The 284,776-nt window shown below is 50.5% G+C and overlaps 1 protein-coding gene and 2 long non-coding RNA genes across 4 annotated transcripts; 2 read left to right on the top strand and 1 right to left on the bottom strand.

The window, feature by feature from the left end:
* Positions 1–62,720: 62,720 nt before the first annotated feature.
* On the top strand, positions 62,721–244,330 carry PREX1 (phosphatidylinositol-3,4,5-trisphosphate dependent Rac exchange factor 1). 2 transcript variants are annotated; one of them, XM_061437889.1, is made up of 40 exons: positions 62,721–63,112; positions 138,644–138,715; positions 142,383–142,505; positions 151,147–151,251; positions 158,840–158,941; positions 175,146–175,307; positions 184,123–184,256; positions 190,171–190,289; positions 190,873–191,022; positions 191,415–191,562; positions 197,984–198,084; positions 198,500–198,603; positions 198,750–198,799; positions 200,891–200,966; positions 208,206–208,278; positions 212,720–212,862; positions 214,417–214,509; positions 215,481–215,629; positions 217,425–217,510; positions 218,564–218,700; positions 219,365–219,476; positions 221,193–221,380; positions 221,672–221,833; positions 222,519–222,729; positions 223,120–223,396; positions 223,979–224,185; positions 225,519–225,607; positions 227,042–227,124; positions 227,285–227,375; positions 229,283–229,411; positions 230,994–231,035; positions 232,628–232,845; positions 234,675–234,774; positions 236,833–236,976; positions 237,072–237,186; positions 238,639–238,705; positions 239,753–239,925; positions 240,433–240,535; positions 240,786–240,853; positions 242,588–244,330. In XM_061437889.1, the coding sequence occupies exons 1-40, from the start codon at positions 62,900–62,902 to the stop codon at positions 242,628–242,630; spliced, it is 4,962 nt and encodes a 1,653-aa protein (XP_061293873.1). In that variant the 5' UTR covers positions 62,721–62,899; the 3' UTR covers positions 242,631–244,330. The 2 variants fall into 2 exon arrangements, with proteins under 2 accessions (XP_061293873.1, XP_061293874.1); XM_061437890.1 differs by lacking the exon at positions 151,147–151,251.
* Positions 108,538–113,480, bottom strand: LOC133259860 (uncharacterized). Its single transcript, XR_009740545.1, has 2 exons — positions 113,403–113,480; positions 108,538–109,058 (listed from the first exon to the last, which is right to left on the bottom strand). It is a non-coding gene; the product is annotated as an uncharacterized LOC133259860 (long non-coding RNA).
* Positions 127,645–132,860, top strand: LOC133259859 (uncharacterized). Its single transcript, XR_009740544.1, has 3 exons — positions 127,645–127,960; positions 129,161–129,552; positions 131,293–132,860. It is a non-coding gene; the product is annotated as an uncharacterized LOC133259859 (long non-coding RNA).
* Positions 244,331–284,776: the final 40,446 nt, after the last annotated feature.

Below are 284,776 nucleotides of genomic sequence, written 5' to 3'. Positions count from 1 at the left end.
TGGCAGAATTCACCCACAAACCAGTAGGCTTATATACCTACAATACCTACCTGAGTCCTGGCACATGACAGACCTTTGGAAGGTGTTGGTTGAATTTGAAGAAAAGAGAGAAGTCTGTAATTTCTTCGTGTGGACAGTGAGGATAAGGAGAGAGTGAGATGTAGGATGGGCTTGAGGTTTAGATGAGCTGGTTAACACCAAGCATTAGCACAGACATTGGCATGTAGTAAGTGTACAATAAACATGTTATAACAACGACCATCTGTCCCACTGCCGCACAAGGCAGATGTTAACACGTTGTTCTCCCAGTTTCACTGGGAGCCTTAAATCTTTTTGGAGCAGTGGTTCACAGCTGAGGATGGCTTTGCTCTCCTGGGCATACTAGGTTGGCACAGTGGGGTGGGAGTGCTACTGGCATCTGGGGGAAGAGGCCAGGGATGTTACTAATCCCTCATTGCTCAGGACAGTTCCCACAACAAAGAAGGCTCTGGAGAGAGCCCCACGGACTCCTCGCAGCTGCAGCGGAACCGTGCGTGTTTCCTTTTCCCCCTGCAGTCCCTTTCTTCCCCTCCCCTAAAGCTGGACACTGCTTTCAATTCCCCATTGGCTTCTGAGAAGCATTTCTTCCTGTTTGTAAAATCTCATTTAAGTGGCTTGGGCCCCAAAATCACTGTGGACGGTGACTGCAGCCATGAAACTAAAATACACCTGCTTCTTGGAAGGAAAGCTATGACAAACCTAGATAGCATATTAAAAAGCAGAGGCATCACTTTGCCAACAAAGGTCCATATTGTCAAAACTATGATTTTTCCGGTAGTCATGTGTGGATGTGAGAGTTGGACTATAAAGGAAGCTGAGTGCCGAAGAATTGATGATTTTGAACTGTGGCATTGGAGAAGACTCTTGAGAGTCCCTTGGACTGCAAGGAGATCCAACCAGTCAATCCTAAAGGAAATCAGTCCTGAATAGTCATTGGAAGGACTGATGAAGCTGTAATACTTTGGCCACCTGATGCGAAGAGACAACTCATTGGAAAGACCTTGATGCTGGGAAAGATTGAAGCCAAGAGGAGGAGGGGGTGGCAGAGGGTGAGATGGTTAGATAGCATCACCGACTCAAGGGACATGAATCTGAGCAAACTCTGGGAGATAGTGAAGGACAGGGAAGCACGGCGTGCTGAAGTCCATGGGTTGCAGAGTCAGACACGACTTAGTGACTGAGCAACAACCACAATGTAAGTGGTTCAGCTCAGCCAGGTAGGCACTCTGTGGGGAGCTCTTCAGGTGCTTTCTCACTTAATCCATAGGACAAACCCCATGAGGCCAGTGCTCTTCCCTGCCCTTCACAGATGGAGAGATGGAGGCTCACAGAGAATGAGTGAATTTCCACATAACTAGGAAGCACTGAACTCCTGAGTTTGAACCCAGGGCCATGTGATTGCAGAGGCTGAAATTGAGGCCATCTAGCTAAGGGCTCTTCCAATCTCTCTTGGACACTTCTAGACAGGGAGATCCAACCAACAGGACCCAACCCCATCTCCAAGAGCCAAATTGCAGTGCAGCCTGCCTAGGGGATTAGATGCTGGAGGGGCTGCACAATTGGTTTCACATGTACCAGCCAGAGCCAGAAGAGTGTGGATGGAGTGGGTCCAGAAGTGGGGGTATAGGGAGATAACGTGAGATTGCCTATGAACGACCTCACCATTTGTGAGTATTTTCCTGTGATTTAACACCTTGGCATTTCCCCAGGAGAAGGATGATGCTCATATGGTCCCAGGTAGGCAGCTTGAAAAAAAACAAAGGGGGTGTGGTAGAAATGCCAGAACTGCCCCAGCAGACCATGAAGGAAGCGAGCCAAGACACAGAAAGGCAGGTTTGTAACAGTGGGGAAACCCCATCCTGCGAGTCCGTTCTGCAGAAGGGCCCAGGGACTGCTCCATTACCAAGTCCAAGAGGGATCTGCTGGTGCAGAGCTCAGGGGAGCTGGCCCCCATAGATCAAGGCCGGTGATAGAGACGCTGCCACAGACCCGGGCTCCCCAGTAGGTGTGGGATTGCTGGACATATCACAGTTTTTTAAATCATTATTTTTAAAATTTTTGGCTGTGCTGGGTCTTCATGGCTGTGCTCAGGCTTTCTCTAGTTATGGCGAGCAGGGGCTACTCCCTGCTCATGTGGAATGTGTGGGCTCAGTTCTTGCGGTGGACTGGCTCAGCTGTCCTGAGGCATGTGGGATCTTCCCAGGCCAGAGATTGAACCTGTGTCCGCTAGAGTGGAAGCTCGGAGTCTTATCCACTGGACCACTAGGAAAATCCTTACTTTTTTTTTTTTTTTAAATCAGCTTTCTCCTTAAAGAACACGTAGGGTGTTTCCAATTTATTGCTGTTACAAGCAAAGTCTCAGGAAGTCTCAATAAACATCCTTGTGCACGTGGGCATGTTTTTCTCTGGAGTAGAAAAAAGTGGAATAGCTCAGCCAGAGGGTGTGTACAATTGTAATTTAGTAGATATGCCAAATTTCCCTCCAAAGAGGCTGCTATCAGTTTATAATTCCATGTTCTTACACTCTTGCCAACATTTGATAACATCAGTTTCAAAACTTCGATGCACAATACTGGATGCTTGGGGCTAGAGCACTGGGACGACCCAGAGGGATGATATGGGGAGGGAGGAGGGAGGAGGGTTCAGGATGGGGAACACATGTATACCGGTGGCGGATTCATTTTGATATTTGGCAAAACTAATACAATTATGTAAAGTTTAAAAAAAAAAAACTTGTGTTTCATAACTAGCGAGATTGAAGGTTTTCATGTATTTGTTGATCATCTATTTTACTTCTCGCATGAATTACCTGTTTCTCTCCTTTGCTTGCTGTTGCCTTGGATCATTCGTCCTTTAAAAAATTAATGTGTAGAAGTTCTTTTTTAAAAAGATATTTTATTTTTTTATATTGAAGTATAGTTGATTTACAACATTGTATTAGTTTCAGGTGTGCAACATAATGATTCAGTATTTTTATAGATGATACTCTAATTAAAGTTATTATACAATATTGGTATATTCTCTGTGCTGTACACTCATCCTTACATCTTATTTATTTTACCTTCTCCTGTCTTGCATTTGTAGGAGTTCTTGACATATTTTGGGCCCTGAGCCTATGCCTGGATAAGCTACAGATATTTTCTCCCATCCTGTCCCTTGCTTTTCGACTTTGTTTTTTATTTCTCTTCTTGTTGAGCTGATAGATATTAATAAAACTTTTCACAGCAAGTCACCAAAAGAGTTAGCATTCACCGAAAGAAGCAATAACAATGGCAAAGGTGTGATGAATGCTTCCTCTATGCAAAACAAGGCTGCAGCCAGGTAGGTTGAAGCAAGCCAGGCAAGATTTAAGGAGGTGCCAAAAAAGCTCCGTGATTGGGAGAAATGATATTTATAATGCAATATTTACAAAAATAAAAATGAATACCAAAAAATCTACCACGATCAAAATACTAACATTTTCTGTAAGGACAGGATCAGAAACACTGCCATGCTGCACTCTGCTGGAGCCTGGGACAAGAGGCAAAGTCTATAGAACCTCGTTGTTTCTATTGTTTACTTGCTAAGTTGTGTCTCTTTTGCAACCCCATGGACTGTAGCCTGCCAGGCTCCTCTGTTCATGGAATTTCCATGGGATTTCCTAGGCAAGAATTCTGGAGTGGGTTGCCATTTCCTTCTCCAGGGGATCTTTCCAAACCTAGGGATCAGACCCACATCTCCTACATGGGCTGCTGCTGCTGCTAAGTCGCTTCAGTCGTATCTGACTCTGTGCAACCCCATAGACAGCAGCCTACCAGGCTCTGCCATCCCTGGGATTGTCCAGGCAAGAACACTGGAGTGGGTTACCATTTCCTTCTCCATTGCGTGAAAGGACATTTTATCCCATGGTCGGATAAACAAAATGTGGTATATCAATAACATGGAATACTCTTTGACTATAAAAAGGTATGAAATACTGATATATGTCCCGACACGGATGAACCTTGAATACGTTTTGCTAAGTGAAAGAAGCTAGTCACACATGGGAAAAATGACATTGTATGATTCCATTTGTGCGAAATGTACAGGCTAGGCAAATACATGGAATGAGGAAGTAGACAACTGGTTTTTGTCTAGGATTGGGTATGAGAGGAGGGACTGGGGGAGGGGAATGGAGTGTGACTTCTCGTAAGTATGGAATCTCTTTTGTGGGGCGATGAAAATATTCTAAAATTAGTTGTGCTCATGGTTGCATAATTCTGTGAGAAACCAGTGAACTGTATGTTTTAAAAGCATGAATAGTACAAGAGGTGAATTACATCTCAATAAAGCTGTTAAAAAAGTAAGTTGATAAAGAAAGTAGATAGAAAGGCCAAAAAAAAAAAAATATGAGAGAATAGTGATGAGAGAAACTGCCTGTCAATTAAGCTTAAAGCAAGTTTATTAAAAGGAACATTTAAAAAGCAATTGTTGGAAAGGATTCATTGCAGAGTTTAAATCTTTTTTTATTATGGAAAAACTTTAAATATAACCAAACAAAAGGGAAACATAAAACACAGGCCTGTGTGTCCATCACCCAGTTCAGCAATTTTCAACTCATGGCCCATCTGCTTTGAGCTCTTCTCCCACTCACTCCCTTGTCTTGAGTTTTTGAAGCAAATCCCAGAATCGTGTTGTTCCTTTATTGCAGGAATATTGTTAAGGATATTACCCACCATGTTGCCTGTCTTCCTCATGAAGACCTGTGGGGAGACTTTCTTTTTAACCTCTGAATTTGGAAAAGGTAAGTTTTTTTGTTCATTTGTTAGTTTGGTCGTGCAGCTTGTGGGATTTTAGTTCCCTGATCAGGGAAATGAACCCCAGTTGTCAGCCATGAGAGCATGGAGTCCTAACCACTGGACCACCAGGACATTCCCAGTTTTGTTTTTTTTTTCTTCTGAGCAATGGATTTGCTTTCGTGTGTGTGTGTGTGTGTGTGTGTGTGTGTATGTGTGTGTGTGTTAGTCGCTCAGTTGTGTCCAACTCTTTGTGACCCCATGGACTATAGCCCGCCAGGCTCCTCTGTCCAAGGGCTTCTCCAGGCAAGAATACTGGAGTGGGTTGCCGTGCCCTCCTCCAGGGGATCTTCCCGACCCAGGGATCAAACCAGGTCTCCTGGATTGCAGGCAGGCTCTTTACTGTCTGAGCCACCAGGAAAGCCCATATATGTGTATATCTGTATCTATATCTGTAGGTCTTTGTTGCCCTGTGGGCTTTTCTCTAGTCACGGCAAGAGGGGGCTCCTCTCTCATTGTGGTGCACGGGCTTCTCATTGTGGTGGCTTCTCCTGGTGCAGAGCACGGGCTCCAGGGCCCACGGGCTTCAGCAGTCCTGCTACACGGCTCAGTGGTTGCAGCTCCCGGGCTCTAGAGCACAGGCTCAGTAGTTGTGGCACATGGGCTTAGTTCCTCTGAGGCGTGTGGAATCTTCCCGGACCAGGGATTGAACCCATGTCTCCTGGATTGGCAGGCAGATTCTTTACCACTGAGCTACCAGGGAAGCCCAGCAATAGGTTTGCTTTCTTTGTTTAGATAAAAGGCTTTGTATATAGCCACAGATTCCTTTCTGCTATCGTCACTAGGATGCTCGAAGACAATCTGATCACCAGATACCTGAAATATCTTGGCGGTAGGCAGCTTTGTGAACCAGCTCAACTCCTAGCTTTCTTCCCTTTTCTGATCTGTGGCAGAGATTCCTAGGGGCCTACCTCTTATCCATTATCCCTCTTTCTTGGCAACCAAGCCCTAATTTTATTTGCAGTGGCAATATGCACAGTTAAGAGACTTCACTTCTCAGTTTCCTATGCAGCTAGGGTTAAATGCTGGCCAGTGATAGATAAATAGAAGTTTAGGGCTGGAACTTCCAAGAAGTTCCTTAGAGAAAGCTCCTTAGAGAACCCTTAGGCAGGGTTTTCTCCCTTCTGGCTTCCTGTTGCCTAAAATGTGGCTGTAATGGCTGGAGGTCCCATAGCCACCTCGAACCATGAGAAATGACCTTGAGGATGGAAACCACATTCTAAGGATAATGAAGGAAGATGCTAGAAGGAGCCTGTATCCTCAATTATTGTGGATCTGTCACAGCAGTTCTGGACCTCCTCCCTCCAGACTTAAGTTATGTAAGAGAAAAATAAATGTCTATGGTGTTATTTCTGGTTTTTCTCGCCAGCAGCTGAGCACAATACCTATCAGATGTACTGCTCTTTATTTTTCCTTCTCCCCGATTCCCTCATGTATTGATTTCATCTTGTACATATTTTTAAAAACCACTTTAAATCCTTTATGGACTTAGAGTCAAAATAAATAATTTATTAAATGGCAGCATTACGCAATCGAACTCAAGATTCTTATTTCAAAGAGCACCCACAAAAATCATTTGCAGACGAAAAGTTAAACTGCGTCTTGTGATTCGCAAAACTGGAGTTTGAAAGCAGGAAGGAAATCCGTTGCTTATTACCAGAAAGATGGGCACCACATGGAAATTCAATTTCCAACAGAGTGAGTTTTTAAAATTTGAAAAGCTGAACAAAAATGGACCATATGTCCCGCCGTGGAGGAAGGGTGAGGCCAGTCATCATGAGTTAAAACAAAGGAATATCAGATTGCCGCCAGGAGTCACAAATATGCCCATGATGTAGACATAAATGAAGGAGAGCTACAAGATAATGGGCAGGGAGGAAAAGAGGGCTTCGTCTGGTGCCCGTGCCTGCTTGGTCACCTCTGTGCAAAACTATGTCTCTGGCATCATTAGGATCAGAAGAGGTGACTTAATTAACAATAACTGGTGATTCGAGGGATCAAGGGTGAGGCTTTTATTTTGTGGAACTGTTGATAATTTAGTGTTTCCATCTGATGCATGTATATTGAAGAGTCGACAGATTATCCAGAGGTGATATAAAAAAAAACATTAACCTTAGTCAGAGAGCGTGTCCAAGAGGCTCCAGCTGGCCCTGGGGTTAACTCTTTAGGTACTAGATTTTAGGTCAGGCTGGAGAGTCCCAAGAGAGGGCTTGGGTGCATCCTGGAAATCCAGGGAGCACTTGGGAGATTCAGAGTGGTGCTGTTTAACAACCACCATGAAAATATTTTAGTGTTCTAGCAACCCACATGGCCATGCTGGTACCAAGTGAATACCAGCCCTGATGACACAGAATTTTAAATACTTTTTTCTTAAGTAAATGTTTTAAAAGTGAAAGCAGATTTCAATATGTGTACAGAAGACGGAATCATAAAATGCTAATAATAATGATTCTTATTTTTTGGAGCACTTCCTGTGCTAAGCACTTTATTATTCACAATCTCATTTAACCCTTATAACAGCAGCCCTTCAGTATGTTTGTTTGGTTGCAAGTGACTGAAACTGAACTCAAATCGACTTGAGCAGAGAAGGGAATCTTCTAAGGCCTATAACGTTAAGTCTAGAGGAATTCAGGCATGGCTGGATCCAGGGGCTCAAAGATACCACCAAAACTACTTTTTTTCTTCCTGCTTCACTGAACTGCCTTCCCTGGTGTCTGTCAAGCAGACTCTCTCCCTCCACGTGGTCACTCTGGTGACTTAATACTTGTATTATCTTTCTAACAACATTAGCATAAAGAGAGATTTTTATTTCTAATAATTCCAATGGAAGTGTCAGCATTGAATCTATTAGACTGACTTGGGTCACATACCCATCCCTCAAAGAAGCTCTTTGAATAGTTCTGGAATGCTGCTGGAATGCTTGGTCAGTCACAAGTCTATCTTTGGATCTGATATGGGGTTAACCCTTCCTGAAACAGTCAGCGGGTGAGAGGATGTCACAGAGGTACCAGAAAAAGAGGAATGCTGGGTGGACAAAATGTAAGATGTCTCCTATAAGCATCCCTGTCTTATTCATATAGAAACTGAGGCTACTGCGTGCCTAACAGTTCATGGATCATCAAGGACAGCCTGGCTGGAACATGGTGAGCAAGTGGAGATGAGCGGGAGAGGAAGTCAGTGAGGAATCGGAGCTGGGCAAGGGGCAGATCATGCAGTGCCTGGTGGGCTGTTGTAAGGACCTGGGATTTTGTGAGATGGAAGGTCCAGAGCAGAGGAGTGAAATGACTGGATATGTTTAAAAAGAATCACTCTAGCTGCTCCGTTGCTTGAATGGAAAATATTATATTGCTGTCTTTAGCCTTTCATATTTATTCATGCAACAAATATGAAACAGCCACGGGCCCGAGTTTGGCCAATCAGCACATTCCATTCCCCTGGCCAGTGACTGTCTCAGGAAACAGCTTGTGACCCACACGAGTCCAGTAAGATCCAACCAGGCAGTTCTGCTATAACTACTAGGAGAAAAGAAACCCTTTCCACTGCAGATGTGAAAGATATAATTCTTGCCACCAAAAGTCGCCACTTAGAATCTACTTGAGAATGAGGCCAACATGAAGAGCACAGGAATAGGTGATGGGGGAGGGGTGGCAGAAGAAAGTCTGACCTTGATGACTTCGGTTGACCCGTAGGTCCAGCCATGCCTGAAATAATTCTAGCCTTGGATTTCCCAGTTGCATTTGAGCCATCCTGAGCTGGGTTTCTAACACTCACTGCTGAGAGAATTCTGAATGAGATGACACGTCTATTGAGCCCCAGTTTGTGCTTGGTACCAGAAACAGATGCCGGTGTGGTTTTGACTAGGTCTTTGCTCCTAATGAGATGAAGAACCTGTGCTTCTTGTTGCTCCTTTATCTAGATTTGTTGTTGTTGCTCAGTTGTGTCCATCTCTCTTTGACTCCATGGACTGTAGAATTCCAGGCTCAAACATGTCCGTTGAGTCGATGTTGCAACTATAGACCCATTTTAAGCCAAGACTGTCTTTCACTTTTCTGTCCCTCTCCCTAAATGGTGTTCAACAGTTTACTTGAGGACGTGACTTGCAACAAGAAAATGTTAAATATCCAGGGTGGCTGAGAAACCTGCCTGCCTCCCAGGCCAGAGTACAGTCTGGGGATCATCCACAACTTCCATCCCCCAGACCCCCTGGCCAGCAATTAACCAGGAGGTAAAAGGAGAGAAAACAAGGACAGCTCTATTCCTTTTGTTTGATTCCAAGGTGGAGCTGGCTCACTAAGATCAGCACTCTGCCACCTCTGCCATCTTTCATGTTGCATTGGGTTTCACTTGTGTCCTCTAAGGGGCCGGTCTCGCGGTGAGAACTGTCTCCAGAGGATGCGGGCTGGCTTCCATCCTGCCCACCTGAGGCCAGGTGGATGAGAAAAACAGTTTTCCAACCTCAGGCTTAACAGCAGACTTGGGCTGGAGCCCGCTGGGGAAACGGCTTCCTGACCCAGGGGTTGGGGATAGGATTACAGGATCTGTCACGCCCATCTGCCACCGTGACCCCTCCAAAAGGTGTGTCTTTGTGTGAAGGAAGAGGGGGAAGGGCCCCAAATGCTTCGTTCTGATCCCTTGGGATGAGAGAGCACGGAGCTGAGCCCGATTATTATCGTGAACCATCTGATCCTGCTGCTTCCAGTTCCCGTGCCTGGTGTGGGACGCTGTGTACTGCCTACCCCCAGCTGAACCCTGGCATCCCCTGGGCCCCTCTCCTCCAGGAATCTAAGCTTATAACCTCCCCCTGACCTATTTCCTTTATCCATTGGGCACGTTCAGAACACCCTGCCTTGGCCTCTGCTCTGCCTTCTGCCTGGAGTGTCCTCCCCGCCCCCCTCGCTTAGTGAGCTCCCATTCATTCCTCAAGATCTAGCTCAGATGTCACCTTGTGACACCTTCCAGATGCCAATCCCTCCCTCCTCTCTCCCACACCACCGACACACCAGAATTTGTCTCCTCTGTGCTTTGTCCGAACTCCGAGTAAACGGCTTCTCAAGTTTTGTTATTCTAGGCACCCCTTAGAAACCTTGAATTTCTAGCTGCAGAGCTGACGGAGGATGTCGTATCCCAAATCATCACACGATTTACACAGTACCTCCCCGGCCCTGACCCAGAGCCACGCGCTGCCCTTACCTTGCTCTCTTATATGCTCCCGAAGTCACTCTTGCATGGTCACGTAGGTGTGCGGTCTTCCTCTGGCACCAGCACATGGTCACACACACTCAGCCCCTCTTACCTGCTCATCCCACGCAGGTCAGCTCGATCCCTGCAAGCTCCGCTGGCCGCCTGGCCTTACCTCATCCCCGCTTCCACGCCTCTATCCCCACCCCCTACCTCACCACCCAGGGATCCTCTCATTCTCGGATGCTCACACCCTCTCTGGCTTCCATCAGGGCTTTGTCACGTGCCCTTCTCTCTCTTCCCCTGTTGTTTTTTTTGTTTCTAAGTCGTGTCTGATTCTTTTGCCACTCCATGGATTGTAGCCCACCAGGCTCCTCTGTCCGTGGGATTTTCCAGGCAAGAATACTGGAGTGGGTTGCCATCTCCTCCTTCAGGGATCTTCCCGACTCAGGGATTGAACCTGCGTCTCATGCATTGACAGGCAGATTCTTTACCACTGAGCCAGCAGGGAAGCCCTACTCTTTGCCTGATTTCCACTCAGCCTTCAAGGTTCTGCTTTAAGGTCAGATCCTCAAGAAACCTCCCCTGATCCCGGTCTAAACTGAGCCCCCTGGTGACACAGCCACATGACATCATGTTCCTGATGCAGGTCAATATTCATTCTTTCTCCTTTCTCTAAATCCCTCCCATTTTCTAGGAAAGTGCTTAAGGCTCACGTCCTCCGGTGTCCACCTCTCAGAATAACAGAAAACGTCCCATCGGTGTCCAAGCGCATCCTGCTGTGACATTCCACTGTGTCAAAAGAGACTCCCTCCTTCTTTAATTATAAGTGACTGGAGGGTGGGGGTCTTTTCTCCACAGTGTGTCTCCCAAAGCTCTTAACACAAGGCCAGTCGTAGTAACAACTCCTTTTTCCTTTTCTGAAAACTCACTCACGGTCAACACACACACAGAGTCTTCCTTCTCGGGGGTCCCAGAGGATAGGCAAAGTGGGCCACTGGCAAGTTTAGTGGTACAACTGGATCCCCCTTTTATAGAGGCAGTCTCATTGTATTAAAGATAATTTTGGAAAGTCCTAGGTTTGAGTCCTGGTTCAGCTATTGAGGAACGGGGTGATCTTGGGTAAGCGTCTTAACCTCAGATTTCTCGCTTATAAAACAGCTACTCAAAAACTCTAATCATAGGGTCAATATAATTGTTAAATGGTTAGATACTTATAATTGTCATGTGAAAATACATAGAGTATGAGCTCATTGTGTAAAATAAAAACCTTCTGTGTGTGTGTGAAAGTGTGGGAAAAAGTCTGATGGGACTTGACCCAAAATGATGGGGTGATTATGCCTGGCTGGGTAGATGGGAGGATGGGGAGGAGGGTAAAACATTTCCGTCTCTTGTTATGTTTTTATCTTCCTTTTTAAAAAAAATTATATATTTTTAATTGGTGGATAATTGCTTTACAATGTTGTGTTGATTTCTGCCATACATCAACATGAATCAGCCATGTTTTTATACTTTCCTGTTTAATTTTTTTTAAACTATTAGGCACGATAGTTCTATTTTTTTAATAATTAAAAAAATTTAGTTCTTACTCTCTTTATTTTATTTTTTATTTTATTTTATTATTTGGCCTTGCCATGTGGGATCTTAGTTCCCTGACATTGTAAATCCATAGTCTTAACCACTGCCAGGGAAGTCCTTCTTGTTTGAATATTTAATGCCACTCCATTCACATACCCACTCCAGTATTCTTGGGCTTCCCTTATGGCTCAGCTGGTAAAGAATCCACCTCCATTGCGGGAGATCTGGGTTCAATCCCTGGGTTGGGAAGAACCCCTGGAGAAGGGAAAGGATACCCACTCCAGTATTCTGGCCTGGAGAATTCCATAGATTGTATAGTTCAGTTCAGTTCAGTCACTCAGTCGTGTCTGACTCCTTGCAATCCCATGGACTGCAGCACACCAGGCCTCCCTGTCCATTACCAACTCCTGGAGTTTACTCAAACTCATGTCCATCAAGTCGGTGATGCCATCCAATCATCTCATCCTCTGTCATTCCCTTCTTCTCCTGTCCTCAATCTTTCCCAGCATCAAGGGCTTTTCAAATGAGTCAGTTACTCACATCAGGTGGCCAAAGTATTGGAGTTTCAGCTTCAACATCAGTCCTTCCAATGAACATTCAGGACTGATTTTCTTTAGGATGGACTGGTTGGATCTCCTTGCAGTCCAACGGACTCTCAATTGAGAGTCTTCTCCAACACCACAGTTCAAAAGCATCAATTCTTCACCGCTCAGCTTTCTTTATGGTCCAGCTCTCCCATCCATACATGACTAGTGGAAAAACCATAGCTTTGACTAGATGGACCTTTGTTGGCAAAGTAATGTCTCTGCTTTTTAATATTCTGTCTAGGTTGGTCATAACTTTTCTTCCAAGGAGCAAGCGTCTTTTAATTTCATGGCTGCAGTCACCATCTGCAGTGATTTTGGAGCCCCCCAAAATAAAATCTGTCAGTATCCACTGTTTCCCCATCTATTTGCCATGAAGTGATGGGACCAGATGCCATGATCTTCGTTTTCTGAATGTTGAGTTTGAAGCCAATTTTTTCACTCTCCTCTTTCACTTTCATCAAGAGGCTCTTTAGTTCTTCTCTTTCTGCCATAAGGGTGGTGTTATCTGTGTTATCTGTGTATCTGAGGTTATTGATATTTCTTCTTGGCAATCTTGATTCCAGCTTGTGTTTCATCCAGCCCAGCATTTCTCATGATGTACTCTGCATATAAGTTAAATACACAAGGTGACAATATATAGCCTTGACGTACTCCTTTTCCTATTTGGAACCAGTCTGTTGTACCATGTCCAGTTCTAACTGTTGCTTCCTGACCTGCATACAGATTTCTCAAGAGGCGAGTCAGGTGGTCTGGTATTCCCATCTCTTTCAGAATTTTTCAGAGTTTGTTGTGGTCCACACAGTCAAAGGCTTTGGCATAGTCAATAAAGCAGAAATAGATGTTTTTCTGGAACGCTCTTACTTTTTTGATAATCCAATGAATGTTTGCAATTTGATATCTGGTTCCTCTGCCTTTTCTAAATCCAGTGTGAATATATGGAAGTTCACGGTTCACATACTGTTGAAGCCTGGCTTGGAGAATTTTGAGCATTAATTTGTTGGCATGTGAGATGAGTACAATTGGGTAGTTTGAGCATTCTTTGACATTGCCTTTCTTTGGGATTGAAATGAGAACTGACCTTTTCCAGTCCTGTGGCCACTGCTGAGTTTTCCAAATTTGCTGGCATATTGAGTGCAGCACTTTCACAGCATCGTCTTTTAGGATTTGAAATAACTCAACTGGAATTCCATCACCTCCACTAGCTTTGTTTGTAGTAATGCTTCCTAAGGCCCACTTGACTTCACATTCCAGGATGTCTGGCTCTAGGTGAGTGATCACACTATCATGATTATCTGGGTCATGAAGATCTTTTTTATATAGTTCTTCTATGTATTCTTTCCACCTCTTCTTAATATCTTCTGTTCTGTTAGGCCATACCATTTCTGTCCTTTATTGTGCCCATCTTTGCACGAAATGTTCCCTTGGTATCTCTAATTTTCTTGAAGAGATCCCTAGACTTTCCCATTCTATTGTTTTCCTCTATTTCTTTGCATTGATCACTGAGGAAGGCTTTCTTATCTCTTCTTGCTATTCTTTGGAACTCTGCATTCAAATGGGTATATCTTTCCTTTTCTCCTTTGCCTTTTGTTTCTCTTCTGTTCACAGCTATTTGTAAGGTCTTCTCAGACAACCATTTTGCCTTTTTGAATTTCTTTTTCTTGGGGATGGTCTTGATGCCTGCCTCCTGAACGATGTCACGAACCTCCATCCATAGCTCTTTAGGCACTCTGTCACTTCCACTGTATATCGTAAGGGATTTGATTTACCTGAATGGTCTAGTGATTTTCCCTACTTTCTTCAATTTAAGTCTGAATTTGGCAATAAGGAGTTTATGGTCTGTGCCACAGTCAGCTCCCAGTCTTGTTTTTGCTGACTGTATAGAACTTCTCCATCTTTGGCTGCAAAGAATATAATCAATCTGATTTTGGTGTTGACCATCTGGTGATGTCCATGTGTAGAGTCTTCTCTTGTGTTGTTGGAAGAGGGTGTTGCTATGACCAGTGCATTCTCTTGGCAAAACTATTAGCCTTTGCCCTGCTTCATTCTGTACTCCAAGGGCAAATTTGCCTGTTACTCCAGGTGTTTCTTGACTTCCTACTTTTGTATTCCAGTCCCCTACAAGGACATCTTTTTTGGGAATTAGTCCTAGAAGGTCTTGTAGGTCTTCATAGAACTGTTCAGATTCTTCAGCATTACTGGTTGGGGCACTGACTTGGATTACTGTGATATTGAATGGTTTGCCTTGGAAATGAACAGAGATCATTCTGTCATTTTTGAGATTGCATCCAAGTACTGCATTTCGGACTCTTTTGTTGACTATGATGGCTACTCCATTTCTTCTAAGGGATTCTTGCCCACAGTAGTAGATATAATGGTCATCTGAATTAAATTCTTCCATTCCAGTCCATTTTAGTTTGCTAATTCCTAGAATGTCGATGTTCACTCTTGCCATCTCCTGTTTGACCACTTCCAATTTGCCTCGATTCATGGACATAACATTCCAGGTTCCTATGCAATATTGTTGTTTACAGCATCGGACTTACTTCCATCATTGGTCACATCCACAGCTGGGTGTTGTTTTTGCTTTGGTTCTGTCTCTTCATTCTTTCTGGAGTTGTTTCTCCACTGATCTCCAGTAGCATACTAGGCATCTACCAACCTGGGGAGAGCATCTTTTAGTGTCCTATCTTTTTGCCTTTTCATACTGTTCATGGGGTTCTCAAGGCAAGAATACTGAAGTAGTTTGCCATTCCCTTCTCCAGTGGACCACATTTTGTCAGAACTCTTCACCATGACCCGACCATCTTGGGTGGCCCTACACGACATGGCTCATAGTTTCATTGAGTTAGACAAGACTGGGGTCCATTGATTAGTTTCCTGTGATTGTGGTTTTCAGTCTGTTTGCCCTCTGGTGGAGCAGGGTAAGAGGCTTATAGAAGCTTCCTGATAGGAGAGACTGAATGAGGGGGAAATTGGATCTTGTTCTGATGGACAGAAAGTGAAGAAGAACTAAAGAGCCTCTTGATGAAAGTGAAAGAGGAGAGTGAAAAAGTTGGCTTGAAGCTCAACATTCAGAAAACTAAGATCATGGCATCTGGTCTCATCACTTAATAGCAAATAGATGGAGAAACAGTGGAAACAGCGGCAGACTTTATTTCTGGGGGCTCCAAAATTACTGCAGATGGTGACTGCAGCCATGAAATTAAAAGACACTTACTTCTTGGGAGAAAAGTTATGACCAACCTAGACAGCATATTCAAAAGCAGAGACATTACTTTGCCAACAAAGGTCTGCCTAGTCAAGGCTATAGTTTTTCCAGTAGTCATGTATGGATGGGAGAATTGGACTATAAAGAAAGCTGAGTGCAGAAGAATTGAAGCTTTTAAACTGTGGTGTTGGAGAAGACTCTTGAGAGTCCCTTGGACTGCAAGGAGATCTAACCAGTCCATCCTAAAGGAAATCAGTCCTGAATATTCATTGGAAGGACCGATGTTGAAGCTGAAACTCCAATACTTTGACCACCCGATATGAAGAGCTGACTCATTTGAAAAGACCCTGATGCTGGGAAAGATTGAAGGAAGGCAGGAGGAGAAGGGGACGACAGAGGATGAGATGGTTGGATGGCATCACCGACTCGATGGACCTGAGTTTGAGTAAACTCCGGGAGTTGATGATGGACAGGGAGGCCTGGCCTGCTGCAGTCCATGAGGTCAAAAAGAGTTGGACACTTTGAGTGACTGAACTGAAATGAAGGGTGGGGCCATGCTCAGTAAATCTTTCACCCAGTTTTCTGTTGATGGGTGGGGCTGTGTTCCCTCCCTGTTGTTTACCTGGGGCCAACCTATCAGATCAGATCAGATGCTTAGTTATGTCCGACTCTTTGCGACATAACTCTCTGTCGTCCCCTTCTTCTCCTGCCCTCAATCCCTTCCAGCATCAGAGTCTTTTCCAATGAGTCAACTCTTCGCATGAGGTGGCCAAAGTACTGGAGTTTTAGCTTTAGCATCATTCCTTCCAAAGAAATCCCAGGGCTGATCTCCTTCAGGATGGACTGGTTGGATCTCCTTGCAGTCCAAGGGACTCTCAAGAGTCTTCTCCAACACCACAGTTCAAAAGCATCAATTCTTCGGCGCTCAGCCTTCTTCACAGTCCAACTCTCACATCCATACATGACCACAGGAAAAACCATAGCCTTGACTAGACAGACCTTTGTTGGCAAAGTGATGTCTCTGCTTTTGAATATGCTATCTAGGTTGGTCATAACTTTCCTTCCAAGGAGTAAGCGTCTTTTAATTTCATGGCTGCAGTCACCATCTGTAGTGATTTTGGAGCCCCCCAAAATAAAGTCTGACACTGTTTCCACTGTTTCCCCATCTATTTCCCATGAAGTGGTGGGACCGGATGCCATGATCTTCGTTTTCTGAATGTTGAGCTTTAAGCCAACTTTTTCACTCTCCACTTTCACTTTCATCAAGAGGCTTTTGAGTTCCTCTTCCCTTTCTGCCATAAGGGTGGTGTCATCTGCATATCTGAGGTTATTGATATTTCTCCCAGCAATCTTGATTCCAGTTTGTGTTTCTTCCAGCCCAGCATTTCTCATGATGTACTCTGCATAGAAGTTAAATAAACAGGGTGACAATATACAGCCTTGACGAACTCCTTTTCCTATTTGGAACCAGTCTGTTGTTCTATGTCCAGTTCTAACTGTTGCTTCCTGACCTGCATACAAATTTCTCAAGAGGCAGATGAGGTGGTCTGGTATTCCCATCTCTTTCAGAATTTTCCACAGTTTATTGTGATCCACACAGTCAAAGGCTTTGACATAGTCAATAAAGCAGAAATTGATGTTTTTCTGGAACTCTCTTGCTTTTTCTGTGATCCAATGAATGTTTGCAATTTGATCTCTGGTTCCTCTGCCTTTTCTAAAACCAGCTTGAACATCAGGAAGTTCACGGTTCACGTATTGCTGAAGCCTGGCTTGGAGAGTTTTGAGCATTACTTTACTAGCGTGTGAGATGAGTACAATTGTGCGGTAGTTTGAGCATTCTTTGGCATTGCCTTTCTTTGGGATTGGAATGAAAACTGACCTTTTCCAGTCCTGTGGCCACTGCTGAGTTTTCCAAATTTGCTGGCATATTGAGTGCAGTACTTTCACAGCATCATCTTTCAGGACTTGGAATAGCTCCACTGGAATTCCATCACCTCCACTAGCTTTGTTCGTAGTGATGCTTTCTAAGGCCCACTTGACTTCACATTCCAGGATGTCTGGCTCTAGGTCAGTGATCACACCATTGTGATTATCTGGGTCGTGAAGATCTTTTTGTACAGTTCTTCTGTGTATTCTTGCCATCTCTTTTTAATATCTTCTGCTTCTGTTAGGTCCATACCATTTCTGTCCTTTATCGAGCTCATCTTTGCATGAAATGTTCCTTTGGTATCTCTGATTTTCTTGAAGAGATCCCTAGTCTTTCCCATTCTGTTGTTTCCCTCTATTTCTTTGCATTGATCACTGAAGAAGGCTTTCTTATCTCTTCTTGCTATTCTTTGGAACTCTGCATTCAGATGCTTATATTTTTCCTTTTCTCCTTTGCTTTTCGCTTCTCTTCTTTTCACAGCTATTTGTAAGGCCTCCCCAGACAGCCATTTTGCTTTTTTGCATTTCTTTTCCATGGGGATGGTCTTGATCCCTGTATCCTGTACAACATCACGAACCTCAAACTATGGTGGAGGTAAGGAAGGTAATGGTGACCTCCTTCAAAAGGTCCCAGATGCACTGCTGCACTCAGTGCCCCCAGCCCTGCAGCAGGCCACAGCTGACCCATGCCTTTGCGGGAGACTCCTGGACACTTTTGGACAAGTCTGGGTCAGTCTTTTGCGGAGTCACTGCTCCTTTCTCTTGGGTCCTGGTGCGCAGAAGGTTCTGTTTGTGCCCGCCAAGCGTTTGTTTCACAGTCCATGTATAGTCCGTGGGGTCGCAAAGAGTTGGGCATGACTGAGCGACTTTCACTTCACTTCCATTCACGTAATGATTGGTTGCAGTAGACTTGGTTATGTTTGAGCAAATATGTATCTTCTCCATCCACTTCTCCATCTCTTGCCTTTGGCCTTAGCCATGTGATTGGCTTTGGCCAATAGGGTATCAGTGGACACGATGTAAATAAAGACTTGAAATGTGCTGGTGGAGTCGAGATGCTCTCCTGGCCTCCTGCATTTTACCGTGAGAACATGCTCTGCGTAGCCTGCTAGTCTCCGAAAATGAAAAAAGAGTGACATGTGAGGCATCCCTAAATCAAACCCCCCTGCCCAGAGGCCCAGCTGAGATCATGAGATCAATGGTAGCTCCCTGCAAAATCCACAGATGTGTGAGCCAGAAATAAATGAGAATTTGTTCTGTAGCAAAAGCTGACATACACTTTTTTTTTTTAAACAACCTCCTTTTTTTTTTTCATGTTCCCTTTTTAATTCCTTTTTTTGTTGAAGTGGAGTTGATGTATAATGTTATATAAATTACAGCTATACAATAGAGTGATTCACAATTTTTAAAGTCTATCCTCCAGAGGAGAAGGAGGAGAAGGGGACGACAGAGGATGAGATGGTTGGATGGCATCACCGACTCGATGGAAATGAGTTAGAGCAAACACTGGGAGATGATGAAGGACAGGAAAGCCTGGCGTGTTGCAGTCCATGGTGTCACAAAGCATTGAACGTGACTGACCAAGTGAACAACAACAAATCCTCCAGTTATCGTTACAAAACACTGGCTACATCCCCCGTGCTGAACAATGGATCTTTCTATCTTATTTAATTACCCAATAGTTTGTAACTCTCACTCTCCTTCCCACGTGATGCCCCTCCCCCCTTCCCTCTCTCAACTGGTAACCACTAGTTTGTCCTCTATGTTTGTGAGTCTGCTTCCTTTTTGTTATATTCACTAATTTATATGTTTTTAGATTCCACATGTAAGTGATATCCTATTGGTGTTATTTTTTAAAGAGAAAAAACTCAACAGAAAAAATTAAGTCAGGAAGCCGAGTGCCAAGCAAATAGCTGTTTAGTAAATGCAAGGTCCTCTTGCATTCCCTAACCCTCCTTCAAGAACCGATTCTGAATACTCTAGAAGCCCTTCCAGGCTCCCATTTGAGTGGGTTGCCCTTCCCCATGGCACTTTGCACATTTATTTCATTCTATCTTTCAAAATATTTAGCCCTTCCCATGCTTGTCTTACCCACTAGAAGATAGTCCCTGCTGTCAATCTAGTTGCATAAAGTTGAAAGTGAAAGTGTTGGTTGCTCAGTCGTGTCCGTCTGTTTGCGACCCCATAGACTGTAGACTGCTCCTCTGTCCTCGGACTTCTCCAGGCAAGGATACAGGAATGGGTTGCCATTCTCTTCTCCAGGGGATCTTCCTGACCATAAACACAATATAAATAAAAAGGAACTGTTTTCCGTGTGTATGCAACCGACACACATCTAATTATATTAATATGTGCTCGATGGAAAAAACCATGATGTGATGAGTATGGGTGATTCTGTGCACTATTCTTAACTAAATGAGGGTGTGACGTGGAGGAATAAGAACCCGTAAACCTTCTCTCCTTTCATGAAGGCCCAGTTCCTTTGAACCTTTCATAGCCTGAACATCTTGGTGAGCTGGGCCTGATTCTCATGTTCAAAGTACTTATTTTGTGTCCACTGTGGTTATCACAATTCCAAATGGGGACTATTTTTATCCTCCTATTATAGTTGAGGAAAAAGAAAGCTTCAAAGAGACAATTATCCAAAGTCATACTGTTTACAAGAGGATTGAACCAGAAGAGAAGCTCAAGTCAGTCTGGATCCACAGCTACTTTCTGGGTTTAGTTGCAGAGTCACTTCTGCAATAAGGGGCTTCCTCAAGCATTTGGGCTTCCCTTGTGGCTCAACTGGTAAAGAATCGCCTGCAACGTGGGAGACCTGGTTCAATCCCTGGATTGGGAAGATCCCCTAGAGAAGGGAAAGGCTACCCACTCCAGTATTCTGGATTGGAGAATTCCACGGACTGTATAGTCCATGGGGTTGCAAAGAGTTGGACATGACTGATTGACTTTCATTTCACTTCAAGCACTTGGATGAAGGATGTTAAAAGCACCCACGCAAATAAGAGTTTTGTGGTTGATTGTTACACAGGAAAAACTGACTGATATATCTGAGAGGAGGTACTTGCTGGGTGTAGGGACAGCTCCGTTGACAGTCACCATCTGCAAATAAGCCTGATTATTGTTTCAAATGCTCGAGCTGACAAGATAACTCTGCAGAAGCTCTAGTTTCTTACCACCTAAGCTGAGGTGTCCCCCAAGTGGGCAGTTGACTGAGAAGTGGCTCAGGAATAGTAATCAAACTGTCAGGATTTGAATCCTGAGTCTGCACTTCATCTGTTTTGCAACTTGAGGGAGATTGGTCAATGTTTCTGGGCTTTGAAGGGCTGACGCTGTTAAAGTCGGGGCTGACACAGTCCACAGGCATGTTTGTTTGGATCCACATCATTTTTATTCTGTTTCATTTTGTCAATATTAAAGCAATAAGGTGTTTAATTGTGAGGAAACAGTCATTCATACACGATTAGTGGGAATGGATCTTGTCCCACTACTATGAGGGGGATAATTTGGCAGGGTTGTTAAATATTAAAAATCCAAATATAGAAATTCTACTTTTTGGAAATTAGCCTACAGATACATGTGCACATGTGAAAAATGATATATATTGGAGGTTATTCAGGCAGCATTGTTTGTAATGCAACAGTTTCAAAAAATTTTTTCAAAAAAAGTTTCTATCAATAGGGGATGAGTTAGATCAAATGTAGGCCATCCACAGAATGGAATACTATGCAGCTGGAAAAAATGAAGACTCTGCCCAGTACTGATCAGGTAAGTTCTTTAGGATAAACTGTTAAATAAAAAGCCAGATCTAAAACAAAGTGTTTATTGTGGTCTCTTTGTGTAAAAATGGAGAAAAGAAAAAAATGTATGTAAATGTTAATACTATTTGTATAATTATGAAGAGACTTTAAGCATTCATAACAAACCAATAACTGTTAGCTATGGGAGTAAGAGACCCAATTGTGAGGGAAATTTTTATGTTTATCTTTTCAAAATATTTTGAATTTTGCAAAAAAAGTTTAAAACATTTGGTGTTTTCAACAGCCAGAACATGGAAACAACTTAAATTCCACTGACAGATGAATGGATAAAGAAGATGAAGAAGATGTGGTGTATATATGCGATGGAAAAGCCATCAAAAAGAGTGAAATAATGCCATTTGCAAACATGGATGGACCTAGAGATTAGCATAATAAGTGAAGAACATCAGAAAAAGAAAGACAATGCCACGGGCATCACTTACATGTGAACTCTAAAATACGGCAGAAATGAACTTATCTCTGAGACAGAAACAGACTCACAGACACAGACTCACAGACACAGACTCACAGGCACAGACTCACAGACACACACTCACAGACACACACTCACAGACACAGACTCACAGACACAGACTCACAGACACACACTCACAGACACACACTCACAGACACAGACTCACAGGCACAGACTCACAGACACACACTCACAGACACAGACTCACAGACACAGACTCACAGGCACAGACTCACAGGCACAGACTCACAGACACACACTCACAGATACAGACTCACAGACACAGACTCACAGACAGACTCACAGACACAGAGAGCAGGCTTGTGGCTGCCAAGTGATCCAGGGAAGGGTGGGTTGGAAGTTCAGGATTCGCAAACTATTGTGGCTCAGCTGCGATGCAGGAGACCTGGGTTTGATCCCTGGGTTGGGAGGATCCCCTGGAGAAGGGAAAGGCTGCCCACTTCAGTATTCTGGCCTGGAGAATTCCACAGACTGTATAGTCCATGGGGTGGCAAAGAGTCGGACACGACTGAGCGACGTTCACTGTTCACTGATCACTGATATAGACAGTGGATTAAAAAAAAGATTTTACCGTATAACACAAGGAACTATATTCAATATCCTATGATAAACCATACTGGGAAATAATATGAAGAAATATGTATATATAATAATTGAGTCAGTTTGCTCTACACCAGAAACTAACACAACATTACAAATCAACTATACTTCTATAAAAACACATTTAAAAATAAGTCAGATGTTTTCATATACAGATGATTTAGCATCCGTGTAGGCATGTGTCAGGTGCAGTTGAATAGTGACTGCCTCGCGGATGGAGTTGCACGCACTCCAGCTTGCCACAGTCCCCGCCACTCCCTATTGTCTCCCTGACCCCAGCGTCTGTAGCCATTTATCACTTCGCTTCCTGCAGTTTTTCTTAGACTAGAACTAAGAGAGTGATAGATTTGCCATCCCCATGCTCTACCAAGAGTGGCAGGCTCGCTATACAACAGTGTGAACGCACTCAATGCTCCTGAAATGAACACTCAAAAATGGTTAAGATGGGACTTCCCTGGTGGCCCAGCACTTACCACTTCACTTTCTAATGCTGGGGGTGTGGGTGCACCCCCTGGTCTGGGAGCTAAGATTCCCACATGCTTCAAGACCAAAACACCAAAGCATTAAAAACAGAAAACAAAACACAGAAGCAATACTGTAACAAATTCAATAAAGACTTTTAAAAAAATGGTCCACATTAAAAAAAATCTTAAAAAATGGTTAAGATGGTAAATGTTATGTTATGCACATTTTACTATAGTTAAAAATGTTGGCAGGCTCTCCACCTGTGAATAGATGCAGAGATGGCACCCGGTACCAATCAAAGTTTCAGCACCAATTCTCATGAGCCTGTAACTCTGAAGTAGGTGGTTTCAAGGCATCTCCTACCTCTATGATTCCTGAACTGTTGCTGCCCCTAACTTGCTGTGTGACCTTGGACAAACCACTTCTGCTCTCTGAGCCTTGATTGCTCCACCTGCTAAATGAGAAGCTTAAAGTGAATTATCTTAGAGGCTCTCTAGCTCTAAGAATCTCCCACTTGAATCCTCCTGGAGCACTGCCTCTGTCACTGTCTCCAAAGAGATGGAAAGTGGGCTTGGAGCTGGGGAGAGGGGAGCAGAGTCCTCCTTTCATGTCAGGGCTGTGTGGGCTGCAGTGGGAGGTTCCCTTTTCTTTCTTCCTTACTTTTTTAAAACCAGAAAGTTATTTTAAACTCTTAAGTGGGGAGCTGCTGAAAGCCACACGCCTCAGACCTCACGTGCTACAGCCTCTTGTGGGGAGAAAGCAGAGTTGAATCCTTCCTGTTCTCTCCCCTCCCCCGCCCGCACCTAGAGGGAGGGGGCCACTCTTCCATTCATCCTCCGCTCACCTGAGTCACAGAACTGAAAGGCACTTGTCTTCTGGACTTGGAGCTCTGGGGCTGGCTGCAGCCTGAAAACCAGCGCCTCTCCACCTTGAGCCTCCTCGCGACTTACCTGGGCATCTTTTCAAAATGCAGGTTCTCTTTCCGCAGGTCTGCAGGGGAGCTGAGGTCCTGCCCTTCTAAGAGTCCCCTAGGTAATGATCATGAGAGGCCAGACTGTGAATCTTGGGGCCCAGGATGCTGGAAACTCAGAAAAACCCAGCTGGAAAACCACCGGAAATTACTCAGCTGCTCCTTCTCCTTTGGAATTTGCCCTGCGCCCCTATTTCAGTAATATTCTTGAAACATATGGTACCCGCAAAAGAAAAACTCAAATTCTTCAAAAAGGGGGTGCACTGAAAAGTCAGCAGCCCTCTCTCCCACCCACATCCTTCAATTCCCAGAAGCAGCCCCTGTACCCTGTTTCTTATGGCTTCCTCCAGAGAAAGTCTGTACATTATATTGATAATTATTATTATACCTGCCTTTTGTTAACCACTTCCTACGTCATAGGTACTGAGCAGAGCCTCCCATGTAGCTTACTTTACTGAATCCTTCCAACAAGTCCAGCTATCAGGGCCCAGTTTCACACTGAGGAATCTGAGGCACAGAGAGGTTTGGTACAGTCATTTCTTGGTCACTGGGGGTGTTTGGTTCCACGACCCCTGTGGATGCCAAAATCTGTGGATGTTCAGTAAAATGCTTATAGCGGATGATGTAGTGCATACAGTCAGCCGCCTGTATCTGCACATGAAACATCCTTGGATGTGGAGGGCCACCTGTACTTTGCTCTTCATTACACAGCAAGGTGGGGGGCTTCCCTGGTGGCTCAGTGATAAAGAATCCGCCTGCCAATGCAGGAGATGCAGGTTTGATTCCTGGTTGTTGGGAAGATCTCCTGGAGAAGGAAATAGCAACCCACTCCTGTATTCTTGCCTGGAAAATCCCACGGACAGAGGAACCTGTCCAGCTACAGTCCGTGGGGTCACAAAGAGTCAGACACAACTTAGTGACTAAAGAACAACAGACAGCAAAGGAGGGGCCAGAGGTAGAATGCCTAGCCAAAGGACCTAGCCCTCTCTCAAGATTCAGCACCTCTGTAGACAAAGCCCTCCCTCCCCACTTCTTTCTGTTACAGCCGAGATCTCATATAATGTTCTGAGGCTTAGCTTTTTCCCCCTTAACAATTTATTTGGAAGAAACCTCAATCACAGTAAGTGGTGAGCTGACTTTTCTTTTGAACAAAGTTACAGTTTCTTTGTGAGTCCGGGCCTTGTTTGTTTCACCAGGGACCTGTTTAGGGGATAGGAGAACTCCGGGGTTATTTCACTTCTTTTGCTACAAACTGCTGTAATGTTTGAGTTTGTGCCTATATCATCTTGGATATATGTGTGTGGATGATGTTGATGTCCTTAGGATGAACTCCCAGACTTGGGATTGCTGGGTCAAAGGCTGTGTTCCTTTAAAGTTGAGTAATTGTGATCAATTGTTTTTCAAAGCAACTAGAGCCACTTTCTCTCATCAGCAGTATCTGAGTACCTGTTTCCCCAGAGGTTCACCAACATGGTTCCAGAAGTTTTTGGCTTTTTCTGCTACTGATTTTGAACCACACCGGCAGGAAGCAGAGTTGGGTGAGACTGCCTCCCTCCCACGCCCAACCCCCCGCCTGATTATCAAAAATACCAGCTGAGGTGTGTAGCTTTTTTCCATACCCAGGGACTCTGTTCTCTTGGTCAGGTCAGCCTGCTCTTCCGAAGGACAGCATTTGTCATCAGGGATTTAATGTCTTAAAAATAAAGGGGATCTGATTGCACTCAGGAGCCCTGGCCAGCCACGAGCCCTTCCCCCCAACCTCCAGGGACCAAAGCTAAGCCACTGGAAGAAGCTAGAAGAACAATGAAGTTTGGCCTCTCAGAACCTGAAAGGCTGGGCGCTCCAGCACAAAAAGCCACGAGAAACTGAAGATCAGGGTCAAGCCTGTGCTCTGCCGCCAGCCCTCGGTCTAAAATTACCTCCCATTATTTCACTGTGTAGACTTGGGAGACCCAAGACTGAATTCAAATTCTGCTTCCTCCACTTTCGAGCTGTGTGGCCTTAGGTGAGTGATTTAACCTCTCTGGACTCCAGTTTTCCTATCTGCAAATGGAATAATGATAGTCTTACTTCCCAGGAGGCTTGTGGGGATCAGCTGTCTTAATGCACACAGAGTTTGAAACAATGCCTGGTGCAAAGAAAGTGCAGAATACATAATGACTGTCCTTTCATTATTTATATTATTTATTTATTTGCTTAGTTATTGTCTGTCTAGAATGTCAACTCTAGGAGGGCAGAGTCCTAAACTTTCTGTTTTCAGTACCCCCTACCCCAGCACAGTACATACACATAGTAGGTCCTCCATAAGTATTCACCAGAGGAATGAACGAGTGAACGTGTCACTTCCCCTCCCTGAGCCTCAGTTTCCTGATCTGTAAAATGGGAAATTTTTATTTCATTTTCAGTGCATGTCTACCTTGTTCTAATCCATGATGTTCCTATGTCACTGCTTTTTACAATCGGAAGAAACAATTATTTAAAAGTGTATAAACTTTTGTTCATAATTGCTGAAATGTGGAAGCAACCAAGATGTCCTTCAATAGGTAAATGGATAAACAAAGTGTGTTACCTGCAGACCATGGAATAGTATTCAGCATTAAAAAGAAATGAGCTCTCAAGCCATCAAAAGACAAAGAGGAACCTTAAATGCATAGTGAAATAAGCCAATCTGAAAAGGCTACACACTGTGAGATTCCAACTACATGACATTCTAGAAAAGGCAAAATTATGGCGACAGTGAAACAAAAATTGGCTTTGCAAGTGGCTCAGTGGTAAGGAATCTGCCTGCCGATGCAGGAGTCATGAGTTCGATCCCTGGGTCAGGAAGATCCTCTGGAGAAGGAAATGGCAACCCACGCCAGTTTTCTTGCCTGGAAAATCCCATGGACTGAGAAGACTGGCAGGTATAGTCCATGGGATCGCAAGGAGTTGGATATGACTTAGCGACTGAGCTTTGCGTTGCAAAATGAAAATTGGTGGTGGCCAGAGGTTTCAGGGGAGGAGAGGGAGGGATGAACAGGCAGAGTGCAGAGGATTTTGAGGGCAGTGAAGCTGTTCCGTGTGATACTGCAGTGGTAAGTACGTGTCTCTATACATTTGTCAAAGCCTATAGAATACACAACACAGAGTGAACCCCAACGTGAACTATGGGTCGAGCTAATAATGATGGCATCACCGACTCGATGGACATGAGTTTGAGTAAGCTCCGGGAGCTGGTGGTGGACAGGGAGGCCTGGCCTGCTGCTTCCCTGCTGCTGTACCTGGCAGGTACAGTCCATGGGGTCGCAATGAGTCAGGCACAACTGAGCGACTGAACTGAACTGAACTGAACTGATGTGTTGTTATTGGCTCATCAACCGTAACAAAAGCTCTTTTTCGTTTGTTTTGTAACTATTTGATAACCAGTGGCTAGTTATCCACATTGACTGCAGTTATATAATCTACACATATATATTCATATAATGTGTGTATACACACACACACACATATGTATATTGGCCATACTGCATGGCATGTAGGGTCTTAGTTCCCCGACCAGGGATCAAACCTGCACATTCCAAACCTCCGCATTGGAAGTCAGGAGTCTTAACCACTGGACCACAGGGAAGTCCCCAGGTTTTTGGAAGTGGTGGCAGAGACACAGGGAGCCATTGTATAGGGCTCGTCTGGTGGATCTTCGCCCTCGTTACGCTCTCCGTACACCACCCACAGGTATAGTAGCGGACAGTCCTTATTCCTCTGGTCTGAGTCAACGCTCAGAGCCAGAATGCATGTCTCCTTCACAGCAGACTTCTGGATCTCCCTGAGTGTCCGAGGAGCACGCTCTGTGAAGTCCATTCCATGGATGTGCTTGAGAATGTTGATGGTGTGTTCTCTGGGTACCACCTTGTTGCTGGCAGAAAGGTCCTTCTTACTATCGTTTTTTGTGGGAGCTGTTCTACTGTCCGGAGTGGGAAAGAAAAAAATGCAATGGATTACCAATTAATTGGCTTTTAAAACACACGCACACACACATACACCCAACACGGGCAGGTAGGTGGTTTCAAATTCATTCTTTTTGTGTATGCTTTGATTGTTAGGAAATGTGTTCAAGGCATAACAAAAAGTTTAGACCATCATGATGACCTTGCACAGCTTAGAGATTTCACAGATGCAAAAACTGAGACCTGGAGAGAGGAAGTGACTTGCCCAAGGTCAGATCATAAGAGGTAGGAGAGCTGATGTCTCTTCCCCACCCCTGTGTGGGCTGTGCCTCCGTTGCCTCCTCTGTAAAATGGGGCTAAAATAGCACCTACTTCATCCACTTGTTGTGAGGACTAAATGAAACAATATGCAAAGTGCCTAGAAGAAAGCCTGGTACACAGCAAATGTTCAACTAAAAATAGCCATTATCTGTATTAATGGATGGTGAGGCGGCGGAAAAAGAGGATGACAATGTTCCTTTCTGTTTCTCCTACTTGAATTGTCAGGGAACAATCATAAGAATTTAAGAAGGGTGCATTTTGTTTTTATCTTTTCAAAATAATTTGTATTTATTTCCTCATGTTCGTTTGTCGCTTCACCGAGGCTTTCTCTGGTTGCGGTGTATGGGCTTCTCATCGCAGTGACTTTTCTTGTGGCTCCTGGACTCCAACGCACAGGCCCAGTAGTGAAGCGAACTAGTTGGGGCACACAGCCTTAGTTGCTGCTCAGCATTTGGAATCTTCTCAAACCAGAGATCGAAACCCAGGTCCCCAGCCTTGGCGGGCGGATTCTTATCCACTGCGCCACCAGGGAAGTCCTGCTTTTTCACTTGCTATAAGCTTAGAGATGGAGGGTGGAAAGGAGGTGATTGTCTTAAAGCCCCTCAAATGAGGAGGCCTTGGCGGGGCGTGTCATTGTAGGCTCTCTTCCTTTTCTGCTGGGAACCCCAGAAAACTGAGGTAGGAAGTCAAGTTGTGGGTTGTGAGTGGGGGTTTGTGGGGTTCCCCTGATTTAGAGAATTGGTCTGCGGAATGCTGGGGTTAGGAGTTCAGAAAAAAAGAGATCCCAGGTTCAGTGGGTCCCATGGTCAGAAACCTCAGAGCTGTGTTTTCAAGGAAATCCTCACCCAGGGGACTGTCACTGAAGCAGGAGGGCCCTCGGATGTCACCTTGTTCAGGCTTTGCAGATTCGGCCACCCTCAGGGCCCTGTGAGGGAAGGTTCAGGCCCGTGGGGGGAATGGCAGGGGGCTCACTGGCCCTGTCCAAGGGGGCCGCCTCGGATGGCAGGGACCACAGAGGGACAGACCTTGGTGGCTCGGCCTTCTAGGGGAAAATCTCCCAATTTAATTATTTTTAAAATTCTTCCTTGGGTTCTTTCCGGGTTTGGCTGCACTGGGGCCTTGCTGTGCCCACGGGCTACTTTCTACTGAGGTGCGTAGGCTTCGCATTGAGGGGGCTTCTCTTGTCGTGGAGCAGGGGTTCAGGGAGCTCAGGCTCCGGAGTTGGGGTGCACGAGCTTCATTGCTCCTCGGCACGTGGGAACTTCCCAGACCCGGGACTGAACCTGTGTCTCCTGCGTTGGCAGGGGAACTCCCAACCCCTGGGCCACCTGGGAAGTTCAGAAATCTCCCAATTTTAAATCTTGGGAGGGCCAAGTAAGACATGTTGGGGGCTGGATATAACTTCTGAAGTCTATCCCCCATCACTTGTACAGATGGGGGAACTGAGGTCTCAGGAGGTAGAATAAATTGTTCAAGGTCCCTCACCCCCAAAATCAACCTTAGAATTTCCACTTCATCCCTCTCCACCTCCTTCACTCCTCTACTGTCCTGGGGCCCAAGCCGAGATGGCTTCTCATAGGGTCCCAGAGGCTAGCCTCAGATCGTTAATGTTCAGAAGGAGCTGAATGGGGCCACAGGGCTGCAGTTAAAACCTTGTCCTCCCCATCAGAAAAAGAGATCTCCTCTCTGGGCCCCAGCAAAGAGTCTGGGGCATCTTTGTTTTTAAACTGCTTAATTGTGATAAAATACTCCTAACACACAACTTGTCATCATAATGGTTTTAAAACCTATAGTTAAGTGGCATCAGTGGTCACATATGGTTGTGAGAGCTGGACTGTGAGGAAGGCAGAGCACCCAAGAAGTGATGCCTTTGAACTGTGGTGTTGGAAAAGACTCCTGAGAGTGCCTTGGACTGCAAGGAGATCCAACCAGTCACTCTTATAGGAAATCAATCCCAAATACTCATTGGAAGGACTGATGCTGAAGCTGAAGCTCCAGTATTTCGGTCACCTGATGTGAACAGCTGACTCATTGCAAAGTCCCTGATGCTGGGAAAGATTGAGGGCAGAAGAAAAGGGTGTCAGAGGATGAGATGGCTGGATGGCATCACCGATGCAATGGACATGAACTTGGGCAAACTCCGGGAAATGGTGAGGGACAGGGAGGCCTTGCGTGCTACAGTCCATGGGGTCGCAAAGAGCTGGACACGACTGGGCAACGGAACAACAACGACGAGTCTGTTCACACTGTGGGGCAGCTACCCCGCCATCCATCTCCGGAACGCCTGTCGCCTGGCAGAACCGGAGCTCTTGCCCCATTGAGCAGGAGCTGCCCCTGCCCTCTCGCCCCAGCCCCCGACAACTACTGTTGCGCTCCTGTCTCTATGCGTTCAGCTGCCTAGGTGCCTCCTGGAATCCTAAGTGTCTGTCCTTTGCAACCGGCTTGTTTCCCTTCACGTTGTCTTCTCAAGGGTCATTCGCGCTGCAGCCTGTGTCAGAGTCCTTTCCTCTTTAAGGCTGGAGAGTATCCTGTGGTGTGTATGTATCGTGTTTTGCTTACCCATTATCCACCGATGGGCACTTGGGTGCCTTCACCTTTTGGCAACTGTGAATACTGCTGCTATGAACATAGGTGTGCAAATATCTGTTTGAGTTACCGCTTTCAATTCTTTGGGGATGTATACCCAGAAGAGGAATCACTGGGTCATATGGTAATCCTATTTTTAATTTTTTGAGGACCCACCATACTGTTTTCCAGTGGCTGCACCATTTCACATTCTTACCAGCAATGCGTAAGGGTTCCAATTTCTCCACATCCCTGCCAATATTTTGCTTTTAAATAGCAGCTACCCTAATGCATGTGAAGTGAGGCTGGCATCTCGATTTGCATCTGAAAGGTCTTCCTGAAGGATGTTTCCACAGCAGTTGTGTGCCATCATGTGGGAGGGTCTTTCAGATGGCATGTTATGGGGGCAGAGAGAGGGGTTAAACAGACTCACTGGTTTTGTTTTTGTAGTTGTTTTGACTTAGCTGGCTTTTGAAAAATCCATAAAAATCACCAAGTTTTCCAAGAATCTTTTTATTTCCATAGGACATAGATGCTTTTATGAATGAAAACTTCAAAGTACTTAATTCTATGCATAGTGTATAGATAAGAGCTCAATGCACGTGCAAACGTGTGTGTGCTCAGTTGTGACTCTTTGTGACCCCTTGGAGTATATCCCGCCAGGCTCCTCTGTCCATGAGATTTCCCAGGCAAGAATACTGGAGTGGGTTCCCATTTCCTCCTCTTGGGGATCTTCCCTTCCCACGGATCGAACTTGCGTCTCCTGTGTCTCCTGCATTGTAGGTAGATTCTTTACCACTGGGAATCCCAAGAGCTCCATAAATCTGAGCTCTTATTATTATTAACATTCAGGAGACTTATGGTTGCCAGAGGTGTGGGCTGAGGGTGGGCAAAATGAATGGAGGAGATCCAAAGACACAAAATTCCAAATATGAAATGAATCCTAGAGATGTAACATACAGCATGGTGGCTATAGTTAACAATACACTATTGCATATTTAAAATATGCTGAGAGCAGATTGTAAAAGTTCTCATCACAAGACACAAAATTGTAACCGTGTGTGGTGATGAATGTTAACTGGATTTACTGAGGTGATCATTTTTCAGTATTTACAAATATCAAACATTGACCACCTCATGCGAAGAGTTGACTCGTTGGGAAAGACTCTGATGCTGGGAGGGATTGGGGGCAGGAGGAGAAGGGGACGACAGGATGAGATGGCTGGATGGCATCAGTGACTCGATGGACGTGAGTTTGAGTGAACTCCGGAAGTTGGTGATAGACAGGGAGGCCTGGCGTGCTGCGATTCATGGGGTTGCAAAGAGTCGGACATGACTGAGCGACTGAACTGAACTGAACTGATATCTGAAACTCACATAATGTCATAGTTAAGTCTCAATTTAAAAAAAAGAGAGAGAGAGACAAGTATCTATATCAAAGAAAGATATCACCAAGGAAGGGTTTTAGAGGTCCCATGGTTTGGGGACAAAACCATGATTTGCTGGGGAGTGAGGACTCACACTTCCCCCACAAGGGTCCCCTAGAAGCTGTCCCTATGCTTGGTTATTTTGGGCCAGCCTCACTCTGGTATCCCATCTGCCATCACCTAACACCAGGAGTGAGGCCTGAGGAGACAGCTCTGGCCCGTAGAAGCCTGTCCCCAGGGCAGGGCTGATAAGCCCCTCATTCATGTCTGGCCCACGTTCTCCCTCCCTTCCTACCTAGTTCAGAGTCACTCCTGAACTTCTCTGCTCTCTGTCTTTCCCTACTCCAATGCCTGCCAACGCCAGGGAGGACCGAGATGTCAGTTCATTTGCTGCAAGACCCCCAGCGAGGGTGAACTTGAGAAACCGAGGTGAAGACCTGCTTTTGTGTGAGAAAGGCGGTTGCTGCTGAGCTTGTGGGTAATCAGTGCCGGGGGTGGGGTGGGGGGGGCGGGGACTTAGAGTCACGAGCCAGGGGTACAACCAGGAACTTCAGGGTCAGCTGAGGAAGTCCCAGGATGTGCAGGAGGCCAAAGGGAGCTGTGGACGATTGAGCCTTGGTTCTGAAGAAGATTTAACACCAACCCCAGAACCCTTCACCGACAGCCACACCTCTTAGGACTGAATCCACAGGGGCCTGTGAGGCCCTCCCCCATCTCTCAGATCTCATCTCTTACTTGCCCCCTCCTGGTCTGCCCTGCTCCAGCCACACTGGCCTTTCCTTTCTGTTCCTCCAACACCACGCTGTTCCAACCACAGGGCCTTTGCACGTGTGGTCCAAAGGCCTGGAACCCTGTACTGCCTGGCTCTGAATGTGGTTGGTTGCTTCTGGCCCTGCTTATATGACACCTCCCCTGGGGCCCTTCTCTGACCATGCTCAATTAGTCTTGCCAGTCCCTCTGTTTTATTTCATCCATACTCTTGGTGTTCTCTGAAATTAGCTTGTTCGTTATGTTATTTTCTGTGGGGTCTGCTCCTTACTGTTTCCCCACCATTCACTGTGGTGCATATATGCTGACTGAATAAATAAACCTGCTATACAGCCTCAGATGAGCAATTTCACTGCTCTGGGCCTGAGTGTCCTCATCTGTGGAAAGGTGATGAAGCGCTCAGCTTGGGCTGAGAAGACCTAAGAAGATCGGGGAGTGTTCTGAAAAGCACAAATGAGAAGTCGCTGAGAGCAAAGAAACCAGTCTCTGGGATAAATAGCTCATTTAACACATGTAATTTGCTTTGCAAAGTGTTCCTCACCCAGCGGCAACCCTCAACCAATAGTCTCACCTCCTTCTTGCCCTGGGGGAAGTAACAACTTCTTAAGGAGACAAGACTGTTGCTTTTACTTGCTCTCATCTTTCACCTGAGAGTTGGATGGGTCAATATTTGTTATATTTTGGAGCCAAGCCCTGAAAACCAGGGCCCTAGCAGGAATGTACTAGGTGGACTTGGGCAGATCTCCCTGCTCCCCAGCTTTTCCCTCCCTGGAGTAAGAGAAGGGAAGTGTTCGAACCGTGGGCTCACCCAGTATGGTCTTTAGGATAACAGAATCACCCGGCGGGAGGAGAAGTGGTGCTGTCAGTAAGTGCCCCTGGTGTGGGCCTTGTACCGTGTGTCCATTCGTGACATTCTGGTCAGCTGCCCGGTCTCCCTCTCAAGGGGCTTCCCAGACGGCGCAGTGGTAAAGAATCTGCCTGCCAATGCACGAAATGCAAGAGATGCAGGTTCCATCCCTGGGTTGGGAAGATCCCCTGGAGGAGGAAATGGCAACCCACTCCAGTATTCTTGCTTGGAAAATTCCATGGATGGAGAAGCTTGGTGGGCTACAGTCCATGGGGGTGCAAAAAGTCAGACACAAATGAGCAAGTGAGCACACACACACACACACTCCCTCTCAAAGCTCTTTCCCTTCATTACATCCTGGTGGCTCCTGGGTGGAGGTGGGGTAACAGGCTGTTGTCTTCATCCCAGTGTTTCAGATGAGAGAGCAAGAGAGAAGCAAGGCATTGCCTGTCTATCCAAACTCATTTCCTACCATTCTCTCCCCTACTGCCTCAGGGCCTTTGCACATGCTATTCACTCCCTCAACCCTCACTTCACTAGCTCTTCACTTAAATATCTCCAAGAGGCCGTCCCAGATCACTGTTAAAAATAACGGTTCCCAACTCTTACCACTCTCAAGGCCCTTGCTGTTGTTGTTTAGTCACTGAGTCATGTCCCACTCTTTGTGACCCCATGGACTGCAGCACCCCAGGCTTCCCTGTCCTTCACTATCTCCCGGAGTTTGCTCAGACTCACTTCCATTGAGTCGGTGATGCCATCCAACCATCTCATCCTCTGTCACCCCCTTTTCAATCTGCCTTCTTTCCCAGCCTCAGGGTCTTTTCCAATGGGTCTTTTCTTTTCACATCAAGTGGCCAAAGTATTAGAGCTTCAGCTTCAGCACCAGTCCTTCCAGTGAATATTCAGGGTCGATTTCCTTTAGGATTTACTGGTTTGATCTCCTTTCAGTCCAAGGGACTCTCAAGAGTCTTCTCCAGCACCACAGTTCGAAAGCATCGATTCTTCAGTGTTCAGCCTTCTTTATGGTCCAGCTCTCACATCTGTACATGACTACTGGAAAAACCGCAGCTTTGACTATAGGGACCTTTGTCAGGAAAGTGATGTCTCTGCTTTTTAATACGCTATCTAGGTTTGTCACAGCTTTCCTTCCAAGGAGCAAGTGTCTTTTACTTTCCATGCCTTTACTCCTTTATTTTTCTGCATGGCATCTCTTGACACTTGGCATTAGATGATCTCTTTACCTGTTTATTGTCTGTCTCCTCTTCCAAAAGGCCAGCTCCATGAGATGGGGGTTTCTCATGCCATCTCCGTAGTCCCCAGCAGGTGCCCGGAACAGCCCAAATACTTACTAAATGATTGTTGAATTAGTCTCCAAGCGGACAGAGATGGAAGTGATCTTGAAAAAATTTCATCTGTCCCCCTGCCACCAGGCTGGACTTGCTCCCCCATGTAGGTTTCTCTTCTGTGACAATCTCTCAGCAGAAATCAAGATTCTTGATGTCTTTAAAAAAAAAGAAAGTGGTTTTGACCCAGATCTGCAAATTTTCTTTTGCTAACCCTATCTTGCTTTCTTGCAGGGGTTGACAGGAACAGGAAAAGAGGCAAGATATTTAGGTTACTTGTAGATGAATGATATGAACAAATTGCTAAAAAGAGAGATTTGATTCCTTCTTGCAGAGGACTGGGTTTTTATTTTTTATACCTCATTCAATTATACTGGATAAGATTAGGCATGATAATCTTATTAACAATGATGATTTTTCAGAATAGTTGGTATCAGGTGAAAGGTCTTGCGTGCAGGACTTTCGATACCTCATCACTGAACCTGAAAACACCCTGAAAGGTGGATATTGCTACGATGATCCTCATTTTACAGGTGAGGAAACTGACACTGTATCAAGGAAGCACAGGGTTAATTTGCCTAAGGTTACACTGCCAGACGCCCACATAAGGGACACCTGAGAAACCCCTTCCAAGAATGAAATTGCCAGTGGCCGAGAGGTTCAGAGTTGGGGCTCTGGGGTAAGCTGCCTTGGGCCTCAGTCTCCTCATCTGGAAAGTGGGGGTGATGACAATGATGTTACCGGTATCAGCAAAGATTCACTGAATTAATTCGCTAAAAAATTTTTTTTATTTGGCTATGCTGGGTCTTAGTAGCAGCATATGGGATCTTTAATTGTAGCATGGGGACTCTTAGTTGGGGCAGGTGAGATCTAATTTCCTGACCAGGGATCAAACCTGGGCCCCCTGCCCCGGGAGTGTGGCGTCTTAGCCACTGGCCCACCAGGGAAGTCCCAGCTGAGTTTAATCTGTGAGACACACGGGACAGAAATTGGCACACAGCAAGTGCTCAGTATTTCTTAGCTTTGTTATCATCTCCTTGTATGCTTTCTGTCTCTGGCACACACGCATGCGTGTACACACACACACACACACATGCACGGTGGGCTTCCTGGAGGAGGAGTTCTGCCAGACAGCCAGGCAACCAGCTGAGTTCCGGACCTGAGGTCAAGCTTAGATCTCCCCGGGTAGGAAATTTCCCACTGAGAGGGGAGTGGCAGCCTCTTGCGGCTTTTCCCACCCTCCCCCAGCCACTACTCTCACAAGAGTCCCACACACAGGTCATGTGCTGTCCCTTGCCCCGTGTGACTCAGCCTGGCAGCTGGACCAGAGGGTGGGCGGAGAGTTGGAGATTACACCACTAGGGCTTGCTCAGAGCAGCTGTGGCCTGACTGCAAAGGTCGTGTGGTGTTGGGTTTCCACCTTGCACGGTGCCCCGGGAGGTTAAGCATGAGACCCCATGAGGCCAGGCGGGGGCTGCCCCAGCCCTGGCCCACCATCAGGGCTCTTGGTATAATAAGTCTTTTCATGTGGACACTTGACAGCTTTAGAAGCATTTCCACCCCATCCCAGGTCTGCAGGGCAGCCAGTGTTATTTTGATTGTCCCCATGAAATGGGGCTCATTGAGGCGGCATGTCTTGCCCTACGCCACTCAGCTGGTGGAACTGAGATCCAACGGAGGTTTGCCGTGTTTAATCCCAGTCTCCTTGCCAACACCCTGCACAGACTGTCCTCAGAGTTCTATGCAAGTATGTGTGTGCATGCACGTATGTATGTGATGTACCAAAGGAGGGGATGACCCGCCCTGGAACTGCTTTTCTAATGGTCTAAATTCATGTGTGAGGATTAGAAGCACATAGTGATTCTTTTTTATTTGGGCGTCATTATAATTTAAATTTTATTTTTTGGAAAAAGTATTATATTCACATAGTTCAAAACTCAAATGGAACAGGAAAATGTCACCCTTTGTCTCTCGTCATCTATCCACTCAGTTCCTCTCTCCAGAGGCACTTGGTTATCAGTTTCTTCTGCCAGGCTATTCTGAGCTTCTACAAGTCAATATGAATATGAATATTCCAACCCAACACTTTATACACAAAATGTACACATTCTACTCACTGTTCTGCTCCTTAATTTGTTTTTTTGTTTAATAATCCTTCCTGGAGACAATTCCATGCTGGTTCATAAAGAGCTGCCTTGATATTTTTCAAGGCAGTGTAATATTCTGTTGTAGGGATGGACCTCTTTGACTGGTCCCCTGTTGATGCACGGGCTTCCCTGGTGGCTCAGATGGTAAAGAATCTGCCTGAAGTGCAGGAGACCTTGGTTTGATCCCTGGGTCAGGAAGATCCCCTGGAGAAAGGAATGGCTACTCACTCCAGTATTCTTGCCTGGAGAATTCCATGGACAGAGGAGCTTGGCAGGCTACAGTCTATGGGATCAAAAAGAGTCGGACACAACTGAGCAACTAACATTTCACACTTCACGGTGGATGGAGATTCAGAATACTTCCAATACTTTCAATGACAGACCAGGAAACAAGGAGAGCCTTTGCATCTACATCACTGGATGTGTATGTGGGGAGATGCAGACCCTTGCTTCTTAAACTGTTCCAGGGCTAGTAGCTGGGCATTAACTGAGAGCTTGGTTAGAACTGCAGCACCACAGACCCCACCCTGGACTTGCTGGATCAGGATCTGAGTCTTTAAAAGATGCCCAGGGGATATGTATGCATATTAAAGTTTAAGAAGCACTGGTTGGAAAGACAGATTCCCAAAAGTGAAATTGCTGGGTCAAGACATAGGTAAATTTGTAAGTTTGACAGGTACAGAAAAATTGACATCCGCAGAGTTTGATTTGATACATAATTCCTCTCACCTGCAATGCATAAGCATCTGGGGAGAATAAAAAAAATCCATATCCAGCAGTGCAAAATCTGGGGAGTAGGATTCCGTGGGTCTGGTGTGAGCCTGGAACCTGCACTGGGCGCACTGTCTGGGTGATTGACATCGTTCCAGGTTTGGGAAAACTGGCCTAATTACATGCCTGGCCTTTGACTCCAGAGGCTTCTTTAGGGCTCTTGGACATTCTGACCAGAAGGATCTTTTAACTCTCCATCCAGTGACAGCAAACTCAAATGCCCACAAGAGCTGGATGGATAGTGCTCGTGACTAAAGTGTGCCAGTTTATAGTAGGTCTGGTTTTTACTGACATCGAAGTAACAAAAAAATTAGAAAGCATGCATACCAAGCCAGACAAATCTGGGCTGAAGTCGGGTCCACAGTCCATGAGTCTGTGACCTTTGGCACTCTCGCAGTGCACTTTTTCACAGAAATAAAAATAAGAAGAATCTGTTTTGGACTTCCATGGCAGTCCAGTGGATAAGAATCTGCCTGCCAATGTAGGCGACAAAGGTTTGATCCCTGGTCCAGGAAGATTCCATGTGTTGTCGAGCAACTAAGCCCTATGTCACAACTACTGCGCCTGCGCTCTAGAGCCTGGGAATTGCACCTACTGAAACTTGTGCTGCTAGAGCCTGTGCCCTGAAACATGAAGACCCACCGCAATGAGAAACCCACAGACTTCAGCTGCTGCTGGAGGGTAGCCCCTGCTCACCACGACTAGAGAAAGACTGCACACAACCACTAAGACCCAGTACATTTAAAAATGGGGCACAGTAAAAAAGTCTTTAGACAAAAGGAATGTGGGGACTTCCCTGGCGGTTCAGTGGCTAAGGGTTTGCACTCCCAGTGCAGAGGGCCCGGGTTCAATCCCTGGTCAAGGAACTAGATCCAACACGCCACAATGAAGACCCAGTACAGCAAAATAAATACAGATAAGTATTAAAAAAAATAATCTGTTCGCAAATAGTCTCATATAACCTGGCAAGGACTCAGATAGGCTTTCTCCACAGTGTTGGAAATCTTAGGAATCAAGGCTCCCACTATACACCTGGCAAAACTGAGCCCAGAGTACAGAAGGGGTGGCCCTGAGTCCTCAGAAAAGCTTAGCCAGTATTTACTGACCACCAGGCAACGTGTTCAGTGCTGGGGGACTTCAGCCTGCACGTCCCCATCCTCAAGGACGGAGGGGACAAACACAGAGCAAGCAAGTGGTGGCCAGTGAGCGGGGGCTGTCCAGTGATGTGACTAGGTTCCCGGGGCCATAGGGAGTCCCCAGGAACAAAGGAGGTTTTCAGAGAGGTGGTAAGGCTGAGAAAGACGTTGGTGGTTTTTGGTTTTTGTTCATCTCGAGAAGGGATTTAGAACAGGGTTGGCAAACGTTTCCTGTAAAGGACCAGATAAAATATTTTAGGCTTTGCAGGCCACACTGTCTCTGCCGCTCTGTTGTTCTGTCCGTTGCAGCGCAAAAGCAGGCCCAGATGACAGGTAAACGGTTGGGTGTGGCGGGGCGCCAATACAAGTTTATTTAGGGACTGTGAAATGTGAATTTCATGTAATTTTCACATGTCACGAAGTAGTCTTCTTCTTTCTTCCTTCCAGCCATTTAAAACTGTAAAAACCATTCTTAGCTAACAGGCAGCCCGAAAACAGGCAGTGGGCTGGATTCGGCCGGTGGCTGGATTTCGTCGACCCCTGATTTAGTAGGTGAAGAGCAGCTTGCCAGGCCAATGGGAGAAGGGTGTTCCAGGCAGTGAGGGTGGCAGGCGCAGGGACAGGGAGGAGAAGACTGTGTAGAAACGCGGGCTCGAAATGCCGCCTCTTGGGACTTCCCTGGCGGTCCTGGGGTTAGAACTCTGCGATCCCTGGTTGGGGAACTAAGGTCCTCCGTGCCTCGGAGAAGGCAATGGCACCCCACTCCAGTACTCTTGCCTGGAAAATCCCATGGACGGAGGAGGCTGGTGGGCTGCAGTCCATGGGGTCGCTAAGAGTTGGACACGACTGAGTGACTTCACTTTCACTTTTCACTTTCATGCATTGGAGAAGGAAATGGCAACCCACTCCAGTGTTCTTGCCTGGAGAATCCCAGGGATGGCGGAGCCTGATGGGCTGCCGTCTATGGGGTCGCACAGAGTCGGACACGACTGAAGCGACTTAGCAGCAGCAGCAGCAGCCTTGGAGCAGTATGACCAAAAATAAATAAATCAGCCCTGGGGTGTTCTTTGGAAGGAATGATGCTAAAGCTGAAACTCCAGTACTTTGGCCACCTCATGCGAAGAGTTGACTCATTGGAAAAGACTCTGATGCTGGGAGGGGTTGGGGGCAGGAGGAGAAGGGGACGACAGAGGATGAGATGGCTGGATGGCATCACTGACTCGATGGACGTGAGTTTGAGTGAACTCTGGGAGTTGGTGATAGACAGGGAGGCCTGGCGTGCTGCAATTCATGGGGTCGCAAAGAGCAACTGAACTGAACTGAAAAAAAAAAAAAAGGAGTAGTGTAGATAGCACCTCCCTATCTAATCCATTGTTGCCAAATTCTTCTGATTGTTAAGAGAAGCTGGGAATGTACACATTGCGCACGTTACTATGTGCTGGGATGGTTCTGGGCACTGGAGAATCCATGGAGGACGAAATAGCCGGAAGACACTGCTTGCAAACTCATGGAGGCCCAATGTGAACAAAATAGCAGGTTTGATGGTGGGAAGTGCTGTGGAGAAACATAACACAGGGCAGGGAGCAGAAGTGTCGGAGGGGAATGTGGACTTTCAGGCGGGGTATCAGGGAAACCTCTGAGATTTGAGTAAAGGCTGAAAAGAGTCCCAGAAGGAGCTGTACAGTACCCTCCCCTCCCAGGAGAAGAGCCGCCCTCCCAGGTAGAGAGAGAAACAATGCAAAGTCCTAAAGAGGGAGCCAGGCTGGAATGTCGCAAGAACCGTGAGAGGTAAGCTGTGTAGCTGGAGCAGAGGGAGTGAGGGGCAGAGTCAAAGTCGTTGAGGGCAGGGAAGTCACGGGGACAGACCATGCGGGACTTCACGGCCACTGTGAGGACTTCAGCTTTAGGTCTGAGTAGGTGGGAGCCATGGAAGGTTCTAAGCAGAGGAGACAGAGGACCAGACCTAGGTCTTCACTGTATCCCTCTGGCTGCCTGTGGAGAATGGACAAGACATGGTGGGAATGGAGGTGGAGAGAAGTCACTGGCCTCTGGAGATTTGCATTTTGAAGGTGAAGCTATAGAATTCGCTGATGTTCAGGATGCGGGGTGTAGGAAATTTAGATCTTCCTGTGAAAACTTTCTAGATGTAATTGATGGCAACCGAGTCAAAACTGAAAATATCTCCCGCTGGGTCACTAAAGCCCTGTGTAGGCGGCTAGCTTGCAGTCTTTCTTCTACACCAGGTCTACCTCCCATGGTTTGAATCTTTCGTTATGATTTTACGTTTCTCGTGTTCCTCTGTCCTTTTCCAAAGTAGATTGGGATCCACCCTTAATCAGGGGTGGGGACTGTACTTTTTCTTTTTATGTTTCACCATGAGGTTAGTGAATGTGGGGGTGGGAGGTGGGTGGGGCACCTTTTCCCTCCCCATGGTTATCTGTTCAATAGACATTGGTGGAACATCTAACCACAGCAGGAACTTTCTGAGAGGGTCAGACCCTGAACATACCAGCCCTGAGAGGTCTGTTCTTCTCAGACCCTGCAGTTAGGACTCCTGAAATAATTTTTTCCCCTTAAACCTGCTCAGATCTTCTACCCTGAAAAACCAAACCATGTTTCTCCCCTTCTAGATACAGCCCAGTCTGGCCCGATTTCTCCGAAGGGCACTGCCGCTCCGGACCAACTCCTTCCGCCCGAGCACAGACCCTGGCCCTCTGATTCTGGCGTCTGCTCTAGCGTCCCCACCCCCAGAGGTCACTGCCAAGTTTCCCTGGTTGCCCGGCTGCGACGGCTACTGCTGCGTCTTCCCTGAACTCAGCTCTTCATGGGCTTTTGTTGCCACTGAACAAACAGCCCTTGCTTCTGGAAACTCCACCGGTTCCTGTAAAGCTGCTCCTCCCTGGGTCCCCTCCCCCGTGACCCCCCCTCCCCCACCTCTTCTTCCCCTGGAATAAATGTCCTGAGTCAGTGGATGGAATAACCAATGCCTACAGGCCAGGAAGGGGCTTCCCTCATAGCTCAGTCAGTAAGAATCTGCCTGCAATGCAGGAGACCTGGGTTTGATCCCTGGGTTGGGAAGACCCCCTGGAGAAGGAAATGGCAACCCACTCCAGTATTCTTGTCTGGAGAATCCCATGGGCAGAAGAGCCTGGCAGGCGACAGTCCATGAGGTTGCAAGAGTCCGACACCACGACCACCACCACAGGCCAGGGAGGTGAAAGCACTGACTGAAGTGACCGCAGGTGTTCTTTTGAGTATAAACTTGAGTTGGTTATTAAATACTAACAGTGGAGGACGCTTACTGAATATTTAACAAGTGTCCATCCCTCCTCTAAGCACTTTAGATGTGTGTTGATTCTCATAACAACTCTTGGAGGTGGCTATGATTGTTATTCCCATTTTTCAGATTGGAAACTGAGGCACAGAGAGGTTGAGTAACTTGCTTGAGGCCATACAACTTGTTAGTGGCAGAGCTATAATTTGAGCCCAGGGCGTCTGACTCCAGGGCGTAGAAACATAATCAGATGATTCTACAATCGGATTCTAGTACAACTCTGCAGCTATCAATACCTTCTCTCCACCACCCCTAATTTGCCAAATAAAATAAATTCTATCTATTTACTGTTGATTCCCCCATCCCATTTCTCAAGTGGACAATGGATTGATCTCAGAATATCTGGTGGTAGAGATCCTGCCCCTTTGGCCAATTTCAGTAAAATTTACACTCCATAGACTCTTAAGAGATGCTTGCTCCTTGGAAAGAAAGCTATGACAAAACTAGACAGCTTATTAAAAAGCAGAGACATTGCTTTGCCAAGAAATGTCCATATAGTCAAAGCTATGGTTTTTCCAGTAGTCGTGTATGGATGTGAGAGTTGAACCATAAAGAAGGCTGAGCACTGAAGAACTGATGCTTTCAAATCGTGGTGCTGGAGAAGATTCTTGAGTCCGTTGGACAGCAAGGAGATCAAACAAGTCAGTCCTAAAGGAAATTAACTCTGAATATTCATTGGAAGGACTGATGCTGAAGCTGAAGCTCTAATACTTTGTCTACCTGATGCGATGAACCAACTCATCGGAAAAGACCCCGATACTTGGAAAGGTCGAAGGCAAAAGAAAAAGGGGGTAGCAGAGGATAGATGGTTAGACAGCATCAGCAACTCAATGGACATGAATTTGAGCAAATTCTGGGAGACAGTAGAGGACAGAGGAACCTGGCGTGCTATAGTCCACGGGGGTTGCAAAAAGTCGGACACAACTTAGCAACTGAGCAGCGACAAGGCACTCACTCGGACCCCACTATTTCCTTCTGAGCTACTGTTTTAGAGAAATACTATGCCAGGTGGGGCAAGCCCAGGATGTTGAAGGCAGCAAAGTTCCTAATAATGAAAACTCGGAAGCAACCTGAGTCCATCCATCTGATCGGATCGGATTAGTCTCTCAGTTGTGTCTGACTCTTTGCGACCCCATGAATCACAGCATGCCAGGCCTCCCTGTCCATCATTCAGATCAGATCAGATCAGATCAGTCACTCAGTCATGTCTGACTCTTTGCAACCCCATGAATCGCAGCATGCCAGGCCTCCCTGTCCATCACCAACTCCTGGAGTTCACCCAGACTCACGTCCATCAAGTCAGTGATGCCATCCAGCCATCTCATCCTCTGTCGTCCCCTTCTCCTCCTGCCCCCAATCCCTCCCAGCATCAGAGTCTTTTCCAATGAGTCAACTCTTCGCATGAGGTGGCCAAAGTACTGGAGTTTCAGCTTTAGCATCATTCCTTCCAAAGAAATCCCAGGGCTGATCTCCTTCAGAATGGACTGGTTGGATCTCCTTGCAGTCCAAGGGACTCTCAAGAGTCTTCTCCAACACCACAGTTCAAAAGCATCAATTCTTCGGCGCTCAGCCTTCTTCACAGTCCAACTCTCACATCCATACATGACCACTGGAAAAACCATAGCCTTGACTAGACGGACCTTTGTTGGCAAAGTAATGTCTCTGCTTTTGAATATGCTATCTAGGTTGGTCATAACTTTCCTTCCAAGGAGTAAGCGTCTTTTAATTTCATGGCTGCAGTCACCATCTGCAGTGATTTTGGAGCCCCCCAAAATAAAGTCTGACACTGTTTCCACTGTTTCCCCATCTATTTCCCATGAAGTGGTGGGACCAGATGCCATGATCTTTGTTTTCTGAATGTTGAGCTTTAAGCCAACTTTTTCACTCTCCACTTTCACTTTCATCAAGAGGCTTTTTAGTTCCTCTTCCCTTTCTGCCATAAGGGTGGTGTCATCTGCATATCTGAGGTTATTGAGATTTCTCCTGGCAATCTTGATTCCAGCTTGTGCTTCTTCCAGCCCAGCATTTCTCATGATGTACTCTGCATAGAAGTTAAATAAACAGGGTGACAATATACAGCCTTGACGAACTCCTTTTCCTATTTGGAACCAGTCTGTTGTTCCATGTCCAGTTCTAACTGTTGCTTCCTGACCTGCATACAAATTTCTCAAGAGGCAGGTCAGGTGGTCTGGTATTCCCATCTCTTGAAGAATTTTCCACAGTTTATTGCAATCCACACAGTCAAAGGCTTTGGCATAGTCAGTAAAGCAGAAATAGATGTTTTTCTGGAACTCTCTTGCTTTTTCTATGATCCAGCGGATGTTGGCAATTTGATCTCTGGTTCCTCTGCCTTTTCTAAAACCAGCTTGCATATCTGGAAGTTCACGGTTCATATATTGCTGAAGCCTGGCTTGGAGAATTTTGAGCATTACTTTACTAGCGTGTGAGATGAGTGCAATTGTGCGGTAGTTTGAGCATTCTTTGGCATTGCCTTTCTTTGGGATTGGAATGAAAACTGACCTTTTCCAGTCCTGTGGCCACTGCTGTTTTCCAAATTTGCTGGCATATTGAGTGCAGCACTTTCACAGCATCATCTTTCAGGATTTGGAATAGCTCCACTGGAATTCCATCACCTCCACTAGCTTTGTTCGTAGTGATGCTTTCTAAGGTCCACTTGACTTCACATTCCAGGATGTGTGGCTCTAGGTCAGTGATCACACCATCGTGATTATCCGGGTAGTGAAGATCTTTTTTGTATAGTTCTTCTGTGTATTCTTGCCATCTCTTCTTAATATCTTCTGCTTCTGTTAGGTCCATACCATTTCTGTCCTTTATCGAGCTCATCTTTGCATGAAATGTTCGGGGAATGAAAAAGAAAATTTGCATATTCCTATCACAGCATATATGTGGCAGGTTAAGGAAGGAAATAGAATGTAAGTGTTGACTTAGAAAAACCTATGACTTACAGAGGGGGAAAAAGGGGAGTTCCAGAACAATGCTGACATGATCCTGGCATCCATAGATGTTTATGGAGCATCAGCTCTCTGCCTGACACTGCTCAAGGCACTGAGAATACAGCAGGGAATGAAATACACAGCTTACCACAGTTGAGCTAACATTCTACCTAGGTGGAGCAGAGAGGCTGGGGACAAGCTCGTGTTGGGTGTGGTAAACTCAATGAACAAATATGTAATAGGAGAAGGTTTCCCATTTTTGTAAAAAGATTCACCACAAAAGAATCCTTGTGTTTTCTAGGTGTATTTATTTATGTATATAAATGCACAGGAAAAAGTCTGCAAGGAAGCACCCCAAACTGCCGACACTGTGATTCTGTGGGGAACGGCAGGTGCCTGGTGGTCCTCCAGAAGTGCTTTAGCTTTGCAGAAGAATGTACCCGTGTATCATCTGTGTAACACAAAATGAGTAATAGTTAGCAACTGGGACCCACATGCCATGCTGGTGGAAATACAAAATGGTACAACCACTTAGGAAAGCGATTGGCAATTTCTAATAGAAGTAAAGCGTGTGACTCAGCAATTCCCCTCCTAAATGTTAGCGTAAAAGAAATGAAAACCTATGTCCACATAGAGGTGTGTGCACCAGCATTTAGAGCGGCTTTATACGTAACAGCCTCAAAGCAGAGACAAGACAGAAGGCCATCACAGGGAGGCTAGACCAACACACTGTACGTCCTCACACTAGAACATTATTCCGCAACCAAACGGAGCAAGCTATTGATATGTGAACAGGTCTAAAAGCATTATATGGAGTGAAAGCAGCCAGGCAAAAAAGGCACATACCATGTGATTCCAATTACATGACAGGCACAACTAATCTACGGAGATAGGAATCAAAAGGATGGTTGCCTGTGGGGGTTGTGGGTTGACAGGAAGGGGACCCGAGGGAACTTTCTGGAATGATAGGAATGTTCTAGATCTTGACTGGGAGGTGCACCTGGTGTAGGGATTTGTCAAAATTCATTGAATCATTCACTTTAATCTGTGCACTTCACTGTAACAAATTTCGCATTAATATTCATAATAGAATAACCACCAAAGCCTGGAGAGGAATATTCTGACGTGTTGAGTGTTTATTTCTAAATGGTAAAAATATAGGTGATTTTCATTGCCATCATATGCACATCTGGGGTTTTCCAAAGTTCCAGCAACATACATATAATACTTTAGTGATCAGAAAAAAGAGTAAAGAAAAGGACATGGCCTATACATTTACATAAAAAAAGAACATATGCCTCTTTTGTGCATATTTTATTTGTTTAGTCATTTTAGGGGGGTATGTTTTCTAAGAAGAAGGAAGGGAAGAGAGAGGAGGGTGAGAATAGGAAACTTTTCCATCCTTTTATTTTCAACAAAGATTAACTGGAAAGCAGCAATATTCAAAGATTGTTGTGAATAAGTGAAAATAATTCAGAGCCATAGATTTGTTAGTCAAGAAACTTGTAATCCAGAGTGTTTTCCTTTTTTCTGAATCCCCAGAGCCTAGTGCTGTGCTTTGCACCAGGTGGGTCCTCTGCCTAGGCTCTATGCATTTCATTTTTTTAAAGAAAGCCCCAGAGCAGGTCCCAGGCATGGGTAGGTCCCTAGCTTTTCACACTTTTACCCCACAGTGAACGCATCCCGGGCTGAGGAGGAACCGAGAGGTTGACCTTCTATTCCCTTGGGGCTGGGAACAGATACTTAGGGGATTCCCAGACGCACTGTAGAAACTCCTGCCTTGCCTTGAAAGGTCACGCTGGTCACCTCTGGCCAGCTTTCTCCCTCCCCCGTTCTGGTTTCCTTGAGATGCCTGGGTGGGTAGAGGCCGAGACAGCAGGGCCAACCTCAGGTCTTGATCCCTGTCTGCTCCTCTGGCCTCTGGGGAGCTCAGGCCTGCGGCGGGACTGGGACCAAGTTTGTCTGCAGTCTTTAGCCGGCAGCCCCTGGGCCCCTGGCATTGTTTTCTGCTTCCCGCAACACCGTAAAAGCTTTGCTGAGGCTCAGGGAGCGTCTACAAAGTGCTCCTCTCCGGCTTTTTGGCGGCTTTTTATCTTTGGATCCAGGCAAAGCTGTGGAGGGGCAGGGCAAGACCGAGGCCCGAGTCGGTTGCAGCAGCGGGTGCGCTGTGGGGACCGTGAGATGTACAGGATGCCCGCACTGCAGGATAACGGGGATCGGGATGGGGGGGAGACCTCCATCCATAAAGTGGGCAGGGAGGACTCGGGGAGCCTGTGACCTGTCTTGCTGTGGCAGCTGCTGAAAAGTCCTGTTGGAGAAGGGAATCAGAAGGTTCAGACAGGATACTGCGCATACCACCAGAGACTTCTTTCCTTTTTATCTTGACATCATAGTCTTGATCCATCCTTTTCCAAGCCAGGCAACCCCCTCTCACCATACACACTATAGCCTCTAGCTAGGCTCCCAGTTTCATGCAATCCAGGCTCCTCTAATTTACTCAGTGTGTGACCCTGGGCAAGTCACCTTACCTTTCTTTGCCTCAGTTTCTTCATCTGTAAAATGGCATCATAATCATTCCCATTGTTATGAGGAGGTAATGAATTAACATATGGAAATTGCTTAGAACAGTGGCTGGGATGCAGTAGGTATTATAAAAGGATTGGTGATGATCTTTTATTGTTATTATTTTTTATTACTGCAAGCTATCCTCCATCCAACAGTGTGACCATTTAAAAACCTGAATCAGAATCAGGTCATGGATTTAAACACCCTTGCTTAAATCCCTCCCCAGGCTGCCCACTGTGCTTAGCATAACATCCACGCGTGGACTGTCTCCACATTACTAATCTGACTTCTTTGCTTACTACTCATTTCATTATCATTGTTCCCACCTCACCAGCCTCCTTGCTGTCCCGGAATGTTCCGAGTGTGGTTCAACCTCGGGGACTTTGAACTTGCATTTTTTCTGCCTAGGAAGCTATTCTCACCCTTTATAGAGTTGTTCTGGCTCAGCATTCAGATCTCAGCTTAACCATTACTTCCTCCAGAGAGTTTTCCCAAATCACCCTATCTGGGTACATACCTTCTTGTATTTCTCTATGAAAATGCCTTCTTTATTTCTTAGCTATTATGGGCTATGTGTTTATTTATTTACCATCTCTCTCCCCAGACTAGAATATAAACGTCAAGAGGTGAAACTTTGTCTTATTCACTGTTTTCCCCCCTACATTTAGCATAATGATTAGTACACAGTAGGTGCTCAGTACATATGATTTGGTTAAAGGAATGACTGCAGAAATGAGAAAAGGTCTCTAGGATTTAGAGTCTCCTGAGAGAGACTATTGATGGAGAAGCCATCCATCTAGGGGAGAGTGGATAAGGTTTTTGGGGACTATAGCAGATAATTGGTTCAAGTGGGACATATTTTTGAGGTGCCTGTAGGATTGCTTGGAAAGATGTTCCCTAAATACCTCACACATGGGTCTGGAGTGACCTAGACTTTTTTCTACAACTGAATAAAGACCCAACTCAAGGTGGTTTAAGCAACGTGACCTTATGTAGGGCAGTCTCAGGGTTGGTTAATTCAGTGGCCTAACAGCAGTATTAAGGGTCCAGGTCCTTTCCATCCACTGTGATGGCACAGTCTCTCCTCATGGGCCCAATATGGCTGCCAGAGCTCCAGACATGGAGTTTTCATGCAACATCCACAGATCAGAAGGACAGAGAGATCCTTTTCTTTTCCTGAGTCCTGTTTTAAGAGAGAAGAAAACAGTCTTATTGCATCAAGTCCTATTGGCTGATGTGTCATATGTCTGTTCCTCATGATTGATTAAGACTCCTTAAGATTTTGGAGAAGGCAATGGCAACCCACTCCAGTACTCTTGCCTGGAAAATCCCATGAACTAAGGAGCCTGGTGGGCTGCAGTCCATGGGATCGCTAAGAGTTGGACTCGACTGAGCGACTTCACTTTCATGCATTGGAGAAGGAAATGGCAACCCACTCCAGTGTTCTTGCCTGGAGAATCCCAGGGACGGGGGAGCCTGGTGGGCTGCCGTCTATGGGGTCCCACAGAGTCGGACACGACTGAAGCGACTTAGCAGCAGCAGCAGCAGCCTTGAGATTTACCTGTTGTAGGTGGGAAGGGGTTCATTGTCTTCAGAGGTAGCCAAACTTGGAGTTTTGATAGGGAGAAGGGGAGATGGTTATTCTCTACAAAAATGGTATCGTCAGTCTTCAGAAGGCGAGGTCTGAGCTACAGTCTTATTACCAGAGAAAGCCAGTAGGAAGTGGCAGTGCAAGAGAATGGGGGAAGGGAGGGGAAGGTGGGCAGGGCACCCCTCTCATTTACTGCTAAGAAAATGTTTTTAAAAGGAGGGAGATGTCACTGTGCTGAGTGCTACTGAGTCATCGAGTAAAATCAGGATGGAGAAATAACCACTAGGGTTGGACTTGGAGGTCCAGATTGCTGGCTTTGATGAGAGCAGTGGAATGATGGATGTTTCTGGAATTTATACCTGCACTCCCCTCTACTGCTACCCAACTCCATGCTTTACCGCTGCTTTTCTGGATTCTTAAAATAGCTTCCTTACTGATTCCTCAGACTGGTATCATATTGCAGAGGTCTTTCCACGTCAAGCTGAGCAAGTCATAATTACATCAGTCAGCGGTAGGGAGCCAGTAGAGGTGCCTGAGCCGGGGAATAACCGGGTCATGGCTGCCCTTTATGGCGGTTAACCTGAAGGAGTGGTAGAGGGTGGAATGGAGGCTGGTGAGACTGGAGGCAGGAGGAGTCTCCCTAGTCCTTTGATTTGCCTCTGTTCTTTCTAGTGCTAGGGCCCTGCTTGATCTCTGGAAACATTCCCTCCCCGCTTTCAGTCCATAAGGTCCATATAGGACCCACTCTCCTACCCTCTCTAGTGGAAGAAGACGTGTGACCCAGACCTGGCTGTTGAGAGTCAGTGACTGGCCACAGGACCCAATTCTAATCAGATGGCCTTTCAAGCTGCACTTTGGGGAAACGGTCTATTTCTTTCAGCCCCTAGATCCATCTGTACCTGAAGCTACTGCAGACTTTTCACTTACATGAGCCGATATGTTCCCTGTTTTGCTTGAACTGTTTTTTGAGTTGGATTTCTGCCCCTTGCATCTTAAGAAACCTTAAATAATACAGTAACTAGGGGATTTGGAACATGAGCGTTCTGGATATGGAAGGAGAGAGTCAAGGTTGACTGTGGATCTTCCTGGGAGGATAGTAAAGGCAAGTATGGGAAACCATTTATTAATTTATTCAATACATGTTTGTTGAGTACCTATACAGTTCCTGGCTCTGTTATAGACCCTGGTGACACAGCAGTGAGCAAAACAGATAAAAACTCTTCTTTGTATTGAGCACATAGTCTAGTGGCTCAGGAAATAGCAATATTTACTCTGCTATCATGATTATCAACATCATCCCTGTTCATAGAGGTGGAAAATGAGGCTTCAAGAGGTGAAGTCACACAGCCAGTGAGGAGCTGAGTGGAAATCTGACTTCATCTCTCTGATTTCCCAATCAGCTGTGTCCGCCCCACCAGGCCGGAGAGAGAGAGTACACCCACGTGGAAGTGACTTCACACTTCAGAAAGATTGCTACACGCTGATTGAAAGGAGTAGAACAGGACTTTTCTGCACTGAAGGCTGGAGGAATCCACTGCAGGACAGAAATGTGATCTGAAGATGGGGAGATTTGAGTCACAAATCATAGTGGTTTTAGAGCTGGGAAAAGGTCGTTGAGATCAGATCAATCAACAAGGCTTTCTGAAAGAAAGGGATGCTGCGGCCTGTTTTTTTTTTTTTTAAAGCTTTTTATTTTATATTGGAGTATAGCCGATTAACAATTTTGTGAGAGTTGCAGGTGGACAGCAAAGGGCCTTAGCCATACATATACATGTATGCATTCTCCCCCATCCAGGCTGCCACATACCATGGAGAAGGGTTTCCTGCTATACAGCAGGACTGTGGTGGTTATCCATTTTAAATATAGCAACGTGTATTAATACCCGTCAATCCCAAACTCAGCAGGGTCTTAAAAGAAGGGCAAGGTATTGGTAGGAGAATGTGTAAGTCTGTGACCGCCTCAGTACTCCGTGGGTCACATCTTCAATCGGATGTTGAATCAATTATTATTTTTTTCTTTCTGTTTTTATTTGTTGGATCCTGATGACAGTGGGGAGAAGGAGTCCTGGTTATTGTGACTTGACAGCTTTTGTTGTTGCTGCTGAAATCATCAGCCCCCTGCCAGCAGCACCCAGATCTTACAGGTCTGCAGGCTGGAGATACACACACAATACTGCGTTTAAAAAAAAGTCTCCAACAGGAGCTGTGACTCATACACATTTCTGCCGGCATGAATAAAAATATCGAGAGTGAAAGATGGATTAGTCACTGGAACACAATTTGCTTTGGAGAACTGAGTTCCCCACAGTTGCCGCTGTTCCTTATTAGCTTCTGAAATTTGGAAACTGGACCCTATCCTGGTGCCTGCCAGGGATGTGGGATGAAGTCTGGCTGGGTGGGTGCGGGTTTTGTGGGGCAGAGGGTGGACTCAATGCAGCAGGACTGGCTGCTGCTGGTGCAGCACTTCGATCCTACAGGTGGTCTTCACTTGGCTGCTGTTCTGATGGGCCGTTGCCTGGGCTGTTCAGTAGGACCACCTTGAAACCAGCGTCATCCGTTTTTTCATGCATTCACTCCTTTATTCATTCCATCAGTCCACTGTAAGCAAGGCGGTGTGTTAGACTCTATGTGGGACCCCAGAATGGATTGAAGAGAGGAGCTTACCAAGGAGCCAAGGCCATTTCAAGGGAAAACAAAAAAGACTTCCTAGATGATCCAGTGGCTAAGACTCCACGCTCCCAACGCAGGGGCTGGGGTTCAGTCCCGGGTGCTGCAGTGAGATCCTGCATGCTGCACCGAGAAGATGCTGCATGCTGCGAGTAAAGATCCTGCGTGCCTCAACTAAGACCTGGCGTAGCTAAATAAAAAAATATGAAACAAACAAACAAAACCCCAAAGAGCCAAGACCAGGAAACACGATATAAGTGTCTACATAGAGATTTAGAGAAAGGTGAGATCTAGCCCAAGGATTGGCAAACTGCAGGCTGCAGGCTACTGTTTGTATAAATAAAGTTTTATTGGAACACAGCCACACTCATTCATTTACATATTGTCTCCTGCTGCCCTTAGCACTCCAATGGCAGAATCGTGTAGTTGTGGCACAGACTCTACAACCCTGAAAGCCTAACATATTTACTAACTTTGGGCCCTTTACCCAAAAAGTTTGCTAGCTCCTAATTTAGTGTCGGTCACAGATTTTCAGTTGTAAACAATAGAAACTGCCCTATAATTTTACGAATGGTTATAAGGAGCTCACAGAATCTCAAGAGTGCCCAGGAAGTCAGTCTTGGCAACCAGACCCCAAAGAATGGTGCCCAAACCACTCTGTGGGGTGGCTCCTGGAATGGTCCTGCTGAGCTCAGACACCCGAAAACCAAAACTTCTGCTGTCACTGTGCCCCAAAGCCGGATGCTTCTGCCATCGCTTTGGGCAAAGGTAAGCAAAAGACACACAGACCTGGTGACACAGCAATTCCATTTCTGATTGACAACCGAAAAAATACTTGCTCACAGATACACATGGAAATGCACATGAGGATGTTTGTGACACGTTGCTTCAAAGAGTTTGCAATGGTTTCTAGCACTAGGAAATGGAGAGGTAGGACATAGTTTTATTGGTTAGGGTTAACGTTAGCTATAACAAACAGACCATAAAGTATGTGAAGTCTCAGACCCCAAGGACGTTTCATTATTTGCTCAAAAAGGCGTTCCAAGGTGAAAGTTACCAGTGGGTGGTCTGTCTCCTCTCCATGCAGGCATTCAGATCCAGGCTGAGGGGTCCCTCTGGGGTCATCATCCCAGTCAGTTTAGAAGGGAAAAGAGCATGGAGGAGAGGGCATGAGAGAGGTTCTAAGGGTCAGGACTGGAGGCGATACGCATGGCATGTCCTGGCATCTATGGGCTGAAGCTGTTATGTGACTCTGCCTCCCTGCAAGGGAAACTGGGAAATGTAGTCCTGCCCTGTGTCCTGGAGGAGGAGGAAACCATATTTCGGGAACAGCCAGCAATCTACCACCGTGATACATTCACGTAATGGAATCCTAAGCAACAGTCGGAAGTAATGAGTTATATTTACAAAGAGCAACAAGGAATGATCTCAAAAAAAAAAAAAAAAAAGAGGTTCAGTGAAAAAAGTAACACAGCTCGGGATGCGTAACCCTGTACCGTTTATGCAAAAATTTATAAACAGCCTTTGGGCTTCCCTGGTGACTCAGATGGTAAAGAGTCTGCCTGCAAGGCTGGAGACCTGGGTTCAATCCCTGGGTCAGGAAGATCCCCTGGAGAAGGAAATGGCAATCCACTCTGGTATTCTTGCCTGGAAAATTCCATGGAAAGAGAAGCCTGGCGGGCTACAATCCATGGGGTTGCAAAGAGTCGAACACGACTGAGCAACTAACTTTAACTTATAAACAAGCAACCATAAAACAACATTTTATCTCTTTATATATATTTTTACTATGTCTATCTGGATACTGCTGCTACTAAGTCACTTCAGTCGTGTCCAACTCTGTGCAACCCCATAGACGACAGCCCACCAGGCTCCCCCGTCCCTGGGATTCTCCAGGCAAGAACACCACTGGAGTGGGTTGCCATTTCCTTCTCCAATGCATGAAAGTGAAAAGTGAAACTGAAGTCGCTCAGTTGTGTCTGACCCTCAGGACCCTATGGACTGCAGCCTTCCCGGCTCCTCCATCTGTGGGATTTTCCAGGCAAGAGTACTGGAGTGGGGTGCCATTGCCTTCTCTGCTATCTGGATACACTCATATCCAAATAAATGTATGGCAGATGGGCAGAAAAAACACACTTTAAATATACCCAAGTGGGTGTCCATGGGAGGGTGGGGAGGGGGGAAGGAGGAGGAGAAATGGGTGATGAAGGCAAAAATAAATGGAAATAAAATAGAGGCCATACTCTGATGTCACTGATGGTGTGCCATGGCCTAAAGAGTGTTGTTAACTGTGTGCATCTGAGGTCCAAATTAAAAAAAAAAACAAAAACAGAAAGGGGACCAATGTATTAAGGAATAAAAATAATATATTCAATATATCCATTGTAGAAAATTTGGGAAATGTAAGTGTAAAGAAGAAAACAAATACCCATAATCCCACTGCCCACTTAACTACTCTTGTTATTTTTGTACGTTTCTTTCCTGTCTTTTTTGGTATGAATACATAAGACATATCGACAATATTGGGATCACAGTCTATATGTAATTTACTCCACTCTTTTCCTCCTGTTTATCCATGTGTCTTGACCATGCTTCTATTTCATTAGACTTTGACAGCAGACTTTTAAATGGCTAAATAATTTTCCACATTGTGGATATACTATAATGTATTTCAGTATTTATCTATAAGTGAGAATTTGTTGTTGTTGCTGTTGTTGAGTCACTAGGTTGTATCTGACTCTTTGCGATTCCATGGACTGGAGCATGCCAGGCTTCCCTGTCCTCCACTTTCTCCTGGAGTTTGCTCAAGTTCATACCCATTGAGTCGGTGATGCTATCTAACCAAGTGGGAATTTAGGTCTTTTCAAATATGAGTTATTATAAGTCACACTGCAGTGAACATCTTTGTGAATCAAAGTTTATGTGAGCGTGTGATGATTTCTGTGGTTCAGATTCCTGGAATGAGAATATAACTAGGTCAAAGGGCATGAACATAGACATGTATCCAATTTTTAAGGTGTTCGGTGCATTTTTAAGTGGTGAGATGGAGAACACAGAGAGAAAGTATAGAAGACATCCATGTAAACCGTAATAACTTATTAAAAAGTGAGCCTTTGTGAAATCATCACCAAGGGTAAGAAATCCAACACTGCCAGACCCCTCATGCCTCAGTATGGCTCTTCTAAACCCCTGACCCCTACTCCCTGGTCTGGGAGGAAACCACTGCCCTGATCCACACAGTAAAAGTTACCCTCTTTTCTCTATAGCTTTGCCATCCAAATGTGCACCTCTAAGTCCTGCGGTTTAATATGCTTTACAAGCACCATGTAAATGGAACCATATGTAATGTGCTTTTGTATATCTGGCTTTGCTGGCTCCGTATTACATTTTAAAACTTCATCCACACGCTGCTGCGTGGGGCTGTATGTAGTGCTTTCTCTGCTACAACTTCTCTTTTCTTTTCTATGAGTCTGTGTACATTTCACATTGCTGAGGACCTACATTTGTGTGGTAGGGGAAGAAAGTCCTTTATTTTGTAGAGGGATCTTTTTTTTTTCTTCAAGATTTCTGGGGGCTGTAAGATCTCACTGTGCCCTCATATTCCCTTGTAGAGCTGGCAGAGCAGGATTCTTAATGCCTGAATTTAACAGATGAGGAAACTGAGGCTCAGAAAAAGGAACAAAGTTCCAGTTCCCAGTCTCTGCTGCCATACATTTATTTGGATATATGTGTATCCAGATAGACATAGTAAAAAATAGTGCCTGATATATAGTGAGGGCTCAAAAAATAAATGGCAACAGTTGGTATTAGAACTTTCTCCCTTTCAACAGAGGTTCCAGGAATAGAATTTGCCCAGCATATCTGGAAGGCAGGCTACAGTGTAAATGGCACTTGGGGAGGGTGCGGCTGTTTGTGTTTCTGCTGGCTAAAGAGGAAACCATCAGTTTTCAGTAAAAGTTACCACTGAGATTGCCAGGTGTCTGGATTTGGACTGGGCAGCCCTATTTTTTGAGCATTGAGTCCAGGAAACAAACCAAAAAAACCCAAAAAACCCAGACATATAAATGTGTATCCAGTATGTCTGCTGAAACCATCTGGCATCTCTTGCTACAGAATTTCAAGATACACCATCCAGGTCAATCTCCGGGCTTGGCTAAGTTGTAGAATTTACCTTTTATGCACCAGTCTATTTCTGAATCCTTTTCTTCACTTTTACCCCCAGTCCAGGCTTCATGTTAGGAATCTTAGAACTCTGCTTCATTGGAAAAACATTATGGTGAATAGCAGTCCTCTCTGGGGCATCTGCCTTTTAAGAGAGAAGCTGGAAGTGGGAAATACTTATTTCAAAGAATTAGGTGACCCTAATACAAGAAGTGCAGATGTCAGATGGCTCTACAGTTGGTTAATTTAGGAGCTCAGTGACATCAAAGATCTAGGTTCTTTCCATCTGTCATTTCTGCCATCTTCAAATGATCAACAATGTCCTTCCTCATGGTGTCAAGATGCCTGCCACAACTCCACGCATCATGGCTTCACTCAGTTATAATAACAAATACTCAATCGAGTATCAGCAGCATCCCATGCACTTTCAAGTTATAAAGTATTTTCATCCGCACAACAACCCTGTGAGGTAGGAACTCTTATTGGTTCCATTTTACAGACAGATGCATCAAAGCTGGAAGAGATAGTCACTTGCACAGTTACACAATAGGAAGTTGTGGGGCTGGAATTTGAACCCAGGCAGCTGGTCTCTAGAGCTACAATGTCCAAAGTCTAGAGAGAAAGGAAAGGACCAGGTCAGCAGCCAAGCTAGGATTGGAACTGAAGGTCCTAAGCATTTCCTTCTTTCTTTCCTCCAGGCTATATTTCCAAAGCTTTCAGAAGGAATATGACTTGGCAAAGCGCTGAAACCATGAATCAATCTAGTATCTATTATGTTCAGATCAGACCTTGAACCAGAGCCTTCTGGAGATATCTGCTTCTAAAAGCAAGGGTTTCTCTGGACAAGTTTTGACTTGGGGAGTTGCAGGTGGCCCCACTAAGAGTAGCAGGAAGAGAATTGTGTTTTGGTCTGAAGAAATGAACCCTGGTCTGCGTGTGCAGCCTTGGGTCGGGGTGTCCAGCTGTTCTGTCCAATGCCAAGGGTGGAGACATCTTTCTCCTCGTCTCAGAAGGCTGCTCTTGGTGCTTGGAATGGGAAAAGATTCTCTGGGCAGCTGGCCTGACTTACTGAGAACTCATCTGAATCTGGGAAATGATTGGCAATCTGGGACAGTCCGATAATGTGATTCTCACCTGGCTTGTTCAACTTGGGATGGAGAAAAAACCACCCGTTGGGCCTTCCCTGGTGGCTCAGTGGTAAAGAGTCCGCCTGCCACGGCAGGAGACACGGGTTCATATCCCTGATCTGGGAAGATTCCACACACCGAGGAGGAACTAAGCCCATGGACCACAACGACTGAGTCAGGGCTCCAGAGCCCAGGAGCCGCAACTGCTAAAGTCCACGTGCTCCAGAGAGAGAGCCCGTGCTCTGCAACCAGAGAAGCCACCACAGCCAGAAGTCCGTGTGCCTCAAGGAAGAGTAGCCCCTGCTGGCCACAACTAGAGGAAAGCCCGTGCAGTAACCAAGACGCAGCAAAGCCAAAAAGAAAGAAATGAGTAAATAAAACTAAAAAAACCACCCCTTGCTTTCTCTTAATTATTATCATTTTAAAAAGCAGAGCTTGGGAAGTAGGGGTGGTCTTCAAATCCTGTTGGCTGTTGTTTAGTTGCTCAGTCATGTCCGACTCTTGTGACCTCATGCCAGGTTCCTCTGTCCATGGGATTCTCCAGGCAAGGACACAGGAGTGGATTGCCATTTTCTTCTCCAGGGGATCTTCCTGACCCAGGAACTGAACAGGGTCTCCTGCATTGAAGGCACATTCTTTACCAACTGAGCTACAAGGGAAGCCCAAATCCTGAGCCCACAGAATCTGAGAGCGTCTCATTAGGGAATAAGGAACTCTCTGTGTAAATGTTTCCAAGCAGCATTCACTTCTTCTGCACAACCGTGAGACTTATGCAACAGAAACGAAACGGTATTTCCCACTATTCGCGAAGTACACGGTGACAGAAATTCTGAAGTTGTCCCTGTAGGAGAGAATTTCCCTATTATTACCGTCACTTTTTTTCTTGCTAAACTGAAAAATTTTTTTCTTCCTCCGTTCTCTCCGTTCTTTTGGTGAACGTTTCCCAGCTAGAGCTGATGTCAGGACCTGCCCTGGAGACAGACAGGGATCTAAGGGGCTTCTAGCTGAACATCCTGGATGGGAGGGGTGGAAGTGATGAGGAAGAAGGGAGGAGAGGTCAGGCTAAAACAGGGAGAGAGAAAAAGGACACCTCCCCTTGCTTGTGATTCCTTAGTCACGTTTGGTTCAGCGAGCTGCTCTGTGCCAGGATTAGCTGGGAGGCGGCCAGCCCTGGACTAAGGGAGTCCCCGCTGATCACATGAGCACCGAGCTCTTGATCTGAGTAGCGAGACCTGGGCAGGCACTGACCTGAGGCAGAGGCCTGGAGGTGCCACCAAACAACTCTGGAAGAGTTGAGAGGATCCCGTTGATTTGTTTGCTTGTTTATTGATGGATTGCTAATCTGGTTATTGCTTTTCTCCTCCTGCTCTGATCTGGAAACACCAGGAAGGAAGGAACCTTATCCATTGTAGTCGCTGCTGTAGCCCAGCCTGGCGCACAGTAGGTCTTCAATAAATACTTGAATGAATGACAGAAGGAACTTGCTGTCTTTGTCGAATGCCTCACTGTCTGCTCCCCTTGCTGGCGTGAGGTCAGCTCCAGGAGGGCCTGAATGGTTACGTCTTGCTGACTTCCGTGGTTCCAGCACCTCCTTCCATGTGTGGAACATCGTAGGTGCTTGTGGCGGACACCTCACTTTCTCTTTTTTTTTTTGCTGCACCATCCAGGATCTTAGTTCCCCAAAGAGGGATCGAACCCGTGCCCCCTGAACCGGGCGTGTGGAGTCTTAACCATTAGACTGCCAGGGAAGTCCCATAAGCTTCTCTCTTAATAACAGAACCCCAAGCTTTGCAGGCAGCCATGTCCCAGGAGATGGAGCAGGATTGTTTTAAGTTGATGGTTACAACCTCGCTCTTGGTCAAGGACTATTTAAAGGTGGTCACGTGTCCCAGTCTGGCCTGTGAGGTGTAAGGGAGAGCCTTCTTGCTGCGGGCTTTGGAGAAAGTTTGATAAGAGAGAGGCCCTTTATCCTCTTCTTTCCTTTCCTGCTTTGGAGTGGTGTTAGCAAGTGATGTGGTGGATACAGCAGCCATGTTGTGACTGTGAGGCTCCAAACATTGGAAGAAAAGCCACCATGATGAGGACTGCAGGGTCACAGGTGCCTTGGTCTTTGATGATGTCACCAAGTCCTGAACCAGGCTGAGAAGCCAACCTCTCCTCGGGACCTCCTGTTAAATAAACAATGTCTTATGGGTTGCAAAGAGTTGGACACGACTGAGAGACTCACACTGTAACACCGTATGATTTAACCCATCAGTAGCCCATTTTCTCCTCCACGAGCTGAATGCATCCGAGTAGATTCAGTATTCAATGTAAGAACTGAATAAATAAAAGCCTTCACTTCTGGAGTGCTTCCCTGGTAGCTCAGATGGTAAAGAACCTGCCTGCAATGCAGGAGACCCTGGTTCGATTCCTGGGTCAGGAAGATCCTCTGGGGAAGGGATAGGCTACCAACTCCAGTATTCTTGGGCTTCCCTTGTGGCTCAGCTGGTAAAGAATCTGCCTGCAATGTGGGAGACCTGGGTTCGATCCCCAGGGAAGATCCCCTGGGGAAGGGAAAGGCTACCTACTCCAGTTTTCTGGCCTGGAGAATTCCATGGACTGTATAGTCCATGGGGTCACAAAGAGTCTGATATGACTGAGCGACTTTCACTTCACTTTACTGGAGTGCTTACTATCTGCTCTTAGCATTTTCCATGTATTAACTGAGGAATCTTTGTAACAACCTCACGACATTGGAACAATTATGATCCTCAGTGCACAGATGATGAAAACGGGGCACAGAGAGCTTAATCTATTGAGTTGTATTATCTCACTAGGGGATGGGATGGTGGAGAAGAAACATCCCAGAGGAACCCGAGGGAGTAAAAGACTATAATGAGCTGGGCCCCATGCACAAAGGCAGAAACATTTGGATGGTCTTTTGGGCAGTATGGGCTAATTCTTGGGTGAAGCATGGGATCTGTGTGTGTGTGCGCGCATGCGTGAAACTATCCCTGAAGCTGAAGCCGATCTTCCTTGGTCAAAGCTGGGAAGGGGACTAACATATGTTGAACACCTACTATGTGCCAGCTATCTGTATCACGTACTTTGAATTAGTGGTTCTCAATGGGGAGCAATTTTGTCCCTGCTTGTTAGGGACATGTGGCAATGTCTGGAGACATTTCTGGTTGTCACTGGGGAGGGAGAACTGCTGGCAAGCGGTGGGTACATCATGCCTCTGCATGCCCTACAACGTATGGGATGGTCCCCAACTAAGAATTATCTGGCCCCAAATGTCACTTTTCTGAGGTTGAGAAAACATGGCTTTCCAGTTTTCTTCTTTTTCTTACAATGACTCCCATTTTACACAACAGGCAACTGGTTCAGAGGTTCAGAGAGGTGAAATGTCCTGACCAAGGTCACCTAGTCAGGTCTGGAGCTGGAAAACCAATGCAAGTCAAAGTGAGAGTGAAGTCGCTCAGTCGTGTCCAGCTCCTTGTGACCCCATGGACTGTAGCCCACCAGGCTTCGTCCATGGGATTTTCCAGGCAAGAGTACTGGAGTGGGTTGCCATTTCCTTCTCCAGAGGATCTTCCCGATCCAGGGATTGAACCTGGGTCTCCTGCATTGTAGGCAGATGCTTTACCGTCTGAGCCACCAGGGAAGTCAAATCAGTTTCATTCCAAAGCCAGGGTGTTCCCACTATGCTCTCTCCTTGGGGGTCAAAGGATTAAAGACAAGGCAATCGAGGATCAGAGAGGTTCTGTGACCAGCTGAAGATCACACAGCAGTTACTCCAGAGACCTCTTTCCAAGGGAGCTGGTCACATTTTGGACACAACTGACTCCACTCCCCAAACCTGGAAGGCTCTACCTCATACCCTTGACTCTGTGTCCAGGGGAACTTAACTCACTCAAGGCCCAGATCAAGCATCACCTTGTCCAAGATCAAAAAGAAACAGCTCAGAGAGGGCAGAAGCCACCTTACTTTCTCCCTGTGTCCTTAGGCACCTGCAGTATTTACCCAGAGGCCACTGGGAGAATAATCCTAGGTGTTTGGAACAGCCCAAAGGATGATTACAGCCTACAGGGGGATATTATTGATACCTGAATCAGCCAGTCTACACACAGACAAGACAATCTCTGGGTCCAGAAGAGGGGCAGGTCAGGAACTGTGAGGACAGTTTGGAGAGTGGGGCCGGGCTAAGAGGGCTGTTCATACCTACAATATTAATCAAGAAACATTAACAGAGAACTTTCATCTACGGGGCATTGTTCCAAGTAGCCCTTATGGATTAACATATAACCTTGTATAGAACCCCATGAGTTAGGTACCACGGTCATTCCCATTGTCCAGATGAGAACATTGAGGCTCTTGAGGCAAGGAACCAGGGCAAGGTCACCCAAAGAAACTAGCAGGGGTGGGAACTGGGGTTTTAACCTGAACGGCCCCCAAGGTGATCTTCCCTTCGCGTCTTCCTGGGAGACAGGTGAGGACATTTGTCGAGCACTTCGCGACGATCAAGGTCACACTGAGCAGCCTAGACTGGCAGCAGGGTTTCCCAAGGCATTATTGGTGGGTGGGGGGCGCGGAGGAATGGGGGTGGGGAGCTCGGGCAGAGCAGCTGTCACTTGATTAGTGCCTCGAGAGCAGATAATAATTTCCTCTGGAAAGGTTGGAAAGGGAAAGGTTGGAAAGGGCAGGCTCATCTCTAGGGGTCGGGGCGGGGCACAGAAGTTATAAAGAAAGAGAAAAAGAAAAGGCAGGAAAAAGAAAAAGGAAGGGGAAAGAGAGAAGAGGGGGTAAGAGAGAGAAGGAGAGAGCCGAGCCGCGCGTCTTCCTTCCCAAGGTCGTGGGAGCGCCCGAGGGCACCCAGCTGGGCGCCCCAAAGGCAGCGGGCAAGGTTGGCCGCCTTCTTCGGGGGCCGCTAGGGGTGCGCGCGGCGAGGCGAGGCGAGGCGAGGCGGGCTTGCTCCCGAGCGGCTACGCCGCCAGCTTCCACAGTCGGGTGTTGACTCAGCCGGAGCGGCGGCCGGCCCTGCGCGCGCGTGCTGCGCGCGGCGGGGGTCGCGTGTGTAGGGGTGGGAGTGGCGTAGCCCGCGGCGGGCGGGGAGCCGGGCGCCACGCGTCCCGGCGCAGAGCTGGGGAGCCGGCCGCATTGCTTCGGCGCCTCCAGGCTCCGCGGGGCCCCGAGCGGAAGACTCTCGCCCGAGAAGCCCGGTCGTCCGGCTCGGGTTGAGCTGAGCTTCCGACGTAGCCGCGCCGCGTCTCCAGGGGGACCGGGGCGCGCGCGGAGCGCCTGTGCGGCCGCGGCGCGGCGTGGCACTTGGCCGACGCTCCCTGGGCGGCGGGGCCCGCCGTCCCGGAGCCCCGAGGGCCAGCCTCCTCCCGCCCCTCGTCCGGCCTCCGCGCGCTGCCTCCGCCCCCGGCCCGGGCCGCCCGCCCCCAGGCCCGCCCGCCAGCCCGCCCGCCGCGCCATGCGCCGGGCCCGCCGCTGAGCCCGGCCCGCCGGCGCGCCCCGTCCGGGATGGGGCGCCTGGACGCCTGAGTCGCCGCTCTGCGCGATCGCCGCGCCGGGGGAAGGAGCTGGTGCCGCGCGGCCGCGCTAGGATGGAGGTGTCCGGCGGCCGCGATCCCGGTGGCGACGGGGCTGGGGACAGTGCCCCGCCGGACGCCCTGGCTCACGGCGCCGCTGCGCCCAACTCCGGCCCCTGTGCAGCCGCCCGGGAGTCGGAGCGCCAGCTGCGCCTCCGCCTCTGTGTCCTCAACGAGATCTTGGGCACCGAGAGGGACTACGTGGGCACCTTGCGCTTCTTGCAGTCGGTGAGTGTCGCCCCCGGGGGAGCGCGGGGTCAGTCTCTGCTCCGGCCGCCAGCCCTGCTGCGGAGCTCCGCGGGGGTTGGGGGGGCTCCCGCGTGGGTCCCCACAACCTGTGGCCACGGTCCCCGGGGAGGGGATCGCGAGGATCACCTCAGAGGCATCCCGCGGGGCGCGCAGAGCCGTTGGAGTGATCGGGCTGCTCCGGAGCTGGGTTGTCGCCTCTCTTGCCGGCCTGCGGTCCAGCCCCAACCCGGGGTCTCCTGCACTCCGTTCCACACCCCCCATACTCTGCCTTTTTGTCTTTTTCTCCCCCTCTCAACCGCCCCGTTTCAAATAGTTTTAAAATTAGTTAAATCCGTGAGGCAGAATCCTTGGGACCCAGGCGCCGAGAGCTTGGGCTCCTGCATTTTTGCCACCCGCCCCCGCCCCGGGGATTTCTTTGCCACTGCTCATCTAGGACGGACCCTGGAAATCCTCGAGCCCAGCATCCCTGCGCGCCCCGCAGAGTAGGATAAAACCCAAAGCCCGGAGTAGGAACAGAGGTCGCCAAAGCCCCCCGGTAGGACCCCTCTTTCCCACGCACACGCAGTTGCTGGGGCTGGGGGACTGTGGGTTTCGAACTCACGACTCGCCGGTTCCATCCCATCCCCCTCCACCCCCAACCTCAAGTTGCCAAACCACTGGCATCAGATTCTGTAAAATAACTGAGCGCTTATTATGCGCCAGGCGCCTACGTGTGTCGTGAGAAGGTTGAACCTTCCCAAGTGGCCCACGAAGTAGGGACGAATACCTCCCCATTTTTCAGATGGGAGAATTTAGCTCCAGAGGGGCTGAGTAACTTGCCCAGAATCAAACAGCTGTTTAAGTGGGGATACTGGCTTTTGAACCAGGGCAGTCTCCGTCAGTGCTCCAAGCCCCTGTTCTGTACTGCATTTCTTTTTTGTTGTTGTTGTTTCTTCTCTTTCTTCTTCTTCTTCTTCTTTTTTTTTTTTTTTGTCTGTGAGAGGGAGGAAGGGGCCACTTCCCTACCGTCCTAGGAAGTGAGAAAAGTGGCTAGGGGGTGGAGGGGGTGGGTCTGAGGCAGCCTGGCTGGAAGTTAGGAGACTGGCAGGGCTTTAATCTCCCAGCCTCCTGCTGGGACCTCATTTACTCCCTTCTCTGCTCTAGGAAGTCTTTTAATCCTGGTGCAGGAAGGGCTGGGGGGCAGCAGGCAGCGGGGGCAGTTGGTGGCTCCTTCAGAAACCCCAGAGCCAGGCCCTGGAGTTCCCAGTCTCCCGGGGAAAGAGCGAGGCTCTGGCATCCTCTGGGATCCCCTGTGGCTTAGGGGTGCAGCCGAGGCTGTGTGAGGTCTGAGTTTTAACTCCAGGAGGATGGAGCCCTTCTCTCTGTGAAAGGAGGTGTGTGTGTGTGTGTGTGTGTGTGTGTGTGTGTGTGTTGAGGGGGTGGTGGAGGAGAGTTGTGCAGAGGCATTGAAAACCTTTTGGCTAAAGGACCCTTCTAGAAAAGCCTGTGAGAATGAAGCAGGATTGGCATTTCTTTCCCATCCCTCCCTCTCTCACAGAAAAAAGAAAAAAAAAAAAAAAAAAAAGAATCTGCTCAGTTTGAAGCTGGCAGTTTCTGAATTAAAGATGTAGGCAGCCCTGGTGTCTGTGAGCAATGTCAGCTTCCAGGGAACTCCTCACTTCTCCTTCTGAGCCACTCCCTGCTTCTTAGTCTGGAAGAGAAAGAGCAAAGACAAGCCAGTTTTTACATTAATGGGGAAGAAAAGATACCTTGTACCCGCACATCCTTGCCCTGGATGGTGTGGTGCCTTTCGGAAGAGATAGGGGATGGTGTTTGGGTTCATTGTGGTTTTAAATTGTCCACATGTAGAGTCCAAGGAAGCTGAAATAATGGAAATTGATTAGAATCAACCATTCTTCTTATTAAAAAAGAACAGGAAAAAAGATAAAAGACTTCTACACTTCCATATCATCCCTTTGATACTTTGAATCTGCTGAATTCATCCTTTTTCTTTCTTTTGGACTTCCCCGTCCGTTTTGAGATGAGCTGGTTCTGACTTTGACATCTTGGATCACTCTCGCACCTGTCCTGGCCTCAGTTTCTCCACTTGTCAGAGGCAGGGAGGGGAAGCCAGGCTTTCTTTCTGCCTTGTCCTTTTGGGTGTCCCCAAGCTTGTGCCAGCAAATGGACTGATTGTGTAACCTGACCAGCTGTACCTCAATTGTGAGCTGCAGGAGACCTCTCTTGTTTTGCTTTATCAGAAACGGTCCCTAAACAACCCAAGGTCTTTCAGTTTTGAAAACCCAGGGCTTGGAGCTTCACGAACTGCTAATTACCAAGGCTTTCCATGGCAGCCAGGCTGGCAGCCTGCAGGTTGTGAATCTCTCTTGTCTTCCCACTCCCTCCTCCCAGCCTTTATGTTATACTTACTGAGGGACTGTTCCTGCTTGGAAGAAATGTTGGGTAATCCCTCCTTGCTTTTAATTCCATGTGGCAGAGGCAGGTCTCAAAGGGCTGCCCTGGCTTCCTTGAGTCCCTCGTTTTAAGGTCCCTGTGCCAGTAGAAATGAAGCCTCTGTGGTAGACTGAGCATTATGGGAAATGCAGAAAAACCAGGTCTTAAGTTCTTGTGCTAGAGGAGGGCATGTTCTAGCCAAGGGTGGCAATATATGAGTGTTTCCAGAAATCCAAGTATGAGGTTGAGCTCTGGAGCCAAACTGCTGGGGGTCAGGTCCTTGGGCTCTGTGACCTTAGGCAAGTGGCTTAACCTTTCTGTACCTCACTTTCCTCATCTGTAAATGGAGAATGAGAGTACATCTTACAGGGTTTTGAAGCGGATAAGTGAATTATATTAATATATATAAAGCACTTAGAACAGTGCCTAGCAAGTTGTAAGGCAATTCTAAATCCTTCTGTCCATGGGATTTTCCAGGCAATAGTCCTGGAGTGGATTGCCATTTCCTTCTCCAGGGGATCTTCCCAACCCAGGGATCAAACCCGGGTCTCCCGCATTGTAGACAGACGCTTTAACGTCTGAGCCACCAGGGAAGTCATTCTAAATATGAGTTATTATAATTAATTTTTATATGATACTTAAAGATTACAGATGATTAGGATTGTAGGATTTTAGTAGCCAGCAAGCAGGAGTAGTCAGGGAGGGCTGCCTGGAGGAAGTGAGATCTGAGTCATTACTGAAAGGAGGACAGGAACTCTGGGTGAATTTCCGTTTGACCATCTATATTCTAGAACTAGTGGTTTCGTTTGGTTCTGGGTTTGGGGGCTCTCAGGTTCCTCCAGAATCTCCCCATCTTTCCTTACCTCCTTCAGGAGCTGGATTGCACTTCCTCCCTTATCTCCAGTGGGGCCTGATGACTTTGGTGCCATATTCTCTGTCTATTTATTGAAGAGTCATGGGAAGGGAAAGACAGCCCTCTCGTATTGATGCTGGATCTCTCTTGGAGGACCCTCTAGAGGTGGCAGGAGAAGATGCCTCGGGTTTTGAGAACCTTGGATCTCAGCTTTAGAAGCCCTGGCTGTGTTAGGTGCACCGTATATACTCTTGTTAATAATGATAATGACAATGATATTCCTGCCTGTCATTACTATGTAGGGGCTGACACTGATTCATTGCTTACCCTTCTATCCATTCATTTGATCTTTCCAGCACCCCTGTGAAGGAAGTGGTGTCTTATCCCCATTGGCAGATGAAGAAGCTGAGGCAAAGATAGTTTAAGTGAGCTGTCTGGTTCATGTAGACAGCTGCCTACCCTGGAACTCATGTCTGCAGCCACTTCACAGACTGCCTCTGGCTTATAAAGGGCTTGACTCGTGACTTACGGAGGTGGCAGAACTGGGATTTGAACCCAGATCTGTGTGACCCTTACCCTCTGCCTGGGCTTCCTCTGGTTACTTCCCCTCTGTGACGCCTGTCTCTTCCGCAGAACGGGCACAGCTTAGAAGAATGGAAATGTCAGGCTGCTGGGTTCCTCCTCTGTACTCCGTGTCTCTTCATGGCGTGAGGGTTGAGGGTGGGGCTCTGGAGCCAGGCTGCTGGTGTTCAAACCATGGCTTTACTCCACACTGCCTGTAGGTGGCCCTATGCAGGTCACCAGCCTGCTCCGTGTCTGTTTCCCCATCTGCATAATGGGCACAGTATATCAGCTGCTGCATCATAGAGGAAAGGTTGCATTTCCAGTGAACCTGAGGTTATCGCTGTTAGCACTGTGCCAGGTGCACAGTAGGTGCCCAGAATGCTCTGGTAGCCTTTTGAGGGGATGTGCAGCATTGGGGGGGGCAAAAGAGTTGGTCTTTTGGGGGCTCAAAGTCTTCCCCCTTAAAAAGAGGTGGGGTGATCCTTGAACCCACTTGTCTCATGTTTAGATTGGTTTGGGGTCTCCACCTACAAGTCCAGGAGACTGCCTTTGGGAACAGCTGCCAATGGCTTCCCTGAAGGATGTATCATCCAGCCTGGGTGGATGGGCAGAGAGACTCCTGTGTCGGGGGTGGTCAGCAGACCCTTGAAGGGCTCCCCTTGGCTCTCTGATGAGAGAAAGGGCTCCCCATTTCTCCATGATGCAGCAGCTGCTATACTGTGCCCATTATACAGATGGGGAAACTGAGGCACAGAGCAGGCTGGTGACCTGCCCAGGGCTTCCTACAATCAGTGTGTAGTAAAGCCAGGACAGAACAAAGACGGGTCACTCTCAGATACCCAGAGGGTCTTGTGAACTGGCTGGGCCGGGGTCCCTGAGGAACAATAGGCAGAGAGCTCCCAGAATGCTTTCTGTGGTTCTGCTTTTTGGGGGTAGGAGACGAAAGCTTTTCTTCTCATTGGAGCTCTGGTTGCCCAAACAAGAAACTGTGGTTTTGTGTTGTCACTTTTTTTTTTTTTTTAAGATTTTTGTACTCTTAGTCTGACACTAGGGAGCGATGCTGGGGAGTGGGGGCGGGGGCTGCCTTTTAAATTTTGCAGTCACAGAATGACCTGCTCGGTGACGTGGCGGGGGGGTTTCACAAGGTTGTGTTGTGCAAAGGAGGATGCTCAGAAGTTCCGCCTTGGGAATATAAGCAATAACCATAATATGATATACATTGTTGTATGTATGACATGACAGGAATTGGGAGAAAAGGGTGGATAGATGTGTATCATATGAAGAAAGGCAAGCAGAAAGATAAAAAAAGAAAAAAGTTCTAAGAAATGCTATTTGAAATGCCCTCTCCATGTAAAATTAGGCATATGTATGAGAATATATTTTTTACAACTCGCCAACAGAAGGAATTATTGTACTTTCAGCCTGATCATTAGTTGAATGCACAGCAATAGTAATAATAATTTTGCTAAGATGTACGTAGCGCGAGATGTTTGCAAGCCCCAGGAAAAGCATTCTCTGTGTATCAGCTCCAGCTTTCCAGGTGTTATTGTGCTTCCTGTTCTACAAATGAAACAAAAGCACAGAGAGGTCAAGTCAGTTTCCCAGTGTCACACAGTTTGACGGAACTGGGATTCAAACCCGGGTAGTCTTGACTGCACAGTCCGCGTTCTTTAACGCTACCCTGACCTGCCCCAACAGGGTGCTGTGCTCACGACCCACATTCCTGCCTTTGTGAGACCTCTGGGCTGCCCAAGTGGGCAAGAATTAAGCCCGGCGATCCAAATGATCTGAGCTTTAGGATGTGAGGGACCCAGGACCAGCCCACTTTGTTTTGGGCTGAACGTCATCAGGAAGGCAGTGAAAATTTTGTGATGATGAAAACCTTAGCATCAGCAGAAGTTAGGCGGGGCCCCTCTTTTGTGTATGGCACACACAGCTACGTACAGGTAAAGCCATAAATAAATTAGACTGCTTTTTTCAGAGGTAGAGGGAGCATCTGCTGTGTATTCCAGTCCGTGTTTCAGGCCACGAGGATGCAGCCGCCAACAGGCCAAACGTGGTCCTTGTCCTTATGAGAAAGATGAGTCAACAGGGATGCTCGAACTCATGTATTTGAATGAGTGTGTTCTTCAAACAAACATCCCAGACACCCACTCGCTATTATTCCGATGTTTGCTCTTGTAACTGTTGCTCTGTCACTTTAAGAAGAGATGGATGGGGTTGGTGTCCCTGGCTTTTGGAGGCTTCAAGGGCACCACTTTCTTCGAGAGTGTCCCTTTTATCAAGCCAGTGAGCAGAAGAGCTGTTGGACTCAGGGCCACACCCTCAGATTAAGAAACCCACATCCTCTCTGCTTTACAGCTGGCCCTCTCTTAAAGCTTTTATAAAAGTTGAGTCTTTGAAGTAGGCCGTGCCTCGCTGCAGAACTTTACCTCCCAGATTTTTGTGTTTTCTCTTCTCCAATAGACATAGGTTCTCTGGCTGGAACCCTAGTGGGAAGTGGGTAACCAGGGTTTGCTGTCCCACTGGCTTTGTTTCGAAAGCACCAGGTGAGGTCAGAGCTGGTTCCTGCCCCAGAATTTAGGAGACATAGAACTTGTGAGCAAGCCAGGGCTGGAGGCAGGGTCTGAATCTCCTTGTTTTGCAGGTGAGGCCCCCGGAGGGACCCCCTAGAAGTTGTGTCCCTCAGAGGGAGGTAAGCCCTGGTCAAGGGTGGTGACTGCTGCTGACAGTCTTCTTGGGAGAGAAGGCTTGGGGGCCTTCTCTGGGGACTTGTGTTTTAGCCTGGATCCACTGTCCCCCTTAAACAAGTTCTACAAGGGGCATTTCCAGCCCTAGTAACTGATTTGGGGTGAATCCCTTCATCTTTCAACCTTTGGCATTATTGGCACATCGGGCAGGATTATTCTTTGTTTGTAGGGGTGGCCTGTGTGTTGCAGGATTTCAGAGGCATCCTTGGCCGCCACCTACTAGATTCCAGTAGCGTCCCCTTCCCCCTGTTGGGGCGATCAGAAGTGTCTCCAGACATTGTCACATATCCCTTGGGGGCAAAATAGCCCCTGGCTGGGAATCACTGGCTGAAACCTCCTTTGATCACCAGCTCTGCTTTTGGCCCATTTGAAGGCAATTACATGTGTAGTGTTGATATGTGTGTGTGTGTGAATGTGTATGTGTTTACCTAAATGGCGTGGTACGGTTTGTATTTTTCACTCTGCAGTGTGTCTTGGGTTCATGGTTAAGGGCACAGACTCTGGAGACAAAAACAGCCTGTGTTTGAAACGCAGCTCTGCCCCTGTGTGACCTTGGACGAGTCGTTTTGCTTCTGTGAGCCCTGGTTTCCTCATCTGTAAGATGGTTGTAGTCTCCCTAGGGTGGCTGCAAGGATCGAGTGTAGTCACTCACACTCCTGGTGCAGCTGGGTCCTGGGGCAAGATCAGTCTCCCTGAAGTACAGGCCACAGAAGGAATCCCTGAGGAAGGAGGGAAGCCTCCAGACTCCCAGACGAGTCTGGATTTTTAGGTTTATTTTTATTTTCTCTACTCTTTGAGGGCCAGAAGGGAATCTGCCTGTCCGCCCCTCTTCTGTCGTGTGGTCAGACACACAATCTGTGTTTACCCGCCCAGTTCCTTCCCCAGGGTGGAGCTGGCAACTGACCCCTTGGTTCTGGGCCAGGAGAGGTGAGGCTATTTCAGGCTGGCTGGCCTAGGGCCACTGAAGGTTGGTAGAGGCAGGTGGCCAGTTGCTGGGGAGGGTGGGTAGCTTCTGCAAGAAGCTGCTCCCAGGAGGAGTGAGGCCAGGGTCACCGTGGGGTATAGGCAGTCAATGCCTTCATTCACAAATTCACTTCTTAAACAAACAGACGTTAAGCACCTACTAAGTGTCAGACATATGGGCTAGATGTTGGCACGTGGCCAGTACAAGATGGACAAAGTTCTTGCCCTCGTGGAATCTTCACACAGTACAAAAGGAGATCGCGTGAGAAAGTGACGAGAGGTGTAATCGTGATAAGATAGTCCATTGAGGTCCTGCTGGGTGCCAGGTACTGTATGAATTATCTCTTTGAGCCCTTGCAGTAACCCTTTGGAGTAGAGACTGTCATTATATCTATTTTGCTCCTGGGGAAGCCAAGGCCCAGAGAGGCTGAGGAAATTGCTCAAGTCCACACAGGTTGGGGAGAAGGCAGTGGCAACCCACTCCAGTGTTCTTGCCTGGAGAATCCCAGGGACAGAGGAGCCTGGCGTGCTGCCCTCTATGGGGTCGCACAGAGTCGGACACGACTGACGCGACTTAGCAGCAGCACACAGTTTGGAGTGGGTGCCCCGAGGAGAAAGGAAGGGGGAGGTACCCTGGTGACGGAGGTGGTGTCATCTGTTGACATGAGGTGGTCAAGGGAGGCCTCTGAAGAGGTGGCCGAGAAGGAGCCCGCTGAGGAAGGAGCTGAGAGAAGCGTGCTCCAGGTGGTGGGCACAGCGTGTGCAAAGGCCCTGAGGCAGGGCCCAGTTCGGCTTGCTGAAGAGGAGGTCAGGTTGGCGTGAGCAGCAGGGGTTCTGGCGGCGTGAACCTCACGTGCACGGTGAGCTGTTTGGGCTTGAGTCTTAGTGGGATGAGGAGGCCTGGGGTGTGGCACGGTCTGACCGATGACCTGAAACTCAGGACTGCATGGCGCCCTTCCCAAGGTCCAGCAAACACCTCCTGCTTCCTTCCTGGGCACCTCGCCAGGAGGAGGACCACATCTTCCCCTCCCACAGGCAGCTCCCCCCTGTCTGTGCCCCGGCTGTCTAGTGACCTGGGCGATTCTGTCCTCTGTCTGGGTGGGTGCTGTGAGCCGACCACACGTGGAGAGGAGTTTGGGCCCCTCTTCGTGGCCTGGGTGTGGACGGGCTGCACTGGGAGGGCTGTTGAGGTGTGAGACGGGTGCCTGCTTCCCGTGAGGGAGGGCCACCCCATGTTTTCTGTTCAGGAAACTGATTTGCATGATTAAAAACTGTTCGGTGGCACCTCTGACTCCACCCTCCACTCACAGCCGTCACAACAGCACTTAACCTGGCGTCAGCTCGCGTGTCTTTTTCACACCCACTTCACAGATGAGAAAAATGGAGGCACTGAGGGTAACTCGCCCGGGGACCCACCCTGGGGAACTGGCCTCTGCCTCCGCTGCTCTCATCCTTGCCTCCCGTGGTCTGCTCTCCATGCACAGCCCGAGGAGCCTCGTTAGACTTGTTAGGTCGTGCCGCTGCCCCGTTCAAAGCCCTGCTGTGGCTGCCAGCGCCCTCAGTCAAAGCCAGGTCCTCAGGGTGGCCCAGGAGGTCCCACACCACTTGCCCTATCTCTTCTCCCCTCCGTCTCTGAGGCATCTTTTTTTTTCATACCTTTTTTTTAACATTGAGGTATGATTCACACACTATACATTCTACCCCCTCAAGAGCACAATTCAGCGGTTTGGGATATATTCACAAAGTTGTGCAGTCATCGCTGCCGTCTAATTCCAGAGCGTCCTGTCGCCCTCCCTTGCTCCCCTCCAGCCACATGGACCCTTTCTCAGGGCCCCAGGCGTGCTCCTGCATCAGGGTCTTCCCATTTGTTCTGTCTGGAGTGCACTTCCTCCAGTATCCCCATGGCTCACTCCTTCAGGCCTCTGCTTAAACCTCGTGGTCTTCGGAAAGTCTTTTCTGACTACCCCACCACCACTTCCTGTTTGAAATTGTATTCTGCCCCCACTTACTGCTTCCTGTCTCCTTTTCTCTGGGTGGTCCTTTATTCACTCTCTCTCTCCAGCACTGTTAAAAAGTGCCTGGCACATAGTAGGTGCTCATTAAATATCTGTCAAGTGAAGAAAAAAAAAAACATCTCCTCTGCACACACACACACATTTATTTGTTTATTTTTGACTGTACTACGCAGCTTGTAGGATCTTTGTTCCCCCACCAGGGATTGAACCCACATCCTTGGCAGTGAAAGTGCATAGTCCTAATCACTGGACTACCAGGGAATTCCCATATGTTTAAAATAATGTGATGGTCTTAATTTATATAAATGCTCAGTATTTTTGTGTGGATTTTTGGGCCCTGGGGTCTGGCCCAGACTATCTGGGTCTGAATTGTGTCTCTGCCCCTCAGTGGCTCTGCGATCCTTGGCAAGGAGTTTCCCCAAGGAGTTTCCCCTCTCTCGACCTCAGTTTCCTCATCTGTAAAATGGATTGGGACACTTTGTTCAGTGTTGGCATATGGCCAGGCTCCAGTCAATGGTAGTTGTTCTTTTATTAAAATTATTATCATGTTTTAGAATCTCAGTATTTCCCTTCTTTTTGCTCAAGAACAGTTATGGGGTCTTGTCTTGAAAAACGTGCCTCAGGTCATTCTTGGGGCTTGAAATAAGCAACTGAATTCATTTTGGCCAGGTGGCCCCTTGACCCGGACTCCTGGTCTCTGTACTCCTGTCTCTGAAGGCAGTTGGGAGCAAGGACATCTTTGGGATGACTGGCATTTGGAGCTAGAAGAGATTATTCATCTCCTTCCCTGAGGAACCCACCCAAAGATAGAAAAAAAAAATGGTCATCTTCTCAAAAATGCATGAAGGCCCCTCCTATTCTCCCACTCTGAAATCTCTCCACAGACTTGAGTGGACACAGAATAAACCATTCTCTTCCTGGGCGAGGCTGTTGTACATTCTGCTTTCTTTGCATCCTCACAGTTGTGCAGATGAAGAAACTGGGGCCCAGAAATGCGAGGCCACTTGCCCAAGATCACAAGAGAGGGTGTATCCGTTGTCTATTGCTGTGGAACAAACTACCCCGCATTTAGTGTCTGAAGCAGCCCTATTGATGACCACCATGCAGTTTCTGTGGTCAGAATTCTGGGCACTGGGTAACTGGGTTTTCTTCTCCGGGTCTCACATGGCTGCGGTCATGGTATTGGCTGGACTAGCATCTCGTCTGAATCTTGGGGACCTCTGTTTAGCTTCTTGGGTGAATTTAGTTCCTTGCGGCCGTCGGACTGAGGTCTCACGTTCTTTCTGGCTGTTTGCTGTGATGACTCTCACCTCCTCAGATCCTTGTCATGTGCTTTAAAAAAAAATCCGTTCAGACAGTCTCTGCCTTTTAATTAGATTGTTTAGCTCATATACATTAATGCAGTTATTGACAGGGTTGGGTTTAGGTCTAACATCCTGGCATTTCGTTGGATCTCCTTCCTCTCCTGTCCCCATTGTGCTGGAGGAAAGGGGAGCAGGAAATGCAGACTGGTTGAATCCAGACCCCTTGCTGTGGCTTACACGGCCTCTGAGGTCTGGACTCTGCTCACCACGCCAGCTTCATCTTCCTCTGCATTATGTCCCGGGCCTTCTGTTCTTGAACTTGCTGGGCTGGTTCCACCTTCTCAGCCTTTCCGTTTTGCTGCTCCTCTTGCCTGTAGCACCTCTAACTGTGCTGTGCATGGGGCCCTTCCCTCTCGTTTAGCTGTATAACCCCAGTGTCACTTCCTCAGGGAGCCTTCAGTCCTGCTCTCTGTTTCACCACACCCATTTTCTTCTTGGTACCTGTCACGCCCTGCGATAGTCTGTTTACTTGATTGGCGTCTGTCTCCCCCACTAGGATACAAGTCATACGAGGTCAGGGCCCCTGCCTGCTGTGTTCACTGACAGCCCTGCAGCGCCCAGCACATAATGGGCACTCTGTTCATGTGGGTCTCGGGAGTGAGTGTGTGAGCGAAAGGGATTGGATGGGGTTTACTGTGTGGTGGAGGCTCTCCCAGGTCCTGCCACCAGGCCTTCTGGTTCCTTGACTTTGGGGAGCGTGGACCTCAGCGTGGGGAGTGCCTGCAGACTGGCGTCCTTGGCCTCTTGCCCTCACCACGCTGGGAGGGCCGAGGGAGCTCTGCGTGGTCCCAGCCACTAGCTGATGGCAGGCCGGGCTGTTGATTGGGTGTTTTTAAAAGAATTTTTAAAGTTTATTAATTAAAAAAACTAAATCTTTTTTTGTCTGTGCTGGGTCTTCGTTGCTGCATCGGGGTTTCTGCAGCGGCGGTGGCGGGGGCTGCTCTCCGTCGTATTTTTTTTTGTCTGTGCTGGGTCTTCGTTGCTGCATCGGGGTTTCTGCAGCGGCGGTGGCGGGGGCTGCTCTCCGTCGTAGCGCGCATTCTTCTCATTTCGGTGGCTTCGCTCGTTGTGGAGCACGGACTCTAGACACAGGGGCTCGTGGCGCGCAGGCTCAGGAGTTGCGCTTCGAGGGCTTGGGTTCCCCGCAGCATGTGGAATCTTCCTGGAGGAGGGATCGAACCCGTGTCCTCTGCATTGTCAGGCAGAGTCTTATCCACTGTACCACCAGGGAAGTCCAACTGGGTGGTTTTTTAAGACTTATTTCTCCCTGATCAAAAAGGTCATAAATATAGTGGGCGTGTATGTGTCAAAAACACATTCTTTTATGTCCTTTTATTACAGACTCTCTCATATGGAACCAAATATGGTAAAATGATGTTTTATGTATGTACCTGGCCGTATATGTTACACATTTCTGCACATGGTCAGAGGTCTAGACGTAAAACTTCAGTGTGCTGTATTTGTGGACATTTTAATTCACTTTTTGAAAGTTAATTTTTGGGTACCTTTTAATGTTGACATTTCAAGAATAGAGAGAACCCCATAGACCGTTACCCTAGGTTCACCAGTTTGTTTTCTAATTCTCCCCTCTCCTTTCCCCTCCCCACCTCTCCCACCTCGTACACACACGTGCATGCACACACACACACACAGAGTTTTTATTATGTTGATCCATTTGAGAATAATTGCAGACATGATGCCCCTAAATAATCTCCTAAGAACACAGGTATTCTCTGCTATAACCACAGTACCCTGAACAAAATCGGGAAATGTAACATTGATAGTAAATTATACAATCCACAATCTGTATTCAGATTTCACCTGTTTTTCCAAGTGTTCTTTATACTTCCCCTCCCCTCTTTCCCATCTCCAGAATCCAGTCCTGGATCGTGCATCGTGTTTAGTTGACTTCACCGGCGATTTTGACTGCGTGTGACTTTTACCCCTTGTGTGGGTGGTAGAAACTCTCTGCTGAGATGTAGTTCTTCCACGATTGTCCCCAGGCCACCACTTAGCAGCTCTGTGACCTTGGGCAGATGGCTCCCGGGCCTCAGTTTCTTTGGCTGTGAAATGGGGAGATCTCCTTTTCTCCCTTGCACACGTTTTATTGAGTGTCTGCTGTGTTCCCAGGTGTGTTGACACTGGGGATTCGGCAGTCACAGGGTAGGCAGACATCTGGGTCCTCAGGCTGGTGGCTGAGAGGAGATGATTTGGTGGAGCGAAATACAGTAGTAGGTGCTGTGCATGGAGCTGGCTCCCAGGGACACCCTCTTCACGTGGGCCATTTTTGCTGTCACTTTGCTCGTTGTGGAACATTTGGAAAATAAAGACAAGCAAAAAGATCTCACCTTTGCAAACAGCTGTTTCACCTTTCGGCACATTTCCTGCTTGTCCTTTGCGTGTTGTTTCAGCCGAGGTGTGATCACACCACACACACGGTGTTATGTTTCTCTTGTCTCTTCTGTGCAGCTCCTGTGTCACTAGTAAGTACACTCCATCGCTAAGCTTTCGATGGCTTTGTAGTGAAACATGGGTCTCTGGGTCCGCACTGTCCAAGCTGACTTGTTAGGAAACTGTTGACCGAAACTGCCCACCTTGGCCAGGCCCACTTGCCTGGGTTGTCTCACAACAGGAGGCACCCATAAGGAACATGCTGCTGAAAACTGACTGGGAGCATTCGGGAGGGGTCAGAAGAGGGAGGAGGGAGATGACCAACCTCCCAGAATCCTTTGCGTTGGCTTCCATCTTGGCTGGGTGATGCCACCAGGAAGGACCCTGAATCAAACTATGGGCTGAACAAGATGACTGGCCAGAGACAAGCCAGAAAAGAACCCCGTTCCCCTAAAACCCAGGACTGTGAGCCATGTGGTAGAGCAGTTCTCCTGGGCTCCCTCACCCTGCTGCTCTCCTCCTGGGCACCCCCTTCCAATGAAGTCTCTTGCTTTATCAGCACGGGTGTCTCCTCGGACAGTTCATTTCTGAGTGTTAGACAAGAGCCCACTCTTGTGCCCTGGAAGGGGCTTCTCCTTCCTGCATCAGAATCCTGGTTACTTCCCAGCTGTGTAATGGTGGGCAAATTGCTTTACCTGGGCACGCTTCATTCTGAAACTAGTGCCTAGCCCTTAGACTGATGGGGAATTAGATGAATTAAGACCTGTCATGCTCTCAAAGCAATGCCTGGCACATGGTAAATGCTTGGTATATATTAGCTATAGTTATAATAATTATTACAATAACATAATGTAATAATATAATATAATAACACAATGTGCTAAGTCGCTTCAGTCGTGTCCGACTCTGTGCAACCCCATAGACGGCAGCCCACCAGGCTTCCCCGTCCCTGGGATTCTCCAGGCAAGAACACTGGAGTGGTTGGCCATTTCCTTCTCCAATGCATGAAAGTGAAAAGTGAAAGTGAAGTCACTCAGTCGTGTCCGACTCTAGCGACCCCATGGACTGCAGCCTACCAAGCTCCTCCATCCATGGGATTTTCTAGGCAAAAGTACTGGAGTGGGGTGCCATTGCCTTCTCCAATAACACAATGTAATAATATACTATAATAACATAATGTAATAATATACTATAATAACATAATGTAATAACATACTAATAAAATTATTATTATCTTTTAACCATCCCTTTTATATTGAGTATTTACATAGATTTCAGCTTTTCACAATTACAGAGCATATGTGTCTTTGTTCAAGCTGCCAGTTCAGTAACTGGAAGCTGAAGAAACTTTGGTTTAGGGCCTTGTGGTCTTTACCAATCCAAAGAAATGACCAACACCTAGAACCCTAGAATTGAGTTGTCAGAGCAAGGAGAATCCATGACATTATCTCAGCCGATTGTGTCATTTTTCCCGATGCGGAAACCGAGGCACAAAACCATTCAGTGAGTTAGTTGGTTCAGGCTTACCAACTGAGTTTATGGCTGATATGGAACTTGAAATTGAAAGCAGAACCCCAGGATTGTTCTGCTCTTGTCCAACAGCTCAGATGCTTGGAGGACAGAGAGGGAGGGTTTAAGTTGTGTCCAAGTGAGCTGGAGGAATCCTGTGTACCCAGAGGTTTCCTGTGTCTTTGGGAAACTTTATTTTCAGCTCCTTTGACTTCAGTGGCCATACATGATGTGTGTATGTGTGTCTGTCTGTCTGTCTTTCTATCATTCAGTGGTCATGGGTCCATAGCCCCATGAGTTCCAAACTGCGGGTCCTCAGGCCAGCATAGGCCTGTGCAGTGTTTAAAAATTTTGTTTTTATTGGTTGCCAGTATTTCTTGAAAAATTAAGAAATTTCATATGAAAATCTTTATTTCTGAGTTCTTCAATAATCAGAAGACCGGTCCGCATTAAGCTTGCGTGCCTACAGGCAAACACTTGCCTGGAGCTGAACAGCAGCTGCCTTCTTTAGACAGGACTTGCAGTCTTCAGCCTGCCACAGTCCCTACCCTTCCCTAACGTCCTGACATTGAAACCCAACGTTGCTTGCCATTTGCCATTGTGCTTGCTCTGCTGGACTTAAAAAAAAAAATAGACTCGAGGACATTGGAAGAGTTCTTCTAACCCTTGTTTCTATCATAGAAAACTGAAAGCCAGACCAAGAGAGCTTCATTCATGTTCTTTTCTGTTTGTTGTTTGGAAATGTTGTTGGCTTCTCGATTTTTGGTTGTGCTGGGCTTTCTCTGGTTGTGGTGAGTGGGCTGCTCTCTAGGTACAGTGTGCAGGCTTCTCGTGTGGTGGCTCCTCTTGCTGTGCAGCTGGGCTCTAGGAAGCACAGGCTTCAGTCCTTGTGGTGCACGGGCCTAGTTGCCTCACAGCACGTGGGATCTTCCCGGACCAGGGATTGAACCCGGGTCTCCTGCATTGGCAGTCAGATTCTTAACTCCTGAGCTGCCAGGGAGGTGTGAGAGTTACATGTTTTAAGAAACAAAGGCGACCGGCTCTCCCTTTGGAAGGAGGATGGATTCGATTCCCTTTGGAAGGATTACTGTCACCTTTAGTAATCTCTGAAGGAGATCAGCTCTTGGATTTCTTTGGAAGGAATGATGCTAACGCTGAAACTCCAGTACTTTGGCCACCTCATGCGAAGAGTTGACTCATTGGAAAAGACTCTGATGCTGGGAGGGATTGCGGGCAGGAGGAGAAGGGGACGACAGAGGATGAGATGGCTGGATGGCATCACCGACTCGATGGACGTGAGTCTGAGAGAACTCCGGGAGTTGGTGATGGACAGGGAGGCCTGGCGTGCTGCGATTCATGGGGTTGCAAAGAGTCGGACACGACTGAGCGACTGAAATGAACTGAACTTAGTAAGCAAAAAAAGTGCTTTTTTTGTCCAAAGGTTGTGACTCTCATCGTCATCACGGAGGACACCCATCTGGCCCCAGCCCCAGCCCCTTCCACTCAGGCAGCTCAGTTTGAGATGCATCTCGTAGTTTGTGGGTGGTCCCTCTATTCTCTGAGGTGAGCAGAGGGGGAGAAGGTGGCTCTCTCTTGGAGAGGGTGATTCTCTTACCCAAGCTTCCACTTCCTGTGGCCTGTGGGCAGTCACTCTCCTTTCTTTTTTGCAACCTCAGCTGTCGAACTGGAGGTTCCCACATTCATCTGTCCTGCTTCCTGAATCTTGTTCTGTACTTGGGCTCCTTTGGGAGATTCCGGGCCGCAGATCCCAGAGAGGATGCAGTGGGCTCCTCTTTGGGTGTTCGGGGGTCCCTCAGTTACCACTGGGGGCCTCCGCTTGGACTCGAGGACCCCGATGCCTTCCCAGTGAGGCTTGGCATCCTCTTCCTCTTGTGCAGCTCCGTGGAGTTTCTCTCCCCTGCTTTGTCTCTCCAGAATCTAGAAGGTTTTGAAACAGCAACAATAAAAGAGCAGCAAGTGCTGGTCCTCAGGCTTCTTTTGTTGCAAGTGATGGAAAACCAGTTTAATGCCTTCAGCACAGACTGGTCTTGCTTGGTTTGTGTAGGGGAGGGTCTGGCTACTCCAGTGGGGTGAGTGGGCTCTGATTGGTTGTCTTGAGTCACGTGCCCAGCCCAGACCCCTGTCACTGAGGCTGACCGGCCAGGTCTGGGTGAGGGGCCCACCTGTACACCGTGCCCATGGAGGAGGCGTGAGTCCTGGAAGGCAGACTCCAGGGCCCTGGGACCGGGAGAAGGGGAGGGATGCCAGCTGAGAGCATCTCTTCTCCTCTGTGCTGGTACTGTCATCCTGGATTGGAAGCCTTTGCCTTCCCCCGAGTCTTGGGGCCCAGGGAAGCTCTGTTGTCACTGGGGCTGCCCACATTGCCCGGTGGTGTTTCCACATCCTACCTTCAAAGCCTTGCTCATATCCTGCTTCCTGAGAAGACCTTCCTTGACCATTCTGGCTCTTGCCATGGGTCTAATAATAGCACCAGCATCCACATGTGTGTGACGTCCTCAGGGGACAAGTCTCAAGCAACATAGGCTCCCCGGAATCTCGTGGAGAAGCCGATCCTGTGTTACCTATTTTATCCATGAGGAAACAGGCTCAGAGAGGTTCAGTGCCCAGAAAGGCTTCAGGGTCACACAGCATCCTTCTCTCTCATTGGAGGCTCTCGCCTGTGTGTTTTGTTTTCTCTGAGGCCACACAACCTGGATTTGAATCCCTGGTGGCTCAGTGGTAAAGAATCTGCCTGCAATGCAGGAGTCCTGGGTTCGATCCCTAGGTCAGGAAGATCCCCTGGAGGAGGAATGACAACCCACTTCAGTATTCTTGCTTGGAGAATCCCATGGACAGGGGAGGCTGGCGGGCTACAGTCCATGGGATCAGAAAGGCTGAGTGACTATACGTTCACACTTTTCTGCCTCTTTAGGAAAATGGCTTAACCGCTGTATCTGGGGAAGAACATTCTAGGTACAGGGAATAGCAAGTGCAAAAGCCCTGAGGCAGGGGTGTGTTTCAGGAGCAGAAAGGAGGCAGTGAGTCCCGTGAAAAACGAATGGGAGGTGAAGTCAGGGAGGTAACTGTACGAGTGGAGAGGCTGGTGGGCAGACTGGGCTATTGTAAGGACTTTGCATTTGACTTTGAGAGGCGGGGAAGCCCTTGGAGCTTTTGAACAAAGGAGGGACAGAATCTCGCGTAGTTGTCCCAGGATCCGTTTGGTTACCAGGGGAGAAGGGACTGTACGGGGGCAGCATGGAGGCAGAGGGGGAGGCTGCATGGTAGTAGCCCAGGTGGAACAACGCGACAGCTGGGGTCTGGGGTGTTCTGCAGGTGGTTAGAAGTTAGTTATTTGCCGCTCCTTTGTGCTCCTGGGTTGTTCATTAGCTGTGTGACCTTGGGTCCTGGCTTTAATCTCATTGAGCCTCAGTTTTCTCATCTGTAAAATGGGGTTAATGGTGTTACTTCTCTTATCAGGCTGTGAGTATGAATTGCATGCAATGTAAAGGGCTTTCCGGAATGCCTGCCAAACACTCAGCAAATATTTGTAGAATAAACCAGTGAGTGAACGACAGGGAGTTTGGTGCTGCTCCAGCTCTGCCCAAGGGAGCATCTACCCCTGAGGTTAGCCCCAGAGTGGGAAGCATCCTGCCCTGCCATCCCCAACTCTACCCTCCTCCTCCTGACACATGGAGATTTGAATGAACAGAACCCAGAATGTTTTGGCAACAGTCGTTCCCTCTTTCCTAGTGACAAAGACATCTTTGTTATTCCTGGGTGTGAAATCCATCTGAGAAATGGTGCAGGCTCAGAGGGCAGCTTACAAGGATGGGGAGGGACTTGGGAGGAAGACATCTCAGGGCCCCATGGAGGGACAGCCTGCTCCCCAACAATCACGTAGCCTCATGTGGGTCAGAAAACAATTCTCTTGAATTGGTAGTGTTTTGTGGAATGAGAACTATGTGGAGCCACATTCTTGCTCAGTAACCACATCAATCAACATTACCATTATCTGTCTCTCACACACAGAAAAAGTCGTAATACCCGGTGCTGATGTGCTTGTTTGGAAATGGACAGTTCCATGATTCCTGTCAAGAGTATTAATGCTGCTGTCTTTTGGGAAGAATAGTCTGGCCATGTTTTCTTATTTGTTCATTTATTTTCCTTCTAACTTCGTTGAGATACAATTCAATGAAATTGGAAGGAAAGTAAATCAGAGGATGAGATGGTTGGATGGCATCACCAACTCAATGGACATGAGTTTGAGCAGGCTCCGGGAGAGGGTGAAGGACAGGGAAGCCCGGCATGCTGCAGTCCGTGGGTTTGCAAAGGGTCGGACACGACTGAGCAACTGAACAACAACAAATGATTCACACACAGAAGTGTGTAAGTTTAAGGCGTACGGCGTGATGATTTGATGTACGTCGTGCAATGATGATCCCGTTTAGTTGACTATCCGTCAGCTCGTATGGCTACAACATAAAATAAAAAGACTTTTTCCCCTGTGATGTGATCTCTTAGGATTTAATATCTTAACCGTTTTCATATATAACATACAGCAATTTAATGATACTTATCACGTTGTAAGTCTGGCAATGTTCTTGAAAGTCAAAAACCGTGATAACCTCTGACTCTGTCTTTGGGAATCTCTCCTGTAGAGCCGAGAAGAAGCAGTCTATAAAGATGTAAGTTAGACAGTTGTTTGTTCCAGTTTTATGACGGGCCTCCCCCGCAGAATGGAAACCACTTGGATATTTGTTCACAGAGAGAAGGCAAAGGTTATCGCTTATCCATGGTTGCGGTGTCAGGCAGCTGTTTAAAGGAATGAAACTGATCTCTTCACTTGACGTGAAGGGCTGAACACGCTGTACTGTTAAGCAAGAAAGGTTAAGGTCAAACGTAGAGGGTGATCCCAGTTTTGTAGGAAAAAAAACCCAACAGCCAAAAAAGACCCTCTGGACGGGTATTTACGAATGTTGAGAAGGGCACTGTACGATGCACCCCAGGTGGCCTTGGGCTGAGAACGGGGAGGGTTTCAGAGAAAGATATTTCATCTTTGTATTTTTTGCATTGTTTCGCTAGTTATAATTAAGGCATTATTTTTCAAACTAAGATAAACCGATGATTAAAAAAAGATAGCTGCTGGCTTCTCACCCATGGGTGGTAGACCTGGATATAATATTGGTTCATATAAAGCCTCTCATAGTCCTTTGAGAATCAGAATAATGGGATGGGTGAATAAGATTCTGAATCCAGGCCCATTAAGTTAAATCTGGGCCCCAGACTTGACCAGTGGACAAAGATCTTCGTCCTTGAGGAGCTGACATCCTGGGCAGCGTAGAACTGTGCCTAGAACAGGGGTTCCCAAACGAGGGCACTTTTTGCCCTTCCCCCTGCCCCCGACCCCAGCTCGGGACGTTGGGCAAAGCTGCAGACGTTTTTAGTTGTCATAAGTGCAGAGGAAGGGTGCTGTTGGCGTGTGGTGGGTGGAAGCCAAGGATGTTGCTAAATATCCTCCAATGCCTTAGGACCGCCCCCATGACGTGAATGATCTGGTCCCAAATACCAGTAGTGCCGAGGCTGAGGACCGGGGGCTAGGTCAGTGACATACAGTAAGAGCTCAACGAATCTTAGCTTCTGTGATGAAAAGATGGCGTAAACATGTCTTTGCTTGCCACCCATCCTAGAGACAAGGAAGTTGGGGCTCGGAGAGGTGTCGAGGTGGGAGCAGGATGCCCCATCCCTGGGAAGAGGCTGTGGGCTCAGGACTGGCCTGTATGTCCAAGAAGTGGAGATACTCTGCCTCTGGGGAGGCTCTGGAGACCCTGGCCTGAATTTGGTGCCTGCCACCCCTCCTGGCTCCCCAGCTCGGTGCCAGCCCTGTCGTCTGCCAGTCACCACGATGCCTCTAGCCAAGATATGTTCTCAGCCCCCTCCCCATGTGTCAGTCTTTGTCGCGTCCTCTGTGCCGGCAGCCCCGGAAGGCAGGGTGAGGGGGGCGTCCTCTTTATTTCTGCTCGTGAAGAGCTGTGTTTGGCAGCAGCACGTGGTGTCAACAGCCAGGGCCCGATTCGGGCGGCCCCACCAGCTGACAGCCTTTGGATTCCTGGCGTCGGCCTTGTCCCTCTCCGAGCCTCAGTTTGTCACCTGGGTGATGGAGGCGGGGTGGGGGTGGATGCAGGAGAGATGCTGTATGTGCAGCTTCTTTGTCCAGGTCTTTCCAGGAGGAGCTGACGTCACTATTCCTGTCAATTATGGCTTTCCCCCAGCACGAAGTTGGGAAGACTGGGGGTGGGGATGGGAGCCCAGGGGCAGGGGTGTGGGGTGGCTCCTTCCCTCTCTCCCTCTGTCATTTCTTCATCATTCTGTGATTGAGTATGTCTTTTCAGTCACCTTCCTGCCATCCCTTTGCTGACATTTCCCAAATGTTTCCTAGTCTGCCCTCTGCCCTGACCTCCCAGCATCTGTATGTATCCAGTGACGATGGCAACTCTCCTTGGGTGTCTAATGGGCATTGCCAACTCCCGATCTGTACCAGCTCACTCTGCTCATGGCCTCTCCTGTCTAAGTAATGGTGTCTCCATCCTTCCACCTGCCCACACACATCCCTGCGACCATCTTGATGCTGCTCTTCCTCTTATCTCCTGCATCTGAACGGTCAGGAAATCCCGTAGGCTTCACTTCTAATGAGCATCCAGACTTTGGCCGCTCCTTACCCCTCCGCGCTGCCGCCGTGGTGCTAGCTGCCTTCATTGCTTCCTGGGACTGTTTCGGTCGCCTCCTCTCTGGCCCCTGGCTTCTGCCCTCGTCCCTGACAGGTGGGTCTCCACACACCCCCTAGAGGTCAGGTCACATTCCTCTTCTACCTAAAACCCTCCCAGGGCTCCCCCCTCCCTTGTTGTCAGTGTCAAGACCCTGGAGATGGCCTGGGAAGCCCTTCAGCGTCTGGTTTGCCTATTCCTTGGGTCCATCTCTCTGACTTCGTCTCCAAACACAGCCGACCCGTTCCTGCCTCAGGGCCTTTGTGCTTACTGTCTGCCTGCTCTGGAACACTCCCCAGGTGTCCGTGTGGCTTGGTGCCTCTTCAGGCCTCTGCTCCAGTACTGCACTTCCTCAGGGCATCCTTCCCAGACCTTCCCGTCTGGAAGCACCCCTCCTCCTCAGGGTCCCTCTCCCCTTCTCCGTTGCAGTTAGACCTTATTCACTTGTTTAATAATTGTCTGCCCTCCCCTCACTAGAGTGGAAACTCCCGGAGGGCAGGGATTCTTTTGTCTCCCCCGTTTCCTGCTGCTTCCAGACCCAGAACAAGGTCTGGCACCCTGGGTGCCCAGTGCATATTCGTAGGGTGAAGGAAGACCATCCGTTCATTGTCCTGTGTCTCTTGAGATTATAGTGTATGTTAGGCTTTCTTCTAGGCATCAGGGACAGAATTAAATCAAACAACGGTTTGCGTCCTCAGAGAGTTCCAGTGCAGGCGATTGACAGGGCACACAAGTAATGACGCTGCTGCTGCTGCTGCTGCTGCGTCGCTTCAGTCGTGTCCCACTCTGTGCGGCCCCATAGGCAGCAGCCCACCAGGCTCCCCCGGCCCTGGGATTCTCCAGGCAAGAACGCTGGAGTGGGTTGCCACTTCCTTCTCCAATGCATGAAAGTGAAAAGTGAAAGTGAAGTCGCTCAGTCGTGTCTGACTCTTAGCGACCCCATGGACTGCAGCCCACCAGGCTCCTCCATCCATGGGATTTTCCAGGCGAGAGTACTGGAGTGGGGTGCCATTGCCTTCTCCAAGTAATGACACTACTGGGTGTTAAGTGCTTTAGCAGATGTGTTAGGACTCTCTGGGTTGTGAATGACAGAAATTTCAAATCAGTGTCTTAAGGATAAAAAAGGCTATTATGGGCTCAGTTGACTCAGGATTAATGGCTTCAGGCATAGCTGGATCCAGGTGTTCCCCAGCCTGACCCCTGGCACATGTTCCCCTCTGTAAACGAAGTATTGTCTATTTAGGAGCCCAGAAATCTGATTGTTTGGCTTGGGTCACATGTTCATCCTTATCAATGGAGATGAAGGGTCAGCTCTTCCACAGGGGCATGTACCCAGAGGTTCAGGGTTGACGTGCAGGAGGTCACATCTCTGGGAGCTACAGAAAGGGTGGATTTCACATAGATTCTAAGTGGTTTTGGCGGTGTGTGGCCCTGTCTGTTGCAGGCGGCTGGGAGACAGAGATGGGGATGCTGCAGGCATTTCGGTGGTGGGTCCCCTGCCTCTCCCCGAACTCAGCTCCTTCGCCTGCTTGGCCTGTGCGTTATAAATACTCCCGGCTCTCCGCCTCTCTGCTGTCCTCCCCTCCCTGTATCACAAAGGGGCTCCAGATGGTGCGACTCTCGGGAGTCTGCCACACAAATCTGTTGGGTTCGTATCCCCCTTCTCCCTCCCCACCTGCATATGCCGGTCTGGGCGTCTGGGATCGTGTTTCAGGCCCTAGGGAGGAAGGCTGCTCTGGGACCCTGGATGGGCCTCGCCGCTCTTCCTGGTCAGTGGCACCGGGAGGCTATGCTCTGTGTGAGGGTGGCTTCACAGGCCTGCCCGGGGCCTTTCAGTTTCCAGGGCCGCCCTGAGCCAGACATGCCTACTACTGCCTGCTTATCCTGGGGTCTAGACGGGGATGTGTCAAGGTTTACTATACATAGGAACTGCCTGGGGTGGATCTAATTAGAATGCAGAAACAGCAGGCCCTGGGGGTAGGGCCTGCAATGCTGCATTTGCAACAGGCTCCTAGGAGAGGAGATGGCCATGCTGCCGGTCTCGGGGGCGAGGGTCTAACGCACTTTCTCTTCCTTGGCTCGTCACCCCCCCTCCCCGGCAGGGTTGCTGCCCCCGTTGGTCTCTGCACCCTATGTTTTCTCTTGGAGCCCTTGTCCCATAGGGAATGGGTGATCTGCTGTGTCAGATGCACTTTAAGCTCCAGGAATCTTGTTCTCTGATGTTGTTATACTGTCAGCATATATTGGTTAAGGTCCTGCTAGGTTCCAGACATTGGAGAAGCAGCAGTGATCAAAACAGACAAAAACCCTACTCTAAGATCTGGTATTTTGAACAGGAGGACATGGAAAATAAACAAATAAAAAATCCTAAAAAAAAAAAAATCCTGCAAGTGACAAGTTCTGTGAATACCATAAGTCAGGGGTATGAGTTAGATAGTGTTGGGGGCTGTTTTGGATCTGATGATCAGAGACAGGCTGTCTGATGAGATGAGTTTTGAACTGGGACCTGTATGCCAAGAAAGCCAGCCATAAGAAGAAGGGCAGGAGGAGTTGTTTCAGGCAGAGGGAATAGCCTGTGCAAAGGCCCTGAGGCAGGGATGAGCTTGGCCAGTTTCCGGATCAGCAGGGAGGCCCTGTGGCTGGGGTGGAGTGAGTGAGGGGACAGCAGGTGGGGAGAGGAGGTCTGAGTACTGTTGTGGGGCCCAGGTGAGGTGCTGGGCTTTTATTCTGTGAGCAGTGGAGGTTTTCAGCCAGAGAATCTCAATGAATGACTCATCTTAGAAGAATCTCTCTGGCTGCTGTGAAGAAAGTAGATGAATGGGGAGAAGGGGAGAGGAGTGGCTGGGTTCAGGATTTGGGCTGATTTCTGAGCAAAAAAGTCAGTTTCCATGTGGTGGAAGCTATTGCCTTGACTGTTACCTACTGAAGGATCATGCTTTGGCCAAAACAGAGCCTATTAAAGGAAGGTTCTAGGAGGCTTCTGGGTGCTGCTGTGTGGTTGGTAGGTCTGGATTTGCTTTTTGCAGAGATGGCTAGTGCTGGGTGGGCAGCTGGGGAGGGTCTCATCTCAATGCTTGTCTGCGAGGGGGAGGGCCCAGCAGGTCGTGGTCTCTTGCAGTGGGACGTCTTTTATCCACATGGACATGGAGAGTTGCTGAAAGAGGGGATGTGCCTTATCTTGCTTATATGGCTTTCATGAAACTAGGCTGCTTGCTTGAAAGCAATAGACATTGATACCAATACTACTACAGCCATTAATAGTAATAGCTGATATTTAGAGTGTTTCCTTTGTAGATCATGTTCTAAGTGTGAGCTCATGGGATGCTCACTGTGATTTATGAGAGAAGGACTCACTGTCCCCATTTTACAGATGAGAAAACTGAGGCCCAGAGAAGAGCAGGAACTCATCCAAAGCTCACCCCGTTCATAAGTGGTACATGGTAATAATTTTAGAAATCCTATGACTGTTTGCAGCCCCAACAGTTTGGTTGCATGTCTTGTATGTTAAACTATTTCTGAGTTGGTGCAGTGGTAAGGAATCCGCCTGCCAATGCAGGAGATGCAAGAGATGGGGGTTCGATCCCTGGGTTGGGAAGATCCTCTGGAGTAGGGAAATGGCAACCCACTTCAGTATTCTTGCCTGGAAAACTCCATGGACAGAGGAGCCTGGTGGGCTACAGTCCATAGGGTTGCAAAGAGTCAGATCCCACTGAGCACACATGTGCACACGCGTGCACACACACACATGTATGTTAAAGGCATCCATCTCATAATGTTGACGTTGAAAGCAGACCATGACTTTTGGCTTCTGAGAACCTCAGGACGTGGCATGAGGGATGCTCCTGCCATCTGGGAGGCCGTGTGCCCTCTACTTGGTGCTGACCGTGGACAAGTTCTGCAGCCTCCCTGCTCCTCAGTTTCCTCATCTATGGAGTGGGGGAAGAGGGGAGGCGAACAAAAGCCCCATCTCCAGGCCTGTGTGTTGAGGAGTCAAGGGAAAACCTGCCCTAGGGGTTTGGACAGAGCCTGACACATGTAAGTCCTCAGTGGTTGTCAGCTGCTGTTGCTTTTGATGTTATTGTTATCTTTACTTTTATTGATAACTAGAGTGGTAGATGGGGCTTCCCTGGTGGCTCAGTGGTAAAGATGCAGGCGATGTGGGCTTAATTCCGGGGTCAGGAAGATCCCTTGGAGGAAGAAATGGCAACCCACTCCAGTATTCTTGCCTGGAAAATCCCATAGATAGAGGAGCCTGGTGGGCTGCAGTCCGTGGGATCGCAAGGAGTCACACAACTTAGTGACTAGAAACATGTACACACCCACACACACACAGTGGTAGTGACCAGCTGCCTTGGTTTGCTTGAGACTGTCCTGTTTTAAAACTAAAATCCTGCATCCTAGGAAAGCCCCTCACTCCTAGATAAACCAGGATGATTACTCATCCTCTGCTTATAGTGCTTATCAATCAGTTTGGGCCCCCGTGTCAGCTGAGCCTAGATGTGACTCCAGCTCAGACGCTGAAGCAGGTCACTTAGCCTCTCTGTGCCTGTTTCTCCACCTCCACAATGGGAGGCCATTGTCGTACCTACTTCAAAGCATTTTTGTGAGGTTCAGTTGGGGATTAGGAGTACAGGGGGTTTGGTAAAATAGTTGCATTCAGATTTTCTGGGGGAGGGCTTCCCTGGTGGCTCAGTGGTAAAGAATCCGCCTGCCAGGGCCGGAGATGCGGGTTCCATCCCTGGTCCAGGAATCCTGTGCTCTAGAACCTGGGAACCGCATCTATGGAGCCCACGCTCTGCAACTCCTGAAGGCCGTGCGCCCTAGAGCCTGTGCTCCGAAAGAGGGAAGGCACCGCTATGAGAAGCCCACGTCCCGCAATGAAGAATAGCCCCCAGCTGCTGCAACTAGAGGAACGCCCACGCAGCAGTGAAGATCCAGTGCCACCAAAATTAAATACAGACATAAATAAAATACTTGGTTTAAAAAAAAAATTGACTGGGGAGGGGGGCCCAAGTGGACTGGAGAGGGGCTGAGACCGTGGGGCTCGTGGGTCTTCCCTCCTCTGCGGCTGGCCCCGGCTCCTGAGTCAGGCTGGCTCCGTCCTCCACCACATCAAAGTTCTCCCGGGGCCCCTTTATGGCAGGGGCTGCCGGGCCTCTGGTCCAGAGGCTGATTAGAGCGAGATCCTATCTGCGTGGTCAGAAGTGCTTGGCGGAGGGGAGGCCCTGCGCCAGCGGTCCCTGCCCCTCCCACACAGCTGGTCCTCCTGGGCTGGACAGACACTTGCAGGCCCGTGGGACCCCGCACAAGCTGGTCAGCCCTCTGCGCCTCCTTCTCCTCTTCTCTAAGTGAGGCTGCGAGTGTCTCCCCGTGGGGTACACGGGGGCACCCCTCCAGTCTCGGGCCTTTGTTCACAAAATGCATGCTGGACCAAGCTGGGTCCCCAGGGGTGGTATTTGAAATATTTTACTGTGAACCAACCGATGCTGCTTTGAACACACACCAGCTCCAGGGTGGTAGTATGACTGTACTGCTCACAGAAGGGTTGCCGGATTTATGGACTTCCCCAGGGGCTCAGTGGTAAAGAATCTGCCCGCAGTGCAGGAGCCGAAAGAGATATGAATTTGATCCCTGGGTCGGGAAGATCCCCTGGAGGAGGAAGCAGCCACTCACTCCAGTATTCTTGCCTGGAGAAACCCATGGACAGAGGAGCCTGGTGGGCTACAGCCCATAAGGTGGCAAAGAGCTGGACATGACTGAAGAGACAGCACGCACGCATGCCCAGGGTTTATAGAAGTTGCTCTTTATTCTTAGGATGCTCCAGACAGGGTGCTGGGGGCATCTCACTGGGTGATTGCGAGGGGTCTCCGTGCCGTGACCCCCTGCCACCCCAGCCCAGCGTGCAGGGGAGTCTTGAGAATTAAATGGAAGAAGCCATTTCTGGCTTCTCAAGAAATGGTAGTTGCTGATTTTTTAAAGTCTAGCTTTTATTTATTTACATTTACAGATTTAAGTCAGGGCCTTGCCGAGATCTGAAAAGATTCCAGTGTGATCCCAGTGGGAGGACCAGGTACACAGCTCTCTGCAGACTCGTTTAGGCAGATGACAATGACTATGGGAGGTACGTTTTACTGAGCCCCGGCTGCATGAGAAAGCCCCAAAGATCTTGCTCTCCTCCAGCTTTGCTCCAGGGATCGACAGCGTCGACAAGGGAGCTTGGCCCTAGCCCAGTTCCACGGTGTCACAGTCTGCTCCTAACAAGCCCCACCCGATGATTCCCGAGCTGCCATTTGAGAGGAGTCCCTGTGGCTGTTATTCCCTCCTTCAGTCCCTACAACCGCCCTGTGAGGTAGAGCTCCTTAAAAGGGGGGAAACTGAGGCGCAGAGAGGCTCAGTACCCTGCCCAGCTCACGCCAGCAGAGTCACTAAGAGCCCGTGACAAGAGGCAGACGCAGGATTTGCACGGTCAGGCTGCTGTACCCCAGAACCCTACTTCTGAACATCATGCGGTGCCAGTCGGCGGGGTACTAGCTCAGGGTGTCAGAAGGGAGTGCAGGATTGTCTCGGGGGCAGAACTGGCCTCTGGGGCACCCTGATGGAATCGGACTTGCAGGGAGGAGAAGGCCTCAGCCAGCAGAGGGGGGGACTTGGTTGGTCCCCAGAGGGAGCCTTCATTGGCTGTCCCTGCCCAGCACCTGGTGGGAGGGCCTGTGTCTCTTTTCTCTGCTCCAGCTTCAGGAGCTGTTCGGGAACCCCGAAACGGCAACCCTCCTCTTACTGCAGGGAGGTCCCAGCTGGTCCAGTTAAATAGCCCAAGAGCTGGTCAATAGCAACTGGTTAGTAGCTCCTGCTTATTGTAACAGAGTACGTACCAGCTCTTGAATTAGATGCAATTCAAGAAAAAATAGGAACCACCTTTCATTAACGAATCAAATCCCCTGCCTTTACTGAGCACCTTCTGTGTGCCAGGTGCTGTACTAGGGGACACAGGAATGACCATAACAGAGTCCCTGCCCTGGAGAAGCTGACCTTCTAACGGGGGGGACGGAGAAGTAGCAAGTGCAAAGGAGCAGGACCATTCCGGGTTTGAACATCCTCACACTGGGATGGGAACGAGGCAGGGAGGGTGGCGGGAGTCATGAAGAGTGACCCGGAGGAGGTGCTGCCTTTAGCTGGGTGCTTGGGAAAGGCCTGACCTAAGAGCGAAGCCATGAAGGATAACCGGGGAGCTGGGTATGTGTCCCTTTGGAGGGAAGAGAATCCCGGGAGGAAATGGCAAGTGCAGGGCCTCGGAGCTGGGAAGGGATGTGGTGGGTCTGGAGTGCAGCAGGTGCTGGAGAGCAGGGACGGGGGGCGATGAGAGGAGGGAGGTAGCGGGCACCTATGCAGAGCCAGGCAGGTAAGGGTGAGCCTGGGGCTTCTTCCTCGCGCAGCAGGCAGACCTGGAGGGCTGGAAGCAGGGCAGGAGTATGGTCTGATTTATGTTTTCAGAGGGGCTGCTTGTGTCAGAGTGTGGAGGCTGGGCTGTAGGAGCAGCAGGACTGGTTGGGTGGGACTTCCCTGGTGGTCCAGTGGTTAAGACTCCATCGACATTCACCATTGGCAATGCAGGGGTCCTGGGTGTGAACCCTGGTTGGGGAACTAGATCCCACACACCACAACTAAGAGCCTGCATGTGGCAATGAAGACACAGAACAGCAAAAAAAAAAAAAAAAAAAAGACTAGTTGGGTGGCAATAACTGGCAAACGATGGTGGCGGCTTGGACCAGGAGGTGGCACGGAGAGAGGGCGACAGATTTAGGATGGTGCTGGAGTTGGCTCAGACGGGAAATGATGGCAGAGGAATGTGGGAGGTGAGGCTCTTCATCAGAGGGAAAGTGAGACCTTGATTGGTATAACCTGGAAGGCTTCCTGGAGGAGGTGTAAGCAGTCAGGATGGGCATGACAGGCTGGGGGGCACTCCCACAGTGGGAATCCCATAAGCACGGGCCAAAGTGGGTTCATGTGAAGGGCAAGGGATTGGCTTATGTGACCTCCTTCCAACGCTTAAAGGTCATCAATGAGCTCAAAGCTGTCCCTGGGGTTTCGAAGCTAGAGAAGGGATTAAGGGTCAAAGGTTTGGGTCACCCCCTTGAGTGGGGGCAAGGAGACAGCTAATGGAAAGTCCGGACACACAGGCGGGGGAGTTTCAAGGCTCTTAGCCCTGGGCCTGGACCACCCACCCTGGGCTTTGGTTTCCTCAAGTGTCAGGTGGGGTTCCAGGGAGGTGCAAAGCCAGCGTGCTGGCGGCCTGGCAGGTTGGAACAGAGGGTGTTGATCCACGGCCCGCTGCCCCCACACCGGGGCCCAGAGCAGCTTGGTTTGCAAGGCGGCACTTTCTGGGTGAGAACAGAGTTGTTTGAGGAAGGGGTGGAGGGGGTGGAAGGGGGGGCCTCTCTCTTTTGTCTCTCTGGGCAGATCACCGAGGAGGCGCGGGCACACAGAGGGGCAGGGAACAGAGACAGCGCTGTGGGCCTCTCTTTTGGGGGGTGGGGAGGGGAGGGGGAGCTAGGTCAGCTGTATGGGCCACTTAATACCCATGAACTTGCAATTAAATGCGGAAGTGGGAGACAAGGGGATGGAAAAAGGGGACATTGTTCCCGCACCGGAGAGGAGGACGGCTGGAGCCCTGGGGAGATGGCCAGCCTCCAACATGAATGGGCTTCAGTGTCCCTGGGGGGGGCAGGGGGCTGTCATTTGGCCCTTTATCCTGCTCTGCTGGACCCAGCCACAAAGCCCAGTTTGATTCCCGTTCGGCTTCTTTTGGGGGGTGAAGCAGCTAGGGGTGGGGGTGGGTGGGGACCTCGGCCCCATCTTGGCCCCCTCCCAGGGCCCTAAGCAAAGAACTCCCTTTGGTTGCTGGGGCCTTCTAGAAATCCCCTTCACCATGCATTTTAATTTTAAAGTCATATCTTCCATGCAAAATGTATAATAGTAAGTACATGGCTTGATGAAAATTTACATGTAACTTATCTATAATCTTCACCCACGTCAGCTAGTAAATATTGCCAGCACCCCAGAGGGGAGTTCCCTCTCAAGTCAGTGTCCCCTAAAGTAACTATTGTTCTGATTTCTCTCATCAGATTCCTCTTGCCTGCTCTTGAACTTTTATATAAAAGGGAATCACGCAGTTTATGTTCCTTTGTGCCTTTTAATTTTTAAGATATGTATGTATGTATACACGTATGTATAACTGTATGTGTATATGTGTGTGTACCTAATAAATTGTGTGTATGTATCTGTTGAATATATATTATTTTTTATATGTATTGTATGTAATCATTTCCATGGTTCGTATTAAAAAGGCATAAATAATGCATATTAAAAAGTCAGCCTCCCTGTGGGACTTCCCTGGTAGTCTTGGTACAGGGGGCCCTAGTTCAGTCCCTGGTCAGGAACTAGATCCCACATGCTGCAATTAAGATCCCGAATGCCACAGCTGAAAAGATCCTGTAAGCCTCAGTGAGGATGGAAGATCCCGTGTGCCTCAACCAAGACCTGGCACAGCCACATAAACAAGTGAAGAGTTACATTCTTGGGGGAGAAGACCCTCAGCCTGAGGCCTTGGAGCAAGTGTGTGAAGCTGTGGGCTCTGGACCCAGGCTCCTGGTGTGAATTCTAGGTCCGTCCCTTTCCCTACTCCCCCAGGGTTGCGACCACCCCGCATCCCACAGCGCTGTTCACAGAGTGTGTGTGTCTGGGCGATCTCTCTTTGTCGCTGTTGTTGCAGGACACATTCCCAGCTCATTCCTTCTAACTTCCGCCTACTCTCTCACAGGACAGTTGTGCTGGAGCCTATATATCCTCTCCCCTCTCAGCAGGTGTCTAGGCGGTTCTTTTTCTTCTGCATCAGGAGTTCTCAAGCTGTGCACAGCTGACAGTGTGGGCTGCATAACTGTTTGGTGTGGGGGCCTGTCCTGTGCCTTGGAGGGTGTTGAGCATCACCCTGCACCTCTGGATGCCAGTAGCTCCTGCATCCCCAGTTGTGGCGACCAAAAATGTCGCCAGACATCGCTGAACGTGGTGCTGAGAAGTGCTCTAGGGAGCGTCCTTCTCCACGGGCAAGCGCGTCTTTATTGTGTTCCTATTCCCTAGATAGAGCTTCCCTGGTGGCTTGGTGGTGAAGAATCTGCCTGTCAATGCAGGAGACTCAGGTTCAATCCCTGGGTCGGGAAGATCCCCTGGAGGAGGAAAGGGCAACCCGCTCCAGTATTCTTGCCTGGGAAATCCCATGGATAAAGGAACCTGGCGGGCTACAGTCCAGGGGACCGAAAACGACAACCTTCCGTAGATAAGGAAATGGAGGCCCAGAGACGTCGAGTCATTTCAGGTCGAGTCATTTGCCTGAGGTCACACGGTGAATACATGGCGGAACCAGGGTTTGCGCTTACACTCCTTCCCCTTTTGGGGCCCCCGCCAAGTGCCAGGCACGGGTCTAGGTTGAGCTGGATGTCTCATGGGTAAGAGGACTGACCCAAGCCCTTGCCGTCATAGAGCTAGCATTCTTGTGGGAATGGCAAGCAGTAAGCCAGTCATCTGATAGATACCTGACTTCTCCGGTGGTGGTGGGTGGGTGAGGGTAAGGAGATAGAGTCACAATAATAATGTCACCTGACGTTTGATGACAGTAATACCTGATGTGTAGTGAGGGTTTCAGTACGTCAGTTACTGTTCTAAGGAGTTTCACAAGATGAACTCATTGAATCCCCACCAAAACCCCCTATGAGATACGTTAATCTTATTCCCATATTGCAGATGGGGAAACTGAGGCACGGGGGTGTTGAAGTCCTTTGCCAGGAGGTGGCAGGGCTAGTATGAGAACCTGGGCTGCTGGAACTCTTAACCAGCGTGCAGCCCCCAACCCCACCTCATGCCCACTGGGACCTAGTTCCTGGGTGGTCCTGAAGGTCACCGAAGAGTGTGGTTTGTATGGAGATAGGACGGAAACTGAGAGTGAATGTTTAAAGTTTTATAGCAATTTGGCAGAGTGATTTTATGCCAGTATAGTCCAGTACTATAATCTGTGCTTGTAATCTGCCTTTTTGCTTTGTTTTTCTAATAATTCACTTTCATTGAAGTTTACAAAAGTATTCAGATCAGATCAGATCAGTCGCTTAGTCGTGTCTGACTCTTTGCGACCCCATGAATCGCAGCACGCCAGGCCTCCCTGTCCATCACCAACTCCCGGAGTTCACCCAGACTCACGTCCATTGAGTCAGTGATGCCATCCAGCCATCTCATCCTCTGTCGTCCCCTTCTCCTCCTGCCCCCAATCCCTCCCAGCATCAGAGTCTTTTCCAATGAGTCAACTCTTCGCATGAGGTGGCCAAACTACTGGAGTTTCAGCTTGAGTGTCATTCCTTCCAAAGAAATCCCAGGGCTGATCTCCTTCAGAATGGACTGGTTGGATCTCCTTGCAGTTCAAGGGACTCTCGAGAGTCTTCTCCAACACCACAGTTCAAAAGCATCAATTCTTCGGTGCTCAGCCTTCTTCACAGTCCAACTCTCACATCCACACATGACCACAGGAAAAACCATAGCCTTGACTAGGCGAACCTTTGTTGGCAGAGTAATGTCTCTGCTTTTGAATATGCTATCTAGGTTGGTCATAACTTTCCTTCCAAGGAGTAAGCGTCTTTTAATTTCATGGCTGCAGTCACCATCTGCAGTGATTTTGGAGCCCAGAAAAATAAAGTCTGCCACTGTTTCCACTGTTTCCCCATCTATTTCCCATGAAGTGATGGGACCGGATTAGTCTCAAACAAATGAGAAATTAAAGACAAAAATAGTTATTCCTAGGAATTGCCTGGTGGTCCAGTGGCTAAGAATCTGCATTCCCAGTGCAGGGGACCCAGGTTCTGTATCTGGTCAGGGAGCTAGATGCCGTATGCCATAGCTAAGAGTTCGCTGCAACCAAAGACCTTGTATGCCGCAGTGAAGATCGATGATTTCATGTGTTGCAGCTAAGACCTGGCGCAGCCAAATTAAATAATAATAAAAATAAATATTAAAAAATAGTTCTTCCCAACAGATCGTTGGAGGAATGCTGTGTTAGGATGGGGAAAGGGCTGAGAGCAGGCCCTGGCTTATCATAAGACCTCGGTAAACGTGAAGTTTATCATTAATCTGTTATTCTGACATTTGGTTCTCTCCACATAACCTCTTTACTGCTGGGAACTAGAAGAAGCTGAGAGGTCTTCCTCCTCTTTAATGCATGAGGAAATAGAGACCCAGGCAGGTTAGGTGTTCAGGATTGGCTGGCAGGGTCTAGATGCTTGGGGATCTTTTCTCTGCTGACCTTGCCTGGGCTATGATTTTTCACACCTCCTCCAACTTCCCAGGTGGCTCAGTGGTAAAGAATCTGCCTGCCAATGCAGGAGATGCAGGAGACTTGGGTTTGGCCCCAGGGTCGGGAAGATGCCCTGGAGGAGGAGACGGCAACCCACGCCAGTACTCTTGCCTGCAGAATCCCATGGACGGAAGAGCCTGCAGTCTATGATCACAAAGAGGTGGACACGACTGAGTGACCGAGCACAGCTACAGCACACCAGCTCAGGCAGCTGGGTAGGCCCCGACCTGCAGGCCTCCCCACGGAAGTGTGATTGGTCAGCGGCCTAGCGCCCTGGAAAGCAGGTCCCAGGAGAGACTGGGCTTCCCTTGGGATTGGAGGCGCCTGGGGCCCCTCTTGGGGAATCATCCCAGGCCTCTCCTCAGCCCCTCTCTTTGTCTCCGTGGCCATGGCAACCTGACTGGATGCTTGGCACATCCAAGCCCAGCCCCCAGCCTGACCCGCCGGCTTCCTCCTTGGCTGAGGCCGCCCTGGCAGGCTCCTTCCTGACTGGGAGAGCCACCCGCTCCCCCACCTCCATTCCCGTCTCCCACTGATGGGGGCTTCTGAACAGGATTGATGCTGTCCCTCCGCGTGGGAAGGACCCCCAAATGCAGGCCTCAGAGGGGTCTTTCCTCTGCATCCAGGCCTCTTTGCAGCTGGCTTTGATCACACTTGTGTTCATTCTCCCCATTTGGTTTCTGTCTCCAGCCCTACCTCTGACTTCCTCCTGGCTTCTCTGCCAACCTGGGTGTGTCCCTTCCCTTCCCCCTGCTCTTCGATCGTGGTCACATTCTGTGTTTCTTTCCCGGTGTCTCTCCCTCTCTCTTTCTGGCTTCTGACACATCATTGTTTGCAGGTTGGTCCCTGCATCCGATAACGGTCTCAGAATCTCCCAATGCAGGGCACCCTTGGGGACCTTCTGTGCTCAGAGAAGGGACCACACTTGACAGGGGCTTGTTTGCAGAAAAGCTGCAACCCCAGCTCCCACTAGCCCTTTGAGATCCTGCTGCCCCAGCTGGGGAAAGGATGGTCCTCCATCTCTCGAGGGAAGAGTTTCTATTGTCCCATGGGGGAGTCTTCCCGGTGAGGGAGGGATGATCCTCCCATCCTGTGAGCCAGAGGCTCCCCTTGTCTCATGGGGTCTCCTCCTGCTGAGGGAGGGGGTCCTCCAGCCCTGTGAGGTGGTCTTCCTTCCTGTTGAGTAAGGCATCGTCCTCTCCTAGAACGGTCCTCCTGGTCAGACCCTCTTGGGAGGAGGTGAGCCTCCTTGCTGTGACCTTCGAGCCAGCCACATGAAGGGCTTGGACTCGGAAAACCCAGAATGTTTTCTTCCCTTGCACCTGGGAGAAGGCCATATCCCACTGTGGGTCGTTAAAGTCATCATTTATTAATGGCCACAGCTGTCCCTTCAGGTATGAATAAATAATGCTCCACTATGGTCCCCTAGTCTTGTAGGATCCTTGAGCACCTTAGAGGGATCTAGCTAAGAGTCATCTCAGTCTAGCCTTTGACTGGAGCTCAGAGAGAGGAGGTGATTTGCTGGGGTGGGGTTGCAAACCCAGACGCCCATGGGTTGACAGGTGAAGGAGCCAGGTGTAAGAAACGTGATGCCACCCTCACCATCTGTCTTTTTGTTTTTCCACTTTTAATATCAGCCTGGATATCTTTAGTCTCTTTGTGCCTTGGTTTTTTTTTTTTTTTTTTTTTTATGTATAATACAGAGATAAGACTACTTGTCTCATAGATGTTTCTTTAAAAATTAAAAAAAAAAATTGAGACATATTCACACACTGCAAAATTGACCCTGTTACCAGCATCCACACCGCTGCCTTTTATACAGCTGCAAGGTTATGCACTGTCGTTGCTTTGTAATTCTAGAACATTCCATCACTCTGGAAAGAAACCCCAAACCTACTAGCAGTCCCTCTCCATTCTTTCCCTCCCGAAGAAGCCCTGGCAACCACCAACCTACTTTCTGTCTCTGTTGTTATTTAGTCGCTAAGTCATGTTTGACTCTTGGTGACCCCATGGGCTGCAGCATGCCAGGCTCCACTGAGTTGGTGATGCTATCTAACCCTTTCATCCTCTGCCACCTGCTTCTCCTTTGGCCCTCAGCGTTTCCCAGCATCAGGGTCTTTTCCGGTGAGTCGGCTCTTTGCATCAAGTGGCCAAAGTACTGGCCACTTCATAACGTTGGAGCTTCATAACTTCGTATGGAAACAAACCCGAACGGACTCCTTGGCCAGCCCAATACAGCGTGTGGCTTGTATCATTTCACGTAGCGAGACTTTGTAACGGTTCATCCTGGTTGTAGGCACGTCGGGGTTTTCTCTTTCAGGGCTGAGAAACTCTCCATTATCTGGATACAGCACCTTTGTTCATTCATTCATCTATCGACGGACACTGTTTCCTGGATACCAGGCGCCCCATCCTATGGGGCGGCTGCTTTTTTAGAGATGAGGGAACTGAGGCCCTGAGGCCTGGGAGCCGTAATTGGCCCAAGATCACACTGTGAGGATGTGGCAGAGCTCAGATAGCAGCGAGCCTGGCAGGCCGGCTCTGGAACCCATGCGGTGACCCCACGCCTCCTTGAGAACCGGAGGTCACGTGTCCCGTGTAACATGTAACGGGGGCAGCTCCTCCCCACCCCCGTGCCGCGGTCCCTGTGCGGGAACACGAGCCCAGCATTGCCAAATCTCCTGCCTTTTTAAAGATGTTTTCCAACAGCCGGAAATGGTGGAGTTTGGGGTATGAAATCACTCGATTTTTAAATGCTGGCAGCTCGATCATATTTTTAACAAACATTTCATTGGCCAAACAAAACATGTCGGCAGGCCAAGCCCGTGGGTTGCCAGTTCGCATGCTCTGCCCCTGGGGCGACTTGTTGGTGGGGGAGGAGCATCGCTGGGCACCGACCTTGACTGTGGGCACTTCCGGACTTCGGGCTCCCGCCTCCCCTGGGGTTTTCGGGCTCCTGTCTATGCCAGTTGTGGTTAAATCTGGCCCCTCACTGGCATGGTGGGCTTGGTGAGGGCCCTGGTGCCATTTGATTGTTTGGGATCCTTGCCTCTCACCGCCAGGGTCATGAAACTGTGGCCTGCTCATGATGGGTTGCTCACTGTACAGCGCCTGGCTTTTTAAAAAAACTTGTAATTTATATTGGAGTATAACCGATGAATAACGATATGATAGTTTCAAGTGGACGGCCAAGGGACTCAGCCATATATATACGTATATCCATTCCCCACAAAACTCCTCTCCCATCCAGGGGGCCATATAACACTGAGCAGCGTTCCCTGTGCTTTGCAGTGGGTTCTTGTTGCTTATCCGTTTTAAATATAGCAGTGTTTACAGGTCGATCCCGTATTCCCCAACCGTCCCTTCCCGCTAGGAACCATAAGTTCGTTCTCTAAGTCTGTTAGTCTGTCTCTGTTTTATAAGTAAGTTCATTTGCAAATGTCCGTCAACGGTGCCACGACTAAACGGTGTTTAGTCGCAAGTTGTGTCCCCCGCTTTGCGACCTCGTGGACTGCAGCCCGCCATGCTCCTCCGTCCATGGGATTTCCCAGGCAAGATTACTGGAGTGGGTTGGCGTTTCCTTCTCCAGGGGATTTTTCCGACCCAGGGATCGAACCTGGGTCTCCTGTGTTGGCAGGAGTATTAGGAGGATTCTTTACTGCTGAGCCACCAGGGAAGCTGATCCATCGACAGAATGGATAAAGAAGTTATGGTACATGTGTATATATACATACATACATACATAAACAGTGGAATATTACTCAGTCATTAAAAAGAATGAAATAATGCCATTTGCAGCAACACGGATGGAATTAGAGATTGTCATACTGAGTGAAGTAAATCAGACAGAGAAGGAGAAATCTCGTATGCTGCTGCTGCTGCGTCACTTCAGTCATGTCCAAATCTGTGTGATCCCATAGATGGCAGCCCACTAGGCTCCGCCGTCCCTGGGATTCTCCAGGCAAGAACACTGGAGTGGGTTGCCATTTCCTTCTCCAATGCATGAACGTGAACAGTGAAAGTGAAGTCGCTCAGTTGAGTCTGACTCTTCGCGACCCCACGGACTGCAGCCTACCAGGTTCCTCCGTCCATGGGCTTTTCCAGGCAAGAGTACTGGAGTGGGTTGTCACTGCCTTCTCCCAAATATTGTATGATTCCCTTATATTCAGAATCTACAGCTCCTGTCTTTGACTTCGGGCATTAACTATCTTCCTACAGCTGGAAGCCGCTTGGCGCATCACGGTCTGAGATCTAGAGGCCATCCCTGGTTCAAACTCCAGCCCTGCCCCTTCCCAGCTGTGACCTTGGGCAAGTTGTTGAACCTCTTGGTGCTTCCACTTTCTAATCTGTACATCTGCACAGTGGAGTTCATCTGTTATTTCTGGACTGAATATGTGAATGGTGGTCAGTGTGCCCCCGGAGCCTGGCTAGTCACAGCAGCATAAAGTGGACGTGAGTGCAGGCTTGGGAGCTGGACTCCCTGGGTTCCAGCTGTGCCACTCACTAGCAGTGTGACCCTGAGACAAGAGACCCGACATTCGTGTTTCATTTTCCTCATCTGTCAAGTAGAGGTAACGTTATAATAGTACCTCCATCCTGGGGTGGATGTAGCAAGTAGAGCAGCACCTGACTCATGTTAGGAACCCATAGCATCAGCTATTGTTACTATTACACACAAACGGACACAGACAGACATGCAGACAGACGTGGTAACCACCAGGGCTCCGCCATCCGGCAGAAGCAGCACGAGGGGGACTGTTTCCTCACGCGTGTCTCTGCGTGTTTGCTGCAGGAGTGACATTAGCATTTGTGTGTGTGTGTGCGCGCGCGGGTCTGAGCCAGCCAGCGGGGATGCTATTTTCTGCACATGCACCCCCATGTGTTAATAGCGCGTGTACCTTATGTGTGTGTGCGCTCGCCCTCTCCCCAGCATGCTCCCAGAAATAAACTCACGCTCAGGTTCTCAGTGAACGCGGCCCCCTGAGCAGCCAGTGGTGTTTGAACTGATGGGGGGTGGTGGGAGCTGATGGGGCGGGTGGGACAGGGTTGGGTGGACGGAGGAAGGTTCCTGCTCCCGAGGTCAGGGTGTGGCAGGGAGCGGGGTAGGGGTGCTGAGTGCCTAGCTGTGGGCCGTGGGTCTGAGCCTGCTGGCTGTGGCCTGGAGAGAAGGCTCTGGGGTCTGCCTTTCATTCTCCTGATGTTCAGCACAGGTGTGGCACGTCCAGCCATCCCTGCGCCTTTTTCTGCCTCTCCTCACCTTCCCTTTCTTCTCCGTGGCATATTGCAGGCACTAATTTAGTCAAGAGCTCCTTGGAGGCGAAGGAAAGCTGAAGCACTCAGAATTAACACAACAGAATTTTAACTATCAGGAGAGGCAGCCTGGGCTACTGAATTTAGCCTTCCCTTCTCCCCACCTAGCTCATGGTTTTTGCTTTTTCCCTCTTCAACTTCTCGAATTACCTTGCTGCCTACTGCCCTCCTTTTCCCTTCAAGCCTGTGGGGTGTGGAGCCCTTTGTTCCCATCTTTTCTCTTTGGTTCCTGGAAAAATTTCTGGGGAGCCCAGTGGGTCGTCAGGCTGTGTCTGAAAGGGTGAAGTGGTGAGATTTTGTTTTGTTTTCCTGTCCTGATCCTAGAGTGGATTCACTACCCATCCTAAAAATAGTAAGATTCCCTTTCTTACTGTTGTTGCTGGTGTTTAGTTGCTAAGTCGTGTCCGACTCTCTGCGGCTAAATGGACTATAGCCCGCCAGGCTTCTCTGTCCATGGGATTCTCCAGGCAAGAATACTGGAGTGGGTTGCTATGCCCTCCTTCAGGAGATCTTCTTGACTCAGGGATTGAACCCCGCCTCCTGCATCTCCTGCTGGTAGATTCTTTGCCACTGAGCCACCTCAGAGGCCCAGCAGACACACGTCAAGCACTTAAGATCTGTTTTGCTGTGTCGTTGGCATCCTACACCCACAGCATGCACGCTTGCATTCTTTCACTCACAGGCCTGCCCCTCAGCCTAGGTACTGTGGTCTCCAGGTGCTGTGATAGTGAACAAGGCTGAGAGTCCTCACCGTCACGGAGCTTGCGTTTGGGTGGGCATATAGACAGTGAACAAATAAACAAATGAATACACAGAGTATCAGCTAGCGATAAGTGCTAGTGAGAAAAATAAGACAGAGATGGAGCTGGGGTGGGAGTGAAGTAGGCTGAGTGGGAATGGCTTCAGAGAGGTGCTGATGTTTGAACAGAGGGCTCTAAGTGTTAGCCATGGTAGCATCCGGGGGAACGGTAAGTGCAAAGGCCCTGGGGGAGGGGGCGGTCATGCTGGTATGGTGAAGGCTGGGATGGCTGGAGCAGCTTGCGAGGAGTGAGGTCTGGGGTGGCTTGGTGAGAATGTTGGGCTTGATTCTCAGCGGGGTGGAAGCTACCCTGAGAATGGAGTAGGGACGTGATCTGATTCAAGGCTCAGAGAGGCTCAGGCTGCTTGACTGGACAGCAGAGAAGAAAGTGGTAAGGACAGAGTGCAAGCGCAGAGGAGCCCTGAGTTGTTGAGGGCTGGAGTCTGGGAAAGGGGAGAGGTGGGCAGTTCCTGGCAGTGGACAGCTCAGCGTTGTGGGTGGCTGGGGCGGGGGGACTGGCCGGAGCCTGGGCCTGCCATGGACAGGCTGTGTGGCCCTGGCAAGGGACTTAGCCCTCTGCAGCTTGGTTTCCTTATCTGGAGCACGAGGGTGATACCAGTGCGGACCCCTGAGGGTTTCAGTTCAGTTCAGTTCAGTCGCTCAGTCGTGTCTGACTCTGTGACCCCATGAATCGCAGCACGCCAGGCCTCCCTGTCCGTCACCAACTCCCGGAGTTCACCCAGACTCACGTCCATCGAGTCAGTGATGCTATCCAGCCATCTCATCCTCTGTCATCCGCTTCTCCTACTCCTCCTGCCCCCAATCTCTCCCAGCATCAGAGTCTTTTCCAATGAGTCAACTCTTCGCATGAGGTGGCCAAAGGACTGGAGTTTCAGCTTTAGCATCATTCCTTCCAAAGAAATCCCAGGGCTGATCTCCTTCAGAATGGACTGGTTGGATCTCCTTGCAGTCCAAGGGACTCTCAAGCATCTTCTCCAACACCACAGTTCAAAAGCATCAATTCTGAGGGTTTAGTGAGGATTAAATGGGATCCGGCATCAAAGTGCTTATGCCGTGTGCCCTGCCCGCTCAGCTCATCCTGAACTCTCAGGAAGAGCTTCCTGCTGATACCCACCTCTTCACCCACTCCCCTCCTCCCCTCCTTCACCTTCCCTCTGCCTCCTCCCCCGGCTTCCTTCCCCTTCCCCCTCCTCTTCCAGAGAAGCACTGTGGTGAGGACCTGGGTCAGGGCCTGAGGCTCAGCATGTTGTCCTGGCAACGAAGGTGGACAAAGACATGGAGGAAGTGGTTGCCAGATTTCACTGAGGTGACACCTGAAGGACTTATTTCATTCTGAATTGGTGGTTATTTGGAAGGAGTGCTCATAGCTGGACTTCTGAGTTCCTAGTTAGGGTCAGGGTTTTATTTAATCTTTGATAGTGGACTTTCTGTGTAAGTGACTGAAAACCCAAACCAAACTGATTTAAACAAGAGATTAAATGTTGTAGCTCGTGCAGCTGGGAGATCAGCTTCAGGTATGGTTTGATCTAGGTGCTCAACGTGTGTCTCTGTTCCGCTGCCCTTTCTGTTACCTTCATTCTTGTGTCCTGTGTGGCTCAGGTGGAGGTTATGTGTGACACTCCTCAAGCTGCATTAGGGTGCTTTACTACAAAAAGGGGAAACAAAAGCTGATGGCAAAAGGTGAGGTGCCTGCAGAACTTATTTGAAAGAGGGGAGAGTCCTGTGTGAGGTGGCAGTGGGTGGGTCTTTGGGTCTGAGCCCAGCGTTCCGCAACTGAGATTTCTGAAGGACATTTGAGGGCTGCTTTCATGACTCATTCTTGGATGAATTCACTTCACCCAGGTTACATCATATCCTCAAACATCTGCCCTGCATCCTGCAGAAGGCTCTAGGACACTGCCTGCCTGGTCCTTGGGTGGTGGAGGGCAGGGTTCTATGGTGGATGTGGACTCACCAGTAAAAACCTCTCCACTTACGAAACACTTCCCATGGGCCCTTTAAACACGTCGAGTGAATTGCATGTTACATTTGGGTTTGCACATGACCTCTCTGTGGTCCCCTCTCAGCGTTAGAGGTTTTGGTCTGGGTGCGTTCACTGTGAAGCTTCTGGCAGTCCGCACGTTAGGTTTAGTCACCACATCGGCAGTTTTCCGAGTTTTTCCTTTTCCTGGGTATTTGTGACTTCCCTAATTTTTAGGTTTCTTAAAGACAAAGAAAATAAAACAAACCACAGTCATATTTCCAGACCCCATCATCTGGTGGCCACTTGTAATTTGGGATGTTTGGGGGGAAAAAAGTGTTTTGATCATTCTTCAAAATTAGACTTTGAAAATGTTTCATTGGGTATTTCTATGTTAAAATTTTTTTTTTCCTTTTTAAAAACATTTTGCAACCAGCCTTCTATAGGGTTTTTCTTAGTCTTTCTCCTACCCTCCAGATCTGCTTATAGAATTCCTTGTAAAAATGAGTTTTTCTTTTTTGCAAGAGGGTTTTTAAAAAACCTTTATATAAATCTATAATGTTGTGAGTAGCATAAAGAGGAAATGAGCTAGAAAAGTGCTCTGGTCTTTGAAAGAGTCTCTCGTGGACCCTGGTTGACCGGAGGCTCTACTGCCAACGGGCATTCAGGCATCTGTTGCTCCGTCAAACACTTATTATTAATACATGTGATGTTTTGGAGTCAGCCTTTTTTTTTTTTTTTAAATAAAGGACCTTTTTGATGCCTTTTAATAGAACTCATTGGAGAGTTGGGATCAATTTCCCCCTGACTGTGAGAATGGTGTATCCAGAGGTGACTCAAGTCGAGGCAGGTGTCAGTCTCCAGGGTTAAAGGAATTCTCTCTCTCCTGTTTGAGGCACTGCCCACCCACCAGGGTGGGGAAGGGAGGGGTCCCGAATGGCTTTCCGCCCAGCTTTGCTAGACTTGCCGGCCACCAAGGAGTGAGTCCCCAGAGGGTCATCAGCTTGCGGTGCTCAGGGGGGCTTCTGAGAGGTTCTCGGAGTGTGGGGTGGGAAGCGGGGCTGGGAGGGTCATGGGTCATTGGCCAGAGATGCTCTGACCCATCCCAGCGGCCTTGGGCCCTTCCCACCCCTCCCTCACCCCGTTCTCTCTTTCTTCTCCGCTTTCCCTCCCCACTCCCATCTCCCCCACACTCTGCCTTCAGAATCCGTGCTCTTCACCACTTGGCTCTCTGCCCCCTTTGCACGGAATGTCATAGGTCACAGGTGCTGCTGTCTCTGCAGGATTGATTCCAGAAGGGGCTTGGTTTGCTTCTTCTGAGGACACATATGCATTTTTGATTTTGGTAGTTGCTGCTCATTTTCCTGCGAGGGTGTCTCCCCACCCGCCCTCCCCTCTTCCAACGAGGCACTGGGTCCCTTTCCCAGGAAACTTGGTACAAACCTCGATTCCTGGGTGTGCCGAGTGGTGTTCCCCTCCCCGCCAACCTTCCCCGGTCCTTGGTCTGGCGCTGCCCCCCCGCCCCCCATATCTGTGCTCCAGATCCCTCTGGAGCAGCCCTCTCTTCCTGCTGCAGGACACCCTCTCCCAGGATCCAATGAACCTGCTCCCCCCGCCCCCCCCCCGCACCCCCCCCCCGCCGGCCGCAACCCCAGTAGGCCTCTCTCCCCTCTAAAACCCTCCACAGAGACCCTCCCCACCCACCTGTCTGAGAAGTTCCGCCTTCCCCTGCTTTCTCCTTCCTCTTAACACCGCTCCTCTGGGTCCCTGGGGATGTATGTCTGGCTGACCACGTGTCTCCTTTTACTAGAAGTCAGGCTCTGGGTTTCTCTCGATCCTGCACCTCCATTGCCTGGCCCCGTGGTAGGGGGCTGGTAAATATTTGTGGACTGAATTTGGGGAAATGAGCTCAGTTTTCTTTCTCCTGCTGGGGCCTTGGGGGATCTAAAACCTCAGAGGTGAAAAGGCTTAAAGGGGGAAAGAAGAGGGGCCACTGCCTGGGGCCTGATTATCGGGGGAGGTGAAGTCTTGAAAGCTGACCTTAAAAGCCCAGAGAGGCTAGCCAGTGGCGATGAGTCCTTGCTGCTGCCCAGGGACTAGGGGTCACTTCCACGGGGTGAGAGGAGGGGCCCCAGAGTTTGCGTCTCAGCAGTGATACCCGAGCTTCTTACTGGCTGGGTGGTGCTCTTGTGCCGGGCCTCCTGGAAGGGGTTTTGGGAGCCCTGGGAGGCTCAGTGGCTGCAGCTAAGCCTGAGCACCACCAGGGGTGGTGCCCCAAAGCCAGCTTCTTGGGACATAGTGAACAGCGGTGGGGCACCAGTGGCTCTTAGCATCCTTTACATTTTTGATGAATGAGTCCTTTTAAAAAATGTTATTTCCTTTTAATTGGAGGATAATTGTTTTACAGTATTGTGTTGGTTTCTGCCATCTATCGGCATAAATCAGCCATAGGTATACATATGTCTGCTCCCTCTTGAACCTCCCTCCCACCCCGTCCCACCCCCTAGGTTGTTACGGAGCCGCGGTTTGAGTTCCCTGAGCATACAGCAAATTCCCATTAGCTCTCAGTTTTACGTGTGGTCAAGTATATGTGTCCATGTAACTCTCTCCATTCGTCCCACCCTCTCCTTCCTCCCCCAGCCCCTGTGTCCGTAAGCCTGTTCTCTTTGTCTGCACCTCCATAGGTTGATGACTGAGCCTGAAGGGTGCTCCCTGGCACTGCTGGCCCTCACCTGTACCTGGTAGGGGCTGGGCTGCCTGCTGCCCTCCAGCTCTCCTGTTACAGGAGACCCCAGATGTGGTACCCTGCACAGGCAAACCAACTCTTATTAAATATCTAAACCTTATTGAGATGAAATTTACATAAAATGAGAGGTACCCATTTGAAGGCATGCCTTATCAAATTTCACCAGGCTGGGCCCAGTGGCTAAAGGTAGGGGAGCTGACAGCCTCTTTCTGCCCAGGGCAGGAAAGGGGCTGCTGTGGGGTCAGGTGGGTTCAGGAGAGGTGCTAGATACTTGTCACCCGAGGCCACACACCCAGAGGTCCACTGGACTTTCTCTTCTGGTGGGTTTTCGGTTCCTGTGGGCCAATCAGTTTCTTGCCCCAAGTGATGAGGTTTCTCCAGGAAGGCGGGGAGACCTTTACGTCCTGTGGGGCTCGGCAATCTGCAGATCTAGAACGACCTCACTGCCTCGGATTGGTACCAGAAAGCGGACCGTGAATCCATTGGAAATGGACCCTAACAGGACAGTATTGGGAGTGGAGGGAGGGACTGGATGAGGACTTTACCTTGTGGAACAGAAAACCAGATATCCTAAAAATAAGTTGAATTGTATCTTTTCATTAATTAGGATATAGGATTTAGGATGCAGGAGCAATTTGTCATGCATTCTTCGATCAGTAAAGAGTGAACCTAGTGTTGATTTTTTTTTTCCACTGGGGGATGCATAAATTTTCTGATAAAATTAAGTGATTGCATGATGTGATGTCATTTCACATAAAGTTGCCCTTTACAGCATGATGATAAAGAGTATGATGATTGAGTCATTCTGCAAAAACTTTAGAGCTGGTTTTCAGTGCTCACGCCTACCTCCCTTTGATGGTTCCATCATCTCCTGGAACTCTGTCTTGTCTTCTTCCTTTCTGTGTGAAGCGGTCTACCTGCCAGGTCCTTATGTGTTTATAGCTTTGTCCCGCATTAGCTGCTTGCTGTTTGCCAGCATCACTTTCGTCTATGTCATGAAATCCAGCATCTTTTGCAAGGCTTGCAGTTTCACTTTGCAACTGATTTGCTTTCACTTTGTCCCGTATTTTGACTGTGGTATATCCAGGAGAGCAAGAGCTGGAAAGATACAGAAAGGAGGTTAGGTAGGGTGTTTGGGGGATAATTTTAGAAGTGGTCAGCTTGTTTGGAATATTTTGCAGACAGGATGGCCTTTCTCCCTGGGAGGACTTGGATAATGAGTGGACCCTGGAGGAGTGTCTCTGTTCTGGAGAAGTTGCAGAGTGGTCCAGGGGACTGTGTGATTTTTCCAGCCTCATCTTGTCTTTCCTCTGTCTTAGACCTGGAATTAACTACTATCCAAGGAGCTCTGGTTCTTTTTATTGGAAGGTAGTATTTAGAAACCTAGGTCTGGGGGTGAGGTGAACTTGTTGCTGCTGTGACTGCTTGTCACTGCTTCTGGGCCCTCTTGGTGGATAGAGCTGGGAAATACATGTGTATGTGCTATTCACACCTGCACACACATCTATATTTCCATAGCATTCTACCTGTATATGATCATTCCTTGTATCCATGGGGCAGTGACTCCAGGATGCCCACAGATACCAAAATCTGAGGATGCTCGAGTCCCTTATATGAAACATCATAGTATTTGTGTGTAACCTATGCAAATGCTCCTATATACTTTAAATCATTTCTAGGTTACTTATGGGCTTCCCTTGTAGCTCAGCTGGTAAAGAATCCACCTGCAATGCGGGAGACCTGCGTTCAATCCCTGAGTTGGGAAGATCCCCTGGAGAAGGGAAAGGCTACCCAACTCCAGTATTCTGGCCTGGAGGAGTCCATGGACTGTATAGTCAGTCCATGGGGTCGCAAAGACACTACTGAGTGACTTTCACTCACTCACTCACTCACTCAGGTTACTTATAATACCTATTACAATGTAATGCTATGTAAATAGTTATCGATACTTGGCAAATTCAAGTTTTGCTTTTTAGATTTTTCTGGAATTTTGAGGGAATATTTTTGATCCATAGTTGGTTGAATCTCCAGATATGGAACCTGTGGATATGGAGGGGCAACTGTACATTAAAGATTGTAAAGTAATTAGCCTCCAATTAAAATAAATAAATTTAAATTAAAAAAAAGAAAATAACTCCAAGTTTGTATTGATACCCAATGCAAGAGTTTTAAAGGTTTAATTTTTAAAATATCGTCATTCATTGCCCCCCACCCTCAGAGGTCCTGCCCTCCCTGGGTCATGCCCTTCCCGACCTGTAGCCCTTGAAAACCAGTCTGTTTTAGTCCCTGTAGTTTTGGGTTCTGTCCCTACAGTGTTGCCATTTCCAGGATGTATAGATTCCAGGAATCACCAGCATGCAGCGTTTTGAGACGGGCTTCTTTCTTTTAACATGAGGCCTCTGGGCTCCACCCCCGGTGCCGGGTGTATCCAGTTTGTTCCTTGTCATCGCTGTGTCATTGCTGCGTCTTCTTCCGTTGGTTGGATGTTCCACGGTTTGCTTATCCGTTCACCTGTTGAAGGGCGTATTGTTTCCAGTTTTTGGCGTTTATAAATAGAGCTGTTATAAACATTTGTGTACAGGTTTTGGTGTGAACGTAAGTCTTCATTTCTCTAGGACGAGTGCCCAGGAGTGGGCCCATATGGTAAGTGGGTGTTTAACTTTGTGAGAAGTTGCTGAGCTGTTTCCCAAAGTTGCTGTGCTGTTTGGCGTTCCCACCGGCAGTGTCTGAGAGACCCTGTGGTTTTTACATCCTCGTCAGCACTTGGTATTGTCAGGTTTTTAAAAAAGCCATTCCAATAGAAGATAGTAGGATCTCATTGCAGTTTTCGTCTGCATGTCCTTAATGGCTAATGACGTGGAGCCTCTTTTCCTGTGCGTTTTTACCATCCACATATCCTCTTTGGGGGATGTGAATGTTCAGGTCTTATATCTGCTTTTGCTGATTGGTTTGTTTGTTTTCTTGCTGTAGAATTTAGAGTTATAGTCTGCATAGGGATCTTCTGTCAGACTTGTCATTTGCAAATATTTTCTGCTAGTCTGTAGCTTGTTTTTTCATTCTCTGAACAGTATCTTTGGCATAGCCAACGTTTTAAATTTTAATGTATCCCTTATTTTCTTTTGTGGATCTTGCCTTTCATGTCACGTCTGAGAACTTTTTGCTTGACCTTGGGGCACGAAGATTCTCTCCCCTGTCTTCTGAGTCACGTGTTTATGATCCGTTTTGAGATAACTTCCCTACAAAGTGTGTAGTTTAGGTTGAGATTCATTAATTTGCATATGATGTCAGTTATCCCAGCACCATCTGTTAAAAAGACCATCCCTTCTGCATTGAATTGCCTTTGCACATTTGTCAAAAATCAAATGGCTTTATTTGTGTGGGTCTGTTTTTGGACTCTGTTCTGTTCCTTTGATCTGTGTGTCTGACCTTTCACCAGTACCGTATGTTCTTGATGACTGTAACTTTATCATAACTCTCAAAATTAGATAGTGCAGGGACTTCCCTGGCGGTCTAGTAGTTAAGACTTCGTGCTGCCAATGCAGGGGGCCCGGGTTCAATCCCTGGTTGGGGAACTGGGGTTCCACATGCTCCTTGGTGCAGCAAAAAGATGAAAAAAAAATTAGATAGTGTGAGCCCTCCAATATTGTTCTTTTCTAAAATTGTGTTGGCTATGCTAGTTTCTTTGCCTTTCCATGTCCATTTTAGATTTAGCTAGCACAGAGTTTTAAAAGTTGGAAAAATTGTTATAAATGTCTAGATTTCCAATTTCTCTTGGAAAACAGAGCGCTCTGGCTCTATTTCTGCCTGGTGACAGCTGATTGGAGCAACGTAGTGGCCACCGCTTTAGATGAACATCTGCAGTCCAGTTTGCCACAGTCCACCTGTCTCCCTTTTGTCCCGCACCTCGCCAGCTTCACTGAGCGTGCTCCCGGCCTGGCTTCTGTAGGCATTGGTATTTGTAGTCTCTGGTGTAGACTCCTTGGGCACCTCTGGCTGTGGGATCTCACCTACTGATCATCCTGATGATGATCATGATGGAGCAGTAGAAGTTCCACTTGGAGCTTTGTCTTTGGTGCTGTTCTAAGGCCTTTATCTGTGGTCTTTTTTCAGTTCTTTGCTGCTATAGGGCATTGCTCTCATGATGCCCATTTTACAGATGTGGAAACTGAGTCTCAGTAGGTAAGGCTACTGGCCCCAGGCTGTCACAGCTTAGCTTTGCTGTGACCTCAAGCCTATGTTATATCAGAGTCACTGCAGGTGCTACTGGCTACCTGGTGGCTGAGGGCAGAGACCTTATGAGCATCTCAGGTTCTCAGCTCCTCTCCAGCTCTGCCTCTGGTGTCAGGGTTTGCACTCAGATGTTTGTAATGTGACCTTATGAGGCCGTTCATTTCCTCCTAGGATCAATCTGTAGATAATTCTGGGTGGCAGGAGGGGGATGAATATCCAGCCTGGTGGCCAGCCCCGAGGGACACTGGGGTTAGCAGCCTTCTGTGTGTGTGCCTGAGGTTGAAGTCCACTGAAAGTATAATGGTGGTGTGTGGCTTGGGCCCCGGGGCCTCAGGCTGGAGTTTGGAGAGTTGGAGAGCTCGGGACTTGGAGGCTTTTCCAGAGTCAGACCCAGGTCATGATCATTAAACACCTGTGAATTGCCTCGTGTCGTGCGGTGGTTTTGCTGCCAGAAAACCTGCATTTTTGCTGCAGTCTCACAGCTTCCTAGTGAACCTTCTCAGGCACGTTCTTTGCCTCCCTCGGCCTCCCTCTGCAAAAAGCGCTCTTCCTAGACGGCTGCCTTGCAAGGTTGTGAGGGTGAAGCCAGTGCAGTTGAGTGTTTGGAAGAGTGCGTGTCTCGTACAGCACGCTCAATAAGCATTAGCAACTATTATTATGTCATTATTAATGCTGTAGAAGTTGCTGACCGGACCAGCGGATGAGAGAAGAACCCTGGGCCCTTACACACCAGAGACGGGATGGTGGCGTGGGTGAGAGGCCTGGCGTGAGGTCAGCCTCTCTGATTCTGCCCCTTGCTGAGTGTGGTGTTCGCGCTCTCAGCACCTCAGTTTTCTCACCTGTGAAATGGGATTAATTGGAATACCACCTGCCTCAGGAGAATTACATGAGATAGTGGCATATAAAATACATAGCCTGGGGACTTCCCTGCTGGTCCAGCGGCTAAAGTTCCACACTCCCAATGCAGGGGGCCCGGGTTCCCTCGCTTGTCGGGAAACTAGATCCCAGATGCTGCAACTAAAGATCCTACATGCTACAATGAAGATGGAAGATCCCACGCGACTAAGACCCGGTGCGGCCAAATAAATAAATAATAAAAAAAAAAAACATAGGCTGGAGCCTGGCATGTAGGCGATGCTCCATATAAATGCTTGTTCTTATTTGTGCTGTTCTTGCTGTTCTTATTGGTATTTATTAATGTTGAGTTCTCACATTGGTCTTCCTTCTGGAGAGAAGCAGAGTGAACCACTCAAGAGACCCAGTGCTAGGCAAGGGAGCGAAGCCTGGGCCTCCAGTCCTGCAAGCGGTGCCTGCTGGCTTTTCTGAGGGCCCGTGAGTCATGCTGCTTTAGAGGGGAGCCTGGGAACCCTCCCTTCCCCATTGACTCTCCCTCCGAAGCAGTGCCCAGCCCCGGGCCCCAGCTGCTGGTTGCCATGGAGTCTGGCTGCCATCCCAGCTCACCGTTGCTAGGCAGGCGTCTGGTTGCCAGGCACCACCTCCTTGGACACCTTAGCTCTCAGAGAGCCTGTTTCAGGCTGTCTGAGGGGGTCGGGTCCCTGGGAGCCTAGCGTTTGTGTTTCGCTAGAACCTGGGAGGTTCGTTCTCGGGGGCAAAGGGGTCTGAAGAAACGTGAGGCTGGGGTCTGGGGTACCCCAGCCTCCAGCTGCAGTGTGTCAGCGTGCTCCTCGTTGGACCCCCTTAGGCAGCTGGGCAGAGCTCATATCTGTTTCACAGATGGGGACAAATGAAGCTTGTGGAGGGGAGGGGAAGGCCCCCAAGGGGGCCCTGGCGTCCTCTACCCTGTCCTGGGGGAGCTGGGGCCGCACTGACCCTGCAGCACTGAGGACTAGGGTCCTTCCCCTGCTGGTCCACGGTGCTGAGTGACCTTCTTGCTCAGGGCCTTGCCCTTCGTGCTTAGAACACGGTCCGTCTCCTCAGCCTGTGTGGTCAGGCACCTGTGTACCTTTCTGCCCGAGTTGGTGACCCATCGCTGCCTGGGTCACCTTGCCTGGTCCTTCTGCTTAGCTGCTGGCTCTGCTCCGGCCGCAGGGGGTTGCCTGGCTGTTCCACAGACACAGCAAGCAGGCCCCTGGCCCCAGGGCCTTTGCACTTGCTGTGAGGTGCTGTGCTCTCCCCTGCTGTCCCCCGGCTCATTCCCTCATCTCCTCAGGGTCTCAATCCCAACCCCCGCACCCCACCCCCTCCAGCTTCCTATCTCCCGTTACAGCGGAGTTTTCTTCAGAACACTTAGTGGTGGGTTGGCCAGAAAGTTTGTTCGGGGTTGGCCCAGCCGGTGTCCTGTTTGTTTATTGCCGGTGCCTCCTGCATCAGCTCTCCGAGGGCGGGCGCATCCCCTCCTTGGTTTCTTGTTCTAGCCTGGGGCCTGCCTCTTAGCAACTGCTCACTGTGTTCTTTGCTGAGTGAGCGCGTCAGTGACTCCGTGGAGCCATCAAGGAGGCAGAAGCTCTGTGTTCCGGGTCGGGCGGTGGGTGTGAGCGAGCACGTGGCGACTGACACACAACAGGAGCTGCCCCATGGGCCACCTGTGTCCCCAGAGCTGAGGCGACATGGGATTCTTGTTGCCCGCGGACCAGGGTCCTCTCCCTCCCTCTGAGAGGCGGGTGACCCCTGACGCCCTGCATGGTGCTTGAAGACTAAATTCAGCTTCAGTGGAAAGAACCCCTGCTCCCAAGGAAGCCCTAGCATTTATCAGAGAGTCCCGTTTTGAAGAGGTGGAAAATCCCAGGGGGACCGGCCAGGGCTGGGGGAAGCTCCCGGCAGTGGTTTTAGCCCCGCGGGTCCCACCACTCCCTGTCCTCCCAGTCGGTCTTGGTCCAGCCTCCCCGACAAAGCAGCTTTCACTGAGGTCTGGGGGAGGGCACGGCGCATCAGTGGCGGGGGCTGGCATTCCTCTCTGGGTCTCTGGAGCGTCACACCGTGCTCCCGAAGTTGGCACCGTCATTCCTTTTTAGAGATGAGGAAACCGAACCGTCGAGGGGTGGAGTTGCCAGCCCAGGGCCGCACAGCAAGATAGCCAGTCTGGGATGGGAACCCACTTGTCTGACCCCGCAGCTTGACCGCAGGAGCCATGCTGCCTTCATTCTTGGACCCTGTCGGCCCTGGCTGTGAAGCGGGAGGTGAAGTGATGGGGTAGCAGAGGAAGCAGCTTCACCGCCTCCCTTGAATCCCTGGCTCCTCAACCTTCTTGTCTGTCTCCTCTCTTGTGCCTCCTCCAGGCAGCCGTCCCTGAATGCCCCTGCCTGCATCCCCTTGCCCAGTCTGGCTTCCTGGCACTCAGCATGGCTGCTGTTGAGTCCACATTGTGCAATGATTGGCCGATGATCTGTCTCTCTTGCCACACAGGCTTGCATGACAGAGACCTAAAATGTCCCTGACTGAACTCTCGCTCTACATGCTCCCCCTACCCCCAAACCACAGTATTTCCTGTCTCAGTAAAAGTGACCTCCATCCTGCCGGTGTTTGGGCCAAACACCAAGGAGTCGACCTCCACTCCCTTCTCTCACCCCCAACATCCCATCCACCCGCAAATCCTGTGGACTGTGCCTTCAAAGTCCATTTAGAGTCTGACCATTTTTCCCACTCCCATGTCACTACCCTGATTGAGTCCACCATCATCTCCCACCTAGACTCATTCAGGCAACCCCTCCCTGAGCTCCCTTCATCCCTCCCCAGTTTAGTCACTCAGTTGTATCCGACTCTTTGCAACCCCATGGACTGCAGCATGCCAAGGCCTCCCTGTCCATCACCAACTCCCGGAGTTTACCCAAACTCATGTCCATTGAGTCGGTGATGCCATCCAACCTCTGTTGTCCCCTTCTCCTTCTGCCTTCAATCTTTCCCAACATCAGGGTCTTTTCCATTTAGTCAGCTCTTTGCATCAGGTGGCCCAAGTATTGGAGTTTCAGCTTCAACATCAGTCTTTCCAATGAACACTCAGGACTGATATCCTTTAGGATGGACTGGTTGGATCTCCTTGCAATCCAAGGGACTCTCAAGAGTCTTCTCCAGCACCACTGTTCAAAAGCATCAATTCTTTGGCGCTCAGCTCAGCTTGCTCTATAGTCCAACTCTCACATCCATATGTGACTACTGGAAAAACCATAGCCTTAACTAGACAGAACAACTCCAGTCCGCCCAGATGGAAAGCTTGAACTTAATCCTCATTGGGGACATTTATGGAGCACATAGTGTCTGCTGGGCCCTGGGCCAGAGAGGCCTTTACAGGTATTCTCTTATTTAAATCATCCTAGTAGCTCTTCAGAGAAGGCAATAGCAACCCACTCCAGTACTCTTGCCTGGAAAATCCCATGGATGGAGGAGCCTGCTAGGCTGCAGTCCATGGGGTCGCGGAGGGTCGGACACGACTGAGCGACTTCACTTTCACTTTTCACTTTCATGCATTGGAGAAGGAAATGGCAACCCACTCCAGTGTTCTTGCCTGGAGAATCCCAGGGACGGGGAGCCTGGTGGGCTGCCGTCTATGGGGTCGCACAGAGTCAGACACGACTGAAGCGACTCAGCAGCAGCAGCAGCAGCAGCAGCTCTTCGGTAGGCACCATCTGACCCATTTAACAGATGAGTACAACTGAGGCCACTGCAGGTAGTGGGTGATTTGCCTGTGGACACAGTTTCTGAGTAGACTTGTTCGATTTCTCCAGACAGCTTCTCCATCTGCCCTGGCACGCAGCCGGGTGGCCAGCCCTGGCTGGTTGGCAGCGGGCAGATGAGCCCTAGGCCCGTCCGAGCAGCCTCTTCCTCTTTCCTCAGCAGACATGAAATGATTTGTGTGGCTGTCACCATTCCTCCCTCTGGGACGCTGACTTCCTTGTTAGCCTGATGTGGTGGGAAGTTCTGCAAAGAGAAAAAGGGGAACTGGGGCATTTGTGCAGAGCTGAGTACAGGATTCTAGGTCTGCGTCGCGTGTCTTGTGGCTGGTGGCCTGGGGCGAGGCTCGGGGCAGTGGGGCACTGCCTTGCCCGCTGGTGTCTCGGCAGACTCCTGCCTTCCTTCAGTCATTCATTCTCTGACATCTGTATTCCCGAGGACTTGGCCCCAGGCCCTGGGCCATGGGTTGGGACATGGCTTCAGCAGGCAGAGTCCAGCCCTGCCGATGGATGCCTGGCATCTCGTGTTGCAGCGACCAGGCTGGCTCATCAGCAGGAATGGTTCTGCCGCAGAGTGTAGACTGATAACCTCTCGTCCCTTCCTGGGGGTGTGGGTGCCCTGCCGGGCCATCCCTTGTGCCACCCGAGAAACCCAGGCCTTCTGGAACTCTGACTTTGCTCAGTGATGTGGTTGGACAAGTCATTTAAAAAAAATTTCATGTTTAATTGGAGGATGATGGCTTTACGATGTTGTGCTGGTTTCTCCTGTACCAATGTGAATCAGCTCTAAGTATACATAGATCCCCTCCCTCTTGAGCCTCCTTCCGCCACTGCATCCTAGTCCTCTGGGTCGTCACAGAGCTCTGAGCAGAGCTCCCGACAGTATACAGCAGGTTCCGCCAGCAATCTGTTTCACACATGGTGGTTAGAGTACATATGTGAGTGCTGCTCTCTCAATTCATCCCACCCTCTCCGTCCCCAGCTGTGTCCACAAATCATTTTTGTAGGAAAATTGAGCACGGGTGGTGGTGATGATGATCAAACATGCATTCCCTGCATGGTCATCCCCAGCACACAGGGGCGTGGTGGGCGTCACAGGAGTTCACGTTGGTGAATCACTCAGGACAGCATCTAGCAACGAAGTCAGTTTCCAGTGAGCGTCCGCCACAGAGGCTTTGCTGTCCGGGCCTCCGCGTCTCTGTAATGCGATGGGACTTCACCTCTGATAAGACTCTACCTCGTGGCTGTTGACATCATTTGGGGGCAATCGGTTGGTGCAGACCCTTCGGTGAAACATTTAGCAGAGTGTTCATGAGGCTCCCAAATGTGATATCCTGGGACCCCCTGGATCTCACACCGATATTGGAGACTGAGAAAAAGTCCAAAGCATAGAGGGGGGAAAGCCCCAGACACTTAAGTACCATGATGTTCATCAAAGCACCGTGGGTGAGAACTCAACACTGGAAACAACCTAAATGTCCCCAAATGGGGAAATGGCAAGGTGACCAGGCACGCCCCCTTCTCCAACTGCCGCAGACAAAGAAGGTGACATGCCTGATTATGTACAGCTTGTGACGGCATCTGTGCCTTCAAAAGGACGCAGAGAAAAACTGTTGAAGGTGACATACCAAAGCATTAATGAACTGTGCAGTTGGAATGTGTGATTTCCAATTTTCTTATCATGCTTTTATCAGGTTTTGCCTTGAAAGGCCACTGTACACATTCAAACCATAAGAATAGACTCTAGTCTAATCTTACTGCTAGATTAGATCTAGCACTTTCTAGGGCTTCCCTGGTGGCTCAGACGGTAAAGAATCCTCCCGCAATGTGGGAGACCTGGGTTCCATCCCTGGGTTGGAAGATCCCCTGGAGGATTCCATGCACAGAGGAGCCTGGCAGGCTACAGTCCGTGAACAAATTCCACTTCACCTGTGCTTTCTAAACCTCAGAGCCTGCTCAGGCACCTGGGAAAGTGTATGACAAAGTAGATGCCCAGGCTCCACCCATCCCACTGCACTGGGGCCTCTGAGTAGCAGGGCCCAGGAATTGGCTCAGTCTGATCTTGGCTGTTTGTCAGGATTCTCTCTGTCTTCCTCTTCCCAGCAGCCCTCCTTGCTTGCCTACATGTTCCCGAGTTCCCCATGCTCCCTCGAGCCCTGGAGAGTATCTGCGAGCTTCTACAAGGGCACAAGTTCCCTGACTTTCCCATACCTCTTGAGTCAGATTAGCACTTCCTGGTACACCTCTTGGGCAAATGTGTCTTTTGAAAAGCTCCCTGGGTCATTTTTATGCCACTCTTTGGACATCAAACCCCCTAACCTAGGGATTGCCCCCACTTGGCTTTTAAAATCAGACCTCTAGTTGTACTTTAATATTATTTTATTTTTTCTTTTCATATATATATATATATATATATGTATGTCCTTTTGGCTGCATTGGGTCTTCATTGCAGTGTGCAGACTTTTTTCTACTTGTGCTGTGCGTGGGCTTCTCCAGCTGTGGCATGTGGGCTTAGTTGCCCCTCAGCATGTGGGACCTTAGTTCCCTGAGCAGGGATCAAACTCATGACCCCTGCATTGGAAGGTGGATTCTTAACCACTCGGACCCTACCAGGCAAGTCCCATGTGCCTCAATTTTAAATTATAAAGACCACACGTGCTCATAACATTGAAAAGGACTGAAATGCTGCAGAAAATTATAAGGAAGTCAGTCCTGTGATCAGCGTGTGGTTTGTATCTACAAGTAATTTATTGAGCACCTACTGTGTACCAGGGGCTGGGGATGCAGCAGTGCACGAGACAGGCAAGATACTCATCCTCACTGGGCTTATGATGAAGCTAGTCAACAAAGACATTACATAAGGAAGTTCGACAGGGTTCACTTCAGTTCAGTTCAGTCACTCAGTCGTGTCTGACTCTTTGCGACCCCATGAACCGCAGCACGCCAGGCCTCCCTGTCCATCACCAACTGCCGGAGTCCACCCAAACTCTTGTCCATTGAGTCGGTAATGCCATCCAACCATTTCATCCTTTGTCATCCCCTTCTCCTTCTGCCCTCGATCTTTCCCAGCATCAGGGTCTTTTCAAATGAGTCAGCTCTTCACATCAGGTGGCCAAAGTATTGGAGTTTCAGCTTCAACATCAGTCCTTCCAATGAACACCCAGGACTGATCTCCTTAAGGATTGACTGGTTGGGTCTCCTTGCAGCCCAAGGGACTCTCAAGAGTTTTTTCCAACGCCACAGTACAAAAGCATCAATTCTTGTAGTAGGTGATAAATACTATGCAAAAAAAAAGAATGAAGCAAGGTAAGAGGTGGGGTACCTTAGCAGCAGCATTTTCCAGGAGTGATGATGCTTAAACTACAGGGAGGCCTGGCGTGCTGTGGTCCATGGGGTTGCAAAGAGTCAGACATGACTGAGCGACTGATACGTTCCTGGAACATCAGAGTGGCCCTATGCACAGGAGGAGCGGGGGAGAAGGGAGGCAGAGGGGTTGGGGAGTAGAGTTGGGTCAGGCCCCTGAGGAGTCTGGTTTTATTCTGAGAGTGGTAGGCACCGTGGGAAGGTTTTAAACAGGGGAAAGCACCAGGCAGCGGTCTGTGAACATATGGGGTGTACCCAGTGCTGGGGCTCCTGGAGGTGCCCCTCAAGCAACGATCGAGCAAGCATTTGAGGATGTCTCGGTGCCCGTGATGGGTGTGGGCGTCTGTCAAACACCAGGAGAAGATCCTGCTCTAGTATTGGAGGTGCTTCCCCGTTCAGTGGGGAGCCTCCTGCCTTCCCTCCCCAGCACTACCACTCTGACCTTTTGGAACCTCCAAGCAGTCTTCCTGTTCTTGCATCTTCTCGGAAGCAGAGCCGTGGGGCAGTGAGGCTGTGTGCACGCATGTGTGTGTGTGTGTGTGCGTGTGTGTGTGTGTGTAGCAGCTTGTCTCTTTGGTAACAGGCCTCACCGAAGCCAGGGCCGCGTGGGAGGGGGTACTCGGTTTGCCTGAAGTGCAATGGATGTGTTGGCTGCCAGAACCTGGGAGCCGCGTGTGTGGGCAGGTGGATGAACCAGGGTGGAAGGGAACCATCTCCTTTCCATCACTTTGCTGGAAAAATAAAAAGTTTGGAGTAATTTTGAGAGCAGTGTGACTACACCCGTTTAAGTACACAGGTCTTACGTGCACATCTCCGTGACTGTTGCTTGCTCTTCACCACCAGGCCAAGATCTAGAACGTGCTGACCCCAGAGGTCACTTCATGCCCCTTGCTGGTCAGCACCTGGAGACAAAAAGTAACCTGTTTGGTGTTCTGCTGAGAAAAGTAGCCGGTTTGGTCATCTCTGTCATCAGAGATGCTCTTGGCAGTTCGCTGGCTTCTGCAGCAGCGCGGTCCCACGGGGCCAACCTTCTGTGTCTCTGGCCTCTTTGGCTCGGCCACTGTTCTTAGGACACGCCCGTGTCGTCCTGTGTGTGCGCGGTTCTTCTTTTGATTGCGGAGTTGTATTCCATTTTGTGAATACACTACAATCTGTGCATCCACTCGCCTGCTGGCAGACATCTGTGCTTTTTTAAAATACGAGTTTTTATCGTGCTCCTTTCCCGGTGCTAAGCACTTTCTATGTAATGTTTCCTTTAATCTTCCAAAGAACCCTAAGAGATAGAAGCTCTTATTTACCCTGTATTACAGATGTAGAAACAGAGGCTCAGAGGCTTATGTAACTTCCCTTCCTTTCTTAATAATTATTTTTTGAGCATCGTGTATCTGCCTCGCACCAGTCTAAGTTCTGTGGAGACGGCAGTGATCCAGACACACAGAAGTCCATTCCACTGATGAGAAAGGACCACTCATTAGAGTATAAAATAGCATGGAGACTGTGATAACTGCTTTATAAAGAATGAAAGCAAGATGTGGAGGGGGAGAGTGTCTTCCTCCGTAATAACCTGGGGGAAGAGCCTTCCAGGCCGAGGGAATAGCACATGCAAAGGCCCCGAGGCGGGGACAAGCCTGGAGAGTCACAGGAAAAGGCAGATTAGCTGGTATGGTTGAAGGGGAGTGAGACACCCCGTTTCGGGGGAAGTATGAGGAAAATATATTGTAATCTGCGTGTTGGGGGTGGGGGCTTTCTTCTCTCATCAAAGATTGACAGATAAAAATAATATCAGTGATGGGAGTGTATGTGCTGGCATTTCATGAGGCCTCACTCTTGTGCGAGGCTGAAGCTGAGGTTCATTATCTGTGTCATCTTCTCGAGGTAGGTGTCTGAATCTCCGGTTACAGAAGAGGAAGCCGAGGTTAACACGTAGGTACCTTCTCCACTGGTAGGTGGGACCTTGAACCAGAGCCTCCCCTTGCCCTCCTTTCTCCTCCCTCACGGGGTCCCTGGGCGGCAGGTGAGGCCCCCAGAGAAGGACCTGTCAGAAGACTCCCTTGGGGGAACCTTGGTGACCTGTCAGTCTGTGGGCCCGGGGAGGCCCAGTCTCCCCAGATCACCTCGCTAGTGGGCATCATTTCTTATAATCCTCACGGTGATCCTTGAGGCAGTCTTACTGTTCTTCTTTTTGCTTTTGGCTGTGGTGTGCGATATGCAGGATCTTAGTTCCCTGACCAGGGATCGAACCTGCGCCCCTTGCAGTGGAAGGGTGGAGTCCTAACCACTGCACCGCCAGGGACTTCCCATGCTGTTCCTGTTTTCTAGATGAGGAAACAGGCCCAGAGGAAGGACTGTCTCTCTCTCTCTCTCATTCATTTGCTTATTTTCACTTATTCATTCAGAAATACATTAAATGCCAGGTGCTAAGTGCTGCGGGGGCGGGTAACCATGAATAAAACAGAGTGAGCGCAGCAGGAATAAAGCTGTGGCTCAGCAAGACCTCTTGGAGCTCTGGTGAGGGAGACAGGCCTTACTTGAATAATCTCATAGGTTACATTGTAGCTGTGGTGGCTCTAAGAAGGGTTTACGGAGCTGCTGGGGCCTGAACGTGGGCTTTGAGCTGGTTGAGAAGGCAAGCAAGGTGAATTGATATTAACTGGGTTAAGGGAGGGCCATGAGCGCTGTGGTTGGAGGGAATAGCACGTGCAAAGGCCCAGGGGCCGGAGCAATCTCCACGTCTTTTCACAACAGCCTGAAGAGCCTGAAGGCTTGGTGGCAGTGGTGAGGAGGGGTCCTGCATGGCCGTTTTGCTTGTTATCCTCAGAACGGTGGGTAACCATTGGTAGGCCTGGTAGGACCTGGGGTGACCACATTTGCATTTGTAAAGGTCTCCTTTGTGACTTGCCTGTGGTCACTCCAGCCAGAGTGCCTCACTGACCTTGGCCTCCCGACTCCTGGTCATCCCACTGGGCCATACCACTCCCTGACCCCCAACTAAATTCTTCCACCTTTTGAACCCAAGTGGCAATCTAGTCCTGTGGGAAAGAGTCTGGACTCTGGAGCTCCAGGGGCCTGGGCTCAGTCCTGGCTCCCTCCTTTCCTCCCTGTCATGCCCTTGACAAATGTCCTGACTTCTCCCAGGTTCCATTTCCTTGTCTGTGAACAGGGCTACAGCAGTCACCTCCTCATAGACTCGGCGTTGGCATACAGCAAGCACTTAATTCATGTTGCAGCTGGTTCTGGTGTTCTTACTCCATTGGAAGCACAAACATGGTATAGGTCAGATAACTCGGTGTCTGAGGTTTCCAGCATCTGATCTCACTAAATGGCTTCTTGCTTTCTAAACTTGGGAACTGAATAGAGCCTGGCAGTTAAGGAGAGTTGATATTATTATAATTATTTTGATAATTTTTGTTATCAGACCACCTGTCCTTAATGAATTTGTTAACAGAGACCATCAGTTGTGGGGAAAGAGGACATATCACAGCTTACTAATTAGAAGACTGAATAGAAATGTGTGAAATGTGTAGCTATGCTATGTAATAGTAACTATTAATATTATATATTCATAGGGCTGGGCTTCCCGGGTGGCGCTAGTGGTAAAGAACCTCCCTGCCAGGGCAGGAGATGTAAGAGACTCGGGTTTGATTCCTGGATTGGGACAATCCCCTGGAGGAGGGCATGGCAATCTTGCCTGGATAATTCCACGGACAGAGGAGGCTGGTGGGCTACAATCCATAGGGTCGCAGAGAGTCAGACTCAACTAAAGTGACTTATCATGCATGCACACATTCATAGGGCTTCCCGGGTGGCTCAGTGGTAAAGAAGTGCTTGCCAGTGCAGGAGACTTGGGTTCGATCCTTAGGTGGGAGAGATCCCCTGGAGGAGAAAATGGCAACCTAATCCAGTATTCTTGCTTGGAAAATTCCATGGACAGAGAAGTCTGGTGGGCTTTAGTCCATGGGGTCACAAAAGAGGCTGGACACGACTTAATGCAGCTGAGCACACACACACACACACACACACACATTATGTATTCATAATAATTAACAGTGGAGTATTAGGATTGTGCTAGGCTGTTGATGGAGATACCTGTGTCTCCAGGTAGGTGGTTGTATCAGTTTCCCTTTGCTGCTATAACAAATTGCTACAAAATTGGTGACTTAAAACAACACAGATTTATTATCTTAGGTTTCTGGATGTCAGATGTCTGAAATGGGACTTAAAGGGCTAAAATCAAGGTGTTGCCAGGGCTGTTTTCCCTCTGGCAGTTCTAGGGGCTCATGCCCTGACTTGCTTTTCCAGTTTCTAGGGGTTGCCTGCTCTCCTCGGCTCCTGGCCCCATCCATCTTCATAGCCAGGGATGACTGGTCTTTCTCACGCTGCATCATCCTGACACTCATTCTCCTGCATCCTTCTTTCTCTTTAAGGATCCTGTGTCCTCAAAGGGCCCAGCTGGATGATCTGGGATAATTTCCCCATCTCAAGATTCTTGACCAGATCACATCTGCAGAGCCCTTTTTCGCCATGTAAGATCATATATCCGCAGGTTCGGGGATTAGGATGCGGACATCTCTGGGGAGTCCTGATGCAGCTGACCTCAGTGGTCAGGGGCAGCAGGGGCCTGTCTGCCCCCCGGTATCCACAGGCTCCCCTGGCAACATCTCCCTCCCTTCGTCTCCTGGACCTGGAAGGCCAGAGGCAGTGCTGGATCACGGGGACCTAGGCACAACTAGGGGAGAGGACTTCAATGGTGTGGCCCCATTGAGAGTCGGATTGGGTGGGTCGTTGGTCAGGGACGCTGAGAGCACAAGCCTAGGTCAGAGGGAAACAGCAGAAGGCCAGTGTCCAGACTGGTGGCCCAGCGGTCAGATCCCAGCTCTGTCTGCTTAGCTGTGTGCTCTGGGACTGGCCCTTCATCCACTGAGAACCTCAGTCTCCTTTTCTTTTCTTAAAAAGTTTTTTCTTTTTCAAATAATCATATATATTTAATTATTTTTTTCTTTTTTTTTTGGTGTGGACTGTTATTAAAGTCTTTTTTGGACTTGTTACAGTGTTGCTTCTATTTTATGTTTTGTTTTTTTTTTTTTTGCTAAGAAGCACGTGGGGTCTTAGCTCCCCAACCAGGGATGGAACCCATACTCTCTGCATTGGCAGTGAGGAGTCTTAACCACTGGACCGCCAGGGAAGTTCCTGTTTTTTTCTTTTTCCGCACTGTGTAGTTTGCAGGATCCTAGTTCCCCGATCAGAGACTGAATCCACACACCCTGTCATTACAGGAGTGAGGGGTCTTAACCACTGGACTGCCAGGGAAGTCCCATCCATCTCCTTTTCCGAAAGACAGGGCTGAGGGTGTCTGGGATAAGGCAGTGTGTGGGAAGCAGTGGGGACCTTGCTGACATGCCCTAAAATGAAGACCCCAGACTCCCATGCGAGCAGTACAGGTCTGTGCTCTGGAGCCTGCCCTGCAGTCAGCAGCCTCTTTGAGCCCCTGAATCCCTTCCCAGGGGCCTGAGCAGGCTCTGGGAAAAACAAACCGGAGGAAACCTCCACGCTGAGACCCCCGCCCTGGCCGGTCCCGAGTGCCACTATCTTTACATTCTCTCACTTTTGTGTATTGTTTCCTGACTTTGCAAAGACAATTCTTCACAAGCCAAGAAGTGGTGGGGGGAAACCGCTCCCCCCACCAGCCCAAGTCACAATTGTTTGGGGAGATGGAAAAAAAAGCTGGGCGGAGGAAAAAACAAAACCTCTTGAAAGTCATTGTCCTCAGATGTCAAGTGTCAGCCCCGCGGAGAGGAGAGCGCATTCCACCCATTGTCCTTCCACAGACAGGCACGGGGTCCCCAGGACGTCCAGCCGCCCCGCCCTGCATCCTGGGGCCCCCGAGTGACTTGGTTTGCTTTGTCTGGGACATTCCGGCGGGAAATACCACCCAGAGCGGAGCCCGTTCCCAGCCACCGCTGTCTCGGTCACTGTGGGCTTTTCCTCGAAGTCGCCCGCCCATCTGCGTCTCCAGATGAGTGTGGGCTGACGCTGATAATACATTGTCTGCTTTCCGAAGGCACTTCATCCTAACTCGTCAAGGTCTCACCATGCCCCTGTGAGCCAGGCACCGTGTGTGTGTATGTGCAACAGCTTGTTGAAATATAATTCACGTACCATACAGTTTAGCCACGTAAAGTGTGTGCTTCAGTGGTTTTTAGTATATTGACAGAATTGTCCCATCACCAGCTACCTAAGGACATTTTCATCACTCCCGCCGCCACCCCGCCCCCCCCCCCCAGGAAACTCCATACCCCTTAGCAGTCAGGTACCATTTTTGAATCTGCATTTTTGCAGAGAAAGAAACTGAGTGAGGCTGCCTAGTGTCACGTGGCCAGTAAATGTCAGAGCCAGGATTTGTACTCAGAATACTTGGCTTTGGAGACATGTTCTTAACGATGATGTAATTGGTGGTTCTTGATGGGGCTGCATAGGGGGCGTGGGGGGTGGGGTAGACTTTGCCGCCTCCCCGCTGCAGGAGGTATTGGGCAATGTTTGGACACATTTCTGGTTGTCACAGTTGAGGGTGGGGTTTGCTACTGGTGTCTGGAGGACAGAGGCCAGGGATGCCACTAAACGTCCTGTAATACAGAGGACAGCCCCCCCACCCGCACCGAAGGATTATCTGCTCCAGTGTCAGTGGTTCAGAGCTTGAGATGCCCTGCTCTTAATCCCATTCTGATGAGTCCATTCTTTAGGTAAAAAGACTAGGGGCTCATAGACGTGGGGAAGAAGTTGGCGTTGGAATCGGAAGGATCTCAGATCATGTTGTGGGTGGGGGTGGTAACAGCAAGGGGAGAGACGTGCTCCGCAGTGTGGAGAAGACTCAGCAGGAAAGAAGCTGGTGCTCCATTGGCGATGTCTGCCCCGGTTGCTGGTACGGGGAGCGTGCGTAGGCTTCACCTCTGCCAGGTCTAGGACTCTGGTCTCACACTTAAATGCCCATGAGGCCAGGTGGGAGGAAGATGAGTGCAGCAGCAGGCTGGCTGGTAGCAAACAGAGCAGAGCTCGCGGGAGTGAATTCGGTGGCTGCCGCGCTCTTATCTGGCTGTGGCCCTCAGGACTTTGGAGACCTGTGGTCAGCTTTCTCAAGAGAAGCTCACACCTAAGATTTTAATGGGAAATCTGATGTTCAAACCCAAGCCCGGATTTCCTCAAAGCCCATTGCTGGTCACACTAGACATGCCTGTGGGCCACCACTTTGAGACCCTTGAGAGGGAACTGTATCTCGGTAGCGTGTTGCAGCCACGGCGTGAATCATGGTTGAAGGCATGGCATGTTGAGGGTGAGTTCAGGAAGACTGCAGGCTAGGCTGCAGCCCCTGGGGTGGAGTCTGTGTGGGGAAGAGTGTTGGTTTCTCCTCTGTGGTCCCCCCGCCCCCCTCCCCTACTATTGCATCAGCCCTGTTCACAACAGGTTGTAGCAACTCAGGTTTTACTTGGACTTCCTCCGTGGTCGCGGATGTGATGGGGCTGGGTGAAAACTGGGGACCTTTTCTTGGGGCCTGGAAGCTGGGTAGTGGGTTGTTGTTGTTTGGTTGGTAAGTCATGTTTCACTCTTTTGTGACCCCATGGACTATAGCCCACCAGGCTCCTCTGTCCTTGGGATTTCCCAGCTAAGAGTACTGGAGTGGGTTGCCATTTCCTTCTTCAGGGGATCTTCCTGACCCAGGGATTAAACCCAAGTCTCCTGTATTCGCAAGTGGATTCTTTACCACTGAACCACCAGGGAAGCCCCCGGGCGGTGAGTATCGGGAGTCTTTTCCAGATGACTAATTGATTAGTCAGTTAAACTCTTATTTGTCAAGGATCTTCTGTGCTAGATCAAGTCCCAGTCTCTCTGAGGGTACAACAGTGACCTAGACGTATCATCAGAGCCTTTCTGGAACTCATATTACAGTGGACTAGAGAGACAGTAGACATAATGCGCAGTGACGGGTGCTGTGAAGAAAACAGGCCAGGAGGAGGGTCAGGTATTGTTTTTAGGTTGGTCTCAGACCGATTGAATGTGCCTCAGGGCCTTTGCACTGACTGTTCCCACTACTCAGAATGCCCTTCCCTCGGATACCTGTAAAGCTGCTTCTTCACTTGTCTCCAGGTATCTGCTCAGATGCTATCTCCTCAAAGAGGCTTTCTCTGAGCATCTCTCAAACACTCCCTCATTCCATCTCTCTCTGGTCCCTCATCTTGCTTTATGTTTCTTCATAATGCTCGTCCTCACCTGCCATGTTATTTTAAAATCTGTCTGAGCGCTGAAGAATTGATGCTTTTGAACTGTGGTGTTGGAGAAGACTCTTTTTTTTTTTTTTTGGAGAAGACTCTTGAGAGTCCCTTGGACTGCAAGGAGATCCAACCAGTCCATCCTAAAGGAAATCAGTTCTGAATATTCATTAGAAGGACTGATGCTGAAGCTGAAACTCCAATACTTTGGTCACCTGATGCGAAGAACTGACTTATTGGAAAAGACCCTGATGATGGGAAAGATTGAAGGCAGGAGGAGAAGGGGACGACAGAGGATGAGATGGTTGGTTGGCATCACCAACTCGATGGACATGAGTTTGGGCAAGCTCCGGGAGTTGGTGATGGACAGGGAAGCCTGGTGTGCTGCAGCCCATGGGGTTGCAGAGTCGGACACGACTGAACGACTGTACTAATAGTCTTGCCACCGCTCCATGATGGCAGATTTGGTCTGATTTGTTCATTTACTGATGTGTCATGGGCTCCTAGCGCAGTGCCTGGCACTTGGTAGGTGGGCAGTGTGCGTTGAGTAAATAGGCGAGTGCAGGAGTGACTCGATCCCCCCATGGAGAGGTCATGTCTGTGTCTCCAGCACCCAGTTCCATGTTGGGCACACAGTAGGTCTGGGGTCACGCTAGTTGGCGTGGGTGGCGTGACAGCCTTCCCCCAAGAATGTAATCATAAGCAAGTTCCCGTTTCCTCACAGTCCAGCCCACTTCTCTCCGCCAGCCTCTGTGCCACTTCTTCCAGGAAGTCTTCAGAGTTAGTTTTTACCTGCATCATCTTGCTTACGCCCTCAGCTACTGCCTCTTTTTTTTTTTTTTTTTCCGGATGAAGAAATAGACTCCGAGGAAGAAGTTCAGTGACTCTGAGGTCACGTGGTTGCCAGGCGGATGCAGCAGGGTGGCAAGTGCGGGGGAAGGCAGTGGCTGGCTTTGCATGGCAGCGAGAAGGATGTGGTGACACTGTACAGTCTGTGAAGTCCCCCCGCCACCAGTTCACTGCACCCTGGAGATGGTGAAGCAATCGATAGAAAGACTGTTTTTAGGATGAAAAAGACAACAAGTCAACAAACATAGGATAAATACAAGGAGATCTGTAAGTGGGGTTGGTCCAATTCCAGAAGTTTCCTTAGGAAACACAATGGGTTCATGTCTGTCTCCCTATCAGCTCAAGGTGGGGCTGGGGAGGTTATACCAGCAGATGCTCGACTGAGCCCTCACTGTGTACCAGGCACCACTCAAAGTGCCTGATGTGTGTGTTGGCATCGGTAATCCTCGCTGGATTCCTGTGTACCCATTTTACAGAGGAGGAAACTGAGGCAGAAAGAGGTGAAGTCAGTTGCTTGAGGTCACATAGTTCATCAGTGGCTCTGGAAGAGGCCTGATGAAAGAGGGTGCTTGCAGACGAGAGAGTGCAGAGGTTTTCGATCTCCGCCAGAGCGATGGTGGTGACTGTGGGTGGAGGATGCTCTCATGTTCCACCCCAGGCTGTGGAAGTGCCAGGCTGGCTCCTGGGGCACCGAGCCAGGGGAAGCACCTTCCTGGGGGCCCTGGTGGTTTCCAGAGTCAACACAGAGAAGGACGGGTGGGCAGCTCAGAGGCCCCGCTGCAGAAGGACAGCCTGGTTTTGTCTCTGCCAGTGGGCACTACTTGCTCTGCATGGGGACATCTGCCCCCCAGGAGGAGAATGCAGACTAGCCTTCTTGATGCTAGAAGTGACTAGCCACTTGAAGCAGAAGTGATAATCAGGCTGGGCAGGGGCGAGCCTGGAATGTGGAATAACCTCTCCTATCCAATTTTTTTTTTAAAGCATGTATTTATGTTACAAAATGACTTTTGATTTCAAAGTAGAAATTTGGGAAAAAACAGAAATGAAGGAGAAAATTGAAATTACTTATCATTCCACTCTCAGAGTTAGCTTCCATGGCTAGTGATAAAACCCACACATTAGTGCCTTAAATGATATGGAATTTTCCTTCTTACTGAATTATAGGCTTCCCAGGATAGATGTGTTGGCTCCACTGTAATTAGGGACATAAGCTCCTTCTGTATTGCTGGTCTATCTTCAATCCCTGGCTTTTACCTCATGGTATAAGATGGTTGCTTGACCTCCAGGCATCACATTTGCTATCCAGTCAGCAGGAAGGAGGAATAGCAAGAGAATGCCGGTCCGTTCTTCCCCTCATCCCCAAGGATACTTCCGCTTCCAGTGTATGTAATCCACTCCTGCCTCTCCCAAACTTAGTCGTGGGACCACATGTAGTTGCAAAGGAAACTGCAAAATATAGTCTTTATTCTAAGATCTGGAAAAGAAGAGACCAGACATTAGGGAACAGTTAGTAATCTTGGCTGTATTCTCATACAGCTTAGGGTATTTCGTTCCACACTTTTTCTTTTCTGTGCCTATGTAGAAATTATTTAACCAAAAAGGAGATTATATTTTATGCACTCTTCTGTAACTTGGGTTTTTTTTCCTAAGATACATTCACACTCTTTTTTCTGTATCACTCTATGGACTTCTGCAAACCATTTTTCATGTGATGATCCTTTTGCCAAGATGGACAGCTTATTTAACTAAACCCCAAGTGTTAGAATTTAAAATCAGATACTAAAGTTAAATCTTGATGCCACGTGTGAGATTTAGCTACTCCTATAGGATAAATGCTAGAGTGGATGGAGGAAAGGATTTGCTGGAGTCTCTGTGCTTTTGGGGGTCTTCCCAAACTCTGGCCTTTGTGGGGCTGCTTAGTGCAGGCTGTACAAAGGCCCTTTCTGTTGTTGTTATTATTATTATTTTTTCAAATTTATTTTTATTTGGAGGATAATTGCTTTACAGTGTTGCGTTGGTTTCTGCCATTCAACAACGTGAATCAGCCCTAAGTATGCTGCTGTTGTTATTCAATCAGTCATGTCCGACTCTATGCGACCCCATGGACTGCAGCACGCCAGGCCTCCTTGTCCGTCACCAGCTCCAGAGCTTGTTCAAACTCATGCCCATCGAGTCAGTGATGCCATCCAGTCATCTCATCCTCTGTTGTCTCCTTGTCCTCCTGCCCTCAATCTTTCCCAGCATCAGCGTCTTTTCCAATGAATCAGCTCTTCGCATCAGGTGGCCCAAGTTTTGGAACTTCAGCTTCAGCATCAGTCCTTCTAATGAATATTCAGGACTGATTTCCTTTAGGATGGACTGGTTGGATCTCCTTGCAGTCCAAGGGACTCTCAAGAGTCTTCTCCAACACCACAGTTCAAAAGCATCAATTCTTCGGCGCTCAGCCTTCTTTAGGGTCCAGCTCTCACATCCGTACATGACTACTGGAAAAACCATAGCTTTGACTAGATGGACATTTGTCAGCAAAGTGATTTCTCTGCTTTTTAATATGCTATCTAGTTTTGTCACAGCTTTTCTTCCAAGGAGTAAGCGTCACTTAATAAAGTAAAATGCTGTTGTTAGTATTACTTTATTACTGTTACTTGGATTCATGGCTGTTCTGTGACACTCTGATTCCCTGGACCCTGGACCACCCAGATCACTCAGGGATTTGGGGTCCTCAGGACCGCCCCCTTTCCTGTCTTTGTTATGGTCTGGGGGCTGCTGTTCCCCTGGGCCCCTCAGGTTTCGCCATATGTCTGGTGAGGTCACCCCAGTCAAGGCAGGGATGTCCTTGGGGGCAGGCGGGCCGCCTCCCCTTAGTGATCAGGTTGCCGGTGGCCATCTCAGAGGCCATCTCAGAGCATCTTTGAGGCCTCCTTCTCTCCTTTTTCATCTCCAGGGAGAGAATTTTCTTCCCAAGGCTGTGGCCATGGGTTCCAGACAGATGACGGCTCCCCAGTAGCACCCCAGAGGGCGGCTGCTACCTGTCTGCTGCTTGCGTGGTTTGTCCTGTTCAGTTACTGAGTGCTGTTGTGTGTTGGAAATGGGTTGGAGACTCATCACTGGGCCAGACTGCCTGGGTTCGAGGCCCAGCTCTGCTATCTCCTAGCTGCGTGGCTTTGGTTAAGCTCTTTACTACACCGGGCCTCAGTTCCCTCCTCTGTAAAATGGGCACAGTTATAGTAGGGCCGAACTCCTAGCATTGTTTGAGGATGAAAAACACTTAGATCTAACATCTGTCATACAGTAAGGCTCAAAGGTGTAAGGTAGGGTAACAATTGCAAAGGAATGGGGTCGCACAGAGTCGGACACGACTGAAGCCACTTAGCAGCAGCAGCAGCAGCAGCAGCAGCAGTAGATCTATCATTGTTATTATTATACTTTTCAATGCTGTACCTGTTACTTCTGGAACCTGTTCTGGGCCCCTTCCCAAGAACAGTGTGTCGTCAAGCAGGTGACTGGTGTGGGGCCCACGTGCCTCAGTTTCCTTGTTTGTCTTTGCGGCCTGCTCTGCATGTGAGAGAGGGGCCTCAGACCCAGCAATGTGGGTGCTGGTGGCCGAGGTGGTGCGGGGATGCACCCCAGGGATAAGAACCAAGGGGTGTGGGTGGAGTGTGGGTGGTACGTGTTGCCAAGTGCAAGGGTCGATGTGGGCCAAAGGTGGAAGGTGCGATGTGGAGTGAGAAAAGCAAGTTGCTGAAAACACATCATTTATAGAAGTGTTGTAAACTCACAAAACAGTGTTCTTTATTGCTTCTCAATTCACACGTGCCCAGTGAGTGGGCACAGGCCTGTGTGGCGGCGAGGAGCATGCGTCCAGGGCAGTCGGTGCCTTGCAGGATGGGCAGGTACCCAGGTAGCTCACCTCACTCTGTAATGACTCCTTTCTTTCTGCAGCTGCACTGAGGGCTTGATATTCACAAGGCACGTGGATAAAGTGCCTTGATCTCAGGTGCCCGCAGATAAGGCTTTGAATACGCATTCGCCTGTGTAACTGCCGCTCAGATCAAGAAGTAGAATATTTCCAGCTCCTCCCATCCCAGTCCCACCCATGGCTTTCCCTTGTGTCCCTTCCCAGTCTATACCTCCTCTGGACTTGATGAATTTCGTTTAGAAAATGGTTTAAAGCAAATTTGTTGTTGTTCAGTCGCTCAGTCGTGTCCAGCTCTTTGCGACCCCATGGACTGCAGCACGCCAGGCTTCCCTGTCCGTCACCAAGTCCTGGAGTTTACTCAAACACGTGTCCATTGAGTCAGTAATGCCATCCAACCATCTCATCCTCTGTTGTCCTCTTCTCCTCCTGCCTTCAGTCTTTCCCAGCATTGACATGGTTTGACACAATGCTGAGAAGATTTTCCAAAACTGGGTAGTGATGTGTTTGTGGGTGTTAAATTTTTCTCTAACTGTTCGGGGATCCTTGATGTATTTCTCATCATCATCATCATAAAAGAGAAGAGGAGGACTTGCCGAGAGGCAGGGACGCGACCCGGGGAGGGTACCGGATGGACATGGCATAGACAAAGACGCCCAGGCCGGGGGGGTTGCAGGCGGCCCTGGGACTCCCGAGAGCACGCTCGTCTCTAAGGGAGGTTTCCAAGATGGGAGATGCTTTTGGCCAAGTGTTCCAAAACTGTCAAGGTTTGGACACGGACTCGCCCTAGAAGGTGCCTCTCAGCACCCCGCCCTCACAAAGGGCATCGGCGCCCACCTGGAAAAGCCAATGGTGCCTTGGGCAGCACGTGGGCCGGATTCAGAGCCCCTGCCTGCCCATTCTTTCTGGGCCACAAGCCGCGATCGTGCCCAGCACACCAGCCTGTTTGCGGCTCCTCTGTGGGTGGCCCGAGCCTCGCTTTGTCCCAGCACGATCGCGGTGGCCGTGCTCTTGTGGGGAAAGTGGGGCAGGAAGCCCCGATCTAGGCCAGCCGCGCCGCGCTCCCAGCTTCCTGCTCTGCCCAATGTGCCGGGTGAGGCTGCCTTGTCCTCCCGCCCCGTCTGGGGAGGCTGGAGGCCGGACTTCCCGGCAGCATCACAAGCCCTGGAAAAACATCCTTTGGGAACTTCTGTCTGCTGACCACCCCCGACCCGTTGTCTTTTAAAAAGAAGGATCATCAGTCTTCCACGTGGCCCAAGCTGAGCTTCCTGCGATGTGTCAGGCACTGTGCCAGGCAGATTTTAGCCCTTCCTTTGATTCCTAAGGGCTTATTGTGTGCCAGGAGCAGGTCTAGGCCCCAAGGGTCCAGCTGGGAAGAAGACTGGCAAGGACCCTGCCCTCATGGACCTCCCATTCGCTTTATCCTAATACATTCTGAAAGCCGGGTTGGTATCACTATGATCCACGTATCTTGGAAGAGTAAACTGAGACATGGGGCTTCCCAGGTGGCGCTAGTGGTAAAGAAGCCCCCTGCCAATGCAGGAGACACAAGAGACCCACGTGCTATCCCTGGGTAGGGAAGGTCCCCTGGAGGAAGGAATGGCCACTCACTCCAGTATTCATACCTGGAGAATCCCGTTGACAGAGGAGCCTGGCGGGCTATGGTCCATAAGTTTGCAAAGAGTCGGACACAACTGAAGCGACTTAACACGCACACACGCACACACGCAAACAAAGACTCAAAGAGACCCATGCACTTTCCTGAGGTCGCACAGCAGGAAGGAGGAGGAATGCAGTTTAAAGCCAAATCATTGGTTTCCAAGCCTGACCTTTGTTCTTGGATTGGGGTAAAGGTTTCATCCCAACCATGCTCCCTTATTTTTGCCTTTCATCTAGGAGCTGGTGTAGATTGCTTGATCTCAGTCTTTTTGTCTGACAAATGGGCTCTTAATAAAGCGTATCTCTGCAGTACAGGAGACCCGGGTTCGATCCCTGGGTTGGGAAGATTCCCTGGAGAAGGAAATGGCAACCCACTCCAGTACTCTTGCCTAGAGAATCTCATGGACGGAGGAGCCTGGTAGGCTACAGTCCATGGGGTCGCAAAGAGTCAGACACGACTGAGTGACTTCACTTTCACTTTGGCTTCCCCGGGTGGCTCAGATGTTAAAGCGTCTGCCTACAATGTGGGAGACCCAGGTTCGATCCCTGGGTTGGGAAGATTCTCTGGAGAAGGAAATGGCAACCCACTCCAGTACTCTTGCCTGGAAAATCCCATGGATGAAGGAGTGTGGTAGGCTACAGTCCATGGGGTCACAAAGAGTCGGTCAGGACTGAGCGACTTCACTAATGCAAGATGAGAAGGTGATAAGTACATGAAGACAAGGTGGGCATCCTGGAGGAGGTGACATTTGAGCTAAGGAGTGATGAATGAGAAGGAGCTGGTCCAGAACAGATGGGAGAACATATCCTGCCAGTGGGAGCAGCATGTGCAAAGGTCCTGAGGCAGGGGCATGCCTGGCAGGTGGAAGGAATAGCGAGATTAAAGATGTGGCTGAAGATTATTGAGGTGTGAGGGGGGATGGAGGGCTGGAAGGTGAGTTCAGAGAGATTAACTAGTGCATGGGGGCCTTATGGACTGTGGGAAGATGTGATTTTTTTTTTTTCCTAAGTATATTGAGTAGCCATGGAGAGTTTTAGGATCCCTCAGGCTGTGTGTATGGTAAAAGGAACAGGGGGGAGGGGATTGCAGTCCAGGCAGAAGGTGATGGTGACTTGGGCCAGGCAGGTGACTGAGGATGTAGGGAGAAGTGGTCTGATTTAAAAAACAAGTTGAAGGTGAAGCTGTGATAGCATTTGCTGATGGATGGAAATGAAGTGTGAGAGAAAGAGGGGGTCGAGGATGACTGGGGGGCTTCGGTTGGAGATCCTGAATGGCAGAGGTGCCATTTGTCAGGCTGGGAAGGGCTTGGTGCTGTGTGGGTTTGGAGGGAAGTTCAGGAACTAGGTTTGGGATGTGTTAAGTTTGAGATAGCCCTTGGACGTCTGGCCTTCCCTGGTGGCTCAGATGGTAAAGAATCCATTTGCCAATGTAGGAAACCTGAGTTCTATCCCTGGGTTGGGAAGATCCCCTGGAGAAGGGCATGGCAACCCACTTCAGTATTCTGGCCTGGAGGATCCCAAGGGACTGAGGAGCTTGATGGGCCACAGTCCATGGAGGTCACACAGAGTCGGACACGGCTGAGTGACTGATGCTGACCCGGACATCTAGGTGGAGTTGTCCAGTTGTCAGGAATCCAGCTGAGTCCAGAATATACACTTGGGCTACACTTGGGCTGCAGGGACTGGTTGCAAATGCATCGCAGTGAGTGTGGGCAGAGCGGCAAGGCCACCTTGCTGTTCCCAACGTTCCTCTCTGAGACCTGCCCTGTGGAGCGCCGGTGAGTGTCTTCCTGGGAGAGCAGAGTCCGCAGGCGCCCAGGCTGCTGTGACATCCGTGGATGTCCTTTTGGGTGATGGGAAAGGATCCGACAGCCACCTCTCTGCCCGCCTGCCCCGCTTCGCTCCGTCCTGTGCCGTCCCCTCCAGCTTCCCCACTCAGAGGATTCCCCTGTGTTCCACCCACGTGCGGTGGTGAGGGTGACCGGCGGGCCACCGTGCCATCTCCTGATCTGTGGACCGTGAAGTTGTTTTCATAGGGGGTTCCTTGTGGCTGTTGCCAGGTCAGCCTGGGGCAAGTCCTGGGGTCGGGGCAGACCTCAGTCTCCCTCAGGGGCTGGCTTTCATCCCCTCCCCACCCAAGTCCATTCCCCTGACTTCTCAGCGGCGCGTCCGTCCCACCCAACCAGGGCCAGGCCACTGTCACTGCTCATCAGCGTGGCTGCACCCCTCCACTCTGGTCCCCAGTGTTCGTGCTCAACCCCTGAAACCTAGTTCTTTGCAAAAACAGATGGCTCTTCTGCCACCATTTAAAAGCTGGGAGGGACTTCTCTGGATGGTCTAGCAATTAGGACTCCGTGCTTCCTCTGCAGGGGCATGAGTTTGATCCCTGGTCAGGGAACTGATATCCCATATGCTGTGCAGCATGGCCAGAAAGCAAAACCACAACAAAACCCCCAAACGCTTTAAAAATAATAATAATAATAAAAGCTGGGAGACTTTGCTTTAAAAAAAAAACCCTAATTTCTGGCTTCTCTTGGGGAAAAAAATAATAACTCCTCCAGGACATCTGGCGATCCTGGGCCTGCTGCCTCCGACGTGGCCGCACTTCGAGGGGGTGAACGGCTGCCCCCCGCAGTGGTCGTGTGTTTACCTGTTCCCCACGACCCCCACTGCCAGGCCCCGCCTTTACTGTCTCACATCACAGAAGGGGGAAATGATTTCTCTGTTCCAAGCCCTTGAAAAATGTGGCAGAATGACTGAGGTTCATCCACGCAGTAGCATTCTGGGCAGCCATGAAAGGAGAATGAGGATGTTGCCTCGGTTATGATATGGAGGGATCTTTAAGTTCAGTGGAAAAAGGAGGTCCGGGGAATCCTGTGTATGCTGCTATCTTTTGGCGTGAGTAAAGGGCAAAACAGGAATACACGTGTGTGTGTGTGTATGCATAAATTTATATATGTGTTTATTCTTTCCTAGCTTTATCGGGTATAATTGACATGTGACATTGTGTAAATTTAAGGTGTACCACCTGCTTCTGTACACTTACATATTGCAAAATGATTGCCGTCATAGCTCAGCTTTAAGTGTGTAATTCAGTATTATTGCCTGTAATTGCTCTTCTGTACACTAGAATCCCAGAATTTATTTTTCTAATAATGGAAACTTGGTACTTTTTGACCAACATGTGTGTTTATTTGGAAGTTTTCACAACACACAAGGAGCTGTGGTTCCTGTGGGGGAGGGAGGGACTAGATGGGTGGGGGCTGGGGTGTCGGAAACCCACTTTTCCAATTTTGACTATATATATATATATATTTTTTTAATTAACAAATTTAAAAAATTTTGGGATTTGAGATCTTCGTTCCCCAACCAGGGATCAAACCCACGTCCCCTGGAGTGGGGGTGTGGAGTCCTAATCACTGGGCTACCGGGAAAGTTCCTATAGTTTTGACTTTTGAGCCCTGCGAATGGTTATTATTTAGAAGTTAAGTTTTTAAACAAGAAAAATAATGGGAAAATGAATTGCAGTCCACGAGGGTCCCCTGGGCGATGACGCAGGTGTGAGCACAGATCCTTGGCGCAGGGCTTGTGTTGGGCTCTGCAGAGCCTTGCCGGGTAGGTGCTCCATAAAGATGTGTTGGCTGAATGGCCGGCCAAGTAGGTTTTTGCTTCTTTCCCGCCTGTGTCTAGGGCTGCGTTGACGCTTGAACTCCTGACCTTCCTTTTGTGCTGCCTCCAGGGGACTGGCAGCGTGGAAGCTCACCTCTCCTTGTTTCTGTCTTCCAGGCATTCCTGCATCGCATCCGGCAGAATGCGGCAGACTCGGTGGAGAAGGGCCTGACGGAGGAGAACGTCAAGGTGAGGGTCCGGGGCCCCTGCTGTCCCTGCTGAGCAGAGCTGCCTTGTTCCCCCGGGTGATGCTCCGAGGGGGTGTGGGGGTGGGTTTGGTCCCCCGGGTGATGCTCGGAGGGGGCGCCAGGGTGGGGGTGGGTGTGTCTACCCCGCGGGCAGCTGGCTCTGCCCTCCCCCACCCCTCTTGCTCCCTGTGTTCCCCGGAGGCCCCTGGGTCCCGTGAGCGGACCATGCTGGGGCTCTGTGAGGAGGGCTCAGCCTCAGGCCCCCACTCCCAGCTCAGGATTTTTCTCCCCTTGCTCAGTACAACCATCCTGTGTCCCAGCCTCCTTGCGCGGGGGCCCCTGGCTTGGTGCCAGTGGAAAATCCCTTCCCAAGCGCCCCTGGGAGCCTGGCACCTCCAGCTGCCCTCGTGGCAGCCCAGGCCCCTGCCCTGCACTGGGCGTTAAGTGCGAGGCAGAGTGGATGAGTAACTGGGTCCAGGCTTCATCTTGGCTGTGGCTCTGGGGAATTTCAGGAGGAAGTCAATAGGCCTTCTGTGTGCTCAGTAAGGGCCCCAGAGGTCCCCAGGCCTGGCTTTCCAGTGTGATCTCACTCTCTGAGAAGCCGCCTCCAGCCCTTTGGGGCTCTGGGGTCCTGGTGTCTGGAGAGATGGGGAGCTGGGGCAGGGTGGGAGTCAGCTGTGCCCAGCATGTACAGCTCATAAAGGGCTTGGTCACGCCGGACATCCCTCTGCATACGTCCGAGGTTGATAGCCGCCTTGTACCTTGTACATTGATAATTCTGAGTTGAGTATTTTGGATGAGAAAGCTGAGACTCAGAGATGTAAAGAGACCTATGCAGGGTCAGTGCATGGCTGGTTCCTGGTAGGGCTGGCATTGAACCTTTTATGCATTCATTCAGAAAGCAAATATTTACTGAGTCCCTGCTGTTCATTAGTCTATTTATTACAGTCTGTTTATTTATTGGCTTCCCTGGTGGCTCAGTGGGTAAAGAATCTCCCTGCAAGGCAGGAGGCGCAGGAGACTCAGGTTCAATCTGTGGCTCCCTGGAGGAGGGAATGGCTACCCCCTCCTGTATTCTTGCTTGGAGAGTCCTATGGGCTGAGGAACCTGGCGGGCTACAGTCCACAGCATTGCAAAGAGGGCACGACTGGAATGACTGAGCACGTTTATTTATTACATCTTAACAGTATGCATTATAATTAAGAATTGTAATTTATTGCAGTTTGAAAAAATGACCTTTTTTATGAGGTATAATTCATATAAAGCAAAGGGTCCAATCCTGAGTGCAGCTCCTCAGTACATGCCTCCTCCGCAAAGACAAGCACTGACTTCTGGCTGCGTTGGTTGCCTTTGCCTTTTCTCTAACCGTGTATAAAAACGATCCCTTTGTGGAGCCTGGCATCTTTTATTCACTGTCGTGTCTGTGAGACTTGCCCTTGTTGTTTGGTGTAGCTGGGAGTCACTGCTGTTCATTGCTGCATAGTAATCCATAGTACGAATGCACCACTGTTGACTCATTCATTCTTCTTGCAGTGGCTGTGTGTGCAATTTCCAGTTTTTGGCTGTGATGACTGTTCTCATCTGTCTTTGGGGGGACACAGGCTCTCATTTCTTTGGGGTGTATGCTCAGGAGACAGATAAACTTATTTTGAAATCCTGAAGCCGTTCCTTGACGTGAGTGTAAGAATAGGGTGTATCCTATGGGTCTTTAAACACATTCAACCATGTGAGCTGGACAGAACAAGAAAGAGAAGAATAACCCAACAGTGCAAGTGATTCTTCCAGCCACTTCATGTGAGCAGTGTCCCCCAGGATAAGGCCGAGGAGGAAGAGGGCCTCTGGCCCTCTGGGACTTCGGCTTTGACACGTGGTCTCCTGCCCCTTGGCCCTCGCTGCCCACCCTCAGGCCTCTACAGACTGTCTGCTGCCTTTGCAGGGTGTATGGGGTTGGTCTTCATTCCTCAGGGCCTTGACTCCAGTAGCACCTTTTCAGAGCGGCTGTCCTTGGCCCTCTGTGTTTAAACGTGCAAACTCCTCCTCCTGCCCCACCCTGGGATTCCCTTCCTGATTTACTTTTGTCCTGAGGCTTCTTGTCACCTGGAAAACTGGCGCACAGTAGGGGCTCAGTTAGTACTCCCTGAAGGAATGACTGTGGAAGAAACCCTGGAGGGAGCTGTAAGCCGCAGTGACTGGTGACCTGGGCTGCTAGCTGCTGCGGGTGGGAAATGGGGGAAGAGGGACGTGGCGTTGTATTTATTGGGGTGCTCAAAAGGATCTTTCTGTTCCTATAATATTTTGATTTTTGAACCCTGTGAATGTCTTCTTCAAAATTAAATGAAAAATGCACCTGTTTTTTTTTTAAAAAAAAAGGCAGAGAAAGGAATTTCACGGTTCAAACGGCCTAGAGTCAGTGGAAATTCTCCCTTAGTTGTTCTTAGAGGCCTTGTTGGTTCCCAGTTGGTGTTATTGCCAGGGGTCTCTGCTTCTGCCAGCGCAGAGCAGAGTGGCCTTTGCGTGTGTGTTACCTTACACAGATGGATCCATACTGGAATTCCAGGTGGCACCATGATGCCCCCTGCCCTGAGCCCCCACTTAACAGTATGCAATTAAGGATCATTCCAGGGCTCCAGATAACCTGCAGGTTCTTTTCACAGGCTCAGAGTATTTCAGAATACGGGATGTATTTAAATATAACCAGTCCAGCTGTTTAACTATTTCACAAGTCCCCTTCAATGCATGCTTAGCTTTCCTCCGGTCTTCTGCTACTGCAGGTAAAGCTGCCGTATATGGTCTTGGCCGTCCACCCAGTTCTCAACCTTGGTGCAGTGAACATGTTGGGCTGGCCCCCTTTGCCCTCAAGGGGGCTGTTCTGTGTCTGTCTCGTAGAATATTCAGCTGCATCCCTGACCTCTACCTTTCAGACACTAGGAGCGTCCTGATTTGTTACAGCTGAGTTCGTCACAATCGAAAATGCCCCCATACATTGGCAAATGTCCCCCAGGAGGCAAAACTGTCCCTGGTTGGAAATGACTGATCAAAAGGTTCAATTCTAACATACAGACTTGCCGGGCCAGACTGTGCATTTCAAACTTTATAGGTTCTTCTGGGGGAAACAAACACTCTTGTATGGTTTGTGAGGGTTTAAGCGGCATTTTGATCTTCCTTCCCTATAGTATTTTCTTTTATCACATCGTTTTAATTGGTGTCTGGAACTACCTTCACCATTTAAAAAAATCAGTCCTACGGTTGGACATAGCAGGCGTGTGTCTTAGACTGATGAATTCTCAGTACGTGATCTTCCACACGCCGAGTGTGAAGTTCATGTCTGTCTGCTGCTTCACTGGACTGCATGACCTTGGGAAAGTTAATAATTTTCTCTGAGCCTCTGTTCTTCATCTGTGAACTAGGGATGAGAATCGTTCCTGCCTCATGGAGTTATACTGAGGATTAGATGCGATAAACGCATATGAACTTCTTAGCGCAGGATTAGGCGTTAGTCCGGCTTGGTGAATGTTGGCAGTACTTTTGTTATTACCATGATTTCTGTGAGCCCATTTCCCTGTGCCCTCCTCGCCTGCACTGGGGGGTTATGTACTTTTTAAGGCTTCATTTTGCTCTCCCTCTGAGCCTGGATTGATGCTGTCCCTGGGCCTGTGTTCCCCTTGCAGATCCTGTTCTCAAACATCGAAGACATCCTGGAGGTTCATAAGGATTTCCTGGAGGCCTTGGAGTTTTGCTTGCATCCGGAGCCTCAGTCTCAGCACGAACTTGGGAATGTGTTCTTAAAATTCGTGAGTACAGTGCCCCAGCCCCTGTCGGAGCCTGTAGCTTTAGGGAATGGGCTTCTCCCTGGGTCGCCTTGACCAGTTTCATTTGCAGGCCTGTCTGGGTGATGGAGAGGCTGGTGGGCAGGCGGGCCCAACCTCTGTCCCTGCAACAGCGGGCGGAGTGTCGAACCCAGCGGACCAAGGGTCTTACTTGGTGGCTCTCCTCCCTTCAGTTTCACCTGGAGGTGGTCCCCCTTCCTTCAGAGCTCTTGGCTGAATGACTACATTCTGGGGTTCCTGTGGCCTCCTGGCTTGGCGGGGCCCCGGGGTGGACTTGGGTCAGACACACCAGTGTTTGAGTCCCCGCTGGGCCACCCACTGGCCGGTGAGGGTGTCTGACCCCTGGGTGCCCACTGGGACTGCCGGACAGGGAGGCTGCATCTGGTTGTCATGGCCACTGTCTTCCCAAGTCACTTAGAATTGGGGTGGGGGTGGCTGGAGGAAGACGGTGGGGCTTAGCCCGCAGGAGGCACCTGCTTTTCCACACCTGCTCGTCCTGTGCCGCCCAGGACCCTCCTCGCCAGGAGGAAACCCGCCCTGGACTCGTGGGCAGAGGCCTGGGCCAAACTCCTCTGTTCCCCTAGCCTCAGTTTCCTCCTCTGATTGACAGGTAGGGATAATGATGCCTCCTTGGGTCGATGGAAAGACTCAAAGAGGTAAAATGATCAAATGTGTAGCCTAGGGCAGCGGTTCTCAACCAGGGGATGATTTTGCCCCCAGGGGGATGTTTGGCCACATCTGGGTACACTTCTGGTTGTCCCAGCTCGGGGAGGGGAGCCATGCTACTGGCTTCTAGTACGGGGAGGCCAGCCATGCCACCAATTAGCCCATAACCCACAGGACGGTCCCCACAACAGAGGCTTATCCTGCCTCAAGTGTTAGCAGAAATGAGATGAGAGACTTTGGCCTGGAGCAGGGACTTAGTCCATGTTGGTGCTTACTTCCATTGTCACTGTCATCGTCGCTAACTCCCTTCTCCAGGGTGTCACATCCGGATGGTCCGAGACGAGGAGGGCAGAGCCGGGCTGCTCATGGGCGACATTAGCCTCTGCAGGTTGTTTTAACCTGTCTGTGCCTCAATGTCCTCACCTGTAGAATGGGTATAAAACTAGACCTGACCCGTGATGTTGTTGAGGATCAGGTTTGTTAACATAAGGGAGGAGAGGGCTCAGAGCAGCACACCGGGAAGTGCTCACTAGATGCTGGATGTTAGCTGTCCACGTGGCCACCATTCCTCAGTGTTTGAAACTGGATGAACATGAGAGAGAGACGGGGCACAGGTGAGCCGGGCACTCAGGGAGGGCGAGGAGCAGGGCAGGGACGTGATCTGCTCTTGGGGCCGCTGCAAGGGAGAGGCCTGGAGGGCGGGGGAGGCGGGGAGACCAGGAGGAGGTCATTGCACGTGTGAGACGCTGGTGCCCTTGGGCAGGGTGGCATCCATACGGGTGGTGAGAGGGGCAAGCGGCTGTACTGGTTCAAGACACATGTCTTTTACTTTTTTATTTATTTTTTTATCTTTTTTTTTTTTTGGCTGCTCCTTGTGGCTTGCAAATCTTAGTTCCTTGACCAGGGATGGAACCCCGGCCTCAGCAGTGAAAGCACAGAATCCTAAACACCGGACTGCCAGGGAACTCCCCAGGACATGTATCCTGAATAGGAAAATAAAAAGGATGGGGGGGCAGTCTTCCATTTAGGTTCAGAGGAAGGAGTGAACCCCCATTGCTTCGGAGCCAGACTGCTTTGGTTTGATTCCCTGTTCGACTGAAAAGCTGAGTGGCTTTGGGCAAGTCAGTTCACCTCTCTGGGCCGCAATCTCTGACTCTGTAAAACGGAGGGTGATGATAGTACCTGCCACGGGGTACCGTTATGAGGGTGAAATGAGTTAATTTGAGTGAAGCACTGAAATCTGGACTGGTGTGAGTGTCAGCTGTGGGTGTTATCCCAGCTGAGGGACCAGGGAAGGCTTCCAGGAGGCGGTGGCATTGTTGGGAAGGCCTCTGAAGGGATGGCATCTGAGCTGGAAGTGGAACAGTCCATACTTGAGCTGAGGCAGGGGAGGGGGTCCTCAAGGTGCATTATCCAGCTTGCCACTAACCCCAGGCTCCCTGGGTCCCCCGACTTCTCTGCCTGAGCTGCAGAGGTGTGGTAAGCAGGTTTAATGGACCAGCCAGCGAGGTCTCTGGATCGTGAGTCCCCACCGGGGCTCATTTGCTCAGAGATGCGGGGATGGCTGGAGGAAGGAAGGTGGGGAGTTTGGAGCCCAGGACGCAGCCCTCTTCGTGCCCTCCCGTGTACCCTGCAGCCCTCGTCGTGTGGCCTCAGCGAACTGGACGATCGTGGCAGCAGTGTTTATCCTCAGAACCCTGACGTGTTGGCAGTGGATATTCAGGCCTTTGTGGGGAGCCAAACACACTTATTTAAGAGGGAAATTTGCATCATTACTGGGTTTGGAAAGTGAGTGTCTCTCACTATTAAAAATAAATGCAGTAGAAGCCAAGCTGTGTTACGGCATTCCTTCCAGAAACTTCTGCCCACCTGCGACTCTGAGCTGACGCCTGCTCAGGTGAACAGTTGGAGAAGGAAATGGCAACCCACTCCAGTGTTCTTGCCTGGAGAATACCGGGGACAGAGGAGCCTGATGGGCTGCCGTCTATGGGGTTGCATAAAGTCGGACACGACTGAAGAGACTTAGCAGCAGCAGCAACAGCAGCAACAGCAGGTGAACAGCATCAGGCTGGCTTTGGTGCCCCACAGCTTGCTGAGACCCTCCCTTGAAGTTACTGAAACAGCTGAAAGCGGAGTCTGCTTTCTCAGTGGTTGACTTGGAGTTTTTAACTTAAACTCATCTTTTTCATTAAAATATTGCCGTTGTCACCCCGCGTCCCCCATGCTCGCAGAGGATGCCCCTGAATTCTTTTTAAAAGGGGCCACTGCTGTAGGTTGGGTTTCCGGAAGCCCGAGGCCTGTGTGCAGGGGGCCTTGTTGGAAGCAGTTCAAGAAGAAGGTTGCAGTCTCCACTCGGCCTGACCCCATCCAGGGTTGGGGGAATGCTGGAACTGGGGGTGCCTCTTCCTTCAGGTCACCCCAAATTGCCATGAGGGAATGGGGCTTCTGCACCCCTGTTGGATGGGGGCCATCCTGGGGAGTGGGTGGACAGCCTCAGGCAGGCCAGGTGGCTGTCTCAGACTGAGGGTGGTCCTCAGGGAGGGATGTACGGATGGGGCACGCCTACCACCGCATCCCTGAGGACCCCAAAGGGAGGGAGCACCCGGGCCAGCAGGACCGTACAAGGATGGTGGGTGGCGATTGGGAACAGAGCTCTGCGGTCAAGGAAGGGGCATCTCAGACCCCATGAAGGGCCCTGGCTTACAGACCAGCCCACCCCTGCCGCCCAGTCAGTGGATGGCGGGGAACTCCATCACCCCCTCACCCCAGGCCCAACCCCCAGCTACTGAGATGATCACAAACTAGCATTCAGTCAACTTTCTCTGTCCCAGGTGTTGTTCTGAGTGCTTTATGTATATTAATTCATTACAACATCACAACAACCTTTAACCGTGGGTGCTATTATTATACCCACTTTACAGGTGCAGAAACTGAGGCCCAGAGGGGCTTAAGTCAGTGTGCAAGCTTACCCAGCCAGTAAGTGTTGGAGCTGGGATTTGAGCCAGTTGTCTGATTCTGAGTCTTGTGTTTTTCACCGTTCTACATGATAAAGTCTCTTAATAGTATCATTAAGCACCTACTGTGCGCCAGCCACTGTTCTTGGCCCTGAAGTTGGTGCCCTAAATAAGACAGACTTGCCTTTTGCTGCCATGAGGCTCTTAGGCCGAAGGCGTGGAGGGTCCTTCAGTTGAGAGAGGATGTCACTGCAGACAGGGATGTGGATTTGTGAAGAATACACGATGCCTGTGTGAGGAGTAACTCTCCTTGAGGTTGTATGAAAGTTGGCAGTCAGGAATAGGGTTGCTAGATTGGGCAAATGAAAACACCTAGGAGGGGTGAGATAAATTTGGATTTCAGGTAAACAGCAGATTATATTTTAATGTAAGTATGCTTCATATGGGCTTCCCAGGTAGCTCGGTGGTGAAGAATCTGCCTGCTAATGCAGGAGATGTGGCTTTGATCCCTGGGTTGGGAAGATCCCCTGGAGAAGGAAATGGCAACCCAAGCCAGTATCCTTGCCTGGAAAATCCCATGGACAGAGGAGCCTGGGGGGCTACAGTCCACGGGGTTGCAAGGAGTTGCACACGACTGAGCAACTGAGCACGCATGCAGCACGTGTCTCATACAATGTTTGGTACATACTTATCCTAGAACAGATTCATGGTTTATCTGAGGGCACTCAGCTCAGTGTCTTGTGTTTTATCTGGCCATCCTGGTCAGGGAAGGCCTCTGTGAGGTGCTGAAGTGGGGGATCTTGGGGGAGGATATTCCACACGGAGAGGAAGCTGGGACTGGGGGCCTGGGCTGGAGCAGGCTTGGTCCACAGCGGGCAGGCGGGGAGGCCAGCATGGCTGGAGCAGAGTGAGTGACGGAGGCAGGCCAGGGGTGGCATGGGGCAGGGGGTGGCGATCCTGCAGGGGCTGCATTCTAAGAGTTGGAGGGTTTAGCAGGATGTGGTGTGGTCAGCTCTGTGGACAGGCGGATGATCGGTTGGGGAAAGTGACCTGAATATCACACTCCTCTTCCCACCAGAGGTGTCTGCATGGCCGGCTCCTTCCCTTCTCCGAGTCTCAGTCTTTGTGAGTGTGAAGTGTGGTTGGGAGCAGGTGGTCTCCGTGGAGCTAGTAACCCCCCTCCCCACCCCCGGGTACTGTGGACAGCAGCCACCACTGCTGACGACCCTTGAGCCCTCCCTGGGGGCTCGACCCTCTCCCCCAGCTGTCCCCAACGGGCAGCCGTCCCCTTCTCTTCCTTCACAGCCCAAACCCCCAGCCACGTGCTCCCCACCTCCCACATCTGTGTGTCCACAACTGTGTGTCCATTTCCTCCTGGCCAAACAATCCAAGCCCCATGTGGGGCCCCTAGGAGGAAACGGAACGCTTGGCCTCTTCATTGTCAAAGGCAGCATTTTCACATTTGTTGCATCTTGAGCCTGAGATGCAGCTGGGATTGGGCTCCGTAAACAGAGATGGGAGTGATGAAACTCGGCATGGTTTTGAAGAGGGGATGTTGTCAGTTGCTAAATTTAACTTCTCCGAGCCTCAAACCTTGGTCCCCTGCCCTTTTCAGTATGGAAGGAGAGGATGAGAGTGTGTCAGAGAAGGGGCTCAGGGAATGAGGAATGATGAACCCATGGAGATCTTCCCACTTACTCCCCTTTCATGCATCCATGGCAGACATCACTAATCGATAACAGCATTCTCCGGGGGCCTCCAGAGTTCTTCTCGCTAGTGTTGCGGCCAGCATTCCTTATTGATTGGGGTTGGCATGTGAAGATGAACAGATCTGGGCTGTGCTTTTTGGTCCAGGCCCTTCACGGTGCAGATAGAGATGAACAGGGAGACTGTGTCATCTCACCAGGCTTGGATCCATTTTTTCATTTTCTTCCCCTTTTAGAATGTGCGTATATTAGGACTGTCTTCACTGCAAGTGACGAAAACAACAACAACAAAAGGACTTAACTGGCTTATACAAATGACATAGTCAGTGTTGGTTGACATCAGTATAGCTCGATCCAGGATCCCATGTGATGTTTTCAGAATGTGGTCTTTATCTTTAGGCTCTGCTTTCCTCTGTTTTGTTTTTATTTCTTGGAGTGGTGGCAGAGATGGTCCTCAGCAGTTTCAGGGTGACAGTCTGCTCACTTAGAAACAAAAGTTCAAAGGGAGCTTCTCTTCGCAATAATTCTAACATGAGTCCTTGAGGGCTCTCCGGGACTTGGGTCATGTGACCACTGCTGCCAGGACTGGGAGCTGTTTGACTGATTTGGCCTGGGCCACATGCTCACCCCTGGTGCCTGGGGGTGCAGTCGAGTCAGTGGGGTCAGAGTGTAGGAGGCAGGTGCCCGGGGGAAACACTGGGGCCTGAGACCAGAGCCAGGGGCCCTGGGTGCTGGGTGGGTGAGACAACATGCGGGCTGACCATGAGCTGAGGCTGTGCTGTGGTGGACTAGAAGCAGAGTGAGGCTGGGGTGAGGGTCCTGGGCACTACACAGCTCCCCCGGCTGTGCCCTCACTTCATTCATCAAGTAGTCATCTCTTCTCCGTCTGGGACTTCCGTCCTCCCTGGCATCGCAGCCGTGACCTCAGCAGGGGCAAACCCTGCCTCCAAGGAGATCCTAGTCCAGGGGGTGGTTGTGGGGAGATGGACAGTGCCAAAATGAGACAGCAGACCTGCTGGCGGGCAGGAGTCCCCATATTTCACACAATCCGCCTGGTGCCTTCCTTGGCGCCCCACCCCAGACCTACGAGTCCACTTCACTGTCTTCCTCCTGACTCTGCCTGTCTCTTTTCTGCCATCAAAACCTGCCCATCCACTGCCCCGCCTGTCATAGTATAGATGGGTTCACTAATGGGATAGTGAATTTGCAGAAATAATAGCAATAGTCATCATAGCAGCGTCAACAACAGCAGTGATAGTGGTGGTTGATAGTCAAGGAGCCCTTACTGGACACTCTTTTACACATTAACTATAAATTCACCTGATGACCCTCACAACAACCTTATTACCAGGAGGTCATCACTGTCGATAATTTATAGGCACGAATGCAGAGGCTTTGAAATTTTACGAGGTCACAGAGCTGGGAAGCTGGGCTGTGAACCTGGGTGGTCTGGTTGTAGAACCTGGGCTTGCCCTTGGAGGCTGATGCTGGTGGTGGTCACCAAGGCTTCGCTGTCGTACCTTGGAGCTGTACTAATAGCAGAGCCTGTAGGCTCTTGGCTGTAGAGCTGGACATCAGTATGGGGGTTTAGAGAGGTCGAATCCTGTTCTGCCGCTTCGCTAGGGGTGAGGCCCTGGAAACCAGCCTTTCCTTGGTTTCCCGTGTGTGAGGGGTCGAATACAGTCGTCCGCGTGTCAGGGGATTGTGAGATGCGAGTGAGTCTGCCCGCATTCCGGGAGAGCGTAGGGTGGCCGGTCCTGACCCCTCAATCAGCTCAGATGGTGCACACGGAGCCCCAGAGGGAGCTTACTGATTCCGAAACCTCCGCCCACTGGCAGGATGACTGGGGCTTATTTAGAAACAAGACGAGTTGCTTACCTTGCAGACCCACCTCTTCCTTCCTAAGCTTCTTGGGGTCTCCCAGCCACCCCCCAGCCCGAGGTCAAGACCCGTCAGCCCTTCCTGTCCTGTGGCCTTCCCCAGGACATCCTTGTTTGGGGTTTGGCGGGATGGGAGGAGGTATTCTTTAAGCCTTTGGGAACTGACTGCTCGGTGGAGAGCTTCCTGCGAAGACGGCTCCTGGCCGCTCCAGTCCCAGAAACCCTGACTGATGGTTACAGACCTGCTGACCCACAGGTGACCTCTAGCCTGTAAAGAACCTAGCTCTGGGCTCAGGGACTTCTGGAGGTCAAGAGAGCTATCCCCCGTCTCAGCAATGCCACTGCTGCATGGCAGCGACCAGAGATCTACGTGTTCTCCCAAATTCCTGAGTCTTATATAGACTCTTGTGGTTCATATACATAGGGCATTGTGCATAGCAGGTGTGTGAGTTCATTCATTAAGTGTTCACTGCGGGCCTACTGTGTGCCAGGCACTGTGCTGGGACCTGGGGACCTCTCAGTGAACTAGAGGATGTGGTCACTGCCTTCAGGGAGCCGATGGTCAAGTGGGAGAGGACAGATGATGAACAGATAATTCTCAGGTGGGAATGCTACAAAGAAAAGAAAGATGGCCATGGAGGAGTGATAGAGAACACTTGGGTGGCCACTTTAGCCAGGATGGTCCAGGTATCATTTGAGGAGGTGGCATTTGACTTGCGACCCCAATGGTGCAGAGTCGCCAGGCTTTGGGCAAGAGTGTTCCAGGCAGAAAGAAGACAAGCGCAAAGGCTGAGAGGTAGAAACAGGCTTGGCAAATCTAAGGAGCAGATAGCCGGCCAGTGAGAAAGGCAGGGTCACATTGGCTGACCCTTGAAGGCTATAGTGAAGTGTTGGGTTTCATTCCTAGTGTAACAGGACACCACTGCAGGGTTTTAAGCCCTGGTGTGATACAATCTGATTTGCGTTTTGATTGTAAAGACATTTATTGAGCACTCACTGTATGGTGAAACCGTACCTTTTAAATCATTTAACAGAACACCATGAGCTAGGGACTGTAATTAATTCCACCTTAACAGATGAGGAAACCAAGGCACAGAGAGGTCAGCTAGCTTGCCCCAGTTCACAGCTGGAAATGCAGAGCCAGGGTGCAAGTCCAGTCTGCCTGGCTTGAGCCCGTATCCTTGACCCTGGGCCATGCTGCTGCCTGGGAGGTCGCTGGGTGCAGAACTGGGGGGAGAGTGGAGGTGGGAGGTCAGTGGGAGCTCCTTCAGCTGAAACCCCGCCTGCTGGGTATCTCTCAGGGTCTGGAGTTGTCCTTTCGTCCCAGGCCCCGCACATCTCCGAGCATCTGCCTTCCTGCTGTGAGCTGTTCCCCACAGGCTCTGTCCTTGTCTTGCAGAAGGACAAGTTCTGCGTGTATGAGGAGTACTGCAGCAACCACGAGAAGGCCCTGCGGCTGCTTGTGGAGCTGAACAAGATCCCCGCCGTGCGCGCTTTCCTTCTGGTAAGTCAGTCGCGGCCCCAGCGCCCCCGTCCTCTCTGCCTCAGCCCTGCAGGTCCACACAGACCCGCGCCGCCTGACCCCTCCTCGGCCAGGGCGGTCTGGGTGCAGCAGGGACGTTCTCTGTGAAGGCCTAATGGTGACTCACTTTCGCCTTTGTGGGTCTTACAGCCTCTGTCGCAACAACTCTACCCTGCTACTATAGTGTGAGAGCAGCCATAAGTCATATGAAGAAATGAGCTGTGTTCCAACCAAAGTTTATTTATCAAGAGAGATATGGGGGACTGGATTGGCCGTAGGGCCAAACTGACCAATTCCTGGTCTAAAGTAATGATCCTGATAAAACTGATAACAATAGTAGTAGTAATTATATTATTGTGTGTGTGTGTTAGTTGCTAAGTCATGTCCAACTCTTCGTGACCCTATGGACTGTAGCCTGCCTGTCTCCTCTGTCCATGGGATTCCACCGGCGAGAATACTTCAGTGGGCTGCCATTTCCTTCTTCAGGGGATCTTCCCGACCCAGGGGTCGAACCCAGGTCTCCTGCATTGCAGGCAGATTCTTTACCATCTGAGCTATCAGGAAAGCCCCAATTGGATTATTAGGATTATTCATTGTAAGTGGAAGAAAATCTCATTAAAATTGGCTTAAGGAAAAAAAAAAAGACTAGTTCACTCCTCTGGAAGTTTAAGACCTAAGAGGGCTGCAGGTACAGCAGAGTCTGGGTGTTCCAGTGACACCCCCAGCAGTGTCTCTGGGTTCTGCTTTTCTCACCTCGGCTCCATTGCCAGGCAGGCTCTCCTCATGAGGTGGCAACGCGGCCTCCAGCAGCTCCGTGCCAGTACCTCTCATAGCCGAGCAACTCCAGGATGAAGAGGGCTCAGTCGTGTCCAACTCTTTGCGACCCCATGGACTGTAGCCCGCCAGAGCGGATCCTCTGTCCATGGGGATTCTCCAAGCAAGAATACTGGAGTGGGTTGCCACCAGGGAAGCCCAGGAATACTGGAGTGGGTAGCCTAGCCCTTCTTCAGGGGATCTTCCCAACCCAGGAATTGAACCGGGGTCTCCTGCATTGACGGTGGACTCTTTACCAACTGAGCTATCAGGGAAACCCAAAAGAGGGCTCCTCTTCTAATAGTACCTGCAAAAATCCTGGGTCTGTTGGACCCAGGTCTCATTGGCTCAGCTTGGCTCCAGACCAAATCCCTGAACCAACTGCTGTAGACAGGGATGGGCTGGTGCTCAGATTGGTCGCATTTGGACCTGGAGAGTAGGAACAACTCCACTCACACTGCAGGCCCTAAGGATGGGGTGCATCCCTAAAGGACAGTTGCCTTCCACTATAGACAGCAATGATGGTCTTCCCAATAATTGGACAATTCACTTGTGTATAAAACAAGTTCTCATGTATCTCCTTGGAGCTTTGTGAAAAGTGAAAGTGTTAGTTGCTTAGTTGTATCAGATTCTTTGTGACCCCATGGACTGTAGCCTGTCAGACTCCTGGTCTGTGGAATTCTCCAGGCAAGACTACTGGAGTGGGTAGCCATTCCCTTCTTCAGGGGATCTTCCTGACCCGGGGATCGAACCCAGGTCTCCTGTGTTGCAGGTGGATTCTTTACCATCTGAATCACCAGGGAAGCCCCCTTGGAACTTTACCAGCCACTATCTGTTGTGTATGAGTTGAGAGATACATTTGCTTGCCTTGCAGACATCCTAAATCGTGCTTTAAACAAGGTAGTGGTGGTGGTTTAGTCTCTCAGTCATGTCCGACTCTTGCCACCCCATGGACTGTAGCCCACCAGGATTCTCTGTACATGGGATTCTCCAGGCAAGAATACTAGAGTGGGTTGCCATTTCCTTCTCCAGGGGATCTTCCCAACCCAGGAACTGAACCCAGGTCTCCTCCATTGCAGGCAGATTCTTTACCAACTGAGCTACAAGGGAAGCTCCTTTAAACAAGGTAGACATTGTATTTCCCTCCTGTGTTAACCGTGTGGAAATAGACAATTAAAGGGGCCCCAGTGTCATGGGTCAGTGTCCCAGTGCATGCCCACATCATTGATATGGTCTAAGATGACATCACACCACTTCCACACTCCAGGTAGTAAGATGCAGGACGGATGGGAAGAAGGGCTGGCCCCTCCCCTCCTATGGGCACCATAGGAAGCTGCACACAGCTCTTCTCACATCCCATTGGCCAGAACTTAGTCACATGGCCACACTTAGCTGCAAGGGAGGCTGGGAAATCTAAGTTTTGTTCTGGGCAGCCCTGTGCCTAGCTGAAAGTTGCTTTGCTATGGAAGAAGAATTCATTCAGAGACACTGCCTAGACTTTGCTGCAAGTCTTTTTGATGACTCCAAAATATTAAGTGACTTTCTGAGAGTACACACTTGAAAAGTGATTGTGCTTCTCATGGGTTTGGCTCTTTATTTTTTGACTCTGAATTCCCTGCTCATTCAGTCACAGGCCACCCCAGCCCCCACCAAGCCCCCATACTATTTTATTGCCTGAAAGCACACACAGGATTTAGCACACAAGAGTAGAACAGTCAGCTGAGCTGGCATAAAGCGTCTTAACCACGTGCCCAGAGCGCTGAACTATGTAATACAATTCTTAATTGCACTTTGCCCTAGTCCACAGTCTCCAACAATGTATTTCCAGGCTTTGAGTCATGACGTATGTTTCCTTCACTAGTGAGTTGGTGTTGCTTGGCCCAGTTCCAGTGAGCATCTGAGGCAGGACAGATTGGTCAACTGATTTCCGCTTTTGTCCCAAGCATCTTAAGCGTTCAGGACCGATGATGCTTTTTGTTGCTGGTATCTGCATCTTTCCATTTCTACTTCTCCACTCATATTCAGAAGCGACTGGGCACAAAGCAAAGTCAAGCCAGGTCGTGTAAGATCACACATGTGGCTATGTTTCTGTGATTGGCCCAAAACTCAGTAGTGGTCCAGTTGCCTGGGCTCTGGACTCCCCAAGTCCCACCTTCTGGGCTTAGCTCTGTCTTGAGAAGCAGGAAGATGCCAGGAAGTTGTTTGCAGGGGGTTGGGACAAAAGGGCCTCCCTTCTTTTCCCCTTCCTGTCTCTCCTGCAGTCTTCCTGGTGGCTGGGCTGCCCTTTTCCTAGCACAGCTGGCCGGGCCGGGTTGGGTAGGGGGAGGAGGTGTGGGGTGTCAGGACACACGCCATCTGTTTCCCTCCTTGCTGGCATCTCCCAGCTTCTGGCCACCTGCAGAAGAGCCGTCTCGAGCCTATTATGGGATGTTCAGGCACTGGGAGCAGACACCATCTGCTTTCCATTCATGATGTGCTGTGCACTAGCGGAGAGATGGGGCGGGGAGTTTATCTTTCTGTGCCTCAGTTTCTTGTCTGTAAAATGGGGATAATGGATTCACTTATTCATTCACCAGTTTCATTTTGAGTTGCCTGACATGTGGTCGGGATCATTCTAAGTCCTGGGGATACAACAATAAACCAAGGCAAGAAGAGTCCCTGCCTCATGGAATGGGCATCCTCATAGGGGAGATTTCCATGGTATGTCATGTGGCATTAAATCCTCTGCAGGGAATAAAGTAAGTTAAGGACGACAGGATGTTTTTGGGTGGCAGCTGCTATTTTAGATGGTTCTTTGGATAAACAGCATCTTAGGTGACATTTAAGCAGAGACCTGGATAGAGTTCAGAGTGAAGGACAAGTGGTATCTTGAGGGAAAGTATTCTCAATCTGAGGCAGGACAGATTGGTCAACTGATTCCCGCTTTTGTCCCAAGCATCTTAAGCGTTCAGGACCGATGATGCTTTTTGTTGCTGGTATCTGCATCTTTCTGTTTCCACTTCTCCACTGCAGTGGTCAAGGTCCTGAGGCCCGTGTGTGTTTGAGGAATAGCGAGAAGGGCACGGTTGGCTGCACTGGAGAGTTTGAAAGGAAAAGGAGAAGGAAGCGGGGGTAGGAGAAAGATTGAAAGAGACCAGATAATGAAGGAACATCTAGACAATGGGACGAATCTGAGATTTTTAGAAAGCTTTTTTTATTGCCATGTAGCATACGTGCAGTGAATGTACTCACAGCATAACGAATTCTCCCATATGTGTGCTCCCGTGGAGCCACCCCCGAGATCAAGATTTAGAACCCTTCCGTCACTCCAGAAAGCGCCCTCCTCTATCCGCTTTCCCAGTCATGCCCCTTTGTGCAGCCAGAGGTAACCTCTGTGCCAGGCTCTCTCAAGAAAGGTTAGTTTTGCCTGTTCTAGAATGTTCCACGAATGGAGTCACAAGGAGGCTTTTGTGTCTGCCTTCTTTCGCTCCGCAGAACGTCTGTGACATTCGTCCAGGTTGGAGCATGTGGCAGTACTTTCAATAGAATATTCAATTTTAGTCTGAGTGGGATGCAAACCATGGGATGGCTTTGAGCAGAGGAATGACGTGCACTCATCTGCATTTTGAACAGCTCTCCTTGGCCCTGTGATGGTGGAGCTAGGAGGAGACCAGGCTGGGGGCTTGCGTGGGTTTCCCAGGGCTGCTGTTACAATGATCACAAGCTGGGTGGCTTAAAAAACAAAATGATTCTCTCACACTTCTGCAGCCCGAAGTCTCAAATCATGGTGTCAGCAGGGCTCTGCTCCCTTCGAAGGCCCCCGGGAAGGACCTCGCCTTTGCTCTTCTAGCTTCTGGTGGCCTCACATGTTTCTGCCTTGTGAACCAGACCTTCAGTCTCTGGCTCCCTCTTCACTTGGCTGCTGTCTCTGTGTCCTGTCCTCTTCTTTTAAGGGCACGGAGCTAGTTGATTTCAGGCCCACCCTAATCCAGAATGAGAATGACCTCATCTTTATTTAACTAATTATATCTGTGAAGACCTTATTTCAAAAGAAGTTCACATTTTGAGATTCCAGGTGGGCAGGGCACTTGGGGGGACATGATTCAACCCCCTTCGAGGGCCGCTGCAACATCCAGGCAAGAGATGACAGTGGGGAAGATGGAGTGGTAGTGGTTTGAGGGCTCCGTCACCCAGTCATATCCGACTTTGTGACCCTATGGACTGTAGCCTGCCAGGCTCCTCTGTCTGTGGAATATTCCAGGCAAGAATACTGGAGTGGGTTGCCATTTCCGTCTCCAGGGAATCCTCCCTACTCAGGGATTGAACCCACATCTCCTGCGTCTCCAGCATTGGCAGGCAGATTCTTTACTACTAAGCCACCTGGGAAGCCCATATTATACATTAATACACTATATATCACCAAGATATATAAGTAATATTGGCCATCAGGAAGTTTTAACACTCTTTAAAAAAAACTTTGAGTTTGAGAGGTAGTTGGATTCGTGTAGAGTCTGATTGTCCAGCTGACAGCACTTGCTGTGTGCTTGGCATTGGTGTATTAATGAACAAGAGGAATCAAAGATGACTCCTGGGTTTGGAGCCCAAACAGCTGGAAGAGTGGAGATATGATTTCCTGAAATGGTGAAGGCTGGGTCGGAGCCAGGATGAGAGGTAAAGAGAAAAGAATTTCCTTTTGGATGTATATGAGGTTTTACGATGCCTGTTAGATTTCCAGGTGGGAATTTGGGCCAGAATCAGAGATTTGAGTCTGGGGTGTAGGGAACCGAGGGGCCAGGCTGGAGATAGAAAGCTGAGTGTTTCTTCATAAAGGATGGTTAAAGAGGTGAGAGTGATGGGTCTGGATGAGGTAAGGTGGGGATAAGCGTGGGTGGAAGGGAGGACCCAGGACCACGCCAGGCATGGCTGCCATTAGAAGGCTGGGAAGCGGGTGAGGATGACACGTTACCTGGGTCAGTTCTGTGGATTAGGATGGTTTAAAGAGAGGATTCTCAAAAGTTCTTCCCATACTGCCCGGGGCATAATCTTATTAGAATAGTGAATAGCTCTGTGTGTGCTTGCTGTTTTTTTAATTTTTATGAAAATAAAGTGAAACAATAATCTAGGATGTTTGGGGTGAAGAGGAGGTGGTGGCTGTGACAGTCCTGTGAAAACTTCTTGATCCTGAACAAAGAGCCAGGCCTTTCTCCCACCAAGCCCTGGGGGCATCTGGAAAGCAGCCCCCACTCCCAGTCTCTCTCTCTCTGCCCAGAGCTGACATCACCAGGGCAGCCTGTGGGGAGCGCTGGCTCGGAGGACAAAGGCCCGAGTGTGAACGGTGTGGGGCCTGGCATATCCCAGCTGCTGCAGCCCCGATCCCCTGTCTGTGCCAGGCGTAGATGTGGGGCTGGGAGCCATGCGGCTCCTGCCAGAGACGGGCCCCAGGGTCCCTGCGACTCTGCTTCTCCAAGGAGAGTGTCTGCAAAGGTCCCCAAGAGGCAGTGGACACAGGTCTGAGACTTGGGCCAGTGCTTCCGGCTCTTGAGTGCCAGTTTGGCCATCTGGAATGGGGATCTGGTTCATTCTAGGGCTGTGAGCATAAACTTTACTTGTGGGTGAAGCTAAGGCGCAGAACCTTAAGCATGGTAAGCGCACGGTAAACGTTCTCTAGTCTTATTCGCCCTTGACTGTAAGCAGGGAATTTGTCTGCTTTCTTGAGCAGTTCCCCAGTGCTTGAACCGTGTCCAGCGAATAGTAAGCACGCATTGCGTATTTGTAGAATGAATGAATGCTTGATAGGATGGGAGTCCCTTTTCCCAGGAGTCCAGTTCCATTTCCAGGCTGCTAGCATGCTGTTGAGGAGGAAGGCTGAGGCCCCTTCATTGCTGGATGTGCTGGCAGTTTGTTCATTCACTCATTCGTTCATTCATTCATTCACTGGGCCATGGTGAGCCCTAGCGACTGGACTAGGAACTGTGACTTGGCCAGGGACAGCCCCTCATTAGGGACGGTGAGGGGTGTGGTGAGAGACCGTAGCAGACATGTGACTTGGTGCGTTTCTTTCCCATGTGTGGCTTTCTGCTTTCGTACCCGTAGATTCTCTGTAAAGAATGTCTGGTTTTGTTTTGTGTGTCATTCGAAGCTTTATATAAATGAGTTCACACCATACATACTCTTTTGTTTCCTTTTTTTGCTGAAGAGCGTGTTTTTGAGGTTCATCCATATTGCTATAGAGAGTTTAGTTCTCCCATTTCCACGAGTGCGTAGTGTACCATTGTAGAAAGCTGCAGACATTTTTCAGGTTGCTTTCCACTGTTTGCCATTACAAACAAGGCAGTTTTGAGTGTCCATGTTCCTGTGTCCTGGTGCATGTGTATGAGTTTCTGTAGATCAGGGGTTGGCAGACTTTTCTGTAAAAGGCCAGAGAGTAAATATTTTGGGTTTAGCAATTATAAGGTCTCTGTTACAGTTACTCAGCTCTGCCATTATAGCTCGGATGCAGTCATGGACAGTATGCAAACAAATGAGTATGGCTATGTTCCAATAAAAAATGTAATTGCCAAAACAGGATTTGGCCCCTGGGCTGTCATTTGTCAACTTCTGATCTAGGGTTTGTGCTGGAGTGTAGACCTTACAAATTTCTTCCTGTTCTCGGTGTTCTTAAGTCCAAAGTGTTGCATATAGCTCTGTTTTGCAAGTGGTTCCCACGATTATTTGAGGGTGACCAGACTCCTTGGCTGTCCTTGGCGAGTTCTGACGAAGGTCTCCCGTCCCTTTGCAGAGCTGCATGCTTCTCGGAGGCCGGAAGACCACGGACATCCCTCTGGAGGGCTACCTGTTGTCTCCTATTCAGAGGATCTGCAAATACCCCCTCCTCCTCAAGGTGAGTTGTTCCCCCTATTCCTTCTGCTGATTTAAAAAAAAAAAATTCTACTGGAGTATAGTTGCTTTACAATGTAGTGTCTTTCCCTGATTTTGAACCGACAGAAAATTCAGCTCTGTCTGGCTTAAGCAAAAAATAAAGCTTGCTGGTTTAGGTAGCTGAGAAGCCTCGGGACAGCGTTGGTTTGGGGCCAGGCTGCATCCAAGCCAGGGCCCTGCCCCTTTCTTTCTGGTTCAGTTCCGCTTCCCACCTTTCAGCTTTCTTTTCAGCATGGTAACAAGTGGCTGTATTTGCTGCAGGCTTGCACCCAAATCAAGTTCAAAGACAATGGGGAAGAGAGAGCCTCATTTCCAGCAGTTCTGACAAAAGTCTTGAGAGTCGTTCAGGGTTTAGCCATCTGTGGCCAGGAGAATGCGACATTAGGAATGCCTTGGGCCAGAGTCACGGTCCTTGCATTTGAACCAATTACAATTTTTGTTTGCTTGTGCTATTTATCCACCTCTCATTTGCCTGGACTTGCACACCTGGACTTGGGACCCCTGACCCAATCATGATGAGCTCTGATTGGCTGAGATATGGTCCAATGACAGTGAGCAGGGCAGTGTCATGTTCTGATTGGCTGAGACCACAGTCAGGTGCTCCACCCCTGAACCATTCACCCTGAGCAAGTGAGCTCTGATTGGCACAGACCTGTGTCGTGTGCTCCAACCAATCCCTGGATCGCACAGGCCGGAAGTCCAGTGATGGAGAGAGAGGGAGCCCCTCCTCAAAGTCTGGGTTCTTTGTGGATGAGGGGTTGGGGCAGGGAGATGCTGGGTGGGCGAACCAGAGCCATCCACGCATCGTCTGTCTCCTTCCTTGCCCACCACATTTGACTGAGTCTTGGTCAGGCAGGCCAGGGGAAGGGGTGCTGCTTGCGTGGAGGCCTGAGAAGCCTTGATTATCAGCTTCGCAGTTGGCTTCTGGGCAGATCCCTAGCTGGGTGCATGGCTCTGCCACCATCCAAAGCTTTCAGCCCAGGGTTTTCAGCCCTTAGACATGGTGGCTGTTGGCCTGGGCCTGCCCTGGCTCCATCCCGAAGGCATTGCGTCTGACAGCTGTTCTCTGGGGCCCCTGCTGGTGGATTAAGTTGGCTGGTGGTGCCTCATTCACGCACCTGCTCTCTGGGGCCACACGCATCTTTGCTCCATGAGCTGAAAGGGAGAGGGGAGGGGGGAACGTCCTGAGGTGGCCAAAAAATTTGTTCAGGTTTTTCCATGATATATAATGGAAAAATCCAAATGAATTTTTGGCCAGCCCGATACTAGGGTATTCTTGAACATACCTTTCTGCTGGAGGCAATGGGTGACCCTTGAGCCTCTCAGTTGGACCAGACCCTTTCGAGGGCTGTCCACTCTGCTTGTGCACACAGACCTTTAACGTGTATAGCTGTGGGTGGTGGGACCCAGCTCTCCCTGTGCTTCCTCTTGCCTGCTGCTGTTTGCCTGACCCAGGGATCTGAAAGAATCGTCTACAGTTGTTGCAGCTGCTTTGATCCCCAAACAGATGTTGGGAATGCCATAGGAGGCTCACCTCTTCACCTTGGTGCTGAAGAAGCTCCAGGTGGAACTTGTAAACTGGTAACCTGTAGACTGCAGTGGACTGGCAGATGGGCTTCGTTTGATGGCTTTGGTGTGTTTCCCAAACTTGAATCAGTTGCCGTGTCCAAGAGTTAGCGTTCTGCAGTGGTTTAGGGCAGGGCCTGGCAAAACTGTGGCCTGTGAGCCAAAATCCAGCTCATGGGCTGTTTTTGTACAATCCGCGGGCTAAGAATGGTGTTTGCATTTTTTTTAAAGGTTGTTAAAAAAGCCCCCAAGACAAACAAAGAAGAATTTGTGACAGAGACCGGATGTGGCCAGCAAAGCCTAAAATATTTACAATCTGGCCCTTTATAGAGAAAATTTGCTGACCCCTGGATGAGAGCCAGGAACTTCAGTCTCAGGCTGTCTGGGTTTGAATCCTGGCTCTGCCGTTTACTGGCTGTGTAACCTTGGGGCTTCCCCGTGCCTCAGTTTGCCATCTGTAGCAGCGTTTGTATTAATAGTGTACGGGTAGGGTTGATATCTTGATCAAACATTTATTTACTTAATTCTTAACTCAGTGAGGTAGGCACTGGGATCAGCCTCATTTTTGAGATGAGGCCCAGAGGCAGAGAAAGGAAGTGGCCCGTTTAAGGCCACACATTAGATAAGCAGCAGGGGCCAGGGTTGGAACCCGGGCAGTCCGAGTCTAGAGTTCTGCCCCCTAACTGTCAGGCTACAGGCCTATAGAGAAGCACTTTGGAGAGTCTAAACTGCCCAAGTGCTGGTGTGTCGGGAGTGCTGACCTTCTCAGTTCCTTAGGCGGGGTCTGGGGAAGGTTGGTAGCCTTGTGTTTTGTGGCTCAGTGGCTGGTCTGCCCCTTCTTTCCTGGATTTCAAATCCTATGAATTTCAAATGGATTTCTAATATGACCCATTAGAAGCATCACCAGCTATGGCCCCAGTCCCCAGCCAAGGTTCCCTAGGTATTAATGTTTTGGTTTCTGGATCTTGGGAAAGTCTAGGATCCCAGTGGCCACTTGGAGAGGCAGTTTCCGTCTTTTAACAAGCTGGGGTGGGGGGGCATTGCTGGACCTGTGTCTCCCCATGACCTCTAAGCTCGTAATGTGAAGTCCAGGTGTGTCTGGGATCTGCTCAGCCCCAGGGGCTGCAGTCTGGCGGAGATGCTGGGCTCTGGTTTCCCTGAGCAGAAAGAGAGACAGAACCCAATGGCAACTGATGCAGGATTAACTGCCCACAGGAAACAGTGAGGAAGCAGGGCTGTGGGTTTCCCTCCAGACCAAATGGCTGTTTACACTCCCTGTTTCCTCCATCTCCAGCTGTGTTTATCTGGGGCTCAGAGAACACTGGGGGCCAGCCAGCAGGGCCCGAGATTCCTGTGGGGCCATGCCATGCTCCTCGCCCGGCACAATTGCTCAGAGTGTCCTGGCCTTTGGCACCCGCAGCTGGAATGTTTGCATCAGAAAACAGCTGGGATGGACGGGAACTCTTCGAACCCCTCCTGAGTTCCTCCGTCCTGTCACATTTTCCAGCAGATTTCCAAAGATGATCCCACGAGCGTGGGGCAGCTGAGCCCCAACCCTCTGTCCTGCCCCTGCCCCCTCCGACTCTGACGCCCTCGCAGCTGTCCCTGTGGCCTTCTGTCTGAGCCCCCTTGTTTGAGCTGGACTTTGAATTGAGGAGGCGAACAGGGTTGAGGAGCCTGGGTGGGAAGGGGGAAGAAGCAAGAATGAAAGCCTCTTTTGGGAACTGCCCCAAAAAGCTGAACTTGAATGTTGCCTAAGAATAGCCGGAACATTCTATTTCAGCCTGCAGCCCAGGCCCGGGATAGACTGTTGGCATTTTCAGGCTTTGTTGAGTTTTCCATCAACATCTCCAGGAAAATGATTCAGGCTTGGGGTGATGCCCCCGGGGCTCAGATGGCAGGTGCCCGAGGGGAGACCCACTGACACTGACCCTTGTAGGTGTCGCTGGATGACGTGTGTGTCTTATGTTGCCCGCTGCGCACCAGCTCTTGTCGCAGCTCAGGACCGCGGTCACAAGCAAGACAGACCCAGGGCCTGCCGCTCGGAGCTCTCCGTCTGGGACTGGACCCACGTCTGTAGTAGAAGCGAGGTTGAGCCCAGCAGGGGCAAAGTGAGGGTGCCCATCTGTGCCAAGGGGACAGCTGCCCCTCCAGTCCCCTCTTCGCTTTGCCTCCTGCCTCTCTGACCCCTCCCTCTCAGTCTCCTTTGCTGCTTCCTCGCCTTCTAGGCCTCCAAGTGTAGGTGGGCCCCTAGCCTCTGTCCACGGGCCTTTCTCCATCTACACCTGTGTCTGCAGTAGCCTCGACCGTTCTGTGCCCCTCCTTCTTAAAGGACATTCAACAGCTGTGCAGCCATCACCAGCATAGTAATTTTAGAACATTTTCATCACTCCCGAGAGAAACTCTGGATCCATGAGCAGCCACTTCCCTTTCCCTTCCGCCCCCCCAGGCCCCCAGCAAGCACTCATTGACGTTCTGCTCCTGCGATTTTGCCCACTCTGGACATTTCACGTGAGTGCAGTCATATAATGTGTAGTTTCTCTCGTGTCCAGCTCCTTTCACTTAGCAGAGTGTTTCCAAGGCTCATCCACGTCGTCGTGTCCATCACATCTTTATTCCTTTTTATGACAGAATGATATTCCCTTGTGTGGGGATACCGTGTTCTGTGTATCTGTTCATCAGTTGATGGACGCTTGCATTGTGTCCACTTTCTGGCTTTTGTGAATAATGCTGCTGTGCACATCCAGTAGAAGTTTCGAGGTGGACATTCCCACGGCTTTAGACCCCTGTCTCTGTCCGATGACTTCCAGCCTGCACCTCTCGCCTAAACTGTGGGCTTGTTCGTTTTGCCACTGGCTTCTCCACCTGAATGTCTCACAGGCATCTTCTGCCTAGCACGGCTAAAACCAAAGGCTGGACTCTCCCCTTCCTCCAGACCTGTCTCCCTTCCTACCTGCCCCCTTGTCCTCACCTCCGTAAGTGGTCTGATCAGACATCTTGGGCCCAAACAGGGAGCCATCTCTGGGGACCACTGCTGCAGGGCTGTCGGGCCAGGGATGCTGCTCAGAGTCTCTGCTCAACGTAGAGCCTTGGGGTCCTGCACCGACTCTGGTGTCTTCTGCACCTCCCACGCCTGCCAGTGGGTGACGGAGCTGTCACCAACACACAGCCTGAGGACCTCGCCATTCGGTTGTCACCTCTGTTTGCTTGGCTGTCAGGGGTGGGGTGGCCCTGGGGATGGTCCGTGGTCTATCTTTAAGGCGGTGTTGGCATCAGTTCTTGGTGCTGGGGGATGACCCGGGAGGGGTGTGTTTCTCAGAGCGTGGGCCGTGTACCACTGGCAGCTTGCCAAAGTGTTTTAGGTGGCACAGGAGAAAACTTTTTGTTGGGGGGGAGGTGGGGGAGGGGAGAAGACAACACCAAACACAGTGAATCACACGGTGAAGACGGAACTTTCTTAGCAAATCCCTCCTGTCTTCCCTTACCTCCAGGAAGCCACAGTTGGTGCTGCAGTGTCCCTGGGTTTTGGAGCTGTTCATTCATTTCAGTTCGGTCAGTTTAGTCACTCAGTTGTGTCTGACTCTTTGTGACCCCATGGACTGCAGCACGCCAGGCTTCCCTGTCCATCACCAACTCCAGGAGTTTACTCAAACTAATGTCCACTGAGTCGGTGATGCCATCCAACCATCTCATCCTCTGTCATCCCCTTCTCCTCCTGCCTTCCAATCTTTCCCAACATCAGGGTCTTTTCCAATGAGTCAACTCTTCGCATCAGGTGGCCAAAGTATTGGAGTTTCAGCTTCAGCACCAGTCCTTCCAATGAACATTCAGGACTGATTTCCTTTAGGATGGACTGGTTGGATCTCCTTGCAGTCCACAGAGACTCTCAAGAGTCTTCTCCAACACCACAGTTCAAAAGTATCAATTCTTCAGTGCTCAGCTTTCTTTATAGTCCAACTTTCACGTCCATACATGATGTGATGTTCATTCATTTACCAATCATTTATGTATATGTGTGTTTAGATGGAATGATTGCAGTGGGGATTAGTAAGGTCCAGGAGTGTTAGAGGGAGAAAGTGACATTTGTGCAAAGACCTCAAGGAGGTGAGGGAGGGGGCGATACAGGCACCTGGGGAAGAGTCTTTCAGAGAGAGGAGCCAGTGCAAAGGCCCTGAGGCAGGAGTGCATCTGAGGAACAGCTAGAAGGCCTGTGTGAGCAGAGGGGAGGACTTGAGGGGGAGAGTTGGGGAGTGAGGTTAGCGAGGTGATGGGCCCGGGTTACACGGGGCCTTGTGGGGTCTTGTCTGCTCTGAGTGAGGTGGGCAGCATGGGAAGGTTTTGAGCAGAGGAGAGACAGGATCTTAGTTCTTGTGGGATCCCTCAGGCTGCGTACGGAGAATGGACAATGGGGTGATGAAGGTGGAGGTGGGGGGCCGGTGCGCTGACGTGAGTGGTCCTGGACCAGGGCGGTGGTGGGGGAGATGGGTGCCTTTAATGACAGCCGCCTTGTCACATCATTTGCCCGTTTTCTATTGGATAGTTCCCTTTTGTATCGATTTGCCAGAGTTCTCTCTCTCCATTCTGGCTACCTCGGGTATCTCTGTGGAATTCTTCTCTGACCCTGAGGTTATGAAACGAGTTCCTCATCTGCTGGGGTTCTGGCGTTGTCACCAACTTGCCAAGGAGACACAGGAAGTCACAGGTCTCTTTACTGTGGCCCCCGTTGCCCCAGCTCCCCGAACCGCAGTGCCCACCCTGCGTCTTGCCTCGTGGGCTGAGCACCGACACCTTGCCCACAGATGCTTCAGCACCTCCGGCCGCACCAGCTCTTTCCGGTGTGCTGCACAACGATAGCCTGGGGCCACTTGATTCCCTCTGGGTGGGACACCTGCTCTTACCCACTCCTTTCAAAGCCAAGCTGATTCTTGATCTTGCTAGGGACCCTCCCAGATCACTCTTCCTGGGAGTGCTGCCCGAGTCCTGCTTTCTGCCACACTCTACATAGTGGTTAAGGGTCTGAGTCTGGGGACTTCCCTGGTGGTTCTGTGGTTAAGAATATGCCTTCTGATGCAGGGGTCATAGGTTCGATCCCTGGTTCAAGAACTAAGATTCCACACACCATAGGGCAACTAAGCCTGGGTGCCTCAACTAGAGAGCCTGCGTGCTGCAAACTACAGAGCCCACACGCTCTGGAGCCCGTGTGCAACGAAGGCTGGATGCAGCCAAAAAGAGATAAATATTTAAAACAAGAAGAGAATTTGAGTTTGGAAATCTAGCTCCACCTCTTCTTAGCTGTGTGACTGAGGGTAAGTTGCTGGATCTCTCTGTGCCCCTATTACCTGATCTGTAAAATGGGCATGGTCCCATCTAAGGGGGTGGTCACTACTGAGGTCAGCCAATTTTTGTTGTCCATTGAAAACGCAGACCCGTGGTGACCGGAACTTCGGCTTTGCTGAGAGAGCCTGGCAACAGCATTTGGCCTGCCGGGGCAGGATGGTGACCTAGGCTCTGATACAGTCCTGCCCTATGCAGCCAGGAGACCAAGGCTCAGAAAGGGGAGGCGACTTGCCCAAGGTCACACAGCATATCCTGGTCAGAGCCAGAATGGGAACTCCCAGACCCGAGCCCTTCCTTGCTGTCTTCTCTGCTCTCTGCCCAAGTGGAAGGAAGGAGTTTAAAAGACCCACGTGCATTCTTTCTTTTCTCCCATTAATTCCTCATCCCAGGGGCTACAGTTTACGAACATGCAGCAGGGGCTGGAACTGTTAACATCGGGAACGCTTGGCGTGAAATATATTTCATCCAGTTGCCGCACATGGAGTTTTTGTTGTTTTGTGCCAGACAGCTTTTTTGGTTCTGGGTTTTCTTGGACTTCCACATGTTTCTTTGTTTCTTGTTTTCTTTTTCTTGCAAGGGGTGGTGGGTCTTGTCACTGCCCCTTCATTTCAGTCCTGCTGTTGCCCTGGATAGGGCATGTAAGGACCCAGAACTGAAATACAGGAAAAGTCTTAATAATAGAGATCAGAGCTTGGCTTGCTGAGCTTTCGATGTGGGTGCCTCAGGTGGAGGTCTGTGGACAGCGCCCCAGTCGGGTGCAAGATCAGCCCTTCCTGGAGCCGGCTGAAGTGTCCACAGAAAGTGGGGGTTCTCCATGGGATCCAGCCCCCACTGGTGACCATCCCACACTCCAGGCTGCTGTTTTCTCTTTGTAGAGGGGACAGCATGCCTTTCACCTCTCGTGTCTCCTCTGGAGCCTCCATCAAGCCCACATCACAGTGAGTGGTGGATATTGCCCCTTCTTCCAGTGACAGATCCAGCTGTTTTCACACCGTGATTTTATGGATCTGTCTTCTCATGGCTGTATCCAGGGGCTCCAGTGATGGTCAGGCTCTTCCCGTCTCCTGGCTCGGTTTTCCTGTGTCCGCCTTGTTCCTGGGAGGTTCCCTTCTCGTGGTGGCCGCACTGGCCTCCAGCAGCCTCAGACCTGCATCTGATTAGCGTGGCCACGGGGGAGAAGAGAGTGTGTCTTTCCCTCCTGTGTCGTGTAAAGTCCCAGACTCAGGGCTTGTTGGGTCGGCTCGGGTCCCCCAGGGATGAAACTCGCGGCCTCAGCAGTGAAAGTGCAGAGTCCTAACCACCGGGGAATCCCCTGCTTTCCCATGCTGTGCTTGAGCTGGGAGCTGCGGCTGGGAGATGGAAGGTTCTCGAACATGCCCTGGGAGCGGGCCTGGAGCGGCCTCTCTTGGACTCCATGATGAGGGAGAGGACGGGAAAACGGGGGCCCGTCTCCTCCCTGCCTCCTCCTCGCCCCTTTCTTCCTCCACCTCTGGGCCCCGTGTTCTGAATCTTGAGCAGGCTGAGCCAGAAAGGAGGAGTTGGCTGCAGTCGCGTTTCCTTGATGCCCCGGTTTGGCCTGGAGTTGGAGGCCCCGTGCCCACACCTCTGGGGACACGACGTGGCCACCCTAAGTGGACACCAGCAGGCGTCCTTTTGGTAAATGTGACGGGAGGGGAGGGGGTGACGGGGCCCCTGGCGGAAGCGGCAACTCCTCTGCTCTGACATCCTCTCTTCCAGGAAGCCCTCACCTCAGGCCCCGCTTCTGAAACCACACGGGGCTGGCTGGACGGATGCTGGGGAGAGGTCACCCGGCCTGGGCCTGGAGGGGCTTCTGCCGCTGCTTTGCTGGGTGCCCGTGGCACACCCCCTCCCTTCTCTGCCCTCAGTTTTTCTAAGGAGTCCCCAGGGCCTGACGCTGCTCAGATGTTGCATGTTTGTTCTGAGAGCCTGCTTTGGGAGTGTTCATTCCCGCTTGGTCCTGTTTCTGGAGGGGCCCGTGGATGGGCTGGATGCCCACCAGGTCCTGCCTTCTGGCTCTGTGACCTTGCGCAAGAGGCCTCGCCCCTCTGTCCCTCAGTCTCTTTCTCTGTGGCCTGAAGATAAACATGATTTTGTCTCGTGGGCTTGTCTGGTGGCTCAGACAGTAGAGTCTGCCTTCGATGCAGGAGATCTGGCTTCCATCCCTGGGTTGGGAAGATCCTCTGAGGAAGAGAATGGCAACCCACTCCAGTATTCTTGTCTGGAGAATTCCATGGACAGAGGAGACTGGCAGGCTACCGTCCATGGGGTCGCAAAAGAGTCGGACACGACTGAGTGATTAACACACCTCATTGGGATGATTTGAGGATGAAATGACTTAAGAAATTGAAGTTTAGAACAGTTTTTGGCATACTCAGTAAATACTCAAATGCTAGCTATTATGATTACTACTATGACTACAACTTTCACTGTTATTATTACTACATAGGAATAATAATAAATGTAAGAGCTATTATGAGTATGGAAATAACCATGATAAATATCATGTCCTTACCGACCACCAACACGTTTACATTCATCAATCTGTTTGATCCTGGCCATAGCCTTTGGATCTGATTGTGATCCCATTTTATAGATATGCACACTCAGCCCACTTGAACCCTCTGAGGTCTTACAGATGCAGAGGGCTTCTTCTTGGTCATGTAGTTCTCCTAAGATGCTTGTGTGTGTGTGTGCATGTGCTAAGTCCCTTCAGTCATGTCTGACTCTGTGCATGGACCGTAGCTTGCCAGGTTCCTCTGTCCATGGGATTCTCCAGGCAAGACTACTGGAGTGCGTTACCATGCCCTCCTCCAGGGGATCTTCCCAACCCAGGGATCGAACTTGTGTCTCTTACATCTCCTGCATTGGCAGGCGGGTTCTTTACCACTAACGCTGCCTAGGAGACCCTCTCCACGCACCCTCCCTGCCCCAAAGATGCTTAACAAGCAGCTTTTGGGTTCCTTCCAGAAAAACTCTTCTCTGGGCCAAGCAAGCCCTGTATGTTCATGAAGCTGTTCCACCTTGGATGTGGATGTCAGGGTTTTCAACACCGTAGTCTGTCTATTTTGAACTTGACTCTGTTGTAGCTTACTAAGACAGTGTGTTAAGTTCTGAATTGGGAGGGAACCTTTTCACCTCCCTCCTTTTGCACGTAAGACCTTTGTTAGTGCAGCTCAAGCTTCCATTAATTTTGAAGATACCCATACTTTATGCTTGTCTGGGATTGACTGGGACATCTTTGGGATTCCGGATCCTTGCAGTCTCTCTGGGATTATGAAGCAGTAGGGACTCTTTCAAATACAAGGGATAGAAAAACTAGCTCAAGCAGCTTTAATTAAAAAAAAAAAAATGGACTCCACACTTTCACTGCCAGGGCTGGGTTTGATCTCTGGTCTGGGAACTGAGATCCTGCAAGCTGCATGATGGGGCCAAAAAAAAAAAAAAAAAAAAGGGCTCACATAACTGAAACATATGTGGATACATGATTTGAGGTATGGCTAGGTCCAGTTGTCATTAGGCAATTGCAAAACTCTTTCCCAAAGCTGCTGCACCATTTTATAGTTCTTCTTGCAATGTATGAGGATTCTAATTTCTCTCTATCCTCACGAACACTAGTTATTGTCTTTTCGATTGTAGCCATTCTAGGGGCTGTGAAGTGTTATCTCACTGTGGTTTTGTTTTGGATTTCTGGTAATGACTAATGATACTGAGCATCTTTTCATGAGTTTATTGGCCATTGGTGTATTGTCTTTGAGAAATGTTTCTTCAAACCATTTGCTTTTAAAAAAAAAATTGAGTTATTTGTCTTTTTATTAATTTGTAAGAGTTTTTTGTATATAATGAAAACAAGTCCCTTGTTAGACATATATTAATAATTTACACATTCTGTAGATTGTTTTTTCTCTTTCTTTATAGTCTTTGAAGCACAATATTTTTAACTTTGCTCAAGTCCAGTTAATCTAATTTCTTTTAGTTGCCTATGCGTCTGGTGTCATATCTAATAATGCATTGCCTACCCCAAGGTCACGAAGATTTATACCTATGTTTTCTTCTAATAGTTTTATAGTTTCAGCTCACTCTTTTAGATCTGTGATCCACTTTGAGTTAATTTTTGTGTACAGTGTGAGAAGGAGTCCAAGTTTATTTTTTTTGTATGTGGATAAAGTTTTCCCAGTAGCATTTGTTGAAAAGACTGTTCTTTCCCCATTTAATTGTCTTCACACTTTGTTAAACATTTACTGGCCATAAGTGTAAGGGTTTATTTCCGGGCTCTCATTTCTTTCCCATTGATCTTATAGCTGTCTGTATGCCAGCGCAGTCCCACTTCTTACAGTTTGGAGGTAGAGTGCAAGTAAAGGGCAAAGCAAGTGCAAAGGCCCGGGGGCAGGAACAGGCGGTGAGTTTGTAGCTGGGGACAGTGGAGCCCACACTCCCTTGTGAGCAAAGAAAACAAAACTAACACTTTTCCTTCAATTTTGGTCCAGCGAGCAGCCTGGTCGGAAGGGCCCTGCTGAGTTTCAGTTCTCTACCCAGCACTGATCTCAGGCAGGACAGACAGACAGAAAAGGGAACTAACCTTTCTCTCATTTTCACTAGCTACTGGCTGTTGGCAGCCCCTCAGGGAACCCATCAGAGGAGGATCCCTGGGTTTCCTGGTTCATGTCTTGAGCATCTCTCGCCTGGACCAGTGGCCATTAGCCAGTCTTCTGGCTTTTATGTTCATTTTATGTTCTTGCCAGTGCATCTTCCACTTGGCAGTCAGAGGGATTCTGTAAAGGCTAAATAAAAGGGATGTTGTTAGGCCTCAGCTAGTACCCGCCCCCCTCCACCCATTGCTTCTCTGAGGCTCTTGGGATGAACCTGAAGAGTACCCCCCGACCGCCCCTGATCTGGGTTTAGCTCCTGCCTCCAACCTCGTCACACGTCGTCTTCTTTCTCACTCTGCTGTGGCCTCCCTGGCCTCCTTGCTGTTTCTTGCTGCCTCAGGGCCTTTGCCTGTGCTCCTCTCTTGCCTGGAGTGTCATTCCCACATGTTCTTGCATGGCCCATGCCCTCATTTCGTCCAGGTCTCCATCTGGAGGCCCAGCTCCTCGAGACAGGCCATTGCACCTCCCTCACTCTCTGTCCTCATTTCTCACCTATCACTTATCCATCATATAACTTATATATTTATTAGGGAGGAAAGTACTCCTATTTAACTCTCAGAAAGGTTATAGAACAGTATAGCGGTTCAGAGCACTGACCCCAGAGCCAGATTGGTTAGGCCCCAGTCTGCTTTGTGACCTCAGGCAGATGACTTGACCTCTCTGGGCTTCAGTCCTTATGTGTGTCAAATGAGGGTAAAAACAGGAACCATCTCATGGGGCTGATATGAGGGTTCCGGGAGCCTGACAAGAACATACACCCTCCGCGAGTGTTAGCTCTTGTTATTACTGTCAGTGGTTAACGCTCAACTTGTGGACTGTTCTCCCTTTGACCGTGAGCTCCCGGAGGGCTGTCTTGGGCTCAGTCTGTCTCTGTTGAGTTTGGGAACCAATGGAAATACGTCCTCTGTGTAGGGTTGGCCAAAAAGTTTGTTCGGGTTTTCCTGCACACCATTAAAACCCGAACAAACATTTTGGCCAACCCAATGCAGAGCACTCGATACTCAGTGACCGGCCTGCCTCTGCCTCACTTCCTCCTTGAAGCCTTTCCGGCCCACACTGTCCTTCCCCTTCTCTGATTTATCATGAGCCCTTTCACCACTTGGGGCTGTTGTCTGGGCCCCTCCCTCCCCTCCTCCTCCCCTCCTCCTCCCCTCCCCGTCTTCCCTGGAGCAGCTTTCCCAGCTCACTTGCCTCCAGAGAGAGGGCTCCATCTCCCCCTTTTGCTTCCCCGCTGGCCCGTCCCTGGCCCAAGAAAACCCCCAGGGTCTGAGGTTACAGAATGTCTGGACTTTGGCACCATTAGGATCTGCTACTGTTTGGGCAGAGAAGAGATAAACGTGGCTAGAGGAGGGTCGTGTTTGGAGCTGGTGCTCCGCAGGGTACGCACCCAACACCCGGCCGGCCCATTGCTGCTCACGGGCTCAGCTCACATGTCCTGTCCTGTGGCGGCAGGCCTGATCCCGGCCAGTGGAGACACAGTGCTCACCGAGGCTGTCCTTTCCCAGCCGGGTGGCTTTTCCCGCAGTGTCTGATTTACCCCTCACCATGGGCTTCCCTGGAGAAGGCAATGGCACCCCACTCCAGCACTCTTGCCTGGAAAATCCCATGGATGGAGGAGCCTGGTGGGCTGCAGTCCATGGGGTTGCGAAGAGTCGGACACGACTGAGTGACTTCCCTTTCACTTTTCACTTTCCTTCATTGGAGAAGGAAATGGCAACCCACTCCAGTGTTCTTGCCTGGAGAATCCCAGGGACGGTGGAGCCTGGTGGGCTGCCGTCTATGGGGTCGCACAGAGTCTGACACGACTGAAGCGACTTAGTAGCAGCATGGGCTTCCCTGGTGGCTCAGCTGGTAAAGAATCCACCTGCAATGCGGGAGACCTGGGTTCAAGCCCTGGGTCGGGAAGATTCCCTGGAGAAGGGATAGGGTACCCACTCCAGTATTCTTGGGCTTCCCCTGTGTCTCAGCTGGTAAAGAATCCACCTGCAATGAGGAGACCTGGGTTCAATCCCTCCTGCTAAGTCTGCTGCTAAGTTGCTTCAGTCGTGTCCGACTCTGTGCGACCCCATAGACGGCAGCCCACCAGGCTCCCCCATCCCTGGGATTCTCCAGGCAAGATCACTGCAGTGGGTTGCCATTTCCTTCTCCAATGCATGAAAGTGAAGAGTGAAAGTGAAGTCGCTCAGTCGTGTCTGACTCTTCGTGACCCCATGGACTGCAGCCCACCAGTCTCCTCCATCCATGGGATTTTCCAGACAAGAATACTGGAGTGGGGTGCCATTGCCGGGAAAGGCTACCCACTCCAGTGTTCTGGCCTGGAGAATTCCATGGACTGTATAGTCCATGGGTTCACAAAGAATCAGACCTGACTGAGCAACTTCACTCACTCACTCACTCATGATAGACTCAATGGACATGAGTTTGAGCAAACTCTGGGAGATGGTGAAGGACAGGGAGCCTGGCGTGCTGCAGTCCATGGGGTTGCGAAGAGTCGGGTACGACTGAGCGACTGAACAACAAAGCAAATGACTGTGAGCAGAAGCATACAGCCAGGTTCAGATCAGGTTCTTCCTCTTACTTCTCAGAGGCCTTGGTGCGTCAGCTGAGCCTCTGTCTCCTCGTCTGTTAAATGGGATGCTAACAGAACCTACCTCCCAGGCACAGGGCCGAGGCTCAGTAGGCACTGGCTGCTGCCTGCAGTCCTTGTCACCGTCTTCCTTCTCGTCGCTGGTTTTCTTTTCTATTTTTTAAAAATTTATTTATTTAGCTGTGTCGGGCCTTTGTCGTGGCACGTGGTATCTTTGATCTGTGTTGCGGCAGATGAGGTCTTTAGTTGCAGCTTGCGAACTCTTAGTTGAGGCATGTGGGATCTAGTTCCCTGACCAGGACCCAAAGCTGGGCCCCCAGCACTGGGAGCACGGAGTCTTAACCCCTGGACCGCAGGGGAGTGTCATCACAGGTTTTCAGATGATAAACCTGCAGCTCAGGGTGGAGGGCATCTGGGCTAAGGTCGCCCAGCAGTCCAGGGGTGGAAACAGCCCTGGAGCCCACGTGTGGCTGTGCTGGGAACCAGCTGGCCGGAGCGTCGTATCTGTGATTTTTGAGAGAGTAGAGAGATGGAGAGATAGTGAAACATTCGGGCACGCTGAGGCCAGCTGATGAGAGAAAATTATCTGTGCCAGTCGGTTAGGCGGTGCGGCCTGAAAATCTCCTCTGGTATCTCGAGGCCTGGCTAGTCTCTGCGTCTCAGTTCCTTATCACACGTCCTATGGGGCTGAAACCCTTGGATTAAGGCCCACCTGTCCTCCGGAATGCCCCAGCCTGTGTTGTGGTAAGGTGGGAGAGGAGAGTGAGAAATGGCGGGGAGGGGCTGGCAGATTCAGGCTCCTGACTGGCCTCTTCACATCTTTTCTCCATGTCCCCGTGAAGGCCAGCAGTTCTATTTTTTTTTTTTTTTAAGATTTCTTTCTTTCTTTTTTGACCATTTTTTTTTTTTTGGCACCATTTTTAAACTCTTTATTGAATTTGTTACAGTATTACTTCTGTTGTTTATGTTCTGGTTTGGCCAGGAGGCATGTGGAATCTTAGCTCCCTGACCAGGGATCGAACCCGTACCTGGAGGGTTCGATATCCTGGAAGGCTCAACTGCTGGACCGCCAGGGAAGTCCCCATGGTGTTCTTTATACCCATTTTACAGATGAGAAAGCTGGGGCTGGGGAGGAGCAGTGTCTGTGACCTCCTCTGTGATCTACCAGACTCTGCCTCTGACTCGCTCTCCTCCTCTCTCTGGTTTTCTCTCTTCCAGCCACACTGCCTCCGGGATGTTTCCCTTTCACAGCCCACATGCTCCCACTCTGCCCCTTTGCAGTTGCTGTTCCTGCTGCCAGGCATGCTCTTCCCCCAGATTTGTGCAGGAGTCCCTCCTTGGCTTTGTCCACACTCTCTGTTCAGATGTCAACCCCCTCGGAGGGACCTTCCCTGCCTTCCCTTTCTGAAAGAACACCACCTTGCCCAAGACCTTGTAGCCCCTTCTGATGTGTCTTCATAATATTTGTCTAATCTTGTGTTACATACTTGATTTTTATTTTAAGCCCATCTTCTTTATTAGAATGTAATATCCACCAGGGGCTTCCCAGGTGACTCAGTGGGTAAAAAATCCTCCTGCAGTGCAGGAGACATAGGAGACACAAGTTTGATCCTTGGGTCGGGAAGATCCCCAGAGGAGGGCATGACAACCCATTCCAGTATTCTTGCCTGGAGAATCCCATGGACAGAGGAGCCTGGCGGGCTACAGTCCATAGGGTCACAAAGAGTCCGAAACGACTGAAGCGACTGAGTATGCACGCATGCAATATCCACCAGATGAAGAATTTTTCTAGTGTATTAACAGATGTGTCCCCCAGAACGCTGCCTGTTTTGGAGGAGCTGCTCAGGGGACGTTTATTGAATGTGTGAATGAAAGACTGAGGTTCCCTAGCTCCAGGTCCCAGTTTGTCCAGAGCAGAGCTGGGACTTGGCTCAGAGCTGGGTGATCTAGAGGCCGTTTGGTGCCCTCTGGGTTGATGTCGCTTATCCCTGCCCTCTCCTCTAACCTAGGAACTGGCCAAGAGGACCCCCGGCAAGCACCCTGACCACCCTGCAGTCCAGAGCGCCCTGCAGGCCATGAAGACCGTCTGCTCCAACATCAATGAGACCAAGCGGCAGATGGAGAAGCTCGAGGCTTTGGAGCAGCTGCAGTCACACATTGAAGGCTGGGAGGTGTGTCTGGGGCAGAAGGAACCTTCTGGGCTGGAGACAGACCCAGGCTGGGGGGAGTGCACAGCTGTGGGTTCACACTGCCGTCTGGGCACCAGCTTTAGCCTGTGGCATATTTTGTTTGGCCTGCATGTTGCAAAAAAAAGTTTAATTATTTTTCAGGGAGGTCCACATAAAAGTATAGATTTCAAGTTTCTCTTAAAAAATTGGGAACCCTGGGCCCCCATTTTGCGTGGCATCAGCCATCGGAGCCTCTATTCTCCCTGCCCCACCCCCAATCACTCCCCTTCACGTTTCCTGACCTGCCTGCTGTCCTTTGAGCTTTTGATGCCAAGGTCAAGGGTAGTGTTTAAGGGTTTACTCCGGGACAGAATTCTGGCTTCAACACTCCTTTACGGTGGCTTTAGGCAAATGTCTTAACTTCTCTGAACCATGCTTTGTTTATCTATACCTGTACATAGTAGGTACTCAGTGAATGGTAGGTATGGCTGTTACTGGGCTTCCCTGGTGGCTCAGTGGTAAAGAATATGCCTGCAATGCAGAAGATGCAGGAGACATGGGTTCAGTCTCTGGGTGGGGACAATACCCTGGAGGAAGGCATGGCAACCCATTCCAGTATTCTTGCCTAGAGAGTCCCGTGGGCAGAGGAGCCTGGTGGGCTGCGGTCTGGGGGTCGTCAAGAGTCAGACAGGACGGAAAGCAACTTAGCACAAGCACATGGATGTTACTGTGGTCATGATTATTAGGGGATGAGATTCTTGATCTCTTCTGTTGTGGCTTCCTTAAGTTATTAGAGTCTTCCTGAAAATCTGTAGAAGGAAATGGGAGAATCTGAGTAAATAAAAAAGTTAATATCTGAGTAAGTACAGCTGGAATGGGAGATTGAGACTAAAGGGGAAAGTCTTGGACATAGATTTTTCTCGGAATCATCGGCCTTAGACCGTTTGGATTTTCTGGCACTTGCTTCGTTTGGGATTTCCACTTCATCTCCCTGTGTTTTGTGTGTGTGTGTGTGTTCTGTCGCTCAGTCGTATTTGACTCTTTGTGACCCCATGGACTGCAGCCTGCCAGGTTCCTCTGTCCATGGAATTTTTCAGTCAAGTATATTAGAGTGGGTTGCCATTGCCTCCTCCAGGGAACCTTCCCAACCCAGGGACTGAACCCACACCTCTTGTGTTTCCTGCATTAGCAGGCAGATTCTTTACCACTTGCGCCTCCTGGAACACTCTCCCTGTGTTGGGGAGTCCTAAATGAGACTGTCGGAGAAGGCAATGGCACCCCACTCCAGTACTTTTGCCTGGAAAATCCCGTGGACGGAGGAGCCTGGTGGGCTGCCGTCCATGGGGTCGCTAGAGTCGGACACGACTGAGCGACTTCACTTTCACTTTTCACTTTCATGCACTGGAGAAGGAAATGGCAACCCACTCCAGTGTTCTTGCCTGGAGAATCCCAGGGACGGGGAAGTCTGGTGGGCTGCCGTCTCTGGGGTCCCACAGAGTCGGACACGACTGAAGCGACTTAGCAGCAGCAGCAGCAGCAAATGAGACTGTGTTGCTGGGAGGTCGAAGGTGTGGCTCCAGAGGGGAGAGGCCTGTGTTCAGGAAGGAGGTGGGTGGTTGTGCATTAGTGTTTATCATGTGCCCACTCTCCTTCCTGCCCAGCTGAGTCTGGAGAATAAATAATTGCATTTCTCAGATTCCCTGAGATGGGATAGGGTCGGACAAGATCAGATCCAGCTGCGTGAGATTTGGAAGGCAGGGCTGGGACAGAGGCCACCCTTCTGCTCTTGCAGCAAAGCACAGTCATGGTTGTGTTGGCTCTCTGTGATCACATTTGCAGAGCGCCCGGCTTCCAGCTTCTGGGTGTCAAGGGGAAGGGCTCTGTTGTGCTGTTGGTGGTGTCTGTCTGGCAGGACAGGGTGGCTTTGTAGCTGATAGTTAAGGCTACATCACCTGAGGCCTGGCAGCAGCAGCTTGGGCAGCATTTCCTGAGAGTACCAGCTTGGGCGGGCTTTCCCATTGGCTCGACAGTAAAGAATCGACCTGCAGTGTTGGAGACGCAGGTTTGATCCCTGGGTTGGGATGATCCCCTGGAGGAGGGCATGGCACCCCACTCCAGTGTTCTTAACTGGAGACTCCCATGGACAGAGAAGCCTGGCGGGCTATACAGTCAATGGGGTCGCTAAGAATCAGACACGACCGAAGCGACTGAGCATGCACACACCAACTCGGGCAGGCAGGGGTCTGATTGTCCCTTTCCCCAGTTAGGGCAGGGGCAGTGGCTCCCCTGGAGGGCCAGTTGGGCAGTGTTCTTGGTTTTCTGGCAGCTGTAATTCTAGGCTGCTCTAGCCCCTCCAAGAATTGAGTAAGGAAAGCCCTCATTTTTTTCTGCTTAAAATGCTTTGCTTGGTTTCTGTTCCTGCAACTGAAAATTGTGTCAGTTAGGGTGTTTCCTCTAAGGAATCTTGTTTCACCTTCATGATGCCAGAGCTCTGATTTGGTTTCTTGTGACCCTTTGTGGTTCCATGGTGGCGCAGCTCCAGGTATCATCTGACACAAATCAGGAGGAGATGGGACCCAGTTCTCCTCCCTAGTGGAGGAAAACCTTTCCCAGAAGCCCCAGAGGGACTTCCTTTCCCATCTCATTGGCCAGAAATCAGTCACTTGGCTACTTTCACCAAATATGCTGACCTGAAGTGTATATACAGTGGACATGTTTAAGTATCTGTCTGTTTGGGCTTTGAGTTTCCTGGCAGCCAAGTTAAAAAGAGCAGGACACATCAGCTACTTATCATTCATTTGTCAAAAAAAAAAAAAAAAAAAAAAGGAAGAAGCTGGGCAATTCTTCTGGGAGACAGAGTTCTCGACATCCAGCTAGAAAGAAAATTTCTCATGTGGGCGCCTGTGAGGAGCATTAAGCAAGCAGTTTGGCAGCCAGACCAGAAGTGATTTCCAGATGCCTTCTGGTAAATGCCTAGGGAAATAGGAACTAAGGGTCTTTGAGGCTCTTATGACCCTGAAAAATCTGCAGTTTGAGAATGGCGCTTATTTTGATCAGTGTTGCTGGGTGCAGTAGGAAATAAAGTGACCCAGAGTAAGAGCTGCTGGCAATTATTGAGCACATGTGACACATTACTCCAACACAGGAAGAGAGGGCTGTTGTTATCCCCATTTCACAGAGTAGAAAACTGAGGTCCAGGCTCTTGACTTTGGGTCCAGCCTTTTAACTTACAGATGATCCTGCCTTAAGCAAGTCTGTCTTATTCTCCTGGCCTCATTTCCCCCTACTTGTCTAATTTTGGGCTTCCCTTGTGGTTCAGTTGGTAAAGAATCTGCCCTCAATGCAGGAGACCCAGGTTCGATCCCTGGGTCAGAAAGATTCCTTGGAGAAAGAAATGGGAATCCACTCCTATAGTATTCTTGCCTAGAGACTTTCATGGACAGAGGAACCTGGTGGACGGTAGTCCCTGGGGTCACAAAGAGTCAGACACGACTGAGCGACCACACTTTCACTTTTACTTGTCTCATTTCAGAAATAGTATCTCTAAAGCTGTCTCCTGGTATCATTTTGTCAATAAAGTGAAGCATAGAACACAGATGATTTTAGGAAAATGTGACATCGTTTTCTGTATAGTAGAAAGGTTTTCAAGTTTGATCCTCAGAGTGGACTTGGGAAAATAATATGTTCCAGCTAGAACAAATAATGTTTAACTATGAAGCTGCTTGCAGTAACTTCATGCCATCAGCAGTTAGCGCCTCAGGGGACTGGATGACTTAGGGCGGCATTCACAGTGAACAAAGGTGGTTGCCGGTCCTGATTTTTGATTCTCTTCTTGATACTTTCTAGTCTCTTTGACCTCTTGCCAATCTGATTAGATAGCTGTCCTCTCTCTCGCAGTATGGCTGGCAAGGGACTTGTTTCCAAAGGAGGTTGATCTTGTCTTGGCCACTCTCTTGCTGTGTGCTCAGGCTTGCATCATTAGTTTGATCTCTGATCTGTGGTTTTTTTGGCCTGATCCTCTATAAGCCAATTGTCCTTTTTAGTTGTGGGACTGGTTTAGTTAAAACCAGATAAGGTAATCCATAAATCCATTTTATTGAACACCAGGAAATGGGAGTATGTCACAAGAGTGTGGAAGTAAGCGTATGGGCCCGCCCCCTCTGCTTGGAGGGGTGCCTTTGCCTCAGTTTCCTTATCTGATAAGTTTGGATAGAGGCAGGAGACCACATGGCTCACTTGAGGATTCGGGGATTATGCAAAGCGCTCAGAACAGTGTTTTTTTTTTTTTTTTATTGGTTCGGAGTAAATACTCCATAAATGTCAGGAAGAGCCGTGGCTGCAAAGCAGGATTTCTTGTTTGATTTTTTTAGATGAGAAAGCATCATGCAACTTTGGCAGGGCTTGTACCAGTGTGGGCTGACCCTCCTGCAAAGGGATGCTCCACAGACTTCCGTGAGAAGCTCATGGTCGTAAAAAGACATGCATGGTCTTAATAAGAAAAAGAGAGAACATACCACTCTTACTGGCTCTGGATGCCCTGGCTTAAGAGACTGTCCACTGTTCACTCCCCCAAAGAGAGACAGCAGGAAAGAAACGTGAGGAAAACGTGAAGTTAAAAAGAGGGGCCATAAATAGAAGTTCTTGTATGTTCTTCCCACCCGCTCTGGGATGCCTTGTGCTCTTGCCCCTCTGAAGACCCCTGCTGTAGGCCGACAGATGCATCAAAACACTTCAGGTCCCCGTCTAGGAGGGGCACAGGTGGCAGAGGGGAGAAGGTGGGGCAGTAGGGCCACCTGTCTGGGTTCAGGTCTCAGCCCACCCACTCACTAGCTGTATCATCGTGAAAGCCGTTTAGTCGTGTCCGACACTTTGCGACCCCATGGGCTATATAGTCCATGGAATTCTCCAGGCCACAATACTGGAGTGGGTAGCCTTTCCCTTCTCCAGGGGATCTTCCCGACCCAGGGATCGAACCCAGGTCTCCCACAACGCAGGCAGATTCTTTACCATCTCATTCTTTCCCTGAGTCACCAGGGAAGCCCAAGAATACTGGAGTGGGTAGCCTATCCCTTCTCCAGGGGATCTTCCCAACCCAGGGATCGAACCCAGGTCTCCCGCAATGCGGGCAGATTCTTTACCAGCTGAGCCACCAGGGAAGCCCAAGAATACTGGAGTGGGTAGCCTATCCCTTCGCCAGGGGATCTTCCTGACCCAGGAATTGAACCAGGGTCTCCTCCTTTGCAGGTGGATTCTTTACCAGCTCATTCTTTCCCTGAGTCACCAGGGAAGCCCAAGAATACTGGAGTGGGTAGCCTATCCCTTCTCCAGGGGATCTTCCAGATCCAGGAATCGAACCAGGGTCTCCTGCTTTGCAGGCGGATTCTTTACCAGCTGAACTACCAGGCAAGCCTGGACTAGCTGTGTGACCTTGAACAAGTCACTTCGCTGTTCTGTGCCTTTGTTTCCTAAAGTGAAACTCCATTTCTGTAAAGTGAGAGTTGTAAGGATTAATGGAGTTCTGTGAGATACTTAGAACCGGAGTTGGCGGGTGGTAAGCCGTGCACCTGTGTTAGCTTTCGCCCTCTTCTCTGCACAGCACTTCACTTCTGCTCTGTCTGAAGGAGGCCTGCAGCCCTGACCGGCGGACTTCATGGTGTTCAGCCTCTTCGTGTGTATCTGGTCCTTAGCCCCACCCCTGACCTGGGTTTAAGGATTCCAGGGAGACTGTCAGCTGGGCTTCTTTCTTAGCAGAGCTGGGGTGGAAGAGGCCTCCCTCTGCAGCATCCTGGGCACTTCAGATGCAGTTTTCTGGGTGGCCCTTGGCTGAGGCCAGGGAGGCAACTTCCCAGGCTAGGTGTGCTTCTCTCTGCGGTCCCCTGGCCTTGGTCTAGGTCTGCATGGCCTCTGGGCTCTTGGTCCCTACAGCCGGGCCCGGTGGTAGGTTCCTATACAAGCAGCCTTCCACCCTGAAGGGCAATGGGCATGACAGTATTTTGGTTCCCTTCGTTTTGGTGTCAGCTGGTGCTCTGTATCTCACAAATCTGGGTATTCCCTTTACTCTGAGTATAGTTATTCTAAAATACTATACGTTGGACTACTTCCCTGGTGGCTCAGAGGGTTAAGAATCTGCCTGCAATGTGGGAGACCTGGGTTCAATTCCTGGGTTGAGAAGATCCCCTGGAGAAGGGCATGGCCACCCATTCCGGTATTCTTTCCTGGAGAATCCCATGGACAGATGCGCCTGGCAGGCTACAGTCCATGGGGTTGCAAAGAGTTGGACATGACTGAGCGACTAAGCACAGCACGTGCAAGCAGCCCAAATCCCCTTTGGAGCCTGGAAGGACTGGTAGGCGGGCACGAGTGAGGTGGACAGAGGAGACAGAAGCACGGGGTCTCGAAGGAAGTGTCGCGCTGCTGTCTGCTCTGAGCTGCCCTGTGGGTCATGGATGGACTCTCATCACCGGGGAGTCGCGCTCTCCATTTGCGTGGATGCTGAGGCTCCAGGGGCTGCTTTTGCCCCCATATTGGTGGAGCAGCAGGCACACTACCGTGCTGGGTTGCTGTGCTGTGGGTGTCACGTATCTGCCGGTGGCACACAAGCATCTAGGTGGTGATTTCTGTTAACGGGTATGTGCTTGTGTCCTGGGCTGCACAGCCCTTGGCTGCAAAGAAGTTGGTTTTCCAAGACCCAGAGGGGGCTCTCTGGCACCACTGGGTGAATGGATTTGTTGTTTCCAGCTGGCCCATGGGCACCAAACAAACCCACTCTGACAGCAACAGAGGGAATTGCGGTGGGCAGGTAGCAGACAGTCTCATTTCGGAGTTGCCAAAACCAGTTCCCCTTGCTGGGTCTCAGAAATAATTGAGATAGCAGGCCTCTCTGGGGTATGAACTTGTCGCTCCTGGGTGTTGAGTGTCTGGGGAAGGAGATTCTGTGAAGAATCCCGGCTCTTTCCTCCCTCAGTTCATTTCCAGGCAGAGACAGCATCTTGTCTCTTGGTTTCTTGCTACTCTGTGATCTGCAGGTTTGTAATGAATTTCCCCTAAAATAAACACTTTCGTGCCATATCCCCTGGGCCTCAGTGTCAGGGGCGCCACCAATGGATGGGGCCTCCATCCTTATCTTGATGTATTTAAAGTACATCAAGCACTTAAAGTTGGAGGCTCTACAAAAGAGAGATTTTAATGGTTTAAGTGAGATAAAAATCTTGGGATTTCCCTGGCAGTCCAGTGGTTTGGGCACTGCAAGGGCACAGGTTCGATCCCTGGTCAGGGAACTGAAATCCGGCGTGCCGTGCACTGCAGCCAAAACAAGAACAGCAACAAAACAACCAGCCCAGCGGTTTATTTCTCAGTAGTGATGCAGGCTGGGGGTGGGGCGGCCCTGCTCCATTCGGACCCTGGTCCCTTCCAACGCCGTCCTCTGCCGTCTGCTACAGCGGGTCCTGCCACTCTGGCCACCTTCCATCCTAGGCAAGAGGAGATAAGGGAGGAACGGGAGGGAGGTGGTTTTCTCTCAAGAAAAGGATGTAGAAGCGGGGCACACTGGCTAGAATATCGTCACAGGACCATGCCTGGCATGAGGGATGCTGAGACGTGGAGTCTGTGGTTGGGCAGCCACGTGCCAGCTGAAACCACCTTTCTCGGACGGAAGAGGAGCATGGGTCTGAGACTCCCCCCTCCCCAGGGGCCCATGCCCTCCACGGTCTCTTTCCCGCTTCCTCTCTCTTTTCACTGTAAGATCTCTCTGCCCCGGGCCCTGGTGCGCTCAGAGCTCCAGATGGACCTGTGTGGTCCTTGGCTCCGCGTCCCCCTTCCAGCAGGGACCTCGCCCCATCCGCATCCTCAGCCTCTTTATCTTCGCCGTCCTCCCGGGCTCCCCAGCGCCTTTCCTGATCACGCTGCTTGAGCCCCACGAGAGTTCAGTGCACTCCACACACACCCAGCATCTTGGTTATTTAGCACAGATGACCAGGTAGAATTCAGGAATGGTTCCCATCGCTTCTCACACCTGCAGCTAGAGGGGGTGCTCTCAGAATCCTTCCCCTGGTGGTGTTCACGTGGGGTTGGTCACTTGTTCTGCAAGCATTTGTTGAGCACCTACTGTGTGCCAGAGTGTGTGGGAGGTGCTAGAAGTACAGTGGCAAATGGTTGATAGATGCTTGATAATGCTTCCTGTCCTTAGGAAAGTGGCATTCTTTATATGTATATAATGAATTCTGCCAGCATTTAAAAAATATCTATGTATTTACTTGGCTGTTCTCAGTCTTGCAGCATGCAGGAGCTTTCGGTGTGGTATGCGAACTCTTCGTTGCGGCGTGTGGGATCTAGTTCCCCGACCAGGGCACGAACCTGGACGCCTTGCCTGGGGAGCTTGGTGTCTTAGCCACTGGACCACCAGAGAAGTCCCAGAGGTGGCATTCTCATGGAGGAAATAAAGAAACAAGTCAAGACACAAATAAATAAGGGAGGAGGGGATTGGCAAAAAACCAACTAAACAAAACACAACGAAACCTATAACAAAACACTGCCTGGGCCGTGTGGGCTGAGTGAGTCCTTCCACCTCGCCAGGTCCCAGGTCCCCTCTCTGAGCGATGGTCGTCTCTGTATGCTCTCCTGCCAGCAGAGGGAAGCTGTCGATTGGGTGGTACTGTCGATTGGGTTTCTGTCTGCTCACCTCCAGTGGTGCATTGAGATTTTGGGGGTGTGAGGGAGGCAGGGGCAGGTCTGTCTCTGGAAACAAAGAGGGGTATCCCCAAGGGCTGTCTCCTGGATTCACCAGCTCATGTACTGTACCCCTGCCCTGTTGCTCTCCTAGGGCTCCAACCTCACGGACATCTGCACCCAGCTCCTCCTGCAAGGGACTTTGTTAAAAATCTCTGCGGGCAACATCCAGGAGAGAGCTTTCTTCCTCTTCGACAACCTGCTTGTCTATTGCAAGCGGAAATCCAGGTGAGTGGCTGGAGGCGGGGCCAGGGCTGCCTGGGTGGGTCAGGAGGCTGGGATCTGGTTGCACTCTTGACAGTTTCTCCTGGGGCGCTGGGCCTCCCTTTTCTCCTCTGAGTTGAGAGATTTGTTCTCGATCAGCACTCTCCAGGAATATAGGTTATTTAAAATTTTCTAGTAGTCGCATTTAGAGAAGCAAAAAGAGGTAGGTGGAATAAATTTAGATAATATATTTTATTTACCCCAATATATCCCCAAATATTATCATTCTACCTAATCAGTTTAAAAAATTGAGTGAATAGGTATTTTGCATTCTTTTAAAAAATGTACGCTAAAGCTTCAAAATCTAGTGTGTCTGTTACGCTTACAGCTCGTCTCAGTTTGTGCCAGGGACCTTTAAGTGCTCAGCAGTCACCCGTGGCTTGTGGCTGCTGTAGTGGGCAGTGTAGGGCGAGGCGGTCATGGGAGTTTGGAGATTTTTTTGTGGCACTCGCATCTTGTGATTCTAAGATCCAAAGATAGATGGTTCGAGGGGAGGGGGTCCTTCTCCTGTTACATTTTTTGAGGTAAAGATAGTGTCTTCGTCATCTCTGTGTCTTTCATTGGAGCGTCTTAAACTTTGCAGAGTGAATGGACGGGTGGATGAGTGGTAGACCGATGGGGATGGACGTTTGGTAGGATGTGCGGGCAAATGGGAGGAGGGATAGATGCCTAGGTGGAAGTTTGGGAGATTAATGGATGTAGGTGAAGGGAGGCCTGGAGGCAGTGCTTGTGAATGCGTGTATGAACTGATCGGTAGACAGATGAGTGAGTAGATGAATGAGTGAGTGGTTGGAGTTTAGGAGCCTGCTGGATGGAGGGATAGATAGTTGGTTGGGGGAATCTATGTTTGGGTCGTTGGAGAATCAATATGAAGACATGATGGGCTGGCAGAGGTGTGTTTAGATGAAAGTTGAGCTGGGCCTTTCTAAGTAAATGGGTAGATGGATGGATGGTTGGATGGTCATAAATTGGGAGGCTGGGTGGATGGTGGAGATTTAGAGATTGGTGGATAGATGGTCTGTTGGATGGGTGTGTTGAAGAATGATTGGTTGGTAGTTGCCAGAGTGGCTAGTCCCTGGTGTGGAAGGTTGGGTGATTGGATGGCTGCGTTGATGGAGAGATGAATGAATGAGTGGACAGAGGGAAAGTTAGGAGACGGAGGGGTGGGGGCTTGAGTGGATGGTTGGATGGACGAGTGGGTGGGTAGGTTGGTGGGCCAGGAGAATCTCTGCCTTTCAGTTTTCTCGCTGAGGAGGTAGAGAACCGTCACAACTGACCAGTGCAGCCTATTTTGAATGAAACTTCTTCCTGCTACATTGCTACGGGACAAAATAGTGACTTGCCAGAGGCTTCTTTATTCTTTTATCTAGCAAAGGCTGGGGCTGAGGGGAGGTCCAGATCTGGGCCTTACTCTCGGCATCACCTCCGCTTTCCTTCTTGGTTCTGGGCTTCTCACTTACTGTCTCCCTGAGCCTCGTTTTCCTTGTCTGGTTCTGCTGGCCTTCTAAGGTTGTGGTGAGGAACTGTTCCACAGGATGAGTGAGGGGTGTTCAGTGTGGGCGTGGGGAAGCTTCTCATCGTCCTCCTTCAGCAGTCTGACCTCTCTGAGCCTCAGTTTTCTCTTCTGTAAAATGGGGTTGATTAAAAAAAAGTTACAATAGTGTTTGGTTAAGAGCCGAGTTCCTTATTATTTCTCTAACTCTGTGACTTTGCCTCTCTGGTTCAATTTCCTCATCTGTGGAATAGGTTGAATTATCCTGTACTCCACAGAGCCATTTTGAAGGACAAACCTGTTAAGTTTGCTTGGCGCATAGTAAGTGCCCAGAACGAGTAGCTGCTGTTACTGATTACCTCCACAGGTGACGAGTTCCTATTCAGTGTGATCCTGTGAGTGCAGCTTTAGCACACAGTAGGCACTTCGGCCACAGGCCCCTCCCTCTGCCCCCTTCCCTCCTTGTTCTGGGGCTTGCTCCTTCTGGTCAGAGGCCTCCGTGTCCTTCCTCACCGTCTCTGCGTGGCTGGGCCATGTGTCTCTTTCTCACTGATGTTTTCTTCCCTCTCACTCCCTTGGTCTGTCTGTGACTCTCGTGTCCTCCTGTCCCTCCATCAACGCTGCCCTCTCCTCCCGCCTTGCGCCCTGCCTGTCCTCACTGGGGCCCTCCTGAGAGTCCTCCTTCGGCAATGCCAAGGCCACGGCCAGCATCCACCCGTAGCCCTGCCCACAGCACCTCCCCAGGCTGTCTGAGGCAGGCCCTTTTCCCAGAATCCGGGGGTTTAGAAAACAGCACGTCCCTTCAGGCCCCTGTGGGCCCCCAGCCCAGGCCGAGTTTACTCAGGCTTCAGCCACCCCCACGTGGGCTCTTCCTCCGCTGGAGCCAAAGCAGCTGATGCTGGTGGGGCTGGACCCCCAGGGGGCCTTCTGGGGCCGGCCCTGTGGCCACACGAGCTCTTGTAACGCCGTTTCCGGCCTCAGGCTTGCGAGTGAGCGGGGCCGGCTGGAGGCAGAGGGCACACGTCACCCGGGAGAAGCTGGCAGGCTGCCACCTTTCCTGCACTGGGTCAGGAGCCCGAGGGCTGGGCTCTGAGAGGTCTCGGAGGGGTGGGGCCATCAGCGGTGGATGGAGCTCCCGGCCCGACCCTGATGTGGTCCCAGGAAACGCCCGACGCTGGTAGCTGTCTGCCTCTGGTTATGGCTTCACCAGGCACCACCAGTCCGGGTCATGGGTCAGGAGAGGTCTCTGACTCAGGAGTGCTTCTGGTCGGATTCAAAACTGGAGGCTGTTCAGGCCTTCCCTGGTGGTCCAGTACTTAGGAATCTGCCTTTCAACGCAGGGGACGCAAGTTCCATCGCTGGTTGGGGAACTAAGATCCCTCATGAGGAGGGGCAACTAACCTCGTGTGCCTCAGCTGCTGAGCCCGCAAGTTGCAATGAAAGATTCCCCAAGATACAGCGAAGATCCTGCCTGCTGCAGCCAGGACCCAGGTGGCCAAATAAATACGTATTAAAAAAAATAAAAATAGAGGCTTCTCGAGTGTCAGAAGTGGAAGGGAGAGTTTTAAAAACTCACCTCCCGGTTCTTCAGAAGAGGAAACTGGGCACAGAAGAGCCAAGTCTCCTGTGTCTCAATGTTCGTTTCAGATCATGGAGGCGTCAGCGGTGTGTAGTGGTTGAAAATGCAGAGACGCTGCTGCCTGCTCGCTGTGTCAGCTCTTAATGCCTCTGTTTTTCTGTCTGTTTAGTGGGGGTGAGAGCACTCTCCATCTCATGAGGTTGTTTTTACAGATCAAGGTAAAACACATAAGGTGGCTGGAATGGCGCCTGGAACAGGGTGTGTAGAGTAGGAGAAATCTAAAACCGTGTCTCCCCTTGGTTTAGTCACACACAGCTCACGCTTCACTTGGGTCTGAAACAAGATTCTTCATTTTATTTAGGCCGTACCACGCGGCATGTGGGATCTTAGTTACCGACCAGGGACCAAACCTGTGCCCTCTGTGCTGGGAGCGTGGAATCTTAACCATGGGGCCGCCAGGGGAGTTCCGAGAGTCTTCCTTTTCATTGCAGCATCTGTGCTGGGAGCGTGGAATCTTAACCATGGGGCCGCCAGGGGAGTTCCGAGACTCTTCCTTTTCATTGCAATGTCTGCTCCAGACCTTTTTCTCCTTGAGTCTTCTTCATTCCTAATAAAGGGCACCACCATTTACTCAGGCTGTGAGGCCAGAGTCTTAGCTGTCCTTCATTCTGACCTGCCTTACCCCCTCATCACCAGCAAGTGCTTTGCATTCTCTTATCAGACGTTGTCTAGAACCCCAATGTGATTCTGATAAAAATTGCAGGAGGGAGGTTGTGTGTCTGTGTACATAAATGATTTTTAAGTTTACATGGAAACACAAACAAAGACAGCTAAGACAGTTTTGAAGGAGGACAAAGATAGAGGACTTTGACTCCTGACACCAAGGCTGCTGGAAAGCTGCTGTAATTAAGATAGTGTAGTTAAAATGGTGTAAAATCAGACAGATTAATGGAGTGCAGTAGTGAGTCCAGAAACAGACCTACATGAAAGCAGTCATTTAAGTTTCAACAAAAGTACCAGTGTGGTTCTGTATATGGTGCTGGATCAGTTTGATAACCAGCGGGAAAAAGATGAGTCTTGACCCTTCATACAATATACAAAAGTCAACTTCAGATGGATCATTGATTTAAATGTGAGCAATAAAACAATAAAGCTTCTAGAAGAAGGCATAGGAGTCTGTCTTCATGACCTGGGGGGTAAGCAAAGATTTTTAAATTGTACAGAAAGTATAATTATAAAGGAAAAATATATTTATCAGACTACATTAAAATTAAGAACTTTTGTTCCTCGAAAGACAACAAGAAGGGAATAAAAAGCCAGGCCACAGAGGAGGAGAAGATCTTTGCTATCACTTTGCAAAGGACTCGTATCCATAATATGTAGACCAACTTTGGCCTTCTGCCTATTTTTATAAATAAAGTTTTATTGGCAAATGGCCATGCCCATTCATTTTTGTGTTGTCTCTGGATGCACTCACGCCTCAAGGGCTGAGTTCAGTAGTTGTAACAGAGACCATATGGCCCACCCAGCTGAAAATATTTACACGCTGGTTCCTTTTCAGAAGAAAATCTGCTGAGCCCTGTTATAAAGCATTGAGAAAAAGACAGCCCAACAGAAAAACGGTCAAGGGACAGTCATTTCACAAATGGAAGATACCAGATGGCTAATAAACATGAAAAAGTGCGCAGCCTCATTACTCACTAGGGAAATACAGATGACATCTTTATTAGAGACACTCCTCTCGGCCACCAAAATGGCCAGAATGAGAAATTCAGTACCAGTTATGGAGACTGTGGAGCAACTGGAGTGTCTGTATGCCGCTGGGGGTGGGATAATTGTTATGGCTTGGCAGCGTCTACCAAAGCGAGTTGTGTGCATTCCTTATAACTGAGCAATTCAACTCCTAGGTAGATAAACCCGAAGAAAGGCACATGTATGTTCTTCTTAAGACACACATGCCAGAACATAAGGCACAGCACAAGACTGAAGCCAACCCAAGTGTCCGTCACCATCACCCTGTGTGATTCCATGAATGTGAAGTTCCAAAACAGGAAAGTGAACCCAAGAGGTTAGACATCAGGATAGTGGTTAATCTTGCAGGGGGTAGGAGCCAGAAGGGGGGATGATGGAGAGCTTTGGGGGTGCCTCCTGCCCTCCCATAGTGGAAGATGTAGTCTCAGAGACTACGTCTTGCTGCAGCCCTAGCACCTAGAATAGTGCCCGGTAGGTATTCTCTCAATCACCTGTTGAATGCATGGGTGGGTGACTCCCCCAGTCCCACCTTGGTAGCCTTCCTAGAGGAAGTGCTGGTCAGATGGTTTGTCAAGTGACTAAGTGGGTGTGTGGGAGTCCCCCTGAGCGAGTGACTCAGCGGTGGGTAGGTAGATGCAGATTTCTCCATGTAGAAATGGAGGTCCTCTCCATTCTGGTTTTCTTTCAGGCAGTTCCTGTTGTTAGACACCCTGACAGCCTCTACCCATTTTCTAGCCTTAGAAGAGTGGGGTTTCTATTGGTCCTTATTGGTTTCACATCCACATCTCCTGTTGGCTCAAAAGTAGCTCTGGGAAGTCAGCAAGGTTATTAGCCCATTTTCCAGTTGAGGAAGCTGTGGCTGAGAGTGGAAAAGAGACTTGCTCAAGTCACCCCAGCACCAGCCAAAATGCCACACTTCTGAGCCAGTTCCTGCCCTGCTCCTGTCCCCGGCTGTCCTTTCTGTGCCACTGTCCTGCACCCGATCACCCTGTTGAAGATGACTGAGGCGCGGGGAGGGGACGGGTAGGGGACACTGACTTCCCGCTGTCTTTCAGGGTCACTGGGGGCAAGAAATCCACCAAGAGGACCAAATCCATCAATGGCTCCTTGTACATCTTCCGGGGTCGAATCAACACTGAGGTCATGGAGGTGGAGAACGTGGAGGACGGGACAGGTAGGCCCCGCCCACGCCCTGCCTGAGCCCAGCCTCCCCACTTTGCTGTGCGGCGTGGGCTTCTCACTGCGGTGGCTCCCCTTGTGGTGGAGCACGGGCTTCGGTAGTTGCAGCCTGTGGGCTCAGTGGTTGTGGCTCCCGGACTCTGGAGCACAGGCTCAGTAGTTACGGCACACACCAGCTTAGGTGCCCCATGGCACGTGAAATCTTCCCAGACCAGGGATCCAAACCATGTCCCCTACATTGACGGCCGGGTTCTTAACCACTGGACCATCCTTAAAACTAGGGTTTTAAGCAGCCTAAAGTGCACGAAGGAGATGGGCAAGGAGGCAGGGAAGCACCGGGGGAGACTTCTTTATGGGCAGGTCTTCCTTGCCCACCAGAGAAGAGATAGGAGAGGGAGCATTTGAAGGGTGGTAAGTTCAACCCCCAAACCCGATCCCATTGAGGTCTCCACTGCCCTGTCTTCCTGGAGCAGGCAGGGCTGGTCCCATGACCTCACTCATAAGCGTATAATGATGAATGTTGAGTTATATGGCTGAGTCCCTGCTGACCCCCTCCCTTTGCCTCCTGCCCCCGCTAGCGGATTATCACAGCAATGGCTACACCGTCACCAACGGCTGGAAGATCCACAACACGGCCAAGAACAAGTGGTTTGTCTGCATGGCCAAGACGGCGGAGGAGAAGCAGAAGTGGCTGGATGCCATAATCCGCGAGCGGGAGCAGCGCGAGAGTGCGTGGCCGGGGGCTTTCTCAGATCCGGGAGCGTATATGGCTTCCCCCAGTCTGATCCCTCCTGTCGAGTGAGAGCTGTGTCTGGGGACAGGGAGTAGGGTCCTTTCCAGAGAGATCGGGGCCACCTGCCAAAAAGCAGGTCTTTGAAGGGGTAGGAGCTCTGAGACTGTGGTAACTGGTGGGAGCTCAGCTTATCTGGTTTAGCCCACTAGACAGATGGGAAGCCTGAGGGCTAGTGGAGGAGACTTGCCTAAGGTCGTGCCAATGTGGTTGGTCGTCCTGGGATTCTTGGCGGTCGTGGGGGGTCAGCTGGGGACAGGCTTTCGGGATCCACAGGCCTGTCCCCTGGGCTCTGGGCCCAGCGCCTGGTACTGACCGTGTTTTCCGTAGGCCTGAAGCTGGGCATGGAGCGCGACGCCTACGTCATGATCGCAGAGAAGGGGGAGAAGCTGTACCACATGATGATGAGCAAGAAGGTGAACCTGATCAAGGACCGCCGGAGAAAGCTGAGCACCGTTCCCAAGTGCTTCCTCGGCAAGTGCGTGCCTGCGCCTGCCCTCCCCTGGGTCCCTGGGCCTCGGCTGCACTCACCTGGCTCTTCCCAGCTCTGCCCCGTCCCCCAGGAGCCCCCCCTGGGCAGAGCCACTCAAGCACCCTAAATCCTTATGGAACAGCCCTTGGCGGTCAAGCGTAGTGAGGTCCCCTTATGAGGTCTTTCAAATGTTTTTGACCACAGCTCACTGCAAAATGTAAAGTTGATATTGTGACCGGGTACACACATACGATCCATTAATTGTATGATCGAAGCCAAAGTTTCATAGAATTTACTGTGCTTTATACACTCTACAAGTATTTGCGTATTCTGTTCTACTCATTTCTTCATTTCAAAAATACTGCTGCTGCTACTGCTGCTAAGTCGCTTCAGTCGTGTCTGACTCTGTGCGACCCCATAAAATTGCTTTCACAAACTATGAGTGGATTGCCCACCATAGATTGAAAAATGCTGCTGTAGCATTTAAGCAAAGAGAGGCCCCTGTAGCTATTTCAAGCAAAGAGGTATTTAATGCAGAGAGTTGATTTCAAAGGTTTTGGGAGGGCCGGAAGAGCAAATGTAGACCTTTGAATTAGTCTGTTCAGATGCCCTAACGAAGTCCCAGAGTCTGGGCAGCTGAAACAACAGAGATGTATTTCCTCACAGTTTTAGAGGCTGGAAGTCTGAGAGCGAGGTGTTCGCCGGGTGGGTGTCTGGTAAGACCTCCCTTTAGGAGATCCATAAGGGGAGGGAGGTCTCCCATGGCTTTCAGTAGATAGGGCCTCCAATTTCTCTGTTTGGGAACTACATTATTTCCTAATAATAAAATGTTATTGCCCCTGCCCCTGTTTTATAACCGAGGATCAAAGGGCCAGAATGCAGGTGATTTGGGATTGGATCCTAAACCCAGGTTTAAATCTCATTCACTTGGGGGAGCGGGCTGGGCACTGGGAGAAGCGGAGGAAGAATTGGAATCCCCGTAAAACCAGCCAATTGTTCCCAGGCCCCTCTGTGTGTTAGACCTGGTGGTCACGCTCTGGAGAGGGTAGGAGAGTGCCTGGGGCCTCACAAAGCTTCTGGGGAGAGAAGCTTGCCTGTGAGGCTGGGGTTCTGTTTAGAATTCATTAACTCTCATCCCACTTGCTTCTCCAAAGCTTTTGGGGAGGCCTGGGATAAAAGCTGCTGGAATTATTCTGCTGTCATAGACCAGGGGAGAGGTACCTTGGTCTAGGGTGGTCACCGTGAAGATGGCGGCAAGTGTCACATTCTGGGTCATCTTGAAGGTGATGGCATTTGCTGACAGGGTGAGGGAAGAAGGGAATTAAGGATTATGAGCACCTGGAAGGATAGATGGCTGCTTGCTGAGAAGTGGCGGGGGAGACGCAGGGAGGTTTCAGGGGGCGGGGGTACAGCCCAGGGGACATTTGGATGCTTATATAGGGACCGGCCCCCAGATGGAGACGTCGACTTGTTAGGTGGATATGGAATCTTGACTCAGGGAGAAAAGTCTGGATTAGAGACCTAAGTGCAGGGCATGTGGGCGTTTAGATGGTTTTCAAAGTCATGAAACTGAATGAAATCTGCAAGGGGATGAGTAGAAAGAGGGCAGGAAAGAAATGAGGTAGGGATTGACTGGGCCCTGGGGAGGAGGAGCAGCTATCAAAGGAGAGGAAGCTGGCAGAGAGGTGGGAGGCAGGCTGGTGAGTGCGGTGGCCTGGAAGCCAGGTGGGGAAAGGTGCGGAGACTTGGAATCGTGGTTTGGACATGTTAATAAGGTTGAGATGCCCTGTAGACATTTGCATATTGACAGATATTGAAACGTTGTTGGATGGGCAGTTGGAGAGTGTGAAGCTGGGGCTGGGGGGTGGGGTAGGGGTCACGGCCTGAGGCTTACGATTGGCCTGGCAGCAGCCGGGGGTCTTAGGGGTTGTTGGGACCCTGAGAGGTGGCAGCGATGCCTTTGAGTCGGGTTTTGCCCTCAGGTCAGGGACCCCACTCTGTGTTCCCTGGGAGGCTCTGTGGAGGGGTGAGTGTGGGCCCGAGACCTGCGGGAAGCCAGGAAGGGGCAGCCTGGCCGGTCTCCATCAGCTAATCCCCTAATCCCTGGGCAAGGAAGGAGGTTTTTCTCTTAGGAGAGGTGTGCTTCCGGCCCCCCAGGGTCAGAGGCCCTCCCTGCCCCTTGCCGAACCCTTCGAAGAGCTTAGTCCAGCCGGGATAACCGGTCTGTGATTAGAGCTTCAGCAGTGTTTTGTCTCCTTAGGAAGGATTAGGGAGATTTCTTTCATTGCTCATTTGAAACAGGGCCAGGACTGATGACTGTTTATCATCGTGCTAATGGAACTCACCTCCCTGCACGGCTTTGCTCTGCTCCCAGCCCGGGGCCGTGGTCTTCTTTCTTCCCGGCTGACACCCAGATCCCCTCAGGTGGAAGGAACCAGGAGCCCTAGGGACATGGCCAGGCAGCCTTTCTCCGCTCCGCGTTCGGCCACGTGGCCGTGCCTTTTAATCTTCACATGACACTGTGGTTTACTGTCATTATCAGTGCACGATTGCTGTTAGTTGCTAAGTCATGTCCAGCTCTTTTATGATCTCATGGACTGTAGCCTGCCAGGCTCCTCTGTCCATGGGATTTCCCAGGCAGGAATACTGGAGTGGGTTGCCATTTCTTTCTCCAGGGGATCTTCTCAGGCCAGGGATCAAGATACCCGCGTCTCCTGTGTTGGCAGGTGAATTCTTTATCCCTGAGCCACCAGGGAAGCCCCGTCAGTACATAGTAGGTGATAAATAGTGACTTGCCAGGCATTGCTGCAGACACCCCCCTGGAAGCATTTCAGACCATGGAGTCACATGGGTGAACATAACCCCCCCGACCCCCACCCCCAGTTCCTGCCCTCATGGAGCTCAAGGTCGTGGAGCAGATGAGCAAGAGAAATGGGACTCTTGTACTGAGAGTGAGTGGACACTGGGTCTCAGCTCAGGGACTTTCCTGGGAAGAGTGTCAAGGCGTACCTGTGTATCCCCTGTGCCCAGCCTTGGATTTGACATTCAGTAAGTGAAATCCATGTTTACTGGGTGCATGATATAGTGGGGCAGGAATGAAGAGCGACGAAGGCTGATGCATGCTAACTCTCTGGCTCCTGCCCATGTAGGCTGATCTGCTCCCTGCGTCCCCAGCACCCCCCACCCTGCATCCAGTTCCATCTTTCTGGAAGACTGGATCTCGCTGCTCCTCGTGCCCTGGCCCCCATCAACTGGCAGACCACTGGTTTCCTTACTTCTCACTCAGAGGCTGATCCTCCCGCCTGTACTCTCTTCCCTGCGCCCCGTGGAGGCAGACGATGCCCCCCTGACCCAGTGCGCTTTGCAGACGTGTTTTCCATAAAACTTGGTATTCAGTGTCCACATTTAACAGTTGGGAGATTTCACAGGAAACACTGGATTTCTGGCTTCTCTTGAAAAGTCATAAGATGCTTTAGTCTCCCCATGTGGACATGGTTGGCCGCCCTGAGTGGCTGCCGTCTCCAGAAGTGCTGGCTGGCTCAGCAGAGTTTCCACCTGGCCCTTTTCACTCATTTACGAGAGGTCAGGGTCCCTGCATTAGAGGTGAATGATGTCTGGTTTTGAACCCTGGATCCCAGCTCAAGATTCAGTGTGATTCGAAAATTACTGACAAAATCCAGAGGGTCCCTGAATGAACCACCTGCCAGATGGACCCTTTGGAGGCCCAGAGAGGGACAGCAATTTGCCCAAATCTGCCCAGCAAATTGATCCTCAAAAAAGGTCGAGACTCAACTCGGGGCAGAAAGCTGGGTCTCGGCTCCTCTGTCGTCTGGGCTGCCTTTTTCTGTGCTGGCAGCTGCTGCAGGGAGCTTCCTGTCTCTCCCCAACCCTGGCTGCAGGGCCGCCGGTCCGGGCCAGAGGTGGCCCCTGAGGGGACAGCTGGTGGGCAGCTGGTAGCCGAGTCTCAGCTTCCAAGAGTGGGCACTCCACATCTGTTCGCCTCCCCCAGCTGCTGGCAGCTTTCTTTCTGCCACTGATTTTGAGGACTTGGGGAATAGCACTGGGGGAGGACAGGACTCAGAACAATCTCTTCCCTACTCGGGGCTCCGCAGAATAGATCTGTTTCTTCTACGCTCTCCTTGGCCTGCGCTGGGGCTCCCTGAGTGCCTCGGCACACCCCACTACCTACACATAAGGCAGGTCTTTGCTCCGCCAAATGCTGGAAAGCTAAAAATAGCCCTGCTCCCCTCTGGCCCTGTAATTGGAGGCGGAACAGCTGGTTTCGATAAGCTCCGTGCTCTGGCCAACTGCCACCCGCTTTCATTGAGTACAGATTGCCTCGCGTCCCCAGCTCTCCCCTTTCCTGCTGACTTCCACTGGGCTGAGCTCTGCGTGGAGCCCTAAACACTCCTCTGAGACCTGGGACCTGGGGTCTGGCTGAGCCCCTGCCCCGCTGGGTAGTCACATTGGATTTGTCTCATTTCCTCTGGGCTTGTGAGCACATCTTTCTTGCTGAGGCCTTCCTGCTTCCCCCAGAATGTTCCTTCTTGTTGCATGGCTCATTCCTTCAGTTGTTCACGAGGTTACTGTGCCCTGCTGTGGTTGGGCTCCTCTCCCAGGTGCTGGGGGTGTAGATCTGTGAGTTAGACAACAGGTCTCCATCAGCATGGAGACGACATTCTGGTTCTGGGAGATGGCTGATAAACGCATCCATAAATCTGTAAAGAGTACGACTCCAGTGATGAGTGCTAAAAAGGAAGTAAAACTGAAAGATGGGATGGTTTGTGTGTGTGGGGGGTGTTTTGATGAGGTGGTTGGGGAAGACTTCTTCAAGGAGGTGATATTTGAGCTGAGACCTAAAGATGAAAGAGAAGGGCTATGTGAAGAGCTGGGGAAGCGTGTGTCTTGGCAGCGGGAACAGCAAGTGTAAAGGCCCTGAGGCAAGCAGGAGTCTGGCATGTTTTGTGAGCTGGGGAAGACGGTGAGTGCGGTAAAGCAGAATAAGTGAAAGAACAGAGATCAGGGGACAGTTCACGCAGGGCCTTGGCATCATGTGGGCAGAAGTTGGATGTTTTTTGAGAGTAAGTAGGCAGCTCATTCGGAGAAGGCAGTGGCAACCCACTCCAGTGTTCTTGCCTGGAGAATCCCAGGGACGGGGGAGCCTGGTGGGCTGCCGTCTATGGGGTCGCACAGAGTCGGACACGACTGAAGCGACTTAGCAGCAGCAGCAGCAGCAGCAGCAACAGCAACAGCAGGCAGCTCATTGGAGGGTTTTCAGTGGGAGAACAACATGAGTTGGTTGTCTCTCCTGACTCTCTACAATCATCTTTCTGGGTCCTTATTTATTCCTGCTTATTAGTTTCTTCATTCCTTCTGTCTGTTCACCCATCCAGCCATCATCCATCTCCCACCCACCCCGCATCTACCATAAATCTCTCCACTTACCATTCACCCATCCATTCATGCTTCCCTCCACCCACCTACCCACTAAGCTCCCCAGTCACGTAGTCATTTATCTGTCGAATCATCCAATTATCTACTCACTTTTCATTCATTTGTCCACTCATGTGTCCATGCTCTCATTCCTCCATCCATCCATCCATCCATCCTTCCTTCCAGCCTCCCTTCCATCCATCCATCCATCCATCCTTCATCCATCCATCCACCCTTCCATCCATCCATACTTCCAGTCTACCATCCATCCATCCTTCCATCCATCCTTCCAGCCATCCATCCATCCTTCCATCCATCCATCCATCCTTCCTTCCAGCCTCCCTTCCATCCATCCTTCCATCCATCCATCCATCCTTCCATCCATCCATCCATCCTTCCATCCATCCGTCCATCCTTCCTTCCCGCCTTCCTTCCAGCCATCCTTCCTTCCATCCATCCATCCATCCATCCTTCCATCCATCCATCCATCCTTCCATCCATCCATCCTTCCATCTATCCATCCTTCCATCCATCCATCCATCCATCCATCCATCCATCCAGTTAGCTTGAGGCAGGGCCTGGGGTCTGCTCACACCCACCTCTCTGCCATTGGTCTTGAGGAAAAGCATCTGGCCTCAGCAGGAACACCTGCTTCCTTGTGGCTCAGCTGGTAAAGCATACGCCTGCAATGCGGGAGACCTGGATTTGAGCCCTGGGTTGGGAAGATCCCCTGGAGAAGGGAAAGGCTACTCACTCCTATATTCTGGCCTGGAGAATTCCATGGGGCCATAGAGTCAGACATGACGGAGCGACTTCCACGTTCACTTTCACTTTTCAGCAGGAACCCCGGGCCTGTGGGGTCCTGAGCTCTGCTTCCCCACAGGCAGTTCGGCTGTTACTCCTGAGAGTGGGTGGGATCAAGCCAGTTCAGTGCTGGCAGCTATGGTCCCAGGATAGGGGTGGCCCTCTCAACTGCATCTTATATTTCTGGCAGTGAGTTTGTTGCCTGGCTCCTAGAAATTGGTGAAATCAGCAAGACGGAAGAAGGTGTGAACCTGGGCCAAGCCTTGTTGGAGAATGGTATTATCCACCATGGTGAGTGGGGCCTGGGTCTGAGGGGGGTGAGGGTAGGCAGGTCAGACCTCAGCAACTGTGTGTGGAACTAACCCAGAGGCCATTTCTACTCTGCTGTGCGGCCACCTGTTCCCTGGGCACAGAGTGGCTGCCCTTATAAAACTGCTCACAGGGCTGGAAGATCCAGCACTCACTTGGGGCACCCAGAAAGCAAGGTGGCCTTGTAAAGTTATGGGCGGGGAGGAGAATTTTCTCTCTGTCCCTGCAAAAAATAGCAAGAACCATTGAAGTTTTAGTTTCCAGTTGGAGCATGGGCAGGGGGTTCGGTGAAATTGCACTTGGCATGGAGCCTGGCTGGGTGGAGGGTGAGGATGTGGTGTGGGTTGGGAGGGGCCAGGGGGCTGCACTCGGCCTCACCAGCCCTGGGTCCTTCTAGTCTCTGACAAGCACCAGTTCAAGAACGAGCAGGTGATGTACCGCTTCCGCTACGATGACGGCACCTACAAGGCCCGAAGTGAGCTGGAGGACATCATGTCCAAGGTGCGGACCCTCCGCCCTGACCCACAGTCTAGACCCCACTGCCCCCACCAGCCCCCCCTCTACTCCCCACACCCTCCTATCGGCAGGGATTTGTAGTCCCCTGGAGAATGTGGCCTGATCCCAGACTCCCCCTTTTTCTCTTTCAGGGTGTGAGGCTTTACTGCCGTCTCCACAGCCTTTACACCCCTGTGATCAAGTAAGTTACTCTCTGCAAGCTTCACCTCTGCCTCTTCTCAGCTGTGTGGCCTTGGGCCTGTAACTTAACCTCTCTGAGCCTCGGTCTCCTTCTCCATCCAATGGAACTCATAACTGCACCTACCCTGTAGGTTTGTCTCGAGGGTCAAGTGAGTTAATCTGTTGGGAAACACTGCAGCTTGGTGGTGAAAGGTGTTAGTTCTGGGGTCAGACAAGGCCGAGTTTGGATCTCAGCCTGCGAGTTGGTTAGCAGCTATTTCCCTTTGTGGAATGGGGATGATAATAGGATCCACCCCAGGGCCTTTGCACTTGCTGTCCTCTCTGCCTAGGATGTTCTTTCCCTACATATCTGCTCCCTTCTTTCCTTCAAATGTCCCCAAGTCAGAGGGGCCTTCCCGACCACCTTTCTAAAGTATCACATCTGGAATATACTTTGGTTTTCTTCTTGAAGCTTGTCAGTGGCTGACATACTCTATGTTTATTTCTTGGTCTGTATACTGTCTTGTCTTCCCCCACTGAATTGTACACTCACCAAAGGCAGGGAATTTTCTCACCACTGTGTCCCCAAACCCTCAGCAGCACCCAAAGAGGCGCTGGCCAGTAGAACTTCCCGCATTGGTAGAAGCGCTCTGTACCCGTGCTGTCCAGGACACTGGCCACTAGTCACATGTACTTTCACACTCTTGAGACTGAAGAGTGTAATCTGAACTCTGATGTAACATTAAGTGATTGGAAACCAGCCACATACTGGAGAGTGCCTGTCCGGGGCAGAGGAGCCCTCAGTAAATGTTTGTTGAGTGGTGGTTGAGGGGTGCCTAGCTTCTTTTGCCTCTGTGTCTGCATCTGTGGAATGGGCATAAGCATAGCTCACACCCCTGGGGTTGTCATGAGGAGTGAATCTGAGTGGCGCCGGCACACGGTGAGCTCTGTATCAGTTCCCGTGATTCGTGATTGTCTTTACTGTGAAGCTTATGGTTGTGGATGAAGGGCCGGGAGGGTGATGTGATCCTTAATAGCTGCAGAGGCCTCTGCCCGCTGTCCTGACAGCTCTTACCACCTCTCAGGAGCGGAGGGGCAGGGTCTTCTCCCCTTGGAGGTGAGGCGCAGGGAGCCCCTTTGTGCAGGCCCAGAAGGCAGGTGGGGCTGGCCCGGTTCGGCTCAGACCTCACAGGAGGGGCCCCTCCGTCCGCCCCCAAAGGAGGATGTGGCCAGGCCGGCAGCAGGTCCTGGTTACCACACACGTGCCCTGCTGGGCTCCCCAGCTCCCGAGAAGAGCTCCCCCAACCTGCCTTTCTCAGCCCCAAGAGGGCTGGCTGCAGACACCCATTTGCGTCGGCTTCAGAAGCTGAGCAGTTTTGTGGTTTGGCTGCAAGATCCGCACAACCCTTCATACCACAACTTGGCAGGAATCTTGACAGGTCAGAGCGAAGAACCAGGACTGTCACAGACCCCTGCCCTCTGCTTGGTCCTGACTGCCCACTCCAGCCCCTGGAGAGACGTTTCCATATCGACACAGTTTTGTTACCTTAAGACGCAAGGATGTCAATGATGAAACGAAAGGAAAAAGGGAAGAACTGAAAGTTTCTCTCGCTACTCAAGAGTAAATCAGGTCTCCGCAGGCTCAGCGTTTTTGACGTCTTGGGCTGGATCGTTCTTTGTTTGGGAGCTATTCTGGGCAGTTTTGAGTGCTTAGCAGCATCTGGTCTCTGCCTGCTAGATGCTGATGGTACCTCTGGTCCCCCCCGTCCCCGGTCAGATCATGACAGCCAAAAATGTCAGCAGACACAGCCAAGCATTCCTCGGGGGGCATAGTCGTCCCTGCTGGAGAACCCTAGGCTGGGGAGAGTTCCCAGAGCATTAGAGCTGCCTGAGGATGGGGTTCTGGGTTGGGACAGACCTGCCCAGGTGACTCTGTGAGTGAGGGGCGGGTCTGGCCGGTCTCCCTGTCTGGTGGTCACCCCGGTCCCCCGGCCTCTGACCCGTGGCTGGAGAATGTGGAAGTCCCTGGACCCCTAGCACTTTGAGCAGGGACTTCGGGACTGTTTCCCCTCCCTCCTGTCCGATTGGCTCACGGCCGGCTGCCTCTCCACAGGGACCGCGATTACCACCTGAAGACGTATAAGTCCGTGCTGCCTGGGAGCAAGCTGGTGGACTGGCTGCTGGCTCAGGTGAGAGCTCCCCTGAGCGGGTGTGACCCAGAGCTGAGGGGCTGACCAGGATGTGGGCCTTTGAGGTTTAAAAAGCTTTAATTTTAAATTTTATTGATTGATTTGGCTGCACTGGGTCTTAGGTGAGGCATGCAGGGTCTTTAGTTGCAGCCTATGGGATCTGGTTCCCGGACCAGGGATTGAACCTGGGCCCCCTGCATTGGGAGTGTGGAGTCTTGGCTACGAGACCACGTAGGAAGTCCCTAAAAATTTGTTTTAAATTTTTTTTTTTTTCTGTCCAACTATCTTTTAATTTTTTAAAACATTATTTATTTTAATTGGAGGCTAATTACTTTACAATATTGTGGCAGTGTGGGGCATGCATTGACATGAATCAGCCACGGGTGTACATGTGTCCCCTCATCCTGAACCCCCCCTTCCATAAAATGGTTTTTAAATTGTGGTAAAATACACATAATATGGGCTTCCCACGTGGTGCTGTGGTAAAGAACCCGCCTGCCAGTACAGGAGATTCGGGTTTGATTCCTGGGTTGGGAAGATCCCCTGGAGGAGTAAATGGCAACCCGCTCCAGTATTCTCGCCTGGGAAATCTCATGGACAGAGGAGCCTGGTGGACTACAGCCCATGGGGTCACAAAAAGTCAGACATGACTGAGCACATCGGCAAACACATAAGATGACGTTTACCATCTTAACCATTTTGAAGTGTACAGTCCAGTAGCCTTAAGTCCATTATCACACAGCATCACCACCGTCCACTTCCAGGGCTTTTCCCGTCTTGCAAAGCTGAAACCCTGTCCCTGTTGAACAGTAGCGCCCTGTTCCTCCTGCTGCCCGGCTCCTGGCAGCCGCCCTTCTGCGCTCTCTGAGCTGGCCTGCTCAGGGAGACCCGTGTGAGGGGCCAGGCCGTGTCTGTGCTTCTGTGTCGGGCTTGGCTCACTCCGCATAAGGCCTTCAGGGTTTGTCCATGTTTAGCCCGTGTCAGAATTTCCTTCCTTTTAAAGGCCGAATAATACTCTGTTGGGTGGATAGAGCACATTTTCGCTGTCAGTCAAGGGACAGTGGGGTGACTGCCACCTTGAGGCTTTCTGTTTTAAACATGAGATGATCCCTGGCCCGCTGGGACAAGTTGGTTCCGTCCTGCCACCAAACCGGAGCCTCCGGGTGGAGGCTTGCCAGGTTATTCGCTTCACACGGGTCCCCAGTGAGCAGGGGCTGGGCAGAGTCTTGGAAGGATCTATGAGCCGCTTTTGCTGCAACTTCCCCAAGGCGATTGTTCTGTTGAGGTGCTGTGAGCCATCCTGCCTGCCCGTCTCTTGCAGTTGGTAGCTCCTGGTCACAGCATGCTTATTCTGGGCCGGGGCCCATCTGCTCTTCTGGGCATTGTCTCACTGAGTCCTCCACCCCATTTGCAGATGGGGAACTGGGGTCCAGAGAGGCCAAGTGCCTAGTCCAAGAACACACAGCCTGGCAGCAGCATAGCGAGAACTCGGGTGGGCCCATCGTATCCCCTCGTGCCTCGGTTCTGCAGACGTTGCAGGGAGCCTGCAAGAACTTTCATTCATAGTTTATAAGAAGAATGCACTGGCTCCAAAGACAAGCAGCCGACTGTGAAATTGAAATGGATACATGTTTAAACTTTTACAGAGTGCAGCTCTATGGCAGCCTCATTAATAGTTAAGTTTCCCATTCATAGAAACTTCATTCCATTCGAAAACAACTTACTGCCTGGATTTTCTTTTGCCGAACAAATTCCTGATGATTGCCTAGAAGTCAGAGCCAATCTATGTAAAGGAAAGCCTTCTTGGCGTCAAATAACTTCAAAAGCAAGCTTAGAAAACGCCTTGAAAAAACTTTTTCAAACCCCCAAAATGTATTTAATGTAGGATGTGAGTGCATTTTAAAATATGTTTGCTGGGATGTGGGGCCCTAAAATGTGGGAGGTCTTAAAATGACCTTGGATTTGAATTTATAGAGTTGCATGGCTTGGAAGCACAGAGCTGCTAACCATTGTACTACACCACCCCCTCCATAGGATCCCCTGAAGCCAGCCCAGAGTGTGTGCTTTACTAGCATGGCCTCTTGGGAGGGCTTGGGCCACTGCAGGGCTCCCAGCACAGATGAGACAGCAGCTGATTTTGGTGGGATAAGATCTTTGGGCTGTCAGAGGATGAGGCTGGCAATAGACAGACCGATGAGGAGGCAAATTCAGAACTACAGGCAGGGGAGCACAAGAACTCCCCTGAGAATGGTGTGGCCTCAGGGGAGGCGGGAAATGTCAGGTTTTGGATTTTTTGAAGGTAGACCTAACAGAATCTGCTGTTGGATGGATGGATTGTGGGCGGCGGTTGAGAGAGGAGTCTTGAAGAACTCCAAGGTCCTTGACCAAGCTGGGGAGGCTCAGGGCTGTGACCTGGAGCACTCCAGCAAGGAGGAGAACTAGCCAGAGCAACTTCCTCTGCTGGTTTCTCTTTGTGATTGATGTCAGGCACGGGGAGGGGGGACCTGCTCTTGGCCAGTGCTGTCAGATTAGCTGTGATCCTGGCCGAAGGCCCCCTGGAATAGCCTGAGTCGTTGTCAGTGGGTCCTGAGAATGCCCCACCCCTATCCCCCAGCATCCTGTCGCAGTGGAGGCAAGGGGAGGATGGTGGAGTAAAGTTTGTGGCTGACCCTCTGTCCACTTGAGCAAGCCTCCCATTGCTCGGCCTCGTCTGGGGACATAGGGAGGCTAATTGGAGTTGACAGAGGATGGCTTCCACGAGATTGACCAAAAGACAGCTGGCATCTGGCTCCCACTCAGGGAAAGGGGAGGACGGTATGCATATGGGTCTCTCTGCGTGAGAGAGGTTGGTGACGAGGATGTGACCTTGACGACTGGTTATGGCAAGTCTTCATTAGAGTCATCCCCACCTTGTACCTTGGCAGGAAGGTCAAAAAGAAAACATATAATTGTGTAGTTCAGGAGGGTTATTTTGCTTTGAACACCTCTTCATTTCTAACTTCTAGGTCATTCTGCTCCTTGAAACAAAATGTTGGTTGAAACCTCCTTGATCAGCTGGAAATGCTTGTGGCTGCACATGATAAGAAACTTGACTTGCACAGTAAAGGCGTTTTTCTTTTTTTGTTGTTCCCGTAACTAGACATCCAGAGCTCATGATCCTAGAGCTCAACAATGCCATTTACACCCAGGCTCTTTCCATCTTTTGGTTCCACCACCTTGCCTGCTGCCTCATTGTCATAAGATGGCTGCCACAGCTCCAGATATCGCATCCATATAGACCTATGGCCAAAGGCAGGCAGCAGGGACAGGTGAAGAGAGCTTTCTCACTCTGTGTATTGGGGGAGGAAACTTCCTCCAGTCCTCTCCCTTCCCAAGTGGTCTTCCTCTTGGTCTCATGGCCAGGTGGGTCCCACATATACCCCTAAACCACTCCCTGGGGAAGACAACAAGGATTGCTGAGCGTGGCTTAGAATTCCTTAGAATTCATTCCTTGAGGCTCCCTGCCAACTCCTTGGATGAATCAGAGTTCTTTTAGCTCTGAGAATGAGGGAGGTACTAGTCCTTTGATTGACAAGCTACATATTGCATCAGTTCTGATCTCTGTGTATTATCTCATTTAATCTTCAGAAAAACAGTTGTTATCCCCATTTTACTGATGAAGGAACTGAGGCTCAGGTTTTATAACTTGCCTCAGGACACCCAGAAATGGGGTACTCCTGTAAGATTGGGTGTGTATGTGATTGGGGCTTTCATGATGCCCTGGTAGTCAATAATAATATTAGAAATAATAGTAATACTCCTCTCTATTGCTTATAACCTGTACTGTGGAATCTGAGCAGGGAACACCACTGAGGGGTGGCAGAGGCCTTGGAAAGTTAAGAGCAAATCCAGGGATTAAAAAAATACAAATGAGGACGTGAAGCTTGGCGAGGTTAAGGAGTTGCCCACGGTCACAGCTTGGCCAAGCAGGGGTTTGAACACGGGGACCCCAGCTTCAGGTTTGTCTCTTCCCCTCTCTGCTCACGGTTTTTGGTCCATGTTGCCTGGGCTCCAGCATGCCCCAGGCTGCGGCCGTCAAAAGGAGGGTGGGGAGCAGTGGGCTGGGACAGGCCAGAGCAGGTCAGGCCAGGAGCCAGGTGCTGCGGGGAGGCTGACATCTGCTGGCTCCTGTGCCGGCTCTGCAGAAATGTGCCCGAGTGCCTGCCACGCTGACCCCACGGCCAGGCTGATGGTGATACTGGCAGAGGCGGTGGTTCCAGCGCCTGGGGGTTGGGGTGGCGGGGCTTGGATGCGAGCAGGCAAAGGGCAGTCTGGCAGCTCAAGGCACCAGCCTAGAGGAAACAGGATAAACAAGGACAGGGCAGGAGCCCTGGCCACAACCCAGGGCAGCTCTCTTCCCTTCTTGGAGCCTCAGTTTCCCTGTTTGTAACTTGGAGGGAAGGCCTGGCTGCAAGAGGATTCCATTCTCAAGCTGTGACCTTGGGCCAGTGCTGCATCTGTCTGTCTGTCCCTCAATGTCTTCATCTGCCAAACGAGGTTAATAAGAGCAGCTGCCCCTGGGTTGACCCTCAAGGCCGTTAGTGTGGCTGGAGCCCCCCCGACCAGGGGGCTGGTGGGCCACTCGGGGCAGGGAGACTCAGGTGGTGAGGTTGATTACACTGTGGGAAGAAAATGGGGGCTTGTGACTTTCGGTCTCCCCATGGCTGGTGGGATGTGGGTGGGGGTTTACTCTTCAGGTGGGGGTACACCCAGGGTTGGTGTGATTCACTCCTGAGCAGAGGATCCATCCTGCTGCTGTTCTCACTTTGGGAGCTGCCCCTTGGGTTACCCCAGGGCCCTCTGGGGAGAAGAGGGGAGGGGATAGGCTGGGAGCCCAGGTTGTGAGAGCTTCAGAGAGCCAGGTGGACTCCAGACGTCAGCCTGGGCCCCCCGCAACCCCACCGGGCCTGCCCGCCTCTTGGGCCCCTCACAGCGGGAGGCTATGGCTGTGGATGTGGCACCTCCAGGATGGATGGCAGCCCCCTGCCCCTGGCGGGGCTCAGAGCCTGCTGGCCCTCTAACCGCCAGCCCGGGTTCCCACAGGACAGGTTTGTCATCTATGAGTCAGCCTGGGGCAGTGAAACACGAGGCCAGCGGCTGCCCCAGGCTCTGCTCTGGGGCCTGCAGCTCTGAATTCATTTCTCCTTTAGCTGAGGAATTCCCTGCCCCGCCACTCCGCTGCTGGCCGCGGGCTCTGGGGGGTGTGTGGGATACACCCAAAAGTGCAGGCCTCTGGCCTGGTGGTGTCCGGGGCCTTTTGGAATCAGTTCTCACTTGGACAGTTGTTTAAATGAGAGGCTGTAGGCCCTGTGACCCTCTGAATGGAGTCGAAGTTCATTGACCTGGTTACAAGCTCCTGCATGAGTTAGTCCTTGCTCACCATGTCTTTATCCACTCAGCAGGTATTTATCAAGCACCTACTGTGTGCCAGGCTCTGTTCTAAGCCCTTCGAATTCAGCAGGGAACACAATAGAGCAAAGGCCCTTTCCCTGTGGAGCCGACCTTCACCCACACCCCGTCCTTGCTGGCCATGCTGGCTTCTGTGCTGCAGGCTCCGTCCACCTGGACCTCTGTCCCTGCTGTTTCCTTTGCCTGTCCCTCCCCCCATGCACGCACAATTCACATATTTTGCCTGGATATACTGAGATTGTTTGGGTTGCAAGAAGCAGAAACAGAATCTGGCTAACTTAAGGAATGTTAAAAAGAGATGGTGACTTACTGGGAAGGCCATGGAGCACCCACAGAGTCAGGAGAGACCCTGGAGCCAGGCCTTAAAAGGAACTGGCACCAGGAAACTCCGAGCTCCTCAGGAGCAGGCGCGGTGGGACACTGTCTCCAGGGCACGCTCTAAGGCAAGATTGGCTCCAGCTGCTCCCTGACCTTGGGTTCCTCTGCTCAGGGGTCGTGTTCTGGGGCAGGAGGCATTGCACTGGCCTTGCCTGGACCCCATGCCCTCAACCTGGCCAGGGGTTGGCGGTCCCAAGCCTGGAGGGACCTTCCTCTCACAGCAGCATTCTACATGGGAGAGTTGGCCCTGAAGGCGGGCCCAGCAGGGGCCCAGCACACTGGCCACACCCATTCAGTCTTCAGTTTCGGGTTGGTTGTCACTTCCTCCAGGAAGTCTGAGATGAGCCAGACCCCCGATTTAGGAGTATTTTCAGTTGCGAGAACAGAAAATGCAACTGAACACTGGCCTAAGGAAATGACATGCTGCATATCGGGAGCACTACATATCAAGAGCCTTCTGTCCTTCACTCCGCCACCCTCAGCAGGCTGCCACCTTGATCAGGACATGGTCCTGCAGTCCCTGCATCACTTCCTCATGTAATTTTATCCCAGGCAGGGAGGGGTGCTGTTGCTTTTCCCTTTTATTAGGGAGGAAGATATTTTCCAGGATTTCCTGGTAGGCCTCCCCAGATAGCTCATTGGCTACAGCCAGGTCAGTTAGGAGTTGAACTTGATTTCTTAATATCAGAGAGCCAACTACAGAGGCTGAAACCAATTAGGGGTTTGTTTTTCTTTAGTATGAGGGAAGGCTGGAGGTTGGTGAGACAGAGCTGCTGGGACAATCTCATGCTATCTTTGAGGACCACCCTATCCCTTTCTTTTTGCTCTGCTCTGCTTAGTATGTTTCTATTTTCCAGATCACATTGTGATATAAGATGGCTGCAGGAGCTCCAGCCATCACATCTGTGTTCCAGGCAGGCAGGAGGAAGAGATACAAAAGGCCAGGAATAAAGTGTGTTTCCAGAGTTCCCTATCAGTGATTTCTGCTTGTGTTTCATTGGTCACTGCTGGCTATAGTGGAGGCTGGGATCTGAGGTTATCTAGATAGATGCACTGTCATCTATAACAGTGAAGATTTTGGTACCAGGGCCGGATGGGGCGGGGGAGGGTTGTTGCTGGGCAGCCAACAGTGTCTGCCACATAAAATCTCAATTTCTCTTTTTGCAGTGTTTATCGCATGATACTCCATGCATTTGTCACATTTAAATAACATACAATTATATATTTTTCTGGTTTGGGAGTTGTAAATAACAATCACAGACATGGTTGGTGGTACCACAGTAAATAAGACAGAGGCACATCCCTGCCCTCGTGGAGTCTCCCTTCCCGGGGTGGCAGTGGGCTCTTTGTCCACCTGGCTCAGCGCCTTGGGCCAGGTCCACCTAACACCTTCCCCTTCTTGTTCTGTTCCAGGGTGATTGCCAGACACGTGAGGAGGCCGTGGCGCTTGGCGTGGGCCTGTGTAACAATGGTTTCATGCATCACGGTAATCCAGCCCTCCGCTCAGCCCAGCCTCCCCAGGGGGTGGGGTGGGGTGGGGTGGGGGTCTGTCCTGAGACAGAATTGCTGGCAGAGACCCTGGTCCCTGGTACATGTTTCAGCGAGGGGAAACAGGCCCAGAGACAGCAAGTGGCAGGCTGGCGGCTGCCCAGCAAGGCAGTGGGTGTGGGCCTATGGACTGCTGTGGCTTTGGGCCAGCTCATGCATTCCCCTCCTCCTCCACCCCCAGTTCTGCACCGATGGGGAGACCACTTCAGGTGTCCCGTGGGGACCGAGGTGGCTGATCAAATCCATGGGCTTCCCAAGACTTTACTCCTGGATGGGAGATGGCCTCCCAGGGTGGGCAGCGAGTCTGGGCAAGGTGGGCCTGGTCCGTGGGCCTCCTGGGAGTGGAGGAGAGGGGCTCGTGGGGACAGAGGATGGCCGGGCTGTGAGTGTGAGAGGGAGGAAGCCAGGTGAGGCCTCGCCCCTCAGACACGTCCCTCCTTCTCCCGCAGGGAGAAGCGTGTCGGAGGGGAGGCAGGTGGATGGTGTGAGATGGTTCTGGGGAGGGAGAAATGGTTCCACTGACACCGCTTTAAGATAACAGAGAGATTATACCCTGGGCCCGGCCTCCCCTAAGAACTCTGCATGTAGTGATTAGTTTAATCTTTGTGCTGGTCCTTTGATGTTGGTATGGAAAACATGCCCGTGTATAAACGAGGACCAGAAGCCCAGGCAGTTAGGACAGTTGCTCAAGGAGGGGCTGGGATTTGGACCCAGGCAGGTTGGCGTTACAGGCCACCAGTGAGCTCTGTGGCTGGGGGAGCCCCGAAGTTCCTTCTGGTCCCGGGGGAGCCCCCAAGTTCCCACTTTTTTAGGATGAGTGGATTTTAGCCTCTCCCCCTGCCCCGCCCCCCCCCCCCCCCGCCCCGCCAGCAAAGAGCCTTTCTCTGGTATCCAGAACAACCTCAGGGCCTTGTCACACGCAGTGTTTCCCTCATCCAGGGGCCCCTCCCTCCCTGCCTCGTCCCCTGACTTACCAGTGTTTCTGCTCAGCTCTGGCCTCTGCAGCGAGGCCCCCCGACCAGCTCGGAGAGGTCCTCTCCTGCCTCCCGCTCTGGACCAGCTCGATTCCCTTTCCTTCCCGGGACTGCCCTGTCCCCGTGAGGCTGAGTCCACACCTCCCCTCTGTCTTTGTTCATCTATAGCCTGTCTTTTGCCTGTGGGCACCATGCTAGGCTCTGGGGACCAGAGGTGAACAAGAAATACAAGTCCTGCCCTCGTGTGTGTGTGTCTGTGTGTGTGTGTGTGTGAGTGAGTCACACAACCGTGAAATAAGCTGAAGCCACGCTGGGGAGAGGAGCAACCAGAAATCCTCCCAGCGTCTGCTCTGTGCACCAGCTCAGAGGTTGGCAAACTCTGCCTGTAGAGGGCCAGAGAGTAAATGTCTTAGTTCTTGCAGGCCGCACGGTCTCTGCCACAGCCCGGCTCTGCCCCCATAGTCTGAGAGCAGCTACAGGGGATGCATAAACAAGTGGGTGTGACGTTTAGCCAATAAAACTTTATTTAGAAAAACAAACTGGGGGCCACAGCTTTCTACAGTTGGTCCAAGAGCTGGATTTGCTGTCCCTTTGCCCTGTGAGGTGAAAGGCCATCAGGTTTGGCCCCTGCCTTGAAGCCAGCAGGCCTGGTTCTGGGCCCGACTCAGCTTGCTGACAGCAAAGCCCTCTCCTCTCAGCCTCAGTTCTCCCATCTTTCCCTCCCCATCTGAGCTCAGCATTCTGACAGCTCTGGGGCGTTGGGGCTCACTCCACAGCTGAGGGGGGCAGGTCGGGCCCAGCCAGGGCAGCCCGGGTCATTCCTGAAACCCACTCTGTTCCCTGTAGGGATCTTTCCGAGCCCATCCCTCCCTCCCGTCAGCTGAACAGAACCTCTCATTTGTGGGTGAGAGTAATTAGGGGTCCACCCCAGGGCTATTTCAGGAAGGCAGCTGTCTGAGGACCTTCTGATGGGGGTGACCCCGGGCAGCACCGACACCCTGGGGGGTGCTCAGGGAGAGAAATTGCAGGGTGCCACCCTCGGTCCCCTCTGCCTGCCACGAACTCCAGACCAAGCTAAAAGAGGAAACGGCCAATCCTAGGGTGGCGGCCGCTACAAAATGCAGGTTAGGGTGCCGGGTGGAGGGCGTGGTGGGGCCTGCCTGGCGCCTCCCGGGGTGTCTGACCTGGGCTTGCGGGGCCCTGGGGTGTCCCTGGGGAGGGGCCCAGAGGCAGTGGTCCAGCCCCCTCGCTGTAGGTGCAGACAAGGAAACTGAGGCTTGTGATTTAATCTTTGCGGCCGCTCAGGGACGTTGGTTGTTACCCCTACAGATGAGGAAACTGAGGCTCAGAGAGGCTAGACGGCCTTGAGGTTGGGGGCGGTGGGAACTGACCAAGGCTTTCAGTGATGGTCTGTGCCCGTGTCTCACGAAGCCTGGCCAGTGGCTGTGACTGGAAGTTGGGAGTGGTCGGCCCTCACCTGGCCGAGCTCCTGGACTCTGGGGTTCCAGCTGTTTCCCCAGATATTTCAGCTCAGACACAAGACACAGCTCGGTGTCTCCTCCTCCCTCTCCCCGAGACTCATAGCCTCGTGTTTACAGTGGAGGGGAAGCCAGCTGGCCTCCTGGGGCCTGGCTCCCAGCTCTGGGGAAAGCAGCAATTTGAGCGTCTGTTCTCTCCAAGGAGGTAATAGAGGTGGTCTGAGAGCCATGCTCACAAACAGCTAGTGTCCCGGGCAGGGAAGGAGGCAGAAGGGAAGGCCTCTTGATGCTTTTCATGTCATCAGAGGCTTTCAGAGAGGCCTGAAGCTAAGGCAGCTGCTTGTCCTTCTTTCCCGGGCCCACTGACCTCAGATGACTGCCTCGACGTCTCCCCTTCTGGAATTTGTCCCTGTGCCCATCTGTCAGGCCAGGCCGGGCAGTATGATGAAGAGGAGGAGCCTGGGCTCTGTGGTCTTGGGCAGTTTATTTAGCTCTTCTGGGCCTTAGACTGCCTGTCTTTAAAAGGGGCACAGCAGGTCCTCCTTTGTCTGCAAAGTGATCTTAAGCCTGTATTCCTGGTGTGCTCTGGACTAGAAGGTATTTAGTTAAATTGTAATCCACAGGGCCCATATCACATGCTGATTGTTACCAGTTTTTTTTTCTGTTTTTGTTTTAATATTTTTCAGTCACACAGCATGTGGGATCTTAGTTCCCTGACCAGGGATCAGACTCACATCCCCTGCAGTGGAATCGCAGAGTCTTAACCACTGGACCACCAGGGAAGCCCCTGTTACTGGTTCTTTTTACTCACTTTCCTGCCTAGTCTTAGAGGTCTGAAGACTTTTTCTGTAAGGACCCGGATAGTACATGTCTCAGGTTTTGTGGAACGTAGTCTTTTGCAATTATTTAACTTTGTCATTGTGACCCCAGAGCAGCCCCAGACAATATATAAACAAATGGGTGTGACTGTGTTCCAATAAAACTTTATTCATAAAAAGCGGGAATGAGCCACATTTGGCCGACAGAGGCTGAGTGTACCATCCCCTGGTCTACAGGGTCTCACTGTGGTCTGTTTCTGATTATTAGTGAGGGTGAGTTCCTTTCCGTGTACTTGGCACTCACCACTCTCTTAGGTTTTCCCATTTGTTAATTACCTATTTATATCCTTTACCCATTTATCTTTGAGTTTCCCAGCTTTCTCTGGTTGGTTTGTTGGAGTTTCCTGTATAGTCTAGAGATTTCTCCTTTGTTGATTTTAGACCAGACGGTTAATTTTGAATCTGTGGCCTGCCTATGGCCTTGCTATTGAATGGAAGTCCTTAATTTTATCATACTGCTTTTTCGGGGTCGGGCGGGGGGTGGTCCTTGTATATGAACTCCTTTTCTGTTTTAAGACAAAGACACTTGCCTGCATTTTGTTTGGTGAGCTTTAGTTTTCCTATTCTTATTTAGGCCTTTGATTCAGCAGGATTTATTGTTATATATGGTGTGAGGTAGGGATCGGATTTTTTTTTTCCCCGTAAGTACATCAGTTTTCCCTGTACCATCTGTGGAATACTCCATGTGATTGTTTGTCATCCATCATATGCTAAGTTCCCATAAAACAGTGGCCTCTTATATGATAGCTGTTCTCTTCCACTAGTTCTTTACTTCGGCTGTGGTTCCACAGCTTTGTACCTTACATGGCTTTGTAACATGCCTTTATATAAGCAGGTGGGATGAGTTCAGAATTTTCATGAGTCAGAAAGTCAGGCTTTTATGTGAACTATCCTAATATGTTAGTTTTGGCACAGGACTTTACTTACTAGAACACCATGCTGGCCAACCCAAGCTTGTCCAGGGGCTGGTCCTGGCCTGTGGCTGCCAGTCGGCAGATACCACTGAAGGCTCCCCGTGTGAGCCTGACCCCGTGTCTGTGGGTTTGCAGTGCTGGAGAAGAGCGAGTTCAAGGATGAGTCCCAGTACTTCCGCTTCCACGCAGACGAGGAGATGGAGGGAACCAGCAGCAAGAACAAACAGCTTCGCAATGACTTCAAGCTGGTGGAGAACATCCTGGCCAAGCGCCTGCTGGTAGGAGCAGAGCTGAGCTCGCTGCATCTTCCTTCCCAGACCTGCCTGCAGGCCTGGGAACTGGGCAACCTTCAGGTTGTGGCTGGAGAAGTTGGGCTCACCTTGGGGTGCCCAGAAGTAAGGGGGTTTTTAGGCAGTGCCTGGCAACACCGCCCAGATGCCAGGCTACTTTCCTGGCCAGGCCACCCTCCTGACAGATGAGACTGGACTCGCTGGGCTCCCTTTCTTTTTCTTCCCCTCTCCTCTTGTCCACCCCACCCCTAGCCTAGCCTTTGCAGGGAGGATGGTCTCCTGAAATGACCCCTCTCATACCAAAGCCTTGGGTCTTCTGGGCCAGAGCCCTTGTTCAGTTGCTGCAATTAGCCTTGCAGTTAAGGTAGGACATTCACCAGCCTGGTCAGGTTTTTTACCAGCCTAGCCCATCCCGTTTCTGTGCTTCCTGGTTGAGCCTCAGCCTCCACCTTGAGGCCTGGCCCACAGCAGGCAACAGGGAGACGGGCTCGGAGAGGTTGGGTCTCTTGGCATAAGCCAGAGTTGGGGCTGAAGCCTGCCTGACATGCAGGCGGCTCTGTTCACATCTCTCCTATCGTACTTAAGGGGGCTGCTGTTTCAGTTCCCATTTCTCCCGCCACAGAGCCCTCAAGCGCTCCACACCACACTTGGGACAAAACCTCCCTGTCCCTTTTCCTTCCTCTCCTGTGTTCCCCCCTCCTCGGCCCACTTAGCGCAGCCACTCAGATCTTCCATCTTACCCTCCAGTACTCTGGGGCCTGACTCAGGGCCCTGGCACCTGCTGTGCCCTCTGCCGGGAGCACTTTTCTCCACTCTATAAACTTCTGTTCCTCATTTCATTCAGGTCTCAGCGCAGATGTCCCCTCCCCTGGCCCTGCTTCTGTGCTGCATTCTATCCCTTTAAGTGCTTTATTTTAATTCAAAGTACATACACCCCTGGGCACCACATTCTGTATTTCTTTGTTTGTAGTCTGTCTCTCCTACTAGACAGGCAGCTATACACGAGGGCAGGAACTGTTTGTCTTTTTTGGTGCTGTTTCCAAAACAGTGTAGTACCTGGCCCATATAATAGCAGCTCAGCAAAATATGTACTGAGGAAATAAATGCATTTCCCTATATCCCCACTACCACGGACCCCCCCCCAAACCTTCTTGTCATCCTGCGATGGGGAGGGACGGCTCCTCCCTAAACCCCCTTCCTGTCCCTAAGTTCTTGGTGGCAGGACAATTTGGGGTCTGATTTATTTCATTAAGGCAGTAGGCTGTTATTGAGCACCTGCAGTATGACAGCAGATGGGGAGACAGTGGGGCATAATAAATAAGGAGGCTCTGTCCTCAGGTTGGGAGGAGGAAAGGGGAGACAGGCCAAGAAAGCTAAATGAATACGTGGTCATCCCACTCCCAGCCCCACCCTAAGAAGATCTGGGACATGAGGAGCCAGCTGGGTCCCAGTCCCCTCCAACCCACGCCGGTGTGGGCCAAGCTGGGGCAGGCTCCAGGCCCCCCTCCCAGTCTCACTGCCTCTCCTGCCTCGAACCCCCAGATCCTGCCCCAGGAGGAAGACTACGGCTTCGACATCGAGGAGAAGAACAAGGCTGTGGTGGTGAAGTCGGTCCAGAGGGGCTCACTGGCGGAGGTGAGGCGGCTCAGAGGGGCCACCCCGGCCCCTGGGCTGCGTGCGGACAGGAGAGTGGGGCCCTCCTCCAGCTCAGAAATCCCTGGAATGGCAGTGGTTCCTCCTGGCTCCTTGTCCTCCTGGGGATACTGAGTCTGGGTCTCTGGGAACTAGTGATGGAGCCCCCGGGATCCAGGTTGCCCTCCCAGCGTGGACCACCAGCTCCCTCTGCTGGCCGTGCAGGGGCCAACCCCCCCCCCCAAAAAAATCCCCACTGGGGGCTCTAAATCAGCTGACTATAGAAAAACTGTCAGCCGCTTGAGTAAGGCAGGTTTGGTTTGCTGCTCCGATATGGATTTGAGGTCTAGAGGAGGGAGGCCAAGGCTTCAGCCCCAGGGCCTCTCAGCTGTTGTCAGGGGTGTGCAGATGGCTGGGAGAGAGGTGCTGGCCACTTTTTTCAGGGGGCTCTGCTTGCTTCCTCATAGCAATCAGGAAGGCGTTTGGCTGCGTATAGTAGCCGCAGGCTGGGCTTGACAGTGGCTGAAGCCCCAGGGCTTCTGTTTTCTTTGATGTAAGCAGCTCAGAAGGAGGTGGTTATAAGTCTTGGTTCAGGGTTGACATCGCTTCACTTTTGCTGGCCAAGGCCTCGTGGTCCCAAGGTGGCCACCCCAGGTCCATGCCTCGTGTCCTTGCAGAGCCGGGCAGGAAGGAGGGGCGGACTGGAAGCTTCTTCTCAGGGAAGATGTCTTTGCTGTTAGCGGCCCCCACAGGCCTCCCTTCACAGCTCCTTGGCCCACATGGGTCTCACCAGCCCACCTCACTGTTTACCACAGAGGGCAGCGGGGTTGTCCCAGGGGGAGTCTCACTCGGGTCCTACTTGGTCCCTGGGGCTGGTGACTCTGTGCCCCTGAATTGAGCGCCTCCTTAGTGAGGAGGAGAGGGGGTCAGTTAACCTGGTGTGCTCGTCTCCCTCACCACCCGCCCCCGCCCAGATGGCCGGCCTGCAGGTGGGGAGGAAGATCTTCTCCATCAACGAGGATCTGGTGTTCCTGCGGCCCTTGGCTGAGGTGGAGTCCATTCTCAACCAGTCTTTCTGCTCCCGCCGCCCGCTGCGCCTCCTGGTAGCCACCAAGGCCAAAGAGTGAGTGTCACCAGGGGCAGGGTGTCTGGTGGCCTTCCTCTCGGGATGAGGAGTTGCCCGGGTCCCAGGGGTGGTGGGGGGGGGGTGCCTGGCTAATCCAGGTCCCCGCGGCTGGCGGGTCCTCCTGCAGACACGTGACAAGGTGCTGCTGGCTCTGTTCAGTTGGCTCACTGTCAGATGGCTGTGACAGTGCTTACTGGGTGTCTGCTGTGTGCCTGCTGGCGTTTTAGGCTCAGGGGATGCAGCCCCGTCTGCACAGATCCATTTCTGCGCTCACAGATCTCAGTCTGTTTGGAGGCTAGAGCAGGAGACGGACAAAGTCAAAGCAGAAAAGGGAGAGACATACCAGGAGGTAGTGAGTGTGGACCAATATGTTGGGTTGGCCATAAATCATTTGGGTTTTTGCATCACATCTTATAGAAAAATCCAGACAAATATTTACCCAACCCATTATAAAGCTGGGACAGGAGATGTGCTGTGTGGAGGAGTGCTGGTCAGGGAGATGCCCCTGAGAACGGAGGTGAAGACCTGAAGGGGGGTAAGGGAGGGAGTCAGGCGGACATCTGGAGGAGGGGGGTTGCTGGCAGAGGAAACAGCGAGTGCAGAGGCCCCCAGGGTGGCACTGGGGCTGGTGTGTTTGAGCAACAGTGAGGAAGCTGATGGGGCTGGAACAGGGTGGGCACTGAGGTCGGTCAGACAGTAGAGGCCAGACCCTGTGGGACCTGTGTCCACAGTAAGGAGCATGGAGCTACCGGAAGGTTCTCAGCAGAGGGGCGGCGTGATCTGACATAGGGTAACACAGCATCTCTCTGGCTGCAGGTGGAGACTAGATTGTTGGGGGTTGGGGGGTGGGGAGGGTGGAAGCAGGAAGCCTGGAGAGGAGGCTGCTGGCTGGGCCAGCCCAGCCGCGGTGGGCATGGTGAGAAGTGGTCGCGTACCAGATAGAGGCACCGGGAGGAGCGTTTTCTATTTTAAATCCTGCACATTTGCTTTTCACTTCTCTCTTCTATTTAAGGCAGATGCTCCTGGTTTTCTGTTGATGGGAGTGATAGAAAGTTTTAAATAGCATTCTTTCAGTTCAAAGGCTTGTCAGTTTTGGGGACATGATTGATGGTTTGGTTAGTATGTAGAAGTGGGAGAAATCACCATGGTGGAACATGCCCGCTTCAAGTTCCAGAAATACCTGGGGTTTGAGAACAGGCTCCCAAGATGGCTTTTTATGGCAGGTAGGGACAATCCAAGGCCTAAGGTGGAGGACATGCCTTAGACAGGGAAGCCGATGGCTACATTGAAGCCCCTGGATTAATAATGACCTTGGGCAGGGGCTGGGCATTCTGCCCTGGTGATCCACCCACAGAGTGGCTGGGTCGTCTGGGCTTTCAAATCATGATCTCTGGGGGACACGTGGACATTTTTCTGGAGTCAGCACCCAGATGTGCTGGGGGTCACTTGTCACCCTCCAAGTAAGTGATTATTACATAAAATATGCACTCACCAAGGTGCTGGTCTGGTGGCCACAAGGCTTCTTCTCACCCAGAGAATGATAGTGCAGGGTTAGGAGGGTGCATGGACTGACTTGCCGAGGGTGGGCTGGCTGGTTCTGATGAATCAAAGGCCCCGCTCTGTGCAGTCTGATCGAGTGAGGTTTCTCCATGCATTTGGAAAGCCTGGTGCTGCTGCTGTCCGGGGCTGGATTTCCCAAAAGCCTGGGAGGCAGGGGCTCCCCTGGTGGCCCCCTGGGCTTTCTTTCCGGAGAGGCACTGCTGTACCTTATGGCAGCTTCTGTTCGGTGCAGGATTGTCAAAGTCCCCGACCGTCCAGAGGCGCTGTGCTTTCAGATCCGTGGAGCAGCCCCGCCGTACGTCTACGCAGTGGGCAGAGGTAAGTGGGAGCCCAAGGGACGTGGAGTGGGGCTTTGGGAGGCCAGTCTGTTGTGTGTGTGGAAGCAATTCAGAGGCGCCCGCCCAAACACTTACCTCCAGGCCTGTGCCTCTTAGCCCACAGTTAGCACTTCCTTTCTTTGCCGGAAGCCAAGGCTTGTAAATATGCGTGCCTGTGGGGGTTGGGCAGCTACACGTGGGGAGCTGAAAGGAAGCACTAGGGAGTGGGGAGGACTGTGGGAAAGTGAGAAAATGCACATTCACTCCAAACACAGCAGTGTTTCTTCGGCTCCAGCTCCTTATTGCCAGGCAGGAATGTGGCAGTTTGAGAATGACGGGACAGCTGAGAGAACATGCCCTTGGAGCCTGGTAGACCTGGGTTTGGAACCTGGCTTCTTCTAGACACGTGACTTGAGAGAGCCACTTCGCCTCTCTGAGCCTGTGTTTCTGTATCTGCAAAATGGGGCTGATCCTGGCTCCATAATCATGGGGTTGTTGTGGGACTTAAAGGAGAAGAGGGCTTCCCTGGTGGCTCAGTGGTAAAGAATCCACCTGCAGTGCAGGAGCTGCAGGAGCCGCAGGTTTGATCTCTGAGTCAGGAAGATCCCCTGGAGGAGGGCATGGCCACCCACTCCAGTATTCTTGCCTGGGGAATCCCATGGACAGAGGAGCCTGGCGGGCTATAGTCCATGGGGTCGCAAAGAGCTGGACACGACTGAAGTGAGTAGCAAGCACACATGCGAAGGAGACAAAGCTCTGGAGTGAAATGTGCGTGGGTTCAAGGCCAGCCTCCCTTGCCATGTGACCTTGGGCTTACTGCGACTTCTCTGAGCCTCAGTCTCTTCTTTTGCCAAATGGGAATGACAGTGCCTGTCCTGCCCACTGGCGTGGGGTGGAGAGTGGCTGTGCGGTGGGAGGATGGAGGTGGCATTTGGTGTGGGGTGAGGGACAGGTGCATCTGGTTACTCGCCCTTGCCTGATACCGCCCCAGCCTCCATCGCTGGGATCCAGCGATCGCCTGGCATCCAGCCTCAAGCACTCCTGTCCCCCTTAGGCTCCGAGGCTGCGGCTGCAGGGCTCTGTGCCGGCCAGTGCATCCTGAAGGTCAATGGCAACAACATGACGAATGACGGAGCCTCAGAGGTCCTGGAGCACTTCCAGGCATTCCGGAGCCGCCAAGAAGAGGCCCTGGTGAGCCGCCTGGCAGCCGAGGGGATCAGAGAAGCCCTGCTCACTGGGGTGGAGGCTGAGGGCACCCTCCCTTCTCTGGGGAAAAGCCTGCAGGCACCACAGGGTTTTGGGTGGGGTGGGGCTGCAGACCTGAGGGCTGAGCTGGGCCTGAGCTCCGGGACCCTTCTGCTTCCCTGAACCTCACGGCCTCAGTTTCTACAGTTGTGAAATGGGTGTGATAAGACCCTCTTTTCTTACCACGTAGGCACGTTGGACAACTAGTCACATTGATGATAAGAAATTGATGTTATGTTTGGGTTGGGGACCCAGGGTTCTGTGGACAGTGATTCACTGGTTTATTTAATAAGCATTTCCTGCACACCTGCTGTCTGCCTGGCATGTTTCTAGACCCTGGGGCCACAGGAGAGACAAGCTTCCTGCTCCCATGAAGCTGACTTACGTTTTCAGTGCTCCCCCTTCCCTGGCTTCTGTGAGGAGCATACACTGTGGACACTGAGGGCTGAGTATGGCTGGAGATCCCTCAGAAGTTTCCAGAGTGAAGTCTGGGAGGGCTCTCTGAAGGTGGTGTCGCCGACAGGCTGAAGCCCTGAGCTTTGGAGTTGGGACAGCGTGCACCTGGGCTCCGGGAGTCGCGGCCGCCCCTCTTACTCTGCTCCCCACACAGGGCCTGTACCAGTGGATCTACCGCACCCACGAGGATGCGCAGGAGGCCCGGGAGGCCGCCGGCGAGGACCCCAGTGGTGAAGGGGCCGGAGAGGAAGACCAGCTCAACTCGGGTAATGGGACAGGCAGGCCGTGAGACAGACGCCCTTGGGTCTGGGCCCTCTGTGTCCACACTCCTCCCAGTCGCATCCAGTCCTTCTTGATGCTGTAATTTCTGTATGAGTCTCTGATCGCTGCCGTAACAAAGTACGAGGAACCTGGTGGTTTAAAACCACATGCGTTTACTGCGTTACTGTTCTGGAGGTCACAAGTCTGAAAGGCGTCTCCCTGGGCTCTCATCAAGGTGCCAGCAGGCCGGCATCCCTTCTGTGGCCCTTCACTTGCTTGTTTCAGGGAGACAGCTCCCCGGCCAGCCCTGTAAACCCTGCTTCTTTGTTGACCCCAAAGTCCCCAGCAAGGAGCCCAGAGCTGTCAGACACCAAGGCATCGAAAGCCCCTGATCTTCCCCCGTCTCCTCCTGCCCCCAGCCCAGCAGAGCACAGAAGCGACCGGAGAGGAGGAGCTATTAGTCAAACTCCAAGCATTTAGTCCGCACCTACTATGTGCCAGCCTCAGTTCTAGATTCAGAGGATACAGTATGGATTAAAACAAAATAATCCCTGCCCTCGGGGAGCTGTTCCCCTGCTGCTGAAACACCCACAGCCTGAAAGAGGGGTCCTAAAGGAGACAGGCCGATGGGAAGAGGGAGAGACCGGAGGCCAGCTCTGAGCTCAGTTTTTGCTCCTCTGAGAGCAAAGGGCTGTGGGCCTCCTTCCCCAGCACATGGGTGACCCCAGTGATGACGATGGTAAACCACACTGGGAAGAGCTGGTGGTTTCAAAACTTCCATTCAATAAGTAGAAGCACCTACTATGTGCCAGGTCATGTTCAAGGAGCTGGGGAAACAGGAGTGAACAAGGCAGACGGGGTCTCTACCCTTAGGGCACTGACATGAGGGGAACAAGACAATGATAAAAAGAACAAAAAAATTGATAATTGGTGGCATAGCATGGAGAGTGAGGGGGAAAGGGTGACTGTGTGTGCTGAGAGTACTCTTTGGAGCAGGTGGGAAGGAAACTGCTTCACGCCATAAAGTGCCTCCTTTCTTCCTAGATATATTGCTACCTAGCTGTGTGACTTCTAAGGAGTCACAGTCTCTCTGGGACCCTGTTAATCTGGACTGAAACTGGGCTCCATAAAAACACTGGCTCAGCAAACTAAAAAGGCTGAATAGGGTTAATGAGCTTCAGGTCTGGCTCGATCCAGCATTTCGTATACTGAGGAGGCCTTCATTTTCTCCAGGTCTCAGCTCTGCACCTTCTGTGTTGATTTCCCTCTCACATGCTCTTTTCTCTGCCTAGCGGCTCTGGTAACTTGAAATCCAGTTGAAAAAGAGGATGTCTCCTTCCCTTTGTAGATCCAAGCAGATCTCCCTGTCATGGGCTCAGCTTGGGTCACATGCTTGCCTCTGAACCGGTCACTGTGAATAGAGGAAATCACACATGCTGAATGGCCAGGCTTTGCCTCTGGGGGAGGGTATGGATGGCAAATGAGTCTCCTTTTCGGAGCCCCAGAGACTGTGAATGAGACTCAAGGCTTGATTCCTAAAAGGAAAGTCTTTTAGAATAAGGAGTGAGCGACAGTGGGCTGGCAAAAGTGAAGAGAGCTGCAGCACAGATTTCAGTGTCCCCGTCTGTCTAATGTCAGCTGTCCGTGGTACTGGGTCCGGGGGCTGGCTTGGTGTGGGGTGGTGCCCCTTCCGCGGGGTCACCTGTCCCTCTGGCTTCCAGCCTTCCCCCTGATGTCCCTGGGCGCCCAGCCGAGCCAGCACGAGGACAGCCCTCTGGTCAGCCTGACAGTGGACAACGTGCATCTGGAGCACGGCGTTGTGTACGAGTACGTGAGCACGGCGGGCGTCAAGTGCCACGTGCTGGAGAAGATCGTGGAGCCCCGCGGCTGTTTCAGCCTCACTGCCAAGGTCTTGCTGGCTGTGGCCCTGCCCTGGGGGGGTGGCGCAGCCTGACTCCCATGTCCTCCGAGTTAGCCTGGGGAACCTCGGTCCTAATCCCTGCCCCTCCACTTGGTAGCTGTGGGGCTTAGGAGACTGACTTCTTATCTCCTAGCCTCAGTTTACTCATCTGTTAAATGGGCCAATAATAGACCTGACCCACACGTGTATTACAAGGTGTATAATAGTCACCCAAGATAAACCCCTTAAGACTCTCCCAGGTGCCCAGTGAGTACTCAGTAGCTGTTGATATTTCTGCAGATCCTTGAGGCCTTTGCTGCCGATGACAGTGTCTTCGTGCAGAACTGTGGGCGGCTCATGGCCCTAAGCAGCAACATGAGGACCATGTCCCACTTTGAGTTCCGCAGCATCTGTGACACCAAGCTGGAGAGCATCGGCCAGAGGATCGCCTGCTACCAGGAGGTGCCTGCACCCTACAGGGTCTCAACTCGGGGTGTTTCAGTTGTAAATGTCAAATCCCAACCCAACTTAGCTTAAACAAACAGGATAATTAACTGGTTTATATTACTGAAATGTCCATAGGTAAGCTTCAGGCATGGTTGTATCCAGCACTCAAACAGATATCACACTGTTACAAGAACAGGACCTCTCTCCTTCTCTTGACTTTGTTTTCCTTATTGGTTTTGCTCTCAGGCAGGTCCTTTTCATGTGGTGATAAAATGGTCCTCAGTAGCTTTAGCCTTAGCAACCCCAGTAGAAATAGAACACGATGAGAGCTCTCGTTGGCTTGGCCTGGGTCCCCTGCCTAGGCCTGTGCAAGTTCTGCAGGAATGGGGAGGCAGCCTTACTTGAACCTCACAGATGCTGGGTCAGGGAGAGATGTTCCCCCAGGACACCTCAGGTGCAGCTGAAATGGAGACCTCTAGGTGGGTAGGTACTTGGAGGCCTCACATTCCTCCAGGACATCCTTGAAATCTGGGTCCAGTGAAAGGCAGTGCAGGGGAATTTACTTTTCCATTTGGACTTATTGGCATTTTTTTCAATTTTGGAATGTCTGGCCTAGGTTAGGATAAAGTGGGTACAGGAGATGTGCCAGAATTCCCAGACCCCTAAGTAACAACCCCATGCCTCCCTCCACCTTTCTCAGTTTGCAGCTCAGCTAAAGAGCAGGATCAGCCCACCCTTCAAACAAGCACCCCTGGAACCCCATCCACTATGTGGCCTGGACTTTTGCCCCACCAACTGCCACGTCAACCTCATGGAAGTATCCTACCCCAAGACCACTCCCTCAGTTGGGAGGTCCTTCAGCATCCGCTTTGGTCGCAAACCCTCCCTCATCGGCCTTGACCCAGAGCAAGGTAACTGCATGTGTCCATCAAAAATGTGTTCAGGTCTCACAGTACAATACTTAAACAGAAGCACTCCTGAAGGCCAACAGGCTAGAGCTGGAATGGTGGCTCTGTGGTCATCATGGTTCCAGATTCCTCCTATCTTTCTATGCCACCATCTCTAAATGTTGCTTTTATCCTGAAAGATGCCTCATGGTATATAATGACTGCTGGAGTACCAGCCATCATGTCTACATTCCAGGCAGGAAAATGATCATAGTAGTTAAGAGCGCATTGGCACCAAATTGAAACTTGCTTATTAAAGCAGTTTAATGTATTAAAAGAATATTTTAAAGGGAAACTTTTTTCATTTACTGGGATCCTTAAAATGGGTTTGTGAACTTTTCCTCCCTACCGTAGGTCACCTGAACCCCATGTCCTATACCCAACACTGCATCACCACCATGGCTGCCCCATCCTGGAAGTGCCTGCCTGCTGCGGATGGGGACCCACAACGTCAGGGTCCCAACGACAGCAGCTTTGGGCCAGCCAATGGAGCCCTTGGCCAGGAGGACCGAGGCCTGAGTTTCCTGCTGAAGCAGGAGGACCGTGAGATCCAGGATGCCTACCTGCAGCTCTTTACCAAACTGGATGTGGCCCTGAAGGAGATGAAGCAATATGTCACTCAGATCAACAGGTGAGCCCTGTGTCAGGGTCAGGATTTCTCAACATCCATGGCATCAACATTTTGAGTAGGATTGTCCTTTGGTGTGGGGGGGTGTCCTGTCCATTAGTGGTTATTAGCGGTATCCCTGGCCTCTACCCACCAGATGCCAGTAGCACTCCCTTCCCTAGCTGTGACACCTAAGATGTCTTCAGATGTTGTCAGATGCCTTCTAGGGGCAGAATCATCCTGATTGAGAACCGCTGCTCTAATGAAAGGATGGATGTAGGCAGCATTGTCAGTAGAGGCTGAAACTTGGTGAAAGGTTTGGGGGGGGAACTTTATTATTTCAACACTGCAGAGAGAGACGACTGGACATGATGGCCCTTTTGGTGCCATACAGCAGGACATAGCACCACCTACAAAGTGTTCTCACCAACACAAGTCGCACAGTTCTCTGATCACAGTTCTAGGCTGGCTAGATGATGCGGGGCATAAGGGAGGCTGAAATGGTACGTCAGGGATGAAGTTGGCTAAATCCAGAAGGTGGGTGGTTCTAGGTGACAAATGACCTGGGGGCCTGTGTCTTGAAGTTCAAAGTCTTTGCTCCCACAGGCTGCTGTCCACCATCACAGAGCCCAGCTCCAGTGGGTCCTGCGACCCCGCCGTGGCCGAGGAGGCCTCCTCCCCACCGCTGGTCAGCGAAGAGAACGAGATGGACAGGACCGACCACGGGGCCAGCAAGAAGGTGTGCTTCAAGGTGTGCGAGGAGGATCAGGAGGACTCGGGTCACGACACCATGAGCTACCGGGACTCCTACAGGTGGGGGCAGGCCTGGCTTGGGAGGGTGTCGAGGGGTTTGGTGTGGAGGCATAGCTGAGGCCCCGGCCGTGGAAAGGTCAATCAGAGGACGTTTCTCAGGAAGCTGTGGGGCAGGGTGCTATCGCCTACCCGTGTGGTTTGTGGTTCTGGGGAGTTATCTAAGTCCCACAGCACACCCTGGACACACTCTTCAGCCTCCCTCCCCCCAGACCAACGTTTCAGGGCCTGCCCCCTTGGGGACACCACTGATCCTTTCCACCTCGATTCCTGTCCCCATACGTTGATGGAATGTAGTCCAGGAAAAAGTCAAGATCTGTGCGTTTTAAAACCAACGTCAGGCCTCAGGTTTTTGCAACAAACATTGTTTTTCCTTGATCCAGGGAGTAAGACTATTTTTTTCCCCTGGTAACTCTCGAGGATCTGAATTGTTTTCTCCTGGTTAATTATTAACAAGATTGGTGAAGTCTTAATTAGTGTGTTGAACAGACCGAAAACTCAAAACTCAATTTCCTGTAATAAACCGTGGAGTGCATGGAATTCCGTACCACAACGCAGCGCTGTGGCCCCCCAGTGAAAAGGCTCTCGAACATCTGATGGTTGTGGTTAAACTAGAACCTTGGAGGGACACTTCATATGGTTTGGGGCAAAGAGAGAACTGATAGAATTTGGCGAGGCCGTGGGCCCCGTCCTCCCGGCATTTATAGCCTTTCAGTCTTCAAGGGGCCTGGTGTTTCTTGGTGTCTGTGTAATGAGACGGCCTGGCTGACTGGGTCCCATGTTCTTGGAACCTTGTCCACAGACCAAGATCTTATCTGTCTGTGTTTGCATTCTGACATTTTTGGATCCTCCAATTTTTCCTTTCAATTGTCAGAAAAGTGAAGGGAAGAATTTCAGCGTTGTGGTTTTTGATTCCCCATACCTTCTGAGTTCCTGGGACATAAGCTAAGCACACACAGCCCTTGTTCTTAGGAGGCTTCCGGCCAGGCCGTGTGTTCGAGTGTGGGGGTGCAGATGTATCTAAGGGCAAGACTGTCCCACGAGGGCAGTGACGGTAATTACACCCGAATGAAGATGAGTCACTGTCCACCTACCATTTCTGTGTTTTTATACCGAGGCCTAGAGAGGTTTCTCCAGGGTGGGACCTAGGAAACTCACCGGGACAACCTTCCCCATCTCTGGCACTGCTGGCTGGCCAACAGTGCTCTCTCCGGGCCAGTCATCTACCCAAGGGTTTTGTCTACACTCCAGAAAGTGGGTTCCGGATGCTGGGACTAGAGGCTGTGAGCGGGGAGGCAGAGGGTTGACTCACACCTTCCTCTCTGCCACTCTGCAGCGAGTGTAACAGCAATCGGGACTCTGTTCTGTCCTACACCAGCGTGAGAAGTAACAGCTCTTACCTGGGCAGCGACGAGATGGGCTCCGGTGAGTGCCAGGGCTGGGGGCCCCCTGGCGAGATGGTGCTTTGTTTGTTTTTATTTTGTTACACTTTCCTACACATCCTCTGGTTTTCTCTTACGTTGCATGGCTTGGTAATGGTTTTCCTTCCCTCATTTTGCGTGTGTTTCTTGCACACCTGTTATATGCTGGGACCACTGCCGTGGATTTTGAAAAGACAGGCCCTTGTAGAGCTCACGTTCTTTGTGAGTGTCGTGGACACAGAACAGATAAAAACACTCCAGTTACCGGATGGGACGAGGGCTCCCGCATTGCTAAAACAGGGCGACCTGATGGTTTCCAGGAATGACATGTGCTCAAACCCCAAATTCACACAACACAAAAGAAGTACATGAAAATCAGTCAGAATCTCAGCCTCTCCCACAGAAATGACCATTGAGGATATTTGGGGGTCACTGGTGAACATGTATTTCTGCACAGAGGTGGAGAAATGTGAGTGGATGGCTGGAGGGACAGACAGACATAAATAAGAATTTATAAGTTAGGATGGCTCATTGGGGAAGAATCTGCCTGCCAATGCAGGAGACACAGGTTCAATCCCTGGGTCGGGAAGATCCCCTGGAGGAGGAATTGGCAAACCCACTCTGGTATTCTTGCCTGAAAAATCCCATGGACAGAGGAGCCTGGTGGGCTGCAGTCCATGGGGTTGCAAAAGAGCTGGACACGACCAAGCAACTGAGCATATACATTCGATTGTATGTTACTTGCAACTTTCACCGAAAGACTGAAATTTGTTTTAATTTTCATGGATTTCAGCCTTTAACATTTTTATTTTGTGAATGGGATAGACACTCACATGGTTCATAATTCAAAAGGCATGAGTGGGAGAGGGTGGGTGGTGACAAACGTCCCTCCCATCCTTGCTCCCCGGCCTCCTGGTTCCCAAGCTCCCGCTGCCACTGCGGTTGTGTGTGTCCTTCTGGAGGTAGTCTGTGCATAAAAATTTAATTTTAATTATACTTCAGTTTGGCAGAAGAAAAGGAAGCTCAGGAAATATCAGAGCTATTTCTGAACTTTGGATAAATGTTTCATCACAGAAGCTATTCAGCTGCAAAAACTACCCCTGGGGAGGTTTTAGGAAGGCGATTTAAATGAAACGGGGATGAATGAGAGATGTGGGATCTGGTTCCTTCACTCGTTTTCAGAGTGAAAATAGTAACAGTGACTTACAGTTGTGTAATGTTTTAGTTCCTGTTGCCCATTTTGCAGATAAACAAACTGAGGCTCAAAGAGGCCAAGTGATGTGTGCAGCGTCGCACAGCTGGGACCTGGATCTGTCAGGCTCCAAGTCCGCTGTGGGTTTCGGAGCTCTGTAGCTACATTGCCTTCTTGTGAGAGAGCCTGGGAAGGTGTGTGATGGGGCAGGAATAGTTGATGGCTGTGGTTTCTTCCTTCTGCCAGGGGATGAGTTGCCCTGTGACATGAGGATCCCATCAGACAAGCAGGACAAGCTTCATGGCTGCCTAGAGCATCTCTTTAACCAGGTAGGATCTTTGTCCCAACCCTGGCCTGACCTTGAGCTCTTCCCATCACCCCAGGTAAGAACCTGTAAGCCAGGAGCCAGGGCAGGGGCCAGAGGTCACAGGTTCTAGCCACTTGGAGGGCCCCTAGGGCCAAACTAACCCGGGGCTTCCTTTCGCCCAGGTGGACTCCATTCACACACTCCTCAAGGGGCCAGTCATGAGCAGAGCTTTTGAAGAGACCAAGCATTTCCCCATGGACCACAGCTTACAAGGTGAGCAGAGAAGAGTCCTCAGGCAGGGTGAGGGGGTGGCAGCCCGCATCCATCAGGGTCACAGCCTGTGATGTGGCGCATGTGCTGGACGGCGGGCAGGCTGCCTGGGCCACACACTGCCTGCTGTGCCCCTCACCTGCCGAATGGTGTGGGCCAGCCCAGGGGCGGTCAGCAAGCTCAGCCCATGGGCCGAATTTGGCCCACAGCCTGTTTTTGTACAGACTATGAGCTGAGAATGATTTTTCATTTATCGTGAGTCATCAAAACAAAACAAAAGAAAACGTGTGACAGGAGCTGAGTGCCCTGCAAAGCTTAAATCAGTTCCTATCTGACTCTTTACAGAAAACGTGTGTGGACCCCTGGGCTGGTCCCTGAGCCCTTCCGGGCCTCCGTCTGCCCATATATAACACAAGGGGAAGGGCTGGAGCATAGTTTGCCAGACCTCAAAAACCCTTGACCCTCTTCATCGTTTTAGAGACAGTCATAGACTCTGCCAACATCTTTACAGTTTTAAACTATATTCATTTGCTGCCTGTATTGTTATTGATAGATCTTGTCTGAAAAAGTGTTTCCCTTTAAAAAGTTTAATTTTGAAAAGAACTTATTAAACTTCCAGTAAGTGGAAAATCATCATAACATGCCATAAAATAACAAGTCCAGTGGAACCAACAATGAAAAATGCCCTTGCGCTGTAGTTAGGCACTGTCGTCTGTCCAGAGCGCTTTGTTGTTTATTCACGAGAGGGGTTAACAGGTTAAAGAAGTGTTAAGGACTTGACAGCACCAAATTGAGACTTTCTTCTTGAAATGATGGAGAGAAAAATAATCAACATTTATGTCTTTCTACCTGCCTTTCCTCTTGTTTACCATCGACCCATTTATGCATCCCCCCACCCATTTATCTACCCATCCATCCATCCATCCACCCACTCCACCCACCCACTGACCCACTACCATCCACTTATCCATTCACCCACCCATCCATTCATCCACCATCTGCCCACCTACCCGCCCATCCATCCACCCACCCACCCACCCACCAGCATCCATGCATCCATATATTCAGTAAGTAATTTCCAAGAACCAACTTGTGCTCAGCCTTGTGGTGGGCTCTGGGGCTTGTGAGATGAATGAGACACTGCCTCTGACCTCCAGGAATTTCCAGTAGGGTGCCGGAGGAGAACCAGTTGCTTTTAAGTGAGGGTTGGAAGTGGTGAGGGGTTGGGGTGCCCTAGCAGAGCCCCTCCGACTATTTCAGGGTCATCTCTGCCTGGGATGGACCTCTGAAAGAAGAAATGTCAAACTCAGAGGAGCCAAAACCATAAAATATCTCAGAAACTTGAGACTGTGTAGCAGACACGAGGCCGAAGGAGCAGAGGCCTCTGTCAGCCTGTCTGGGGTCAGATTCAAGTCCCATCTTGGTCACTGCCTTGATGAGTCACTTTAGGCAAGCCACTTTCCCCCCTCTGTGCCTTGACTTCCTCCTCTGTGTAGGGAAAAGGTTACGCTAGCTTATAGCTCATGTGCCAGCTTGGTTGTGGCTGTGAGGGGGCAGGACCTGAGGATGCTTCTGTGACTACATTCAGGCTCAGGAGAAGAAAATGCCGAGATTCATTTGTGATTCTGCATTGGATTGGTTGCGCCTGCAAGCAGTCCCATCCTCAGACTAGTAGAAAGGAGTGCTGAGATTGAGTGGTGATGTCTGCCATGGGTATGGTACTATCCATTAGCAGCACACTTACCATCTATTTGTCTTCCCATGGACCAGATGATACCCAAGGCTCCCACCAGCATCCTTGACCTAAGATTCTGAGCTTTGGAATCTAGTGATGGGACAGAGGCCTCGGTGGCACCATTTCTCAAAGCTCCCTGTCTCTTTCCTGCCCCCCTGTCACTTTCCTGCTCCAGAGTTCAAACAGAAAGAGGAATGTACAATCCGTGGCCGGAACCTGATCCAGATCAGCATTCAGGAGGACCCCTGGAACCTCCCCAATTCCATCAAGACCCTGGTGGACAACATTCAGAGATACGTGGAAGGTCAGTCGGGCAGGGAAGGCTGTCACGTGGCGGTCTTGTGGCCTCCGGTTCTCAATGTGGAACATGGGAGGGTCCACCTCTGTGCCCACGTCTCTCTAGGCCCAGGGAGAGGACAGGAAAAGCCAGTGCCGCTTCTCAGGGCCTGGGACAGTACACACGTGGTCAGGGAACTGCTCATCTGGGGTGCCCGGGGCCTTCCTCGCAGAATCAGGAGGCTGAGAAGGCCGAGCTTGTTCCTTCCCAGCTTCCAAAGCTGTGGATTCAGTTAGGTTTCTTTTGTTTATGACCAAGGTTACAGGTGTGTGTTGAGGGGAGAGAGGGTCCTTATCAGACTTGGGCCTCCAGGTAGGTGTGGATGCTCTAGCGTTAAAAACTGTGAATCTGCTTCCAATACTTGTCATCTGAAAGCCCACATGCAAGTCTAGACATCTGGCTATTCTTGAACAAGCAGGCGATCTGGCAGTAACAGGCCTGCAGTCCTGCATTCACACTTGCTTGGAGATGAACAGTGGCCTCCATCTTTAGGTTGGGGAGGGGAGCCTTCAGGCCAGGTGGACCCCGCCATACCCCGTGGCCCAGGGTCTGCTTCACGCCCCTTATGTTACCTGCCTGGCCCTTGGCAGCATTTGAACCTGAGGCTCCTGGGTTAGAAGGAGCCCAGGCCAGGGAGACATTTGATCAGCATAGCAGGGGGTGCTTGGCCCCAGGCTCATGCCCCCAGGAACAGCCCACTCTGAGTTGGAAGTCTGGGTTGGCCCTGAGCTGTCCTGTTTTCCAAAGCTGTCATTGGTTAAGAACATGGACTCTGGAGCCAGATGGCCAGGGCTTGAACCCCAGCTCTCCCAATTATTGGCTGTGCGATCCTGGCAAGTTTCTTGACGTCTCTGTGCCGCAGTCTCTCCACTGTAAGATGGGTCCACAGGGCGCCTTCCCTTATGTGTTGCTGTGAGGAGTGAGTGAGTCAGTACAAGTAAGGCACTTGGTACAGGGCCTGGCACACTGTGAGTCCTCAATAAGCAGACGCTGGTGTTCCTGTCACACCAGCCCTGCATCTTGGGGCCTCCCCAGGATAGAATGTATCACAAGAGCCCAGACCCAAAGGCCTTTCGGTTTTTCTAAGCCCCTTCTGGGCCCAAGAGCCTTTATGTGAAGGAAAGAAACCAGGATGTTAGCCTGTGTCTGGAAGGTCTGAGCTTTGTCTGCATGTGGGCAGGGCTTGGCCGTGTAGGGTGGCGTGAATAAGTACCTTAGGATGCGTGTGAACTTACGTGAGCACCCATTGTATATGCCCACGAGCAGGTGCGAGGTGTGGGCTGGGGGCTCTGGCCCAGGAGTTGCAGGGGCTGGTTTCAGTCTTTGCTCGGCGGGTGCAGATAACAGTTGGGGTTTCACCCCCTGGATGTCCGAGGTTTCTGGAATCCACCCAACACTCATTCAAAGCTTCCTGAACCTGGCTGCGTGTACCCAGAGCTTCACTGCAAAGCGGGGCAGAGCACGTGGGCCGGGGGGCAGGCTGGGCTCTGTCGGCATCTTCTGCTTACTCCACTCAGCCCTCTCCCTTCTCGGTCCCTTCTCCTTCCAGATGGAAAGAACCAGCTGCTCCTGGCCTTGCTGAAGTGCACAGGTGAGGGCTTTGAAAGGGCAACTGTCTGCAATGTGCACATGCCGGGTACACCCTGGAGAGGCTGTCCTGGCAGCTGGCGCTCGTGACCGCAGCCCAGGGAAGGCCTCTCCTGCCGACCAAGGTTGACTTCCACAGGGTCCTTGGGGCTTGCCTGTGGGGGAGGTAGCCCTGTGGCCTCTAGCACCTTGAGAACTTCTCGGACCTCACTTCCTCCTCCTGTGTCCAGGGGACAAGTCTCAGGCCCTGGAGCTAGGAGCATTCTCTCTTGTCACCTCCCAGGCCTGGGCTGATCTCAGTGAGGACCCAGCATACAGCACTGATGATTTCAGAGGCTTTCTGCCGGTGGAGCCCTCAGCCCCAGCCTGGGGCTTCCTGCCCTTGCAGATGGTGGGAAGGAAGAGGGGCTGATGGGCGCCCAGGGAAATCTTGGACGTGTTCTCTGTCCCATCCTTCCAGAAATTCTCAGCCATGGGGCAGCTAGAATAGGATCTAGGTCAAAATTGGGCACGGAAAACCTGTTGGATGTTGCCAGTTATCAAAAATAATGCCTTTCAGGGAATTCCCTGGTTCAGTGGTGAGGACGCCGCACTTTCACTACGAGGGCCTGGGTTCAGCTTTTTTTGGGGGGAAGCTAAGATCTCGTAAGCCGAGTGGTGCAGGCAAAAGCAAAACAAAAAATCCCTTTCTGAAGATTCAGTTCAGTTCAGTTCAGTCGCTCAGTCGTGTCTGACTCTTTGCGACCCCATGAATCGCAGCACGCCAGGCCTCCCTGTCCATCACCAACTCCTGGAATTCACTCAGACTCACATCCATCAAGTCAGTGATGCCATCCAGCCATCTCATCCTCTGTCGTCCCCTTCTCCTCCTGCCCCCAATCCCTCCCAGCATCAGATAAGAACCCTAAATGACCAACTGCCTGAAATTGGCCAGTTCTGCAAATCACATCACAGGCAGGGGCCAAGGAATTGGAGGTAGGGGGGAGGGATGATAGGAAGAAAGTGTACTTCTCAAAAACAGAGAAAATAGTAAACTGCCTTTCTTCAAACATGGAGCTTGTTGTCATTGTCATTCTCAGTCAAGGCTGAGACATTTCCTAATAAATAAAGTAACAGCTGAAGGTAGGGGTTTGGGGCAAGTGTTAGGGAAATCACAAGTTTGTTTTTTAAAGATTTTTTTTTTTATGAGGATCTTTTTTTTTTCTTAAGTCTTTACTAAATTTGTCACAACATTGCTTCTGTTTGATGTTTTGGTTTATTGGCCGTGAGGCCCGTGGGATCTTAGCCGCCCCCCAACCTCCTACATCGGAAGGTGACGTCTTCATCACTGGACCACCAGAGCAGCCCCTGTTTTATTTTATTTTTTTTTAAATAGGCAGAGGGGTCATTGAGAGAGTTGAGTTTTGACACAGATCGGCTTGCTTTAGGAGAGTCAGTTTTTAAAGGAGTTGGCTTTTGGTGCCGGGGGATGGAGAGAATTTTGGCAAGTTGGGCCCAGATGGGTGGTCCGGTTAGGGGAGAGGGGGCTAGCTCGGGGCCTCGGGGTGCCAGCCTGCTGATGGCCCCGCGTGGCCCCTCTGCCCCCTCCACCCGCAGACACAGAGCTGCAGCTGCGGCGGGATGGCATCTTCTGCCAGGCCCTGGTGGCCGCCGTGTGCGCCTTCTCCGAGCAGCTGCTGGCGGCCCTGAGCTACCGCTACAACAACAACGGGGAGTACGAGGAGAGCAGCCGGGACGCCAGCCGCAAGTGGCTGGAGCAGGTGGCGGCCACGGGCGTCCTGCTGCACTGCCAGTCCCTGCTCTCGCCAGCCGTGGTGAGTGGGGCCCGGGGAGGGCGCGCTCCGCCGTCACGCTCCTCGTTCCTTCATTCACAGCGGCTCACTGAGAACCTGCTGGGTGCCCCTGTTCTAGGCACCGGGGACCCGGCGCTCGACACACAGCACCATGTTCTTATATCAGGAATGTTATATCCTGACTTTGGGGAGATCAAGATAAGTAGCCGAGGACACGGATGGTGTAGACCTCTGGTCCTCACCGGGGCAGTTCTGCCCCCAGGGGGCACGTGGCAATGTCTGGAGACGTTTTCGGTTGACGAAGAGGAGGTACTGGTGTCTGGTGTGTAGAGGCCAGGGGAGGGGCTGCTCCTCCAGGGTGCTCAGCCACCCCGGCCCCCAGCCGAGAATTATCTAGGCCCCAAGTGTCAGTCGTTCTGCAGTTGAGAGACCCTCATGTATAGTGATAAGGGTGAAGGAGAAGAATTAAGCAGAGGAGGGGGCAGGAAGGGCTGTGGGCAGTGGCAGTTGAAAGTGTGATAAGGTGGCCACCGGGAGCCTCACAAAGAAGGTGACCTCTGACCCAAGAACCAAAGGAGGGGAGGGGATGAGCCATCGGACCCTGGGGAGGAGCCCTCCAAGCAGAGAAGACAGCAGGTGCAAAGGCCCTGAGGCTGGAGCAGGCACGCAGTGTTTGAGAAACAACAAGGTTCCCAGTGTGGCTGGAACAGTGAGCCCAGGGAGGGGCGGCAAGTCCTGAGAACCCCCCGGGGTCTGACTGTGCGGGTCTCGAAGGCTCTTGTAAGACTTTGGCTGTTCCTTCAAGTGGGTGGGAGCCAGGGGAGGGTTTTGAGCAGAGGAGGGACAGGATCTCACTTTGGCACTTAAAGGATCACCTGGGGCTGCGGGGTAAGGGCAAAGGCTGGGAGACCCGTGAGCAGGCGTTTGTGATGATCCAGGCGAACTTCCTCGGTGCAAGTAGCTTCTGGTTTAGCCCTTGCAGGAGCCCCAAGGCAGGTCCTTTATACCCACTTTTTAAGGATGAGAACACTAAGGCCCAGGGAGCGGGTGGGAACTGTGGGAGTCCTATGCTAAGCCCAGTTCCCCCAGCTGATCTGCTTTCTCTGCATCTTCTCTTTTATCCCTCGTTGCCCTGCTTATTCACTCTCAGGGCTCAGTATCAGGGTGGGTCCTTCTACCAGCCCCTGGGGGTGATGGCAGAGCCAGTGACTCAGCATTGTGGGGTACCGGTACTTAGAGCCAATGCCCCCCAGGAATAAAAACCTGCTCTGTGGTATTTGTTCCTCTACCCGCATGCCCAGGCCGGAGCTCCCCTGGCTTCTGCAGCTCTGAGCCTCCTAGACATTTTCCCAGGTGGGAGGAGAAGTCACAACTGCAGGCCAGTGGGAAGGTGTGGCCTTGGGGTTCCTTCTGCTGGCCAGTGCTGCAGACGGGCGCCCGCCTGATGGCAGATACCTTCTCACTTGATTTCTGGACGTGAACACCCAGCCCTCACTTCCCTTCTCTTAGATGAGGTCACCGAGACCCAGTGTGTTAATTCATCAGTCGACAAGATATGCAGGCTCTGAACTGGGTGCTGGGTTGGAACGGTTCAGTGGGATTGGTGGGAGGGCTCAGGAAAGAGAGCCACCCGGCACGTTAGAGCAGAGGTGGGCTCTGACCTGGAAGAGGTGGGACAGGCCTGGAGTGAACATGATCTCCTATCCAGCTCTGGAGAGCCCTGCACGGGACCTCCTGCCTGGAAGGGCCACAGCCTGGTGTGTCAACCGGAGTTGAATCGCAGCATCTTGAAATAAAACCCGGGGCAGGGGTGGGGTCTGAAACTCCTCCACCCTGTCTTCCTCCTGCAGAAGGAGGAACGGACCATGCTGGAAGACATCTGGGTGACCCTCTCGGAGCTGGACAACGTCACTTTCTCATTCAAGCAGCTGGATGAGAACTGTGTGGCCAGTGAGTGATTCCTCCCACCCCCACTGAGAGAGTCGGGGTTCTGGGGTGGAAGGGGCTGCTCTGGGGTCACCCTGCCCCTCCCTCTGCCACCAGGCCAGCTGCCTAGGGTTGACCTGGGACCCAGTGCTTTCAAACCGCCTGCTCCCAACATATGTGGAAGAAGGGGGTCTCATTTCATATAAGCCCAGCCATCTCCAACAGCACTTAGGAGGGAAGAACAGCCAGGACCCAGTTCTTAATGAAAACTCCCAGAGATAACCTTCTTTGGAATGAAGATGTGTTAAGATTTTCTAAGAACTTAACACCATAATTTTCTTCTTTCCTTTCGTTCTCCCTCCCTCCCCCCATCTTTCTGCTTGCCCACGCACTCATCCATTTATTAATCTACTCATCCATCCACCCATCTATCTATCCATGTATTCATTCACCCACCCATCCCTCTACCTCCCTCTACCCATTTACCCCATCCATCCACCATCCCATCCATCCACCCCCTCATCCATCCATCCACATCCCTATAATTATGAGCACGTCCTGTGTGTAAGGCTCAGTTTTAGGTTCTGGGGCTGCAGTGGAGAGAGATGTGGCCATGGTTTCTGCCCTCCTGGAGCTCACAGTCTAGCCCAGTCTCAGCCCTGACTGCACTGGGATACCCCGGGGAGCTTTTCAGATACTGAGGCTTGGTCCTACTCCTGGCCCTGGCAATTTGGATTCAGTCTGTGGGATGAATCCCGGACATTGGGATTCTAGATAAGTTTTCCAGGAAACTTAAATGTACAGCCAGGACTGAGAACCGCTGGGCTCAGTTCTAGAGCCATGGTTCTCTGTGATCCCTGGACCAGCACCTGGAGGACTGTTAGAAAAACTAATTCTGGGCCCCATCCAGGACTTCCTGAATCCAAAACTGGAAGTAGAGCCTAGAAATCTGTGATAATAAGTTCTCCTGGTGATTTTGAAGCTAGTTTGAAGACCTGGACACAAAGTTGAGCTGACTCTGTGAGCTAGTGGAGGACAAAGGAGCCTGGTGTGGGGTCACAGAGAGCTGGACATGACTTAGCAACTGAACGCAGCAGCAAAGTTTGAGAACCACTGGTCCTTTTTTTTTTTAATTGTTGTTGTTTTTTATCACCTCCCTGAAGATCCTATTTAGACAATTTTTTGCTGATCGCCACACACCCCCATGGGGCTTCCCTGGTGGCTCAGACAGTAAAGAGTCTGCCTGCAGTGCGGGAGACCCAGGTTCCATCCCTGGGTCGGGAAGATCCCCTGAAGAAGGAAATAGCAATCCACTCTAGTATTCTATCCTGGAAAATCCCATGGATGGAAGAGCCTGGCAGGCTACAGTCCACGGAGTCGCAAAGAATTGGACATGACTGAGCGACTTCACTCACTATGAAGTTTTAGTATGATGGATAAACTGTATATCCGTTTAGGTATTGTATGTATGTCTGTGCTTTATACATGGAAAGGATAATGTCTTTTTTGCCTTCCCCATAAGAACCAGTTTTCACCTCCTTAGAGGCAATAGCACCCTGTTGAGAATATGTGGACTGGAGTCTAGTTGGACAGTGAGTTTTGTTTCGGGTGCCTGTTGGAATTGGTTGACAGTGGCTGCCTGTCTAGAGGCCAAGTTGGGCTCAGAGAGAATCACCAATTGATTAGTGATGTCTGCACAGACATGGGATGGGGTGCCAGTGCCACCCGGCCGCGTGCTCTTCCCTATGGGTGTAAGCAAGGTGCAGGTGCTGTTTGAAGGCAGCTTCTGCCCGGTGGAGGCCCGGGGCTACCGGGCGAGGGTGCAAGGAACCTTGGTGAGGCTCTGAAGACAAATGTGGATGACTCTCCAGCTGGACAGAATCAGTGTCAGGTTTAAGAATTAAGCAGTGGAAACAGACCTGTTGAGGGAGGGGAAAAAGGAAGGTCAGAGGCTGCTCCTCTGAGCATGGGGCACCCCTGGACGGGAGGGCAGGGAGGCCTGTAGCCGTGGCTCTGAGGTCTGAAGGAGGGTCTGAAGCTGCCCTTACAGCTGTGTCCCTGGGCCACCATGTCCCCCGACAGATACCAATGTCTTCTACCACATCGAGGGCAGCCGGCAGGCGCTGAAGGTCGTCCTCTACCTGGACAGCTACCACTTCTCCAAGCTGCCCTCCCGCCTGGAGAGCGGGGCCAGCCTGAGGCTCCACACTGTACTCTTCACGAAAGGTGAGCTGCGGAGACGGGCCGTGGGGGCCCCACGGGGGAACGGCTGTGCCCGCTGGGGGCCAAACACCTGCCTCGCCCGTCTTCTCCTTTCACAGCTCTGGAGAACATGGAGGTCTCGCCTCCTCCAGGCAGCCAGGCTGTGGAAGATTTGCAGCAGGAGATCAATGCCCAGTCTCTGGAGAAGGTTCAGCAGTATTACCGCAAACTCAGGTACCTGCGTGGGCCTCGCGCTGGGGCCAGGACAGGGCTGGACACTGTCACCTGGAGGGGGCCTTTGCGTGGAAGGCACCAGAGAGCCCCCAGTGCCTGGGCGGGCAAAGTGCCGTTTCTTGAGCACCTACTGGGTGTCAGTCCCTCTGCCTACACGAGCTCCTCAGATTCTCACAGTAGTTACCTTTCTAACCCATTTTACAGATGAGGGAAACTGAGGCCCAGGGAGCACACCCAAGGGATGCAGCTAGACACTGGCTGAGCTGAGCTTTGAACTGGGTCTGCTTGGCTTCGTAGCAGGTCCTGCCAGCTGGGAGGAGATGCCTGTTTCATTCTGCATGGGGGAGGGAGCTGTGACGGGGGCCCTAGGATCCTTGAGCCTGTGAGTGAGGGGTGTGACCCCAGGGCCTTGGCCCTGCTCAGAGGAGACGCCCCCCCCGCCTCCCACCGCCCGCCAAGGAGAAGAGGAGAGTAGGGGTCACATTCACCAGGAGGAAGCCTTGGGCCCAAGGAAGGAGCCCCACTCCTGCCACCCTGACTCTGGCCCCTTCCTCCTTCCGCGTCACCTTCTCCAGCCATGAAGAAGGTGGGCTGAGAAGCAGGACACCAGGGTGTCAGGGTGTGGTAAGCGGGCCTAGCCCAGCTTTACCATTCGGAAATGGGAGAATGATACTTTCATTCGTCTGTGCAGGGAGAACAGTCACCTCTGTTATTACATCTGGCATCTCTTTGGATCGATCAGTGCCATCGGTCTGTTCTCTGCCGTTTGCTGAATATTTAAAATATGGTCTCTGTGATCTGCATTCATCCCTTCCTTCAGCACCTGTCAGTTGAAACCTTCTGTGGGCCAGGCTCTGTTCTGGGTGCTTGCTTAGGAGTCAGCAGTGACTGCACAAAGCCTGTTCTTGATGGAGTGTAGATTCTAGAGCAGCCATGGCCCCTGGACCCCACCACCCCGTTTTGTCAATAAAGTTTTATTAGCACACAGCCATGTTCATCCGTGTATGTATCGTCTATGGCTGCTTTTGTGCTGCAACAGCAGAGCTGCATAGCATCTCTAGAGAGACAGACTGGTCCACACAGCTTAAAATGTCAACCATTTGGCTGAGTGCTATTCTAGAAGGGGAGATGAGCAATAAACCAGTAAACGAGCAGTGTCACATGTCAAGTGATGGTGGTGTCAGAGGAGAGACGCACCAGCACGGGAGAGAGAGTGGGGTGCTGATTCAGATGGGCAGTCGGGGGAGGGGGCATTTGAGGACCCTTCCTGCTTCCTCCTGGGCTGTTGGAGGAACAGGTGACTGTGGGCATGGAGAGCTGTGTCAGCCACTCTCCCTGATTCGTTTCGTTGAGTTGTTGGGAGACAAAGAGGCTGTGGTGGGGCAGGGGCGGGAGAAGGGGATGGGATGGGGGGTGTGGTGGCCCCAGCCTCACACTTCTCATCTCTTTCAGGGCATTTTACCTGGAACGGTCTAACCTGCCCACGGACGCCAGCACCACGGCGGTGAAGATAGACCAGGTGTGCCCCCTCTCCCCTCACCTGCCGTGGAATCTGGGCAGGGCCGGGGGTTTGCCGGGTTGGACAGTGACCAGGGTGACACCCAGCCAGAATGCTGGCTGGGACACTGCCTCTGCAGTCCCTTCTCCAGGACGTCTCCTGGGGTCCCCAGCACCCTCCCCATTCTAGAAATTCCAATTTCTCCCTGACCCGCTTTAGAATTCCTTAGATGATGTGTTCTCCCTGGCACCCACTCCTTGCAGCATCATTCTGGGGCTAGAGCCCCACGCCGGATATGGCCATGCAGTGTTCTTTTTGTTTGTTTCCTATTTGTTGCCAGCATTTAAAAGTCAGAAGATTTCCCATAAAACAGAGGCTTCTGGCCTATCCTGAGTAATGGAAAGATCTGGCTGTTGCAGCCACGCTCCTGTGTGTCACACTCGGCCGTCTAGGGGCTGTTCCCCCCCCAACCCCTGACCCACCCCATCCCCTCCGTGCTCCAGGCCTTTCTCCCTCTGCCCAGGCACTACTGGGCCTCAGTTCTGAGGGTACTATGGGGGCTCCTGGCCTCAGGCTGTGAGGCTGGGGCTCCAGGAGAAGGGGGGGGCACGGCCCTTTGGGGGTTTGTAGTCTGCTGGCAGAGTCTTAAGATGACACAGAAAGCCTTGGCCAGAGTTCTGTGCCTGCATTGGCAATGCCCGACAAGCCGGGGAGCAGGGGGTGGAGAGTGGGGGCACTGACTGTTCCCGGGGGGAGAGGCTGCCGTTTAGAGAGGACGGGGATGGGGAGAGGCTGCCGTTTAGAGAGGACGGGGAGGGGCGCTGGCTCTTGGCTTCACCTGTGCAGGTGAAGAGAATTCGATGGGAGGATAAGGCCTGAACCATACTGTGCGTGCCGAATGCCAGCTTGTGGGGCAGCCGCAGGGGTCGTGGAAGAATTCTGGCTCAGTCACCCGGTGACAGAGTGGGGAAGACAGCTGCTGTGATGGAGCTTGATCGGAGGTGAAGACTGGGGCAGAAGGCCGGGTGGGGGACCTCCTTTGACCTTCCCGGCGTGTGCACCTCGCAGCTGATTCGCCCCATCAACGCCCTGGATGAGCTCTGCCGCCTCATGAAGTCCTTGGTCCACCCCAAGCCTGGTGCTGCCGGGAGCCTGGGCGCCGGCCTCATCCCCATCTCCTCCGAGCTCTGCTACCGCCTGGGGGCCTGCCAGATCGCCATGTGCGCCACCGGCATGCAGAGGTGCGCGGATGCACAGTCGGCGGAGGGGGCGTGGCCGGACCTCTAGGCGGGTGGGGCCCCAGCGTGGGGTGAAGGAGGGCGTGGCTGGGAGGGGGCTGGGCGTGCCTCTGCGGGTTGGGGCCCCAAGATGGGAGATGAGGCCTGTTTCGAAACCTGGTTCTTCCGCTCCCTGTTGAGCCCAGACAAGGCCATGGCCCACTCTCGGCCTCAGTTTGTCCTCTGTGAGATGGGACCTCAGGGGAAGGTGGTCCTGGGAGAGCTGCCGAACTTCCCAGCCCCCTGACTCTGGTTGGCGTGACCGAGCGGCTGAGCCGTCTGGTTCTGCTGGAGCATCCATAGAACACGGGCAAGAATGGGCGCCCGTCTTGGTTGGAGCCGGGCTAGACCACTCTCTCGCTTCTGTCCGTTGTCCCTGCTGCTCCGATCGGGGTTTTGGGTGCTGTGTGTGGGGCAGGACGTCGCCCACGTCTCACGTGCTGCCCCCCACCCCTTGCCACCCCACTGCAGGAGCACCCTGAGCCTCTCCCTGGAGCAGGCGGCCATCCTGGCGCGGAGCCACGGGCTGCTGCCCAAGTGCATCATGCAGGCCACAGACATCATGCGGAAGCAGGTAAGGTGTCTAGGCCCCAGGGCCCTGTCAGACTGCAGGGGAGGTGCCCAGGCCTGGGCGTGGTGGGCTCACAGCCCAGGTGGGATGAGGGGCCACCTGGGGATGGGGCTGATGACCGTGTCCCCTCTGGAGGGGCTGCAGATCTTAGCTTCTGGGGATCTCCCAGTCACCCACCCACACCCACACACCTCCTCAAGCGCCCTGCGCTCCACGAAGAGACAGCTGGGCCCTCACTGTTCTCTCTTTCCAGGGCCCCAGGGTGGAGATTTTGGCCAAAAACCTCCGGGTCAAGGACCAGGTGCCCCAGGGCGCCCCGCGGTGAGTGGCTGTTCCCCTCCACCCCTTCCCTCTGCTCCCTTCCTTGGGGTTAGCCTCACCGCAGACAGACGCCCTGGCATTCAGATGGGTCCTCCCCTCTCATTTATGGGATCCCCTACTTTGGGAAATGGCAAATAGGACTTAGTCTGTTACCTCCCAGGGCTCCCACTTTGGCTGGGAAAGTGAGGCCGGTCCCAAGTGAAGTGTGGGGCAATGATCTGTGTGCCCCACCCCCCCAAACTTGCTCACCCAGTGCTGCTTCTCTGCTGCCCTCAGAGCCCTCAGCCCACCTGCTTCTTCCTGTCCTCATGGCCTCGTCGTCTCCGAGTCAGTGTCAGACCTTCTCATAGCACTGTGCGCAGCCCCCTGTCCTAGGAATAATTCATTTTAGTGCATTTTCTTTCTCCATCCACACTGTCCTGATTTGCTTTTGACATCAGCCCACACTTTTTAAATAACTTTTTATTTTGAAATAGTTTGACCACAAGAAGTTAGAAAAATAGTACGGAGTTTTCAGGGGTCCTTCATGGAGCAATGCCCCGCCCCCCCCACCAGGATAATGTCTCATGTAACCACAGGACATTGTCAAGACTTAGGAAACGGTGTTGGAGCAATACAAGAACTCATACAGATCTTCCATGTGTTCCAGTAGCTTTTGCCTGCACTCTTGGCCCGTGTTGCTTTTAAATACTTTTCAAAAATTTATTTCTTTATTTTTTATGAGTTTGGCTGTCCTGGGTCTTGGTTGCCGCGTGTGGAATCCTCATCATGGTAGGCAGGATCTTTAGCTGTGGCGTGCGAGATCCTTACTTGTGTGTTCCTAGTTGCGGTGTGTGGGATCTGGTTCCCCTACTAGGGACTGAACCTGGGCCCCCTGCATTGGGAGTGTGGAGTTCCAGCCACTGGACCCCCAGGGAAGTCCCTTAAATGCTTTTCTATGTCACTTCCCCTGCTCCAGGCACCATTCCCATCTCTTTACCTATGTTGACTTATTTGCTTAAACAACAACTCTGTGAGCAAGGTACTCGTGTTATCTGCCATGGGCAGTGGGGACAGTGAGGCCCAGAGAGGTTAAGTATCTTGTCCGAGGTCACACAGCTAACACACAGAATCAGAGCTGCCCTTCTGAACCCAGACCATCCCCTTCCTGACCCCTGTGCCTTCCTGCTTCCCTGTCTTGTCTGTGTCTCTGTGGCCATCTCCTGTCTGGTCCCCCTGCCATCCTTCTCGCACGGCATATATGCTCTCTCCTGCTTGAAACCTCTTAGTGACTCCTTCTTACTTGAAGGTGGGGCTCAGAATCCTCCCAGTGCAGAAAGAAAGCCAAGGCAGGTCTGCACGTGCTGCAGGGAGAAGCCCCCAAGATGTATTAAATGAAAAACTCCAGGGGCAGAGTGCTGGGTCTACTTGGCCACCATTAGTGTGGAAAAATGCACAGATAACCACACGTGTAATCACATACCCACATGCGTATCTTGACACACACGGGTGCATGTGTTTGCGTTGTATGTGTAAACCCCTTGCCAGTCTGGAGGGAGCAAGACTGCTGAGGGGCGGGGACTGGCCTGCTGGAGCAGAGTGTGGGCGACCTCAGTAATTTTTTACTCTGCATCTTTTTACACCTGCTGAGTTTTGCTTTCTGGGCATGATTGCACGTTCACATAAATCACATGTTGCGACGATAATAATAATGGGCCATGGCTGCCCCTCATCCTCTTCACCTCCATCCACCAGGCTCTACCGCCTCTGCCAGCCACCGGTGGATGGAGACCTCTAAACGCCGAGGTGCCTGATGCCCGGCTGCATCCTCTGGAGCCGGGGTTCACAAGGACACAGGGGGCCACGTGGCCTTCTCCAGAGCTGGCCCAAGGCCTCCACTCCGCCTGCCTCGAGATCTGCCCGGCCTCCTCCATCATGTCACCTCCTGGGAGGATAAACGGTGCCCTGACTCGTGGATGAACTGGAGATTGGCCCTGGCCCAGCACATTCTCCACACTTCTGCCAGAAGCCAGAGGGGGTCCTGGGGACCCACAGAACTGATGGGTGCCTCCAGGGCCTGGGCTCCTGTCCAGAAGTCCCCAGGACACAGGGGAGATGTCAGGGGCGCTGCAGCTGGAGGCCCGTGGCCCCAACTCCCTCGGGATGACTCAACCTGCACTTTGGAAACCCCTGGTTTCCTTCTAAGCCCACATTCCAGGTGACCACACGTGTCTCTTCCTCACCTTAGCTTCCAGATCCCCCTCTAACCCTGTACTAACCTCCCCAATGGACTCAGAAAAGCCAGACCTCTGCCAGGAAAGACAGAGGGACAGGGCACAACACTTATTACCAAGAGGACGGTTGAAAGCCACCCTGGCTTCCTCTATCAACGCCATTAGAACTGGAGCCATCAGCCTAGGGCACAAGATTTGCCCCACTTTATTTATATGGCGTGAACTCTCTATGGTTTATTTTGGGATTTTTATGTTGTCATTGGTTGTGTTGAGATTCCCACCTCACCCCGTCCCCCGCCCCACCGCCCCCCAGGTTGTGTGAGTATATATTTGCGTTTTAAATTTCAAAGAAAGCTATATTGTCTAACAGGGGACCAACATAAAGTAGTATTGACAACTTTTCCCAGTTCTACTAAAAAAAAAGAAAAAAAAAAACTAAATTATTGAAAATTCAAAAAATGTCAGTATTTCATCTTTTTAAGTATTAGGGTCTTAAGATCTTGCTTACAGGTATCAACTAGGGTTCCTTTCCCCACCCACCTTCACTTCTCTAGCCGTTGGCCTGTATTAGGGTGAATCACTTTGTTCTTCGAATGACTGGCTCCAAGGGTTTCAGAGGTGGCTGGGCCAGGCCTGGGGGCTGGAGGCAGTTGAACCATCCACTGGAGAGGCAGTCCCACACCAGTGTCTGTCCTCTGTGGTAGAGGAGCTGCTGGCAAACCCTGAGTGGTGGCTTCTGTAATTTATTTTTTAATGTTAATCCAGAGCAAGGCAGCAGCAGGGCATTTGGGACTTCTCAGCCAGCCAGAGAGACAGGAAGCTACCCTGCCCACCAGGGCACAGGAACCTACACAGGATCTACCCCCTGTCCGGCCCCCTTCCCCACCCTCCCCACCCCTGGAGTTTGTCCCCTCCAGCTCCTGTCACCAGCAGGGACATGCCTTTCCAGCCTTGGCTGATGGGTGAAATCAGGTGTAGGTTTCCCTCTGCCCTGCAGGCTTGAAGCCGCATCAACATCTTGGCTCCCTGAATCCCCAGGAGTCACCTTCCCTCTCTTGCCACCCTGCATCAGATTGCAAGAGGTGAGCTTGTCGCTGGACAGAGGTGGCCTGATACAAATATAGGACCCCCATGGCAGAAAGGGAGAGGGTTCCCTGCGGACAAGGGCGTTGTGCACTGGTTTACTTTACAATGTACAGATCTTCTCATTCAATTCATGATAGATTTTTTTATTATTATTAAAAGTTGGTTTATAATACAAAGATCCTGATCTGTGGTGGGTTCCTTCGGGGGTGACCCTGGTGGCATTGGGGATGGTTGAGCCTGCACGTGTCATAGGCAGAGTAAGCAACGGCCGTGAAGATGGCGCGGAGGACGGTTCCATTGGTACCGTGAGTTACCACACTGAACCTCAGTTTCCTCCTCTAAAATGAGGGTAGTATGTATATATTTTCTGCAGGGGAGTGGTGAGGACTACCCGAGATCGCGCGGTGGGTCTGCATCTCAGATGGGCCAAGAAAATGACTGTCTTTATGTATGTGTATTTCGCCTTTGTTTTGGGTTCTGAGTACTCATTTCAGTGTGATGGTGGAAAAAAGGGACTATTTCTCTAGGCATTCCCTTGCCTCCTGCTGGTGTCCTGCCAGGACTCCCTGTCTCACGTGTGCCCGAGGATCAAGGTGGTCTGAGGGATGGGCCATCCATCACCCCAACCTGCAAGGGCCATTCGGTCCGGAATCCCACGGGAGTGGAGCTCCAAATGCTCAACACATGGTTGGCTGGTTCCTGGCCAATCAGAATTCACACTGGCCACACACGGGCCAATCAGAACAGAGCCATGCAGATATGGTACCTCACACTGGGTCCTGTGTCTAGGTCCCAAGGCTGTCCACGGGTTCTCACCTGCCAAGGCCCTGAGCCATCTTTATGAAGCTGCCTGGGTCTGTCTGCCCAGGCAGAGAAATCTAATCCTCAGGCCTGAATTGTCTGCCCCATGCCTTTCCCCGTCTCCCTCCCTCCTCCCTACCCTGTTCCTTCCCTCCCCATCCCTCTCTCTTCCCTCCTTTCCCACACTTTGGAAAACACTGAGCTCTGTGAAAGGCTTCTTTGAGGGTGCCTTCCTCTTGAAGCCCTCACTCTCATGGGCGCGCTTGGGCCTTCCCTGAGTCCTGCCATTTTGGACGAGAGCCCCTTCTCTTTTCATCTCTTTTCCTTCCAAACTAGCTCTCAGAGCTTATTCTCTCCAGACCCAGGCTCTGGGTCTCTCCCGGAAAGAGCCTCGTGTCTTTCAATTACAGGTTTCGAAAGACTCAATAACGTTATAAATGAGAGTAGATCCTGGTGGGATTTGGGGCACAGTGATGGACTGATTACTTGAATTATCTGAAGCCTGTATTTGGATCCCGGGAAAATCACTCTAAGGGGAGAGCCATCACCTCGATATATATTTGGGGTCAACAGGGAGGATTTGCTGCCTTCCTCCAGGCAGACACTTACAGGAAGCAGAAGTGTCTCCCTGTTTTGCACCCAGAGGGCCTGCAGCAAGATGAGTGAGTTTTCCTGCAGTGATGGACACGGGCAGCTTTGGTTTGGAACTGAGAATTAGGGTCTCTTCAGCCTTGAGCAAGTCACCTTCCTTCTCAGACAACAGAGCTGCATCAGCAAATGGGGTGGAAGCCTGGGGCTGTTTCTTGCTCTGGAAGGCCTTTCTCGGTACAAAGTGGAGCATCAAGGCCTGTTACAGAGAAGGGGTGTTTTGTAAATGACCAGACGTCTTAAACTGGCAGTGAGCAAGCTGAAACTTGGAAACTGATGTGGTTTTGTTTTCGTTTTCCTGATATTTTGAATTAGAAGCTCAAGAACCAGCAGCTTTCACTTCCAAATCCTGAATTTGGGTTTCTTTTGAAAATTCAGACACTCTGGTCCCAGTGGCCCTTGTGGGACCATGTATCCTGCCTGGTCACACATCACCTGAAGCTGAGGCGTGGCCACTGCCTTTGGGCAAAGTCAGTTTTCCATCTCCCACCCGGCCTAACACACTCCTTTACCTGATTGCTCGTCTCTGGGATGGCCCTACCTGGGCGAGCTTGGCCAGTGCTGGCCTCCTGAATCTCCAGATCTTTGGCTCTGGAGTTGCCATGGCGATGTTGGCTGAGGGAGGAACTGGTGACCAAGAGTGGCTGCGCTGACCAACGGAGCATCGAGAGATGGGCGAGTCCCTGCAGCTGGTGAGTCTCTCGACCCCCGGTTCTCTGCTCTCCCGCTTCTCAGTTTATCCACCTGTCAAATGGCGCTGACTTAGACACAGTCCCTTGGTGTGGGCTATGTTGGGGGCCACTCGGAAAGCCAAAGGTGGTATGGAGTGTGTTGGCCACTTTGTGATTGTATCTAAATGTAACTGCTTCTCTATTTACCGTTCTTTGCCATCAGTGAAGCACCCCGAGAGCAGGAGTCACATCCATGGTATCTGCTCTGTCCCAGCTCTGGCCCAGTGCTGGGTGTCAGTGAACCACTGATAAACAACAAAAAAGAAGGCTCATCACTGTCAGAGCCAGCAGCCCATATCCTAGCTGCGTGTGGCCAAAGCACATGCCTCTAACCACATGCTCTGCACCTGGCCTTGTTCTTGGACTGGGCTGGATTGTTGAGGACGGGGAGGGCCTGGGCTGAGACCTTTGAGGTCACACATCTTCAGACATCTGTACCTGGCAGGCTGCTGTACTTGCTGAGTGACCATCTCGTAACAAGTTACCATCTCAGTTTCCTTCTCTGAGAAATGGAGATATTTGCATCCAAATCTAACTTCCTGGGGATAGACGTGGTACCCCATCTGTCCAGCAGGTGGCGCTAGGGACCGTGTCCTGTCCAGAACCCCCAGGGCTTGAGTGTTGCCAGCTCCTGCCTGCCTGGCTTCCCACCCAAACACTTGTTCTGGGTGCACACTTTGGGACAGAGGCAGCGGTGGCTGCGACTGTCTGCAATATGGGTCCTATCCTCTGCCCTTCTGGTCTGGGCTTGGCCTGACTTGGTGTGGATATTTTCTCTTTTTCTTGGTCAAATTCCCCCCCCCCCCCCTTTATTTCTGTCTCTTTCTTGATTATTTTGGTCTCTTTCCCATCGGTTTTCTTTCCTTCCTAGCTTTTTGTTTTTCTTTGTCCCATAATACATGTCTGTGAGCTAGACTGTTTATTTTTATATTTTCTCTTATGTTTTTCCTCCTGTCCTGTCTTTCTTCTCTTGCAATTGGATGTGTGAGAAGGATGTAAACTGTAAAACAGATGTTCATGAGGGCGTGATCAGGAACCTGAAATTATTAATAGTGATGTGCCCTCCGCCATGGCGGGGAGCCCTGACCACCAGGTGGAGCTGTGGACCAGGTCGTCCTGGCCAAACCTCTGAGGACAACTGCAAAGGCTTCTCGTCTCAAGCCTCAAGCCTCCAGGGTTTTGGAACTTTGAGGAGAGGTGGATCACTGCTGAAAGCTGCCCCTCTCTGGCACTAGTAACACCGCCCAGAGGACTGGGAGTGGACAGGGGAGGGCAGCAGGGCCCAAGTCGGGGTCCCCGGGTGTGCTGTGTGGCCTTGGGCAAAGCCCTGTCCTCTGTGCATTGATTCTGTCACCTATATTTGGGAGAACTCAGTTCCTCAGAAAGGACTGCTGATCTTCTAGAAGCCTCTCCTAGACTTCTCTGGAGGACCAATAGCAACGTTCAGAATCTCTCACGTGTTGATCTCTCAGCACTTTGCGTCACTTTGCGTAAAGGTGTTGTCTCCTGTAATTCACATGCCAGCCCTTTAAGACAGGTACTACTGAGGCCTGATTTTACAGAAGACGGGATGGACTCAGAGAGTTAAGTGACCTGCCTGCGGTCGCACAGCTCAGAAATACTGCTGAATCCAGGGCAGTGGTAGCAACGTCATACGTTTAGCGGGTGGGAACTACAGCGGTCACTGGATTTCATAGGCTCTCTGCCCAGGTGCACCATGGGAGAATCTGGTAGGACCTGGCAGAAATAGGGTCAGGGGAGTGAAAGGTTGAAGAGGTCTTACTAAGGAAAGGGTGGTCATCGTGAGCAAGTAGAAGGTGCTTGGCTGCCTTCCTGCCGTGAGGGGGCTGCCCCAGGGTCTTTGCACGTGTGACTCCCCCAGGCGGCCTCATGCTTTGCCCCCTCATTCAGGCTGCTCGAATGTCACCACACCCTCCATTCTTTGCTCTTACCCTGTCCCCTCACCCTTTTAATTTTTTCTCACCTGGCCGAAACCTGCCATGTGTTTATTTGTTCATTTTCTGTCTCCTGCCCTTCAAGGGCAGGGATTCTTGTCCGTCTCATCTAGTAGGGACCCCAGGGCATTGGAGTGTGGTGGGAAGGGCCTTCTAATGACAAAGCAGCCTCCCCAGTCTCTGGCGGTCTTCCCCTCTGGACATAAAGCTCCTAGAGGAGGGCGTGACTTCAGTGCTGGCCCTGGACTGCCCCCACCGCGTGTCCCAAAGGCTGGGCCTGTCGCCAAGGTGGAGGGAGAGGAAACGCACCCGAGGCCTGGCAGATTGGGAGCGGCTGCAGACCCTGGTAGCAGCGCTGCCTCGAGTACCTACTGTGCGCTAAGAGCACGGGGCCTGGTGCACGGCAGTTGTGGCACCTGCCCAAGCCGTACGTGTTGGCTTGACTGGAATGAATCACTGAATGAGTGGCTGAGACCGGGAGGACGGCTCAGCCCCGTTGGACAAGAATTCTGATCACTAAACCTCATCAGTTCTCATGGTGCCTGGGAGAAGAGGACAATTCTTAATCCGATTTTACAGATGAGAAAGCAGAGGCCAAGAGTGTGATGTGCCCAGCCTGAGTTCATGTAGCCTTAGGGTTTGAACCCGGAGGGATTGATTCCAGTGCCTCCAGCTCCTCCAACACCACCAAGGCCTCCTGGGGGAGCTGAACAGGCAGCAGGGGTCTCAGACCTCTCCAGTCTCCCCCCGCCTCCTGTCCCCAGCCTCACTGGACTGACGGTCAGCCGCCAGCGCCTTCTTTCTCTTCCTCAGGCTCCCTGGTCTCGTTCCTTGTTCCCACCACAGGAACTTTGCACTTGGTCACTTTATCTGCCTGGAACCCTCTTCCCACCTGACTCTTCCGTAGCTGCTTCCTTTCCACTATTCAGGTCTCAGTTGAAACCACCTCCTCTGAGAAGCCTTCCTCATTGAGTAAAAATAGCATCGCTTATGGGCTCCCTAACACAGCACGCTATTTCCCTCTGCTATGCTACAGATCCCATTCTTTATTTCATTTACTTTTGGGTATTTTTAAACTCATGTATTATCTGTCTGCTTCCCTGGTGGCTCAGCAGTAAAGAATCTGCCTGCCAATGCAGAAGACCTGGGTTCAATCCCTGGGTCAGGAAGATCTCCTGGAGAAAGGAAATGGTGACCCACTCCAATATTCTTGTCTGGGAAATACCATGGACAGAGGAGCCTGGCAGGCTATAGTCCATGGCGTTGGAAAGAGTCAGACATGACTTAGCAACTAAACAACAACTGCAACAATAAGAAATTGTCTGTCTGCTCTGATTAGATGGCAGGTTCTAGGAGGGCAGGCGCTGGGCCTGCCATACTCACAGCTGTGTTGCAGCTTCTGGCATAGCGGCTGGCACATATTAGTTGCTCTGCCAATCCTTATTGACTTTGGTGGAATGAATCAGTGAATGAAGGAGGATTCCAGTTAATATACATCCCCAGCCTCCCATGAGAGGTGCTGACGCTAGTTTCGTCCTCAGGTTTGGAGCATCCACAGTTGCGTCTTTCTGCTGCCTGTGAGTTTGAGGCCCGACCAGCCCCGCTCGCCGCCCTCTGCTCTTTTCCTCACTGGGGAATGGCACCTGTGCTCTCACCCTCACTGGGGCTTCAGGCCCCTTGCAGGAAACCAGGATGGAGCTGAATGTCCCCACAGGAATGTTCTTCCATCAGGCTGGGTCTGAGTCACTGAGTGCTGGGTCTGGTTTGGCAGGAGGGCATAATGGATGGTGCAAAGCCACGTTGGGCTGAGGACACCCACCAGAATGTTTCCCCCCCAGCGCTCTGGCACACAAGAGGTGTGCAGAAACTCATACAACCAGGCCTCATTTCCCTGAGCTTTGCTGTATTGCACTTCACAGATACTGTGTTTTTTCACAAATGGAAGGTCTGTGGCAACCCTACATTGCCAGATGATGGTTAGCACTCTTTAGCAATAGAGCATTTTTCAATTAAGGCACGTGCATTTTTTTTTTTTAAAGACATAATGCTATTGCCCATTTGGTAGACCAAAGTATAGTGTAAGTACCCTGCAATGCGGGAGACCTGGGTTCGATCCCTGGGTCGGGAAGATCCCCTGGAGGAGGGCATGGCAACCCACTCTAGTATCCTTGCCTGGAGAATCCCATGGACAGAGGGGCCTGGCAGGCTACAGTCCACGGGGTCACACAGAATCAGACAAAACTGAGCGACTAAGCACAGCACAGCATAGTGTAAATACAACTGTTATATACACTGGGAAACCGAAAAGTCACGTGACTCACCTCAGTGTGATGGTCTGGAACCCAACCCACAATATCTCCAAGGTCTGCCTGTATATGACTCTGTGTTTGGTTCAGCAACTCATTTGGGCTCATCTCTTATCCTCACTAGTATCATTAAAAATATTTATGGAGGGCCTACTGAGTGCCAGGCCCTGTTCTAGGCCCACCATCCCACCAGTGAAGAGTTTGTAGAGTTCATTTTCTGCTGGAAGGACACAGACAAGCCAATGGACACATGGGTGTGTAATATGTCAGATGGCATAAAGGCCAATAAGATAAATCATGCAGGAGGGAGGGCAGGGACAGATGTGGGAGCTAATTTAATAAATGCCCAGGGAAGACCTTGCTGGGGTGGACCTTTGAATAGAGATGTGAGGAGCAGAGATAGCTGGTTCCAGGCAGAAGAAATGGCAGGTGTAAAGGTCCAGAGGTGGGAACTCCCCTCCTGGTGAGTTGTGGGAGGAGTGAGAAGGCCACTGGGCAGGGAGGCTGGTGGGGAGGATATTGACACCAGAGTGGGCAGGGACCAGGGCACTAGCGGGCTGGTGGCTTTGGGGTTCACAGCTAGAACCAGGAGAGCACTGGAGGGCTTTGGGCACAGGGCAGGCAGTTTTCTCACATGAAAAGAGCCATCTCAGCTCCCTGCACTCCAGGCCTGCTTTCAAAAGTAAATCCAGAGCCCTCCCCAGAACGGAAGTGGGATTATAACATTCTGTTTCTACAATATGCTGTGCTTTTCCTATTGTGTTTCATGAAATATGTAGCATTATGGTGACATATAATTATTTTTCTGTCTATTCTCTGTAGCCTCCTCGCTGATGAACTCCAAAGCAGGGGAGTTCATGGGCTTTCCTGGAGACAAGGTACTGACTAATGGGGGAACTTCAGGCACTCAGGCTGGTGGTGGAGGTGGGGAAGGGAAACTCTCCTGGAGTCCTGAGGTTACAGTCGTGTGATACCAGCAGGCTGGGAAGGACGCGGATCTCCTCTTTAGAGGTAAAGAAATTAGTAAGAGACGCTGTTCTAAACACTTGATGTATGTCGCTCACATCTTCCCAGCAGCTCCCTTGGCCTTTACCCCATTATAAGGGCCGTAACTCAAGCACCTGGGTCTCAGGCTGCTGAGACTGCAGCCCATACTGGGGCCACCTCCCCACTGCCCTCCCTCCTGCAGTCTGTCTCCGGGGGCCCCATGCTCAGCTCAGGGGGTGAATTAAGGAGTCAGGGCTGTCTTCCGGGCTGTGTGACCTATGCAGTTCCGTAGGGATCTGTGCTCAGAAGAGCTCGTGATTAGCTTAAGGCTCTGCTGTTACAGCCTTCAAATTCGTAATAATTTTAAATAAAGGGCTCTACATTTTTATTCTGCAGTGGGCCCTACAGATTATGAAGGTGGTTTTGCCATCTTGCCATCATACTAGCCAACCTTAGGATCCAGCCCCTTTGCTTTGATTGGTGGATGTTAACTCACGTCTGACCAATAAGATGCAAGCGTTGTGCTTTGGGGCCTTCTGGGAAAATCTTTTCGCCCTGGAAAGAGACGGCGTCCTGCAGAGTGTTTATTTTCTCTCTGTGGCCCTTGCCTTCCTTTGAATTTTGAGCACTTGGATACTCCTGTCCACACTTCCTGCTACTACCCTGATCCAGATAATTTGTTTACCGCAAACGTCCCGGGCTTCTCCCTGGTCTCCCAGCTCCCACGCTCCCCCTACCACCCCTCCCCACAACTGTAGCCAGAGAAATCCTATCAGATCCGTCAGGTCCTGTCCCTCCTCTCTCAGACCCTCCAGGAACTTCCCACCCCTCTCTGAGTGAAAGCCCAAGACCCTACAGCCCCTGCAAGGCTGCTGTAGATCCCTGGCTGGCCCGCTCCCTGCCCCCCTGCCTTGCCTCTCTGTCCATCTTCACTCTGCCCCTGCCACTCTGGCCCCAGTGCTCCTCAGGGAGGAATGAGCTGTTTGCACGAGCTGGGCCTTTGCATGAGCTCTTCCCCAGGAATCCCGTGGCTCCCGGCCCTGCTCTTTCGGGTCCCCTTCATGAGTCAGGCCGAGCCGAGCCGAACAGTGAGCCTGGGCTGGGACCCCGATGACTCAGCGGAGCCCCTGCCAGCCATGGCCCTCTTGCTCCAGGATTCTCCTTGACTGGAGGTAAGGAAGTGCCGGGAGTTGGTACCTTCGCCAGTTTCATCTCCTGTTATTGCAGCTCGATTCCTCGCACAGGGACAGTGGTTGGGATTTGAGTGCAGGGTCGCAGCTGGGGTGTGGTCCAAGGTCCAAGGGTAATGGGGAGGGGAGGTCGGAGGCTCCTCTCCCTGAGTCCCTGTCACAGCCTTCGGCCCTTGTCCCTTCCCACCCAGAAGTTTCGAGGGGCTCCGGCGAGGGGTCTGGTCCCACAAGCCCGTCCCCTCCTGGGCAGGCTTCAGCCAGCCTCTGCCCAGCGCGCAGGAGGGTACTGCCCCGTCCTCCCTGCTGTTTCTTCCAGCACTTTCCAGGCCCAGGTTCCCAGTGCAGAGCGGCCCCGGCGTCCCTCCCGGGGTCCATCCCTGCTGCCCTGGCTTCAGCCTCCAGATCTCTCCAGATCCCTTAGCCGTGTCCCCTCTCTCCATCAAAGCCTCCCCGTCCTCTGCCCCCTCTTCTGGCCCTGCTGAGGGTCCCTGGGTAACAGGGAGCTGCCCCCAGTCAACTCTGTGCTTCCCCAGAGCCCCCCGGGACTGTGGGGGTGACACATGATGGGGAGGGGGTGGGCTGTCCTGGGGACAGGACCCCGCAGACGCGCTGTGGGGAGGACGGCCAGCCCTGCGGGGGTCGCACAGGCTGGCCACTCTCCTTCCTGGCTTTTGGCCCACACAGCTCTGAGGAAAAGAGCGCGGGACGACCCTGGCGGGTGGGACTTGTTTCTGCTCTGACTGGAGGACGATGGAGCTGCAGGCTGCAGGGGACCAGCCCTTCTGGAGATGGGGGTGGGGGGCTCAGATATGGGTGGCAGGGCTGCCCCTCCAGCTTTCCACACCTGCTGGGAGGGAGCTGGCGGGGGTCCTGGTGCTGCCGCCTGGGGGGCCTGTGGGAGGGGCTGCCAAGTCTGTGTCCTGTCTGCGGCCAAGCCAGACCAGGGTCCTGTGTGCAGAGCCTCAGCTGTGCAAAGGGGTGGGACCACCCTGCCTCCCTCCCCCATGAACCCCTCCTCTGTTCCACGGGTCTAACTCAGTGGCAGCATCCAGAGTGTCTGACCCTGCCTCGTGGGCATGAAGCACATCTAACCTCTCTCCTCCCAGTTAACAGAGGAGCGGGATCCCTGTGCCTGTCTGAGACTGAACAGTCGATGTGATGTTCCGAGTTAACTGAACACCTAACAGGTGCTGGGCTCGGTTCCCACGTGCATGTCACCTCCTTGACTCCTTCCAGCAGATCTGAGAGGGGCACTGTGATCGCCATCCTCCTGCTGTGGAGATGGGGGGGGGTTGCTGGAGGGTTCCCTCAGGGTCGTGGGGATCAGGGACACCAGGGGTGGGCATCTTCACCCCCAGGCCTGCCTGCAGCTGGCGGAACGAGAGACGCTGCCCCTGAGAGTGGGATCTGTTAGAGAGGGAAGCCTCAGGGTGATTCCCTCCTGGGGGGCTCCTGCTATATAAAAAGTAAAGAAATGGCAAAACAGGGTTTTGAAAACCATGGACTGGTTGAAATGTTGACACGAACAAATGAATAGCCATCTTATACTATTCATAAAATGAGAGCTGCATTGATTAAAAACAACCACACTGATTCCAGGTGCGCTGAGACATGAGGACCAGGACAGACGGACAAGTGAAGACGTAGGTGATTCAGTGCTTGAACTTAGTGGCTTGACTTCCTGGGTTCAAATTCCTGGGCAAGTGACTTGGTTTCTGTGCCTCAGTCTCCGCATCTGTAGCATGGGCTCACGGCCATGTGCTCCTCCCAGGGCTGGTGTGGGTCTTGGCTCATGAACACAGGTAAAGCCTGTGATCAGCACCGGGTCACAGAACTGCCCAGGAAGCCGCGATGGCTATTTGGCAGCATAGCCCACAGTTTCTCTTTGACTCAAGACACAGCCTTGTTTGAGGCAACTCCAAGAGTCTAAAATTCAGGCCTTTTGTGGAGGTGAAGCCTGGGCCTGGGATAGGCTGGGGCCCTGGGGACTGGGGACGAAATGTGTTCATTTATTTTACAAAGAGGTGAGTTTATCTGCATTTTCCACCTGAATGCTCCAGGGAAACATTTGTGAGGATGCTCTCCCAAAATAACCCGTGATTTCATTTGAGGAGCTAATTAGGCGGAATCAATGAGGTTTATTCAAAGGAGGGTCCATTCCAGACCAAGAGGCATGGAGATCAGAGGAGGAAGACTGCTTGGCTGAATGCAAAGTGGGTAAAAGGTTGTGTGACCACACAGCCTCTACCCTTGGGTGTCATTTCCCTCCAGCCTCCAGGAACCGAGGATGCAAGCCTGTGCTGCTCCCACACTAGCACTTCCGGTGGACACCCTCTTCCAGTGGCAGAGAGTGTAGAACACACGGCCCCCACAGCCTGCCCCAGCCCTCAGGTCCCCTCCAGAGACCCAGGGTGACGTCAGCAGGAACTGGAAATGAGTCAGAGGGGCCTTGGTTCAGATTCCACGTCTGCCACTTACTGGCTCTGAGGTCCTGGGTATATGCATGACCACTCTGAGCCTCAGTTTTCTTATCTGTAAAATGGGAATAAATAAAAGCATTTCCCTCCCAGGGCTAGTATGAGGCCTGAAAAAGTTCTGTTCAAGTGCGTTTGTAACAAGTCCCTGCCACATCGTCCCTGCTCAGGGGATGCGGCTGTTACTGTTATTTCCTCCTTTGTAAAGTGCAGAAGAATAATTACCACACGGATATTTGTCATACACATTATATACATCGTACGACTGAGCACAGTGCCTGGGCCATGGAGGAGCTCAGCAAATGGGGACCGTTCTCCTCTTGGGTTCTGGATCTGTCTGAACACTTGATACACAGTCAGGTGGGCTGGGTTTTGCTGCCTAACAAGCAGTCTCCTGAGCTAAGAGGCCTGAACCGTCAAGGCTGATTTCTTGCTCAGACTGCAGGTCCCCAGAGGGCGGCTGGGAGCTGGGCTCAGTCTCCTCCTCGTGACCCTGGGTGAAGGGGTCTGCCCTCTCTGATGTCACCACAGACCCGGCAGAAAGAAGAAGAGCTTGGGGAGGGGTCTTGCCCTGGCTGTTAATTTCCCCAGCCTGTGGGTGACCTGATCACTGTGCTCACCGCTCATTGGCCAGGAGGAGTCACGTGGCCACCGCCACAGGGGACCAGAAGTGCAGCCCTGTGTGTGCCCCGGGGGACGGCGCCGTTGACTTCCAGAGATTCCTTGGAAACCAGAACTTGGTAACCGCCTCCAAGAACATGACCTGCAGTAGACTTATCCTGCTCCATCGGGGCGCCCGGTGAAGGGAGGGGGGACCACTTCCTTCTCCCCATTCATGACTCAGGTTTAACAATAGGCGCCTCGGTGGATAACAGGATGGCCTGTAGCTAATTCTCCTTCTGATCTTCCCTCCTGGATAATCCCTTTGATACTGCAGAACTAACTAGTGAGGAGGTAAAAACAGGATTTGTTTGATTCTGCAGGAATCGCGCTTCTGTCTCCATGTCAGTTTCCAAAGAGACGTGTTTGCTCCAGAAAGAGCTTCCGTCTTAATTACAGCGATTAATAAATAGTAGTCTCATTCGTGGATGTGTGTGTGTGTATGGGTGTGTGTGTATCTTTCACAAGACTTCTAAGCTGGCACAACACCCTCCCCCAACCCGATCAGTGCCCCCTACCCTCAGAAGCCGGATTAAACAAACAAGATCCCCAAGAGCAGACTTGGTGAAGGAGCACCGTGTTGATGGTCCTTATTCCTCCTCCCTTTGGACAGTGACTCTCCAGCTCCACTCTGCACACTGGAGACTCTGCCCTCTTGGGCATAGGAAATTCCAGAGCAAAGACAGTTCAGTCTGGCTCTGGATTTCCCTGGTGTTCCTGCCTGGCCCCACAGTACTCCTGAATTTAACAGCCCCCACGGAAGTGCAGATGAGGGGTGCTGTCTCTGGCCTCTTGTGTCACCTGCTTGGCATTGCCCATGCCTCAGGCCAGGCGCCTGGGCCCAAGGGGCCATTCTCAGAGGCCCATGTTGCCATGGGAAAGGGGCCCGCCAAGTAGGTCTTAGCTCCTCCACCTGGGGCCTCCCTGACCACCTTGTCTAAGGAAGCTCCTGTCTCCTATGGAGTCTCTTCCTGTTCCATCACACTGGACTATTTTCTTCATGGGGTTTATTAGATCTGTGATCCTGCTCATGTGATTATTGACTTTCTCGTCCCACTTGAAAGCCAGCTCTGTGAGGGCTGAACAGTAGCTGGCTCAAGGCTGGGATTCCAGGTCGTACCACAGCCTCTACAATCTAGGATGCACTTAATAAATTTTCACTGAATGGGTGCAGGAATGAATGAATGAATAAATGAATGAAAAATGAATGAATGAATAAAAGCTCATCCTGGTAGTATAAGTAGACTCAGCTCCAAACTTACCTGTCCCATGTCTCTCTTCTTTCAATGCTTGCCACATCTGAGACCTAATGAAGAACTCATTTGTGCTAATAAATACATATTAGTTCTTTCAAGATGAGATATGCATATTTTAATGAGGGCTGTCTAGAGGCTTTGGTTTTTAATCCAGGGAAGTTGCCCCACTAATGAGAATGTGAAGTGATGATGATGAGGGCATGTGGATATTTAGGGTATGGAGGCCTGGAAGCCGCATCAATCACAGAATTGACCAGGACTCCTAGATGCAGTGTGGGTTGGAGAGGGATCTCTACAGTGGGACTCAGCACAGGACCAGAGCTAGTTTCTGCTTAGCCTGTTGGCCTGACTTCCTTGGCCTAAATATTCCTACATGTAAATGGGGATCGTAACCCACATTTCACAGGGCTGGTAGGAGGGTAGTCCTGGTTCTTTGTAAATTGCAGGCTTTGCTCACCAAATAGAAGGGATGATGGTAATGATCAGGAGTGACCCTACCTGTCACAAATGGAATATCTTTGGCTTCAAGGAACAGAAAACTCCCAAATAAGTAGCTCAATAGGATGGACAATTTTATTATGTCATAAACCAAGGCAGCCAGGGGGTAGCTCTGGGTTTGGCCAGCTCAGAGGCTGTGTCTCAAGGACCCAGGTTCCTTCCAGCTTCCAGCTGTGTCGTCTTCTTTCCATTGGTTCGACTCCCAGTTGTTCCCCCTGATCTGTGCAGGAAGGTTCCACAACTCCAAGTATCTCAACCTCAGGCCACAGAGCCCAGAAGCAGAAAGACAGGAAAAATGTGTCTTTCTTCCTGTTGCTTCTTTATAAGACTCAGGATACCTTTTCCAGAAGCTCCCAGCAGATTTTTTTCTTGTGTTACTTCAGCCAAACTTGCATCCCACACTTGTTCCTAGACCAGCTGCTGGCAAAAGAAACGAACTGGTTGTCATCGACCAGTGGTTTTCTTTTTCCTTCTAATATTTATTTGTCTCATCAGGTGTTAGTTGCGGCACGGGGGATCTTTTATTTGTGAATTCTTAGTTGCAGCATGTGGGACCTAGTGCCTTGACCAGGGATCGAACCCAGGACCCCTGTGTTGAGAATGCAGAATCTTTAGCCACTGGACCGACATGGAAGTCCCGGCTAGGGGTTTTCTACCAGAGAGGTATGCCCCCCAGGAGACGTGTTGGAGATGAGGGCGTTCTGGCTTGTCACAATGATTGGTGACTTTGCTGGCATTGAGGAGGGTGGGGCTAAGAAAGCTTGATGTTCTGAAATGTGTTGGACGGTCTCCTCAGGACAGAGTGGTCTTTTGCCTGTGTGAAGAGCCACTTTAATCATCTGCGCTTAGAACCTGTGTCAGTTTCATATCCAAACAAAACATTTTTGCAAGATTTTAATGTATACTGGTTATGCTCTTTATATTCTAGTCTTGCTCTCTTTTTCCTGTCCTTCTGTTGTAGGGCGATTCCTTTTCTTATTCCCTTACATCCACACTTATTCTCCAGATGTTGGCAAGGATCTGACTATTCGTCATGTCTTTTTGTGTGTCTATAGCTGTTCAGTTACATGCTGAAATATGATTTATGTTATTTCAAATTATTTTCTTTTATTTCTTTTTTATAATCCACTTAGAGCATTATAATGGGTTTTTAAGTACTTGTGATGTCGTAGATTAATTATTTATGACTTTCATTTCTGGGCAGTAGAAAGGTCATTAAATACATTTCTTCTTTGGAGAGGTCACTGCGTCTGATGGACTGAGAGTCATGGCCTGAGTCCATCAAGATTCACACCCTGGGGCTGAGAGGGGAGTCTGTGTTCGGAAACTCAGGCTTCCTGGTGCCTGAGCCAAATCAGAATGGGGTTGAGACTGGAGCGTGAGAGAGGCTATGGGCTTGGCACCCACGGTGTCAGATGTACCGCCCACACACAGTCCCGTAGCTGCCACTGAGTCGCAGTACACGAGAGATGGATGGTTCTGGAAGAGATTGTTGGAGGCAGTCCCCCACATTCATTCACTCAGCCATTACTGAGGATCTATTCAGTTCCAAGAATCACATTCCCAGTTGTGAAGGTCTGGGGGTTCTGTTTACATGAGGTTTAAGAAGAAAAAAAGGCTAAGTTTTGATGGTTGCTTTGTCATTGTTGTTCAGTCGCTCAGTTGTGTCTGACTGTTTCTGACCCCATGGACTGTAGCATGCCAGGCTTCTCTGTCCTTCACCACATCCCAGTGTTTGCTTAAACTCATGTCCATTGAGTTGGTGATGCCACCATCTTATCCTCTGTTGTCCCCTTCTCTTCCTGCTTTCAATCTCCCCCAGTATCAGGGTCTTTTCCAGTGAGTTGGCTCTTTGCATCAGGTGGCCAAAGGATTTGAACTTCAGCTTCAGCATCAGTCCTTCCAATGAATATTCAGGGTTGATTTCCTTTAGGATTGACTGGTTTGATCTCCTTGCTGTCCAAGGGACTCTCAAGAATCCTCTTGAGCACCACTGTTCGAAAGCATCAGTTCTTAGGTGCTCAGCTTTCTTTATGGGCCAACTCTTACATCTGTACATGACTACTGGAAGAACTATAGCTTTGACTAGACTGACCTTTGTTGACAAAATAATGTCTCTGCTTTTTAATATGCTGTCTAGGTTTGTCATAGCTTTTCTTCCAAGAAGCAAGCGTCTTTTAATATCATGGCTGCAGTCACCATCTGCAGTGATTTTGGAGCCCAAGAAAACAAAGTCTGTTACTGTTTCTATTGTTTCCCCATCTATTTCCCATGAAGTGATGGGACCAGAGGCCATGATCTTAGTTTTCTGAATGTTGAGCTTTAAGCCAACTTTTTCACTCTCCTCTTTCACTTTCATCAGGAGGCTCTTTAGTTTTTCTTCACTTTCTGCCATAAGGGTGGTGTCATCTGCATATCTGAGGTTATTGATATTTCTTCTGGCAATCATGATTCCAGCTTCTGCTTCATCTAGCCTGGCATTTCTCATGATGTACTCTGCATATAAGTTAAATAAGCAAGGTGACAATATACAGCCTTGACATACTCCTTTCCCAATTTGGAACCAGTCTGTTGTTCATATCTGGTTCTAACTGTTGCTTCTTGACCTGCATATAGGTTTCTCAGGAGGCAGGTCAGGTGGTCAAGTATTCCCATCTCTTCAAGAATTTTCCACAGTTTGTTGTGATCCTCACAGTCAAAGGCTTTAGTGTAGTCAATGAAGCAGAAGTAGATGTTTTTATGAAATTCTCTTGCATTTTCTATGATCCAGTGATGTTGGCAATTTGATCTCTGGTTCCTCTGCCTTTTCTAAATCCAGCTTGTACATCTGGAAGTTCTCAGTTCACATACTGTTGAAGCCAACTTGAGGATTTTGAGCATTACCTTGCTAGCATGTGAAATGAGTATGATTGCAGGGCAGTTAGTTGCTTTGTTACAAGTTAAAAGAGAATTTCAAATGCTTGACTCTTACCCTTAAAATGTTATTAATCCATCCAAGAAATATTTTTTGTGTACTTACTAAATGTTTGTCCTTGTAGTGAGCACTGGAAATCACACAAACATTGAAAAAAAAGGAACAGGGTCCAGGTAGAAGTAGAGGCAGCCTCCTTCCTAGGTCTCCCTACAAGGTTGTACAAGGTTTCCTTGCAAGGAACTACCTACTCCCCTCAAGCTCCACCCCAACCACCCTTGTTGCTACTAAACTAGGGTCAGAGGTCAGCATGTTCTAGGGGGACAAGCGCAAAGTCTTACCTGGGAGGAAACAGCATATACACCAAAATCATTGCAAGGTTGGGTGATCCATATCGGCAGAAACCTGGGGAGTATGTTTAGGAATAGATTATAAGACTTAAGACTAAGGAGGACAGCCAATAACATTGGATCAAGGGACGTTTTTGACTTGGGTACGTTTAGGAGGGGTTCAGAGTTTAATGGTTAGTTCATGAAGCTGAAAGTGCCTCTGTTTGTTTTGGTTTTAGTCACTGAGGCGTGTCTGACTCTTTTTGGACTCCATGGACTGTAGCCCTCCAGGCTCTTCTGTCCATGGGATTCTCCAGGCAAGAGTACTGGGGTGCATTGCCATTTCCTTCTCCAGGAGATCTTTCCAACCCAGGGATCAAACCCAAGTCTCCCCCCCTTTTTTTTAAACCGCTGAGCCACCTGGGAAGCCAGGCTCTGTTTATTTGGTTGGTGACAAATCTTGGTCTCAATGGTGGCTGTCATTTAATGAGGTTGGGATGACAGTGTTCTTTGCATGATGTAAATGAAGGAATCCAAAGGCTTAGGGATGCAAGGATGCTGGAGTAAGTTTATTGGGAATGGTAGGCACCACTGGCCCCCCAGCCTGCTGCATGCCCCCCAGGGTCTGCCAGGCACTCTGCTCACTGAGGCATTAAGGAATCTGTCAGTGAGGGGGCATCTGCATTCTCGAGAGTCTCCGTGTGGCTGTTCTCAGGAGGCCAGATGTAACGGTGGAGATGCCAGAGGGAGAGACCAGATGGGAGATGTAGGGATGAGGACAAGTGACAGCATTGATCCCCCAAACACAAGATGGACACAGTATTTTCCAGAAGAAAAGAAGTGCTCATCAGACTCTCACGAAATCTTTTCATGGCTTATTCATCACGGTGTCATTAGAAATGAAATAGGTGAGCGGTGAACTGAAATATTATTTGAACTATGGAATAGAAAAAGATCTGGTGGCCAGAAACTGCTGCAATGGAGAGTCATGACCTCTTGTCTGATTTTGTTGTTTTTTTTTTTTTTGAGAGATCAGGTAATAAATTGAATTAAAAAATTATTTATTTAGTTTTGGCCACTCTGGGTCTTCACTGCTGCTTGTGGGATTTCTCAAGTTGCAGCGAGTGGGGGTACTCTGTATTTGTGGCGCGTAGGCTTCTCGCTGCGGTGGCTTCTCTTGGCGCACAGCACAGGCTCTAGGCGAGTGGGCTTCAGCAGCTGCAGCACATGGGCTTAGTTGCCCCGTGGCATATGAGATCTTCCTGGACCAGGGATTGAACTCGTGTCCTCTGCATTGGCAGCCAGACTCTTAACCACTGGATCACTAGGGGCATTCTAATATTAATAAATTGAATTTTGACCCAAATTCAAATCCCAGTGGACCCAGTAGGTCTACTATGCCATTTCCCAAGGTTCTTGGCAGCTAGAAGGACTCATACAGTCCATGATAGTAATAAGACCCAAGTGAAACCATTTGGTAATTTCCTTCCTAATCGGGATAGCATTTTGGAGTGAATTGCCGCGATTACTGCCACCCTCCAAGACGTGAAAGATGCAGGGGTGGGGAATCCCATTGCATCTCCTTTTCATTTGCCCATTTGGTCTGTACAGAGGCAGATGGTCCTTTGAGAATGACTGTGGATTACTGTAAACCCAGTCAGGTGGTGAGTTCAGTTACAGCTGCTGTTGCAGACATGTTATCTTTATTTGAGTAGATCAATGACCCCCCAACTCCTCCAATGCAGCTATTGACCTGGCAGATGCTTCATTTTTTTCTAGACCAATTTGCAAGGACTATAAGAAGCAGTTTGCTTTTATCGCTGAGAGCTAATAGTCCGTATTCAAAATCTTGCCTCTGATTTGTGCCAGCTCTTCTGCTTTTTGCCACAATGTCGTCGTCAGAGATTTTTTTTTCATTGTACCAAATATCACCGTGTTCCACTGCATTGTTGGCATTCAACTGTTTGGGCCCAACTGGGCCAAAAATAGCAAGCACGTTAAATGCCGTATTCAGTAAGTCCAATGTGAACCCTGACCTTGGTTCCAATTTCTATAGGAGGAAGAGTCCAGTCAGTCAGAAACCATGCTAGTGATTTTTAACAACAATATTAATAGTGTATTTATATAATTGTTAATGAGGTATTAAAGAAGTTCAATGCAAAGAGAGGGAGGGATCAGGAAACCACTGGTCACAGGTGAGGTGTCTCTCTTTGTAAATAAAGTTTTATTAGCACACAGCCACACCCTCAAATTGCATATTGTTTGTGGCTGTTTTCACATTACAAGGGCAGAACTGAGTAGTTGTGACAGAGGTCATGTAGCTTGCAAGCCTCAATTATTTACTATATGGCTCTTTAAAAAAATGCCATCCCTTCATCCCAGTGTCAGAGGTGGCAACTGCAGTAGTCAGATACCCCCTTTAAAAGAAAATTATTTGGCTGTGCTGGGTTTTTGTTGCTGCCTGCTGCCTTTCTCTGGTTGCAACAGGCAGGGGCTACTCTTCGTTGCAATGTGCGGGCTTTCCATTACAGGGTCTTCTCTTGTTGCAGAGCATGGCCTCTAGGGCATGTGGGCTTCAGTAGCTGTGGCACGTGGGCTCAAGAGCGTGCGGGCTTCAGAAGCTGTGGAATCTTCCCAGGCTAGGGATCAAACCTGTGTCCCCTGCGCTGGCAGGCGGATTCTTAACCACCAGGGAAGTTCAGCTACCCCTTTAAGGCTGGGGAACCGAGGGAAGGGCTGTAATGAGTAAAACAGAAGCTTGGGAGAGGGACCTTGCAGAACCGGAACCGTGGGGCTGAGAATCACCTAGTCCTGGCTAGTTGGTGCTGCGGTGTCTGAGGGCACTAGGGTGACTCTAACAAGGACAATAAAACAGGAAGAAGCGACAAAACAGGGACAGTACCAGGTAGGAAAGAGCAAATCCTTTCTTCCCATCCAGTCTCTTAAGTTTTCCTCTAGCCCTCCCTACTGGGGCGCTAACAAAGCTTGCAGAGACAACCCCAGGATCACAGAGTTGAACGTAGAAGGGAGGGTTCTCAGCAGAAAGACAATAGCTTAAGACCTGGTAAAAGGTTCAAGGCATTCCTTTCCTTAGTCATCCAGGCAAATGAGTTGAGAGATGAAGACAGAGTGTGTATCAAATAGGTGTGTTCTTTTTTTTTTAAGAGAAGTTTTTTTAAAAAAAAATTATTTATTGGACTGTGCTGGGCGTTAGTTGCAGCACATGGGATCTTCAGTCTTCACTGAAGCATGCAAGATTGTTGGCTGTGGCATGTGGGAGCTAGTTCCCTGACCGGGGATAGAACCCAGGCCCCTGCACTGGGAGCATGGAATCTTGGCCACTGGACCACCAGGGAAGTCCTCAAATAGGAATGTCTTGCTGGTTGTAGATTCCACAGTAGATCTCAGTTTCCTCATCTGTAAAATGGTAATGAAAATAGTAATAATAATAAATCTGTTAATGAATATATTTGGTTGCATTTGGTCCTGACACCCAGTAACCGAGCCCAGCACACCCACACCCGGTGGCTGCTGGAGACCAGATCTGCCCGGGTCTGTGGCTCTGATTGGTGCTGACAACCTCGGCCAGCGTGTGAGAGGGCTGTTGCCGCCCACACTCAGTGTCGCAGTCTTGGGTCTGATGTGTCATCTGGCTGATGTTACTGTCCCTCTCCGTGGTCACTGTCACAGGCCCCGTAGCACTCACTTCCTAGACCTTACCCTTGTCTGAGCTTCCCCAAGGAAGCAGGCTTCTTCCCTGGTCTGTTCTCTCCAAGCACCCTGAGGTCAGGGGCCTTGTCCATCGTGGTCTCTCCTGTTTCCCCAGGGCATAGACCCGGGCCTGGCACAGATTACGTGCCCAACAGAAATTCCATTCAGACCTGCGTCTAACCTTCAACCATCTGTTTTGGTAGGTTTGGTAGATTTTGGTAGACTTCATTATTCCCAGTGCCTGGTGAGGACATTCAGGCCCAGAGGGCTTAAGTCACCTGCCTGATGTCACAAAGCAGTGAACATGCCCAGCGTGGCTAAAAAGTCATCTGTCTCCTACTGTGTGCTCTTGCTTCAACCCTGAGCATCCTTTCCTGCCTTACCTTCCAGGGGCCTTTCTTAGGCCAGATTGCCCCCAGTTCACAGAAGGCCAGCCCTGCCCCAGACAGCACAGGAGTTTGCCCAAGACAGAAGTCCACTGTCCTTTTCAATTTGATAATTGAACAGAGGCCATAAATCCAGCCATATGTGTGTGGTCAGCTGCCCCATTTTTTTTCCCTAAGAAGCAGATTTATGGAGCATCCACACTCACGAATGATTATTCCCCAATAGTTTATAGTATCAAGGCTCCTTTATTTCCCCCCAATAAATCTCATTTATATGGACTGGCAGATTAAGCAGTGCATTTCCTGGCGTCAGAAGGCCGTGAATCATTCACACTGTTTTCAGAAACTTGAGATTAAGGTTTTGCATAATGCAAATCAAGAAGAGAAGATGTTTGCTCTGCCCCACTGTGGATGCAATTAGAGCGATGAACACCAGGAGAAATTCATTTTCCGGGGACAGAGAGAGGTCTGCTTGGTATGCAAAAGAGCACAGTTATTTGCAACACAGGAGCCTGGAACTTGGTTAGCAAAGCACCCAGTGACTGTTTGATTTGCGGCGTTAAAGAATTTAAGGATGAATAAAACACTGAATGAATTTTCAAAGAACCATCGTCAGACAGCATAAGATCTAAGCATTTGAGGGGGACAGAAAGGAAGTCTGTACCTGTAATATCCCAACTCCGGGCCCTGGGGGAACTGCATTTGGTTTTGAATCTGTATGCTACCTGGAATTTTCTCCCACTCAACTTTATGCCTTTCCTAATCCCATCCATTCCAACTCATGTCCCCTCTTTCAGGAAGTCCTCTCTGGTTTACCAGCCCACTCACCCCGGCTCCTTTGTCTGACCCCCGGTTTACTCGTTCGTGTGGCAAGTTTTCTCTGACCATCTATGTGCCAGGGATGTTCAAAGGACTGTGCAAAGGACATGAGATAGATCAGCCAGTAAAACAAACAGAAGTCCCTTCATTATTGGAGCTGATGTTCCCATGAGGAGTGAGAGACGGTAAATAAAATAGAGAAGTTATTATAACATTAAGAGGATGCCAAGTGCTAGGGAGAGAAGAGCCGAAGTGCAGGTGGGGGGACAGGAAATGCCAGGAGTTGGGACGCTATGCAGTTTTAGGCAAGGTGCTCAGAGAGGGCCCAGGATGATGCCAGTTAAACAGACACCTGAAGGAGGTTAGGGGTGAGACATCTGGGGAAGAGTGTTCCGGGAGCAGGAAAAGCAGGGCTTCCTGGACAGTTGAGGCTGGGGTAAGTGAAGGGGAGGAGAACGGCGTGTGCTCTGCTCTGCACTGTGTTGGGGTGGGGGCCTTGCTCAAAATGGGGGGCCCTGCGCACACTCACCAGCCCCTGGACAGTCCAGCCCACTGGGCAGTCCCATCCTGTGGCCTCAGAGGAGAGGCAGGGGTGGAGGAGAGGGAAATAGGTGTCATTTTTCTGGGTTGAGGATGGACAGGGTTGGGGGAGTGAGGCTGCGGGCGGGAGAAGCGCCCAGCAGAGGCTGTTTGTCCAGGGGCTGCTCCAGGCACCTGGGGAGGACGTGGCCTCGGGTCCGCACTGCCCGGCCGGGCCGGCTTGGTGGACATCTGTCTGGCCGTCTCCCCCCATTTTCATGTGAAAGGCAGGCGGGACGTGACCGGGGACTGGGGACCGCCATCTGCTCAGGGAGTTCATTGTGCCGAGACCCGAGACCCGGGTCCCACTGCAGGGGTGGAGGGTGAAGGATGGGGGGCCGGGGGTGGGGGTGGGGGAGGTGGGGAGCAGACAGAAGGGGCCTTCAGGGAGAGGGTGGCTCTGCGGGGCAGGGCTGCTCCGGCACCATCTGTGCCCAGCCCTCCCGGATGGCGGGGGCTCAGCCCCCTCAGGGGCCCCTCCCCGCCCCGGGCCAGGCTGCGCCGACGCGGGGGCACCCAGCACCCCCCAGGGGCGGCCATGGAGCCAGGGTCTGCCCACCAGGCCGTCCTGCCTCAGTCACGGGGCGGCCAGCGCTGGGGACGGTCCACGGGAATCACCTATGGGTGACCAGGAGGCTGTCCTCCCGGGGGACTCCCTCCAGCACTGACCTGGCCTGGACACCTGGACACTCCAGCCGGGGCGGCCCGGGTCTCCCCAGGAGGGGGCAGGCGGGGACGGCCAGCCTCTGCCGGTACGCGGCCGCCCGCGTCCCCAGGAAGGGAGGTCTGCGGCCGCTTCCTGCAGGGACGGTGGGCACAGGGGTGGGCTCCGCGCTGGCTTCGGACGCCCCCTGGTCAGGACGCCCCCCGAGCCTGAGCGGGTCTGACGGCGCGGACACAGAGCGATGCTTTTCCTGGTTTCAGCGGAAACTTCTGAAGCCGCCGGGCCGTGGGACGAGGCGGCTGTGGGGAGCGCTGCCCGCGTGGGGCGGAGCCGCGCGGAGACCCGAGGGGTCTGCCTGGCGATCGGGCAGCAGGGGCACCTGGACCCGCGCACGACCTGCAGAGGAGATCGAGGCGGGACCCTCAGGGCGGCCCGCTTGGGTTCTGATGTGTGGGGACGTGGACGGGAGACGCCCGCCCGGTCCTTCCTGCAGAGCTGTGTTCATTCCTCTCCCCTCCACGCTCGCCCGCGCCCACTCAGCCGCAGTGCACCCATATTCTGTTTGTAATTAAAAAGTAATTTAATTATCTGCTGAAAATGAGGTTCCAGAATTAATATGGAAGTGACTTCTAGCTGTATTCTCAACGTCTTTCCTCCTTGTTGTTAGAGAATTGGTGGGGGGTAGGGGATGGTCCGGGGGAGGACACGGAGTCCCCAGGAGGAGACGTGAGGGGTCCTCCGCTCCTTCCTTGGCAGCTGCCACAGCCACCCCAGAGCTGGGGAAGGGGAGACACAGACGTCGCCCCGGGACGCCCCCAGACGCAGAGCGCCCAGAGGGTCTGGGGGAGACGGGGAAGGAGCCAAGTTCCAGCCGGTGGGGGCTGGAACCTGCTCTGCCCTCGGTGCTGTGTGGCTGTGGGCTAGTAACTGAACCCATCTGAGCCTCCCTTTACTGGCGTGGAAAACAAAGATTGTTGTCTCTCTCTCATAGGGTAGTTGGAAGGATGGAACAGCCTCCCTGAGGTCTTGACTCAGGTCACTTCTGTGTGAGACTGTGCCTGGCCACTGCATTTTAAAGTCCCACCTCTGACCCCGGATACTTCTTCCCACCTCAGTTCTCCCCATGGTCCGCACCACTGTTGGACACACCATGCGCTATACTTCTCTCTCATACCTCTAGAACTCACAATAACTGCTGGCACATAGTAGGTGCTCAGTGAAGACTTGTCTGGGTGAAATACTAAATGAATGAATGAATAAGATGCAGAGCCCTAGAGAGGTGCCCTCACATAAGAGACGCCATGGGAGTGTTACCCAGTGTCCCCCACCAGCAGTCTGCTCCCTCTCTATTCATTTTTGTCCCTTCATTTATTCCACTGTTGTTTGCTGACCTCCTACTAAGTGCCAATGCTGTTTCTAGATACTATGTGAATACGGCCGTGGGGAAAAAGTCTCAAATGCCTGTCTTAGCAACACGAATCCCAGGACCCGTGAGTTACTGTCCCTGGACCCCGGGCATCTGTAACTCACAGAGAGTAAATTGCTGCTCCTATTAATTATAATAAAGCTCGAGAAGTTAGAATGCCAACTTTCAGGGCCAAGATGGTGGCAGAGCAGAACCTTGGGTCTTGAGTCCCCTGGGTCCTCTTCTTCCTGTGCCCACCTGCCTCCTGCCAAAGCCTCTGGAATGCTCCTCTGGCCCCCAGAGGACGGGCTCCTAGAGCAGAGGGTCACGAGGTCCTGCAGGAAGCTGGGCAGTTCAAGGCTCCCATCGACCGGCGCTCTGATCGATACTCTGTCAGCTGAAGCTTCCCGGCAGGGGACCACTTCCCAGAACTGGGCACTTAGGGCCAGGGCTGTGATAGGAGGAATGCTGGGGACCTGGCTTCCTGGACGCCTGGCAGGCAGGTGGACACAGGTCTCTGAAAGTGGCTCTGACAGGGGCCTCACCGGTCGTACCTGGAGGGTGCCAGGATCAGCAGGCAAACGAGGGCAGGACCACAGGGCATGGGGCAGAGCAGAGCCTTATACGCTGGGCACCCGCTGGGCAGTGCCACTCCTTCAGGCCTGCTCTCCCTCCTGACTTCCCCATGTCTGAGTGCGGGACACCCTCCACCCCTGCTCACCCGCGGGCTGGGTCTGCCCGGGGGTGCCCAGCTGTGACCTGTGTTGGGCTTGCGGTGAGGCTTGTCGAGTGCCCCGCGAGCCCCAGCAGCTGCTGAAAGGGGGCTTTTCCGGGGCCTCCGAGGACTTTCTGTCTGCTTGTCTTCTCTTTCTCACCCCACCCCTGCCCTACCTCCCTCTCTGATCAGGCACAGCTGACACTTGAGCCTCCAGAGGTCAGGGACTGAGAAGTTCAGGCAGACACACGCCCGGGGCTGAGGAACTGCCTGGAAGCTGCTGGGCCCCAGGCTGTGGAGGGGGTGGGGGGAGAGATGGCCCGCAGACCTCTCACTGGGACGTGCCACGTGGAGGCAGTGTGTGTGCACTCCTGGTCTAGGGTTGTGCTGGGTGATGGGGATGCAGGGAAGAAGGGAACCCTGTCCCCACCCTGGTGACATTCCTGCCCAACAGGTATGAGCAGAAATCATACTCTGGGTTGAACGCTGGTCCATAGAGCTAGGTGAGCAGAAAGTCCATCCTGTTCCCTTCACCACCTCCATTTAATAACTTATTCTAAGCCACGGTTCCAGTGGAAGTGAGAGAATTTTGTAGTTTTTTGTTTTACATTTAGATCTGTGATCCATTTTAAGTTAATTTTTATACAGGATGTGAGGTTGAAGGTGAGGTCTATTTTATTTTTTTCCCATACGCACAGCCAGTTGTTCCAATACTGTTTGTGGAGTGAACTGTCTGTTCTCCATTGATGAGCTTTTGTACTTTGTCAAATACAATTGGTGATATTTTTGTGGGACTGATCTGGACTCTTACTCTCTTTTGTGAATCTGTGTGTCCATTCGTTCATCGATACCACACTATCTTGATGGACATAGCTTTATATTTAGTCTTAAAGTGGAATAATGCTTCTTTTGTTTTGGCTGTACTGTGTGGCATGACAAACTTTTCTGACTAAGGATCGAACCTGTGCCCCCTGCAATGTAAGCGTGGAGTCTTAACCACTGGACAATCAGGGAAGTCCGTAAGAGTAGAGAGTCTTTTTTTTTAATTACTTGTTTATTATTGGCTGTGCTGCATCTTTGTTGCTGTGCCCGGGCATTCTCTAGTTCCAACGAGCAGGGGCTACTCTACATTGTGGTGTGCGAGCTTCTCATTGCAGTGGCTTCTCTTGATGCGGAGCACGGGCTCTAGACACATGAGCTCAGTGGTCGTGGTGCTGCAGCTTAGTTGCTTCTAAGCATGTGAGATCTTCCTGGACCAGAGATCAAACCTGAGTCCCCTGTATTACCAGGCAGATTCTTAACCACTGGGCCACCAGGGACGTCCCAAGAGTGGTGATTCTCAAACCTCATTATTCCTTTGCCAGATTGTTTGAGCTAGTCTAGTTCCTTGGCCCCTGCCTCTACACTGTCACAGTTAGCTTATCTATGTGTATAAAGACTCTGCGGGCATACTGATTGATATTATATTAAATCTGTAAATAAATCTGGGAGAATTGACATTTGACTTTGTCAAGTCTTCCAGTTTATGAACATGGTGTATCTTTCCATGTATTTAGGTCTTTGATTCTTTCATCAGGGTTTTGTAATTTAAAGCATGGAGTTATATGTATGTTTGTTAGATTTATACTTAAATATTTCATTTTTGAAAATTTTTTGTAAATGGTACTTAAAATTATTTTTAATTGTACATTGCTATTATATAGAAATCAGGCACTCTGTCTATCAGATCTAGTCCCTTAAATCTATTTCTCATTTCTACTGTATAATCATAAGGGATTTGATTTAGGTCATACCTGAATGGTCTAGTGGTTTTCCCTACTTTCTTCAATTTAAGTCTGAATTTGGCAATAAGGAGTTCATGATCTGAGCCACAGTCAGCTCCTGGTCTTGTTTTTGCTGACTGTATAGAGCTTCTCCATTTTTGGCTGCAAAGAATATAATCAATCTGATTTCGGTGTTGACCATCTGGTGATGTCCATGTGTAGAGTCTTCTCTTGTGTTGTTGTCAAAATCACTGCAGATGGTGACTGCAGCCATGAAATTAAAAGACACTTACTCCTTGGAAGGAAAGTTATGACCAAGCTAGATAGCATATGCAAAAGCAGAGATATTACTTTGCCAACAAAGGTCTGTCTAGTCAAGGCTATGGTTTTTCCAGTGGTCCACATGGTCCACATTCCAGTATGGATGTGAGAGTTGGACTGTGAAGAAAGCTGAGTGCCAAAGAATTGATGCTTTTGAACTGTGGTGCTGGAGAAGACTCTTGAGAGGCCCTTGGACTGCAAGGGGATCCAACCAGTCCTTTCTAAAGGAGATCAGTCCTGGGTGTTCATTGGAAAGACTGATGCTGAAACTGAAACTCCAATATTTTGGCCACCTCATGCGAAGAGTTGACTCATTGGAAAAGACTCTGATGCTGGGAGGGATTGGGGGCAGGAGGAGAAGGGGACAACAGAAGATGAGATGGCTGGATGGCATCAGCAACTCGATGGACGTGAATTTGAGTGAGCTCCGGGAGTTGGTGATGGACAGGGAGGCCTGGCCAGCTGTGATTCATGGGGTCACAAAGAGTTGGACACGACTGAGCGACTGAACTGAACTGAACTGATTGTATAGAAATAGGATTGATATTGGTGTGCTGGCCTCACTATCAACTTGTAGATGTTTATGTATGTGTATATTTTTTGGTATTGTTTATATAAGCAATCATATGGATGAAAATAAGGACAGTTTAGCTCTCTTTTTCAGGATGTATGTCTTTTTTCTTGCCTTTGCATACTACTTTTTAAGATTGTATTTTTGCCAGTACTTTTTTTTTAAAAGAAGCCAGTTTATTTCACATCACGATTCCTGACTTCATTCAAAAACAGAGGAGTAAGCAGCACAGGGCCTGGCTTGCCTCACACAGCAGCCTGGCAGAGTAGAGGAGCAGCCACCCCTGCACGTGGGGCACGCCCTCCTGTGGTCCCTCCGTGGCCGCTCACTGGCTCATCCCTTCGGTCCCTCCGTGGCCGCTCACTGGCTCATCCCTTCGGTCCCTCCATGGCCGCTCACTGGCTCATCCCTTCGGTCCCTCCATGGCCGCTCACTGGCTCATCCCTTCAGGTGTTTGCAGACTTTGCTCTGGCTTTCAGTCCGGTCCCACCAGTGGGGAGCCCCGGCAGGAGGTGTGCAGGCCAGGGAGGGTAGTGCTGAGGTGGTGATCTGCCTGGCTGACTCCTTGGTCACCTTGGACTGGCTGTGCCTGACCTTCTCTCTATTTCTCCATTCCAGGAAGATCTTGCTGGCCCCTGGGCCTTTGTGCTTACTGCTCCCTGTATCTGGGATGCTTCTTCCCTGGCTCTTCCCACACCTTCCCTCTTCCTCCTATCTTTCAGTAAATAGCGGGGCCACAGACAGAGCTGGGGAAGACGGAGGGAGGGAAGGAAAGGTTTGAGAGCAAGAGAAACAGGAACTTCCCTTCAGCCACATAGACTTGGAGTCAGAATGGACCTCGGGGAAGATGTTGAATTAGCATCTGGAGCTCAGAGCCTGGAGCTAAGAGTCTGAACTGGAGGCAGATGTCTAGGGGTGTGTGGGCTGATGTGTCTGCTTAAACATCACCTCCTCAGGGACACCATTCACAATCCTTCTGTCCTTATCGGATGCCTCTGTTTTCCCCACACTGTTGATTGTCTTTATCATGCTAATGTTATTATAATATTATTTTGTCTTATTGGTGAGCTTGGGTTTTGTCTATCTCTTCCACTGGACTCTGATTCCATGAGGGCAGGAACCTTGACTGCTATGTTAACTTGCTGGTTCATAAGTGTGCAGCACAGTCCATTCATAATAAATGCTCAGTAAATATTAGCTGAATGCTAAGTGAATTAGTGAATACACACGTATGCATGAACATACAAACTCATGCTTAACCCGTCTGATCACACACACATGCACATCTCCAAGATGCTCACGGACCATCCTCATTCATTTGTGCTTTCATTCATACAGCAGTATTTATGGAGTGGGGACTTAATAACTTATAGTGAGTCTTGTTACAAACAAGGGTAGGTACACATCCACTCAATATACCTCAGGACCTAAACACTCAGGCACAGTATGGAAGAGACTGTTCCCCCAATGTTGTTTTCCCTTTCTTCCTTAGGGAAGAAAGTTGATAGCTGGCACATTGCTGCCCAAAATAATGACTACATTTCTCAGCTTCCTTTGCAGTTAGATGTGGCTATGTAATTAAATCATCGCCAGTGGAATGACACCAGAAATACCATATGTAATTTTCAGAAAGCGTCTTAAAGGAAGAGGGACACGCTTTTTTGTGCCTTCTTCCTTGCTGCTGACTGTGATGTGAGTGTGATGGCTGGAGCTCAAGCAGCCATCTTGGACCATGAGGTAGAAGCCATGTGTTGTGGTTGACAGAATGATAATATAAAAGGAGCCTGAATCGTTGATTAGAGTGAAGCCATCCCATTAAACCTGGCTGCTTACTTCTGGGCTTTGTTAGCCAGAGAGGAAATTATCTTGTGTTTTGCCTAAGGCACTTTGAAATGGGTTTACTGTCACTTACAGTTGAATCTACTGCTGATACACACACAAACACACACACACACATGCACGCACACACTGTGGAAACCATTAGGAGGACCCATTCTGTCCAATGGCATCACTCAGATCCCTTGGAAGGAGCTGCATACTGCATACAAACTCCGACTTTGTATCCAGTGCCCACCCACTGGCCCCGCTGACAACCACGATTCCAGAACAAGGGCTTTATTTAGACTCTTCCTCCTCTAGACAAAGAGCATTGTCCTCCCTTCATGGATTTACACCCTGTCCTTTCAGTCTCTAATCCAACAATGTCTGGGGAAGATTTATGGAAGAAATAACAGAGTGAAACCTGAGTTTCTTAGAGCCTGGGGACGTCAACCACAGCATCTTGGGAGGGAAGGAAACTTTTCCACGATGGCACCTGTCACGTGGATAATGTCACGTGGTTCCCTTGGGATGCTCTACCCCCAGCTCCTCCACCTCCTGAGACCCACTGGCCCCTCACAGTCCAGCCCAGTCCTGCCTCTTCCCTGAGGTCTGCTCTGTGGCCCCTGGCTCACAGGAATGGGGGTCTTCTCTGAGCTCTGAGGCAGCCCTGCTGGCCCACTCTCTGGGGTTTATTTCCACATAAATGCCCTCCCTCCTCCCCAGGCCCTGCTCTGGGATGCTGCCTCCCCCCAGGGTCATCAGAACACTACTTGCACCACCCTAAGGCCCGAGATTCTTCTTTTTGGTTGTTTCCTAACCAAGGACTTAGCATCAACCAAGGCACAGATAAAACCATGTTATTTCACCATGGGTCATAAAACCAAAGCTACAACTTTGAACCTCTGTAAATATTTAACAGTAATGAAATTATACTCCAAGTTTTATAAAGATGGTCATAAATCAGGAGTCCATGTTGATTATACGTGGGTCCCCCAATGTAATAAAAATATACACATCATATATTATAAATGTACCTCTCTAGGCCTATAAATTTGAAGTAAAACTAACATATGAGTTCTAACAGGCATTAAACATTTCATTAACACTAGCTTTGCTTATGTTCTTAGAATTTAGGATGTCTATTTTGGAATAATTTGGGTGGCTCAAGACTGTGATAAAAAGCTGATGTGGAAAGGTGTTGAGTTTAACAAGAAGGGAGATACGAAATTCCTTTTGTCAACCTTGGTATGTTGTTGATTTGAAAAAATAGCTTGCGCCCCCCCCCTCCCCTTTTCTTCTTACTGGCAAACTCATGTGTGAGTCCACCTGGGTGGTGGGAGGTGAGCGGCAAGTATGGAGGACCTACTGTGTATACTGTGTTTTCACGTTTAGTTATAACATTCGTCTATGAAGCCATTTGCCCGGGAAGAACCATGGAGAATGCCCCTTGTTTTTATAGCATTGTAATCTTTGTAGTAGACAGAGATTATTTTGATTGAAAAGATGGAAGCCCAACTCACACACTTAAGCCAAATTGGGAAGTTATTGGCCTAGTCATGGGCAAGTCCAGGGTTTCAGGAGGGGCTGGATCCAGGAGCTCGACTATGACGATGAAGTATTTGTCTCCATCTCTCATCCCTCATTCGCTGGAAGATTGTTCTCTCACAGTGGCGGAGATGGTCCCCATTCAGTTCAGTTCAGTTCAGTCGCTCAGTCATGTCCGACTCTTTGCGACCCCATGAATCACAGCACGCCAGGCCTCCCTGTCTATCACCAACTCCCGGAGTTCACCCAGACTCACGTCCATCAAGTTGCTGATGCCATCCAGCCATCTCATCCTCTGTCGTCCCCTTTCCTCCTATCCCCAATCCCTCCCAGCATCAGAGTCTTTTCCAATGAGTCAACTCTTCGCATGAGGTGGCCAAAGTACTGGAGTTTCAGCTTTAGCATCATTCCTTCCAAAGAAATCCCAGGGCTGATCTCCTTCAGAATGGACTGGTTGGATCTCTTTGCAGTCCAAGGGACTCTCAAGAGTCTTCTCCAACACGACAGTTCAAAAGCATCAATTCTTCGGCACTCAGCCTTCTTCACAGTCCAACTCTCACATCCATACATGATCACAGGAAAAACCATAGCTTTGACTGGACGAACCTTTGTCAGCAAAGTAATGTCTCTGCTTTTGAATATGCTATCTAGGTTGGTCATAACTTTCCTTCCAAGGAGTAAGCGTCTTTTAATTTCATGGCTGCAATCACCATCTGCAGTGATTTTGGAGCCCCCAAAAATAAAGTCTGACACTGTTTCCACTGTTTCCCCATCTATTTCCCATGAAGTGATGGGACCAGATGCCATGATCTTCGTTTTCTGAATGTTGAGCTTTAAGCCAACTTGTTCACTCTCCACTTTCACTTTCATCAAGAGGCTTTTGAGTTCCTCTTCACTTTCTGCCATAAGGGTGGTGTCATCTGCATATCTGAGGTTATTGATATTTCTCCCGGCAATCTTGATTCCAGCTTGTGTTTCTTCCAGTCCAGCATTTCTCATGATGTACTCTGCATAGAAGTTAAATAAGCAGGGTGACAATATACAGCCTTGACGTACTCCTTTTCCTATTTGGAACCAGCCTGTTGTTCCATGTCCAGTTCTAACTGTTGCTTCCTGACCTGAATACAAATTTCTCAAGAGGCAGGTCAGGTGGTCTGGTATTCCCATCTCTTTCAGAATTTTCCACAGTTTATTGTGATCCACACAGTCAAAGGCTAAAGCAGAAATAGATGTTTTTCTGGAACTCTCTTGCTTTTTCCATGATCCAGCGGATGTTGGCAATTTGATCGCTGGTTCCTCTGCCTTTTCTAAAACCAGCTTGAACATCTGGAAGTTCATGGTTCACATATTGCTGAAGCCTGGCTTGGAGAATTTTGAGCATTACTTTACTAGCGTGTGAGATGAGTGCAATTGTGTGGTAGTTTGAGCATTCTTTGGCATTGCCTTTCTTTGGGATTGGAATGAAAACTGACCTTTTCCAGTACTGTGGCCACTGCTGAGTTTTCCAAATTTGCTGGCATATTGAGTGCAGCACTTTCACAGCATCATCTTTCAGGACTTGAAATAGCTCAACTGGAATTCCATCACCTCCACTAGCTTTGTTTGTAGTGATGCTTTCTAAGGCCCACTTGACTTCACATTCCAGGATGTCTGGCTCTAGGTCAGTGATCACACCATCGTGATTATCTGGGTCGTGAAGATCTTCTTTGTACAGTTCTTCTGTGTATTCTTGCAATCTCTTCTTAATATCTTCTGCTTCTGTTAGGTCCATACCATTTCTGTCCTTTATCGAGCCCATCTTTGCATGAAATGTTCCCTTGGTATCTAATTTTCTTGAAGAGATCTCTAGTCTTTCCCATTCTGTTGTTTTCCTCTATTTCTTTGCATTGATTGCTGAAGAAGGCTTTCTTATCTCTTCTTGCTATTCTTTGGAACTCTGCATTCAGATGCGGATATCTTTCCTTTGCTCCTTTGCTTTTCACTTCTCTTCTTTTCACAGCTATTTGTAAGGCCTCCCCAGACAGCCATTTCGCTTTTTTGGTCCCCATTAACTATTGGTTGTTATTAACTACCCCATTAACTATAGGCCCCCATAACTATTCCACCAGCTTAGCAACCCCAAAGATACTTTCTTCTTTGTGAAAGCTCCAGCAATATCCCAGACTGACTCACTGGACTAGTGAGAACCACTCACTCTGCCTAAAGGATTGTCTGCTCTGATTGGCCAGGCTTAGGTCATGCCCATTTTTACACAGGGTGTGGGAGTTGTCTCCTCCCAAAACATGTAGACCAACTGTAGGGGATGAGCTATCCACTTGATTTCCTTGGTTTCCAATAACAGAAGCTGAATTCAGTTAACTGAGGCAAAATGGGAATTTACTGGATGCAGTAAGATTGGTCAGATGATCATAGATGGCTGAGAAATAGACTTAGAACAGGTGGAACTCAGGAGCACTCCAGAACACCCATGCAGCAGGAATACCCAAGTGGAGGACCTTGAGGCCAATACCCAATGGAATGAGCCCAGTGAGTATTTGTTGGTTGAATGAAGGAATACTTAGTAAAAAGCAAGGGGCCTAGACACTGCTCAGACAGGACCGCAGATATCTATTTCTTTCCAAATTCTTTCTCCATCACTTATTTTGGACTGTTTTGCTGGATCCAATTCTGGTAATGACCTCCAACTTCCTAATGCCCATTACTCTCCTGGCTTCTAAGACCTCAGGGTCAGTATTTCCTCCTTCACCTCTTGCTGTCTCCTCCTCTTCCTAATGTCTGCATGTCCCAGAATTCTGCCTCCCCCTCCTCTCTCTACCTGCTCCTCTGCAGCTCCTCTGCTCATAGCTTCAGGTGTCCCCTCATTTCTGGTCTCTCAGATTCTAATCTTAGGTTTCCACAAACTCAGATTCTGACTATTTATTAGGCACTTATGCTGAATTCTTTGCTCAGCTCATACAGTGTCTCATTTAATCACCATGACAACTCAGAGAAAATAATTCCTGTGCCCATTTTATGGACAGGCAACAGGAGGCTCAGAGAGGTTAGGAGCCTTGCTCAAGGCTCCTCTGCCAAGTGGTTATGGATCCAGGATTCAAACCCCAAGTTGGCAACTTTCAGTCAGTTCAGTTCAGTCGCTCAGTCGTGTCCGACTCTTTGCCCTGTGAACCGCAGCACGCTAGGCCTCCCTGTCCATCACCAACTCCCAGAGTTCACTCAGACTCATGTCCATCGAGTCAGTGATGCCATCCAGCCATCTCAGCCTCTGTCGTCCCCTTCTCCTCCTGCCCCCAATCCCTCCCAGCATCAGAGTCTTTTCCAATGAGTCAACTCTTCTCATGAGGTGGCCAAAGTACTGGAGTTTCAGCTTTAGCATCATTCCTTCCAAAGAAATCCCAGGGCTGATCTCCTTCAGAATGGACTGGCTGGATCTCCTTGCAGTCCAAGGGACTCTCAAGAGTCTTCTCCAACACGACAGTTCAAAAGCATCAATTCTTCAGTGCTCAGCTTTCTTCACAGTCCAACTCTCACATCCATACATGACCACTGGAAAAACCATATCCTTGACTAGACGGACTTTTGTTGGCAAAGTAATATCTCTGCTTTTGAATATGCTATCTAGGTTGGTCATAACTTTCCTTCCAAGGAGTAAGCGTCTTTTAATTTCATGGCTGCAATCACCATCTGCAGTGATTTTGGAGCCCCCCAAAATAAAGTCTGACACTGTTTCCCCATCTATTTCTCAGGAAGTGATGGGACCAGAGGCCATGATCTTTGTGTTCTGAATGTTGAGCTTTAAGCCAAATTTTTCACTCTCCACTTTCACTTTCATCAAGAGGCTTTTTAGTTCCTCTTCACTTTCTGCCATAAGGGTGGTGTCATCTTCATATCTGAGGTTATTGATATTTCTCCTGGCAATCTTGATGCCAGCTTCTGCTTCTTCCAGCCCAGCATTTCTCATGATGTACTCTGCATATAAGTTAAATAAGCAGGGTGACAATATACAGCCTTGACGTACTCCTTTTCCTATTTGGAACCAGTCTGTTGTTCCATGTCCAGTTTGAACTGTTGCTTCCTGACCTGCATATAGGTTTCTCAAGAGGCAGATCAGGTGGTCTGGTATTCCCATCTCTTTCAGAATTTTCCACACTTTATTGTGATCCACACAATCAAAGGCTTTGGCATAGTCAATAAAGCAGAAATAGATGTTTTTCTGGAACTCTCTTGCTTTTTCCATGATCCAGAAGATGTTGGCAATTTGGTCTCTGGTTCCTCTGCTTTTACTAAAACCAGCTTGAACATCTGGAAGTTCACAGTTCATGTATTGCTGAAGCCTGGCTTGGAGAATTTTGAGCATCACTTTACTAGCGTGTGAGATGAGTGCATTAGCACTTTCAACTAAGTCAGCTGACACTGAACTTTTCACTCAACTTCCTTAAGATGAGCCAGCCATTCCTTTAAATGCCAGGGCAGAATCTGGGCACCTTCCTAATTGCCTCCTTTTGTCCACCATGTCCAAGCAAATTCCTAGTCCCACTGTGTTAAGATTCACAGATCCCTTCTTCCTTAAATTAATAAAGACGATGTTTTATGACTTTGTTATATAAAGATGAATGTATTTCAAGATGGATTACTTTCATTTTTTTCTTCATGATTTTTAAAGAAACTAAAATATTTGTGTGGGCTTTGAGGAGGATCGTGAGCTTTTGGCGTGTTCCCGCTGTGCCTCGTTCGCCTCTCCGCTGGCCTATGCCAGTCACTGGTTTTTCAGCTGCAGCACCTCCTGAACGTGCTGGCAGAGCATTCCTTCAGCAGCGGTCACCTGCTGTGGTGCCCCTCGGGCATTCATCCCTCCTTTGTCTTCTGGTGACATTGATCCAGGTTTCCCTTGGAGACTCTCCGCTCCCCGGTCTCAGGCCAGTTCTACTCTGGCTCAAAGAGAGGGCACATGACCAAGGTCTAGCTAATTGGAGTGGTGCATTCCCCCAGCCTCAGTGATTGGCTCAGGAGGTGGAGCTCCTGGAACCAGCTGGAAAGAAACACTCCCTTTCTTTGAGGGTACTGAGAGGGTATGAAGGAGGCTGTGGGCTTCCTATGACACTACTCAGAGCAGGCTTGTGGGGAATAAAGTCAGCAGAAAGGAAGGTTGAGCCAAAGTGGGGAGGGAGAGAGAGAGAAGGAAAGGGAGAGGGAGAGGGAGGAGAGGAAGACAGAGAAGACGAGGAAGACCAGATCTGATGGCATCATTGGAGTCCCTGGATCCAGCCATGCCTGAAGCAGTACAGTTCTTGGAATCTTCAGTTCCATAAGCCAAAAATCTACCGCTTTTGCTTTGGGGCCCTGTGACTTGTACCTGAATAATGGCCTACTCTCTAACACAGCTTCCTGCACCCCAGCTATCCCTTCGTTCAGGCTCTGCTCTGACTGAGCAGGTTGACAGGGTCAAGCCTCTGTCCATCTTGACACTCTTTCTTACCTCTGACAGAGCTCAAGCCATCAAATGAAAAGGACACAACCCAGATGTCCTCCAGAGGTGAATGTTTAAACAAACGCTAGCACGTCTCTGCCGCGGAACCATGGAATACGACTGAGTCATAAAACGGAGTGAATTATTGATACACGCAACAGTCCTGATGGATCTCAAGGGCATTGTGCTGAATTAAAAAGACAGTTGCAAAGGGTTACAAATTGTGTGATTCCATTACATGACACTCTCAAAATGACGAAACTACAGAGACAGAAAACCTTAGTAGTTGCCAGGTGGTAGAAATGGGAGCGGGGTTTTCAGTGGAGTGGGTATGAATTTTATAACGGGGCAGCACAAGGGCTTTCCTTTGTCATGAAGGGACAATCCTATATCTTGACGGCTGTCATGGGTACATGAACCTATATGTGTGATAAATTGCATAGGGCAGTATGCGTGTGCATACATGCACACACACACAGACACACAAGTGAGCACGTGTAACTAATGATGAAACTGGATAGGCCTGTAGTCTAGTTAAGAGTTGTGTACCAAGGTCAGCCAAAAAAAGAGAAACCATTTCCCTTTGTGGTATGAGTGTTGTTTTGGGTGACAGAAGTCCTGGGTTTTCTGGGGCTCAAGGGGTTTCCAGGATGTGGGACTTTCAGTCTTCAAGTTGGGACAGTTCTGGGCAAACTGGGACGAATTGACTTTGCTAAGTCATGTGAAACTGGGTTTAAGTCCCAACTCTGCTGTTTAAGAGCTGTGTGACCTTGTCGAAAATACTACTTCTCTGTTCCCTCAGTTGTAAGTAATAATAACAAAACTTGGCAGAATGGAGTTGTTCTGAGAAGTCAACGAAATCACACGTGTCATCACTGACATGGGACCTGGCGTGTAGTATGTGCGCATTTAATTGGAAGACTTTGTTACTATTTGGCTACTCGGCAGTCTTTCCCCCTGCACCCGGGGGAGCACTCCCACTGCTCTGGGCTCTGCTGAATTCCCCAGGGGCGGGGGGTGGGGAGCAGAGACCCCACACTGTACCCCCATCTCCAACAACAGTTTAAACAATGAACATATGCACCAGGACTTCAAACATATTATTACACAAATTTGTGTAATAAAGCACAGCACTTTAAAATATAACTCTCTCTGGCTTATAAATCTGACCTACAGCTTGCACACGAGCTGGAGCAAACATCAAACGTCTCATTGACACTTGTTTGCCCTCTTAGAATTCCGAAGAAGGTCTGGTGACACCTGTCACTTTCTTCTGGGCGCCTCAGTTCCCTGTAGACACCCCCTCTTTGATCTACGGTTCTGGGACTTGGCATTTATACCAGTCACCTCTCTAGTTAACCCTGACCTGACAAGGGGCTTTCTGTCTGCTCAGGACTCAGGGGATTCACCCAATGATAGGTTTTTTTGGAGTACTTGCTGTTTTTCTTACCCACCCCATTCCCCAGGCCAGAATGGAGCTCCACCGGGCAGCGCTTTTGTCTGCCTTGTTTATTGCTGTATCCACAAGGGCTAGAATGTGACTGGTGCTCGTGTTCCGTGGATCTTTGTGGACTGAATGAATGTGAAGGGGATAAACAGCAGTGACGTTAACCTGCAGGGTGTGGGGGGGGCTGTCGCATTTGAGCTGAGACAGGAAAGACCAGAAAAGACCACAGGAAAAGGTGTGGGGAACAGCAGGTGCAGAGAGCCTGGGATAGGATTGAACTTGGTGAGTTGGAGGAACAGTAAAGAGGTTAGCATGGCTGCAGTGCCATGAGCCGGGGGAGACTGGAGGGGGATGTGTTGCAGAGGTGGCCAGACCTCTCCAGGGCCTTGGAGGCCATGATCTGGAGTTTAGGTTTTATTCTAAGAGCAGTGGGGCGCCATTGAAGGTTTCAGAGTGGAGGGTGACATGATTTAATTTACATTTCTAAAGCTTGCTCTGATTGCAATATGTGTTGGATGACCAGAGCTTTGGATTGAAGGGCATTGAATGGAAGCCAAGAGACCAGAGAGGAGGCTGTTATAATCCAGGAAGGCCATGATGGGCGATGGAACTCAACCCAGGGAGGCAGTGGCCATGGAGAGGTGTGGGCGAACAGAGGGCACGCTTTGGAGATGGATTCAGCATTCCAGCTTGGCTGAGCGGAAATTTGGGAACAGTGAGGTGTGACTTTTCCTGGAAATTCTCTTGATTCCTGGACGTATTTACCTCGGCACATGGTGGGATGATGGGATGAGATGCAATTTTAATAGCACCCTCAAATCCCTGCTTCCTCCACGAGGCTCCAGAAGCCCTGATTCCTAGGCTTCCTTGCTGGGCTTCATGCTTCTGAGGTTGTTCTTTGAGTTTGCACAAAGCTCATGTTTATTTTTGCTAATTGATATAAATGACTTGCCTTCGCTGTTGTACTTCAGTGCTATGCACTTTCATATTAATTGGTTTGAAGGAGGAAAATTAAGTGCTTCAATTTGCCATCTTTCCAGATGACAAAATGGGAAAGAAGAAAATCACTGGGCTGAAAGAGAGGAGCCGTGAGTACCTGAAATTCATTCTGGAGGAGGGGGCAGTGGCTTCCCTGGGGAGGGGTCTGGACTCCTGAAAGGGGCAACCTGGTGGGGAGAGGAGGGCTGGCGGGGATGAGGTCCCAGTCTGCCAGCACCTTCAGGAGCCCTTCCTATATGAAGTGCTTAAAAAAGACTTTTAAGCACTGGACTGGGTCTCCAGTCCAGTGGGACTGGATCTCCTCTAGCCGCACAGTTGCGGCTGCAGGGTGTCTTTGCCCCTTCTCCTGCATCAGATAGATAGGTCTCCAGCAGATGTCAGGGACAGGAAATCCAGTGCTGATAGATGTGAACAAAAGAGGAACGTATGGTTGTGCTTATAGAACTGAAAAGGCCCGAGCATAGTTCTGGCCTCAGGTAGGGCTGGATCCAGGGGCTCTAGCAGTTTCCCCCTCCTCTTCCTTCTCTGGGGGAAGAAATCACTACTGGTGCAGCAACCCTAGAAGGAAGATGTTCTCTTCCTTCTACTCCTGTGTCCATTTTGAACAAGGGTCCTCATGCCTGGTTTTGTTTAAGCCAATAGAGGGAGACAGAATTCAGTTCAGAAGCAAAGGAAAGCTTTATTTTTTGATTAGAGAATGGAAGGGTGTGCAGTCCCACTCTAAAGCCCATGCTCCACCCTCACAGGCCATGGGCAAGGCTGCTTTATAGGGTCTTGTTAGTGGGGAGGACAGAGGTCCGTCTAGTCAAAGCTATGGTTTTACCAGTAGTCATGTACAGATGTGAGAGTTGGTCTATAAAGAAGGCTGAGGACCGAAGTATTGATGCTTTGCACTGTGGCGTCAGAGAAGACTCTTTAGAGGTCGTTGGACTGCATGGAGATCAAACCAATCAATCCTAAAGGAGATCAACCCTGAATGTTCATTGCAAAGACTGTTCCTGAAGCTGAAACTCCAATGCTTTGGCCACCCGATGCCAAGAGCCGACTCATTGGAAAAGACGCTTTTGCTGGGAGAGATTGAAGGCAAAAGGACAAGATGGCGGTGGAGGATGAGATGGTTAGATAGCATCACCGACTCAATGGACAAGAATTTGAGCAAACTCCAGGAAATAGTGGATGACAGAGGAGCCTGGCATGCTGCAGTCCACGGGGTCGCAGAGTCGGGGCGTCTCTGCACATGGCCCACCGCCGCCATCTTGGATTGAGTATCGTGGGTGGTGCTCCCGCACACCTTGGGGCTGGGGTGCCCACGCAGCCCTTTCCTACCAGGAGCTCTGGTCCGAAGGGCGAGTTGTGAGGCATCCTGTGAGCAAGCAAAACCAGATGAAGCACCAAGGAAAAGAAAAAGGTTAGACTTTATTACCCAGATTTCTATTTCTAGTTTTATTTCCCAAGAATTGTTAATAGGCTTTGCCGGTAACGGTGGCACCTGCGGATTTCTAGGATTCACCTGGTTGGACCAGTCTGATTACATGCCCGTCTCTGACCCAAACACTGGGGTCAAGGTGACGAGATTTGCTCCTGGCCAGGGCTGCCCCCTGAGGTGCTTCTGTGTCAGTTAGGAAAGGTGCCCCTTTCTCTTGGGAGAAGCAAGTCTTGTGCCAGGAC

The sequence above is a fragment of the Bos javanicus genome, chromosome 13, assembly GCF_032452875.1.
Source record: "Bos javanicus breed banteng chromosome 13, ARS-OSU_banteng_1.0, whole genome shotgun sequence".
Classification (NCBI taxonomy): Eukaryota; Metazoa; Chordata; class Mammalia; order Artiodactyla; family Bovidae; genus Bos; species Bos javanicus.
Note: the sequence above shows the minus strand (reverse complement) of the source record. Positions and strands in the feature narration are given on the sequence as shown.

What these genes read in the sequence shown, in the direction of transcription:
- PREX1 (XM_061437889.1), top strand. Translation starts at nt 62,900, where the DNA reads ATGGAGGTGTCCGGCGGCCGCGATCCCGGTGGCGACGGGGCTGGGGAC. An exon ending in CGTCTACGCAGTGGGCAGAG is followed by an intron (nt 217,511 to 218,563) that starts GTAAGTGGGAGC and finishes TGTCCCCCTTAG; the next exon opens with GCTCCGAGGCTGCGGCTGCA. An exon ending in CATTCAGAGATACGTGGAAG is followed by an intron (nt 229,412 to 230,993) that starts GTCAGTCGGGCA and finishes TTCTCCTTCCAG; the next exon opens with ATGGAAAGAACCAGCTGCTC.